General features: G+C 47.7%; 3 protein-coding genes across 7 annotated transcripts; 2 read left to right on the top strand and 1 right to left on the bottom strand.

Moving 5' to 3' along the window:
- Positions 1 to 64,085: 64,085 nt before the first annotated feature.
- CCNG1 (cyclin G1) lies at positions 64,086 to 77,308 on the top strand. Its single transcript, XM_063928750.1, has 7 exons — positions 64,086 to 64,283; positions 66,341 to 66,604; positions 67,665 to 67,918; positions 69,711 to 69,789; positions 69,952 to 70,050; positions 70,810 to 71,013; positions 74,921 to 77,308. Exons 2-6 carry the CDS (start codon positions 66,341 to 66,343, stop codon positions 70,999 to 71,001), a joined length of 888 nt encoding a protein of 295 aa, XP_063784820.1. The 5' UTR covers positions 64,086 to 64,283; the 3' UTR covers positions 71,002 to 71,013; positions 74,921 to 77,308.
- Positions 77,309 to 127,068: 49,760 nt separating this feature from the next.
- NUDCD2 (NudC domain containing 2) lies at positions 127,069 to 164,205 on the bottom strand. 4 transcript variants are annotated; one of them, XM_063928746.1, is made up of 5 exons: positions 164,048 to 164,205; positions 150,986 to 151,242; positions 142,100 to 142,148; positions 128,268 to 128,419; positions 127,069 to 127,227 (listed from the first exon to the last, which is right to left on the bottom strand). In XM_063928746.1, the coding sequence occupies exons 2-5, from the start codon at positions 151,166 to 151,168 to the stop codon at positions 127,144 to 127,146; spliced, it is 468 nt and encodes a 155-aa protein (XP_063784816.1). In that variant the 5' UTR covers positions 151,169 to 151,242; positions 164,048 to 164,205; the 3' UTR covers positions 127,069 to 127,143. The 4 variants fall into 4 exon arrangements, with proteins under 4 accessions (XP_063784816.1, XP_063784817.1, XP_063784818.1 ...); XM_063928747.1 differs by lacking the exon at positions 164,048 to 164,205 and adding an exon at positions 163,898 to 164,004; XM_063928748.1 differs by lacking the exons at positions 142,100 to 142,148; positions 150,986 to 151,242; positions 164,048 to 164,205 and adding an exon at positions 130,199 to 130,391.
- Positions 164,206 to 164,427: 222 nt separating this feature from the next.
- On the top strand, positions 164,428 to 270,429 carry HMMR (hyaluronan mediated motility receptor). Of its 2 annotated transcripts, none has more exons than XM_063928745.1 (21): positions 164,428 to 164,654; positions 172,077 to 172,175; positions 174,739 to 174,818; positions 198,630 to 198,707; positions 222,259 to 222,447; positions 223,782 to 223,868; positions 224,966 to 225,077; positions 232,314 to 232,379; positions 232,469 to 232,542; positions 234,365 to 234,451; positions 235,021 to 235,109; positions 235,895 to 235,981; positions 242,399 to 242,577; positions 242,666 to 242,736; positions 249,095 to 249,384; positions 256,624 to 256,728; positions 264,321 to 265,208; positions 266,898 to 266,991; positions 267,748 to 267,924; positions 269,011 to 269,173; positions 270,212 to 270,429. In XM_063928745.1, the coding sequence occupies exons 1-21, from the start codon at positions 164,609 to 164,611 to the stop codon at positions 270,229 to 270,231; spliced, it is 3,081 nt and encodes a 1,026-aa protein (XP_063784815.1). In that variant the 5' UTR covers positions 164,428 to 164,608; the 3' UTR covers positions 270,232 to 270,429. The 2 variants fall into 2 exon arrangements, with proteins under 2 accessions (XP_063784815.1, XP_063784814.1); XM_063928744.1 differs by having other exon boundaries at positions 164,429 to 164,654; positions 242,666 to 242,814.
- The last annotated feature ends 17,929 nt before the right edge of the window (positions 270,430 to 288,358 follow it).

Below are 288,358 nucleotides of genomic sequence, written 5' to 3'. Positions count from 1 at the left end.
AAATTCTTCAGTGTCTTTCACCATCGCTCACAAGTTCTCCATTCATCAGTGTCTTTAAACATCGCTCACAAATTCTTCAGTGTCTTTCATCATCGCTCACAAGTTCTTCATTCATCTCTACGGCAAGATCTCCAAATGTACCTTTGAGGTTCCTTCAATTCCATTTCTTGGTTACGTCATCTCAGGTACGGAGCTTCGCATGGATCCGGAAAAACTTACTGCTATTCGGGACTGGACTCAGCCTCTTTCCTTGAAAGTGGTGCAAAGATTTCTGGGTTTTGCGAATTACTACTGGAAATTCATAAAGGGATTCTCTTCCATTGTGGCACCTATTACTGCCCTAACCAAAAAGGGGTCTGACCCAAGTCACTGCTCTTCTGAAGCTGTAGCAGCGTTCGCCCGGTTGAAAGCAGCCTTTATGTCCGCTTCGGTACTCCAGCAACAGAATTTTTCAAAACCATTCTTCTTGGAGGTCAATGCTTCCTCAGTAGGCATCGGTGCCATGCTTTCACAGTACTCCTCTGACGGGAAGTTACATCCATGGGGTTTCCATTCTCGCAAGTTCTCTCCTGCTGAACGAAACTACACTATCGGAGACCAGGAACTCTTGGCAATAAAATCTGCCCTGGAAGAATGGAGATATCTATTGGAAGGTGCTAAACACCTAATTACGATTTACACCGATCACAAGAACTTGCTGTATCTCAAGACAACCCAGTGCTTGAATCCCCGTCAAGCTAGATGGGCGCTCTTCTTCACTCGATTCTCGTTCGTCATTAAGTACCGGGCCGGGACTTTTAACACTAAGGCTGATGCTCTATCTCGTTCCTTAACGGCTGCGGATGAGGAGAATTCCGTTGAAAAGGCTTTGATTCTCAGTCCAGTTTCTATTTCGGCAGCTCCCACCGCTTTGGGTCCTCCTCCTGGGAGAATGTCTGTACCAGCTAAATTTCGACCAAAGTTGCTGCAGTGGGCTCATACCTCCAAGTTTTCCGGTCATCCTGAAGTTCAAAAAATGTGGGAGTTTCTACGAAGGTCATACTGGTGGGACACTATGAAGAAGGACATACAAGATTATGTCAACTCATGTCCTCAATGTGCTCAGCACAAAATTCTTCGTCTGCCTCCTGCGGGGTTGCTTCATCCACTGTCCATTCCTAAGAGGCCTTGGACCCATATTTCTATGGACTTTGTCACCGAATTGCCCCTCTCCAAGGGTCACAATACTGTCTGGGTGATTATTGACCGCTTTTCTAAGATGGCACATTTTGTTCCTTTGACCGGGTTACCGTCAGCTCCCAAATTGGCTTTATTATTTATAAGTGAACACTTCCGCCTGCATGGGTTACCTCAGGAAATAGTCTCTGATCGGGGGGTGCAGTTCACTGCAAGATTCTGGAGGGCCCTCTGTTCAGCCTTACAAATAAAACTTAAGTTTTCATCTGCCTACCATCCTCAGACCAATGGGCAAACTGAACACGTCAATCAAGATTTAGAGACTTTTTTCCGCGTTTATCTCTCTTCTTCGCAAGATAATTGGGTGGAATTGTTGCCCTGGGCCGAGTTTGCCCATAATCATTTGTACCACTCTTCCACTGGTGAGTCCCCATTCTTCATTAATTATGGATTCCATCCTCAAGTTCCAAAATTACCCGTCTGTCCTCCGGAAGATGTTCCTGCTGCAGCCTCTACTCTTCGGCACTTCAGTCAAATCTGGAGTAGGGTTCACGTTAACCTCAAGAAAATCTCCGGCCGCTACAAATTCTTTGCGGATAGGAAGCGACGGGCAGCTCCCCAATACAAAGTTGGTGATAGAGTATGGCTCTCTACCCGCAATCTCCATTTAAGAGTGCCCGCTATGAAGTTTGCCCCGAGGTTCATTGGTCCTTATGCCGTGTTGCAAGTTCTGAACCCGGTTGTCTGCAAATTGGGTTTGCCTTCCCACTTTCGGGTACCAAATTCCTTCCATGTTTCTCTCCTTCGTCCCCTTATTTTAAATTGGTTCCATTCAGAGTCCCCTAGGCCAACCTCTGTAGAGACTGAAGCCGGAAAGGAATTTGAAATCAAAGCTACTCTTGACTCCCGTTATCTTCACAAGAATCTGCAGTACTTGGTAGAATGGAAAGGTTATGGCCCTGAGGAGAGGAGCTGGGTCAAAGCTACTGAAGTTACGGCTCCCCGACTGGTACAGATCTTCCATTCCAGTGTCCAGGGGCCACTCCTGGAGAAGGGGGTACTGTCACATGCCAGGGGCAGCAGCCGCCGCGCTTACCCCTGCGTGGCTGCTGGTCCGTTTGGCGGTCCCCACCTCCGGCGGTCCTAGGGTCCCGGCGTCTAGCTGGCGCGGCTCCCGGCGGTTCCCTGGAGCGTGGGCGCCACCATGACAGCCAGCGTCACGTGGGCAGGGAGCAGGTGACGTCACTATCCCGCTTCACCAATCCAGTAGAGGCGGGAGATTCAAAACCAGACGCCGGCCAGAGCCTCGGCGCCTGAGTATCGTCTCTCTTCTGAAGTGGATTCCAGAGCTCCCGTACACAGTGTTTTCCCCAGCAGCTATACTCCAGTGCTTCTAGCATTCAGGGTGCCTTCCTGTAGCACAGTCTCCAGTGATCCGAGCAACTAGTGTGTTCCTCTGCAGTGCAGTTGCCAGCACTCCCTGGATTCAGCATGGCCTGCGGGCTGAACCAACTTTAGTGTTTCCAGCATTCAGTGTCTTTAAACATCGCACCCAAATTCTTCAGTGTCATTCACCATCGCTCACAAGTTCTTAATTCATCAGTGTCTTTAAACATCGTTCACAAGTTCTTCATTCATCAGTGTCTTTAAACAACGCAGCCAAATTCTTCAGTGTCATTCACCATCGCTCACAAGTTCTTCATTCATCAGTGTCTTTAAACATCGCTCACAAATTCTCCAGTGTCATTCACCATCGCTCACAAGTTCTTCATTCATCAGTGTCTTTAAACATCGCACACAAATTCTTCAGTGTCTTTCATCATCGCTCACAAGTTCTTTATTCATCAGTGCCTTTAAACATTGCTCACAAATTCTCCAGTAGCCTTTGACATTGCCCACAAGTTCTCTTTCTTTCATGTGTTGCTGTATTGCTCCCTTCCCATAATAAAGTTCCTCCGCATTTTTCACCAATCCTAACTATCAGAGTCTTGTATGAGGAAAACCTATATCCGACCATCTCTGCTTCGACCCAGCTGTGGTTCCTCTTCCCGACCACCGGAAGTACCCCGAGTTCACAACATCCCCAACCCAGGTCAGTGACAGTATAATGTTGCAACTGTTAAGGTGATAGAGATAGGGGAGGGTGAGAAGGACACAGGTATCTTTGTTAATTCTTGTGGAGTTAAACGGAAGCCCTAATTTAGTCGGGAACGGGTTACCATCACCTAATAGTGGTAGGTGTACAGCTGGTGATGTCATTCATGTTACTGTGCTAGATGTTAGCCCTGTTCTTCCATTGACGTCAGGTCGTGACATGGGGCCAGGGGACGCTGATGGCACAAATAGGACAGATCTGGGTGGGATGCGGACCGAGTATGGGACTGACAACAAGGAATGTTCTGTCGCTAGGATTCCTTCAAACCTCGCTTCCCCTCAGGTACCCCAAGATGACCGCCCAGAAATGTGAATGATGATAGTAATGTGCCTAATTTGATAAATGCTATGTTGTCAGCTTGCTCAGATAACCACATTCCTTCCCAGGAACCATGGAATCCAGATATTCAGCAGCTGCCTAATTGCAGGAAACCAGAAATGATCCCTTGTAGTGTTGAAGATGCTCAAGTTATTTTTCAGGTACCACGTGAAGATCCACCAGGTTGAGATAACCGTGTCGATATTGATAATGTATTGTCTTGTACCAATGTGGGAAGTGTTGTACCTTGCGTAAGGAGTGACCCAGTGGGCCCGGTATACATTGCTGATATGTCAGTTAGTGGTACTGCCAGGGGAGAATCAGAAGAAGGGTCTGTGTGGGCAGCTGCTGTCACTGCTCGCTCCCAGCACAGGGAGAAGTCCAAAACTACAGCTTCCCCCATAACCCCCCTCCCTTTAAGCAGACACACAAGCACAGACACCCAGCAGGGGTTCATTCCCCTCACTGAGAGCTCAACTGAGAGTGTGTCCTTCAAAGCTGAATTGATAATGGACACCTCTCCTGGGACTCTCAGTGCTACAATCACTGCGAGGAGAGCTCACAGACAGGATGTGAGTCTGGGAGGTAATGTCAGGCTGGGGAAGGTGTCCTGTGCTGCTGTGGAAAACTTGGCTTTCCAGGCAGTACTGAGAACTGAACCTGTACAGAGTGAGCTCACCTTTTTCCTAGTGAAGGGAGGGGTGGTCAGGCAGCTCAGGAAGGAGATCAAGACAAGGTGTTTTGGGAAGGTGACATAGCTGTATGTCCCACTGCAGTGGCGTAACTAGAAATTTTTCTCCCCCAAGCCAAAAAATTCTTCGGCGCCCCCCCCCCCCCCCATAATTGGCACTAGGAAAGGGATAAACATGTGCGCGCCGAAGGCGCGCGGCGCCAAAAAGGGGCGTGGTTTTGTTTAGATGGGCGCGGCTTCGCATAAAGAGGCGTGGCATTGCAGGAATAGACTACCTTATACCCCAGTTTTGCAACCTGCACGCCCAGACGTTAGCCACCACAGGAAAGAAAAATAATCCTGATTCATGCCCCTTCCATTATTTGTCATTTTTCCTCCTTATAGTAATGCCCAGTATACATTATGCCACATACTGCAAAGGCCCTCAGACATTATGCCACACACAATAATGCACATGACACAATATGCACACACCGTAATGCCCCCGACACATTATGCCACACACCGTAATGTCTGTGACACATTATGACAGGAATCGCAATGCCCGTTATACATTATGCTACACACTGCAATGCCCCTGATACATTATAGCACATACCACAATGCCCATGATATAGTATACCACACACCGCAATGTCCGTGATACATTATGACACACACCGCAATGTCCGTGATACATTATGACACACACTGCAATGAACCTGAGACATTATACCACATACCACAATGCCCATGATATAGTATACCACACACCGCAATGTCCGTGATACATTATGACACACACCGCAATGCCCGTTATACATTATGCCACACTGCAATGACCCTAAGACATTATACCACATACCACAATGCCCGTGATATAGTATACAGACACCGTAATGCCTGACACATTATGCCACACACCGCAATGCCCATTATACATTATGCCACACACTGCAATGACCCTGAGACATTATACCACATACCACAATGCCCGTGATCTAGTATACCATACACCGTAATGCCTGTGACACATACCGCAATGCCCGTTATACCCTATGCCACACTGCAATGCCCCTGAGACATTATACCACATACCACAATGCCCGTGATATAGTTTGCCACACACCGTAATGCCTGTGACACATTCTGACACACACCGCAATGTCCGTGATACATTATGCCACACACCGTAATGCCCATTACACATTAAGTCCTACATTAAGGCTTCTAATTACTTTTAAATTACCTGCTCGTTGCCAGGGGTTTCATGCTCTTGGTTCCATGCACGGTGCCTGGGGTTTTCATGCTCAGGGTGTCATGCTCGTTGCCAGGTGTTTCATGCACTCGGTGTCATGCTCGTTGCCAGGGGTTTCATGCACTGGGTGTCATGCTCATTGCTAGGGGGTAGTGCTTGTTGCTAGGGCTGTGCTTCCAGTGCCACATATGTCCTCAGTGCCAGATATTCCCCCACGGTGCCAGGTACTCACATGCCCCCAGTGCCAAATATAGCCTCTCCCCCCAGTGCCACATATGCCCCCAGTGCCAGATATTCCCCCACAATGCCAGGTGCTCACGTGCCCCCAGTGCCAAATATAGCCCCCCATGTGCCAGGTACACATACAGTGCCATATATGCCCCCTCAGTGCCCCCCCCAGTGCCATATATGCCCCCTCAGTGCCTCCCCAGTGCCATATATGCCCCCTCAGTGCCCCCCAGTGCCATATATGCCCCCTCAGTACCCCCCAGTGCCATATATGCCCCCTCAGTGCCCCCCCAGTGCCATATATGCCCCCTCAGTGCCCCACCAGTGCCATATATGCCCCCTCAGTGCCCCACCAGTGCCATATATGCCCCCTCAGTGCCTCCCCAGTGCCATATATGCCCCCTCAGTGCCCCCCAGTGCCATCTATGCCCCCTCAGTGCCCCCCAGTGCCATATATGCCCTCAGTGCCCCCCAGTGCCATATATGCCCCCTCAGTGCCATATATGCCCCCTCAGTGCCCCCCGCAGTGCCATATATGCCCCCTCAGTGCCATATATGACCCCTCTGTGCCCCCCAGTGCCATATATGCCCCCTCAGTACCCCCCAGTGCCATATATGCCCCCTCAGTACCCCCCAGTGCCATATATGCCCCCTCAGTGCCCCCCAGTGCCATATATGCCCCCTCAGTACCCCCCAGTGCCATATATGCCCCCTCAGTGCCCCCCCAGTGCCATATATGCCCCCTCAGTGCCCCACCAGTGCCATATATGCCCCCTCAGTGCCATATATGCCCCCTCAGTGTCTCCCCAGTGCCATATATGCCCCCTCAGTGCCCCCCAGTGCCATCTATGCCCCCTCAGTGCCCCCCAGTGCCATATATGCCCTCAGTGCCATATATGCCCCCTCAGTGCCCCCTGCAGTGCCATATATGCCCCCTCAGTGCCATATATGACCCCTCTGTGCCCCCCCAGTGCCATATATGCCCCCTCAGTGCCCCCCAGTGCCATATATGCCCCCTCAGTGCCCCCCAGTGCCATATATGCCCCCTCAGTACCCCCCAGTGCCATATATGCCCCATCAGTGCCCCCCAGTGCCATATATGCCCCCTCAGTGCCCCACCAGTGCCATATATGCCCCCTCAGTGCCATATATGCCCCCTCAGTGCCTCCCCAGTGCCATATATGCCCCCTCAGTGCCATCTATGCCCCCTCAGTGCCCCCCAGTGCCATATATGCCCTCAGTGCCCCCCAGTGCCATATATGCCCCCTCAGTGCCATATATGCCCCCTCAGTGCCCCCCGCAGTGCCATATATGACCCCTCTGTGCCCCCCCAGTGCCATATATGCCCCCAGTGCCATATATGCCCCCTCAGTGCCATATATGCCCCTCAGTGCCACCCCAGTGCCATATATGCCCCCTCAGGCCATATATGCCCCCTCAGTGCCCCCCCCCCTGTTCCATATATGCCCCCTCAGTGCCCCCCCAGTGCCATATATGCATACCTCCCGCAGTGTCCCGCGATGGGGGGGGCAGTTGGGAGGCTCCTACAGTCACTACTCTGCATAGCAGAGCAGTAGTGAATAGACGCTGTGCGCATGCGCACAGCGTCTATTCAGCGCAGACAGTGGGAGAGAGGGCATGCCAGCAGCTCACAGAGCGCTGGGCATGCCCCCTCAGTGACGAAACGGGGGCGTGGTGCCCTCCGTGTCCCTGCTTCACAGCGGGGGGCTAGTGACAACAGATTGACAAGCGGACGTTCGTCCGCATGTCAATCTGCTCTAAATCAGTGGTGGCGCCCCCGCAGCCCCTCGCCCCCAAGCCACCGCGAGGGCTGCGGGGGCAGTAGTTACGCCACTGTCCCACTGTATGTAGTGCTGAGGAAACTCCCCTCATCTGTGGTACAATTAGCCCTGCAGCATCACGAGTACCAGGGGGAGAGGGAAACAAAGTCTTTAGAACAATACTTGATATGCTTTCTATCATACTCGTTGAGGTCAGCCTTATGCTGTTTAAGGAAACTTTGCCACATCTGATAGGGATGGCCCAAAGCCATCTTAAAGCTGCCCAAACCAGGCAGAAATGCTGGTATGACCGGAACACCCGGGAGTGCAAATTTGAGGTGGGGCAGAAGGATCTAGTACTAATTCCAATGAGGCAGAACAAACTGCAAGCCACATGGGAAGGTCCGTACCCGGTACTCCAGTGCATACATGATGTGAACTATGTCCTTGCCGGAGACGAGGGCAGAAAGAGACATAGGGTACCTTACATCAATATGCTCAAGGCCTACTAAAGCAGGGACACCTGCATGCTGGCAGTTTGCAGCCTGCCAGAGGACCAGGAACCGGAACCACTGTTAGATCTGACAGCTGCGGCTGCGCAGGGGGTACCTTGACAGATGCCCAGTATGGAAAGGAACTGACAGAGGTGCAGCGGAGTCAGCTGTCTGATGCCTTGCACCCCTACCAGACCTGCTTCACAGGGAGGCTAGGAAAAACGTGCCTAGGCAACCACCAGGTAGACCCAGGTCCCTACACACCCCTGAGACAGTCCGAATACAGAAGCACATTGGGTGTTACATGCAATATGGCAGGAGGCGGATGAGATGCTAAGCCTGGAGTTCATGTGCTATGCCAGTAGTGCTGGACCCAACATGGGACTTGGACGATCCATCTCAACAGGGAGGCGACAGCAGCCCATCCAGGCAAGGTACTGACAATTGTCAGGGCACAGCATAGATACTGCGTCTTAGGTGCCAACTGCTCCATTGCTGATTTTAGAAAGGGGAGGTGTCATGATTGGACGCCATTCTGATGCCAGAATGTGCATTATCAAAGAAGCAGGTCAGCAGAAGAATCCTGGCTCTGTAATGTCCCGAATATATCTGAAGAGGCTTCACTTCATGCTATCGTTCCTCTCTGCATGTGCTAGGATCGGTGGGTTTTTATCTTCCTATTTTTACTTTTATTGAAATTGTTTCTGATGTGACTGACTTTTTATCATTATATTCTTGGAACTTTCTTTTTTCTGTAATATAAGCTTTGTAGTGTTTACATAAATAATCAATTTTAGCTCTGTTTTCTGTTATGTATCCAACCTACCCAACTCTCTGAAAGAGGTGTTACCAAAATATTAATATTTCTGGGTGCAGGCAAAAGCCATAAGTTTGCCTTGGGTCATACCCTAAACATTTGTACTTTGGCTGGTGGCAGTGACTGTGTTGAAATTAACGCACGTGCTCCGGTATCCAGTAACAATGTCACATGGCAGGGATTCACAGATTGGTGTATCGGGGGAATCGCCGTGCCAAGGATTGTGACATATCCTCCAGGCTAACCAAACCCTGCCCTTCTGCAATGTAATCTACCTTACCTTTAACCCACCTTCCCGTAGCCTAATCCTAACCTACCCTCCCGCAGCCTAACACGAACCTACCCTCTCTCAGCCTTACCATAACCTGCCCTTCCGCAGCATAACCCTAATCTACCCTCCCACAGCCTAACCCAAACCTACCCTTCAACAGCCTAACCCTAACCTGCCCTCCAGCAGCGTAACCTACCCTACCCTTAACCTACCCTCCTCCAGCCTAACCCTAACCTGCCCTCCTGCAGCCTAACCCTAACATACCCTCCCACAGCCTAACCCAAACCTACCCTCACACAGGCTAACCCAAACCTGCCCTGCTGCAGCATAACCTACCCTACCCTTAAGCTACCCTCCCGCAGCCTAACCCTAACCTACCTTCCCACAGCCTAACCCAAACCTACCCTCCTGCAGTGTAACCTACCCTACCCTTAACATACCCTCCCGCAGCCTAACCCTAACCTGCCCTCTCGCAGTGTAACCTACCCTACCTTTAACCTACCTCCAGCAGCATAACCCTAACCTGCCCTCCCACAGCATAACCTACCCAACCCTTAACCTACCATCTCACAGCCTAACACTAACCTACCCTCCCGCAGTCCAACCCTAACCTACCCTTCCACAGGCTAACCCAAACCTGCCCTCCCGCAGTGTAACCTACCCTCCTGCAGCCTAACCCTAACCTACCCTCCCACAGACTAACCCAAACCTACCCTCCCGCAGCCTAACCTTAACCTGCCCTCCCACAGCATAGCCTACCCCACTCTTAACCTATCCTCCCACAGCCTAACACTAACCTACACTCCCATAGCCTAACCCTAACCTACCCTCCCCAGCATAACCTTAACCTACCCTCCTGCAACCTAACCATAACCTACCCTCCTGTAGCCTAACCCTTAACTACACTCCGGTAGCCTAACCCTAACCTACCTTTCCATAGTCTAAACCTAATCACACACTGCCAGTCTGTGCAGAATGTCAACATTTTGACTACATCCTGATGGAAGAATTATCAGGGATAAATAAAGCAGCCATTGGTGACTGGTAATTTATTACAACTTCCTGTGGTGTGGTATGGTCAGAATCAGTAGAGACACACTGATGGAAACATAAATCAGAAAGATATTATGGCAGCTGCTGCCACCATATAGGCCAGCGGAGATCATCAAATTAATCTGCAAATATGAAATCACAACCCGTGATGTAAAAAACAGAAAGATCGGGGGGGAACGTGGCTCCATAATGTCTGATGACAAGCTCAGGTTACAAAACCTTTTTTAGTCTTTCATTTCAAATTATGTGTGAAACGGTCTATTTGCCTTGTATTCCCAACACCTGTAAGAATGAGAAACGCAAACAAAGCTGTTTATCATGCCCTGCCAAATAAAACACATGACAGTCTTGCACCAAGATCATTTATTCTAGAATTTTGAACCTCTCAGAATGGTCAGAGGGCCTAATTCAGGGATAGAGGTAACGTTGATGCTGAAAGTAATGGAGTGATTTTGTCACTGCACATTTGTCTAAGTTGTACTGTGCATGTACCATGGTGGTCCTAACAGGGGCATATTTACCCCGTGGCCAGGATGGCACTCATCAGGGGAGCCAGCTGTGATGTGGGTGCCACCCACTGCCAGGGAGTAGAATCACATTTCCCAGTGCCAGATCCTTACTTTGCCAAGGGCTGTTGGACCCCTAGATACCCCCCTGGTCCCATACATGCCTCTTAGAAGAGTGATGGACACTCCGCTTCTATTTGTCATTTCAAATATTGTGCTAAATAAATGACAGAACTTTGGGCAACTTCTCTGCTTTATCTCTATCTAAGGCTTGTAACATCTCTCCCAGGTGTATTTTTTTTAAATGTTATTTTATTTTATTATTATTATTTTTTTTTTTTTTGCAGGAGCGTTCTTTATGGGAAGGGTTACAAATTATAGAAATATATTAATAAAAATCCCTATGTACTCATACAGTGAGTTGTTAGGCCTTTTATAATTAAACAATAAATATTATTAAAATATACCAGTGTCAGAACTAGTGGCAGTACAACTGGTGCATTGTACCGGGGCCTGCTGTAGTGAAGGGGCCCACAGCCGCCAGCATTACACTGAGGAGAGGCGCCTTGGTTGCCCCAGATGATGCTACAGGTGGCCATGCCGGTCCAGGTCTCCATCATTCATGGGTCCTGGGCTTTGCAGCTGCTGTGTCGGCTTCTCTGTATGCACAAGGATTGTGGAGTGGGTGAAAGGTTAGTTCTTCACTCACAGCATACTCCCAAACTCTCTGTCTCTCCCCTCCCTTTCTCTCTCTCCCTCCCACTCCCTTTCTCTTGCTCTCCGTCCTCCTCTGTCTTCTTCCTCTCCCTCCCCTCCTCCCTTTCTCACCCTCTCCCTGTCACCCACTGCCTCTCATCCTCTCCCCGTCCTCCACTGTCTCTCTCCATCACCCACTGTCTCTCCCTTTTACCCACTCTTCGCTACCCTCTCCCTGTCACCCACTGCTTCTCCCTGTCATACTCTGCTTGTCAGCCTCTCCAGTCACCCTTGCCTTCTCCCTATCACCCTCTCCCCATCACCCTCTGCCACTTTCTCTCTGTCACCCTCTGCTTCTCCGTGTCATCCTCTGCTTGTCACCCTCTCTCCCTTACCCTTACCCTCTCCCCTCTCTTTCTCCCAGTCATCCCCTCTCCTTCACTTTCTGCCTCTCCCTGACACCCACTGCTTGTCACCCTCTCTTTCTTCCAATCACCCACTGCCATGCGGCATGATGTGAGGCGGAGGAGTGGGGCCCAAAGCGTATTTTTGCACATGAGACCACCTCCCATGAGCTCCACCGCTGAAATATACCATATATATATATATATATATATATGTGTGTGCTTATATGAAATCTGAAGTTATTTTTTGCTCTGTGTGCTCTGAATTTAATTACAGTCTTGTCAAAGGTATCCCTTAGTCCTCGCAGTCTTGCTCCTTAAACATTAAACTCAATTTTGCAGTATTTAAAAATACTATGGGGAAAATGTATCAAAGCTTGGAGACAGGGGTATATTTAGGAGTCAGAGCACCCAAGGCAAAGTAAGGGACTGCCCCCACCCGCAAAGCACACACTCCCCCCCCCCCCCACACACACACACACACACACACACACACACTCCCGCCCCTCGTATGCTCTCTTCCCTATGTTCTTTTATGCAGGGTGCTGACCACTGAGGAGTGCCCATTTTCATTTTCAATGGCAAATTTTGGATGCATCATTGGAGCTTATGTATACATAGTTATTATAACATTAATATGATTAATGTTACCTGAACTGACCTGACCTATCTGTCCACTGTGTCCATCCACTCCACTGCTGAGCTGGCCTATCTGTCCAGTCCAGTCCTCTTGGGCTCGTCAGTGTTGTTAATATTGGTTGAGCTAGATTACAGTACAGGCAGTTAGCAAGTCATTGTTTATTATGTTTTAAAGTGCAGGAACTTAGTTACAGCTCTTGTTTAATATCCCTTTTATACCGCCAGCATATAACATGGGTTATTGCACATGAACGCGCATAACCCATGTTGCTGGTTGGTGTAAAAGGGTCGAGTTGGAATAATCCAGGTCGAGTGACCCAGTATTCCAACTCGGGTAGTTTGCAGGGTTGAACACAGTTCAACCCGGCAAACTGCGCTGTGTAAACGGAAGCCGGGTCACATCGCATCATGTGATTTCCAACCGCTGCCCCCATCAGCGGCAACGTAATCAACCCAGCAATATGCCGGGTTGGTGACTGCTTTGGGAAAGGGGCCTGAAGCAGGTCACAGCTTAGTAGCACCCATGTCAGGCTCCCGGCTGCAACCCACACTATTTAGTGTAAAAGCGGTATAAGTGTGTCCCACTGGTGCTACACTGTGATTCCATACTCCAATGCATTCACATAAATAATATAAGCACTGTGACTCCGCAGTATAAATTGTCATTTGTAACTATTATTAAAATAAAGTTAAAAAAAGTTTAAAGAAATTGTTTTTCCTGTACAACTTGGGCGTACTGTACCCGACTGAGTTCACATAAATATAAGCGGTGTGACTTTCTGCAGTGTAAGTTGTAATTCACAAAAAAAGTTTTACAATTTGTTCTGTTTCTGTATAGCTTGTGTGCGCTGTACCTCACTGCGATTTTGTTCACATAAGTACTGTGACTCCACAGGCCGTGCCCCACTGTGTTCACATAATATAAGCGCTGTGACCCTGCAGGCCATAGCCCGTTGTGTCCACATAATATAAGCACTGTGACGCTGCAGGCCATAACCCACTGCATTCAGTCGATAGAAGAGTAGGAGCAGCAACCAAGTACTAGTGCCATGGCTGCTGCTAGTCATGATAGTATTATAACATCTAGAAAATTGTGGTCCAGGGGGACAGAAAGTTTAGGAAAGGGCACCTGAATTCAAAATCTTTCATACTGTTAAAAAAGGGAGTAGAGGTGTAACATTAACAACTGACAAATCTGTGCCCAAAAAAGAGAACACTTAGGCTGAAGAACAAACTCTGTTTCCAAAAATCCCTGAGGAGAGTCCACGTCTGCTATGTATGAGTCTGACATTTCTCAGAATGTACTCATAGAGAAGTGTCCTTCACCTCCTTTCACCATGTTAGCACCATCTGCACATGTGGGAAGCAGTACAAGTAAAGATGATGATTATGATGACATAATAGAAATTGAGGATGTTACTGTGGAAGTGTAACAGGAGGAGGGGGATATTTGTGTACTGGGGATGAAGTTATTTGTGTAGGTCAGCTACCAGGGGCAGCAGTTTTTGCCTGTGATAAAAAGAAAGCTACAGTATTGTGATGCCTAGGCAGAAGACCAAAAAAGCCACCTCTTGCATGTGGGCTAATTTTTACCTAAATCCTGATGTTTGTGAAGGCATCTGTTCCATTTGTGAGGCCAAAGTTAGTAGAGGTAGGGACGGTAAACATTTAGGCACCTCCTCCATGTTACATTATTTTGCGGCGAGTTCAAGAAATTAATTTTACAAAATTATGATAATTTGTTGTAATTAACACCATCATAATCAACCTCCTCATAAGTGATCAGAGGCAGTCCTTGTTGCTGAAATGCTTAGTTTGTTAAACTGTTTATGTCCTTCATAAAAGTGGGTGGGAGCACCACTTTTCTTTTCATACTGGGCTATATTTTGGGGGAGCATTGGGGACAGTATTTACTATACTAATTTGCAATACATTTTTAACAAGAAATGAAGTGGTGCCTCACACATGTTAATTTTAATGAATTAATAATTTAATTAATCAATAAATTGATCGATCATTTTTGGACTTTTCTCTCCTGACTTGCTGCAAAACAGAAAGTTGGCACAGTCCATGTCTCCTTTTTATTTCTATAATAATCAATAAAAAAATAATCCATAATTCTTTTACCTGCCTTCCACTATATACACCACCTCAATTTTCCTGTATTTCCCTCAGGTCTCTGATATAGTTCTTGATTAATGAAAATATTCTTTCGTAACTTTCTATGAGGTCATATAGTTTATTAAACTGCCATCTTGCCTGCCACTGCCGTGCCACTCTGCTTTCCAGATGTGCCATGTTTGAAGCTGAACTGCCATGTGTTTGTGCCACCCACTGCTGTCACTTAGCTTAGTCAACCAGCTAGCTTGGTGCAACCTTTTGGCCTAAACTGGACAAAAACAATATTGTGAGCTGTGAGGTGGTCAAAATTGAGAGGAAATTACTGTAATTCAGGTTAGTAATAGGGGTGGTCTTCAGTATGCCGACTGACGAGATCCCGGCGCACAGTATACCGGCGCCGGGATCCCGACAGCCGGCATACCGACACTTATTCTCCCTCGTGGGGGTCCACGACCCCCCTGGAGGGAGAATAAAATAGTGTGTCGCGCGTAGCGCGCCACCGTGCCCGTAGCGTGGCGAGCGCAGCGAGCCCGCAAGGGGCTCATTTGCGCTCGCCACACTGTCAGTAAGCCGGCGGTCGGGCTCCCGGCGCCGGTATGCTGGTCGCCGGGAGCCCGACCGCCGGCATATCGTAGTGAACCCTAGTAATAGTGTAGGAACAAAAATAAGTCCAAATTATGTGATTTTAATTGTTTCTATAAATAAAAGAAAAATACGGATCCAAAACCAAAACACACGAGGGCGGTTTTGGCATAACCAAAACCAAAACAAGAAGTTAATACAGATCAAAAACCAAAACACGGAGGTCGTGCACATCTCTAGACTATTGCAATGTGACATTGAAAATGTGGTCATAGAACTGAGGTGACTTGTGACATATCAGAATCAGCTTTATTGGCCAGGTATACTAGTGTATACTAGGAATTTGTCTTCGGTTTGCTATACAACAGCCAAGTAGGTAACAGATTAGCAGGTGGGGGGGTGGGGGGGAAGTGAAGTCATACAGATAGGTATACCGTAGGGACACATTCTGTTTGCCTTGTAAATTATACATCCAAAAAGCATCAGAGAAGAACGTACAGTATATCAAGTTGTTTTTATCTCCTGCCAAACAAAACACCTTTACAAATGGAGATTTGGAGCAAACATTATTTATTCTACAGCTTTCAGTTTATGAAAGCATTTCCAAGAAGTGTCCTGGTCGGTGGTGGCTTAGAATGCAAATGTCACTTATGTTTGCGGAAAAAAAACCAATATAATAATTTCTTATTAAGTTAACAGTTTAACAACTTGAAAAATCCAGGGGCGCCAAACTTGGCCCTCTATACAAATTTAGAGGTCTATTTACTAAGCCTTGGATGGCGATAAAGACACTGGTGATAAAGTACCAGCCAATCGGCTCCTGTCATTTTTCAAACACAGCCTGTGGCATAGCAGTTAGGAGCCGATTGGCTGGCACTTTATCTCCAGCGACTTTATCTCCATCCAAGGCTTAGTAAATAGACCCTTAAGTTTTATGAGACTTTTTTTATTATTATTATTATTATTATTATTATTATTATTATTATATTTATTATTATTATTATTATGAGACTTTATTTATTAGACTCTAGTTGTATGAGGGTGCAGTATTCGGCCCTCTATATGTATTCAGATTTATGAGAGGCCGGATTTGGCCTTTTGTGGGAATCCAGTTATATGGTGGCTGGACTCACCATTCTATATTAATTCAGTTCTATGCTGGGCTGATCTCTCTGAGAATCCAGTTATATAAGGCAATAGAGTCGACCCTCTATAGAAATACAGTTATATGAGGGGCCAGATTTGACCCTTTATCCTAATCCAGTTCTATGAGGGGCCAGAATCGACCCTCTATGATAATCCAGTTCATTGAGGAGCTGGATCTAGCCCTCTATATGTATTAAGTTTTATATGGGGCCAGATACAGCCCTCTATGAGAATACAGTTCTATGGGGGGACGGATTTATACCTCTATATGATTTCAGTAGTATGGGGGCAAGATTTGTCCCTCCTTACGTATTGAGTTCTATGAGGGGCCAGATTAGGCCCTTTATATGATTCCAGTTATAAGAGGGGCCGGATTCAGCCCTCTATGAAAATCTATCTCTGTGATTGTCCAGATTCAACCCTCTATGAATATCCAATTCTATGGGGGGGCTGGATTGGGCCCTCTATAGAAACCAGTTCTTTGAGGTGATGGATTGATCCCTGTATAAGAATGAAGTTCTATGGGGGCCGGATTCGGCCCTCTGTTTCAGTTGTATGGGGGCAAGGTTTGGCCCTCTATATGGTTTCAGTTCTATTAGGGGTCAGATTCGGCACTCTATGAGAATACAGTTCAATAGGGGGGGGGGGTTAGCTCCCTATATGAATTTAGTTCAACGAGGAGATGGATTTGGCCCTCAATGAAAATCCAGTTCTATGAGGAAATAGATTCGGATTCTATAAAAAATAAAGTTTTATGAGGGACTGGATTCGTCCCTTTATAAAAAATCCAGTTCTATGAGGGCCTGGATTCAGACCTCTATAGGATTTCTGTTCTATGAGGGGCAGTATTTGTTGTTCTACGAAAATAAAATTCTATGGGTGACTGGATTTCAGCCCTCTATATGAATCCAATTATATGAGGGGCCGAACTCGGCCCTCTATGAGAAACCAGTTCTATGGGGGCCAGATTCATTCCTCTATGAGAATGAAGTTCTATAGGTTGGCAGATTTGTCCCTCTATATGAATTCAGTTCTATGAGGGGCTAGGGTCGATCCTCTATAAAAATAAAGCCCTCTATACGAATCTAGTTATATGAGGGTACGGAATCAGCCTATTATATGAATTGAGTACTATGAGGGGCCAGATTCGTCCCTCTATAGAAAATCTAGTTCAGCCAGTTTTCGACTTTTAGGTGCTTCTGTCCATACACATATATATATATATATATATATATATATATATATATATATCACATGCACAGTAGCTGGCACTCGCTGAATCCATATAACTATAGCGTATCCAGGTGCCCTCACATGCTGGTATCTCCAGCAAAATGTACACAGCAAGCAGGTGCGGCACTCAGGAAAAATGACAAGCTCAACAAAGTTGTATATCAACGTTTCGGTGTATTACCGTCTTCAGGATATAAAGTACAAACAAACAAAGTCTTACCTTAAATTGCTACCTCACCCAGTGAACAGCAGGCAGTGTCTGACGCGTTTCCACGGCCGCCGCCGGACCGGAAGCGGGGCGCAGCTCACGTCAGAATCACCCACAACAGCATGTCCGCACTTCGGCTGTGCGGCGCATGCTCGTGACATCACCATCACCATAACAACCATAATGTACACAACAACATCACTGGAAGAAAGAATGACATAGCGTGTGATATAATCATATATGCAAAATGTATCCTTGCTTAAATTAGGTGCATCGAGCAATGATTATTCAATGATGTTCCACATATTATACCAAAGCAAGCATATTCTTGAGATTTTAGAGATTTTATATGAACATGGACCATGTGATTGTTTCATTAAGTCCACGGGGACTGACTGTCTCCAACTTATGTATCCATTCTGTTTCACGTTTAAGTAGAAGTCGATTGCGATCACCACCTCTACGTAAGGGGGGGATGTGATCGATCATTCTATACTTTAAACTTGCTATGCTGTGTTTATTGGTTAGGAAGTGTCGGGCAACAGGTTGTTCGCTCTTACCACTATTAATGGCAGCTCTAATTGCCGACCTATGTGCCGACATTCTCTCTTTAAATTTGCATTGGGTCTTCCCGATGTAAGAGAGTCCGCAAGGACAAATGATCTGATAGACCACATATGTGCTATTACAGGTGAGATGGTGTCTGATTTGATATATCCTACCTGAATGTGGATGTGGGAATTTATCACCCGGAATCATAAAGCTACATGTAGCACATGTACATCTGAAACAACCCCATTTTTTATTAGCTAAAAAGTGAGTGGCTTTATTGGGATCACTGATATCAGTACGAACAAGTAGGTCCCTGAGATTTTTTTCACGGGTATAACATGGCATTATCGACTGTTGTCCCAAGTGGAGGGACTTATCTGTTTGTATGATTGGCCATCTGTTCTTAGTGATTTTTTTGATATCAGTGGATAAATCATTATATCTGCTAACAAACGGGAATCTGTCAGATGATATCCTCTTAGCCTTTTTCTGTAATAGAGTGGACCTGTCAAGTTTAAGAACCTTGTCTTTAATGTTACATAAACTCCTAAAATCATAACCGCGTTCCACAAATTTCTGTACCACTTCATCAAGTTGCCTACATGCCTCATCTGGATCAGAATTTATTCTGCGTGTCCTTATCATCTGGGAATAAGGTAAACCTAATTTAAGTTCACGAGGGTGGTTACTGTTAATGTGTAAAATAGTGTTGCGGTCTGTAGGTTTGTTAAATACAGATGTGTTCAATCCTTCTGGAGTTACTGTAATCTGAACATCCAGAAAGTGGATCTGTGATTGACTCATCTCCACTGTAAGTTTGACTGGGCAGTCAGAATCATTGTGCAGGTTAATAAATGATCTGAACATATCTTCAGTGCCCTGCCAAATTAAAAACAGGTCATCTATATACCTCATATAACAGATAACATTAGAGCAAATTTCTTGATTAGAGAAAAACAAATCCTGTTCAATATCAAACATGTAGCAATTTGAGTATGCTGGGGCTACTGAAGACCCCATAGCACACCCAAGTCTCTGTATGTAATAGTCCCCATCAAATAAAAAATAATTTCTGGTCAAAATAAACTCTAACAGCTGTAACAAAAATTCAACAAAGGCAGGTGTTAATTGATCATTATTTGTCAGGATCTTTTTAACCGCAGAGATCCCAATATTATGGGGGATGATAGTATAGAGGCTAGTGACATCTGCCGTCACTAGCCAAACCCCACATGGTAGTGGGCCAACTGTGGATAATTTATTTAGAAAGCTGGTAGTATCAAGAAGAAAGAACTCATTGCTCTGAATGAGAGGTTGTAAAATAGCATCGAGTAAGGTAGCGGCTGGTTGAGACAGCGATCCCCTGGCAGAGATTATAGGTCTGCCTGGGGGAGGAGAGATGCCCTTGTGAATTTTGGGTAGACTATATAGTATGGGAGTAATAGGAAATTCCGGTATAAGTATAGTCCCCAGTTCGTCTGTTATGATGGCTGCTTGTTTCGCTCTACAGATGATGCTCTCCAGTTCCTTTTTAAAGATGGTACTAGGATCAGAGGCCAATTTTCCATAAGTGTCCTGATCACTAAGTTGTCTCAAGATTTCGGCTCGATAGTCAGTGAGATCTTGTAATACTATTGCCCCGCCTTTGTCAGCGGGGCGAATAATAAGTTCCTTGTTAGAGGACAATGATTTAATAGCATGACGTTCCAAAATAGTGAGATTAGGATGATGGTTTTTATTATTTACTTGTAGTTGATTGAATACGAGACGGAATTTCCAACGCAACCGCCGATACCCGAAATCCATGCATGACACGGCCTCCTCACAAGAGCTATCTAGTGATGCCAGTGATTCTGGTAAAAAATCTGCTGGGCGACGACAAAAGCATTTTATCCCTTTAGCGGTAACTACACGCAGGAAATATGCCACCCAGGTCGTAGACCAACCAGACGAGGAGGGCAATGCCGGCGACAAAGGACGTGGCAGAAAACCGCCAGTACAGCAAAGGAAGTAGTATGTAATCTCTCTTCATATGAACTGTCTCAATCAGAGTTCAGCCTTCTACAAAAAGGACTTTCATATATACCCACATGTCCCTTTAACACACAGCAGTGGCAAGTGGATAAGTACAAATTACAGAGGAAATTGAAGCTAAGAGAATTTTTCGGGAATAAAGAATATGTCCCCATTAATGACAAATGGGTTATTCCCACACAGATGAAACAATTTGCAACAAAATCAACCTTTGAACCAGTTTCTCTTAATGCCTCAATCAAAACGTTTATGAGATTATTGGAAGATGATGTCAATCAACTACAAGTAAATAATAAAAACCATCATCCTAATCTCACTATTTTGGAACGTCATGCTATTAAATCATTGTCCTCTAACAAGGAACTTATTAATCGCCCCGATGACAAAAGCGGGGCAATAGTATTACAAGATCTCACTGACTATCGAGCCGAAATCTTGATACAACTTAGTGATCAGGACACTTATGGAAAATTGGCCTCTGATCCTAGTACCATCTTTAAAAAGGAACTGGAGAGCATCATCTGTAGAGCGAAACAAGCAGCCATCATAACAGACGAACTGGGGACTATACTTACACCGGAATTTCCTATTACTCCCATACTATATAGTCTACCCAAAATTCACAAGGGCATCTCTCCTCCCCCAGGCAGACCTATAATCTCTGCCAGGGGATCGCTGTCTCAACCAGCCGCTACCTTACTCGATGCTATTTTACAACCTCTCATTCAGAGCAATGAGTTCTTTCTTCTTGATACTACCAGCTTTCTAAATAAATTATCCACAGTTGGCCCACTACCATGTGGGGTTTGGCTAGTGACGGCAGATGTCACTAGCCTCTATACTATCATCCCCCATAATATTGGGATCTCTGCGGTTAAAAAGATCCTGACAAATAATGATCAATTAACACCTGCCTTTGTTGAATTTTTGTTACAGCTGTTAGAGTTTATTTTGACCAGAAATTATTTTTTATTTGATGGGGACTATTACATACAGAGACTTGGGTGTGCTATGGGGTCTTCAGTAGCCCCAGCATACTCAAATTGCTACATGTTTGATATTGAACAGGATTTGTTTTTCTCTAATCAAGAAATTTGCTCTAATGTTATCTGTTATATGAGGTATATAGATGACCTGTTTTTAATTTGGCAGGGCACTGAAGATATGTTCAGATCATTTATTAACCTGCACAATGATTCTGACTGCCCAGTCAAACTTACAGTGGAGATGAGTCAATCACAGATCCACTTTCTGGATGTTCAGATTACAGTAACTCCAGAAGGATTGAACACATCTGTATTTAACAAACCTACAGACCGCAACACTATTTTACACATTAACAGTAACCACCCTCGTGAACTTAAATTAGGTTTACCTTATTCCCAGATGATAAGGACACGCAGAATAAATTCTGATCCAGATGAGGCATGTAGGCAACTTGATGAAGTGGTACAGAAATTTGTGGAACGCGGTTATGATTTTAGGAGTTTATGTAACATTAAAGACAAGGTTCTTAAACTTGACAGGTCCACTCTATTACAGAAAAAGGCTAAGAGGATATCATCTGACAGATTCCCGTTTGTTAGCAGATATAATGATTTATCCACTGATATCAAAAAAATCACTAAGAACAGATGGCCAATCATACAAACAGATAAGTCCCTCCACTTGGGACAACAGTCGATAATGCCATGTTATACCCGTGAAAAAAATCTCAGGGACCTACTTGTTCGTACTGATATCAGTGATCCCAATAAAGCCACTCACTTTTTAGCTAATAAAAAATGGGGTTGTTTCAGATGTACATGTGCTACATGTAGCTTTATGATTCCGGGTGATAAATTCCCACATCCACATTCAGGTAGGATATATCAAATCAGACACCATCTCACCTGTAATAGCACATATGTGGTCTATCAGATCATTTGTCCTTGCGGACTCTCTTACATCGGGAAGACCCAATGCAAATTTAAAGAGAGAATGTCGGCACATAGGTCGGCAATTAGAGCTGCCATTAATAGTGGTAAGAGCGAACAACCTGTTGCCCGACACTTCCTAACCAATAAACACAGCATAGCAAGTTTAAAGTATAGAATGATCGATCACATCCCCCCCTTACGTAGAGGTGGTGATCGCAATCGACTTCTACTTAAACGTGAAACAGAATGGATACATAAGTTGGAGACAGTCAGTCCCCGTGGACTTAATGAAACAATCACATGGTCCATGTTCATATAAAATCTCTAAAATCTCAAGAATATGCTTGCTTTGGTATAATATGTGGAACATCATTGAATAATCATTGCTCGATGCACCTAATTTAAGCAAGGATACATTTTGCATATATGATTATATCACACGCTATGTCATTCTTTCTTCCAGTGATGTTGTTGTGTACATTATGGTTGTTATGGTGATGGTGATGTCACGAGCATGCGCCGCACAGCCGAAGTGCGGACATGCTGTTGTGGGTGATTCTGACGTGAGCTGCGCCCCGCTTCCGGTCCGGCGGCGGCCGTGGAAACGCGTCAGACACTGCCTGCTGTTCACTGGGTGAGGTAGCAATTTAAGGTAAGACTTTGTTTGTTTGTACTTTATATCCTGAAGACGGTAATACACCGAAACGTTGATATACAACTTTGTTGAGCTTGTCATTTTTCCTGAGTGCCGCACCTGCTTGCTGTGTATATATATATATATATATATATATAATAAAATTATCTACAGGGGCGCCTACTTTGAATACAATACTTGTTGATAACCAATTTATCTTATATGTAAACAAAACCGTTTCTTGTTGTAGCCAGAATAACCATTCATAAAATTTGTATAGAACATAGGTCTTAAAAGCATTAAAACTTTAAAATTGAATTTTTTCAATCCATACAATATCTTAACAGAATGCCTTCTTTAGTTGACAGTATGCCTTTTTTTCAATACAATTGCTATTGAAACACATAAAATTCCATAAAGTATACAGTTTCCTTAATAACAATAAGGTTTATGACAGAGAATTTTCGTGTAAAGCGTCTTACATAGCATTCTTTATGCAATTATCCAAACAGAGAATGTAAATATGCTGAATCAGTACAATGTTCAAATAAGAGAGAAATACATCAATTATACAAAAATAAAGTTCAGTGTCCTTTCCCATAAGACTATGTATTTAGGAAATATTTCCTTTCGACCCTCCTTATCCCAATCCGCCCTTTCGTCCCAATGATGTAATAGACTTAGTATGGTAATCAGGGTAATATATTTACCGGTGGATCCCCGGATAGTTCCCGAATAGCGTACCACTGCATGAGTTTCAGGGAATCATGTATTCTGGAACGCATGTCAATCGGCAAAGTATCGATATAGCTTTCCCAGGTTCCAAAGAACCCAGCCGAACGCTTTTCTTTTTCCAACATGGCGTCAATCCACTCCATGTTGAATACATGGTGCAGTTTATCTTTTAACAGTTTTAGGGTGGGGGAAGTTGCCTCAATCCATGTCTGTAAGATAGCTTTGCGGGCTGTTGCACTCATAATTAGTAACAAGCGTTAGCATCCCCTCTCTATTCGTTGCTCTTTCGGTAACATACCAAATATTGCCCATTTATCCGTAAAAGGAATATAGTTTACCAAGTTATCAAGAGCAAATCGTCTTATTTTGAGCCAGAATATTCTCAGCAAGGGGCACTTCCAAAAGTAATGGTACATATCTGCTATATCAGTATGACATCTAGGACAAGAGACGGATGGTATCAACCCTGCTAAATGCTGCCTATGGGGTGAAAAGTAAGTCTTATGGTAGATGTTCAAAAACATTTCCTGATATTGAATCGCCGGAATTATTTTTCTCGACCAGCACAGCGCCCTCAACTATTCATCACATGTCAAGGAGGGAATGATGCGTACCCAAGAATTCATGCCCGACTGAATACGAGTATGATTGATATTCTGTCTCAAAAAATTATAGTGGTATGAGATCGCTCCCTTCACAGTCAAGTCAGATTTTAGCAGCACATCTAAAGAATTATTTCAGTCATCATCGAATAATTTGCCTATCACCGATATAGCATAGTGCTTAGCCTGCATGTAGGCGAAAGGGTATCTTTGGAAGCTCTGGAACCTCTCCGAAGCTTGCGGATACGAAAGAGGTGCTTTAGTATCTTTATTTACAAGTGTCCCCACGTTTAGTAGCCCTTCTGATTTTAGTCTAACATAGGGTGAGGCTGCCAACCTACCTTGAAAATCAGGATTGTGTAGGTATTGTGAGAAAAGGGTGTTATAGGAATTTAAATTATGTCTATGTCGGAGTATATGCCAAATACGTTTTGTAGTCCATAATAAGGGGTTATTACGTATACTGTCTTCTACTTCGCTATCATGTAAATGTAACAGACCCGTCAGATTGCAGTTAGTTAAAAACGGTTCTTCCAGAGAAATGTTAGCGTAAAGGTCAGTTTTAGACAACCAATCCCGCAAATAACGCAATATCGCTGCTTGATTATAGTAAGTTATTAGGAAAATTAATTCCCCCGTTGGTAACCGTTTGTTGTTGCAGTTTTATCAGCCCTATTCGCGGTCTTTTAGCTCCCCAGATAAATTTTCTAGCAGATCGCTCACTTCACCTGCTGGGTGAAATGAGCAGACCTCCCGTCTCCCCCTGCACGCTCAGCACAGATCACGCTGTGCTGAGCGGCGGGAGAGATGTGTGCTGAGCGGATCGCTCAGCACACATCTCTCCTGCATTGGCCCGTCTATATGGGCCTTTAGCGTCTGTAAAAGAAGGAAAAGTAGGTTTATCCCGCAATACTGTGTTAAATAGAGTCAATAATGCAGACAAAATTTCAGTCTCCAGTAACTTGTAATACATACCAGAAAATCCATCTGGGCCAGGAGATTTGTGGGGCACTAGTCCCTTTATAACAACTCTCAACTCCTCCTCCGTTATATCCCCGGCCAAATAATCTCTCTGTTCCTGAGACAATTTGGGTAGCCTAGCTAAGGATAATAGATGATCTTGTCGATCTTTCGATATGGGTATATCCTGGTATAAGGTCATATAGTAACTGTGGAACTGGTCAAGTATATCCCGAGTGTTAACACAAGTTGTGTTAGTAGCATGGGCTCTAATGGCTGTAATGAAGGATCATTTTTTATAAGGTTTGGACATAAGGGCCAGCAATTTGCCAGACTTGTTTCCCAATTTAAAGTACATCTGCTTGGAGTAGTCCAAGCTGGACCTAGCCTGTGCCACCAAAAAGGCTTCAAGAGCCTTTCTGGATTGTAAATAAGTATCCAAAGTGGAATCTGAATGATTTGATTGGTATAGTCTAAAGGTCTGCGTCACTGATTTCTGTAAGTTATTATACAGTTTAGCAGAGTCTCTTTTACGTCTGGCAACGTATTGTATAATGTGGCTTCGCATGACCTTCTTTGACGCCTCCCAGAACAAGACAATGTCATCCCAGCTTTCAATATTGTCATCTTCGTAAGTCGTCCAAGATGTCGTAAGGAAGTTCTTGAACTCTTCAGATTTGGACAAGTAGTCCGGGAAGCGCCAAAGGCGTGTCGTCTCCACCACCGCATGATGCCACAGATCCAAAGATATCGGAGCATGATCGGAAATCAAGATATCATGGATCTCAGCCCGTTTCACCTGTACCATTAAAGAATTCACCAGTAAAAAGAAGTCTATTCTGGACAGTGACAGGTGCGCCCTAGAGAGGTGAGTATAAGTGTGTTCACCATCATGTAAGAGTCTCCATGGATCGTTAACTTGAAGAGTCGTTTTGAGAGCTTGTACATGATACTCAGAGTGAGGAAGGGCTCGATTTATTGGTGGAGACTTATCAATCATGGGGTTATCCACGGAGTTAAAATCACCCGCTATAACTAATTTGTAAATGTGGTGTCTTGCTGGGATCTCATGGGATCGGACGTACACTGTAAACATCTGTATATAGACATAACAGAACAAGATGCACATATACACAGGTGTGAAGAAATATGAGATGTATAGTAACTGTCAGCATAAGCAAAGGAGCATAAAAAAACATAGTAAAAGTATAAGGAAAATTGCCATAAGTATGTGTTTCTCTATTTTTTCATTAGAAGCAAGTGATGGGCTGAACCCATCTATCTGTCTTGGGGACCCCAACAATATCATTTGGGGGGCTCCGTTTACCAATTAGAGAGTTATTATTCTTCTATCTACTCGCAACAAAAACTAAAATCTAAATAGCCACTTCTACAGTGAGCATAGCTAAGTGCATGACATGTTCACAGCCTATCGCTCCACTACAAAGCGGTTGCAGAATGATCTAGGGATCTATGAACAACCACCACCTCACACAGTTAAAAGATAATCAAGTGTATGATATATGTAGCGGTCATCATCCAGCGTCCCCGAGACCCTCATATCGTAAAATCACTCATCAAATCACTCTGGGGAGTGGGCTTGTTCCCTATTTTGGTGATCTTTGGCCTGTTTCGGATCAGTAAAATATACCGGACGACCGTTTTCCATTATCCGCAGTTTTGCCGGGTACATCAACGCGAAGCATTCATTTCGCTCCACTAGCATCCTGCAAACCTCGGAAAATTCCATACTCTTTTGTGACACTAAAACAGAAAACTCTCTTTTGTCTGTCCACAACAAGAGATTGGGCAGTGCGATAGGCTGTCAACAGTTTTTCCTTGGCCCTAAAATCCAGGAATTTGGCTATGGCAGGCCTAGGCCTAGCCATCCTTTCCTGTCTTTTGGGCCCAAGTCTATGTGCCCTTTCAATTTGGGGAATAGCATCCGCAGTATGAATCCCGAGCACCTGTGGAATACGGACACTAAAATAGTCAATCAGTTGAGGACCCCGTATGGACTCCGGGATGCCTATGAACCGGAGGTTACGCTGTCTGTCCCTTTTTTCCAATTCGTCTAGCGTAGCCACCAATGTCTCTATAGTGTGGTCTCTTTGGCAGGGGCGTATCTACCTATTGGCCAGGATGGCACTCGCCAGGGGCGCCAGCTGTGGAGGGGCGTCGCCCGGCGGTGCCACCCACGGCCAGGGGGTAGATTCACTGTGTCCCCCACCCACAGGGATGCTCGGTAACGACCACAGCTCACAGCAGCAATGGCTGCTGGGAGCTGTAGTTCTGCAGAGTTACTTGATTGTAGTGCGGACTGCGGAGCGGTGCCGGACCCCAGAGACAAGAACAGTGGTTGCCGCTGCTGCCTCCTGTGATTGTTGCTGGGCATCCACGCTGGGATGTTGGGGTGGTCCCTGCTTAGCCGGCTCCGAGGCCCCAGTGGCTACCCATCATTCCATTGCCAGGCCGGCAGCCGCCATCGGAGATGCACAGTGACGCGGCCGCCTGCTGTCCCGCGAGGCTCCAGGACTCGGAATCTTGCGCAATACGGAGGACTAAAGAACCGTGCCGGTATACTGTTAAGCATGCCGCCCTGAATGAAGAACCAAGCCACCAGGAGCAGGTTACCCGAGGGTAGAGCTCGGACTGTGCATGTTTGTGTGGGGAGAACCTGGTGGCGGGTGGGAGTCTGGGTCACTATTATACCCTGACCTGGATACAGAAAGGATGCACTGAGGAGAGGGCCACTAGAGAGTTAACAAGGGACTAGTGGCACTACATAAGCATGTCCTCTACGTGACAGACATCTGGGTACACTATAAAATAGGGTTAGTTTCCTGCTTTGTCTGCTAGTGTGTTATTACATACCTGTAGGGGATAAGTACGAGATCCCGGCAGTCAGGAGACCGACGCTGGGAGCCCGACAGCTGGGATTCCGGCGGCGAGTGCAGCGCGTCCCCTCGCGGGCTTGCTGCGCTTGCCACGCTTTTGGCCCGATGGCACCCAGATGATAATAATTATTGTAATGTTATAGTTTGCTAGTATCATTGGGCTGTCCCGGATTTCCGGGGTGTGTTCACTTGCTGAAACTACTTAAGTTTGCACATGTTGATATATTTGTATCCTGACGAAACAACTGAAGTAAACGGGTTCTGAAACGTTGAAAAAAAACAACGCTGACTTATTGTCTTTCTTAAAAGCTGTTTGGAGTGCCGCCTATACGAACATCTATATCAACCAGTCTCCGGCAGGAGCAAGGTTTAAGGCAAGGATGTCACCAGCGCCGGCTATCTGCATTTTATATACTGTGGTGTATTGTGAGTAAGGGACACCACTGTGTGATGTAATGTGAATTGGGGTTACTATTGTGTGGCCATGACCCTTTTTTGGTACATGTGACTTACATATTTTAAATATGGGGGGGCGCCAGTCCCTTACTTTGCCAGGGGTGCTCGGATCCCTAGATACACCCCTGCTCTTTGGTCACCAGAAGCCTGTAAAGCATGGACCGAGTCCTCATTATCACTAAGACGCTGTTCTAGCGAGACTATCCTGGACGTATTTGAGTCAATTTTTGCTAGTGATGTCTCTAATCTAGTGTGGAGGTCCTCAAACTTTTTGTCCAATAAGGGCATTAGTAGTTGAATCGTCACTTTTGCATTATCCTCAGAGGTAGGTATTATCGGTATCTGAGAATGTGCAGCCCTGTGTTCCCCTGTCGTGTTCCCCAGTGACTGCCTTGCAGGGGAAGACGGAGTGGCCGGAGCCGCTGATTTATTTTTGTTTCTAACCATATTGGAATCAGCAGAGCCGGCCTTAGGCATAGGCAAACTAGGCAAATGCCTAGGGCATTTGGTATGCTTAGGGGCACCAGCAGCTTCTGCTGATTAAAATGATATGCGGCATGCCTATATTCTGTGTGTGACTGCGGCTGTATCTGCATACGAAATGCTATGTTGCAGTGTAGTCCTGGAAATCACTGTAATGTAGCAATTCATATGCAGATATAGCCGCAGTCGCACACAGAATATAGGCATGCTGCATATCATTTTAATCAGCAGAAGTTGCTTGTGCATCCTAGCCACATAGTAATGCAAATAAGATGCATTTTCATAAACAAAAGGCGCCCGATGTTAGCAGAGCTGCCAGCTGACTCATGCCAGGCATCTCCTGCAGAACTAGCGGCGTTGCTAGGGGGCACCAGCCAAAATCTTGCCTAGGGCATCATATTGGTTAGGGCCGGCTCTGGGAATCAGAGTGGGTGCGGGGGTTGTCAGGTAAAGTGTGTTTCTCTAAGTATTTGTCCATACCCCAGTACAAATCACGTGAGTAAAACAACGGTCGCACCCCGTATCCTAATGCTGACAGAAATGAACCAAACCTATTTTGAACGTCGCCAGTTAGGTGAAAAGTAGAGATGTGCACTTGAAATTTTTCGGGTTTTGTGTTTTGGTTTTGGGTTCGGTTCCGCGGCCGTGTTTTGGGTTCGACCGCGTTTTGGCAAAACCTCACCAAATTTTTTTTGTCGGATTCGGGTGTGTTTTGGATTCGGGTGTTTTTTTCAAAAAACACTAAAAAACAGCTTAAATCATAGAATTTGGGGGTCATTTTGATCCCAAAGTATTATTAACCTCAAAAACCATAATTTCCACTCATTTTCAGTCTATTCTGAATACCTCACACCTCACAATATTATTTTTAGTCCTAAAATTTGCACCGAGGTCGCTGGATGACTAAGCTAAGCGACCCTAGTGGCCGACACAAACACCGGGCCCATCTAGGAGTGGCACTGCAGTGTCACGCAGGATGGCCTTCCAAAAAACACTCCCCAAACAGCACATGACGCAAAGAAAAAAAGAGGCGCAATGAGGTAGCTGTGTGAGTAAGATAAGTGACCCTAGTGGCCGACACAAACACCGGGCCCATCTAGGAGTGGCACTGCAGTGTCACGTAGGATGGCCCTTCCAAAAAACACTCCCCAAACAGCACATGACGCAAAGAAAAAAAGAGGCGCAATGAGGTAGCTGTGTGAGTAAGATAAGCGACCCTAGTGGCCGACACAAACACCTGGCCCATCTAGGAGTGGCACTGCAGTGTCACGCAGGATGGCCCTTCCAAAAAACACTCCCCAAACAGCACATGACGCAAAGAAAAAAAGAGGCGCAATGAGGTAGCTGTGTGAGTAAGATAAGCGACCCTAGTGGCCGACACAAACACCGGGCCCATCTAGGAGTGGCACTGCAGTGTCACGCAGGATGGCCCTTCCAAAAAACACTCCCCAAACAGCACATGACGCAAAGAAAAAAAGAGGCGCAATGAGGTAGCTGTGTGAGTAAGATAAGCGACCCTAGTGGCCGACACAAACACCAGGCCCATCTAGGAGTGGCACTGCAGTGTCACGCAGGATGGCCCTTCCAAAAAACACTCCCCAAACAGCACATGATGCAAAGAAAAAAAGAGGCGCAATGAGGTAGCTGTGTGAGTAAGATAAGCGACCCTAGTGGCCGACACAAACACCGGGCCCATCTAGGAGTGGCACTGCAGTGTCACGCAGGATGGCCCTTCCAAAAAACACTCCCCAAACAGCACATGACGCAAAGAAAAAAAGAGGCGCAACGAGGTAGCTGTGTGAGTAAGATAAGCGACCCTAGTGGCCGACACAAACACCGGGCCCATCTAGGAGTGGCACTGCAGTGTCACGCAGGATGGCCCTTCCAAAAAACACTCCCCAAACAGCACATGACGCAAAGAAAAAAAGAGGCGCAATGAGGTAGCTGTGTGAGTAAGATAAGCGACCCTAGTGGCCGACACAAACACCTGGCCCATCTAGGAGTGGCACTGCAGTGTCACGCAGGATGGCCCTTCCAAAAAACACTCCCCAAACAGCACATGACGCAAAGAAAAATTAAAGAAAAAAGAGGTGCAAGATGGAATTGTCCTTGGGCCCTCCCACCCACCCTTATGTTGTATAAACAGGACATGCACACTTTAACCAACCCATCATTTCAGTGACAGGGTCTGCCACACGACTGTGACTGAAATGACGGGTTGGTTTGGACCCCCACCAAAAAAGAAGCAATTAATCTCTCCTTGCACAAACTGGCTCTACAGAGGCAAGATGTCCACCTCATCATCATCCTCCGATATATCACCGTGTACATCCCCCTCCTCACAGATTATCAATTCGTCCCCACTGGAATCCACCATCTCAGCTCCCTGTGTACTTTGTGGAGGCAATTGCTGCTGGTCAATGTCTCCACGGAGGAATTGATTATAATTCATTTTAATGAACATCATCTTCTCCACATTTTCTGGAAGTAACCTCGTACGCCGATTGCTGACAAGGTGAGTGGCGGCACTAAACACTCTTTCGGAGTACACACTTGTGGGAGGGCAACTTAGGTAGAATAAAGCCAGTTTGTGCAAGGGCCTCCAAATTGCCTCTTTTTCCTGCCAGTATAAGTACGGACTGTGTGACGTGCCTACTTGGATGCGGTCACTCATATAATCCTCCACCATTCTTTCAATGGGGAGAGAATCATATGCAGTGACAGTAGACGACATGTCCGTAATCGATGACAGGTCCTTCAGTCCGGACCAGATGTCAGCATCAGCAATCGCTCCAGACTGCCCTGCATCACCGCCAGCGGGTGGGCTCGGAATTCTGAGCCTTTTCCTCGCACCCCCAGTTGCGGGAGAATGTGAAGGAGGAGATGTTGACAGGTCGCGTTCCGCTTGACTTGACAATTTTCTCACCAGTAGGTCTTTGAACCCCAGCAGACTTGTGTCTGCCGGAAAGAGAGATCCAAGGTAGGTTTTAAATCTAGGATCGAGCACGGTGGCCAAAATGTAGTGCTCTGATTTCAACAGATTGACCACCCGTGAATCCTTGTTAAGCGAATTAAGGGCTCCATCCACAAGTCCCACATGCCTAGCGGAATCGCTCCGTGTTAGCTCCTCCTTCAATGTCTCCAGCTTCTTCTGCAAAAGCCTGATGAGGGGAATGACCTGACTCAGGCTGGCAGTGTCTGAACTGACTTCACGTGTGGCAAGTTCAAAGGGCAGCAGAACCTTGCACAACGTTGAAATCATTCTCCACTGCGCTTGAGACAGGTGCATTCCACCTCCTATATCGTGCTCAATTGTATAGGCTTGAATGACCTTTTGCTGCTCCTCCAACCTCTGAAGCATATATAGGGTTGAATTCCACCTCGTTACCACTTCTTGCTTCAGATGATGGCAGGGCAGGTTCAGGCGTTTTTGGTGTTGCTCCAGTCTTCTGTACGTGGTGCCTGTACGCCGAAAGTGTCCCGCAATTCTTCTGGCCACCGACAGCATCTCTTGCACGCCCCTGTCATTTTTTTAAAAATTCTGCACCACCAAATTCAAGGTATGTGCAAAACATGGGACGTGCTGGAATTTGCCCAGATTTAATGCACACACAATATTGCTGGCGTTGTCCGATGCCACAAATCCACAGGAGAGTCCAATTGGGGTAAGCCATTCCGCGATGATCTTCCTCAGTTGCCGTAAGAGGTTTTCAGCTGTGTGCGTATTCTGGAAACCGGTGATACAAAGCGTAGCCTGCCTAGGAAAGAGTTGGCGTTTGCGAGATGCTGCTACTGGTGCCGCCGCTGCTGTTCTTGCGGCGGGAGTCCATACATCTACCCAGTGGGCTGTCACAGTCATATAGTCCTGACCCTGCCCTGCTCCACTTGACCACATGTCCGTGGTTAAGTGGACATTGGGTACAGCTGCATTTTTTAGGACACTGGTGACTCTTTTTCTGAGGTCTGTGTACATTTTCGGTATCGCCTGCCTAGAGAAATGGAACCTAGATGGTATTTGGTACCGGGGACACAGTACCTCCAACAAGTCTCTAGTTGGCTCTGCAGTAATGATGGATACCGGAACCACGTTTCTCACCACCCAGGATGCCAAGGCCTCAGTTATCCGCTTTGCAGCAGGATGACTGCTGTGATATTTCATCTACCTCGCAAAGGACTGTTGGACAGTCAATTGCTTGGTGGAAGTAGTAAAAGTGGTCTTACGATTTCCCCTCTGGGATGACCATCGACTCCCAGCAGCAACAACAGCAGCGCCAGCAGCAGTAGGCGTTACACGCAAGGATGCATCGGAGGAATCCCAGGCAGGAGAGGAATCGTCAGAAATGCCAGTGACATGGCCTGCAGGACTATTGGCATTCCTGGGGAAGGAGGAAATTGACACTGAGGGAGTTGGTGGGGTGGTTTGCGTGAGCTTGGTTACAAGAGGAAGGGATTTACTGGTCAGTGGACTGCTTCCGCTGTCGCCCAAAGTTTTTGAACTTGTCACTGACTTATTATGAATGCGCTGCAGGTGACGTATAAGGGAGGATGTTCCGAGGTGGTTAACGTCCTTACCCCTACTTATTACAGCTTGACAAAGGCAACACACGGCTTGACAAATGTTGTCCGCATTTCTGTTGAAATACTTCCACACCGAAGAGCTGATTTTTTTGGTATTTTCACCAGGCATGTCAACGGCCATATTCCTCCCACGGACAACAGGTGTCTCCTCGGGTGCCTGACTTAAACAAACCACCTCACCATCAGAATCCTCCTTGTCAATTTCCTCCCCAGCGCCAGCAACACCCATATCCTCCTCATCCTGGTGTACTTCAACACTGACATCTTCAATCTGACTATCAGGAACTGGACTGCGGGTGCTCCTTCCAGCACTTGCAGGGGGCGTGCAAATGGTGGAAGGCGCATGCTCTTCACGTCCAGTGTTGGGAAGGTCAGGCATCGCAACCGACACAATTGGACTCTCCTTGTGGATTTGGGATTTCGAAGAACGCACAGTTCTTTGCGGTGCTTTTGCCAGCTTGAGTCTTTTCATTTTTCTAGCGAGAGGCTGAGTGCTTCCATCCTCATGTGAAGCTGAACCACTAACCATGAACATAGGCCAGGGCCTCAGCCGTTCCTTGCCACTCCGTGTGGTAAATGGCATATTGGCAAGTTTACGCTTCTCCTCCGACAATTTTATTTTAGATTTTGGAGTCCTTTTTTTACTGATATTTGGTGTTTTGGATTTTACATGCTCTGTACTATGACATTGGGCATCGGCCTTGGCAGACGACGTTGCTGGCATTTCATCGTCTCGGCCATGACTAGTGGCAGCAGCTTCAGCACGAGGTGGAAGTGGATCTTGATCTTTCCCTAATTTTGGAACCTCAACATTTTTGTTCTCCATATTTTAATAGGCACAACTAAAAGGCACCTCAGGTAAACAATGGAGATGGATGGATACTAGTATACTTATGGATGGACGAGCGACTGCCGACACAGAGGTAGCTACAGTCGTGGACTACCGTACTGTGTCTGCTGCTAATATAGACTGGATGATAATGAGATGAAATCAATATATATATATATAATATCACTAGTACTGCAGCCGGACAGGTATATATATTTATTATGTAATGACTGATGATGGACCTGCTGGACACTGTCAGCTCAGCAGCACCGCAGGCTGCTACAGTAAGCTACTATAGTAGTATGTATAAAGAAGAAAGAAAAAAAAAACCACGGGTAGGTGGTATACAATTATGGATGGACGAGCGACTGCCGACACAGAGGTAGCTACAGCCGTGGACTACCGTACTGTGTCTGCTGCTAATATAGACTGGATGATAATGAGATGAAATCAATATATATATATATATATAATATCACACTAGTACTGCAGCCGGACAGGTAGATATATTTATTATGTAATGACTGATGACGGACCTGCTGGACACTGTCAGCTCAGCAGCACCGCAGACTGCTACAGTAAGCTACTATAGTAGTATGTATAAAGAAGAAAGAAAAAAAAAAACCACGGGTAGGTGGTATACAATTATGGATGGACGAGCGACTGCCGACACAGAGGTAGCTACAGCCGTGGACTACCGTACTGTGTCTGCTGCTAATATAGACTGGATGATAATGAGATGAAATCAATATATATATATATATAATATCACACTAGTACTGCAGCCGGACAGGTATATATATTTATTATGTAATGACTGATGACGGACCTGCTGGACACTGTCAGCTCAGCAGCACCGCAGACTGCTACAGTAAGCTACTATAGTAGTATGTATAAAGAAGAAAGAAAAAAAAAACCACGGGTAGGTGGTATACAATTATGGATGGACGAGCGACTGCCGACACAGAGGTAGCTACAGCCGTGGACTACCGTACTGTGTCTGCTGCTAATATAGACTGGATGATAATGAGATGAAATCAATATATATATATATATATATAATATCACACTAGTACTGCAGCCGGACAGGTAGATATATTTATTATGTAATGACTGATGACGGACCTGCTGGACACTGTCAGCTCAGCAGCACCGCAGACTGCTACAGTAAGCTACTATAGTAGTATGTATAAAGAAGAAAGAAAAGAAAAAAAACACGGGTAGGTGGTATACAATTATGGATGGACGAGCGACTGCCGACACAGAGGTAGCTACAGCCGTGGACTACCGTACTGTGTCTGCTGCTAATATAGACTGGATGATAATGAGATGAAATCAATATATATATATATATATAATATCACTAGTACTGCAGCCGGACAGGTATATATATTTATTATGTAATGACTGATGACGGACCTGCTGGACACTGTTAGCTCAGCAGCACCGCAGACTGCTACAGTAAGCTACTATAGAAGTATGTATAAAGAAGAAGAAAGAAAGAAAAAAACGGGTAGGTGGTATACAATATTATATATATATTATATACAATTATATATGTATATATATATATATTAAACTGGTGGTGATTATTAAACTGGTGGTCAGGTCACTGGTCACACTATCAGCAACTTGCAAGTAGTACTCCTAAGCAGACAATCACAATATATATTATACTGGTGGTCAGTGTGGTCACAATGGCAGTGTGGCACTCTGGCAGCAAAAGTGTGCACTGTACGTTATATGTACTCCTGAGTCCTGCTCTCAGACTCTAACTGCTCCCCACTGTCAGTGTCTCCCCCACAAGTCAGATATACATTATACAGTCACACTATCTATCTATCACTTCAGCAAGTAGTAGTACTCCTCCTAATGCTCCCCAAAATTACTACTGTGTCTCTCTCTACTCTAGTCTCACTCTCTTCTCTATAAACGGAGAGGACGCCAGCCACGTCCTCTCCCTATGAATCTCAATGCTCGTGTGAAAATGGCGGCGACGCGCGGCTCCTTATATAGAATCCAAGTCTCGCGATAGAATCCGAGCCTCGCGAGAATCCGACAGCGGGATGATGACGTTCGGGCGCGCTCGGGTTAACCGAGCAAGGCGGGAAGATCCGAGTCGCTCGGCCCCCGTGTAAAAAAAAATGAAGTTCGGGTGGGTTCGGATTCCGAGGAACCGAACCCGCTCATCTCTAGTGAAAAGTGGCCTATTAGGCTCTTATAACCCTAAAGTCCAGCCTCTACATATTTAGATTGTCCCCTCCTATCATATGAGACTCTATCTCCTAATAATAAGGGTGTTTGTACTGAAATCAAGGTTGGCGAGGATAGTCACCATAAACTGGACTAGGCAGTACTGTTACGATGGAGAGGTTTTCCCTGACAGAAAACAGTACAGAAGAGCAATTAGCCCAATGTTACAGCCAATACAAAACAATGCTAAATCAGTGGACACTAAACTAAACCTAAGAGTGTTCGACCACTTTCAACGATAGTAAAAGAGAGCTGTCAGTTAAGTAATACTGGAGAAGGTAACAATATATATAACAACATGATCACCATCGATGTACCGCTCTAACAGCGGCCGAGCTAGTAGTGCTAATAAATTCCTTCTGATTAATACAAAACTAACAGCTAAATAAATCAGAGAGAGCTGGTAAGCAATCGCTATAGTGTCTACTATTAGGAAAACTGATGCAATAATGTAGTCCACCACAAGATGGCTACAGAGAGCTACTATATGCTGTAACTCGTAACAGTATTATATTCTCAAGAGTGTAAGCTGATGTGGTAGGATTTAGTTAGACTGGCACATAGTATAGACGTTGTAGTCACGTCCATTTAACACAAATTTAATAAACATGGGAGGTCATTCCGAGTCGTTCGCTCGGAAAATTTCTTCGCATCGCAGCATTTTTCCGCTTAGTGCGCATGCGCAATGTCCGCACTGCGACTGCGCCAAGTAAATTTGCTATGAAGTTTGGATTTTTACTCACGGCTTTTTCTTCGCTCATGCGATCGTAGTGTGATTGACAGGAAATGGGTGTTACTGGGCGGAAACAGGCCGTTTTATGGGCGTGTGGGAAAAAACGCTACCGTTTCCGGAAAAATCGCGGGAGTGGCTGGAGAAACGGAGGAGTGTCTGGGCGAACGCTGGGTGTGTTTGTGACGTCAAACCAGGAACGACAAGCACTGAACTGATCGCAGATGCCGAGTAAGTCTGAAGCTACTCAGAAACTGCTACGAGGTGTGTAATCGCAATATTGCGAATACATCGTTCGCAATTTTAAGAAGCTAAGATTCACTCCCAGTAGGCGGCGGCTTAGCGTGTGCAATACTGCTAAAATCGCCTTGCGAGCGAACAACTCGGAATGAGGGCCATTGGTAATGAAAGTATCATAGCAAAGTAAGTGTCTAAGATCACATAAACAATAACGTCTCACCACGTGAAGAACAGGAGGATAGGGTATACATATCGGGATCCGGTCTGAAGATCGACAGTGTATAGGTCGACAATGTTTAGGTCGACCACTATAGGTCGACAGTCACTAGGTCGACATGGATGGAAGGTCGACAGGGTTTCTAGGTCGACATGTGCTAGGTCGACAGGTCTAAAGGTCGACATGAGTTTTTCAAAAAAAAATTATTTTTTTGAATTTTTTCATACTTAACGATCCACGTGGACTACGATTGGAACGGTAAAGTGTGCCGAGCGAAGCGGTAGCGGAGCGAAGGCACCATGCCCAAAGCATGGCGAGCGAAGCGAGCCATGCGAGGGGACGCGGTGCACTAATTTGGGATCCCGGTCACTCTACGAAGAAAATGACACAAAAAAAAAAATCCTCATGTCGACCTTTAGACCTGTCGACCTAGCACATGTCGACCTAGAAACCCTGTCGACCTTCCATCCATGTCGACCTAGTGACTGTCGACCTATAGTGGTCGACCTAAACATTGTCGACCTAGACACTGTCGATTTGATGAACCACACCCATACATATCACACCCCGAGCAGCCAGATACACTGTTGTCCAGCAGGTGATACTGGAAACTCTGACAGAGGTAGAGTTAGACCTTAGGACCTCTAACAGTGTCCCCAATAGTACCCCTCAGTCCCTCCACATGCCACCCACCACCCACCTGAAAGAATGTAGGCTCGCAATGTCACAGAGTCCAGGAGAATGTCCTGTAAGTGTAGACAAACAGGGAGATAAGCCCAGCAGAGTCACCACTCCGTGTCCCCCAATTCCTCTCACCGTATAACCACTGACTAGCTGCAGGGTGTGCTAGCCGAGGCGCCAGCATCCCGACCGTCCTCACAAGCCGAGCATCAGCAGTTGAGTAGCAGTGGAGCCGCAGAGTCTGGCTACAGCGACGCGAAAAGGGAGCCTGGTGACCTCCGGCAGCAGCAATCCCCGGGAATCCCCAGCTGCCAGACGGGTCCGCAGCAGCCGCCAGGCACCAGCAGTTTCCCCGCTCCTCCAGCGTCCGGAATCAACCCGCAGCACCTGGCACAGGTAAGGCACCGGACAGATTGCAGCGAGAATGTGTCCTCTGGCGAACAGCCATCAGCGGGGTTTTGTCAAGAGGTCCAGCGGTTCATGAGTCGTGCTGCGGGGGTGTCCACACGCCTACTCAGGCAGCTGGAACAGCGGAGCACGTCCGTGGTAAGCCACCAAGGCACAGCAGTATGAAGGAGCCAGTGGCGGAACTAGCGAGCAGTGGGCCCATGTGCGACAAAATGGCTTGGGCCCCCCTCCCCCCCATCCCATCCAAGTCCACCCCCTCACCCCAGGAGAGGATCTGGTCAGGGGGGACCTGCTCAGGGAAATGGATACCTAGCAACAGTGCCGTAACTAGACATTTTAGCACTGTGTGCAAGAAACGGCATTGGAGCCCCACCCCTGCATGCAAAACAGGGGCAGTGTGCGCCGTAGGCGCGCGCAAAAATACATAGTGGCGTGGCTTCGTGGGGAAGGGGTGTGGCCACAAAATAATACCAATTCATAAAACGGTGCACAGTAGTCTCCATTATTCAAATTACGCCGCACAGTAGCACCACTACACCAGGTAGAGACCCTTTTACACCTTACGGCGGACAGATTCCTCTTTTTACACATTACAGCAGACAGCGTCCCCCTTTTTTTACACATAACGGCAGACAGCGTGCCCTTGTTACACATAGCGGCAGACAGCGTACACTTTTTTCACATAACGGCAGACAGCGTGCCCTTGTTAAACATAGCGGCAGACAGCGTACACTTTTTACACATAACGGCAGACAGCGTGCCCTTTTTACACATAATGGCAGACAGCGTCCCCTTTTTACACATTACGGCAGACAGCGTGCCCTTGTTACACATTACGGCAGACAGCGTGCCCTTGTTACACATTACGGCAGACAGCGTGCCCTTGTTACACATTACGGCAGACAGCGTGCCCTTGTTATACATTACGGCAGGCAGATTCCCCCTTTTTACACATTGCGGCAGACAGCATCCCCCTTTTTACACATTGCGGCAGGCAGATTCCCCATTTTTACACATTACGGCAGACAGATTCCCCCTTTTTACACATTGCGGCAGGCAGATTCCCCCTTTTTACACATTGCGGCAGGCAGATTCCGCATTTTTACACATAGCGGCAGGCAGATTCCCCGTTTTTACACATTACGGCAGGCAGATTCCCCCTTTTTACACATTACGGCAGGCAGATTTCCCATTTTTACACATTGCGGCAAGCAGATTCCCCCTTTTTACACATTGCGGCAGGCAGATTCCCCGTTTTTACACATTACGGCAGGCAGATTCCCCCTTTTTACACATTGCGGCAGGCAGATTCCCCATTTTTACACATTGCGGCAAGCAGATTCCCCATTTTTACACATTACGGCAGGCAGATTCCCCATTTTTACACATTGCGGCAAGCAGATTCCCCATTTTTACACATTACGGCAGGCAGATTTCCCATTTTTACACAGGCAGGCAGATTCCCCATTTTTACACATTGCGGCAGGCAGATTCCCCGTTTTTACACATTGCGGCAGGCAGATTCCCCGTTTTTACACATTGCGGCAGGCAGATTCCCCGTTTTTACAAATTGCGGCAGGCAGATTCCCCGTTTTTACACATAGCGGCAGGCAGATTCCCCATTTTTACACATTGCGGCAGGCAGATTCCCCGTTTTTACACATTGCGGCAGGCAGATTCCCCATTTTTACACATTGCGGCAGGCAGATTCCCCGTTTTTACACATTGCGGCACACAGTCCCCCTTTTTTGTAGGAAAGAAAGAAAGAAAGAAAGAAAGAAAGAAAGAAAGAAAGAAAGAAAGAAAGAAAGAAAGAAAGAAAGAAAGAAAGAAAGAAAGAAAGAAAGAAAGAAAGAAAGAATTATACTTACCCTCTCCGCTGGCTCCGGCTCCTCGGTGCAGCGTCAGACGATTCCCGGGCAGTAGAGGAGGGAGGTGGAGGAGGGAGCCGCAGCAGCGCTGTGTTATTGGTGGAGGCACTGCTGCTGCTGCCCCTCTGCTTCACTATAGGCTGTTCTCTGAAGAGGTGCCGCTGCTCCTCTCCTGTGGGCGGCTGTGCGCTGCGGGCAGCGGTTGCCCGCAGCACACAGCGGCATGTAATGAGTCAATTTGACTCATTACATGCTTGGGCCCCTGGACAGAGGCGGGCCCCAGTGCAACGCACTGCTTGCACTGGCGGTAGTTCCGCCTCTGGAAGGAGCCACAGCAGGTAGTCTTTCGACGAGTCTCCCGACCAGCCACAAACCTCCCGGGTCACCTATATCACCTTGAGGTGCAGCGGCTGCACCCAGTGCTCATAGCCTCAGGGGGCTAGGGTCCAGTACAGACAGACCGGCGTGTCGGGCAGAGTAAGGCCATCCCCACAGTGCCGTGCAGCAGGTAGACTAGATGTGGCAGCAGGTATGATGGCCAATATTGTGACAAAAAGAACATGCAGCGCTATATAAAGATATATGCAGACAGGTGTCAATAAAAAAATTAATAAAATTTATTTTAACATTTAACACTTAAATGGAATATGCTAAAAATGTGTATTTGCAACATTAAAATAGGAGCACATATATATGATTCAACAACCAGTCTCTGGTAAATAGGACTTATGGGGCTCTGATAATAATGTCCAGTGGTTAGTGGACCTGCAAGATGTTTAGCCTTTTAAAGGGATTGAGAAGTTCCACAGTAAGTTACCAATCTTAGAGATGGATGATTCCCTTAGCGGAGGTTCAGATAGCACCGATTCCAACGCAGAGATGTGGGAATAAGATGTGGATTCACAACAGGTTGGCACACCATAAGAAAAGTCCCAGGCTCAGGAGGTCCACTGTCCGATTGTCTGGATGTCCCCAGGGTCCTTTTTGTAATCCAAAGTCACAGTTCTGACGCGTTTCGCTGTCACAAGGGACAGCTTTGTCAAAGGTACCAGAAAACGGTGGCTTATGCAGATACAGCCCAGTGTAAAGTTGCTGAGACTCACCCCTGAGGATTTGATATATGTCCTGGGTGAAAGCAGCTACAAAGCCACCTAAAAAATCTGTCGACATGGAGGAACTGCTTTAAGCCTTGCTGCAAGCTACAGTGACTCAGCAGGAGGCTAACAGACAGCAGCAGGTGGCAATGGAGGGAAATTGGAGACTACAGCAGGAGGCCAACAGACAGCAACAGGTGGCAATGGAGGAAAATAGGAGACAGCAGCAGATGGCTATTGACGAACTTTACAGGCAACAGCGTCAAGATAGAGAGGCCTTAACAGAAGAGGTGCAGAGCCTTGCAGCCCGGATTGGAGATGTGGCCGTCAGTGCACTGACCAGCTCTAGTTCTATACGGGCCAGTCATTTCCTGCATAAAATGACAGAGGCTGATGATGTGGAGGCCTACCTGACCACGTTTGAAAGGACTGCCGAGCGTGAGAACTGGCCAAAAGAACAGTGGGCCAGTCTGCTGGCACCTTTTCTGTCAGGTGAGCCCCAAAAAGCGTACTTTGATTTAAGTCCTGCTCAGGCTCGGGACTATGATAAACTAAAGACTGAGATCCTGACCCGCCTGGGAGTCACGCTGTCAGTACGAGCACAACGGGTGCACCATTGGGTGTACGCCATGGAGAAGCCTCCTCGCTCCCAGATGCACGACCTTATTCAGCTAACAAAAAAATGGTTACAGCCAGTGACATTAACTGGTCCCCAGATGGTTGAAAGAGTCGTCATGGACCGCTATTTGAGATCTTTGCCCATGGTCCTGCGCAAGTGGGTGAGCCATGGAAACCCGGGTACTGCTGACCAATTAGTGGACATGGTAGAGAGGTATTTGGCAGCAGAGGAATTACTGATGACCACCCAGCAACCCATAGATCCTCGACAGCGCCCTTCAGTAAAGACTGGTAAGACTGTTCCGTGGGAAAACGTTGCTGGGCGGTTAAGAGAACGCAAGGCTGGAGAGACTGTAATAAAACATTACATTGTCACAGAACCAGGGGTCAGGGTTCATTTTAAGCCATATAGGATTCCTGAAGCTCAGCGAGAAGCTGTTTCTAAAGAAGTTAAAACCATGTTAGAACTTGAAGTCATAGAGGAATCTAACAGTGAGTGGTCCAGTCCCATGGTTCTCATCCCGAAGCCAGATGGTAGCATACGCTTCTGTAATGACTTTCGTAAGTTAAATGAGGTGTCCAAATTTGACGCATACCCCATGCCCCATGTGGATGAGCTTATAGAAAGGCTGGGAACAGCTGGGAACAGCCAGGTTTCTCACCACGTTGGACCTGACCAAAGGGTACTGGCAAATACCTTTAACTGATAGCGCAAAAGAAAAAACAGCCTTTTCGGTTCCGGAGGGGCTATACCAGTATAAGATGTTACCCTTTGGGCTGCATGGGGCTCCAGCAACCTTTCAACGGGCGATGGATAAAATTTTGAGGCCCCATAGAAAATATGCAGCTGCCTATTTGGATGATGTGGTAATTCACAGTAAAGACTGGGGGTCCCATTTGGTTAAAGTGCAAGCAGTACTGGACTCAATCAGTGAGGCAGGGTTAACTGCTAACCCCAAGAAGTGCTGCCTCGCAGTGGAGGAGGTCAAATACTTGGGCTTCACCATAGGCAGAGGTCTGATTAGGCCCCAATTTAATAAAATTGATGCTATTCAAATCTGTCCTCGTCCAGTGAATAAAATACAGGTAAGGGCTTTTTTGGGAATAACTGAGTACTATAGACGGTTTATTCCCAATTTTGCGACCACAGCAGTGCCGTTCTCAGACCTTACCAAAGGGAAGCAGTCAAATATGGTGAAATGGAACCTTGATGCAGAAAAAAGCGTTCCAAACATTAAAAGTGGCTTTGTGTTCACAACCGGCATTGATAACACCAGATTTTTCGAAAGAATTTGTTGTACAGACAGATGCCTCAGAGGTAGGGATAGGGGCTGTGTTGTCCCAAACCAGAGATGGGGACGAACATCCTATCATTTATTTGAGTAGGAAACTCAATGAGCATGAAAAAAGGTATGCCATTGTGGAAAAGGAGGCTTTGGCCATTAAGTGGACACTAGATACCTTGAGATATTACCTCCTGGGTAGACAATTCAGACTAGTGACAGATCACGCCCCTTTAAAATGGATGCATGTAAATAGAGGTCAGAATGCTCGGGTAACTAGATGGTTTCTAGCATTGCAGGATTTTAAGTTTACTGTTGAACATAGACCGGGTACACAATTGGCCAACGCAGATGCATTGTCCCGCATCTTCTGTTTGGGGGCTACAAGTGTTCCGGCCCCTAGGTCGAAACAGGGGAGGGGGATATGTGACAAGAACACTGGAATAGTGTTTGAGGGCAGGTATGTTTGTCCCAGGTTCTTGTCTTACCTGTATTAGGAAAATGTTTTGTTTTGTCAGAACCTTTTCAGTTTATGGGAAAAGCTGGATAAGGGCCCTGACAGAAAGATAGGGCAAGTTCCAGACGTTGGGCCCAGTTCAGGTCTTTGGCCTCACAGAAGGCTAATCAGGGTTTCAGCTGTGTAAGTGGGTTATAGGGCTGCTAGCCTGATTAGTGTGGGCAGACTGCCTGGGAAGACTGCAGGATCTCTGTGAGAGAAATACGCTTCCTTATACAAGTGAGCCATACAGTGTTGACTGGAAAACTCTGTGTTTTTTTTGTTTGGAGACAGCTAGGAACGTCTTGTGTTTAGTTAGTGCCGGACAGGCAAGGTATTTTCTTTTGATGTTTGTTTTGTTTTCTGCTTAATAAAACTGGTCGTGGACAGTTGCACCACACACTGGACTTGTGTGATTCCTCAGCTGCTGCTTGCTGCAATTTACCCCATGAAACGGCACCTTGTTCCCTTACAGTGTTACAATATATATATATATATATATATTAATATATATATTCCCTGTGCTTGCATGGTTTTTATTGGGGTTCCAGGACTAAGCCACAAATACCGATGTTGTCAGAGTCTACCTTTCCTTCAACTATGACAGTGTAATGGGTTTGGTACTCTGTTTACTACTTAGTCACTAGTCTTGGTTAAAAATGTTAATGATATGTAACATAATATGTGGAACTATGTCACACAAGACAGACTAGTTTTATTTCTTGTGCTCTAGGTACTTATGATTTGCCAAACGGCTGGACACAGTTCACCGCGCCTTAATCAGCTCATACTGTGCAGTGAGCCTGGTGCCTGACAGACAATATAGCTCAGTTACTTCAGAGGCCAATCCTTATGTCTAAGTGGTTATAAGCTCAATAGTTAGGGTCGCTTCTGAGGAAGGTATAGTTTTACACTGCCTGGTGTCTGTCTAACATGACTTTCTTTGGTAGGATCATTGCGTCCTCAGGCTATACCGCCAACTGGTGGAGTCCTGCGCATCCCTATCTTTCGTTCCTGATTCTGCCCACATTTTGAGGCTTCATCTAAAGAAAATGGTGAGATAAATCCTGTCAGGGAGGATCCTTCAGGATAGGAATTATGAAATAATCTACTGAATTTCTTGGTTTCCACCTCTTCCTTCACGAGAATGTTGATGGAAGTCTGACTCCACACCTGATACAAAGGTTTATATTTCCAGGGAAATGTGTCTGTCTCCAGTACATACTATTGTTGGTTCGGTTTTGGTGTCTCATTATTAGAGACAGGGGTGGTCATTCCGAGTTGTTCGCTCGTTATTTTTTTTTCGCAACGGAGCGATTAGTCGCTAATGCGCATGCGCAATGTCCACAGTGCGACTGCGCCAAGTAAATTTGCTATGCAGTTAGGTTTTTTACTCACGGCATTACGAGGTTTTTTCTTCGTTCTGGTGTTCGTAATGTGATTAACAGGAAGTGGGTGTTTCTGGGTGGAAACTGGCCGTTTTATGGGATGTGTGAAAAAACGCTACAGTTTCTGGGAAAAACACGGGAGTGGCCGGAGAAACGGAGGAGTGTCTGGGCGAACGCTGGGTGTGTTTGTGACATCAAACCAGGAACGAAACTGACTGAACTGATCGCAGTTGCAGAGTAAGTGTGAAGCTACTCAGAAACTGCTAAGAAGTGTCTATTCGCAATTCTGCTAATCTTTCGTTCGCAATTTTGATAAGCTAAGATTCACTCCCAGTAGGCGGCGGCTTAGCGTGTGCAAAGCTGCTAAAAGCAGCTTGCGAGCGAACAACTCAGAATGAGGGCCAGTATTTCTTTCTCCTTTCGTTGATGAAAACACTGATCTGATGAAGGTTCCACTAATAATTAGTGTACGCATCCATCGGGGGAGAGCCTAGGACGACTGTCTTTACTAACGTACTGTATGTGACCTTAACAGTCACAGTAGATTGACAACGGTGAGGCGGTTATTATATTGGTATTCATTCTGACAGGAATATTCCTACGCCCTCTCCTGGCTAATGCATGAATCTTTAAACCGGTGGCAGATTGCATAATGCTAGTTATCCATTCTTGTGTCAGCTGATCCTTTTCAAATTATCCATTGACATATTTGGTCTCTGAAGCTCTATTCCCTGTCTACTCTATGTTGCATCTTTTCCCTGGCTATGACACCCTTATATTCTTTTTGGTTGCGAATCGTGAAATGTGTGTTTTCACATATATGTCAGGGGAATATGTATTCTTTTGGGAGGCATTTGTCTGCCTAGAACACGGACTTCCGATGTGTCCTCTGCAGGGATCACGGAGTCGGGCAGTCTGGTTCCCAGTGTGGGGGGGACCAACTTTTTCAGAGTCCACTGGTACGTTGGATGTACTGAATTTGTATCACGGACATATATTCTGAATCTTGGGGAACACGTACCAAGCAGGATTCTTTAGTGCCCCTCTTGGTTATGTTTCATGCAAGAGACAGGCTCTAATCATTGCAGTGTGTTCACTATCCACCACAGGAGTATTCAGTCCAATCCTTTTCCCATCATCAGGGTCTTGGGGGTTTTTTGTGTTTTTTTTTATGCTATTTTCCCATCGCTGCCTTCTTGGGTCAGTTGTTGCAAAAAGAGCACTGTCTCATGCACCCTTAGTCATACACATCTACAACAGACATTGGTTCTGGATTTCTTCCTTCGCAGAGGATGGTATTCAGGGGTCTTCTTTTCGATCCCAGGTATCTCAAACTTTGGCGGAGTGCAGGATTTACTGACCAGAATAGACTCTTCTGCAGTTTCCACAGGGGTCAGTACTCCACGGCATACAATTCCTCTGCAGGACAGTGGTGATTTTACTGGTGGCTCCATTATCCCGGTCTCCTGCCTGGTTTCTTCAATCTCAGATTCAATGTTATTAATCCCAGGATTGAGTTTACATAAACCACAGTTCAGTCTCTCAATTCAAATAAAAAAATATTTTCATTGGTCTATGTTTTCGTTGGACTACACGATCAAAATCTGACCCATAGGACTTCATTCTGTATCAACATGGAGGGTCATAACCACAGTCAAAAGTCTCAGACGTCACGGTTTTTGGTTTCAACTCTAAGGTTTTCAATGACACTGAAGTCCAAGGTAGTGATGTCACTTCCGGTCTACGGGTGATCCACAACGCCTTGACTCCAGCTCAATGTAATCTACGAGGTTTTTTCCACTGTAGACTATATCAACTTGTGCTGTGGCATGCGTAGCTGGAGAGCCATCGGAACTGTATCTAACATATGCAGAGGGCGGAAATTTGGGTTCCGGCAATATCGGTCATCTCCAGTTCCAGAATGGGCAACTGGGAAGTGGACTTCCTGGGTCGTCAGGCTGTTCTTACCTTGAAGTGTGTAAGATCAACGAGTATTTCTGGATTTGGTGTAACTCTGTGACTAGCCTTCATAGACCTCAGGGCTTCCTTGGTACTGTGATCACTCTGGGGATCTGCTTGTGGCAATCGTGGAAGTCGCGTCAGCTCCTTATTTTCTTCTGGCATATTTATTCTGCCTCTGGCAAAATCTAGTGAGTACTTCACCACATTTGACCAGTGGCTCTTTCGGTCTTCCTAATCCGCTCTAGATTTGACTGTTGACTCTACTCTGCAATGCTTCAGGCCAGGGCTCCTTACAGGGTACCTTTTCGGCCGGCTCTCCATTTTCAACCTTTGCACCATCACTGAGATTTTGATTCGTTTGACTGTGATGGCGTGATTGTGGAGAACAGTGTCATCAAGCCCTACTACGTTTCCGGCTCACTAACCAATCACAGTGTCCAGAACACTTGTCGTTTTATGCATATGTAACGGTCACTCAGCTGGAGTCCTTAGTCTATTCCGCCTCTTGTCTTTTTCTATAACATAGTTGCAGAACTACTTTGTCTTCTTATCTAAAGAGACTGGGTTCTGCTCAAGAATTTATTTTCCAGAATGGGTCCTGTTTTGCCTTTCCGACCTTTGGACTCTTGAGTTGCGGTTTCTTTTCTTTTACAGTGTTTTTGTTTATGCAGTTATGGTGGTTTTACCTACAGACCACAAGTTATATTTGCTTTTCCTCTTCAGCCCTTTGTGCTTCCTGTGTCGTCCCGGTCTCGTCCAGGGTGGATCGGCACTTGGCCTTAATGGTTGTCATTTGTGCCTTTTCACATTACCTTGTTGGTTTTGTTTGCTTTACCCAAGAGTGGCTGGCCAGCCTCTAAGAACGCGGTGGCGCGCGGGGTTACTTCTGCTATTCGGCAGGCTTATGTTTCTTAGGCTTTGCCTCTTCCTGATTTCTTAAAGGCTCATTCGACTAGAGCTATTGGAGCCTCTTGGGCTGTTCGCGGTGGTGTATCTCTCGAACAGCTGTGTAGAGCGGCGACCTAGTCGTCCGTGCATACCTTCACAAAGTTCTACCGTTCACCTTTGGTTTGGAGACTGCCTCTGTTGGGCGTCAGACTTTGCAAACTGCTATGCCGTCTGTGTCTCCCTCCTCTAATTAGCTTGCTTGGGGAAATCCCATCAGTAAGTGCGCAGCGTCCCCCAGATGGATGAAAGAGAAAAAGGGATTTTTGTTTACTTACCGTAAAATCTCTTTCTCTGATTCCATCTGGGGGACGCTGCGATCCCTCCCGTATTTTATTTGTCTGGTTTATTGGATACATTCTGTTCTATCTCCTCCGGCTTTGCTAAACGTTAACTGAGGTAATCTGCTGGTAGGCTGGAGATGGGAGGGGTTAGAGGGGGGAGGAGTTAGTTTCTATAGGTTCTGTGCCTAAACTCCCATCCCACACACTCTAACCCATCAGTAAGTGCGCAGCGTCCCCCAGATGGAATCAGAGAAAGAGATTTTACGGTAAGTAAACAAAAATCCCTTTATTTGTCAGTTTACTGCAAAAAGGTTTCCTTCATCTCTACACAGATGTACTGGGATGGACTAGTCTATTTTAGTGTGTAGTGACAGCTGTCCCCCGGGGTTTATTGGGTTTTATTTCAAGTACGTGTGCAATTGTCCTAATAAATTCATGTTTATTTAAATTATGGGAGCGTCCCATATCCCCTTATTCTTTTTAGAAGACTTAAGCTGGGCACGCACAGGCAGATAAATCGCTTGGCAGACCGACAGGCATTTTATCTGACCCTGCATATATCTCAAGCATGCACCGTGAGATCTCTCCCAGTGTATGTCACATGATATCAGCGCTCCTCAAATCATATGAAGCCCTCCCAAGGAGCTTCAAAGGAAATCGGGTCCCTGCGTATGGGGGCCTTTAGTCTGGCACAATTCGCACTCCTTTCACACATAAGTACTTTATACCCTATAGGGTAGCAAACACTTTTGAGTGAGATTCCGCCGCCGTAAAGTGCAGTGAGTGTCGTGCTAATTCAACCGTTCACCCACAATTGAATTCCCTCGTAAGTGCCTTAATGTAGCCAAGAAATGGTTTCAGTTCTTACGTTCCTTTTGGTCAGAGCCGTAACTAGCTCTGACCAAAGGATGAGCTGGGGCGCAACCTGCAGACATCTATACTAGATAGCGCCCGCCGATGCCTGAGTGTCAGCTCCGCCTCCCACCAGTGACCGCGTTCCTCCTCACTTTCCCCATCCCTCCCGTCCCGATGACCAACCTCAAACCCTTACAAGGAGGCCACGGAGCTGCTGGAGCAAGTGGAAGAGGCCGAGGGCGGGACCTTCACCTGGGGCGGAGATATTTCACCAATCATTGGTGACCGCGGTAATGCTTGAGCTGCTTCCCGCAACCCGTTCCATGCATGTCCCCGCCTCGGATCTCAGCGCGGCAGAGAGCAGAGGTGAGTAGGTGCGCAGGGACCGGCAGGCGGTGGGTATACAAGATGATAGCACCGCAGCAATCGCTCCTTGGCAGAGTCCGGAGTCTGCTTTCCCTGCCCCTGTGCAGCCAGGAGACAGTTAGCGTATTGACACACGGCTGCTGGGGAGGGGTGGGGGTGATTGCAGTGGTAGTGACACATGGCTGGTGGGGGTGACTAGTTGTATTAGGGACTGGGTGGTGGTAGTTGTAGGGACATATGGCAGCTGGGGTGGGGTTGATACCATTATTAGTAGTGGCTGGGTGGGGTAGTTATAGGGACACATGGCAGGGGGGGAGGGGTAGTAGTAGGGAATTGATCTAGATTTAACACTGGCTGAAGGGATACACACACATAAGATGATAAGTGCACCCCCTAAATCCAACTGCCCATTACAAATTACAATACACCCAATTTTTACTGTGCTGGCTGCTGGGCAGCTTCTCTGCATTCTGCCTGTCTGCAAGATCTCACTCATGCTGTGAGCAAGGGACAGTATGCAAAATAATTCAAGTGTATTCAACAGTGTTTGAATACACTTGAAAAGTGGCAAGTACTTTGCATACTGTCCCTTGATACCAAAGTGAGATCTAGCAGACTGAATAACCTGCCATCCTGACTCACTGCAGTGCAGAGAGGAGCCAAGCCTATCATACACCACCCCTGCAGCAGGTCCTTAAGTAGTGCTTATCCCTTTTTATATCTGACTATTTTGGGGGGAGAGGTTAGGCTGGGGTGGGGGGGGTGGGAAGGTTAGGAGTAGGCTGCGGGGGAGGAAGGGTTGGGCTGCGGGAACGGGGGGTTAGGGTTAGGCACCACTGGGGAGGGTTCGGATTATGGGGGGGGGGGGGGGGGAGGTTAGGGATCAGGGTTATTTTACATAACTAGCAAGTGTTGGGATTTTAATCTCCAGGATGCCGCTGTCAGTATTTTGAAAATCTTGTGGCAGCACTCCCAATATAAACAGGTGGTATTCATGTGACCGGCGGTCTGCTGACCGACAGTCACATGACCTTCTCCACCGTCCCGAAGGGTCACTATCCCGATGGTCGGCATGCCGACCAACAGGGACTATTTCCACTCGTGGGTGTCCACGACACCCATAGAGTGGGAATAGAACCCGTGGTGACCGCAGGTCGCCACCGAGCCCGCAAGGGGCTTGCTGCACTCACCCTTCCCCACCAGGATCCCGGCGTCGGTAAGCTGACTGGCGGTCAGGAGGCCGCCAGTCAGCCATACTACACCCATATAAACAATAACTGTCCACACTGCCATCCTAGGTACCTCTTACAGAAGGTCCAACATAGCATCCATGGAGCCGTAATGTGTAAAAAGGGGACACTGCCGTGATGTGTAAAAAGGGGGATGCTGTCTGCCGTAATGTGTAAAACGGGGACGCTGTCTGCCGTAATGTGTAAAAAGGGGACGCTGTCTGCCGTGATGTGTAAAAAGGGTGACGCTGTCTGTCACAATGTGTAAAAAGGGAGACACTGTCTGCCATAATGTGTAAAAAGGGGGACTCTGCCGTAATGTGTAAAAAGGGGACGCTGTCTGCCGTGATGTGTAAAAAGGGGGCGCTGTCTGTCACAATGTGTAAAAAGGGAGACACTGTCTGCCATAATGTGTAAAAAGGGTGACGCTGTCTGCCGCAATGTGTAAAAAGGGGGACTCTGCCGTAATGTGTAAAAAGGGGACGCTGTCTGCCGTGATGTGTAAAAAGGGGGCGCTGTCTGTCACAATGTGTAAAAAGGGAGACACTGTCTGCCATAATGTGTAAAAAGGGTGACGCTGTCTGCCGCAATGTGTAAAAAGGGGGACTCTGCCGTAATGTGTAAAAAGGGGACGCTGTCTGCCGTAATGTGTAAAAAGGGGGACGCTGTTTGCCGTAATGTGTAAAAAGGGGGCTCTGTCTGCCGTAATGTGTAAAACGGGGACGCTGTCTGCCGTAATGTGTAAAAAGGGGGACTCTGCCGTAATGTGTAAAAAGGGGACGCTGTCTGCCGTGATGTGTAAAAAGGGGGACTCTGCCGTAATGTGTAAAAAGGGGACGCTGTCTGCCGTGATGTGTAAAAAGGGGGCGCTGTCTGTCACAATGTGTAAAAAGGGAGACACTGTCTGCCATAATGTGTAAAAAGGGTGACGCTGTCTGCCGCAATGTGTAAAAAGGGGGACTCTGCCGTAATGTGTAAAAAGGGGACGCTGTCTGCCGTGATGTGTAAAAAGGGGGCGCTGTCTGTCACAATGTGTAAAAAGGGAGACACTGTCTGCCATAATGTGTAAAAAGGGTGACGCTGTCTGCCGCAATGTGTAAAAAGGGGGACTCTGCCGTAATGTGTAAAAAGGGGACGCTGTCTGCCGTAATGTGTAAAAAGGGGGACGCTGTTTGCCGTAATGTGTAAAAAGGGGGCTCTGTCTGCCGTAATGTGTAAAACGGGGACGCTGTCTGCCGTAATGTGTAAAAAGAGGACGCTGTCTGCCGTGATGTGTAAAAAGGGTGACGCTGTCTGCCGCAATGTGTAAAAAGGGGGACTCTGCCGTAATGTGTAAAAAGGGGACGCTGTCTGCCGTAATGTGTAAAAAGGGGGACGCTGTTTGCCGTAATGTGTAAAAAGGGGGACGCTGTCTGCCGTAATGTGTAAAAAGGGGGACGCTGTCTGCCGTAATGTGTAAAAAGGAGGCTCTGTCTGCCGTAATATGTAAAAAGGGGACGCTGTCTGCCGTGATGAGTAAAAAGGGGACGCTGTCTGCCGTGATGTGTAAAAAGGTGCTCTACCTGGTGTAGTGGCGCTACTGTGCGGCGTCATTTGAATAGAGACTACTGTGCACCATAATATGAACTGGTATTATTTTGTGGCCACACCCCTTCCCCATGAAGCCACGCCCCTATAAAAAAGTTGCGCGCCTACGGCACGCACTGCCCAATTCAAATAGGGGTGGGGGGCGCCGATGCCGTTTCTTGCACACAGCGCTAAAATGTCTAGTTACGGCACTGCTTTCGGTCTCAGAAATGAAATAGGCTTCCTCCAAGAGATTCGCCTTAAACAGGGAACTGTCCCAAATAGTTTGGTAACTAGCCAGTGGGATACTATAATTTTTTTATCAGCAGACAATTTTATCTTATATATCACTAGCAGTATATGCATAATGTTAATTTAGTTCAGGTATTTTAGAAGAGGTATATGGAGGACAGCAGAGAGATTCTGTGCACACATTCAGTTGTTTCAGAGGCAATAAGAAATAGCTGTAATGAGGTATGAGGTAAATAGAGGGGGGAGAAGAAGTGAGTATTTCACACTTATCTTTCTTTAATTTTGTTTCAATAGACCTGTACATGTTAATTGGGGTTGAAAAAAAAGGGCCTGTCTTGGTAAAACTGGGGCTTATAGGAACCCTAGTTTAAATAAAGCTGCAATGGGACCTGGGTTATGTCTTGGCATATTCTGCACATTTCATTTCTATATGTATATATCATATTGGGGGGTCATTCTGAGTTAATCACTCGCTAGCAACTTTTTGCAGCGCTGCGATCAGATAGTCGCCGCCTATGGGGGAGTGTATTTTAGCTTTGCAAGTGTGTGACTGCTTTTGCAGCCGACGGCACGAAAAAGTTTTTTGCAGTTTCTAAGTAGCTCTGGACTTACTCAGCCGCTGCGATCACTTCAGTCTTTTTGGTCCCGGAATTGTCGTCAGACACCCTCCCTGCAAACACTTGGGCACGCCTGCGTTTTTCCAAACACTCCCAAAAAACGGTCAGTTGACACCCATAAACACCCTCTTTCTGTCAATCACCTTGCGATCAGCTGTGCGAATGGATTCTTCGTTAAATCTATCGGCCAGCACAGATCCTCTTTGTACCCGTACGACGTGCCTGCGCATTACGGTGCATATGCACGCGCAGTTTTGCCGAGATTTAATCTGATCGCAGTGCTGCAAAAAGTTGCTATTGAGCGATCAACTCGGAATGACCCCCATAGAAGACATGTCAGGACAAGTACATCAGAGTCGCTACTAATACAGATAGACTGAGTCAGAGGTGAAAGGAACCGTCTGCCGGAGAGAGAGAAAAAAGTACAGATGAAAGAAAGCCTTCAAAAGACTGCTGAGTCTTTGTTATGTAATGACAGCTATTCCAGACATTTCTCCAACTAATAGGAGCTGTGTATGTGGGTGAGCGTACAAGCTGAAATCTCAGTCTGCAGCTCAATCACATCTGGTTATCAATTCAACTCACATTCAAATAGGCTGGCTCGTATAGGGTTTGTAGAATATTAATGAAATAGGTTGCAGCATCGGATCACTGAGACACCACCGGGCAGCTTGCAGCACCCATGGGCAGTGCTGCAAGTATGGCGGTACAGGGCGGTACGGCGTACTGGTAATAAATTCCCAGCCGGTACGCCGTACCACCGGGCTGCCACCTTGCAGACTCCGTGGAGAGAGGAGAGCGCAGCATGCATCTCTCCTCTCCTGTCCCCTTCAGTCCGTTTCATCCATGTGAGTGGCTGCGGCAGCAGCGGCGGCGTGTACTCAAACGCCGGTTCCTGAGCCAATCAGGGTCCGCTGCTGCCGGACCGCGAGCTCTGAGTGGCTCGCGGACCAGCGCCAGAATCTGATCTACAGGACGCCGCTGCTGCCGCAGGAGGAGACCGGACTGAGGGCAGGGGAGGCGCGTGCTGCGCTCGCCTCTCCCTTCCCCGACAACAGCAGCAGACATGGCCGGCCCCAAGCAGCAGCAGCAATGTTGAGTTGCGCTGCTGGGGGCACATCTGGCACTATGAGGGCATAGCTGGCACCGTGTGGGCATGTGTATCTGGCAATGTGGGGGCATATCTGGCAACGTGGGGGCATATCTGGCAACGTGGGAGAATATGTGTATCTGGCACTGTGGGGGCATATCTGGCACTGTGTGGGCATGTGTATCTGGCAATGTGGGGGCATATCTGGCACTGTGGGGGCATATCTGGCAACGTGGGGGAATATGTGTATCTAGAACTGTGGAGGCATAACTGGCACCGTAACGGCATGTGTATCTGTCAGTGTGGGGGCATATCTGGCAACGTGGGGGCATATCTGGCAACGTGGGGGCATATCTGGCAACGTGGGGGAATATGTGTATCTAGCACTGTGGGGGCATGTGTATCTGGCAATGTGGGGGCATATCTGGCACTGTGGGGGCGTATCTGGCAACGTGGGGGAATATGTGTATCTAGAACTGTGGAGGCATAACTGGCACCGTGACGGCATGTGTATCTGTCAGTGTGGGGGCATATCTGGCAACGTGGGGGCATATCTGGCAACGTGGGGTAATATGTTTATCTGGCACTGTGGGAGCATATCTGGCAGTATAAGGGCATATCTGGCACCGTGGGGGGCATGTGTATCTGACAACATGGGGGCATATCTGGCAACATGGGGGAATATGTGTATCTGGCACTGTGGGGGCATATCTAGCACAGTGGGGGCATGTGTATCTGTCAAAGTGGGGGCATATCTGGCAACATGGGGTAATATGTGTATCTAGCACTGTGGGGTTATATCTGCCAGTATGAGGGCATATCTGGCACTGTGGGGGCATGTGTATCTGGCAACGTGTGGGCATATCTGGCAACATGGGGGAATATGTGTATCTGGCACTGTGGGGCATATCTAGCACTGTGGGGCATGTGTATCTGGCAATGTGGGGTCATATCTAGCACTGTGGTGGCACATCTGGCATTGTGGGGGCATATCTGGCACTATAGGGGCATGTGTATCTGGCAATGTGGGGGCATATCTAGCAACCTGGGGGCATATCTGCCAACATGGGGGAATATGTGTATCTGGCACTGTGGTGGGCATGTGTATCTGGCACTGTGGGGGCATATCTGGCACCGTGGGAGCATATCTGTCACTGAGGGGGCATATGTGTATCTGGCACTATGGGGGTATGTGTGTATCTGGCACTGTGCGGACATATCTGGCACTGTGGGGGCATATGTGTATCTGGCACTGCACTATTGGGGTCATGTGTATCTCGCCCCATTTGCATTGACCACGCCCCCTGTGGCCACATCTATTTTTTGCCGTGCGTGCACGCACACAGTACCCATGAGAATTTTTTTCTACTTTCACTACTGGGGGTCACACAAGGTTTTCATCACAGAACCTTGCAACAAGCTAGGCAATATCCATTCAATGATGGAGATCCCTCGCATTTTCCCTCCCCTAAATGGCGGTAACACACCTCCATTTTCAAAAACAGAAGCAGTCGCTGCCTCCTCCCCGACATCACTATATCCATGTCGCAGGACCCATTCGCGCACACACAGCCCGGGTCCCCCATGTGCACAAAGTACAGACTATCAGTACTTTGCGCATCAGGACACAGCTCCGACCACATCTGAATTAGTCCCAGTGTGCACATGAGTTGCAAGTAGTTGTGAAATAGGCGTCTCTGAGCGGCAAGTATCAAACACACAGTGTAACAGATCCTGATGGGAGTGTCATGGGCGTACATCTAAATCTCCATGTGATTCCAAGTGGTGAGTTCAGGGAAGGGCAGATCTCTGGCTCTTAACATGGAGCTGGAGCAAGTTCCAATACTAATGAAGACAGACACTAGAACAGTGGGTGGGTTAGGCTTGTACCTTTAGCTGCACAGATTGCCGACTAAGGGGGACTAGTACTAAGCAGTGATAAAAGTGGAGAAGTGAGATAGTGGAGAAGTTGCCAATGACAACCAATCAGCATTGACGTAACATTTATAATTTGCGTACTATAAACCTATGCAGAGCAGCTGATTGGTTGCCTTGGGCTGCTTCTCAACCGGCTCACGTCTCCACTTTTATCACTGCTGTAAATGCTGGTTTTCTTACAGGACTAAAGCAACACTTTACAAAGACATTTCATACACTTTAAATGAAGCTGCTGCGGCCGCTATACTTAATCCTCAACCTACGTACTTATTACACCATTAGCGTACAGAGCCCCATACCGTGTACGTACTTTGCGTACAAACGCCGCGCTGGCTGTATAAAGTACACTCAGTGCGTACACACCCAAAGTTACTCCGTGAGCCCTTAACAGCTATACATGTGATAGTAATACACTTATAACCTTAGCAGGGAAAGGAAAACACGACACCAGTTTGTATTTAAAATGCCGGGTTCCGACACCACAACATATTATTACTGAAAGGGGGTTTACAATAACAAATCAATACAATACAATAGAATAATGGCTACAGTCAATGGTACATACGTGTTTGGTTTTCGCCTGCGCTTCCCAGTCTGGTCATTTACAGTACAGGAGAGGTCATAGGTTGGTTTGAATAGGTGGGCGATGTCTGTTCCAGATGCACTTGTGGGTGGTCTCCTCTGGGTTCCCGCCGCATACTAAATGTACAGTAAATACAATTTATATTTATATTCTGCTCCTGTGCATAACTATTTGCAGGAACGTGCGATCTTCTGCAAACCAACACCGGAATATTGCCCTTAAAATACCCTACAGCTGGATACCAAACACCACCTTATAACCTTGTTCTGTCCCCTCCTATCCTGTAAAGGTGAATCCCTTTGTTCTGATACCATTTAAACTGTTGTAACTTGCTGGTGTGGTGCAGGGAGACTATGTGTACATTGTGCACTATTTGGATAAAATATGTAATGTGTTTTGATGGCTTTTCCATGCGTTCACAAACTCTACCGTAAATACTCATACCACGCGCTAATGCGCAGGACCGCGGGAGTGACCATACGCAAATTGCGAATATGCGCACGCAAGGCAGAACAAGTACACGCACGGAGGCCATCTGTGTGTAGTTTGTACGTGATGTGTGTACTGCAATATTTTCCGACTTCGACACTGCTTAAATTGCAGTGTAAGAATAAAGCAGCCAGTATTTACCCTGCACAGAAACAAAATAACCCACCCAAATCTAACTCTCTCTGCACATGTTATATCTGCCCCCCCCTGCAGTGCACATGGTTTTGCCCAATTGCTAACAAACTTGCTGCTGCGATCAACTCAGAATTACCCCCTATATGTAATGCCCATAGTGGTAGTGACGCTTATATGTAATGCCCATAGTAGTAGTGACGCTTATATGTAATGCCCATAGTGGTAGTGATGCTTATACGTAATGCCCATAGTAGTAGTGACGCTTATATGTAATGCCCATAGTGGTAGTGACGCTTATATGTAATGCCCATAGTAGTAGTGACGCTTATATGTAATGTCCATAGTAGTAGTGACGCTTATATGTAATGCCCATAGTGGTAGTGACGCTTATATATAATGCCCATAGTGGTAGTGACGCTTATATGTAATGCCCATAGTAGTAGTGACGCTTATATGTAATACCCATAGTAGTAGTGATGCTTATATGTAATGCCCATAGTGGTAGTGACGCTTATATGTAATGCCCATAGTAGTAGTGACGCTTATATGTAATGCCCATAGTGGTAGTGACGCTTATATGTAATGCCCATAGTGGTAGTGACGCTTATATGTAATACCCATAGTGGTAGTGACGCTTATATGTAATGCCCATAGTGGTAGTGACGCTTATATGTAATGCCCATAGTGGTAGTGACGCTTATATGTAATGCCCATAGTGGTAGTGACGCTTATATGTAATGCCCATAGTGGTAGTGACGCTTATATGTAATGCCCATAGTGGTAGTGACGCTTATATGTAATGCACATAGTGGTAGTGACGCTTATATGTAATGCCCATAGTGGTAGTGACGCTTATATGTAATGCACATAGTGGTAGTGACGCTTATATGTAATGCACATAGTGGTAGTGATGCTTATATGTAATGCCCATAGAAATGGCACTTATACAAACAACCCCAACAACCCCCCCCACACACACACACATCCATATACACACACACACACCCATATACACACACACACACACACACACACACACACACACACACACCCATATATACACACACACTCTCTCTCTCCCTTCACTTACCTAACAGTCTGGCTGGCCATAGCAGCAGCAGCAGCCTGGTCCCATTTAGTTCCGCCCCCCATTCCTGTGTAGCCACGCCCCCTTTCAGCCCGGACCAACCCGACTAACCCCGCTATCACAGGTGAGGGGGAGAGGAGGCTCCAAGCTGCCGGCTGGGGGGGACAGGCCGGCGCAGCAGCGGGGATGCAGACCAGAGACAGCGCCTCTTAGGGGTCTATGTACTAAACCTTGGAGAAAGATAAAGTGGAAGGAGGTAAAGTATCAACCAACCAGCTCCTAACTGCCATGTTACAGACTGTGGGGTCTACTGTATGTACTAAGCCTTGGAGAGCAATAAAGTGGACGGAGATAAAGTTCCAGCCAATCAGCTCCTGTCTGCCATGGTAGGAGCAGATTGGCTGGACCTTTATCTCCGTTTGAAAAATGACAGCAACAGATTGTTTGGAACTTTATCGCTCTCCACTTTATTTCTCTTCCATGCTTAGTAAACAGACCACAGTGTTTATCTCTCTCCAAGGCTTAGTACATAGACCCCTATCTTTGGCAGATTGTTGAATTAGAATATGAAAGTAAGTACAATACCACAGCCGGGGTACCCGCAGGAAACCCATACAAGGAAGGATATACAAACTCCACACATTTAGGGCCACGGTAGGAATCAAACCCAAGATCTCAGTGCTGTCAGGCAGCAATGCTAACCATACCTCCAACTGTGTTGCCCATATTTACCACTATTGTGACTTTTGCTCCTTTAAATTTTAATTTTGTTTTACATAGAGGGGGGGATCCGATGCCGTTTCTTGCACACAGCGCTAAAATGTCTAGTTACGGCACTAGGTATCCATTTCCCTGGCCCTGAGCAGATACCCCTCACTAGATCCTCTCCAGGGGTGAGGGGGTGGACTTGGACGGGATAAGGGGGAGGGAGGGCAAAGCATTTTGTCGCACCTGGGCCCACCGCTCGCTAGTTCCGCCACCGGGGGCACTAATGGTGAATGGGACCCTTACATAAAATTAGAGATGAGCGGGTTCGGTTTCTTTGAATCCGAACCCGCACGAACTTCACTTTTTTTTTCACGGGTCCGAGCGACTCGGATCTTCCCGCCTTGCTCGGTTAACCCGAGCGCGCCCGAACGTCATCATGACGCTGTCGGATTCTCGCGAGACTCGGATTCTATATAAGGAGCCGCGCGTCGCCGCCATTTTCACACGTGCATTGAGATTGATAGGGAGAGGACGTGGCTGGCGTCCTCTCCATTTAGATTAGATTTAGAAGAGAGAGAGAGAGATTGCTGTGATACTGTAGATTAGAAGAGAGTGCAGAGTGCAGACAGAGTTTAGTGACTGACGACCACAGTGACCAGTGACCACCAGAGACAGTGCAGTTGTTTGTTTTATTTAATATATCCGTTCTCTGCCTGAAAAAAACGATACACAGTCACACAGTGACTCAGTCTGTGTGCACTGCTCAGCCCAGTGTGCTGCACATCAATGTATTGTGTATATAAAGCTTATAATTGTGGGGGAGACTGGGGAGCACTGCAGGTTGTTATAGCAGGAGCCAGGAGTACATGATAAATAATATTATATTAAAATTAAACAGTGCACACTTTTGCTGCAGGAGTGCCACTGCCAGTGTGACTAGTGGTGACCAGTGCCTGACCACCAGTATATTAGTAGTATTGTATACTATCTCTTTATCAACCAGTCTATATTAGCAGCAGACACAGTACAGTGCGGTAGTTCACGGCTGTGGCTACCTCTGTGTCGGCACTCGGCAGGCAGTCCGTCCATCCATAATTGTATTATATACCACCTAACCGTGGTTTTTTTTTTCTTTCTTTATACCGTCGTCATAGTCATACTAGTTGTTACGAGTATACTACTATCTCTTTATCAACCAGTGTACAGTGCGGTAGTTCACGGCTGTGGCTACCTCTGTGTCGGAACTCGGCAGGCAGTCCGTCCATCCATAATTGTATTATAATATATACCACCTAACCGTGGGTTTTTTTTCGTTCTTTATACCGTCGTCATACTAGTTGTTACGAGTATACTACTATCTCTTTATCAACCAGTGTACAGTGCGGTAGTTCACGGCTGTGGCTACCTCTGTGTCGGAACTCGGCAGGCAGTCCGTCCATCCATAATTGTATTATAATATATACCACCTAACCGTGGTTTTTTTTTCGTTCTTTATACCGTCGTCATACTAGTTGTTACGAGTATACTACTATCTCTTTATCAACCAGTGTACAGTGCGGTAGTTCACGGCTGTGGCTACCTCTGTGTCGGCACTCGGCAGGCAGTCCGTCCAACCATAATTGTATTATATACCACCTAACCGTGGTTTTTTTTTCATTCTTTATACCGTCGTCATACTAGTTGTTACGAGTATACTACTATCTCTTTATCAACCAGTGTACAGTGCGGTAGTTCACGGCTGTGGCTACCTCTGTGTCGGCACTCGGCAGGCAGTCCGTCCAACCATAATTGTATTATATACCACCTAACCGTGGTTTTTTTTTCATTCTTTATACCGTCGTCATACTAGTTGTTACGAGTATACTACTATCTCTTTATCAACCAGTGTACAGTGCGGTAGTTCACGGCTGTGGCTACCTCTGTGTCGGCACTCGGCAGCCCGTCCATAATTGTATATACCAGTGACCTAACCGTGGTTTTTTTTTCTTTCTTTATACATACATACTAGTTACGAGTATACTATCTCTTTATCAACCAGTCTATATATTAGCAGCAGACACAGTACAGTGCGGTAGTTCACGGCTGTGGCTACCTCTGTGTCGGCACTCGGCAGCCCGTCCATAATTGTATATACCACCTAACCGTGGTTTTTTTTTCTTTCTTTATACATACATACTAGTTACGAGTATACTATCTCTTTATCAACCAGTCTATATATTAGCAGCAGACACAGTACAGTGCGGTAGTTCACGGCTGTGGCTACCTCTGTGTCGGCACTCGGCAGCCCGTCCATAATTGTATATACCACCTAACCGTGGTTTTTTTTTCTTTCTTTATACATACATACTAGTTACGAGTATACTATCTCTTTATCAACCAGTCTATATATTAGCAGCAGACACAGTACAGTGCGGTAGTTCACGGCTGTGGCTACCTCTGTGTCGGCACTCGGCAGCCCGTCCATAATTGTATATACCAGTGACCTAACCGTGGTTTTTTTTTCTTTCTTTATACATACATACTAGTTACGAGTATACTATCTCTTTATCAACCAGTCTATATATTAGCAGCAGACACAGTACAGTGCGGTAGTTCACGGCTGTGGCTACCTCTGTGTCGGCACTCGGCAGCCCGTCCATAATTGTATATACCAGTGACCTAACCGTGGTTTTTTTTTCTTTCTTTATACATACATACTAGTTACGAGTATACTATCTCTTTATCAACCAGTCTATATATTAGCAGCAGACACAGTACAGTGCGGTAGTTCACGGCTGTGGCTACCTCTGTGTCGGCACTCGGCAGCCCGTCCATAATTGTATACTAGTATCCAATCCATCCATCTGCATTGTTTACCTGAGGTGCCTTTTAGTTGTGCCTATTAAAATATGGAGAACAAAAATGTTGAGGTTCCAAAATTAGGGAAAGATCAAGATCCACTTCCACCTCGTGCTGAAGCTGCTGCCACTAGTCATGGCCGAGACGATGAAATGCCAGCAACGTCGTCTGCCAAGGCCGATGCCCAATGGCATAGTACAGAGCATGTCAAATCCAAAACACCAAATATCAGTAAAAAGCCTCTTTTTTTCTTTGCGTCATGTGCTGTTTGGGGAGGGTTTTTTGGAAGGGACATCCTGCGTGACACTGCAGTGCCACTCCTAGATGGGCCCGGTGTTTGTGTCGGCCACTAGGGTCGCTAATCTTACTCACACAGTCAGCTACCTCATTGCGCCTCTTTTTTTCTTTGCGTCATGTGCTGTTTGGGGAGGGTTTTTTGGAAGGGCCATCCTGCGTGACACTGCAGTGCCACTCCTAGATGGGCCCGGTGTTTGTGTCGGCCACTAGGGTCGCTAATCTTACTCACACAGTCAGCTACCTCATTGCGCCTCTTTTTTTCTTTGCGTCATGTGCTGTTTGGGGAGGGTTTTTTGGAAGGGCCATCCTGCGTGACACTGCAGTGCCACTCCTAGATGGGCCCGGTGTTTGTGTCGGCCACTAGGGTCGCTAATCTTACTCACACAGCTACCTCATTGCGCCTCTTTTTTTCTTTGCGTCATGTGCTGTTTGGGGAGGGTTTTTTGGAAGGGACATCCTGCGTGACACTGCAGTGCCACTCCTAGATGGGCCCGGTGTTTGTGTCGGCCACTAGGGTCGCTTATCTTACTCACACAGCGACCTCGGTGCAAATTTTAGGACTAAAAATAATATTGTGAGGTGTGAGGTATTCAGAATAGACTGAAAATGAGTGTAAATTATGGTTTTTGAGGTTAATAATACTTTGGGATCAAAATGACCCCCAAATTCTATGATTTAAGCTGTTTTGTAGTGTTTTTGGAAAAAAACACCCGAATCCAAAACACACCCGAATCCGACAAAAATAATTTGGTGAGGTTTTGCCAAAACGCGTTCGAACCCAAAACACGGCCGCGGAACCGAACCCAAAACCAAAACACAAAACCCGAAAAATTTCAGGCGCTCATCTCTACATAAAATATGCGGAAACTACTATTTCCATATGTATTATGGATCCAATCACCTTGATGAATAGGCCCCTAATCTGCCCAGAGAACACACCAGAACATTCTCTGTGTGTGCTACATGCAGTGCACATACTGTAACTACAAAGTGGAGCACAGGTAGTTATACAACAGGACCAGCAGGTGGCAGACAGTGACCATTAATGTCCATGAAAGGGGAGAATGACTGAGCTGTGTTACTGGGAGGCCCTGGCTGTGGGACTGGCTATATAAGCTGCTCTCCTGGGATCACTGCCCTTCAGTCGGTTGAGTACTAGAGGGGAATCTCTTCTTTGGGGTGGGGGAAGCTTCATTCACCGTTCAGCAGTTCTGTTCTTATGGAGGAAGTGTCCTTATAGGATACATTCAGCGATCAGAAGAGAACAAGTAACACAAAGTAACGTTCTGTAACTTCCTAAGAGACCGACCTCCCGCACCCTATAGAAGGTAAGTCCCAGGGGCAGCTTCTAGGGGGTCACTGGCAGATCTGATTATGTATTTGGTCTTTTATTACTGCTATTTGTGTCCAGCTCTAAACTTTTATTATTGTCTATTGATATTTATTATTGATTGTGTTTATTGATATAAATTATTTGTCATTCTTTGATCACATAATGTATTCTATTGCCATTCTCCAACTACGCATGCCATTGCTATTACGACTTTAGATTGTAAGCTCTTGGGGCTAGATATCAACCCGATCATACAAGTTGTTATGTATAGTTACTATTTGTTTATGTATTGTTAGCTGTTTACAGTAGATAACCTTTTATATACTTTATCATGAAACCGGCGTTCACGAATGCTTACAGGGGTATCGCTCACCTAGTGTTTTTGCGCCATATGGCGCAGGAGGCTTGGCGCAACTCAGATGCTCCGCCATGGGTAGCGATTCCTACTTTTTCCTAAATTTTATTCCCTGGTTCTGGTGGGTGCACCTATAGTTACAGCACAAATACAGTGGTGTCTGCCTGATGTGGGTCAGTGCAGGAGTCAAAAGTGTAGGGACTGCAGCAAATACAATGCAGCTTTATTCCAGTTTATTGGTGTGTTCTGCATACAGTAATAAGTGGCTTCATGTTCTGCATACAGTCAGGCCTCTCAGTGCATAGAGCATTTGCTATGTGGTGGGGACATGTCTTGGCTTGTCCTCTGGAGAATGGGCGTGTGATAGCCACACCCACCAACCCCTCCTCCTAATGACCCTATGTGGTGGCTGCTGCACAGTCTGCACCAGGCAGGGTGACACATGAACCAGGATCTTCCCTCTGATGAGGGCTGGGTCACTGTCAGTGTCTGGGGTGGAGGAGGGGGGTCAGTAAGTAAGCCAGCCCAGGGGTGTATGTGTCAGCAGCTGCCATCTGTTCACGGTTTGGTGCATTTGAATAGGCCCAGCTATGACGCTTTTTGGATTTCAAGCCTATTGAGCCAGTTTGTACAGCGAGCTCAGTGTCTGACACCAGTATGGGAAGCTCTGACTTCTGTGCTGTTATGGGAGATGCCTGTTTCCTTGGGAGACGGCAGTTATGGCTGATTAATATAGTCCACAGGTTCTCAAACTCGGTCCTCAGGACCCACACGGTTCATGTTTTGCAGGTCACCTGTACATTTTTTAAATGTGACAGTTGGTGATACACAGTGCAGCTGCTGGGAGACATGGAAAACGTGAACCGTGTGGGGTCCTGAGGACAGCGTTTGAGAACCACTGATATAGTCCTGTGAAGTGCTGTGTATGGGGGCATTATATGAATGCTGATAATAGTGTCATTTATAAAAATGTAGAATACATTATTTAAGAACAGTAATTTATGGAGCGCACGCACTTCCGCAGCGCTGGACAATGGGCGTGTTTCACAGTTGTATGTTTTGCAGTAGCAGCTGCAATGGTTGTTAAGGTCGCTTCTGCGAATGTACGTAGGAAGCGTCCTGTGCAAATATAGACTCCGCTTGGCAGATTTTGTGGTCCAATGCTGCATCAGCAGACTCAGCATCTGCGAAAATATTGCTCATCTTAGTAATCCTCGGGCTGGGCAGGATGGGCAGTGTTTTCACGCTGCTGGGGCCTGGAACTCTGCGTCAGAAGATGCAGAAGCTTCCTCAGCACGCCTACAAAATGGGGGCGACACGCCGCTGTTTTGTAAAACGGTTTGCGTTGCACCCGCTATCCCTCCCCCAAACGGCTGCAGCATAGTAGACAGAGGCTTGGGGGCACCGCTGAGCGACATTGCAGAAGGAGAATTGCATATGTGCAGATATCTCATCATTGATGTTCTGTGACGTGTTCTCAACATATTCTGGGGTCATTGTACTAAGCCTTGACGGGAGATAAAGTATCCAGCCAATCAGCTCCTAACTGTCATGTTACAGGCAGTGTTTGAAAAATGACAGTTAGGATCCAGTTGGCTGGTACTTTATCTCCCTCCAAACCTTAGTACATAGACCCCTTCATGCTCTAGATGGGTACAGAACGTCGCTGAGTCTAATTTGAACTCTTGCTTTTTTAGATGATTGACACGCTTGTAACATCAGAAGCTCAGGATCTCCTGTACCAGCTGAACTCACTCTTGGAGCAGGAACTCAAATGCCAGCCAAAAGCTTGTGGTTTGCGGCTGATTGAAACTGCTCACGACAATGGCCTCCGGATGACCGCCAGACTGCGTGACTTTGAAGTGAAAGACTTGCTTAGCTTAACCCAGTTCTTTGGTTTCAGTACAGAAACATTCTCCTTAGCGGTGAACATACTGGACCGCTTCCTGGGCAAAATGAAAGTAAGTAGTCTGAGGTGTTGAAAGAACATTGGGGGGTCATTCCGAGTTGATCGCTAGCTAAAAATGTTCGCTGCACTGCGATTAAGGGAAAAAACGGCAATTATGCGGCGCAGTGCGCACGCGCGACGTACTTTCACAACGGCCGATATATTTTTACACAAGGTCTAGTGAAGCTTTTCAGTCGCACTGCTGACCGCAGAGTGATTGACATGAAGAGGGCGTTTCTGGGTGTCAACTGATCGTTTTCAGTGAGTGTTCGGAAAAACGCAGGCGTGGCTGGCCGAACGCAGGGCGTGTTTGTGACGTTAGTCTGAAGTGATCACAAGCGCTGAGTAGGTCTGGAGCTACTCAGAAACTGCACAATATTTTTTTTATTTGCCGCTCTGCGATCCTTTCGTTCATACTTCTGCTAAGATAGACTCCCAGAGGAAGGCGGGTTAGCGTTTGCACGGCTGCTAAAAACTGCTAGTGAGCGATCAACTCGGAATGACCCCCATTATGCATAATTGTCTAAATTGGGCCTGGGCAACCTGTGGCTCTCCAGCACTGTGAAACTACAAGTCACAGCGAGCCCTGCCACAGTTTTGTTATTGGGAAATGCTAAAACTGTGGCGGGGCATGCTGGGATTTGTAGTTTCACAACAGCTGGAGAGCCACAGATTGCCCAGGTCTGGTCGAAATAGTGAGCATACACCCTGGTTGAGTAGGGATGGCCATCAATATGGTTGCCATTAATGGTTACCATCGATGGCAATATGATACGTAAGATGGTCATCCCTGTTCTTTCACTGACTGGCCTATGGGCCAATCAGGACATGGGGCATGGCTTCATGGGTGTCAGGGGGGCAGAGATATGCTCCATGTGCCACACGACACCTTGTTTAAAAAAAAAAAAATATTGGTTATACCTTGTCATCAATGGAGGGAATCCATTTAGGTTTCCCCCATCGTTGGCATAAGTATTCTACATAAACCATCGTCGATGGCCATCCCTATTGCTGAGACATACTGTTGTGCTTGTTGCATATCCTGATGTTTTTCTCTATCCCCTCGCCATCAGGTACAACCGAAGCACTTGGGCTGCGTAGGTCTGACCTGTTTCTATTTAGCTGTAAAGGCCACAGAGGATGAAAGAAACGTCCCCTTGGCGACGGATGTAATCCGGATAAGTCAGTACAAATTCACCGTGTTTGACATGATGCGGATGGAGAAGATTGTGTTGGAGAAGTTGGGCTGGAAAGTCAAAGCTACAACGGCGATACACCTCTTGCACCTTTACCATGCCCTGGTGTATGAGAACTTAACCAGTGAAAGGTATCTTATGTTCTTTTGCAGTTTTGATATTTTCCTGCATATAAATATATAGAATATTTTAGCAAGGGGCAGTGCACAATTAACCTCTGTATTCATATATGCTTGAGTTGCAAACAGGAATCCTAATTCTAAAACGGTGCAACAAATTACTTACACTCCTTTCGGATCGAAAAGGACCCCAGAGAATGTGTCGGGGCAAACCAGGTCACCCCGGGTCCTTTCTTGAAATTGCGAGGCTTCGACCACTACCAGGGTTATTCCCAGGTCTGGCCCGGGTCAGGGACGGATCTAGACTTTTCTTTTAGGGGGGGCGGTTTACTGTTTAATCTTGACTCCTCCCCTCTGTAGTCCCAACCCCTCCCATCTGCAATCCTAACTCCTCCTCTCTCAATTCCTGAAAAACTGAACTTTTTGAGTGAGACTGAGATAGTGCTTTGTGATTGTTCTATGTACATGTTACTGTGCTGTGGGGTAATGGTATTTATTAGCCCTAGTACCCACACACCTGCAAGTGAGGGGCATATGCTTTATAACCCTTGCTCTCCTGGCTCCTCTGTGCTGCTGTGGTATAAGCTGCAGGACAGCGATCTGCCTCAGGCTCTCCCTGGAGAGCTCTCTTCAGCTCAAAAGTGGGTGTGGCTATGACTGTGTTAGGGGGGGCGGTCGCCCCCTTCGCCCCCCCCCCCCCCCCCCCCCCCCTAAATCCGGCCCGGGTTGCCTGTAGTCTGAAAGGGAGTGTGCTCCAGGGGTTTCCGAACCTCGTCATGCTTAAATGGAGCCAATAGGTGGATCAGAAGCGCTGGTCCATGACACGTCAGTCTGAAACGTCCACTTTTGATGACCACAATGTTGTGCAGGGTGGTCACTGATTCAGTGTGAAAGGGTTGGACCCGGGTCCAAGCAGCAGTGTGCTTTTGCTAGTGTTCCTCTGGCTGGGGGAGGGGGTTGGTCATTATGCAGCTGCACTGCTTCTGATAGAGACGGGCTGCTGCTGCTGGACACGGTTCTGCTATCTGATACGCTGCCAGAATACGAGAGCTGGGCTCTGGATGGAGGAGCGCTTCATGTTTCTGGAGACAGCTGTGACTCCTAGGTGTCAGTACAGACATGGCTCTCCGGCAGCTGCTCCACTCTCCAGGCTGCAGGGTTTACAGACGGGACTCCCACTGAAGCTCTAATGTGGGGAAAATATATAATATAGGGCCTGCTTCTGAGTCGGTCAGATCTTGCGGATACCTGCTAACCGCTCATGCTCCATAGATTGCCCACTGCGCATGTGCCGCACCTTGTGCTGATGGCAAGCATCCGTGGATAGATCTGTCCATTAACAGACCACTCTTTCTGTGAAATGGGGGGTATCTGGGGGGTACTGAGGGGCATAAGCCCCAGTATTAATGATGATGGCTACAGACAAAGAAACTGCATGAGAGAAATGTTCTCCGCGTACACTGGCGGATTCTCGCATTAGTATAAGATGGGAAGCAGGGTGCTGCCGACATATAGGAAAACATTTCCTGTAGTGCTATGTAACTTTTACATGGAGAGCTCAATAGCAGCAGCCTGTTGTGTGCAGCTTGTGATTGGTCTTATGGCTCACGCAACTGGGGCCACTATAGAGAAGGCTCCAGCAGGGCTGCTAAAGGTAGAGTGCCTCTTAGGGTGGGTAAAAAAAGCTACATGGTAGTGTAGCTTTAAAATGTAATAAAGGCCTTACAGGGTTAATGTGAACGCTGACAGTAGGTTTCCTTTTAAAAAGTGCATTTTGTAATCTTTGTTTACTTGTATCTCGCAGGCAAAGGCTGTTTACTGTGGAGAGGCTGGAAACGCACCTTAAAGCCTGTCACTGCAAGCTGGGGTTTTCTAAAGCCAAGGTAAGTCTGGCAAGGGAAGTCAATGGATTAGTTTTGGTTTCAGGAAAATGCATCTATAGTAATCGCGTAATAGTAAATTCTATTTATGGAACATCTGTTAACAAAGGCACGTGCACTTTTATAGAAAGTCCCCTACAGAAACGTTCTCTTCTTCCTCCATAGCCTTCCGTGCTGGCACTGTCTATCCTGGTTGCAGAGATACAGGAACACAAGCTGTTTGAGCTGACGGAGACAATAGAATCTCTACAGAAACATTCCAAGGTAAGACTATGGGGGTCATTCTGACCCGTTCGCTCACTGTTTTTTGTCGCAGCCGAGCGAGCGGGTCCCTACTGCGCATAGCTGGGATGCGATTGCCTCTGCCTGATTGACAGGCAGAGGCAATCGCTGGGCGGGAGGGGGTGGAACGGCGGCGTTTGGCCGCCGTTTCGTGGGAGCAGTCCGGCCAACGCAGGCATGGCCGGACCGAATGGGGGGGCCGCAGCGGCAGCGTGACGTCACACGCAGCCGCTGCGGGCCGGGGAGCGATGAGTAGCTCCCGGCCAGCACGCTAAAGCTGCGCTGGCCAGGAGTTACTCTTGAAGTGCAAAGGCATGTTGACCTTGTTTGTGTCGACCTAGTTACTGTCGACCAATAGTGGTCGAGCTAGACACTGTCGACCCTATGATCCACAGCCCTAGCCACAGATAGTACGTTTTAGATTCCGGGAAATGAGTTACTACATTTACATTGTTGAGTTTTGGTTTTATTATTGCCTTTGCTTTAATACGTTATAAACTTAATCAGTATCTGTAAAATATCTTATTAGCTCATTTGCTGTAGTACCTCTATGGATAGGCTCTGCATTTGTAGGCTACATGCAAAAGCAGCCAGTATTTACCGTGCATGCAAATACATGCAATAAACAAACATGGTTTGTCCCGATCCACAGTTACTTGTGCTTTTTTGCTTTGCCTGGTGCTACTTGTATCTTTTCATGAATTAGTAGTAACTTTTTACCTGGCTTTTGTGTGTTCACAGATCAGCGCCAGGGATCTGCTGTGTTGGAGAGAGCTGGTATCAAAGTGCCTTGCAGAATATGCTTCAAGCAAATGTTCAAAACCGAATGTTCAAAAGCTGAAATGGATTGTATCCGGTCGCACGGCCAGACAGCTGAAGCACAGTTACTACAGGATAGCACATCTTCCCACAATCCCAGAAACCGTCTCCTAACGGCTACTGAAGGTCAGACTGCCGCTCAGCTGTGTTACTATAGTAATATATTGCTGTTTATTGGAATTATTTATTATACAACTGTATTCTAAAGGACTAGTCTTATAATTGGGCACTCCTGTCTACAGACCAGGTGTATTCAGCGTGCAGTCCTCCAGCTGCTGTGGAACTACACATCCCAGCGTGCCTTGCCACAGTTTTAGCATGCCTTAATAGCAAAACTGTGGCAGGACATGCTGGGGTGTGTAGTTCCACAGCATATGGAGGACTGCATATTGAATACCCCTGCTGTAGACTCTCCCGAGTAGTCTTTCCGTATGTACTAAAATCAGAACACACTCCTGCAGGGCCATTAAGAGCTCCGATAGGCCCAGGTATTGGGGGCGTGACGTCCCCTCCACAAAAAATGTTACGCGCTGCACCACAATCTTGGTACAGGGAAGGCTCTAGGGAGAGAGTGGACGCAGGGGCCCACCTGTTACACTTCTCTTTGCTCGTGAACACTGCTATGTATCTACAGTATATAGCAGCACAGCCGCAGTGGAACACCAGGCTTCTGCAGCAGCCTCCTCTCTCACCGCCCAATGTGCTGTTGCCGCCGTGCCGCTATACAGAAGCTGGCACAGCAGTAGTGTTACAGGAGGGGGTGATTGCTGACCCAAACCCCTTCAATAGACCCGGGCAAGTAGTACCCACCTCCACCCCCCTCCACATCTCAGCACTCCTGGCCAGAATGATATTATGCTATGAAAGCTTTTCTCATTGTAATGTACCAGAAAGCTAAGGCAGAAGGTACCGATAATGAAATGACAAATAATGGAAACTACTTGTCACTGGCTCACCTGCTATTTCTGAGCATGGCTAATGGGCTAGGAACGACGCTCTGGACTGTAGTTACCGGTTTTGTCCTGGTTATGTACCCTCTCCAGGACCTCTTTCTTTTTTCGTGACTTGGGGGGAGATGTAGCAAGCCTTCTAAAGTGGACCAGTGGAGGTGATGGTCTTAGCAACCAGATTCTAGCTGTCATTTATCTACTACACCTAAATGTACTAAGCAGTGATAAAAGTGGAGAAGTTGCCCACGACAACCAATCAGGCAGCGATGTAACATGTATCATTTGCATACTATAAAAATATACAGAGCAGCTGATTGGTTGCCATAGGCAACTTCTGCACTTTTCACTGCTTAGTACATGTCCCCCACAACAGTCTATAAAATGATAGCTAGAAGCTGATTGGTTTGTTATGGGCAACACCTTCACTTCTCTTTAGAGAGAATTAGAAGCATAGGCTACTTGGAGAGATGAACTTAAGCAGGAGTCATGAGGATTCACTCATGACTGGTGCGTTGTACCTGGCCACTGCACCCAGCAGGCTAGGCAAATATTTGAGAATTGTTATTACAGTACAACGTATAAAGTCACAAGGAATCAGTGACACACCGCAATGATTTCTACTCTTATGACTGTCGTTACTAAACATTGTAGTCTTCACTGGCTCTAACCCACATTACTCACAGTGCTAGTGATGTGAGAAGAGTAGATGAGTTGCCCATAGCCAGGGCCACCATCAGAAATTCTGGGGCCCGGGACTCACAAAATAGGCAGGCCCCACTCAAAAATAAATAAAAATAAACACTAGAGAGAGAGAGATCTGGCCCTGTCACAGGAGAGGGGAGAGTACACTGCAAGCTTCTATTGAAAAGTCTCTGCCAAAATGGCCGCCTCAGAGGAGACAGTTATTAAAGATACTAGAGGAGCCTCCTGTAGTATCTTTATTAACTGTCTCCTCTGAGGCGGCGGCCATTTTTGGAGGCACATTTACAATAGAAGCTTGCAGCGTCCTCTCCTTTGACAGTGCCAGAACTCGGTAATGAAAAGTGGGCGGAGCATCGCGAAGGCGGCATGAGCGGCCCGGGCCCTCTCCTCTCTGTCAGAGGCTGGGCCCAGGACATCTGTGCCCGCAGCACCCCCCCTGATGGCGGCACTGCCCATAGCAACCACTCTCATTTTATAGAATGTACTTGATAAATGCTAGCTAGAAGCTGGTTGCTATGGCAACCTCTCCACTCTTTAGGTTTGATATATTTCCACCAGTGAGCTCACATGTATCCATAGGAAATGTTTGGGTTTTTTTAATGAATATTGCTGGTACAAATTTATAGAAGTAGATTATTATTTGCCACCAATGTGAAAGAAGCGGTTTATATTCAGGGGCGTTTCAGCCACTAATGCCATCTAAGGAGCTTCGGGTCACTGTCCAAGGTGACGGCTCAGACACCGCTCTCTCATTCCATCCTCTCCAATGAATGAAAGCACCTCCTATACACACTGCCCTCTAAGTCATTTTATGGTTTTGGAGAAAATCCACTCCTGAAGATTCATGTATACCCCTCCCTGCCAATTTATATGCACTTGAATGTCTGTATTCTGGAGATGTGTTTTCACTAACTTTATCTCTCACCAAGGCTTAGTACATAGACCCCCCCATGGCACTTGGGGGTCTACGTACTAAGCCTTGGCGAGAGAAAGTGTATGGAGATAAACTAGCAACCAACCAGCTCCTGTCATTTTTCGAACACAGCCTGTATCATGGCAGTTAGGAGCTGATTGGCTGGTACTTTATCATTCTCCAAGGCATAGTACAGAGACCCCTTGCTATCTTAAAACATATGCGCTGACTTGGACTCAGTCGTGGATGTCTTGTGTTTTTTGCCACAGTAGCATCGCTGACTATGGGGGAGATGTACTAAGCCGGGGAGAGAGATAAAGTAACAGCCAGTCAGCTCCTAACTGCCATGTTACAGTTAGGAGCTGGTTGGTTGGCACTTTATCTCTCTCCAGTACTTAGTGCATCTGCCCCTTTATGCTAATGTTGCTGCTGAGCCCTTCCCTGGCGTACATCCATGTGTCCAAATGTGCAAGAATGGAGACTCCCCCTCAGTGTCTATAGACGTTGCATTACGGCCTAGTTCGTTTTTAGATCCGCCTCGATACCCCATGGGTAGTGAGCTGAAATGATAGCAGGCCGGGTGTGGAAGGGGGTGAAAAGAATTGAATACCGCCCACTGTGTCCTGAAACGGACCTTACATTTTTGCTACCGTGTGTTCCAATCTGTACTATGACGCTGTACGTACAAAATCGAGCCGCATTCGCGATGCACAGTCAAACATTGCTCCACTACGTTCGACATCGCCGCTACGGACAAAACAGGCCTCTAATCTATATTTCCGTATCTCGTATGTGAACAAAAGAGAGAAAATGCCGGTGCAGACTCTAAAAACTGACGCCCAGAACAATTATAATAAACTCTGCAATTTAACATGGAGTAAAATTAAGGTTCTTAGCAGAGTTTTTGCCCCAAAAATATGGGCCAATCTACCATGGCCAAGTGACCTCATCAGGAGGGTCTCTAACGTTCCTAAGGTTCAGGTTGAGAACGCGGGATGCCCAGCCCAACCACCCCAAGGCATCACACAAGTGAGAAGTAGCAGTGTAAATGTTAATAAGTGTTGCATTATTAAGAGGCATACGTGCCAAAAGTGTTACATACTGTATGTGAGAGGTATCGATTAAAGTGTTAAAAAGTGTAACATTAATAAAAAGGCAGTATGAGGGAAACATGTACTAAGCAGTGATAAAAGTGGACAAGTTGCCCATGGCAACCAATCAGCTGCTCTGTATACTTTGATAGTATGCAAATTACAAATGTTATGTCAATGCTGATTGGTTGCCATGGGCAACTTCTCCACTGGCTCACTTTTATCACTGCTTAGTACATCTTCCCCCTAAGTACTGAAAAGTGCTACACTAATGATGCCCCGAAACCATTCCTAATACCATCATATACATGTTTTGCATGCGTTTCGTATAAACTAATGCTGTTTTTGACAATATGTGATATTCTGTTTCCTCACAGGTTATAAGAGGACATAAGAACTGTGACTATTTATATGGACAATGGCGCATCTGTTTGGAATGCAAAACTCAACTGTGAACATGGCAGCTAGCTTTGAAGTTCTTTGACGTTTAAAAAAAAAAAAAACATTCAAAACAAAAAGAGTTTTAAGTACTAAGAGAAATATGCACAGGAAACCTTATTTTAACTTTTTTTTTTTCACTGGAAACACTTTGCAGTGTGCATGGAAAACAAATGTGAAATGCAATGCTGACTGAGATTACGTAGCCTAACCAACCAAACCCTGACTACTTCACGTTCACTCAAAGCCAAGAGGCCAATTCTGCAGAAGAAGCAATTTATGCAAAAGGCTGACGAAAGATTAAGGATAAAGTGAGGCCATCACTTATAGATTCTTTATAGTGTTATGACCATTGTCCCGGGGTACCTAAGCTTTCACTGTGGTCTTACATACAACACAACAAATGTCTTTTTGTTACAATTACATAAACCCAGCTGCAGTACTGGCTATGCAACTGTGTTGTAAGTCAGGACCGCAAATTGTTTTGTGCTTTTGAAACCCGTAAGCCTGAGTAATGCATTTATCTTGTAGTAGTGCAGTCACTGCTTGCTGTATGCTATAATCTTTACGTTTATGGGGGAAATGTATCAAATTAAAGAGGAGGGTTGCCCATAGCAACTCTTCTTCTAGTTATAATTTTTAAAGTACATTCTATAAGAGATAGGTAGAAGCTATGGATAATTTCTTCTTCAGAGTCCATGGTCTCCACAGAGTTAACCTTGGGTATGCTTGGTGGAGACCAGGATTCCACCTGCCCTCTTTAGATGGTTTGATACACATCCCCCTTAATTATGGAGAGGACTGATGCATGAAACTAGTGTTAAGTGTAATCTGTTTAGGGTTGGCTAAGGAATAAATGCAATTTCAGTTAAATACACTAAAATCTATTTAAATCTAGAATGTGCAACAGCCAGCACTTCAGCTGTTCCTAAACTATATATCCCAAGCTTCTTGGCAAATCATCAAGATTTATAGTTCAGCAGCTGAAGAACAATGTGTTGACTCTTTCTGACAGAGGGAAAAAAAAAAAGAAAAAAAAGCACTTTACTTGTTGAAAATGTTAAGATTAAGTTGCGTTGCCATAAGCTATGTTTATTTGTGTCTGTATACTTGTTTAGAGTTGAGAAACTCTCCCCCCCCAAAAAAAAAAAATAATAGAAGTTGCGTGTTTCGCTTATTTGAGTTTCAACCTAGTATTATACACATGTATTGTTGTAATAGTGAAAAACTCCCCCCCAAAAAATAGAAGTTTCGCAAAGTTGTGTTTCAGCCTAGGATTATACGTATATGTATACTTGTTTTAGTAGTGAGAAACTCCCCTGACAAATAGAAGTTGCGCGTTTTGCAAGGTTGAGTTTCAGCCTAGCATTATACACATGTTGGTGTAGCGTGCCTATAAGCTCATAAAACAAATGTGCCTTAAACATTGCAGTTGTCTACGCCTAACAAAGGGTTTTTTCTTTTAATTCTGCATTGTGCAAGGCAACTGTAGACTTAACATTTATTTTAAGTAAAATCTCCATCCCATATTCTCATGCCCACCGCATACTTGAAAACACAAGCCTAATGAACAATGCTTAATGATTCTGTATTTTGTAGCCTTCCTTCATATGCTGTAAACTGAAATGCGGGGAAGGTTTCTCACTAGAAGAGTTTCCACCCACTTAATGCCAAGAAGGCAATAAAATCCTCAGCCGACTTGTATGTCATTCGGCTATACCATCATTCAAGGAGACGGCCATTCTCCTGCCACATCTGCAACGGTCAGGTCAATTTCACTAGGGAATAGATGAAACTGAGATGAGATAAGGTAAGTAAGTGTGCAGGGGTCACCTATAGTAACACGAGTAACTGTTTCAAGGCACACAGACACACAGGTACAGTCTTTTCATAAATTAGGTCTTTTTTCATTTTCTATACACACGTATATACATGCCTTTCTATATTGTAGACACAATGGGTTCTATACCAGAGGTTCATGTCCAAGGTCCCAAAAGTGAAGCTAATTAACATTTAAATAGCACATTTTAGAGACTTTACAGGACGGCATGTGTGTTAATGAGGAGATACTGTATACAGTACAGCTTCCATAGAAGCTTATTAAACCTTATGGGAAATTGCTAAGTTTTTAGCTCTAGGACAGACTTATGGAATGGTCCCTGCTGCCCCCCGTAGTGAGCCGCAGATGCCCGTGCCTGGTTTAGCTGCTTCTGGATAGGCCTGTGTGTGCTGGAGAGCTACAAAACATGCCCGTGTTAAGAGGACAGCCTCTGTACAATGGAGTATAAGCAATGTACCTTTCAATAAACCTATTGAAAAGAAACAAATTTGTTTTTTGCTGTTTTTATTCGTTTAATAAATTCTGGCCATCCCGCTGCTATAAGTCCGTCATGGAAGCTATGCCGATAAGCCCCACTCTCTGCTGCAGTCACACTTGCCAACTCTCCAAGATTGTCAGGGAGACTCCCTGAATTAGTAGCAATCTCCCTGAATCTCCCCAATTACACCTTACCCACATTATGTAGCTGTTTGAAAGGGGGGATCAAAGATACTGTAAATACAGTACATTCAAACGGGGACCATCACTGCCATTTCCCTGCATTGGTTATAAGGCACATTGGGGCAGATGTATTAAGCCTGGAGACTGCATGCAGTGATAAATGCACCAGCCAATCGGCTCCTAACTGTTAATTTACATATTGGAGCTGATTGGCTAGTGTGTTTATCACCTTGCACTTATCACTGGTTTATCCAGGTTAATACATCTGCCCCAATGATCCCTATGGCCACATGCATTTTTGAATAAGGTTCCTTGGGGTCACATATACGGAAAGGATGTGATATGATATGCAGGCGGTTGGAATGCCAATGGTCAGAAGACTTAGCGCGGCATCCTGATGAAGAAAACCCTCCCCACAGCCTAACCCTAACTTCCCCACAACCTAACCCTCCCATCCGCTGCTCAACCTAACACACACACACACCCCCTGCAGGCTTGCTCTGACTGTCCTAACATGCTTATGATCGGGATTCTGACGTCGGCATTTCGTCTGGTGTCTCAGTTCCGTCGTCTACATTATGGGCGCATCCTATATGGAACCACTTGTAAAACACAATACACGAGCAAGCCCTAAGAGCGTTTTTTCAACAGCGAGTACTGTAGCTATAACTGCTTTGGGGCTCATTTACATTTGGATGCAAGTCATGTTTATGACGCATCTCTCGGATGTAGCAGTACACGTCCGCACTTACAGGTGTTACTGTCATACTCTCCCTGACATGCTCTTTCAAAAGAAGGCAAGTATGCCTCCAGTCAGTTTAAATATATATATATTTCTCTGACGTCCTAGTGGATGCTGGGACTTCCGTAAGGACCATGGGGAATAGCGGCTCCGCAGGAGACTGGGAACAAAAGTAAAAGCTTTAGACTAGCTGGTGTGCACTGGCTCCTCCCCCTATGACCCTCCTCCAAGCCTCAGTTAGATTTTTGTGCCCGGCCGAGAAGGGTGCATGCTAGGTAGCTCTCCTGAGCTGCTTAGAGTAAAAGTTTAAATAGGTTTTTTATTTTCAGTGAGACCTGCTGGCAACAGGCTCACTGCATCGTGGGACTAAGGGGAGAAGAAGCGAACTCACCTGCATGCAGAGTGGATTGGGCTTCTTGGCTACTGGACATTAGCTCCAGAGGGACGATCACAGGTTCAGCCGGGATGGGTCCCGGAGCCGCGCCGCCGGCCCCCTTACAGAGCCAGAAGAGCGAAGAGGTCCGGAGAAATCGGCGGCAGAAGACGTTCCTGTCTTCAGATAAGGTAGCGCACAGCACTGCAGCTGTGCGCCATTGCTCTCCGCACACTTCACACTCCGGTCACTGAGGGTGCAGGGCGCTGGGGGGGAGCGCCCTGAGACGCAATAAAACACTATAAAAACCTTATATGGCTAAAGAAATGCATCACATATAGCTCCTGGGCTATATGGATGCATTTAACCCCTGCCAGTTTTCCTGAAAAAAGCGGGAGAAAAGGCCGCCGTGAAGGGGGCGGAGCCTTTCTCCTCAGCACACAAGCGCCATTTTCTTTCACAGCTCCGCTGGAAGGACGGCTCCCTGACTCTCCCCTGCAGTCCTGCTACAAGAATCAGGGTAAAACAAGAGAGGGGGGGCACTATTGGCAGCTAATATAAAACAGCAGCTATAAAGGGAGAAACACTTACATAAGGTTATCCCTGTATGTATATATATATATATATATATATATGTGTATATATATATATATATATATATATATATATATATATATATATATATATATATATAGCGCTCTGGTGTGTGCTGGCAAACTCTCCCTCTGTCTCCCCAAAGGGCTCGTGGGGTCCTGTCCTCTTTCAGAGCATTCCCTGTGTGTGTGCTGGGTGTCGGTACGATTGTGTCGACATGTATGAGGAGGAAAATGATGTGGAAGCAGAGCAATTGCCTGTGTTAGTGATGTCACCCCCTAGGGAGTCGACACCTGACTGGATGGTCGTATTTAAAGAATTACGTGACAATGTCAGCACTTTGCAAAAAACTGTTGACGACATGAGACAGCCGGCAAATCAATTAGTGCCTGTTCAGGCGTCTCAGACACCGTCAGGGGCGCTAAAACGCCCGTTACCTCAGATGGTCGACACAGACCCAGACACGGATACTGAATCCAGTGTCGACGGTGAGGAGACAAACGTAATGTCCAGTAGGGCCACACGTTACATGATCACGGCAATGAAGGAGGCATTGAATATTTCTGACACTACAAGTACCACAAAAAAGGGTATTATGTGGGGTGTGAAAAAACTACCAGTAGTTTTTCCTGAATCATATGAATTAAATGAGGTGTGTGACTATACCCTTTCCCGCCAGAGGTTAGGGCACGTTGGGAAACACCTCCTAGGGTAGATAAGGCGCTCACACGCTTATCAAAACAAGTGGCGTTACCGTCTCCCGATACGGCCGCCCTCAAGGAACCAGCTGATAGAAGGCTGGAAAATATCCTAAAAGGTATATACACACATACTGGTGTTATACTGCGACCAGCAATCGCCTCAGCCTGGATGTGCAGCGCTGGAGTGGCTTGGTCGGATTCCCTGACTGAAAATATTGATACCCTGGATAGGGACAGTATATTATTAACTATAGAGCATTTAAAGGATGCATTACTATATATGCGAGATGCACAGAGGGATATTTGCACCCTGGCATCTAGAGTGAGTGCGATGTCCATTTCTGCCAGAAGAGTGTTATGGACGCGACAGTGGTCAGGTGATGCGGATTCCAAACGACATATGGAAGTATTGCCGTATAAAGGGGAGGAGTTATTTGGGGTCGGTCTATCGGACCTGGTGGCCACGGCAACGGCTGGAAAATCCACCTTTTTACCCCAGGTCACCTCTCGGCAGAAAAAGACACCGTCTTTTCAAACTCAGTCCTTTCGTCCCCATAAGGGCAAGCGGGCAAAAGGCCACTCATTTCTGCCCCGGGGCAGAGGAAGGGGAAAAAGACTGCACCAGGCAGCCTCTTCCCAGGAGCAGAAGCCCTCCCCCGCTTCTGCCAAGTCTTCAGCATGACGCTGGGGCTCTACAAGCGGACTCAGGCACGGTGGGGGGCCGTCTCAAGAATTTCAGCGCTATGAATGCCATTTTTAGATTTCTCACAAATATTTAAGATGCCCGCTCTAATATATATATATATTGTAAATCCCTGCACATCTTATTACCAAAATCCCATAAATGTGCACTTGCATCGCACAACACCTCATAAGCATACCACAGCATCCCATAAGAGAAAACGATACACCCACACATTATCTGAGTTCCAAAGCTCAGTGAAGTATATATTTCTTGTTAAAAGGATATGGATACAATATATATTACAAAGTACAGTATATCTATAATTACATGGTTACACACACACACACACACACACACACACACACACACAGAAAACAGTTAGAACATAGTTAAAACACAGTTACATATAGTTATAGTTAAATGCCTGCGATACATTTACCAGATCCTTCTCATTATTAGTTTATCTCTCCATATGACTCTGTCTTTCTCTCTTTCCTCTTTAAAATCATGCAAAACCTCCATCTTCCTCTGAGTCCACCAGCAACTGCCCTCCTCTCTCCCTAGCCAGCAACAACTTTCCTGTTTTTCCTAGTTCCTGGGGGAGGGGTCTCTACTACACAATTCTCTTATGTATATGCTGATCAGGTTCAGCCCTGAAACTGCCAAAAGGGTTGGCTTGAGTTCCCTGTTCACTGTATCATTTATTGTTCTAACAAAGTGATTTTAGCTTTTATACATTCAATCATAACTATCCGCTGCAATGTCCTACAACTTAATAACAAGTATCACATTAATCTACGCATTGAGCTGGTTGTTTTAATAGTAAATATGACCGGTGTATCTGGTTCCGTTCCAATAATACACATTCATGACATTAATTCATTAGCTAATTTTAAATCTCCATGATGTCTGGTGCTTGATATTATTATAAATATGTACTGTATGAAATAAGTGTCGAATCCATCTCTGTGCCATGTCCGAGTAAATGCGTGTGTTACCATATATTGCTGTGCTCGCTGCGCATATTTGCAAGTATAGCGACTTAAATGTGTGCAGTTTGTATGTTCTCTCTATGTAATATTTTTGACTTTGACAGTCCACCCTTTGGCAGTCACCAATAACTGACACTTCCTAAAACATTTCAAAAAGAGAAAAATATATGTCATATGTAAATACATTTCTATGATTGGGTAAGGGAGGAGAGAAGAAGGTGGGAAAAGGGTATGACCTAGTGAGATAGCGGAAGCATGTGTGTATGAATCCATGTTTGGGGGGGTCGTGTATCATCGTGCCGTACGTGTTGTACATCAAGCTTCGAGGTATTGCGAAGTATACATTTGAATTCCTTCTTATCCCGTGGTACGGGTCTGTGGATGGGCTGTCAAACTTTACCGAGCTCTTTTCGGCTGTGGTTGTAACAAAATGGGGAGCACATTTTAGTTGATGATACATGAATGGGGGAATATGTGATTGCTGATATCTGTGCCTGTATTCCCTATCGACTATGTGTGTAATTACCTGAAGGTTGTAGAGATGAAGAAAAGACATAATTACGGTAAATGCAGTGGTATTCTATGTCAGGTTAATGTACATTTGTCGGTTGAGGTCTTGTTCGGTGTCTGTTGATTGCAGTCTTCTTTGTGCTTTTGCCCATAAGGTGCGAGCAAAAACTTTGTCAATGTCCATAGATTTACAAAAGTGTTGGGCTAGCGTAATTTTTAAATTTCTAGGGAAACTGGGGATCTATGGCATAGTTCATCAAAAATCTGTGTATAAGGTTGTCAAAACTTCTTCTTTAATCCATCTGTTGTCTGTATATCGGCTCATCAAATTCCTCGTCCAAGTGGGTCTTTTTACCTTGGAGGAAAACGGAAAAACAGGTGAAAGAAACGGACCGTAGAAATCGCATTTTCATCACATCATTGTTTCTACATTTGGGTCATAAATCAAATCCATTGGAATTACAATTTCCTCACTCCTTAAACTCATCACCCTAGTACCTCGTTTGCACTTCATTAAAGCCTGACCGCATCTAAATATCAAGCCAATCGTTATGATAACACCTAAGATACATAGGAGAAACTTCCCTACATCCATTATGACTCCGTGAGCCCATTCTCCTAAACCAGAGAACCAATTTCGCGGGTTCAACCATGACACCCAACCAGTCAGCTCATTACCTACAGCAGCAAGAGTGAGATTGTGTCTCCTGCGAAATTCCCACTTCAGTTGGAGAATATCGTCCATCTTTTGGTCTATGACCTCGACCGGGTCCTCGGTACTATTTGTAATATATGTGCAACATTTCACGCCGTACTGCGTTGCCAGTGTGACACAATATCCACCTGTTACTGCCGTGAGATAATTGAGAATCATTCTATGCTGAACCAGTTCTGTTTTATAAGCTTGAAGTTCTCTTCCAGTATACCTAAATGTGTCATCATGCATTTCTGTGATATTATCTAACAAATTTGCGAGCGCAGATATGTATTTATAATTCAACACTCCTCTAGCGGTGCGAGTGATATCTAACGCGATTAGAAACTGAATCCCGGTGGATTCATGGATCATGTCAGAGGCCGGATGTTCTGTTCTTTCTATCAGGTGCCGTTTAACTACGTGCTCGTAATTGGTGTGAGTATAGGGAGCTTGGGCAACACAGTGTATATCTTTCATTTTGGCATGTGATACAGTCATTACTTCTGGCAGTACTTTTCCAATATAACACAATCCTTCAGAGTTTGGGGCAAGCCACTTATACGCCTTCCTCCCGCATATGAAATATGCATCATCGGGGAGAACATATGGGACGGAGTAAGACATAACCATATTACACATCCTCCATGTGAAATCTCCTACCCCTAATTCTCCCATTTGTTTAGTACACGTATCAGTTTGTACGATATGTGCGCAGTATCCTGGTGATACCTCTCCAACTCTCGTAATCCTACCTCCTAGGGTATACCTATATCGGAAAGATTTTTTCTCTACTGGCTATGTGGCGTATAAGCTCTGTATCTGTAGGCATTCTATCTGCTCTATATGAAAAGGTCATGGTTTGGTTGCTCCATGACACTTCCCAACTTCCCGGCTTTCGGGGATTGGTAATGTTAAAACATATTAGGGATCTATCCACATGATATTGGTGGAGCTTCAAACTAGGAGGACTGGAGATATTAAACCTCCTGTCCACAGGTCTCCCACCCTTTAGCTCAAGTACCTCCCCTACCGTTAAAGGAAATGGTACTAGTCCTGATTTGCTATGACCTTGAGGTACTTGAGAGCATACCCAACAATCTGTTTGATTTAACACTCACTACCCACTAAGGAGTGATAGTCACTCAATGGATGCCGGTCCATGTGGATATTAAAACTGGATTGGCATTTCTTAATGCACCCATCCTCAACTACGCTGTCACAGAGCCTACAGATACAGTTTTCTTCAGCTAACAATCCAAAAAAAAATGTTTACAAATAACATGGCTGTTAGATTGTTTCCGGTACTCGCCTTTGTTCGGTGCTTGTGTTGCTATTGGAAATTTACACCTCCGTCTTAGTCATTGGAACCTTTCTGGTGTCAAAACTTCTTTCTCGACCTCACTGGTACTCTCACCGAAACAGACTGCTCTGGTCAACATCAGGGTCAACAGGAAAATCCATATCACAGTCTCTTGTGGCAAGTCCATCTTACAGGAGGAGAAAAGAAGAAATTCGTAATGGGGTACAGAAAAACAGTTTGAGGGGGAGAGAAACTTGTTACGATAATTAAGTTCTCTAGTCTTGTTGTTCTTCTTTTTCTGCTGTCATCTCAAAGGTGCTGTCTCTCAGTCTTCCAAACGAACATTCCGGTGATGCAATATTTCTTCCAAACCAGCGACCTTTCTGTAAGGAGCAAAAATCTTGCATTACCATTTGTCTAGCTGATGTATGACATACCATCTTTAAATCATGAAAACATGAGCGAGAAGAGAGGAAAATAAAAAAAAACAAAAGAGAGAGAACAATTCATATGCATATATATATTACATAAATCAACAATAACCAGCAATAGGAAAAGAGAAAAAAACATTTTTCGAACATTTTTTTTTTAAACATTGTCAGATCATCAGGCTGTCATATCTACATGTCCAATGGTTTCCTTGCGCAGTCCCTCCCCACCAGCACCTGCATTACTCCACTGTCTGTATCTGGCCAGGATACATTGATGCGGATAGGTCATGCTGGGGTTTGGTAGACTTCTGCAAAGACCAAGCGGATATGCAATGTTTGAGTCCTTACTAATAATCGTCAGAGATGGGGAGAGAGAGAGAAAAAAAACATTTTTCACAAATACATTTACAACGTTTCACCTTGTCATTCCTGTGTCTTCAGTGAATGACCTCCCAATTTATTAACCGTTACCTCAGGCTTACCATCAGTCCTAATGATCACCTTTCCTGACTACATATCATGGGTGTGGCCCAAAATTCTTCCTAAAAGATCCCTGATTATAATTGTGTGTGTTATAATTTTGCTCATTTCTTGGTCTAGGGGGTCTGACTTTATGTGGGTTATTACAGTTGCTGGCATAATGCCCTTCTCTTCTACAATGATAACAAATCCTTGGCTTTCTCCATGTGCTAGGGGCCTGGGGTTCCGGTCGACTTGATGCCTCCTCTAGTGCTTGGATGCTCAGTACCATCAACCGCTCTCCCTGTGCTTCCCTGGTTCTTTGGATATTTTGGTCATGCTCGATAGCGCACTCTCTTAATGCAGCCACCGAGATACCTCTCCAATGAGGTATAGAGGTTTGTACCCTAATTTTTAGTGTGTCTTTTAAGCTGTCCATTAATACAGACACAACTACCTCTCTGTGGTGTACGTTAGTTTCAATGTCATCTATACCAGTGTACCTAGCCATATCCTGCAGAGCCCGGTGAAAATACTCTGATGCGGATTCACCTTCTTTTTGTTTTATTGTAAAGATTTTATTCCACTTTACTACTGCAGGAAAATATTCTTTCAACTGTAGATTGATTCTTTTTACATTATCTTGGTTATACTTGTCTGTTAGTGGTACTTCCTCATCTAGCTTACAATCAGCGATAAATTTCAATGAATCAACATCGGGGGGTAAACATGCCCTCAAAACTGTCCTCCAATCTTTGTTATTTGGCTCTGCAGTGTTTCCTAGCACTCTAATGTATTTTTGACAAGCAACTAAGTCTTTCCTGGGATCAGGAAATTCAGACAGAATTGTTCTTAATTCTGTTCGGGAAAAGGGGCAGTACATGGCGATGTTCCTGACAGGAGTGACTCCTGAAGAGTCAGTTTTCCCATTTGGTACTGCAATTACCTTGACAGGATTAAGTCCAGTAACGTCATTCTGAATTGATTCCACGATATGAGGTACATTTGTTTGTGCGTGATGTATAATACCATACGTACCTGTGGACACGACCTCACCTGACCCTCCGTTAGGGGGTTTGATTACAGTCTTTACCGATTTGGTCGCGTCCACCTGGATGTCTTGTGTGATGGCTGCTGGAAAAGGCTCCGACATTGTGCTGGGCTCACTTTCTTGTTGGTGTTCCTGAGGAAAGTTTAACAAGGGGTGCGACTTGCATGGGTTAATAGTTGTACATTTAACACTTTCATTTTTATAAACCTTATTACGTTTGTTACATTCATTCTTAATATAGTTACTAAGTGCACTTTTATCGCACCCCATCGTGCCTTTCTCCGCAACCATAATCCTCTCCATTGCCATGTCTCTCCTCTCAGGATGAAAGTTAGGTATGTAAGTTACATTTCTTTGCATGTCACTTTCCTGTAGCCATATCTGTAAACAATCATTATGTTTAACTCGTTGTTTCCAGGATTTTATGAGACAGATCCTTCGCCTTAAATTATGCAATACCTCTAAGTCAAAACTACCTATCCCGGGAAATGGTGCCTTATCCCCCGCAGTCATTCGTGTCCATTCATCACAAAAGGTCTCAGTGTGGGGACCATACCTCCTCCACATTACTAACCGAGCAGACCCTCGGGGTCTGCAAGCCTCTGCAGTCTGAACCCTGACTGCTGAACGTCCCTGTGTTGTGCACTTGGCTTCCATTGTGGACCTTTTTAACACAGAAAAACTTCCTAAAATGCACCAAACACAGAAGTCTACGGTGGAAATCCTTAAAGCTCTTCCACTGAACTCCTTCTGCTCCGAGTACAACGAATCCGCCCCTTTTAGCAGACACGTGTAACCGTTACAGGCCCTATCTCTAGAGATTTTCCTGAGAGACCAGTGAAAATTCCCTTCTTTACACAAATCACGCTTGCATGTGCTCCCTACAACACGTATGAGGGCAAGATTTACGCATGGATATACTACCTCATATCACGTTGCGTTATTGGTCACACATACAACCGTGCGGTCCAATCGTACCACTTATAGACACTTGTTGCCCATAAATGGTAGGATCATTGGAGTCTCCCTACTGTGCTCCAAAACAGCCAGAGCGTAATACAACGAAAACTTTATCACACTCTGTTGCACGTTTTCACTCAGACCGTGCTCATCACGTTCCACCAAAGATCACCAAGATCACTCAGTTCACAAAGCGGGATTCAATACACTCATACCGTTTTCAACCCACTATCATTCTTATAGTTTTCTGATCAGAAAAATCATTTCCCGTAGTCTGATAGCTGTCCCCAGAGGCATTACAGTAAAGTAAGGTATTTAAACTAAGTTTTGGAAAAACTGAAATCAATTTGTGCTATTATCACGTGGCTATGCTATACCGCCCCCACTAAAACAATGCTATTGTGCGATTTGAGTTTCGGTGGGCGTACCCAGACGCTCCGTTGCGTAATATACGCTGCGTGCGTCGGCCTTTGTGTTGCATTCGCGAGTCTCAGCCTTTTGTTAGAGACACGTGTACGCTGGCCATACAAAAATACAATTAGCACGTTTATCAATGTAGATGATCTTTAACTGTAATCATCTACCAAGCACCACACAGGTCTTTCCTTGTATCTCAGGCGAAGCTGTGCGTGTGTTTTACAAATTACCCCTTAATGTATCGTTTTTACTCTTTAACTACCAATAGCAACAAATCTTTCTCAGCACGTTTATCAATTATACAATGGCAAACAGGAAGGTGAGATATGTGAAAGTACACAGATGAAAATGCAATTCTAAATTAATCTAATAACATACATTGATGTAAGCACAGACATATAGACATTACATATATGTACTAATCACTTATTACATATATGAGACCTTATTCAGTGCTTCCAATTCGCATACGAATGTGCTTTCAAACTATCTGTGAAGGCAATCTCCTTCACTGCTGGGAGAGAAAAAAAAAACAACAAACCAGTCACACAGGTTCATTTGCATTTCAATGGCCCATCTCACAACTAGCAGAGAATCCTAGAATCTTGGAGGTGAGAGGGGAAAAAGAAAAAAAACAACAAAAAACAAAACAACAACTTTCATTAAGCCCTATCTGAACTATTTATAATTGACTATGACACTGGTTAAATAAATGCATTGGTAACTCATAAATGGTGATTTTTTTTTTATTTTTTTTTTTATTTTTTTGACAATGGATGGCTGATTATTTCCTGAAAATCAGCCATTTTAGGGAAAAAATTGACCTTCCCAAAATGGCCGCTGCTCCTCCCCCTTCCACCTCCATGAGGGTTACACAAAATGGTGGACAGACCATGCGGCTTTTGTCATAAAGAAAATCACCATGCAAGCTTCTAAAGTAATTTAGGCCTGAGTTAAAAAAAACTATATCAAGGCTATGCAGCAACTTTTAAATGTACTTTTAAACCTACTTAAACAGATAAACAATCTAATCTTAATCAAACACGATATGATCCATTTGAACCTTGTTTTGCAACTATAAAAATACATTTTAGCATCTTAAATATTAAGAGAAACGCCTTGTCCCTTAAAATTTCCTATCAGCGTCTTACTGATACCACAATACATTAACGTGGATGTTTTCTTTTTTTTTTCTTTCTTCAGCATTTCGCTAGATGTCCGTCATTAGCCGGTCAATTACAGCCGCGTTTGTAATGTACAGTGCATCATTAAGAACGTGATATCGCAGACCAGAGCCCCCATCTATGAATGCCATTTTTAGATTTCTCACAAATATTTAAGATGCCCGCTCTAATATATATATATATTGTAAATCCCTGCACATCTTATTACCAAAATCCCATAAATGTGCACTTGCATCGCACAACACCTCATAAGCATACCACAGCATCCCATAAGAGAAAACGATACACCCACACATTATCTGAGTTCCAAAGCTCAGTGAAGTATATATTTCTTGTTAAAAGGATATGGATACAATATATATTACAAAGTACAGTATATCTATAATTACATGGTTACACACACACACACACACACACACACACACACACACACACACACACACACACAGAAAACAGTTAGAACATAGTTAAAACACAGTTACATATAGTTATAGTTAAATGCCTGCGATACATTTACCAGATCCTTCTCATTATTAGTTTATCTCTCCATATGACTCTGTCTTTCTCTCTTTCCTCTTTAAAATCATGCAAAACCTCCATCTTCCTCTGAGTCCACCAGCAACTGCCCTCCTCTCTCCCTAGCCAGCAACAACTTTCCTGTTTTTCCTAGTTCCTGGGGGAGGGGTCTCTACTACACAATTCTCTTATGTATATGCTGATCAGGTTCAGCCCTGAAACTGCCAAAAGGGTTGGCTTGAGTTCCCTGTTCACTGTATCATTTATTGTTCTAACAAAGTGATTTTAGCTTTTATACATTCAATCATAACTATCCGCTGCAATGTCCTACAACTTAATAACAAGTATCAAATTAATCTACGCATTGAGCTGGTTGTTTTAATAGTAAATATGACCGGTGTATCTGGTTCCGTTCCAATAATACACATTCATGACATTAATTCATTAGCTAATTTTAAATCTCCATGATGTCTGGTGCTTGATATTATTATAAATATGTACTGTATGAAATAAGTGTCGAATCCATCTCTGTGCCATGTCCGAGTAAATGCGTGTGTTACCATATATTGCTGTGCTCGCTGCGCATATTTGCAAGTATAGCGACTTAAATGTGTGCAGTTTGTATGTTCTCTCTATGTAATATTTTTGACTTTGACAGCGCGCAGTGGGCTCACTCGCAAGTGGACCCCTGGATCCTGCAGGTAGTATCACAGGGGTACAAATTGGAATTCGAGACGTCTCCCCCTCGCCGGTTCCTGAAGTCTGCTCTACCAACGTCTCCCTCCGACAGGGAGGCGGTAGTGGAAGCTATTCACAAGCTGTATTCCCAGCAGGTGATAATCAAGGTACCCCTCCTACAACAGGGAAAGGGGTATTATTCCACGCTGTTTGTGGTACCGAAGCCGGACGGCTCGGTGAGACCAATTTTAAATCTAAAATCCTTGAACACTTACATAAAAAGGTTCAAATTCAAGATGGAGTCACTCAGAGCAGTGATAGCGAACCTGGAAGAAGGGGACTATATGGTATCTCTAGACATCAAAGATGCTTATCTCCATGTCCCAATCTACCCTTCTCACCAAGGGTACCTCAGGTTTGTGGTACAAAACTGTCATTATCAGTTTCAGACGCTGCCGTTTGGATTGTCCACGGCACCACGGGTCTTTACCAAGGTAATGGCCGAAATGATGATTCTTCTTCGAAGAAAAGGCGTCTTAATTATCCCTTACTTGGACGATCTCCTGATAAGGGCAAGGTCCAGGGAACAGTTAGAGGTCGGAGTAGCACTATCTCAGGTAGTGCTACGTCAGCACGGGTGGATCCTAAATATCCCAAAATCACAGCTGATTCCAACAACACGTCTACTGTTCCTGGTGATGATTCGGGACACAGTCCAGAAAAAGGTGTTTCTCCCGGAGGAGAAGGCCAGGGAGTTATCCGAGCTAGTCAGGAAACTCCTAAAACCAGGCCAAGTGTCAGTGCATCAATGCACGAGAGTTCTGGGAAAAATGGTGGCTTATTACGAAGCGATTCCATTCGGAAGATTCCATGCAAGAACTTTTCAGTGGGATCTGCTGGACAAATGGTCCGGATCGCATCTTCAGATGCATCAGCGGATAACCCTATCTCCAAGGACAAGGGTGTCTCTCCTGTGGCTAGAGGGCCGCAGATTCGGCATTCAGGATTGGATGCTGGTGACCACCGATGCCAGCCTGAGAGGCTGGGGAGCAGTCACACAGGGAAGAAATTTCCAGGGCTTGTGGTCAAGCATGGAAACGTCTCTTCACATAAATATCCTGGAACTAAGGGCCATTTACAATGCCCTAAGTCAAGCAAGGCCTCTGCTTCAGGGTCAGTCGGTATTGATCCAATCGGACAACATCACGGCAGTCGCCCACGTCAACAGACAGGGCGGCACAAGAAGCAGGAGGGCAATGGCAGAAGCTGCAAGGATTCTTCGCTGGGCGGAAAATCATGTGGTGGCACTGTCAGCAGTGTTCATTCCGGGAGTGGACAACTGGGAAGCAGACTTCCTCAGCAGACACGACCTCCACCCGGGGGAGTGGGGACTTCACCCAGAAGTCTTTCAAGTGATTGTAAACCGTTGGGAAAAACCAAAGGTGGACATGATGGCGTCCCGTCTCAACAAAAAACTGGACAGATATTGCGCCAGGTCAAGGGACCCTCAGGCAATAGCGGTGGACGCTCTGGTAACACCGTGGGTGTACCAGTCGGTGTATGTGTTCCCTCCTCTGCCTCTCATACCCAAAGTACTGAGAATCATAAGAAGGAGAGGAGTAAAAACTATACTCGTGGCTCCGGATTGGCCAAGAAGAACTTGGTACCCGGAACTGCAAGAGATGCTCACGGAGGACCTGTGGCCTCTACCTTTAAGAAAGGACCTGCTCCAGCAGGGACCTTGTCTGTTCCAAGACTTACCGCGGCTGCGTTTGACGGCATGGCGGTGGAACGCCGGATCCTGATGGAAAAAGGCATTCCAGATGAAGTCATCCCTACCCTGATCAAAGCCAGGAAGGATGTAACCGCGAAACATTATCACCGCATTTGGCGAAAATATGTTGCGTGGTGTGAGGCCAAGAAGGCCCCCACAGAGGAATTTCAACTGGGTCGTTTCCTGCATTTCCTGCAAGCAGGACTGTCTATGGGCCTAAAATTAGGATCCATTAAGGTTCAAATTTCGGCCCTGTCGATCTTCTTCCAGAAAGAACTGGCTTCAGTGCCTGAAGTTCAGACGTTTGTCAAGGGGGTACTGCATATACAGCCTCCTTTTGTGCCACCAGTGGCACCTTGGGATCCCAATGTAGTTTTAGGGTTTCTAAAATCACATTGGTTTGAACCACTCACCACTGTGGAATTAAAATATCTCACATGGAAGGTGGTCATGCTGTTAGCTCTGGCGTCAGCCAGGCGTGTCTCAGAATTGGCGGCTTTGTCATATAAAAGCCCTTACCTAATTTTTCATTCAGACAGGGCAGAATTGAGGACTCGTCCTCAATTTCTCCCTAAGGGGGTTTCAGCGTTTCACATGAACCAACCTATTGTGGTGCCTGCGGCTACTAGGGACTTGGAGGACTCCAAGTTGTTGGACGTAGTCAGGGCCCTGAAAATATATGTTTCCAGGACGGCTGGAGTCAGAAAATCTGACTCGCTGTTTATCCTGTATGCACCCAACAAGCTGGGTGCTCCTGCTTCTAAGCAGACGATTGCTCGTTGGATTTGTAGTACAATTCAGCTTGCACATTCTGTGGCAGGACTGCCACAGCCAAAATCTGTTAAAGCCCATTCCACAAGGAAAGTGGGCTCATCTTGGGCGGCTGCCCGAGGGGTCTCGGCTTTACAACTTTGCCGAGCAGCTACTTGGTCAGGGGCAAACACGTTTGCAAAATTTTACAAATTCGATACCCTGGCTGAGGAGGACCTGGAGTTCTCTCATTCGGTGCTGCAGAGTCATCCGCACTCTCCCGCCCGTTTGGGAGCTTTGGTATAATCCCCATGGTCCTTACGGAAGTCCCAGCATCCACTAGGACGTCAGAGAAAATAAGAATTTACTTACCGATAATTCTATTTCTCATAGTCCGTAGTGGATGCTGGGCGCCCATCCCAAGTGCGGATTGTCTGCAATACTTGTATATAGTTATTGTTACAAAAAAATCGGGTTGTTTATTGTTGGGAGCCATCTTTTCAGAGGCTCCTACGTTTATCATACTGTTAACTGGGTTCAGATCACAGGTTGTACAGTGTGATTGGTGTGGCTGGTATGAGTCTTACCCGGGATTCAAAATCCTTCCTTATTATGTACGCTCGTCCGGGCACAGTATCCTAACTGAGGCTTGGAGGAGGGTCATAGGGGGAGGAGCCAGTGCACACCAGCTAGTCTAAAGCTTTTACTTTTGTGCCCAGTCTCCTGCGGAGCCGCTATTCCCCATGGTCCTTACGGAAGTCCCAGCATCCACTACGGACTATGAGAAATAGAATTATCGGTAAGTAAATTCTTATTATATATATATATACATACACACACACACACACACACACACACACACACTGCTCAAAAAAATAAAGGGAACACTAAAATAACACATCCTTGATCTGAATGAATGAAATATTCTTATTAAATACTTTGTTCTTTACATAGTTGAATGTGCTGACAACAAAATCAGACAAAAATTATCAATGGAAATCAAATTTATTAATCCATGGAGGTCTGGATTTGGAGTCACACTCAAAATTAAAGTGGAAAAACACACTACAGGCTGATCCAACTTTGATGTTATGTCCTTAAAACAAGTCAAAATGAGGCTCAGTAGTGTGTGTGGCCTCCATGTGCCTGTATGACCTCCCTACAACGCCTGGGCATGCTCCTGATGAGGTGGCGGATGGTCTCCTGAGGGATCTCCTCCCAGACCTGGACTAAAGCATCCGCCAACTCCTGGACAGTCTGTGCTGCAACGTGGCGTTGGTGGATGGAGCGAGACATGATGTCCCAGATGTGCTCAATTGGATTCAGATCTGGGGAACGGGCGGGCCAGTCCATTGCATCAATGCCTTCGTCTTGCAGGAACTGCTGACACACTCCAGCCACATGTGGTCTAGCATTCTCTTGCATTAGGAGGAACCCAGGGCCAACCGCACCAGCATTTGATCTCACAAGGGGTCTGAGGATCTCAGCTCGGTACCTTATGACAGTCAGGCTACCTCTGGCGAGCACATGGAGGGCTGTGCGGCCCCCCAAAGAAATGCCACCCCACACCATTACTGACCAAACCGGTCATGCTGGAGGATGTTGCAGGCAGCAGCACGTTCTCCTTGGCGTCTCCATACTCTGTCACGTCTGTAACATGTGCTCAGTGAGAACCTGCTTTCATCTGTGAAGAGCACAGGGCACCAGTGTCGAATTTGCCAATCTTGGTGTTCTCTGGCAAATGCCAAACGTCCTGCACGGTGTTGGGCTGTAAGCACAAACCCCACCTGTGGATGTCGGGCCCTCATACCACCCTCATGGAGTCTGTTTCTGATCGTTTGAGTAGACACATGCACATTTGTGGCTTGCTGGAGGTCATTTTGCAGGGCTCTGGCAGTGCTCCTCCTGTTCCTCCTTGCACAAAGGTGGAGGTAGCGGTCCTGCTGCTGGGTTGTTGCCCTCCTACAGCCTCCTCCACGTCTCCTGATGTACTGGCCTGTCCCCTGGTAGCGCCTCCATGTTCTGGACACTACACTGACAGATGCAGCAAACCTTCTTGCCACAGCTCGCATTGATGTGCCATCCTGGATGAGCTGCACTACCTGAGCCACTTGTGTGGGTTGTAGACTCCGTCTCATGCTACCACTAGAGTGAAAGCACCGCCAGCTTTCAAAAGGGACCAAAACATCAGCCAGAAAGCATAGGAGCTGAGAAGTGGTCTGTAGTCACCACCTGCAGAACAACTCCTTTATTGGGGGTGTCTTGCTAATTGCCTATAATTTCCACCTGTTGTCTATTCCATTTGCACAACAGCATGTGAAATTGATTGTCAACCAGTGTTGCTTCCTAAGTGGACAGTTTGATCTCACAGAAGTGTGATTGACTTGGAGTTACATTGTGTTGTTTCAGTGTTCCCTTTATTCTTTTGAGCTATATATATATATATATATATATATATATATATATATATATATATACACATATACACACACACACACACACATACACTGTGGATCTCACAATGGACATGACAAAACGCCCCGGATTCCCGGATTACCCAGTGCACTCAGAGGGTCACATCTACTCTTTGCTCCTGGGATGTCTTCATAAATTAGAAGTGCAGAGAGATGATCTGTGAATAAATACATAGCATTAATGGCTAAACTGATTTAGAACCACCCGATTCCTCAAACTTCTATATTTCCCCTCCAGTCAATGAATCCCTCTACAGCATTAAAGACCCGCAAAGGCTGCACATGCATGGCGACGGAAGCACAAAAAAAAAGGGGGTTACACCTGCTGACCTATATTGCTGTATATACTTTCCTGTAGTCCGGATGCATTGGCATCAGGGATTATTCTTCACTCCACTTAAGCGCACCCATTACGTTTCTTGATATAAGCTTCTGAGGGCTCAGTCGAGATGATCTCTGCATTGGGTTGAATTGGCTACAGAATGTCAGTGACTTGCAGTATGGGAAATGATCCTTGTTTTTAGGTGAAGTGTTATTATTACGGTTCACGGAGTGCGCAGGATGGAGATGCGCAATGGGTCCCATTAAAAGTATAGGACAAGACATTACCCATGGCAGCTTAGAGATGGGGCACAGTTCAAGTCTTTGCAGAATGGCCTCTAAACTGTGACCTCCACTGTTATATCTAATCTCAGTAATACCTTGGTGGGAGATGACTGTTACCTTTTTTTGGGTAAACGTGTAAACGGGGGTACTCACTGAGTGATTGCTGCTTCAAATCTAAGCAATCTGACTAGATTGCTTAGATTTTAAGCAGTGATCACTCCGTGTGTACCCCCCACAGCGATAGCGATGTGCAGCCCTGTGCATCGCTATCACGGGTGCTAGATTGGATGCAGGCTCAATCTAGCAGGTCGCTCACTTCACCCGCTGGGTGAAATGAGCGCTCCCCCCGTCTCCCTCCGCATGCTCAGCATACATCTCTCCCTAGATCTGCCCGTGAATATGGCCCTTAACATTGTGGGGAAGATTCAATTAGCCATAGAAGCTGCAAGCAGAAGATTCTGCTCACAACCTACGGAGGTGCAACCAGAATCCACCTACCATAATAGGCAGATAAATGTGAACACACTCCTATGGGCAGAGTTGGTGTAATGGTTAGCAGTACGACCTCACAGCATTGAGGTGTTGGGTTCAATCCCCACAACAGCTCCTGACCGTAATTAACTTTAGTGTATGTGGGCAGGATGTGATGGAGTCTGAGACCGCAGGAGGTGCGAGAAACCAACCGATCTGATTTTCTTTTTCTTTTTTAGAGAAGCAATAATTTACAAGCACTGTGATTGCCCCTTTACAAAAACCTCCAAGATAGCCCGGCATCCTGCATCTCCGGCGATCTCAGACTCCGTTACATCCCGCCGTATGTGTTTACATGTGGTAGGGAATTTAGATTGCAAGGGGTAAATTTACCAAGAATCGGGATTGCCCGAGATTGTACTCTCAGGCATATTAGGCCTTTTGTGCAAACTCTGATATTTACGAAAGGCAAATATGGGAGTAAAATCAGGATCTGAACTGCAAAACACAGACTAATCTGCACATAGAAGCCAATACAGCACTGAACCATGTACTTTCAATTACAAAAGAATACAACACAGAAACTTACAAAGAATCGTTTAAACACAGAGCAAACTCGGGACAAAATGTATTTTTCCAATAGACATCCCCCTGTGCAGCGTGTTTTGAGAAGCCTGCACAGATATGTGTGATCTGCGTACTGCTTGTGTGTAATAGTAAAGAAATAGTTACAAATCAGGGTGGCCCTGGCATGGGCTGAAGCCTGGGGTTATTCCCTGCAACCCTGGGCTGTGGTTGGGGCTGAAGCCTGGGGTTATTCCCTGCACCCCTGGGCTGTGGGTGGGGCTGAAGCCTGGGGTTATTCCCTGCACCCCTGGGCTGTGGGTGGGGCTGAAGCCTGGGGTTATTCCTTGCACCCCTGGGCTGTGGGTGGGGCTGAAGCCTGAGGCTATTCCCCACACCCCTGGGCTGTGGGTGGAGCTGAAGCCTGGGGTTATTCCCTGCAACACTGGGCTGTGGGTGGAGCTGAAGCCTGGGGTTATTCCCTGCAACACTGGGCTGTGGTTGGGGCTGAAGCCTGGGGTTATTCCCTGCACCCCTGGGCTGTGGGTGGGGCTGAAGCCTGGGGCTATTCCCCACACCCCTGGGCTGTGGATGGAGCTGAAGCCTGGGGCTATCCCCCGCACCCCTGAGCTGTGGGTGGGGCTATCCCTGCACCCCTGGGCTGTGGATGGGGCTGAAGCCTGAGGCTATTCCCCACACCACTGGGCTGTGGGTGGAGCTGAAGCGTGGGGTTATTCCCTGCCACACTGGGCTGTGGGTGGAGCTGAAGCCTGGGGTTATTCCCTGCAATACTGGGCTGTGGTTGGGGCTGAAGCCTGGGGTTATTCCCTGCACCCCTGGGCTGTGGGTGGGGCTGAAGCCTGGGGCTATTCCCCACACCCCTGGGCTGTGGGTGGAGCTGAAGCCTGGGGCTATCCCCCGCACCCCTGAGCTGTGGGTGGGGCTATCCCTGCACCCCTGGGCTGTGGATGGGGCTGAAGCCTGGGGCTATCCCCCACAGCCCTGGGCTGTGGGTGGGGCTGAAGCCTGGGGTTATTCCCTGCCCCCTGGGCTGTGGGTGGGGCTGAAGCCTGGGGCAATTCCCCACACCCCTGGGCTGTGGGTGGGGCTGAAGCCTGGGGCTATCCCCCACACACTTCTGGCCTGTGGGTAAGGCTGAAGCTTGGGGCTATCCCCCGCACCCCTGGGCTGACACCTGGGGCTATCCCCTGCACCCCTGTGCTGTGGGTGCAGACTTGATAGCATTTCAGTAAAAGATAGGACTACGGGGGGGGGGGGGACTACATGTTTGAGCAAGCCTCCCTTGTCAGTACTTGGAGAACCACAAGTACCAGCATGTGGGGCATTAAGGGCCACTGGTACCTATAGTCCACCCCATCGTACTAGTTTCCCCCCATATCCCTTATGGATGCTAGAGAAATATTAAAATAAAGACAGTGCAGAAAGTCAAAGTTTAATACATATACTCACACTATACTCACCTTGCTCCTGTTGCTGATTGGTGTCACGAGCTGCCGCTGCAGCCTGTGACTCTGGCGCTGCTATGGCCGGGATGTCACTTCTGGGCCGCCGCGTCCATAGCAACCAGCGGACACTTCCGCACGGCATGCTCGGCGATTGCTGAGCAACGGGACGCTGGGCGGTCCCACAGATTCTAGGCTGCTGCTGACTGTGCGGCCCAGTGCAGGGTCGTGCACAGCAGCAGCTGTTGTTCGTTTAATTAATAGGGGGACTTGGCCGCACTCTCTGCCCCCATTGGCTCCCAACAGCCTTATTAATCCCTCAAGCCCTATCAGCCCTGTCAGTTATAGCTGCTCCTTGTGGTATACTCTCTGGTTCCTCTCTGGTCTCAGTTCATCTGTCCAGTGGGTTTTGCCTTGCTCCTGCATTGAATTCCAGCTTCACCATCTTGCTGACGAACATAGTCTACCGACTACTGTTACCCTATCTTCAAGTGTCTGCACCCCAGTCCATCCGTGTACCGATACCTCCTGTGTCTCTCCTAGTGTCTGCAGTTGGTCCATCTCTACAGCTCAGTCTACCATCTGGCCGTGAGTTCCTCTGCCACCTACTCCAGTTCCCGTTTGTTCCTGCGTACCCGTGCGGTTTGCCATACATATATACCTGGACTAGCATACATCATCTCTACCAAACTCTAATCCAGTTCAGGTGTCAAGTGACCCAGACAGAGGGCCGCGACCTGCATGTCAGGAGCCGCAAAGCTCATATCCCCTTGCGGGCTTCCTGGTGAAAACCTCACAACTCCGCACCTATTCTTCTGAGTTACGTCAACCACTTTGGTACCTGATCCCAAGTTGCAGATACTGCATCAGTTCCTGACATTTGGTCCTCTTGCCCAGTAGAACCCTGCTGTATGGATAAAAAATATACAGTCACCTAACCCTTAATGCAGGTTGGTCCTTTTCTCCATGTAGACATCGCTGGGGTGTAAGAAACAAACCGCACATCTCATCCATGCTGGACAATGAAGCAATGTATATACGCACTGTACATATATTGTGTGCTCCCAGGAAACCTCAGCCTGGGCTCACTATTTGGGAGGGGGGGGGGGTAATGCTTTGGACGGGGGACCCTGGCTGTGGCATTACCCCCCTTCACTGATCTCTGCAGCCTTCTGCTAACACTCTGCTCACAGGCCTCACACTATTACACACAATCGTGTTTAAACTCTGAGCAAACACAACTCTTAGGAAATTTCCCCCTAAGCTCCAATGAGGCAGGGACGGCTGTGAATACCCAAAACTTACAAAGCTCTGCAGAATATGTTTGCTATATAAACGACTAGTAACAAATAATAAATAAATGTGTTAAACATTGAATGCATGCATATAATATTCACACACCAATCTACCAAGGTGATCCTGCGTTACCCTCACACATTGGTGTGTGCCCATTGGGGGTCATTCCGACCTGATCGCATGCTAGGATTTCTCACTGCACTGCGATCAGGTCAGAACTGCGCATGCGTATGCACCGCAATGCGCAGGCGCGTCATACAGATACAAAGCGGATCATTGCTAAGCGATGGATTTTATGAAGAATTCATCCGCACAGCCAATCACAAGGAGATTGACAGGAAGAAGTTGTTTGTGGGTGTCAACTGACCATTTCCTGGGAGTGTTTGGAAAAACGCAGGCGTGTCCAAGCGTTTGCAGGGCGGGTGTCTGACGTCAATTCTGGCCAAGAACAGGCTGAAGTGATCACAGCGGCTGAGTAAGTCCAGAGCTACTCAGAAACTGCACAAAATGTTTTTGCAGAGCTCGGCTGCACATGCGATTGCACACTTGCAAAGCGAAAATACACTCCCCCATGGGCGGTGACTATCTGTTTGCAGCGCTGCAAAAAATAGCTAGCGAGCGATCAACTTGGAATGACCCCCATTGCCTTTACACCATCTGTAATTCAAAAGCAGGGAGGCAATAACACAAAATAAAATCATACAAAACATACCCAGTTTTATCGCACAGAAGCACACAACAGAGAGTTAAATCCATTATATGCCATTCTATTTATAGCTCTACCCTTAGGTTCTAAGCTAGCAGTATAAAGACTGAGAACTGAGGGGTCTATTTATGAAGCAGTGAAAAGTGTAGAGTAGTGAGTCAGTGGAGAACTTGCCCATGGCAACCAATCAGTGTTGAAGTAACATTTATAATTTGCATACTACACAATTGTACGGAGCAGCTGATTGGTTGCCATGGGCAACTTCTCCACAGGCTCTCTTCTCCACTCTTATCACTACTTCATGAATAGACCCCTGAGAACAATGGTGCCTTCTCATGCTGCAGTCCGGCAGCCCCATCAGAAGCACAGTCAGCCTGCCTACTTCAGGGAACAGCTGTCCAGCCAAATGTGTGATTCAGAAGTAACACAGACAATAATGCCCCTTTCACAAATAAGACCTGAGAGTTTCCCGGCTCCGAACCGGGCCTATCAGACCAGCTTCAACCCTAGTATCAGTAACAAACCCCCTTTTACACAGGTCATTGCTGTTCACACCAGACCCGGGTCATCCGTCAGGCAGTGGACGCTTGGGAGATTATGTAATCTGCAAGCACCACTGTGCCTTCCAGTCCGCACCCTTCAGGCATCATGACCTGGGTTTTGCAGTTCACACTACAGGCGACCCAGGTCGGACCCAGGAATAACCCTGGTACGGAGCAGGGTCTAGGACCTAGGACTCGGACCCAGGTTGTTTCTGTTCACACATAGGCTAAATACACCCACCCCTGGAATGTAGCTATGTGTAAAAGGATTCCCCTAATGTACCCTTCCTTCTCTTACTTATACCCTTTCATACTGCCAGTGCCGAATCCCACCTGGGAATTGGAAATGGATCCTTCCCAGGTGGGATCCGGCATTGGCCGCTGTTGCTGGCTTCCCCGACCCGGCAATATGCCGAATGGGTTGCTGTAGCAGCAGGGGGCGGAGCCCGCAGCAGCGGTGGAGGCAGCGCTGGGAGATGAGATCATCTCCGCGCCACCTCTCCCTGCTGTAGTAAACGGGTCCCGGGACGCATTGATCCGGGAGCCCGTTTACACAGCCACTGACCCGGGCATTCAATCCGGGTATAACACTGCTTTATTCCCGGGTTGAATTGCCGGGTCAGGCGACCCGGGATTTCGCCTATGCCCCTTTCACACCTCACGCTGACCCGTGTCGACTCGGCAATATGGCGGGTCGATACCGGGTTATTTGTGCGGTGTGAAAGGGGTGTAACACTATCTTATACTCCATACGCCCTTTGATGGCACCTAACCCCTGGTTTTCTATATATACATTGTACCTGTCCTATATTGTCTCAAACTGTTTTCTTCTTGGTTTGCATATTTGTTTATGTACTCTGTAATAGGCGCTGCGGCGCCATATAAATAAAAAAATAAGATTTTATACCTACCGGTAAATCTTTTTCTCCTAGTCCGTAGAGGATGCTGGGACAATACAAGGAAAGGATTTTGTTAATCTAAGGGCAAGATTCATACCAGCCCACACCATCCACACCGTATAACATGGAATATACCAACCTGTTAACAGTATGAAACAAAACAGCATCAGCCCGAGACTGATCAAAACTGTAACATAACCCTTACGTAAGCAAAAACTATATACAAGTCTTGCAGAATTTAGTCCGCACTGGGACGGGCGCCCAGCATCCTCTACGGACTAGGAGAAAAAGATTTACCGGTAGGTATAAAATCTTATTTTCTCTAACGTCCTCGTGGATGCTGGGAACTCCGAAAGGACCAAGGGGAATAGCGGCTCCGCAGGAGACTGGGCACAACTAAAGGAAGCTTTAGGTCACCTGGTGTGCACTGGCTCCTCCCACCATGACCCTCCTCCAAGCCTCAGTTAGATCTTTGTGCCCGGCCGAGCTGGATGCACACTAGGGGCTCTCCTGAGCTTCTAGAAAGAAAGTATAGGTTAGGTTTTTTATTTTACAGTGAGACCTGCTGGCAACAGGCTCACTGCACCGAGGGACTAAGGGGAGAAGAAGCGAACCTACCTGCTTGCAGCTAGCTTGGGCTTCTTAGGCTACTGGACACCATTAGCTCCAGAGGGATCGACCGCATGGAACTGGCCTTGGTGTTCGTTCCCGGAGCCGCGCCGACGTCCCCCTTACAGAGCCAGAAGCAAGAAGAGGTCCGGAAAATCGGCGGCAGAAGACTTCTGTCTTCACCAAGGTAGCGCACAGCACTGCAGCTGTGCGCCATTGCTCCTCATCTACACTTCACACTCCGGTCACTGAGGGTGCAGGGCGCTGGGGGGGGGGCACCCTGAGAAGCAATAAAAACACCTTGGCTGGCAAAACAATCGCAATATATAGCCCCAGAGGCTATATATGTGATAAATACCCCTGCCAGAATCCATAAAAAAGCGGGAGAAAAGTCCGCGAAAAAGGGGCGGAGCTATCTCCCTCAGCACACTGGCGCCATTTTCTCTTCACAGTGCAGCTGGAAGACAGCTCCCCAGGCTCTCCCCATATAGTTTTCAGGCTCAAAGGGTTAAAAAGAGAGGGGGGGCACTAAATTTAGGCGCAATATTGTATATACAAGCAGCTATTGGGGAAAATTCACTCAGTTATAGTGTTAATCCCCACATTATATAGCGCTCTGGTGTGTGCTGGCATACTCTCTCTCTGTCTCCCCAAAGGGCTTTGTTGGGTCCTGTCCTCAGTCAGAGCATTCCCTGTGTGTGTGCGGTGTGTCGGTACGGCTGTGTCGACATGTTTGATGAGGAGGCTTATGTGGTGACGGAGCAGATGCCGATAAATGTGATGTCGCCCCCTGTGGGGCCGACACCAGAGTGGATGGATAGGTGGAAGGTATTAACCGACAGTGTCAACTCCTTACATAAAAGGCTGGATGACGTAACAGCTGTGGGACAGAGGGCTTCTCAGCCCGCACCTGCTCAGGCATCTCAAAGGCCATCAGGGGCTCAAAAACGCCCGCTCCCTCAGATGGTAGACACAGATGTCGACACGGAGTCTGACTCCAGTGTCGACAAGGTTGAGACATATACACAATCCACTAGGAACATCCGTGACTTGATCCCGGCAATAAAAAATGTGTTACACATTTCTGACATTAACCCAAGTACCTCTAAAAATGGGTTTTATGTTTGGGGAGAAAAAAAAGCGTGGGTTCCCCCGATAAGAAACTGGTAATTTCTAAAAAAGTTACTGATGGCGTACCCTTTCCCGCCAGAGGATAAGTTACGCTGGGAGATATCCCCTAGGGTGGATAAGGCGCTCACACGGTTGTCAAAAAAGGTGGCACTGCCGTCTTAGGATACGGCCACTTTGAAGGTACCTGTTGATAAAAAGCAGGAGGCTATCCTGAAGTCTGTATTTACACACTCGGGTACTAGACTGAGACCTGCAGATCGTGCTGCTGCAGCGTGGTCGGTGACCCTGTCAAACATACTAGTTTGCTAACATAAGAACATATTAAAGACGTCGTCTTATATATGAGGGATGCACAGAGGGATATTTTGCCGGCTGGCATCCAAAATTAATGTAATGTCCATTCTGTCAGGAGGGTATTAGAGACCTGTCACTGGACAGGTGATGCTGACTTTTCAAAAGGCGCATAGAGATTCTGCCTTATAAGGGTGAGGAATTATTTGGGGATGGTCTCTGGGACCTCGTATCCACAGCAACAGCTGGGAAGAAATTTTTTTTACCTCAGGTTTCCTCACAGACTAAGAAAGCACTGTATTATCAGGTACAGTCCTTTCGGCTTCAGAAAAGCAAGCGGGTCAAAGGCGCTTCCTTTCTGCACAGAGACAAGGGAAGAGGGAAAAAGCTGCACCAGTCAGCCAGTTCCCAGAATCAAAATTCTTCTCCCGCTTCCTCTGAGTCCACCGCATGACGCGGGGGCTCCACAGGCGTAGCCAGGTACGGTGGGGGGCCGCCTGAAAAATTTCAGCGATCAGTGGGCTCGCTCACAGGTGGATCCCTGTTTCATTCAAGTAGTATTTCAGGGGTACAAGCTGGAATTCGAGATGTCTCCCCCTCCGCCTTTTCCTCAAATCTGCCTTGCTGACAACTCCCTCAGGCAGGGAGGCTGTGCTAGAGGCAATTCGCAAGCTGTATTCCCAGCAGGTGATAGTCAAGGTGCCCCTACTTCAACAAGGACGGGGTTACTATTCCACACTGTTTGGGGTACCGAAACCGCACGGTTCGGTGTGACCCATTTTATATTTAAAATCCTTGAACACAATCATAAAAAAATTAAAGTTCAAGATGGAATCGCTCAGGGTGGTTATTGCAAGCCTGGACGAGGGGGATTACATGGTATCCCTGGACATCAAGGATGCTTACCTGCATGTCCCCATTTACCATCCTCACCAGGAGTACCTCAGATTGGTGGTACAGGATTGCCATTACCAAGTCCAGACACTGCCGTTTGGACTGTACATGGCACCGAGGGTGTTTACCAAGGTAATGGCCGAAATTATGATACTCCTTCGAAAAAAGGGAGTTTTAATTATCCCGTACTTGGACAATCTCCTTATAAAGGCGAGGTCCAAGGAGCAGTTGTTAGTCGGGGAAGCACTATCTCGGAAAGTGCTACAACAGCACGGTTGGATTCTAAACAGTCCAAAGTCACAGCTGGTTCCTACGACACGTCTACTGTTCCTGGGTATGGTTCTGGACACAGACCAGAAAAAAGTGTTTCTCCCGGAGGAGAAAGTCAAGGAGCTGTCATCTCTCTAGTCAGAGACCTCCTGAAGCCGAAACAGGTATCGGTGCATCATTGCACGCGAGTCCTGGGAAAAATGGTAGCTTCCTACGAAGCAATCCCATTCGGCAGGTTCCATGCAAGAACTTTTCAGTGGGACCTGTTGGACAAGTGGTCCGGATCGCATCTTCAGATGCATCGGCTGATAACCCTGTCTCCAAGGACCAGGGTATCTCTACTGTGGTGGCTGCAGAGTGCCCATCTTCAAGAGGGCCGCAGGTTCGGCATACAGGACTGGGTCCTGGTGACCATGGATGCCAGCCTTTGAGGCTGGGGGGCAGTCACACAGGGAAGAAACTTCCAGGGACTTTGGTCAAGTCAGGAGACTTCCCTACACATAAATACTCTGGAACTGAGGGCCATTTACAATGCCCTGAGTCAGGCAAGGCCTCTGCTTCAAAACCAGCCGGTACTGATCCAATCAGACAACATCACGGCAGTCGCCCATGTAAACCGACAGGGCGGCACAAGAAGCAGGATGGCGATGGCAGAAGCCACAAGGATTCTCCGATGGGCGGAAAATCACATACTAGCACTGTCAGCAGTGTTCATTCCGGGAGTGGACAACTGGGAAGCAGACTTTCTCAGCAGGCACGACCTCCACCCGGGAGAGTGGGGACTTCATCCAGAAGTCTTCACACTGATTGTAAATCGTTGGGAACGGCCACAGGTGGACATGATGGCGTCCCGCCTAAACAAAAAACTAGAGAGATATTGCGCCAGGTCAAGGGACCCTCAGGCGATATCGGTGGACGCTCTAGTGACACCGTGGGTGTACCAGTCAGTTTATGTGTTCCCAACTCTGCCTCTCATACCAAAGGTACTGAGAATAATAAGAAAACGAGGAGTAAGAACAATACTCGTGGTTCCGGATTGGCCAAGGCGAGCGTGGTACCCGGAACCTCAAGAGATGATCTCAGAGGACCCATGGCCTCTGCCGCTCAGACAGGACCTGCTGCAGCAGGGGCCCTGTCTGTTCCAAGACTTACCGCGGCTGCGTTTGACGGCATGGCGGTTGAACGCCGGATCCTAAAGGAAAAGGGCATTCCGGAGGAAGTCATTCCTACGCTGATTAAAGCCAGGAAAGATGTAACTGCAAAACATTATCACCGCATATGGCGGAAATATGTTGCTTGGTGTGAGGCCAGAAAGGCCTCAACAGAGGAATTTCAACTGGGTCGATTTCTGCACTTCCTACAGGCAGGAGTGACTATGGGCCTGAAATTAGGCTCCATTAAGGTACAGATCTCGGCTCTGTCGATTATCTTCCAGAAAGAACTAGCTTCACTACCTGAAGTTCAGACATTTGTAAAAGGAGTGCTGCATATTCAGCCCCCTTTTGTGCCCCCAGTGGCACCTTGGGATCTCAACGTGGTTTTGAGTTTCCTAAAATCACATTGGTTTGAGCCACTAAAAACCGTGGATCTAAAATATCTCACGTGGAAAGTGGTCATGTTATTGGCCATGGCTTCGGCCAGGCGTGTATCAGAATTGGCGGCTTTGTCATGTAAAAGCCCTTATCTGATTTTCCATATGGATAGGGCAGAAGTGAGGACTCGTCCTCAGTTTCTCCCTAAGGTGGTATCAGCTTTTCACTTGAACCAACCTATTGTAGTGCCTGCGGCTACTAGCGACTTGGAGGATTCCAAGTTACTGGACGTAGTCAGGGCCTTGAAAATTTATGTTTCCAGGACGGCTGGAGTCAGGAAAACTGACTCGCTATTTATCCTGTATGCACCCAACAAGATGGGTGCTCCTGCTTCTAAGCAGACTATTGCTCGCTGGATTTGTAGCACAATTCAGCTGGCGCATTCTGCGGCTGGACTGCCGCATCCTAAATCAGTAAAAGCCCATTCCACAAGGAAGGTGGGCTCATCTTGGGCGGCTGCCCGAGGGGTCTCGGCTTTACAACTTTGCCGAGCTGCTACTTGGTCAGGGGCAAACACGTTTGCAAAATTACTACAAATTTTATACCCTGGCTGAGGAGGACCTTGAGTTCTCTCATTCGGTGCTGCAGAGTCATCCGCACTCTCCCGCCCGTTTGGGAGCTTTGGTATAATCCCCATGGTCCTTTCGGAGTTCCCAGCATCCACTAGGACGTTAGAGAAAATAAGATTTTACTCACCGGTAAATCTATTTCTCGTAGTCCGTAGTGGATGCTGGGCGCCCATCCCAAGTGCGGATTGTCTGCAATACTTGTACATAGTTATTGTTAACAAAAGGGTTATTGTTGAGCCATCTGTTGAGAGGCTCAGTGTTTTGATACTGTTAACTGGGTATAGTATCACGAGTTATACGGTGTGATTGGTGTGGCTGGTATGAGTCTTACCTGGGATTCAAAATCCTTCCTTATTGTGTCAGCTCTTCCGGGCACAGTATCCTAACTGAGGCTTGGAGGAGGGTCATGGTGGGAGGAGCCAGTGCACACCAGGTGACCTAAAGCTTTCTTTAGTTGTGCCCAGTCTCCTGCGGAGCCGCTATTCCCCATGGTCCTTTCGGAGTTCCCAGCATCCACTACGGACTACGAGAAATAGATTTACCGGTGAGTAAAATCTTATTTTCTCTAACGTCCTAGAGGATGCTGGGGACTCCGTAAGGACCATGGGGATTATACCAAAGCTCCAGACCGGGCGGGAGAGTGCGGATGACTCTGCAGCACCAATTGAGCAAACATGAGGTCCTCATTAGCCAGGGTATCAAACTTGTAGAATTTTGCAAAAGTGTTTGAACCCAACCAAGTCGCCGCTCAGCAAAGCTGTAATGCCGAGACGCCTCGGGCAGCCGCCCAAGAAGAGCCCACCTTCCTAGTGGATTGGGCCTTTACCGAATTTGTTAACGGCAATCCAGCCGTAGAATGAGCCTGCTGAATCGTGTTACAGATCCAGCGACCAATTGTCTGCTTAGAATCAGGAGCGCCAATCCTGTTGGCTGCATACAGGACAAACAAAGCCTCTGTTTTCCTAACCCGAGCTGTCCTGGCTACATACATTTTTAAGGCCCTGACTACATCAAGGGACGTGGAATCCTCCAAGTCCCCCCGTAGCCACAGGCACCACAATAGGCTGGTTCATATGAAAAGATGAAGCCACCTTTGGCAAAAATTTAGGACGAGTCCTCAATTCTGCTCTATCCAGATGGAAAATCAGATTTGGGCTTTTGTGAGACAAAGCCGCCAATTCGGATACCCTCCTTGCAGACGCCAAGGCCAACAACATGACCACCTTCCAATGAGAAATTGTAATTCCACTGTTTGAAGAGGTTCAAACCAGTGAGACTTTAGGAACTGTAATACAACGTTAAGGTCCCATGGCGCCACTGGAGGCACAAAAGGAGGCTGTATGTGCAGCACTCCCTTTACGAAAGTCTGGACTTCTGGGAGAGAAGCCAATTCCTTCTGAAAGAAAATTGATAGGGCCGAAACCTGTACCTTAATGGAGCCTAATTTCAGGCCCATATCCACTCCTGTCTGCAGAAAGTGGAGAAGATGGCCCAGATGGAAATCTTCCGTAGGAGCATTCTTGGCCTCACACCAAGATACATACTTTTCTCTGACGTCCTAGTGGATGCTGGGAACTCCGTAAGGGCCATGGGGAATAGCGGCTCCGCAGGAGACTGGGCACAAAAGAAAAGCTTTAGGACTACCTGGTGTGCACTGGCTCCTCCCCCTATGACCCTCCTCCAAGCCTCAGTTAGATTTTTGTGCCCGACCGAGCAGGGTGCAATCTAGGGGGCTCTCCTGAGCTCTTTAGAAAAAAAGATAGTTTTAGGTTTTTTATTTCCAGTGAGACCTGCTGGCAACAGGCTCACTGCATCGAGGGACTAAGGGGAGAAGAAGCGAACCTGCCTGCTTGCAGCCAGCTTGGGCTTCTTAGGCTACTGGACACCATTAGCTCCAGAGGGACCGAACACAGGCCCATCCTCGGAGTCCGGTCCCAGAGCCGCGCCGCCGGCCCCCTTACAGAGCCAGAAGCAAGAAGCGGTCCGGAAAATCGGCGGCAGAAGACATCAGTCTTCAACAAGGTAGCGCACAGCACTGCAGCTGTGCGCCATTGCTCCTCATGCACACCTCACACTGCGGTCACTGATGGGTGCAGGGCGCTGGGGGGGGGGGGGCGCCCTGAGCAGCAATAAAAAACCTTGGCTGGCAAAAATACATCACATATAACCCCCAGGGCTATATGGATGTATATTAACCCCTGCCAGATTCCAGAAAAAAGCGGGAGAAAAGTCCGCCGAGAAGGGGGCGGAGCCTATCTCCTCAGCACACTGGCGCCATTTTCCCTCACAGCTCCGCTGGAAGGACGTCTCCCTGACTCTCCCCTGCAGTCCTGCACTACAGAAAAGGGTAAAACAAGAGGGGGGGGGGGCACTAATTAGGCGCAGTAATAATATAAACAGCAGCTATAAGGGGAAAAACACTCTGTATAGTTTATCCCAGTATATATATATAGCGCTCTGGTGTGTGCTGGCATACTCTCCCTCTGTCTCCCCAAAGGGCTAGTGGGGTCCTGTCCTCTATCAGAGCATTCCCTGTGTGTGTGCTGTGTGTCGGTACGATTGTGTCGACATGTATGAGGAGGAAGATGATGTGGAGGCGGAGCAATTGCCTGTAATGGAGATGTCACCCCCTAGGGAGTCGACACCTGAGTGGATGGGCTTATGGAAGGAATTACGTGACAGTGTCAGCTCTTTACAAAAGACGGTTGATGACATGAGACAGCCGGCTACTCAGCTTGTGCCTGTCCAGGCGTCTCAAAGACCATCAGGGGCTCTAAAACGCCCGTTACCTCAGATGGCAGATACAGACGCCGACACGGATACTGACTCCAGTGTCGACGATGAAGAGACGAATGTGACTTCCAGTAGGGCCACACGTTACATGATTGAGGCAATGAAAAATGTTTTACACATTTCTGATAGTACAAGTACCACTAAAAAGGGTATTATGGCCCTCATTCCGAGTCGTTCGCTCGGTATTTTTCATCGCATCGCAGTGAAATTCCGCTTAGTACGCATGCGCAATATTCGCACTGCGACTGCACCAAGTAATTTTACAATGGAGATAGTATTTTTACTCACGGCTTTTTCATCGCTCCGGCGATCGTAATGTGATTGACAGGAAATGGGTGTTACTGGGCGGAAACAGGCCGTTTTATGGGCGTGCGGGAAAAAACGCTACCGTTTCCGGAAAAAACGCAGGAGTGGCCGGGGAAACGGGGGAGTGTCTGGGCGAACGCTGGGTGTGTTTGTGACGTCAAACCAGGAACGACAAGCACTGAACTGATCGCAGATGCCGAGTAAGTCTGAAGCTACTCTGAAACTGCTAAGTAGTTTGTAATCGCAATATTGCGAATACATCGGTCGCAATTTTAAGAAGCTAAGATACACTCCCAGTAGGCGTAGGCTTAGCGTGAGCAACTCTGCTAAATTCGCCTTGCGAGCGATCAACTCGGAATGAGGGCCTATGTTTGGTGAGAAAAAACTACCTGTAGTTTTTCCTGCATCTGAAGAATTAAATGAAGTGTGTGATGAAGCGTGGGTTTCCCCCGATAAAAAACTGATAATTCCTAAAAGGTTATTGGCATCATACCCCTTCCCACCAGAGGATAGGGCACGTTGGGAAACACCCCCTAGGGTGGATAAAGCGCTCACACGCTAAACAGGTGGCACTACCGTCTCCTGATACGGCCGCCCTAAAGGAACCTGCTGACAGAAAGCAGGAGAATATCCTAAAATGTATATACACTCACACGGGTGTTATACTGCGACCAGCAATCGCCTCAGCCTGGATGTGCAGTGCTGGGGTGGCTTGGTCGGATTCCCTGACTGAAAATATTGATACCCTAGATAGGGATAGTATATTACTGACTATAGAGCATTTAAAAGATGCATTTTTATATATGCGTGATGCACAGAGGGATGTTTGCCGACTGGCATCAAGAGTGAGTCCATTTCTGCCAGAAGAGGGTTATGGACGCGGCAGTGGTCAGGTGATGCGGATTCCAAAAGGCATATGGAAGTATTGCCTTATAAAGGGGAGGAGTTATTTGGGGTAGGTCTATCAGACCTCGTGGCCACGGCAACTGCTGGGAAATCCACATTTTTACCCCAGGTAGCCTCTCAACATAAGAAGACGCCGTATTATCAGGCGCAGTCCTTTCGGCCCCATAAGGGCAAGCGGGCAAAAGGCTCCTCATTTCTGCCCCGTGGCAGAGGGAGAGGAAAAAGGCTGCAGCAAACAGTCAGTTCCCAGGAACAGAAGCCCTCTCCCGCTTCTGCCAAGTCCTCAGCATGACGCTGGGGCTTTACAAGCGGACTCAGGCACGGTGGGGGCCCGTCTCAAGAATTTCAGCGCGCAGTGGGCTCACTCACAAGTGGACCCCTGGATCCTTCAGGTGGTATCTCAGGGGTACAAATTGGAATTCGAGACGTCTCCCCCTCGCCGTTTCCTAAAGTCTGCTTTACCGACGTCTCCCTCCGACAGGGAGGCGGTATTGGAAGCCATTCACAAGCTGTATTCTCAGCAGGTGATAATCAAGGTACCCCTCCTGCAACAGGGAAAGGGGTATTATTCCACGCTGTTTGTGGTACCGAAGCCGGACGGCTCGGTGAGACCTATTTTAAATCTGAAATCCTTGAACACTTACATACAGAGGTTCAAATTCAAGATGGAGTCACTCAGAGCGGTGATTGCGAACCTGGAAGAAGGGGATTATATGGTGTCTCTGGACATCAAGGATGCTTACCTCCATATCCCAATTTACCCTTCTCACCAAGGGTACCTCAGGTTTGTGGTACAGAACTGCCACTATCAGTTTCAGACACTGCCGTTTGGATTGTCCACGGCACCCCGGGTCTTTACCAAAGTAATGGCCGAAATGATGATACTCCTCCGAAGGAAAGGAGTTTTAATTATCCCTTACTTGGACGATCTCCTGATAAGGGCATGATCCAGGGAACAGTTGGTAGTCGGGGTAGCACTATCTCAAGTAGTGTTGCGGCAGCACGGTTGGATTCTCAATATCCCAAAATCGCAGCTGATCCCGACGACACGTCTTCTATTCCTAGGGATGATCCTGGACACAGTCCAGAAAAAGGTGTTTCTCCCGGAGGAGAAAGCCAGGGAGTTATCCGAGCTAGTCAGAAACCTCCTAAAACCAGGCCAAGTCTCAGTGCATCAATGCACAAGGGTCCTGGGAAAAATGGTGGCTTCTTACGAAGCAATCCCATTCGGCAGATTCCACGCAAGAACATTCCAGTGGGACCTGCTGGACAAATGGTCCGGATCGCATCTTCAGATGCATCGGCAGATAACCCTGTCACCAAGGACAAGGGTGTCTCTCCTGTGGTGGTTGCAGAGTGCTCATCTTCTAGAGGGCCGCAGATTCGGCATTCAGGACTGGGTCCTGGTGACCACAGATGCCAGCCTGCGAGGCTGGGGAGCAGTCACACAGGGAAGAAATTTCCAGGGCTTGTGGTCAAGCCTGGAGACATCACTTCACATAAATATCCTGGAGTTAAGGGCCATTTACAATGCTCTAAGCCAAGCAAGACCTCTGCTTCAGGGTCAGCCGGTGCTGATCCAGTCGGACAACATCACGGCAGTCGCCCACGTAAACAGACAGGGCGGCACAAGAAGCAGGAGGGCAATGGCAGAAGCTGCAAGGATTCTTCGCTGGGCGGAAAATCATGTGATAGCACTGTCAGCAGTGTTCATTCCGGGAGTGGACAACTGGGAAGCAGACTTCCTCAGCAGGCACGACCTCCACCCGGGAGAGTGGGGACTTCACCCAGAAGTCTTCCACATGATTGTAAACCGTTGGGAAAAACCAAAGGTGGACATGATGGCGTCCCGCCTCAACAAAAAACTGGACAGGTATTGCGCCAGGTCAAGGGACCCTCAGGCAATAGCTGTGGACGCTCTGGTAACACCATGGGTGTACCAGTCAGTGTATGTGTTCCCTCCTCTGCCTCTCATACCCAAGGTACTGAGAATTATAAGACGGAGAGGAGTAAGAACTATACTCGTGGCTCCGGATTGGCCAAGAAGGACTTGGTACCCGGAACTTCAAGAGATGCTCACAGAGGACCCGTGGCCTCTACCTCTAAGAAGGGACCTGCTCCAGCAAGGACCCTGTCTGTTCCAAGACTTACCGCGGCTGCGTTTGACGGCATGGCGGTTGAACGCCGGATCCTGAAGGAAAAAGGCATTCCGGAGGAAGTCATCCCTACCCTGATCAAAGCCAGGAAGGATGTAACCGCAAAGCATTATCACCGCATTTGGCGAAAATATGTTGCGTGGTGCGAGGCCAGAAAGGCCCCAACGGAGGAATTTCAACTGGGTCGATTCCTGCATTTCCTGCAAACAGGAGTGTCTATGGGCCTCAAATTGGGATCCATTAAGGTTCAGATTTCGGCCCTGTCGATTTTCTTCCAGAAAGAACTGGCTTCAGTTCCTGAAGTTCAGACGTTTGTCAAGGGGGTGCTGCATATACAGCCTCCTTTTGTGCCTCCAGTGGCACCTTGGGATCTCAATGTAGTTTTGGGGTTCCTCAAATCACATTGGTTTGAACCGCTTAAATCTGTGGATTTAAAATATCTCACATGGAAAGTGGTCATGCTGTTGGCCCTAGCTTCGGCCAGGCGCGTGTCAGAATTGGCGGCTTTATCCTGTTAAAGCCCTTATCTGATTTTCCATTCGGACAGGGCGGAATTGAGGACTCGTCCTCAGTTTCTCCCTAAGGTGGTGTCAGCGTTTCACCTGAAACAGCCTATTGTGGTGCCTGCGGCTACTAGGGACTTGGAGGACTCCAAGTTGCTAGACGTTGTCAGGGCCCTGAAAATATATGTTTCCAGAACGGCTGGAGTCAGAAAATCTGACTCGCTGTTTATCCTGTACGCACCCAACAAGCTGGGTGCTCCTGCTTCTAAGCAGACCATTGCTCGCTGGATCTGTAATACAATTCAGCTTGCGCATTCTGTGGCAGGCCTGCCACAGCCAAAATCTGTAAATGCCCACTCCACACGGAAGGTGGGCTCATCCTGGGCGGCTGCCCGAGGGGTCTCGGCGTTACAACTTTGCCGAGCTGCTACTTGGTCAGGGTCAAACACCTTTGTAAAATTTTACAAATTTGACACTCTGGCTGAGGAGGACCTTGAGTTCTCTCATTCGGTGCTGCAGAGTCATCCGCACTCTCCCGCCCGTTTGGGAGCTTTGGTATAATCCCCATGGTCCTTACGGAGTTCCCAGCATCCACTAGGACGTCAGAGAAAATAAGAATTTACTTACCGATAATTCTATTTCTCGTAGTCCGTAGTGGATGCTGGGCGCCCATCCCAAGTGCGGATTATCTGCAATACTTGTACATAGTTATTGTTAACAATTCGGGTTATTGTTGTTGTGGGCCATCTATCCAGAGGCTCCTCTGTTATCATGCTGTTAACTGGGTTCATATCACAAGTTGTACGGTGTGATTGGTGTGGCTAGTATGAGTCTTACCCGGGATTCAAAATCCTTCCTTATTGTGTACGCTCGTCCGGGCACAGTATCCTAACTGAGGCTTGGAGGAGGGTCATAGGGGGAGGAGCCAGTGCACACCAGGTAGTCCTAAAGCTTTTCTTTTGTGCCCAGTCTCCTGCGGAGCCGCTATTCCCCATGGTCCTTACGGAGTTCCCAGCATCTACTACGGACTACAAGAAATAGAATTATCGGTAAGTAAATTCTTATTTTTCCAGATACGGTGATAATGCTTCGCCGTCAACTCCTTCCTAGCCCTCATCAGAGTAGGAATGACTTCTTCCGGAATGCCTTTTCCAGCTAGGATTCGGCGTTCAACCGCCATGCCGTCAAACGTCTTGGAACACGCAGGGCCCCTGTTGCAACAGGTCCTCTCTGAGAGAAAGAGGCCACGAATCTCCTGTGAGCATTTCCTGAAGATCTGAATACCAGGCTCTTCGAGGCCAATCCGGAACAATGAGTATTGTCCGCACTCTTTTTCGTCTTATGATTCTCAATATCTTTGAGATGAGTTGAAGAGGAGGAAACACATAGACCGACCAAAACGTCACCAGGGCATCTACCGCTACTGTCTGAGGGTCCCTTGACCTGGCACAATACCTCCGAAGCTTCTTGTTGAGGAGTGACGCCATCATGTCTATTTGAGGAATTCCCCAATGACTTGTTATCTCTGCAAAAACTTCTTGATGAAGTCCCCACTCTCCTGGATGGAGATCGTGTCTGCTGAGGAAGTCTGCTTCGCAGTTGTCCACTCCCGGAATGAAGACTGCAGTCAAAGCGCTTACATGATATTCCGCCCAGCGAAGAATCCTGGCGGCTTCCGCCATTGCCACTCTGCTCCTTGTTCCGCCCTGTCGGTTTACATGAGCCACGGCTGTGACGTTGTCTGACTGAATCAGAACCGGTAGGTCGTGAAGACGATTCTCCGCTTGACGAAGGCCGTTGTATATGGCCCTCAATTCCAGTTCGTTGATGTGAAGACAAGCCTCCTGGCTTGACCATAGTCCTTGAAAGTTTCTTCCTTGTGTGACTGCTCCCCATCCTCGGAGGATCGCGTCCGTGGTCACCAGAACCCAGTCCTGAATGCCGAACCTGCGACCCTCTAGAAGGTGAGCACTCTGCAGCCACCACAGGAGAGACACCCTGGCCCTGGGGGACAGGCTGAATTTCTGATGAATATGAAGATGGGACCCGGACCACTTGTACAGAAGATCCCACTGAAAAGTCCTTTCATGAAACTTGCCGAAGGGGATGGCCTCGTAGGACGCCACCATTTTCCCCAGCACTCGAGTGCATTGATGGACTGACACCCTTTTCGGTTTCAACAGGTCTCTGACCAAGTTCTGGAGGTCCTGGGGTTTTTCCATTGGGAGAAAAACCCTCTTTTGTTCCGTGTCCAGAATCATGCCTAAGAACGATAGCCGAGTTGTTGGCACCAACTGTGACTTTGGTAGATTCAGAATCCAGCCGTGTTGCTGCAGCACTCTCAGGGAGAGCGCCACGCTTTTCAACAACTGACCTCTTGATCTCGCCTTTATCAGGAGATCGTCCAAGTACGGGATAATTGCGACTCCCTGCCTGCGCAGGAGTACCATCATTTCCGCCATTACCTTGTTGAAAATCCTCGGGGCCATGGAAAGCCCAAACGGCAACGTCTGAAACTGGTAATGGCAGTCCTGTACAGCGAATCTCAAGTACGCCTGATGAGGGCGATATATGGGGACATGAAGGTACGTGTCCTTTATGTCCAGTGACACCATAAAATCCCCCCCCCCCCCCCCCCCCCTCCAGGCTGGAATTAACTGACCGGAGTGATTCCATCTTGAATGTGAACTTTTTCAAGTACAGGTTTAGGGATTTCAAATTTAGAATGGGTCTGACCGAGCCATCCGGTTTCGGGACCACAAATAGGGTTGAATAGTACCCCTTCCCCTGTTGACCTAGGGGAACTTCGACCACCACTTGTTGTTGACATAGTTTTTGAATCGCAGCTAAAACTATCTACCTCTCTGGGGGAGAAGCCGGTAGAGCCGATTTGAAAAACCGGCGAGGAGGCATGTCTTCAAATTCTAGCTTGTAGCCTTGGGATACAATTTCCATTGCCCAAGGATCCACATCCGACTGAACCCAGACCTGGCTGAAGAGTCGAAGACGTGCCTCCACCGGCGCAGACTCCCTCAGTGGAGCCCCAGCGTCATTCAGTGGATTTGGCAGAAGCTGGGGAGGACTTCTGCTCCTGGGAACTAGCCGTAGCAGGCTGCTTTTTCCCCTCTTCCCTTACCTCTGGCGAGGAAGGAAGAGCCCTGACCTCTTCTGGACTTATGCGACTGAAAGGACTGCATCTGATATTGCGGTGTTTTCTTTTGCTGTGGGGAAACATAAGGTAAAAAGGTAGATTTGCCCACGGTAGCTGTGGAAACCAGGTCCACGAGACCTTCCCCAAATAAATCCTCACCTTTGTAAGGCAAAACTTCCATATGCTTCTTTGAGTCGGCATCACCCGACCATTGACGGGTCCACAGGGCTCGCCTAGCAGAAATCGCCATGGCGTTGGCTCTTGAACCTAGCAGACCAACGTCTCTCTTAGCATCTCTCATATATAAGACTGCGTCTTTAATGTGACCTAAGGTCAATAAAATGGTATCCCTATCCAGGGTATCAATGTCAGCTGACAAGGTATCCGTCCAAGCCGCAACAGCACTACAAACCCAAGCCGACGCTATTGCCGGTCTGAGCAAGGTCCCCGTATGTGTATAAATAGATTTTAAGGTAGTTTCCTGTCTGCAATCAGCAGGATCCTTAAGGGCGGTCATGTCTGGAGATGGCAGCACCACCTTTTTGGACAAGCGCGTTAACGCCTTGTCCACCCTGGGTGAGGATTCCCACCGTACCCTGTCCTGTGCCGGGAAAGGATACGCCATAAGAATTCTCTTGGGAATCTGCAGTTTCTTGTCTGGAGTTTCCCAAGCCTTTTCAAATAACGCGTTCAGCTCATGAGATGGGGGTAAGGTTACCTCAGGTTTCTTTTCCTTAAACATGTGTACCATCTTGTCAGGGACAGAGGGGTCATCTGTGATATGTAAAACATCCTTTATTGCAATAATCATATAATGAATACTTTTGGCCACCCTTGGGTATAACCTTGCATCATCGTAGTCGACACTGGAATCAGAATCCGTGTCGGTATCAGTGTCTGCTACTTGGGACAGGGGACGTTTCTGAGACCCTGAAGGGCCCTGTGACACAGCCAAAGCCATGGTTTGACTCCCTGTTCTATCCCTGGACTCAGCTTTGTCCAACCTCTGATGTAATAAAGACACATTTGCATTTAAAACATTCAGCATATCCATCCAATCATGTGTCGGCGTCGCCGACGGAGACACCACAATCATCTGCTCCACCTCCTCCAAAGAAGAGCCTTCCGCTTCAGACATGTCGACACACGTGTACCGACACCCACACACACTCAGGGATATATCTATATGGAGACAATTCCCCAATAAGGCCCTTTGGAGAGACAGAGAGAGTATGCCAGCACACACCCAGCGCCAACTGACACTGGAAACCAATTCCCAGACAAAACAGTGCTTTTATATAAATATACACTCACTGTGCCAATAAAAAGTGCCCCCCCCCCCCCTCTTTTTTGCCCTGTCACCGTGTTCAGCAGGGCAGAGTCCGGGAAGCCAGCTTCTCTGCAGTGTGCTGTGGAGAAAATGGCGCTGGTTAGTGCTGGAGGACCAAGCTCCGCCCCCTCAGCGGCAGGCTTCGGTCCCGCTCAATTTTTCTATACTGGCGGGGGATTCTACAATATAGTGCCTCTGCAGCCTCTATATTATTATTAGCCAGTCCCAAGAGGTTTATAATTGCTGCCCAGGGCACCCCCCCTGCGCCCTGCACCCTTCAGTGCCCGCTGTGTGTGTTGTGTGTGGGAGCAATGGCTGCGCGTTACCTCAGAGAAGATCTGAAGTCTTCAGCCGCCTTTGAAGTCTTCTTTCTTCTTATACTCACCCGGATTCTACCTTCCGGCTCTGTGAGGACGGCGGCGCGGCTCCGGGACGAACGGCGAGGGTGAGACCTGCGTTCCGACCCTCTGGAGCTAATGGTGTCCAGTAGCCTAAGAAGCAGAGTCTATCATTTAAGTAGGTCTGCTTCTCTCCCCTCAGTCACACGATGCAGGGATCCTGTTGCCAGCAGTGCTCCCTGAAAATAAAAAACCTAACAAAAGTAATTTACAGAGAAACTCAGGAGAGCTCCCCTATAGTGCACCCAGTCTCCTCTGGGCACAGGATTCTAACTGAGGTCTGGAGGAGGGGCATAGAGGGAGGAGCCAGTGCACACCCATTCTAAAGTTCTTTATAGTGCCCATGTCTCCTGCGGAGCCCGTCTAAACCCCATGGTCCTTACGGAGTCCCCAGCATCCTCTAGGACATAAGAGAAATAATGATAATAAAAAAAATAAGATTTTACTTACCGATAAATCTATTTCTCATAGTCCGTAGTGGATGCTGGGGACTCCGTCAGGACCATGGGGAATAGCGGCTCCGCAGGAGACAGGGCACAAAAGCAAGCTTTTAGGATCACATGGTGTGTACTGGCTCCTCCCCCTATGACCCTCCTCCAAGCCTCAGTTAGGTACTGTGCCCGGACGAGCGTACACAATAAGGAAGGATCTTGAATCCCGGGTAAGACTCATACCAGCCACACCAATCACACCGTACAACTTGTGATTTGAACCCAGTTAACAGTATGATAACAATGAAGTAGCCTCTAAAAAAGATGGCTCACAACAATAATAACCCGATTTTTTTGTAACAATAACTATGTACAAGTAATGCAGACAATCCGCACTTGGGATGGGCGCCCAGCATCCACTACGGACTATGAGAAATAGATTTATCGGTAAGTAAAATCTTATTTTCTCTAACGTCCTAGTGGATGCTGGGGACTCCGTCAGGACCATGGGGATTATACCAAAGCTCCCAAACGGGCGGGAGAGTGCGGATGACTCTGCAGCACCGAAAGAGAGAACTCCAGGTCCTCCTCAGCCAGGGTATCAAATTTGTAGAATTTAGCAAACGTGTTTGCCCCTGACCAAGTAGCTGCTCGGCACAGTTGTAAAACCGAGACCCCTCGGGCAGCCGCCCAAGATGAGCCCACCTTCCTTGTGGAATGGGCATTTACAGATTTTGGCTGTGGCAGGCCTGCCACAGAATGTGCAAGCTGAATTGTACTACAAATCCAACGAGCAATAGTCTGCTTAGAAGCAGGAGCACCCAGCTTTTTGGGTGCCTACAATATAAACAGCAAGTCAGACTTTCTGACTCCAGCCGTCCTGGAATTATATATATATATATATATTTTCAGGGCCCTGACAACGTCTAGCAACTTGGAGTCCTCCAAGTCCTTAGTAGCCGCAGGCACCACAATAGGTTGTTTCAGGTGAAACGCTGACACCACCTTAGGAAGAAACTGGGGACGAGTCCGCAGTTCTGCCCTGTCCGAATGGAAAATCAAATATGGGCTTTTGTAAGACAAAGCCGCCAATTTTGACAATCGCCTGGCCGAGGCCAGGGCCAACAGCATGGTCACTGTCCATGTGAGATATTTCAAATCCACAGATTTGAGTGGTTCAAACCAATATGATTTGAGGAATCCCAACACTACGTTGAGATCCCACGGTGCCACTGGAGGCACACAAGGGCTGTATATGCAATACTCCCTTGACAAACGTCTGGACTTCAGGAACTGAAGCCAATTCTTTCTGGAAGAAAATCTATAGGGCCGAAACTTGAACCTTAATGGACCCCAATTTGAGGCTCATAGACACTCCTGTTTGCAGGAAGTGCAGAAATCGACCTAGTTGAAATTTTTTCGTGGGGCCTTCCTGGCTTCACCCACGCAACATATTTTTACCACATGTGGTGATAACGTTGTGCGGTCACCTCCTTCCTGGCTTTGACCAGGGTAGGTATGACCTCTTCCGGAATGCCTTTTCCCTTAGGATCCGGCGTTCAAACCGCCATGCCGTCAAACGCAGTCGCGGTAAGTCTTGGAACAGACAAGGTCCCTGCTGGAGCAGGTCCTTTCTTAAAGGCCGATGCCACGGTTCCTCTTGGAACAGACATGGTACTTGCTGAAAGCAAATCCCTTCTTAGCTCCCGAGGCCATTAGTCCTCTGTGAGCATCTCTTGAAGTTCCGGTTACCAAGTCCCTCTTGGCCAATCCGGAGCCACGAGTATAGTTCTTACTCCTCTATGTCTTATAATTTTCAATACCTTGGTTATGAGAAGCAGAGGAGGGAACACATACACCGACTGTTACACCCACGGTGTTACCAGGACGTCCACAGCTATCGCCTGAAGGTCTCGTGACCTGGCGCAATACCTGTCCCATTTTTTGTTCGGGCGGGACGCCATCATGTCCACCTTTGGTCTTTCCCAACGGTTCACAATCATGCGGAAAACTTCCCGATGAAGTTCCCACTCTCCCGGGTGGAGGTCGTGCCTGCTGAGGAAGTCTGCTTCCCAGTCGTCCACTCCCGGAATGAACACTGCTGACAGTGCTATCACATGATTTTCCGCCTAGCGAAAAATCCTTGCAGTTTTGCCACTGCCCTCCTGCTTCTTGTGCCGCCCTTTCTGTTTACGTGGGCGACTGCCGTGATGTTATCCCACTGGATCAATACCGGCTGACCTTGAAGCAGAGGTCTTGCTAAGCTTAGAGCATTATAAATTTGCTCTTAGCTCCAGTATATTTATGTGGAGAGAATTCTCCAGACTTGATCACACTCCTTGTGTGACTGCTCCCCAGCCTCTCAGGCTGGCCTCCGTGGTCACGAGCATCCAATCCTGAATGCCGAATCTGCGGCCCTCTAGAAGATGAGCACTCTGTAATCACCACAGGAGAGACACCCTTGTCCTTGGATATAGGGTTATCCGCTGATGCATCTGAAGATGCGATCCGGACCATTTGTCCAGCAGATCCCACTGAAGAGTTCTTGCGTGAAATCTGCCGAATGGAAGCGCTTCGTAATAAGCCACCATTTTTACCAGGACTCTTGTGCAATGATGCACTGACACTTTTCCTGGTTTTAGGAGGATCCCGATTAGCTCGGAAAACTCCCTGGCTTTCTCCTCTGGGAGAAACACCTTTTCCTGGACTGTGTCCAGAATCATCCCTAGGACCAGCAGACGTGTCGTCGGAACAACTGCGGTTTTGGAATATTTAGAATCCACCCGTGCTGTCGTAGAACTACTTGAGATAGTGCTACTCCGACCTCCAACTGTTCTCTGGACCTTGTTCTTATCAGGAGGTCGTCCATTTTCTTTGAAGACGAATCCTCCTTTCGGTCATTACCTTGGTAAGGACCCGGGGTGCCTTGGACAATCCAACGGCATCGTCTTGAAACTGATAGTGACAGTTCTGTACCACGAACCTGAGGTACCCTTGGTGAGAAAAGGCAAATTTTGGGACATGGAGGTAAGCATCCCTGATGTCCCGGGACACCATATAGTCCCCTTGTTCTTTGCTATCACTGCTCTGAGTGACTCCATCTGGATTTGAACCCTTGTAAGTGTTCAAATTTTTCAGATTTAGAATAGGTCTCACCTAGCCTTCAGTACCACCATATAGTGTGGAGTAATACCCCTTTCCTTGTTGTCGGAGGGCTAATTTTATTACCACCTGCTGGGAATACAGCTTGTGAATTGTTTTCAATACTGCCTCCCTGTCGGAGGGAGACATTGGTACAGCAGACTACAGGAACCTGCGAGGGGGGAAACCTCTCGACATTCCAATCTGTACCCCTTGGATACTACTTGTAGGATCCAGGGGTCCTGTACGGTCCCAGCGTCATGCTGAGAACTTGGTAGAAGCGGTGGAGGGCTTCTGTTCCTGGGAATGGGCTGCCTGCTGCAGTCTTCTTCCCTTTCCTCTATCCCTGGGCAGATATGACTCTTATAGGGACGAAAGGACTGAGGCTGAAAAGACGGTGTCTTTTTCTGCAGAGATGTGACTTAGGGTAAAAAACGGTGGATTTTCCAGCAGTTGCCCTGGCCACCAGGTCCCATGGACCGACCCCAAATAACTCCTCCCCTTTATACGGCAATACATCTTTGTGCCGTTTGGAATCTGCATCACCTGACCACTGTCGTGTCCATAAACATCTTCTTGCAGATATGGACATCGCATTTACTCTTGATGCCAGAGTGCAAATATCCCTCTGCGCATCTCGCATATATAGAAATGCATCCTTTAAATGCTCTATAGTCAATAAAATACTGTCCCTGTCAAAGGTATCAATATTTTTAGTCAGGGAATCCGACCAAGCCACCTCAGCTCTGCACATCCAGGCTGAGGCGATCGCTGGTCGCAGTATAACACCAGCATGTGTGTGTATACTTTTTAGGATATTTTTCAGCCTCCTATCAGCTGGCTCCTTAAGTACGGCCCTATCCGTAGATGGTACCGCCACTTGTTCTGATAAGCGTGTGAGCGCCTTATCCACCCTGAGGGGTGTTTCCCACCGCGCCTTAACTTCTGGCGGGAAAGGGTATACCGCCAATAATTTTCTATCGGGGGAAACCCACGCATCATCACACACTTCATTTAATTTATCTGATTCAGGAAAAACTACAGGTAGTTTTTTCACCTCACACATAATACCCTTTTTTGTGGTACTTGGAGTATCAGAAATATGTAACACCTCCTTCATTGCCCTTAACGTGTGGCCCTAAAAGAAAATACGTTTGTTTCTCCACCGTCGACACTGAAATCAGTGTCCGTGTCTGGGTCTGTGTCGACCGACTGAGGTAAATGGGCATTTTACAGCCCCTGACGGTGTTTGCGACGCCTGGACAGATACTAATTTGTTCGCCGGCCCTCTCATGTCGTCAACCGGCTTGCAGCGTGTTGACATTGTCACGTAATTTCCATAAATAAGCCATCCATTCCGGTGTCGACTCCCTAGAGAGTGACATCACCATTACAGGCAATTTGCTCCGCCTCCTCACCAATATTTTCCTCATACATGTCGACACACACGTACCGACATACAGCACACACATAGGGAATGCTCTGATAGAGGACAGGACCCACTAGCCCTTTGGGGAGACAGAGGGAGAGTTTGCCAGCACACACCAAAACGCTATAATTATCCAGGGACAACCTTTATATAAGTGTTCCTCCCTTATAGCATTTTAATATATATACATATCGCCAAATCAGTGCCCCCCCTCTCTGTTTTAACCCTGTTTCTGTAGTGCAGTGCAGGGGAGAGCATGGGAGCCTTCCCACCAGCCTTTCTGTGAGGGAAAATGGCGCTGTGTGCTGAGGAGAATAGGCCCCGCCCCCTTTTCGGCGGGCTTCTTCTCCGGAGTTTTAGATATCTGGCAGGGGTTAAATACATCCATATAGCCTCAAGGGCTATATGTGATGTATTTTTCGCCATACAGGTATTATACATTGCTGCCCAGGGCGCCCCCCTCCAGCGCCCTGCACCCTCCGTGACCGCTGTGTGAAGTGTGTGACAACAATGGCGCACAGCTGCAGTGCTGTGCGCTACCTGATGAAGACTGAGAGTCTTCTGCCGCCTGGTTCCGGACCTCTTCATCTTCAGCGTCTGCAAGGGGGGTCGGCGGCGCGGCTCCGGGACGAACCCCAGGGCGAGCCCTGTGTTCCGACTCCCTCTGGAGCTATGTCCAGTAGCCTAAGAATCCAATCCATCCTGCACGCAGGTGAGTTGAAAATCTCTCCCCTAAGTCCCTCGTTGCAGTGAGCCTGTTGCCAGCAGGACTCACTGAAAATAAAGAACCTAAAAACTTTTTCTAAGCAGCTCTTTAGGAGAGCCACCTAGATTGCACCCTTCTCGGCCGGGCACAAAAACCTAACTGAGGCTTGGAGGAGGGTCATAGGGGGAGGAGCCAGTACACACCATGTGATCCTAAAAGCTTGCTTTTGTGCCCTGTCTCCTGCGGAGCCGCTATTCCCCATGGTCCTGACGGAGTCCCCAGCATCCACTAGGACGTTAGAGAAAAGGGGTATTAGATTACATGCAGTGACCCTGGTACCTGAGGCTGGGAGTGGAGGTGCCAAGGAAAGCTGCATTAGAATACTTGCTTTTAATTTTATATTATATAAATACATTCCACTCCTGATAAATATCATGGAGATGTATCAAACAGTCTAAAGAGGACAGGTGGAGGTGTTACTCATAGCAACCAGCTTCTAAATATTTATTCTATAAAATTATATCCTGAACCGGATAGGTTGCTATGGCCAACACCTCCACTTGTTCTCTTTAGAAGGTTTGATAAACCTCCCCCATATATTACATGCATCAAGAATCTGTTATCCACTGGGCCTGATTCTGCATTGGGAGTATAGCAAGTACAGTAACTGTGCACCTGCTGCAGGGTAAGGGGTGCACAGATCTTTATGTTTTGCATGCACGCAGGGTAACTACTGGCTGTTTTTGTAGCCCACAAATGCTGGACACATCCCTCCCACATCTACATCCCTCTACACGTTATGTCTGCCCCCTCCCCTACCCACCTTGCCACCCTGCAGTGCAGAGTGGTTTTGCAAAGGTGCAAAGTTACCTTCTCGGTTTTGCTTTACTCCTGCATCAGAATCAGGTCCAATATGTCTAATGTAGGTGGATCACATTACCCTAAATTACTTTAAACACCATTCTGAATGGGGTGTGGTATATTTACATGCTCTGGGGGGAATGTAATGGTTTTTGCCTGCCTGTAAGTAATGGGTACCCGAAGGAGATATTCAATAGTTTAGCTGATGGGCGCTTTTTATTTATTGCACCCAAATGCAGCAGGTTTAGCCACGGAAAGAGGCTAAACTTATCTGAACTACTGGGTGCACTTTGGGCAAAGCATGACTTGTAGTACATTACAACTCGCTACCTCACTAGATATGACACCAGCTGCACTCCCGCCCAATCTACTAAACAATAGTTTCAACGCGTGCCCAAAATAAACCATCTCAGCCAGTGGAAATACAGACCATTGGTTTTATGCAGGTGAGAAGGAATGGGCATTGGGGGTCATTCCGAGTTGATCGTAGCTGTGCTAAATTTAGCACAGCTACGATCATGTTCCCAGACATGCGGGAGGACGGCCAGCACTGGGCTAGCCCGCCCCTCATGGCTGTCCGCCCCCCTCCCCCAAGTACAAAAGCATCGCACAGCGGCGATGCTTTTGTACTTGTTGAGTAACTCCCGAACAGCGCAGCTCCTGCGGCTGACCGGGAGTTGCTCGTCGCTGCCCCTGGTCGCACAGTCCGGCCACGCCTTCGTTGGCCGGACCGCGCCACCCAAAATGGCGGCCAATGCCACCGTGCCACCCCCTCCCGCCTTTCAATCAGGCAGAGGCAATCGCTAGGGAACGATGGCCTTCGGTCGGCCGTCATGCGCAGTTCTGACCCGATCGCTACGATAAACTGCAGCGAGCGATCGGAATGACCCCCATTCTCTCTCAGCACAGGGACTTCAGGAATTGTCTCAGCAGTCTCCAGTCTTATCTTGCACAGCTTTGGTTCCCCCTCATTTGCTCTCCTGTGTATATCAGTAAATGTGGAAACTGATAACAGCAATTGCTGGTAGATAATTGGGCTGTAAGAGTAAAACTCAGGCTCCCTCATTCTTAGTTCTTCAGTATTATTATTCATCGTCTCCACATAATTATGTGACTGCACACTATAATTAGGTATATATTGTGAATTCAGATGCTGTCTGTACTTCTGTGTCGTGTGGTCCAGTTTTACCTCTTGTACAGCGCTATGGAACCCTTGTGGTGCCTTCTAAATAAGCAATAATACGCATTTTCCATGTAAAATCAACCATTCAAATTGCACAGTGTTGTATAAGGCAATGCAATTTTATAGCACAGGTATGCAAAGGTTATTAGGTGTCAAATTACACAGAAAGTGCACCACCTGGTGGTGAAAAGCGGAACATCATCCACATGTCTACTATCAGGGATAGAGGAAAGTTGGCCAGTATATTTTTTGCACTTTTCACCATAATAAGCTAATTCATCTCTTTGTAGCGGTGCTCATGTACAACCTAAAGACATTATACTGAGAAATGTATCAGGCAACTTGGAAATAATACTATACAGCTTATCAAAGGGCAATGAGCCCGATTCAGGGATAGTTACAAACCCCATTTTCATTCAGTTCATCGATTATCGGCAGACTGCGCGTGCGCCTAAGGCACATTGCCCATGTGCCGCCACGGTCTTGCAGCAACGGTTGCAGAATATTTGCAAAGTGATTGACAGTCAGGAATCGTTTGGGGGTGCTTACAGGGGGTGGCGGCAAAAATGCAGGCGTGTCGTAACTGGTTTTAGGGCGTCTCAATCTGCGACTGTGATCCCATATAAAGTCCCCGCAGCTGCGTAGTCACGGCAGATGGGTACACATTCACAGCTGCAGAATTCGCATACATATCTGAAACAAGCACATTATCGGTGACATATTTGAAAAAAAAAAACAAAAAACTGGGACAAAGGAAAACAAAAACAACATTCCAGAGACGTAGGCTGTTAAATATTTGATTTGAAGATTTTTCCACGTATTATGATCTTTGTTTTTAAAAGTATCTTCATTAGAGTTTTTCAGTATGCACTGTTCATCATCAGTTCATATTCTGCGCCCAATCAAATTGTCCAGACAACAGCTTCTGCCAATCAAAACTGGAACAGGATCAACTGGCTTTTGATCAGTTTGGCTGGAAAACCTGTTAAACGGATCCCTGCCGTCGACACCAGTATGCTCCGATAGGATCTCATACGACGCTTTTGTAAACAGTACTGATTGGTTCATGTTTGTCAGGGTAATATCTTAGGTAAATAAGCAATAAAGTATAATCATTATTTTATTTATTTCTCGCAGTATTACAAATATAAATAGTCCTCTCCTCAATGCACCGGGATTACTTCTGCAGATTAGAGAAGTCAGGTCCGCCCTTGCTGTAGTTTCCTGATATATCTGCTCCACTGAAATCAAAGCCGGGGTTCTGCAATAGAACAAGGCAATCCATTAGCCATTCATTATATAGAAGTTACCTTTATTTGTTCTATAAGTACCTTTCCAAACAAAGGGGCAGATGTATTAACCAGGAGAAGGCATAAGGAAGTGATAAACCAGTGATATGTGCAAGGTGATAAAGGCACCAGCTAATCAGCTCCAATATGTAAATTAACAATTAGGATCTGATTGGCTGGTGCCTTTATCACCTTGCATATATTACTGGTTTATAACTTCCTTATGCCTTCTCCAGGTTCATACATCTGCCCCATAAAAACATACTGTTGTACATTATGTAAGTGACCCATCATCCTTACATGCAGTTAACTACAAGGATCTAGGTCAGCAACTTTATATAAAGATACATAAAAGAGTCCTTTACCACCACCTACACCCGACTGTCTCCCTGTGGAGCCCTATGGAACCCAAGGAAGCAAAATAAATAAATAAAAAAAATAAACACTTGGCATCCCTACAATGGGCGTCTCTTCTTAAATGATATCTGTATCAGGGTTTCTCCCGCATAAGATATCAGCATCAGTGCCGCCATAAGATAAGCAGCGTACCCACATGAAAGAGGAACACTACAAATCAATTTTGCTACAGTCTGGATGCAGACTCATTCCAGACAAAACCCCTGATTAGCCCACTAGTCAGCTGAGGTTTGTAGGTCACATCTTCAAGAGGAGAGAGGCTGCGAATGTTACAATGCAATGCCGTGCCGTTACGTTTCTTGGTTTATGTATTCGGGGCATAGGAGCATCTACACTTATCCTGTGCAAGACAAACTGGTGTGATGCCATCCTGCTCTATCACTGGCATATTGGCTAACTACTTTGTAATGTAGAGATGTGAAATCGAAGAGAGAAAGACAGTAATAGAGGGTGATAGAGACAGATGGATAGAAAAGGGCGATGCATAAAAAAAAAAGCCAGACGCAACAGCTACAGGATGCCATGTATAATACATGTTTTTTTCTAGGCATTTTATACATATCTATACCCATTTCTGAAAAGGAGAATGTAGTACCTCTCTCTGAAATCTCTCCAGGGTGAGCTTTTTTTGCATCTCATCTTGAATCCATGGGTCGGCGGAGTACTCATCTTCCAGTAACGACGGCCAGCAATTACCTGCATCCCGGTTGCACTTGGTTAAAACTATTCGTATAAGCTTTTTGTCCTCTTTATTAGAACAAAGAAACCATATGGAAGAAAAAAAAAAGGAAAAAAAAAAAACAGAAAACACATTAAGTGACAAAATTGTACAAAGTTGTGTCAGTGAGGCAAATTGTACAACCATTACTATAAGTTATAAAGTGCGTCAACGGGAAAAAAATTCTAGGAAACATTTTACATAAATTTGCACACAACAGTAGAAAATCAGCTAAAAAACAAAAAAAAACACCCCATAAATCTATAATTATTTCAGATACAAAAATTCTCCAGCTCCAGTACGGTTGGATGTGAAATACCGCATGACAGCACGCTCTTAGCGCGCAGGATAGATCTACTGTGGGCGCATACGACAGTTTTGCCCCTTATTCTTCGCTCTACGTAGGCAGAGATCAGCTAGATCTCCTGCACCAAGATGGGGCTGGTGCAATGTGATGAAGAGGAGGGCTGGGAAGAACGGCGGTCTTACAGATATTTGTCACATGTTTGTATTAGACTGCTGATCGTAGAAAATCAGCTGAAATTGTGACATTGTCACAATTGTAGATGGTTTTTGTACACTATGTGCCTGATTCATGTATGTAAGTAAAGCCAAAAAAAAAAAAAAAAAAAAAGCAGCTTTGTGTCTGGAACAAACCATGTTGTCATGTATGGGAAGTAAACGCAGTTATATTGTTTCTGTGCAGGATGAATACTGGCTGCTTTTGCATGTATCTCTCAGCAGTTAGACAGCTTTATTTTTACACTGCAATTTAGATTTCAATTTGAACACACCCCACCCAAATCTAACTCTCTCTGCACGTTACATCTGCCCTCACCTGCAGTGCAGCATGGTTTTGCCCAGGTGCGTGCTGTTTTGCTTACAAACATTAAACAGGCCCTATGTGATCAATCCAAGTTAGCATCATTAAGCTCTCATATATTGCATAAATGCGCTCACCTGAGAAATGTGCTAAGTTGTGTAGGGGCCTGCTGTCCGTCCTGCCCTCTGTTTTTCCCACTGCTGCGCGGGCACTTGTGAGGGACAGGCGCCATCTTGGAAATGGAGCGCTGTGTCCCGTCCTCCCCTGTTGTACTCCCGGGTGCCCGGCCGCTGCTGACCTCGGAGTCTCCATCTGGGGTCAACTCCTCATGACCCGCTAACTGACCTGCCTCTCCGCTCTGCCTGCTCCCCAGAACCTCGGTGGTTCCGCCCGCCGTCATCACCACGTGACTATGTGGCTGTGTGCCCCCCTGCTCTCCCGCCCCTTCAGTCATCCACTTCGCTGCTACGGCCGGCTCCATGAGAGATCCGGCTCCCCTCTCCTCCTGTTGATTGTCTGTGAGGCTGTTATCCGGCTCCCACTGAGGGCCCTGCTGACGCTGGAGGTGGGTGGCTGCCATTTTGAGAAGAGGAGCTCTCTGTGAAGGAGGCAGCTGCGGTGCTATCCTCTCCCTGCCTATGCCCTCACTGCCTGGCTCCCTCTAGCAATTATTTGGGGTACCTGCTGTGTATCTGTGTGCTGTGGGGGCTGTCGTCTGGAGGCTGGATTCCACCCCCCCCCACCTCTGCTTCATCCTCCTGCTGTGTTACTTTGTCTGTGCTGACGCTGCTCCTATATGGAACTGAGCCTTTTATTCACCTCTGCTATTGTTTCGTCTCCTGTAACCCCGGGGAATGTTGATATTCTATATGTGTCATCTGCACCCTTTCATGGCATGGTGAAACTACTGTACATGTTTCCTCAATTACACTTCCTGCACCCCTGTTAATCCTCTCCTGTGGTAATTTCTGATATAACGTTTTACCTGCGTTTCTCCTTTGTGTATGCCTCATGGTCCGTAGACGAGGCAATTCTGTCGCGGCACGTCTGGAGAAATTTGCCCGCAGGAACCCTGACTCGGCTTCTTCTGCATCTTCATCCCCCTCCCATATGGACTCTGCTCCGCCCTTCCCTACTATGGCCGGCTCTACTGAGGTCACCATGACGCAGCTCCTCCAACTGACTCGGAGAAATGGCTTACGGATAAAGTCGCTGCGGTGCACGTCAACATTTCTTTTATTCAACAGGATATGCAGAAACTCCGGGAAAGAGTTGGGGAAACGGAAAACCCCATCTCCACATTGGAGGACTCCTATAAACCAGTCCCTACCCGACTGTCTACCCTGGAAGCAAAAATGTCAGCATGTCAACTCAAACTGACCGATATGGAGGGGCGTCCAAGAAGAAACAACGTCCGCTTTGTAGGACTCCCTGAAGGCCGAAGGGGCGAACCCTGAGCTTTTCCTTGAAACTTGGCTCCTATCCGTCTTCGTTTATTGTTTTTTCTTACCTTAATTGTTTTGGGTGTTTTTGTTTGATTATGCATTTCTAATACACGTCTGTATATGCGTGTATAATTCCTGAGGATGGAGGGAGTCGGATGACCGGCTGAGGCACTGTAGGTTGGGTGTACCTATACTGTTACCACTTTGCTATGGTGAATGTTATTTCATGGAACGTACGGGGCCTCATTGATAGGGTCAAACGCTCCTTAGTGATGAAACAACTTAAGGCTCGCAACCCAGGTTTAGTCCGTCTCTTGGAGACTCATTTAACCGGTAGCCGTGCACTTTCCCTTAAAAAGCCCTTGGTGGGTTGGGCCTTTCACCCAAACTCTAGAGGCGTGTCTGTGCTCATAGATAAAAGGTTTCTGTGTCATAAGATTCAGATATATCTGTCAGGCTGTTATGTTTTTCTAGCGGGTTCCCTTCATAATGTTATATTTTTGTTACTGGCAATGTATATCCCCCCTCCCTATACTCCTGCTCTTCTTATTAAAGCTTGTGGAGTTTATTCAGGATTTTCCCTCTGTGACAATTATCGTATTGGTGATTTTAATGCAGTTATGAGTGAATCGTTGGAACGCTGGAGGCCAGGCCCACACCCTGTGTGGACTGGGGATACCGCTTTTGCACGTTTGACCTCTGAACTGGGCCTGATAGACGTTTGGCGCTTACGTTTTCCTACTGTGCGTACTTACTCCTGTTTCTCTAGCTCTTCTGGGGTTTTTTCCTAGGAAAGATCTGGCCCTTCTTTCTTGACAGCTGCTCCCCTCTGTGACGTCCATAGAATATTTGGCCAGAGGGATCTCCGATCATTCCCCAATTCTCTTGACTATTATCCTGGGCGGCCCTACGGGCACGTCTTTCTGGAGGTTTAACCCTTTTTGGTTGTCGCAGATGGGTGCAGCTTCTGACCTCCTGGTGCTATGGGAGGAAATTTTTGTCAATAATCCGATTGAGACTGGAGCTGTGCTGGTTTGGGATTCTTTTAAGGCCTTTTTGCGTGGGGGTCTCTGATTTCTAGGGTTGCCCAATTGAAGGTTTCTAGCAAGAAGTCTGATAGAGAGTTGGAGAGACGTAATGTGGAGCTTGAACAGCTGTATCTGCGGTCTGGTTTGCAGGTGGATAGGGTGGAGTGGCAGATTGTTCATAAACAGTGGACTGATTTGCTTATTGATAAAACCAATGACATTTGTTGTGTCGTGCTCGTGATTTTTATGTACAAGGGGACCGTTCTGGGAAATTTTTAGCATATATAGCGAGGGTAGGGGGGGGGGAAAGACACCACTCGTCCCTCATCCCTGTGCACAGTTTACATAAGGCTGACGGGTCAGTTTGTGTGGGTACTCCCCTTACAGGCTCTGGCTTCTATGATCATTTTGTGGAGGTATACAAATCTAGGGTGCAGTACTCTTGTTCCATGCTCTCAGCGTATTTAGATACTATTATTCTCCCGCTGTTATGTTCTGATTCTTTACAGGCTCTCGAGGACCCTTTTACGTTGGATGAGGTGGAAACTGCTATTCATTCCTTCCCTAATAATAAGGCCCCGGGTGTGGATGGTCTCCATATTGAACTGTATAAGACTCATAAATTTTTATGCCCCCAAACTTTTGTTGATTTTTAATTCCCTGCTGGAACTGGGGTCTCTTCCCCCTCCCCCCGTCTATGGCGGAAGCATTGGTGGTACTGATTCCGAAGTCGGGCAAAGATCCTCTTTCGTCGGACTCGTACTGTCCTATCTCCCTGCCGTCAACTGATATCAAAATACTGGCGCTCCGCCTCAATGATGTGGTGCTTGAGCTGGTACATGCGGATCAAACCGGCTTTATGTTGGGTAGGTGCACTGCTTTTAATTTACAATGTTTATTTACTTATTTACCGTTGGCTGGTGGGGGGGGATGGACGGTGTGATTATGGTGTCCCTGGATGCTGCACGTGCTTTCGATTCTGTAGAGTGGCTATACGTCTGGGAGGTTTTGACTCGGTTCGGGATTGGCCCCAAATTTCCTGCATGGGTTAAATTATTGTACTCCTGCCCTGCAGCTAGGATAAAGGTTAATGGGTTCACCACGGACTCCTTCTTGCTGGAGAGAGGAACCAGGCAGTGGTGCATGTTGTCCTCACTGCTATTTGCTCTTGCCATAGAGTCATTGGCACGTGCTGTTAGAGCATCCTCAGTTATAAAAGGATTTCAGTTTGCCGGGCAGGAAGAAAAAAATAAGAATTTACTTACCGATAATTCTATTTCTCGTAGTCCGTAGTGGATGCTGGGAACTCCGTAAGGACCATGGGGAATAGCGGCTCCGCAGGAGACTGGGCACAAAAGTAAAGCTTTAGGACTACCTGGTGTGCACTGGCTCCTCCCCCTATGACCCTCCTCCAAGCCTCAGTTAGGATACTGTGCCCGGACGAGCATACACAATAAGGAAGGATTTTTGAATCCCGGGTAAGACTCATACCAGCCACACCAATCACACCGTACAACCTGTGATCTGAACCCAGTTAACAGCATGATAACAGAGGAGCCTCTGGATAGATGGCTCACAACAACAATAACCCGATTTAGTTAACAATAACTATGTACAAGTATTGCAGACAATCCGCACTTGGGATGGGCGCCCAGCATCCACTACGGACTACGAGAAATAGAATTATCGGTAAGTAAATTCTTATTTTCTCTGACGTCCTAGTGGATGCTGGGAACTCCGTAAGGACCATGGGGATTATACCAAAGCTCCCAAACGGGCGGGAGAGTGCGGATGACTCTGCAGCACCGAATGAGAGAACTCCAGGTACTCCTCAGCCAGGGTATCAAATTTGTAGAATTTAGCAAACGTGTTTGCCCCTGACCAAATAGCTGCTCGGCAAAGTTGTAAAGCCGAGACCCCTCGGGCAGCCGCCCAAGATGAGCCCACCATCCTTGTGGAATGGGCTTTTACAGATTTTGGCTGTGGCAGGCCTGCCACAGAATGTGCAAGCTGAATTGTATTACAAATCCAACGAGCAATAGTCTGCTTAGAAGCAGGAGCACCCAGCTTGTTGGGTGCATACAGGATAAACAGCGAGTCAGATTTTCTGACTCCAGCCTTCCTGGAAACATATGTTTTCAGGGCCCTGACTATGTCCAACAACTTGGAGTCCTCCAAGTCACTAGTAGCCGCAGGTACCACAGTAGGTTGGTCCAGATGAAACGCTGAAACCACCTTAGGGAGAAAATGAGGACGAGTCCTCAATTCCGCCCTGTCTGAATGGAAGATCAGATAAGGGCTTTTACAGGATAAAGCCGCCAATTCTGACACGCGCCTGGCCTAGGCCAGGGCCAACAGCATGATCACTTTCCATGTGAGATATTTTAACTCCACAGATTCAAGTGGTTCAAACCATTGTGACTTTAGGAACCCCAAAACTACATTGAGATCCCAAGGTGCCACTGGAGGCACAAAAGGAGACTGTATATGCAGTACCCCTTTTACAAACGTCTGAACTTCAGGAACTGAAGCTAGTTCTTTCTGGAAGAAAATTGACAGGGCCGAAATTTGAACCTTAATGGACCCCAATTTTAGGCCCATAGACACTCCTGTTTGCAGGAAATGCAGGAATCGACCTAGTTGAAATTCCTCCATCGGGGCCTTACTGGCCTCGCACCACGCAACATATTTTCGCCTAATGCGGTGATAATGCTTTGCGGTTACATCCTTCCTGGCTTTGATCAGGGTAGGGATGACTTCATCCGGAATGCCTTTTTCCTTCAGGATCCGGCGTTCAACCGCCCTGCCGTCAAACGCAGCCGCGGTAAGTCTTGGAATAGATAGGGTCCTTGATGGAGTAGGTCCCTTCTTAGAGGTAGAGGCCACGGGTCCTCCGTGAGCATCTCTTGAAGTTCCGGGTACCAAGTCCTTCTTGGCCAATCCGGAGCCACGAGTATAGTTCTTACTCCCCTCCGTCTTATAATTCTCAATACTTTTGTTAAGAGAGGAAGAGGAGGGAACCCATACACTGACTGGTACACCCACGGTGTTACCAGAGCGTCCACAGCTATTGCCTGAGGGTCCCTTGACCTGGCGTAATACCTGTCCAATTTTTTGTTTAGGCGGGACGCCATCATGTCCACCTTTGGTTTTTCCCAACGGTTTACAATCATGTGGAAGACTTCTGCTGAGGAAGTCTGTTTCCCAGTTGTCCACTCCCGGAATGAACACTGCTGACAATGCTATCACATGATTTTCCGCCCAGCGAAAAATCCTTGCAGCTTCTCTACGTGGGCGACTGCCGTGATGTTGTCCGACTGGATCAGCACCGGCTGACCTTGAAGTAGAGGTCTTGCTTGGCTTAGGGCATTGTAAATGGCCCTTAGCTCCAAGATATTTATGTGAAGTGATGTCTCCAGGCTTGACCACAAGCCCTGGAAATTTCTTCCCTGTGTGACTGCTCCCCAGCCTCGCAGGCTGGCATCCGTGGTCACCAGGACCCAGTCCTGAATGCCGAATCTGCGCCCTCTAGAAGATGAGCACTCTGCAACCACCACAGGAGAGACACCCTTGTCTTTGGTGACAGGGTTATCCGCTGATGCATCTGAAGATGCGATCCGGACCACTTTTCCAGCAGGTCCCACTGGAAAGTTCTTGCGTGGAATCTGCCGAATGGAATTGCTTCGTAGGAAGCCACCATTTTTCCCAGGACCCTTGTGCACTGCTGCACTGACACTTGGCCTGGTTTTAGGAAGTTTCTGACTAGTTCGGATAACTCCCTGGCTTTCTCCTCCTGGAGAAACACCTTTTTCTGGACTGTGTCCAGGATCATCCTTAGGAATAGAAGACGTGTCGTCGGGATCAGCTGCGATTTTGGAATATTAAGAATCCAACCGTGCTGCCGCAACACTACTTGAGATAGTGCTACCCGACTACCAACCGTTCCCTGGATCTTGCCCTTATCCGGAGATCGTCCAAGTAAGGGATAATTAAAACTCCCTTCCTTCGAAGGAGTATCATCATTTCGGCCATTACTTTGGTAAAGACCCGGGGTGCCGTGGACAAACCAAACGGCAGCGTCTGAAACTGATAGTGACAGTTCTGTACCACAAACCTGAGGTACCCTTGGTGAGAAGGGTAAATTGGGACATGGAGATAAGCATCCTTGATGTCCAGAGACACCATATAATCCCCTTCTTCCAGGTTTGCCATCACCGCTCTGAGTGACTCCATCTTGAATTTGAACCTTTGTATGTAAGTGTTCAAGGATTTCAGATTTAAATTAGGTCTCACCGAGCCGTCCGGCTTCGGTACCACAAACAGCGTGGAATAATACCCCTTTCCCTGTTGTAGGAGGGGTACCTTGATTATCACCTGCTGGGAATACAGCTTGTGAATGGCTTCCCATACCGCCTCCCTGTCGGAGGGAGACGTCGGTAAAGCAGACTTTAGGAAAACGGCGAAGGGGAGACGTCTCGAATTCCAATTTGTACCCCTGAGATACCACCTGAAGGATCCAGGGGTCCCCTGTGAGTGAGCCCACTGCACGCTGAAATTTTTTAGATGGGCCCCCACCGTGCCTGAGTCCGCTTGTAAAGCCCCAGCGTCATGCTGAGGACTTGGCAGAAAACGGGAGAGGGCTTCTGTTCCTGGGAACTGGCTGTTTGCTGCAGCCTTTTTCCTCTCCCTCTGCCACGGGGCAGAAATGAGGAGCCTTTTGCCCGCTTGCCCTTATGGGGCCCAAAGGACTGCGCCTGATAATACAGCGTCTTCTTATGTTGAGAGGCTACCTGGGGTAAAAATGTGGATTTTCCAGCCGTTGCCGTGGCCACCAGGTCTGTTAGACCTACCCCAAATAACTCCTCCCTTTTATAAGGCGATACTTCCATATGCCTTTTGGAATCAGCATCACCTGACCACTGTGTTGTCCATAACCCTCTTCTGGCAGAAATGGACAGCGCACTTACTCTTGATGCCAGTCGGCAAATATCCCTCTGTGCATCACGCATATATAGAAATGCATCTTTTAAATGCTCTATAGTCAGTAATATACTGTCCCTATCTAGGGTATCAATATTGTCAGTCAGGGAATCCGACCAATCCACCCCAGCACTGCACATCCAGGCTGAGGCGATTGCTGGTCGCAGTATCACACCCGTGTAAGTGTATATACATTTTAGGATATTTTACTGCTTTCTGTCAGCAGGTTCCTTAAGGGCGGCCGTATCCGGGGACGGTAGTGCCACCTGTTTAGACAAGCGTGTGAGCGCTTTATTCACCCTAGGGGGTGTTTCCCAACGTGCCCTATCCTCTGGCGGGAAGGGGTATGATGCTAATAACTTTTTAGGAATTAACAGTTTTTATCGGGGGAAACCCACGCATCATCACACACTTCATTTAATTCCTCAGATGCAGGAAAAACTACAGGCAGTTTTTTCTCACCCAACATAATACCCTTTTTAGTGGTACTGGTATTATCAGAAATGTGTAAAAACATTTTCCATAGCCTCAATCATGTAACGTGTGGCCCTACTGGAAGTCACATTCGTCTCTTAATCGTCGACACTGGAGTCAGTATCCGTGTCGGCGTCTGTATCTGCCATCTGCGGTAACGGGCGTTTTAGAGCCCCTGATGGCTTTTGAGACACCTGGACAGGCACAGGCTGAGTCGCCGGCTGTCTCATGTCATCAATCTTTTGTAAAGAGCTGACTCACATAATTCCTTCCATAAGCTCATCCACTCAGATGTCGACTCCCTAGGGGGTGACATCTCTGTTACAGGCAAATGCTCCGCCTCCACCTCATTTTCCTCCTCATACATGTCGACACAACGTACCGACACACAGCACACACACAGGGAATGCTCTGATAGAGGACAGGACCCCACTAGCCCTTTGGGGAGACAGAGGGAGAGTATGCCAGCACACACCAGAGCGCTATATATATACACAGGGATAACCTTATATAAGTGTTTTTCCCCTTATAGTTGCTGTATTGTTATACTGCGCCTAATTAGTGCCCCCCTCTCTTTTTTAACCCCTTTCTGTAGTGTAGTAACTGCAGGGGAGAGCCAGGGAGCTTCCCTCCAACGGAGCTGTGAGAGAAAATGGCGCCAGTGTGCTGAGGAGATAGGCTCCGCCCCCTTCTCGGCGGCCTTTTCTCCCGTTTTTCTGTGGAATCTGGCAGGGGTTAAAATTCATCCATATAGCCCTGGGGGCTATATGTGATGTATTTTCGCCAGCCAAGGTGTTTTTATTGCTGCTCAGGGCGCCCCCCCCTAGCGCCCTGCACCCTCAGTGCCCGAAGTGTGAAGTGTGCTGAGGAGCAGTGGCGCACAGCTGCAGTGCTGTGCGCTACCTTGGTGAAGACAGGATGTCTTCTGCCGCCGATTTTCCGGACCTCTTCTTGCTTCTGGCTCTGTAAGGGGGCCGGCGGCGCGGCTCTGGGACCGAGCTCCGAGGCTGGGCCTGTGTTCGGTCCCTCTGGAGCTAATGGTGTCCAGTAGCCTAAGAAGCCCAATCCACTCTGCACGCAGGTGAGTTCGCTTCTTCTCCCCTTAGTCCCTCGATGCAGTGAGCCTGTTGCCAGCAGGTCTCACTGAAAATAAAAAACCTAAAACTAAACTTTCACTAAGAAGCGCAGGAGAGCCCCTAGTGTGCACCCTTCTCGTTCGGGCACAAAAATCTAACTGAGGCCTGGAGGAGGGTCATGGGGGGAGGAGCCAGTGCACACCAGGTAGTCCTAAAGCTTTACTTTTGTGCCCAGTCTCCTGCGGAGCCGCTATTCCCCATGGTCCTTACGGAGTTCCCAGCATCCACTAGGACGTCCGAGAAATAGGTCTGTATGCAGACGATAGGATTCTTTATTTGTTGGATATGTCGGGCTCCCTGCCTGCTCTTCTTATCCTGGTGGAAGACTTTGGCTTCTACTCTGGTGTGCACATTAACTGGGACAAGTCTGTGGTGTTCCCTTTGCTTTCCTCCACTGTGCGACCCCTGGACTATGATCTCCCTCTAAGATGGTGTACACAGTTTAAATATTTAGGCATCCAGGTGTCTGATTCCCCTGCTGACTTTGTAGACTTAAATTTGTCTCCCCTGATTCTTGGCCTGCGAGTTAAGACTTGTATCTGGCAGAAGCTCCCCTTATCGGTCACGGACCGTGTAAATCTCATCAAGATGATTGTCCAACCAAGATGATTATCCAAAGTTTATGTACATTCTTCAGAATGCCCCAGTTGCCGTCCCACTCTCCCAATTTAGAGTGATCTCTCTTTGCCTTACCTTCTTTGTGTGGGGCTCTAAGAGGGCACGTATAGCGGTTAAAACATTGGCCCTCATTCCGAGTTGTTCGCTCGCTACTAATTTTAGCAGAATTGCTAATAGGCTAAAATCCGGCAGTTCTGCGCATGCGTATGCATAGCAGGGCGCACGCGCTAAGCAAATTTACACAAAACTATGCTATTTTACTCACAGGCGAACTAAGCTTTTCAATCGCTCTGCTGATTGACAGGAAGTGGGTGTTTCTGGGCGGAAACTGGCCGTTTTCAGGGAGTGTGCTAAAAAACGCAGGCGTGCCAGATAGAAAACGCAGGAGTGGCTGGAGAAACGGAGGAGTGGCTGGTCGGACGCTGGGCGTGTTTGTGACATCAAGCCAGGAACTAAACGGACTGAGGTGATCGCAATCTAGGAGTAGGTCTGGAGCTACTCAGAAACTGCAAGGAAATTGCTTTCGTTAGCAATTCTGCTATGCTAAGATACACTCCCAGAGGGCGGCGGCTTTGTTTGCATTTCTGCTAAAAGTAGCTAGCGAGCGAACAACTCGGAATGAGGGCCATTATGTAGATCTCGGATTGATGGGACCTTGGCTTTGCCAGACATGTATCTGCATTATTTGGCCACACAGCTAGCTCAGTTGGGCGAGTGGGTTACACCAAGGGATTAGGAGAATTTGCCGGTGGCTCTCCTTGATAGGGCGGGTCTCCGGTATACCCCGTTACAACTTCTTCATGCACATGTTCCGACTGCCCATCTCTCCCATTTGCTACAGCAGGCTTCAAAAATGATGGTCTGCGATCGCAAAACTGATGCCAGTCCAACAGGTTGATCCATGCTCCCCTATATGGCATAGTATGCAGTTTCCTGAGATTCGTCTCCTGGAGGGTAGTACGGGCTGGGATTCATATGGGATCTCAGGGATGGCCCATCTCTACCAAGATGGTGTCCTCCACTCCTTTGAATATTTAGCCTCCACGTATGGTGTTCCCCTGCATTATTTTTTCAGTTTTCTTAAGCTCAGTCATGCCTTGAACGTACAGTGGGGGAGGAGGGGGTACGACTCTACTTACTGAAGCCCCGGTCCATATGTTGGTCCGGAACATGCCTGGTCGTAGGGCGGTTTCGGTGCTGTACTCCTTTCTTCTCTCTCTGGTTTGGATGTTTGTGTACATTACGTGCTAAGTGGGTGGTTGATTTGGATGCGTTGACAGAGGAGGATTGGGAGCATATTATAGGTTCCCCGAAATCCGCGACGGCCTATGCTAGATTTCAGCAGATACAATTGTATATTTTGCACAGGGTCTACTGGACCCCGCGGAGGTTCTTTAGAATTGGAGCATCAGCACCAGACGCCTGTCCTAAATGTTCCGTTTCTGCTGCGGATTTTTGCTCTCGGGTAGCTTCCTTCTGGATGGCAGTAGTGGCCTGTATTGGTAGTACTGGGATACAGATTCCTCTTCTGAACCCCCGTATCTGTGTTTTTGGTTTGGCTTTAGAGATTTCTTTGCTGGCTCATCTTAGGATATATGTTAACAATCGTCTCACTCTGGCCTGGGTATGTATAGCTCGTACTTGCATGGGTGGTGACCCACCCTCCTGAGCGGCTTGGGAGGCCCTGGCTAATGTCACTTTATCACATGAACGTTTTAGGTTTACTAAACGTAAATGTCCTGGAAAATATGGGAAGGTCTGGGGCTTCTGGCAGGCCTCCAGTTTTTCCCGAGATGCTGCACTTTGTTTCTTTGCCAGTTCTCTCTATGCCGTTTGCTGGTGCCGGATCTCTCCCCCTCCCCCCTCTGTATTGTATTTACTGTGCTGCTTGAAGCTGCTATGCCCTATAGTATTTATTGGAAATGCATATGATTTTTATTTTTTTTCTTGTTTTTGTGTATGTCAAAACTTGAAAACTCAATAAATACACTTGATTCAAAAAAGATTCAAATTGTAAAGCCCAACGGAATTTGCTGCGCTATATAAGAAACTGTTAATAAATAAAAAGAAATGGCAAATTCACGGTATCTGCGTCAAGGTTGCGCAACTTTCCTACAAAAACCTGAACTAGGAAAAGTGCATGAAAAGTGGGGAAACTACCCAGGACCCCAAAGACATGAGAAATGAGATAGCAGGACCATATAGAAGGCTTTTAGCGGCCATAAGGAAAGTACTGGAGGTTCCTAGGTGTCAGATGGCTGATCTTTGCATTTTTTTATTAATGGCCAGAAAGAAAGACAGTGAGCAAGAGTTGTTCATCACATGAAAGTCTTTCCAGCATGTGGGGCAAAGAAAATTGTCTGTATAGTAATTTTTCTGTGTTTTTATTACCAATTTATATAAAAAGTTGGAATAAACACTTTAGATCTTAATTTGCAAGTTGAAAAACCTCTCTCCACCCACGCACCTCCAGATACCTGTCCCAAATCATTTAACTCAGGCCTGGCCAACCTGTGGCTCTCCAGCTGTTGGGAAACCACAAGTTCCAGCATGCCTTGCCACAGTTTTCCTATGAGGGAATGCTAAAACTCTGGCAGGGCATGCTGGGATGTGTAGTTTCCCAACAGCTGGAGAGCCACAGGTTGACCAGGCCTGATTTAACCCATTACTCAGCTTTGTATAGAAATTTACCAGAAAACAGACATGTCTCTACTGGCCAAATTATATTTACACCCCTCCAAGTGCACGATTTTACATTGTAAGGGGGCACCAGAGGCTCTACGCGGTCTGACATTTTTACCTTAAAATTAAAAAAAATCCTACCTTTTCACCTGCTCAGGGGTGTGTGCACAAGAAAACAAAAACAAACCAAAAAATACATGACTTCTGGAAAAGCTAGGCGAGTTTGGAATTGGATTGCAAATTAAATTTTCAGTGTGCGTTCGCCATGAGAGCCGCAAGCAGAACCCAACTCGTATCTAATTAGATTGACATCTTCTATATACTGTTACATTTTACTTAAAGATTTGTAGTGCTTACAAGATAACCAAAGACATCTAGTAAGATATATGGGGGGGGGGGGGATTCAAACATTTGAAAAAAGTCGGTTGGGTGTCTGTTTTTTCCTAACATTTGAATTCTTCCCCCATGGAGTTCATATTCATTGTTAGTTAAGCAAAAAACAAACTGATATGAAAGTTCTCACCCAAGGTCCATGTGCTTTCATCACTTATTGTAGAATCAAACAGTCTTCCCTGGAAAACAGGAAATAATGAACTTGCTCTTTGCATCCTAAATTACATTTGCAAAACATTATATAGAGATTATTAGCCAGATGCATCATCGCTTGGTAAGTGATAAAATGGAGAGTGAAAAAGTACCAGCCAATCAGCTCCTAACTGCCATTTTTCAAACACAGCCTGTGACATGGCAGTTAGGAGCTGATTGGCTGGCGCTTTTTCACTCTCCATTTTATCACTTCCCAAGCGATGATGCATCTAGCCATATAATTCTACTGGATAAACCATAACAAACATCATTTTAACAAAACTCTTTTTTTTTTATTTTTTTTTTATTGGCTGCATTACAAAATCGGACACGAATGTGCAAATGAGCCCTTTATAAAATGTCCATAAACAGATGGGTCCACATTTATCTTGACCTTTAATAGGAATAACCGAGACTGGCCAGTCGGACTTAATCCCCTCCTTTAATGACTTAATCCCCTACTGTATTGTTCTCTCTGTATTGTATTGCAGCTGAGAACAATAGATGAATGGTTTATGCTAATAAATCATGTTGTGACTAGGCACAGAAAACTAGTCAAGATAACGTTGGACCCATCTGTATAATCCATTTAAAAATAAGAATTTACTCACCGGTAATTCTATTTCTCGTAGTCCGTAGTGGGTGCTGGGAACTCCGAAAGGACCATGGGGAATAGCGGGCTCCGAAGGAGGCTGGGCACTCTAGAAAGATTTATGACTACCTGGTGTGCACTGGCTCCTCCCACTATGACCCTCCTCCAAGCCTCAGTTAGGACACTGTGCCCGGACGAGCGTACACAATAAGGATGGATTTTGAATCCCGGGTAAGACTCATACCAGCCACACCAATCACACCGTATAACTCGTGATATTAAACCCAGTCAACAGTATGAAACAACTGAGCCTCTCAACAGATGGCTCAACAATAACCCGATTTAGTTAACAATAACTATGTACAAGTATTGCAGATAAACCGCACTTGGGATGGGCGCCCAGCATCCACTACGGACTACGAGAAATAGAATTACCGGTGAGTAAATTCTTATTTTCTCTGACGTCCTAGTGGATGCTGGGAACGCCGAAAGGACCATGGGGATTATACCAAAGCTCCCAAACGGGCGGGAGAGTGCGGATGACTCTGCAGCACCGAATGAGAGAACTCCAGGTCCTCCTCAGCCAGGGTATCAAATTTGTAGAATTTTGCAAACGTGTTTGCCCCTGACCAAGTAGCTGGTCGGCAAAGTTGTAAAGCCGAGACCCCTCGGGCAGCCGCCCAAGATGAGCCCACCTTCCTTGTGGAATGGGCATTGACAGATTTTGGCTGTGGCAGGCCTGCCACAGAATGTGCAAGCTGAATTGTATTACAAATCCAACGAGCAATAGTCTGCTTAGAAGCAGGAGCACCCAGCTTGTTGGGTGCATATAAGATAAACAGCGAGTCAGATTTTCTGACACTAGCCGTCCTGGAAACATATATTTTCAGGGCCCTGACAACGTCTAACAACTTGGAGTCCTCCAAGTCTCTAGTAGCCGCAGGCACCACAATAGGCTGGTTCAGGTGAAATGCTGACACCACCTTAGGGAGAAACTGGGGACGAGTCCTCAATTCTGCCCTATCCATATGGAAAATCAGATAAGGGCTTTTACAAGACAAAGCTGCCAATTCTGATACTCGCCTGGCCGAAGCCAAGGCCAACAGCATGACCACCTTCCACGTGAGATATTTCAGATCCACGGTTTTCAGTGGCTCAAACCAATGTGATTTTAAGAAACTCAACACCACGTTGAGATCCCAAGGTGCCACAGGGGGCACAAACGGGGGCTGAATATGCAGCACTCCTTTCACAAATGTCTGAACTTCAGGTACTGAAGCTAGTTGTTTTTGAAAGAAAATCGACAGAGCCGAGATCTGTACCTTAATGGAGCCCAGTTTTAGGCCCATATTCACTCCTGCTTGCAGGAAATGCAGAAAACGACCTAGTTGAAATTCTTCTGTTGGGGCCTTTTCGGCCTCACACCATGCAACATATTTCCGCCATATGCGGTGATAATGATTTGCTGTAACCTCTTTCCTGGCTTTAATAAGCGTAGGAATGACTTCCTCCGGAATGCCCTTTTCCTTCAGGATCCGGCGTTCAACCGCCATGCCGTCAAACGCAGCCGCGGTAAGTCTTGGAACAGACAGGGCCCCTGCTGTAGCAGGTCTTGTCTGAGCGGCAGAGGCCACGGGTCCTCTGAGATCATCTCTTGAAGTTCCGGGTACCACGCTCTTCTTGGCCAATCCGGAACCACGAGAATTGTGTTTACTCCTCGCTTTCTTATTATTCTCAATACCTTTGGTATGAGAGGTAGAGGAGGGAACACATAAACTGACTGGTACACCCACGGTGTCACTAGAGCGTCCACAGCTATCGCCTGAGGGTCTCTTGACCTGGCGCAATACCTCTCTAGTTTTTTGTTTAGGCGGGACGCCATCATGTCCACCTGTGGACGACCCCACTGATTTACAATCATTTGGAAGACTTCTGGATGAAGTCCCCACTCTCCCGGGTGGAGGTCGTGCCTGCTGAGAAAGTCTGCTTCCCAGTTGTCCACTCCCGGGATGAACACTGCTGACAGTGCTAGTACATGATTTTCCGCCCATCGGAGAATTCTTGTGGCTTCTGCCATTGCCATCCTGCTTCTTGTGCCGCCCTGTCGATTCACATTGCTGACTGCCGTGATGTTGTCTGACTGGATCAGCACCGGCTGGTGTAGGAGCAGGGATTTTGCTTGCCTTAGGGCATTGTAAATGGCCCTTAGTTCCAGAATATTTATGTGAAGGGAAGTCTCCTGACTTGACCATAGTCCTTGGAAGTTTCTTCCCTTTGTGACTGCCCCCCAGCCTCGTAGGCTGGCATCCGTGGTCACCAGGACCCAGTCCTGTATGCCGAATCTGCGGCCCTCCAGAAGATGAGCACTCTGCAGCCACCACAGAAGAGACACCCTGGTTCTTGGGGACAGGGTTATCAAGCGATGCATCTGAAGATGCGATCCGGACCACTTGTCCAACAGGTCCCACTGAAAAATTCTGGCATGGAACCTGCCGAATGGAATTGCTTCGTAAGAAGCTACCATCTTTCCCAGGACCCGCGTGCAGTGATGCACCGATACCTGTTTTGGTTTTAGGAGGTCTCTGACTAGAGAAGACAACTCCCTGGCTTTCTCCTCCGGGAGAAACACTTTTTTCTGGACTGTGTCCAGAATCATCCCCAGGAACATTAGACGTGTCGTCGGGACCAGCTGTGACTTTGGGATATTCAGAATCCAGCCGTGCTGGCGCAGCACTTCCTGAGATAGTGCTACTCCCACTAACAACTGTTCCTTGGATCGTGCCTTTATTAGGAGATCGTCCAAGTACGGGATAATTAAAACTCCCTTTTTTCGAAGGAGTATCATCATCTCCGCCATAACCTTGGTAAATACCCTCGGTGCCGTGGAGAGTCCAAACGGCAGCGTCTGGAATTGGTAATGGCAATCCTGTACCACAAATCTGAGGTACTCCTGGTGAGGATGGTAAATGGGGACATGCAGGTAAGCATCCTTGATGTCCAGGGATACCATGTAATCCCCCTCGTCCAGGCTTGCAATAACCGCCCTGAGCGATTCCATCTTGAACTTGAATCTTTTTATGTATGTGTTCAAGGATTTCAAATTTAAAATGGGTCTCACCGAACCGTCCGGTTTCGGCACCACAAATAGTGTGGAATAGTAACCCCGGCCTTGTTGAAGTAGGGGTACCTTGATCATCACCTGCTGGGAATACAGCTTGTGAATTGCTGCTAGCACCGCCCCCCTGTCTGAGGGAGCAATCGGCAAGGCAGATTTTAGGAACCGGTGGGGTGGAGCCGCCTCGAATTCCAGCTTGTATCCCTGAGATACTATTTGAAGGATCCAGGGAACCACCTGTGAGCAAGCCCACTGATCGCTGAAATTCATGAGGCGGGCCCCCACCGTACCTGGCTCCGCCTGTGGAGCCCCACCGTCATGCGGCGGACTTTGAAGAGGAAGCGGGGGAGGACTTTTGCTCCTGGGAACCTGCTGTTTGTTGCAGCCTTTTTCCCTTACCTCTGCCTCTAGACAGAAAAGACCCTCCTTTTCCACGCTTGTTTTTCTGGGTCCGAAAGGACTGAACCTGATAAAATGGCGCCTTCTTAGGGTGTGAGGGGACATGGGGTAAAAATGCTGACTTCCCAGACGTTGCTGTGGAAACTAGGTCGGAGAGACCATCCCCAAATAATTCCTCCCCCTTATAAGGCAAAACTTCCATGTGCCTTTTGGAATCTGCATCTCCTGTCCACTGGCGAGTCCATAAGCATCTCCTAGCAGAGATGGACAATGCACTTACTTTAGATGCCAGCCGGCAGATTTCCCTCTGTGCATCTCTCATATATAAGACTGAGTCTTTGATATGGTCAATTGTTAGCAGAATCGTGTCTCTGTCTAGTGTGTCAATATTTTCTGACAGCTTATCCGACCACGCAGCGGCAGCACTGCACATCCATGCTGACGCAATAGCAGGTCTAAGTATAATGCCTGAGTGTGTATATACAGACTTCAGGATCGCCTCCTGCTTTCTATCAGCAGGCTCCTTAAGGGCAGCCGTATCCTGAGACGGTAGTGCCACCTTTTTAGACAAACGTGTGAGCGCTTTATCCACCCTAGGAGGTGTCTCCCAACGTAACCTATCCTCTGGCGGGAAAGGGAACGCCATTAGTAACTTCTTAGGAATTACCAATTTTTTATCAGGGGAAGCCCACGCTTCTTCACACACTTCATTTAATTCATCTGACGGGGGAAAAACTACGGGTAGTTTTTTCTCCCCAAACATAATACCCTTTTTTGTGGTACCTGGATGTAAATCAGAAATATTTAACACCTCTTTCATTGCCTCAATCATGCAGTGAATGGCCTTAATGGGCATTAGATTTGACTCATCGTCGTCGACACTGGTGTCAGTATCAGTGTCGACATCTGCGTTTGCCATTTGAGATAGCGGGCGTTTTAGAGCCCCTGATGACCTTTGAGACACCTGGACAGGCACGAGCTGAGAACTCGGCTGTCCCACAGTTGGCATGTCGTCAAATTTCTTATGTAAGGAGTCTATACGTGCACTCATTTCTTTCCATAAGCTCATCCACTCAGGTGTCTGCCCCCCAGGGGGTGACATCCCTTCTAAAGGCATCTGCTCCGCCTCCACCTCATTATCCTCATCAAACATGTCGACACAGCGGTACCGACACACTCCACACACACAGGGAATGCTCTAACAGAGGACAGGACCCACAAAAGCCCTTTGGGGGGACAGAGTGAGAGTATGCCAGCACACACCAGAACGCTATATAAGGTAGGGACTAACTGAGTTATGTCCCTTATAGCTGCTTTTTTATATATTCTATATACTGCGCCTAAATTTAATGCCCTCCCTCTCTTTTTTTTACCCTTTTCTGTAGTGTAGTCTGCAGGGGAGAGCCAGGGAGCTTCCTTCCAGCGGAGCTGTGAGGGAAAAATGTCGCCAGTGTGCTGAAAGAGATAGCTCCGCCCCTTTTCCGCTGCCTATTCTCCCGCTTTTTTATGGAATCTGGCAGGGGTATTTACCTCATATATAGCCCCTGGGGCTATATATTGAGGTATTTTTGCCAGCCAAGGTGTTTTTATTGCTGCCTCAGGGCGCCCCCCCCCCAGTGCCCTGCACCCTCAGTGACCGGAGTGTGAAGTGTGAGAGGAGCAATGGCGCACAGCTGCAGTGCTGTGCGCTACCTTGGTGAAGACTGATGTCTTCATGCCGCCAATTTTCCGGACCATCTTCTTGCTTCTGGCTCTGTAAGGGGGACGGCGGCACGGCTCCGGGACCGAACATCAAGGCTGGGCCTGCGGTCGATCCCTCTGGAGCTAATGGTGTCCAGTAGCCTAAGAAGCCCAATCCGGCTGCAAGCAGGCGAGTTCGCTTCTTCTCCCCTTAGTCCCTCGCTGCAGTGAGCCTGTTGCCAGCAGGTCTCACTGAAAATAAAAAACCTAAGACTATCTTTCTTCTAAGAGCTCAGGAGAGCCCCTAGTGTGCATCCAACCTCGGCCGGGCACAAAATCTAACTGAGGCTTGGAGGAGGGTCATAGTGGGAGGAGCCAGTGCACATCAGGTAGTCATAAATCTTTCTAGAGTGCCCAGCCTCCTTCGGAGCCCGCTATTCCCCATGGTCCTTTCGGAGTTCCCAGCATCCACTAGGACGTCAGAGAAAGCAGGCCTGGCCAACCTGTGGCCATACTTGCCGACTTTATGGCTGCCCTCTCTCGGCTCAGCAGGGGGGCGGGCAGTGACGTCACATGCAGAGGGAGGAAGGGGGGGCAGAGGCGAAACGGGGCGTGGCTGATGGATGACGTCATGTAAGCCACGTCCCCCACTGTGTAATGCCGCTATTACCGGCATTATACAGCAGGGGGCGTGGCTATGATGACGCGATTCAACAAGAATCGCATCATCGCCTGCCCGGACCGCCTACTTTACTCGCTAAGTGGGCGGACGGGCAGGGGGGACCCCTGAAATCGGGAGAATTGCCTGCTCTTCCGGGGGGCCCACCCGATTTTCGGGAGCCTCCCGGCCATTCCGGGAGATTAGGTAAGTATGCCTGTGGCTCATACAGTGTTAACAGAAAAGACGGCAGCTGTTGAGAAAATACAATTCACAGCATGATCTGCTACAGTTTTGCAATAAGGGAATGCTAAAACTCGGCCAGAGCATGCTGGGTTGTGTAGTTTCACAGCTGCTGGAGAGCCACTGGTTGGACAGGCCTGAGTGACCTTTCAACCTGATGCCCAGATGTTTGTATCCTCTTCATGGCCAGGTCACATTTCACTTCTATCCAAACATCAATTATATTATTTTTTACCACTAGGGCGTATGTCTGGCAGCTAATTGGATTATATACCCTTTTATTTTATAAGCATTACTTACAGTAAAGCAGGCAAAAAAAGCAAACACTTTGTCTATTATTATTATTAGCGCAGGGACCTAATTGTAAATAGCGCGACCTCAGAAATTGACCCCGCAACTCAATCAACTATATGAAAGGGGTGTGCTTTGAAGGTAATATTCTGCATTTTTAAATTTTAAGAACTTCTCTCTCCTTCCTTCATGGTTTTAAGTCACACTTGCAAAACTTCTTAATAATAACTTTCAGGGCAAGATTCAAATGTTCCTCCCTCCCTCTCCCTATCACACCCGCTTACGGTATTCTAATGTTACTGCCGACGGGTGCGACAACTTCATTTCAGCTCGCTACCCCCGGAGGTAGCGATCTGAAATGCGTGTACAGAGATCTGTTTGGGCGCCCAAACGGGTCTCTTCACGATCGCGCCCATTGTTTTAGTCGGGTTAAGGCGCTTGACGCACCTAAACCAGACTGTAATGAGCGCGATACCGGGGTAGATTTGAATATCGTCCCTCTATCTCCCGTCACTTTAGAGGGGAGATAGCGAGTGCAATATGATTTCAATCCGGCCATTAGAGGGATGAATTCAATTATTTGTTGCAGACTGCTGGATAGCACCGCAATGCCTGGTGACCACGGTAGGAAATCTATTTTGCATGACATTTGTGCAGTATTGAAGACTATGGGGGTCATTCCGTGTTGATCACTAGCTGCTTTCGGTCGCTGCGCTGCGATCAGGCAAAAAAAACGGCACTTCTGCGCATGCGTGGCTGGCCGAACGCAGGGCGTGTTCGTGATATCATAACAGGAATTGAACTGTCTGAAGTGATTGCAAGCGCTGAGTAGGTCTGAAGCTACTCTGAAACTGCACAAAATTATTTTGTAGTCGCTCTGCGATCCTTTCGTTCGCACTTCTGCTAAGCTAAAATAAACTCCCAGTGGGAGGAGGCATAGCGAGCGATCAACTCGGAATAACCACCTATGTGTCATAAAACTTATACCACAGAAGCGTCCGAACCAGCTGGGGACCTTCATCAGGCTTGTGGACAGAAGAAGTCACTGGTTGGCATAAATATAATGATAAAGACCTGAGAGATACATACATAAAACAATACAATACACTGACCATCTATTTAAAGGGATATCTAGGACATCTGTAAACACAGCCCATCAATGGCCGACTCTACAGAGGATTGGTTCTCACTCTACAAATCATTGGTGCAAATATTTTTAGACCTAAACGGTAACATACACTACAAAGGATTTATAAGCAATCTGTTGGTGAAACTACATGTCCCAGCAAGAAAAGCATGCTTGGGCTTGTAGTTCTACAAGAGCTAGAGACCAAAAGTTGCCTACTTCTGCATATGTTTTTAAAGCAGCTTCTGCAACACAAAGGGGACATTTATTAAATCTTCTAAAGAGGATAAGTGTAGCTGTTGCCCATAGCAACTAATCAAGTTTTCAGATACCATTTTATGGAATGTACTAGACCACAGGTTCCCAAACTCGGTCCTCAGGACCCCACACGGTGCATGTTTTGCAGGTCTCCTCACAGAATCACAAGTGACATAATTAGCTCCACCTGTGGACCTTTTAAAATGCGTCAGTGAGTAATTAATACACCTGTGCACCTGCTGGGTTACCTGCAAAACATGCACCGTGTGGGGTCCTGAGGACCGAGTTTGAGAACCACTGTACTAGACAAATGATAGCTAGAATCTGATTGGTTGCTACAGCAACACCTCTTCTTGACCCTCTTTGGAAGATTTCATAAATCTGTCCAAGTCAAGCAGAGAGCCATATCTGTACATTAGGTAAACCCACTCCCATAATGACCCATCAAGACCCCAATGACACCTGTAAGATCTGGTTATCCCGCACGGACAGTGCTACGTCCCTGATGCCCAGTTTGCAGCGAACATCTCTGCTCTGTGTGCCCGGGGGCACCTGCACTTCCAAGAAGATCTCCTCCATTGTTTGGTACCAGCAGCCCCAGGGGGTCTTGCATGGCACAACGCCGCTTCTCTCATCAAAATTCATCTTTGTCCTGACACACAAAGTTTAGCTTCTGTTGCTGGAAACCAGTCAGTGGGGCAGTGGTGCCAACTCTGAAACTGAAAAACAATTAAATAAATTCAACCGTGAATTCCACAACAAGACCAACTTTTTCCCTGAATGCCCAAAAACATGCCCGACCTACTGTTGGACGGGGAAGATGGAATAGCATGGCATTTCACTTATAAAGAATCGATGTAACAAATTTATGGTTGGGAGATATGACAAATTGCTCACATTGAAGCATAGTTACTATATATGCCATTGTGTGTCTGGCTGACCCCATGGGGGTCCCTGTAATACAGTAACAGGAATTCTTGTTATGGTTTACATATGTTACTTATATCTGACCCCTCAAAAATATTGAATACATTTAACAGCTACTATCCGGCAAACTTCAATTTAACGAACCAAAAAAAAATAAAAAAAAAAAATAAGATTTTACTCACCGGTAAATCTATTTCTCGTAGTCCGTAGTGGATGCTGGGAACTCCGAAAGGACCATGGGGAATAGCGGCTCCGCAGGAGACTGGGCACAACTAAAGAAAGCTTTTAGGTCACCTGGTGTGCACTGGCTCCTCCCACTATGACCCTCCTCCAAGCCTCAGTTAGGACACTGTGCCCGGACGAGCTAACATAATAAGGAAGGATTTTGAATCCCGGGTAAGACTCATACCAGCCACACCAATCACACTGTATAACTCGTGATACTATACCCAGTTTAACAGTATGAAAAACAACTGAGCCTCTCAACAGATGGCTCAACAATAACCCTTTAGTTAACAATAACTATGTACAAGTATTGCAGACAATCCGCACTTGGGATGGGCGCCCAGCATCCACTACGGACTACGAGAAATAGATTTACCGGTGAGTAAAATCTTATATTCTCTGACGTCCTAGTGGATGCTGGGAACTCCGAAAGGACCATGGGGATTATACCAAAGCTCCCAAACGGGCGGGAGAGTGCGGATGACTCTGCAGCACCGAATGAGAGAGCTCAAGGTCCTCCTCAGCCAGGGTATCAAATTTGTAGAATTTTGCAAACGTGTTTGCCCCTGACCAAGTAGCTGCTCGGCAAAGTTGTAAAGCCGAGACCCCTCGGGCAGCCGCCCAAGATGAGCCCACCTTCCTTGTGGAATGGGCTTTTACTGATTTAGGATGCGGCAGTCCAGCCGCAGAATGCGCCAGCTGAATTGTGCTACAAATCCAGCGAGCAATAGTCTGCTTAGAAGCAGGAGCACCCAGTTTGTTGGGTGCATACAGGATAAATAGCGAGTCAGTTTTCCTGACTCTAGCCGTCCTGGAAACATAAATTTTCAAGGCCCTGACTACGTCCAGTAACTTGGAATCCTCCAAGTCCCTAGTAGCCGCAGGCATCACAATAGGTTGGTTCAAGTGAAAAGCTGATACCACCTTAGGGAGAAACTGGGGACGAGTCCTCAATTCCGCCCTATCCATATGGAAAATCAGATAAGGGCTTTTACATGACAAAGCTGCCAATTCTGACACACGCCTGGCTGAAGCCAACGCCAATAACATGACCACTTTCCACGTGAGATATTTTAGATCCACGGTTTTAAGCGGCTCAAACCAATGTGATTTTAAGAAACTCAACACCACGTTGAGATCCCAAGGTGCCACTGGAGGCACAAACGGGGGCTGAATATGCAGCACTCCTTTCACAAACGTCTGAACTTCAGGTAGTGAAGCTAGTTCTTTCTGGAAGAAAATCGACAGAGCCGAGATCTGTACCTTAATGGAGCCTAATTTCAGGCCCATAGTCACTCCTGCTTGTAGGAAGTGCAGAAATCGACCTAGTTGAAATTCCTCTGTTGGAGCCTTTTTGGCCTCACACCAAGCAACATATTTCTGCCATATGCGGTGATAATGCTTTGCAGTTACATCTTTCCTGGCTTTAATCAGCGTAGGAATGACTTCCTCCGGAATGCCCTTTTCCTTTAGGATCCGGCGTTCAACCGCCATGCCGTCAAACGCAGCCACGGTAAGTCTTGGAACAGACAGGGCCCCTGCTGTAGCAGGTCCTGTCTGAGCGGCAGAGGCCATGGGTCCTCTGAGATCATCTCTTGAAGTTCCGGGTACCACGCTCGTCTTGGCCAATCCGGAACCACGAGTATTGTTCTTACTCCTCGTTTTCTTATTATTCTCAGTACCCTTGGTATGAGAGGCAGAGGAGGGAACACATAAACTGACTGGTACACCCACGGTGTCACTAGAGCGTCCACAGCTATCGCCTGAGGGTCCCTTGACCTGGCGCAATATCTCTCTAGTTTTTTGTTTAGGCGGGACGCCATCATGTCCACCTGTGGCCGTTCCCATCGATCTACAATCAGTGTGAAGACTTCTGGATGAAGTCCCCACTCTCCCGGGTGGAGGTCGTGCCTGCTGAGAAAGTCTGCTTCCCAGTTGTCCACTCCCGGAATGAACACTGCTGACAGTGCTAGTAGGTGATTTTCCGCCCATCGGAGAATCCTTGTGGCTTCTGCCATTGCCATCCTGCTTCTTGTGCCGCCCTGTCGATTTACATGGGCGACTGCCGTGATGTTGTCTGACTGGATCAGTACCGGCTGGTGTAGAAGCAGGGATTTTGCCTGACTTAGGGCATTGTAAATGGCCCTTAGTTCCAGAATATTTATGTGTAGGGAAGTCTCCTGACTCGACCATAGTCCTTGGAAGTTTCTTCCCTGTGTGACTGCCCCCCAGCCTCGAAGGCTGGCATCCGTGGTCACCAGGACCCAGTCCTGTATGCCGAATCTGCGGCCCTCTAGAAGATGAGCACTCTGCAGCCACCACAGCAGAGACACCCTGGTTCTTGGAGACAGGGTTATTAGGCGATGCATCTGAAGATGCGATCCGGACCATTGGTCCAATAGGTCCCACTGAAAGATTCTGGCATGGAACCTGCCGAAGGGAATTGCTTCGTAAGAAGCCACCATCTTTCCCAGGACCCGCGTGCAGTGGTGCACCGATACCTGTTTTGGTTTCAGGAGGTCTCTGACTAGAGATGACAGCTCCTTGGCTTTCTCCTCCGGGAGAAACACTTTTTTCTGGACTGTATCCAGAATCATACCCAGGAACAGTAGACGTGTCGTCGGAACCAGCTGCGATTTTGGAATATCAGAATCCAACCGTGCTGGTGTAGCACCTCCTGAGATAGTGCTTCTCCCACCAACAACTGCTCCTTGGACCTCGCCTTTATCAGGAGATCGTCCAAGTACGGGATAATTAAAACTCCCTTTTTTCGAAGGAGTATCATCATTTCGGCCATTACCTTGGTAAACACCCTCGGTGCCGTGGACAGTCCAAACGGCAGCGTCTGGAATTGGTAATGGCAATCCTGTACCAGAAATCTGAGGTACTCCTGGTGAGGATAGTAAATGGGGACATGCAGGTAAGCATCCTTGATGTCCAGGGATACCATGTAATCCCCCTCGTCCAGGCTTGCAATAACCGCCCTGAGCGATTCCATCTTGAACTTGAATTTTTTTATGTATGTGTTCAAGGATTTCAAATTTAAAATGGGTCTCACCGAACCGTCCGGTTTCGGTACCACAAACAGTGTGGAATAGTAACCCCGTCCTTGTTGAAGTAGGGGCACCTTGATTATCACCTGCTGGGAATACAGCTTGTGAATTGCCGCTAGCACAGCCTCCCTGTCTGAAGGAGTAATCGGCAAGGCAGATTTTAGGAACCGGTGGGGTGGAGACGCCTCGAATTCCAGTTTGTACCCTTGAGATACTATTTGCAGGATCCAGGGATCCACCTGTGAGCGAGCCCACTGATCGCTGAAATTTTTGAGGCGGCCCCCCACCGTACCTGGCTCCGCCTGTGGAGACCCACCGTCATGCGGCGGACTTGGAAGAAGCGGGGGAGGACTTTTGCTCCTGGGAACCTGCTGTTTGTTGCAGCCTTTTTCCCCTACCTCTGCCTCTGGACAGAAAGGACCCGCCTTTTCCACGCCTGTTTTTCTGAGTCCGAAAGGACTGTACCTGATAAAACGGCGCCTTTTTAGGCTGTGAGGGAACATGGGGTAAAAATGCTGACTTTCCAGCAGTTGCTGTGGAAACTAGGTCCGAGAGACCATCCCCAAATAACTCCTCACCCTTATAAGGCAAAACTTCCATGTGCCTTTTTGAATCTGCATCCCCTGTCCACTGGCGAGTCCATAAGCCTCTCCTAGCAGAAATGGATAATGCACTTATTTTAGATGCCAGCCGGCAGATCTCCCTCTGTGCATCTCTCATGTATAAGACTGAGTCTTTTATATGCTCTATGGTTAGCAGAATAGTGTCCCTGTCTAGGGTGTCAATATTTTCTGACAGGGAATCTGACCACGCAGCGGCAGCACTGCACATCCATGCTGACGCAATAGCTGGTCTAAGTATAATGCCTGAGTGTGTATATACAGACTTCAGGATCGCCTTCTGCTTTCTATCAGCAGGTTCCTTGAGGGCGGCCGTATCCGGAGACGGTAGTGCCACCTTTTTAGACAAACGTGTGAGCGCTTTATCCACACTAGGGGGTGTCTCCCAACGTGACCTATCCTCTGGCGGGAAAGGGAACGCCATTAGTAACTTCTTAGAGATTACCAATCTTATCAGGGAAAGCCCACGCTTCTTCACACACTTCATTTAATTCTTCTGATGGGGGAAAAACCACGGGTAGTTTTTTCTCCCCAAACATAATACCCTTTTTTACCTGGGTTTATATCAGAAATTTGTAACACCTCTTTCATTGCTTCAATCATGCAACGAATGGCCTTAGTGGACATTAGACTAGACTCATCGTCATCGACACTGGTGTCAGTATCCGTGTCGACATCTGCATCTGCCATCTGAGGTAGCGGGCGTTTTAGAGCCCCCGATGGCCTTTGAGACGCCTGGACAGGCACGAGCTGAGAAGCCGGCTGTCCCGCATTTGGCATGTCGTCAAATTTTTTGTGTAAGGAGTCGACACGTGCACGCAATTCCTTCCATAAGTCCATCCACTCAGGTGTCTGCCCCGCAGGGGGTGACATCCCTTCTATAGGCATCTGCTCCGCCTCCACATCATTATCCTCATCAAACATGTCGACACAGCCGTACCGACACACCGCACACACACAGGGAATGCTCTAACAGAGGACAGGACCCACAAAAGCCCTTTGGGGAGACAGAGTGAGAGTATGCCAGCACACACCAGAGCGCTATATAATGCAGGGACTAACTGAATTATGTCCCCTATAGCTGCTGTTATATATACTGCGCCTAAATTTAGTGCCCCCCCTCTCTTTTTTACCCTTTTTCTGTAGTGTAGACTGCAGGGGAGAGCCAGGGAGCTTCCTTCCAGCGGAGCTGTGAGGGAGAAATGGCGCCAGTGTGCTGAGGGAGATAGCTCCGCCCCTTTTTCGCTGACTTTTCTCCCGCTATTTTATGGATTCTGGCAGGGGTAATTATCACATATATAGCCTCTGGGGCTATATATTGTGATATTTTTGCCAGCCAAGGTGTTTTTATTGCTGCTCAGGGCGCCCCCCCCTAGCGCCCTGCACCCTCAGTGACCTGAGTGTGAAGTGTGTATGAGGAGCAATGGCGCACAGCTGCAGTGCTGTGCGCTACCTTGGTGAAGACTGATGTCTTCTGCCGCCGATTTTCCGGACCTCTTCTTGCTTCTGGCTCTGTAAGGGGGACGGCGGCGCGGCTCCGGGACCGAACACCAAGGCCAGTTCCATGCGGTCGATCCCTCTGGAGCTAATGGTGTCCAGTAGCCTAAGAAGCCCAAGCTAGCTGCAAGCAGGTAGGTTCGCTTCTTCTCCCCTTAGTCCCTCGCTGCAGTGAGCCTGTTGCCAGCAGGTCTCACTGTAAAATAAAAAACCTAATTCTATACTTTCTTTTAGAAGCTCAGGAGAGCCCCTAGTGTGCATCCAACCTCGGCCGGGCACAAAATCTAACTGAGGCTTGGAGGAGGGTCATAGTGGGAGGAGCCAGTGCACACCAGGTGACCTAAAAGCTTTCTTTAGTTGTGCCCAGTCTCCTGCGGAGCCGCTATTCCCCATGGTCCTTTCGGAGTTCCCAGCATCCACTAGGACGTCAGAGAAATAAAAAAATAAGATTTTAAACCTACCGGTAAATCTTTTTCACGTAGTCCGTAGAGGATGCTGGGGACTCCGTAAGGACTATGGGGATAGATGGGCTCCGCAGGAGACATGGGCACTTTAAGAAAGACTTTGACTCTGGGTGTGCACTGGCTCCTCCCTCTATGCCCCTCCTCCAGACCTCAGTTAGAGAAACTGTGCCCAGAGGAGACAGACAGTACGAGGAAAGGATTTTTGTTAATCCAAGGGCAAGATTCATACCAGCCACACCAATCACACCGTATAACTTGTGATATACTAACCAGTTAACAGTATGAAACAACACAGCATCAGTCCGAGACCGATGAAATTATAACATAACCCTTTAGTAAGCAAAACTATATACAAGTCTTGCAGAAGTAGTCCGCACTTGGGACGGGCGCCCAGCATCCTCTACGGACTACGAGAAAAAGATTTACCGGTAGGTTTAAATTATTATTTTCTCTAACGTCCTAGAGGATGCTGGGGAATCCGTAAGGACCATGGGGATTATACCAAAGCTCCCAAACGGGCGGGAGAGTGCGGATGACTCTGCAGCACCGATTGAGCAAACAGGAGGTCCTCCTCAGCCAGGGTATCAAACTTATAGAACTTTGCAAAGGTGTTTGACCCCGACCAAGTAGCAGCTCGGCACAGCTGTAGTGCCGAGACCCCTCGGGCAGCCGCTCAAGACGAGCCCACCTTCCTAGTGGAATGGGCCTTAACCGATTTCGGTAACTGCAATCCTGCCGTAGAATGCGCCTGCTGAATCGTGTTACAGATCCAGCGAGCAATAGTCTGCTTTGAAGCAGGGCCGCCAACCTTGTTGGCTGCATACAGGACAAACAGTGCTTCTGTTTTTCTGATCCTAGCCGTTCTGGCCACGTAAATTTTCAAAGCCCTGACCACATCAAGGGACTCGGAATCCTCCAAGTCACGTGTAGCCACAGGCACGACAATAGGTTGGTTCATATGAAAGGATGAGACCACCTTAGGTAGGAATTGAGGACGGGTCCGCAATTCCGCTCTATCCATATGGAAAACCAGATAGGGGCTTTTATGTGATAAAGCCGCCAATTCCGAAACTCGCCTAGCCGAAGCCAAGGCTAACAACATGACCACCTTCCAAGTGAGATATTTCAACTCCACTGTTTTAAATGGTTCAAACCAACCACGTTAAGGTCCCAAGGCACCACCGGAGGTACAAAAGGAGGCTGAATATGCAGTACTCCCTTCACAAAAGTCTGTACTTCAGGTAAAGAGGCCAATTCCTTTTGAAAGAAAATGGATAAGGCCGAAATCTGAACTTCAATGGAGCCTAATTTTAGGCCCAAATTCACTCCAGTTTGTAGGAAGTGAAGAAAACAGCCTAGATGGAATTCTTCCGTAGGAGCATTCCTGGCCTCACACCAAGAAACATATTTTCGCCATATTCGGTGATAATGTTTAGATGTCACGTCCTTCCTAGCCTTTATTAGCGTAGGAATAACCTCATCCGGAATACCTTTTTCCGCTAGGATCCGGCGTTCAACCGCCATGCCGTCAAACGCAGCCGCGGTAAGTCTTGGAACAGACAGGGACCTTGTTGTAACAGGTCCTACCTTAGAGGAAGAGGCCACGGATCTTCTGTGAGCATTTCCTGCAGATCCGGATACCAGGTCCTTCGTGGCCAATCCGGAACAATGAGTATTGTTCTCACTCCTTTTTTTCTTGTTATCCTCAACACCTTGGGTATGAGAGGAAGAGGAGGAAACACATAGACCGAATGGAACACCCACGGTGTCACTAGGGCATCCACAGCTACCGCCTGAGGGTCTCTTGACCTGGCGCAATACCTTTGTAGCTTTTTGTTGAGACGGGACGCCATCATGTCTATTTGGGGCAGTCCCCACCGACTTGCAATCTGCGCGAAGACTTCCTGATGAAGTCCCCACTCTCCCGGATGCAGGTCGTGTCTGCAGAGGAAGTCTGCTTCCCAGTTGTCCACTCCCGGAATGAACACTGCTGACAGAGCGCTTACATGATTCTCCGCCCAGCGAAGAATTCTGGTGGCTTCCGCCATTGCCACTCTGCTCCTTGTGCCGCCTTGGCGGTTTACATGAGCTACTGCGGTGATGTTGTCTGACTGGATCAGAACTGGTCGATCGCGAAGTAAGATCTCCGCTTGACGTAGGGCATTGTATATGGCCCTTAGTTCCTGGATGTTGATGTGAAGACAAGTCTCTTGACTTGACCAAAGGCCTTGGAAATTTCTTCCCTGTGTGACTGCTCCCCAACCTCGGAGGCTCGCGTCCGTGGTCACCAGGATCCAGTCCTGAATGCCGAACCTGCGGCCCTCTAGAAGGTGAGCACTTTGCAGCCACCACAGGAGAGATACTCTGGCCCTGGGGGACAGGGTGATCCGCTGATGCATTTGCAGATGTGACCCGGTCCATTTGTCCAATAGGTCCCATTGAAAGGTCCTTGCATGGAATCTGCCGTAGGGAATGGCTTCGTATGTCGCCATTTTTTCCAGGACTTGAGTGCAATGACGTATTGACACTTGTTTTGGCTTCAATAGGTTCATGACTAGAGTCATGAGTTCCTGCGCTTTTTCTGTCGGAAGAAAAACCCTCTTCTGGTCTGTGTCCAGAATCATGCCCAAGAAGGGCAGAAGAGTTGTAGGATTCAGCTGCGACTTTGGAATATTGAGAACCCAGCCATGTCGCTGTAACACATTCAGTGAAAGTGATAAGCTGTTCAGCAACTTCTCCCGTGATCTCGCTTTTATGAGGAGATCGTTCAAGTACGGGATAATTGTGACACCCTGCTTGCGCAGGAGCACCATCATTTCCGCCATTACCTTGGTGAAAATTCTCGGGGCCGTGGAAAGCCCAAACGGCAACGTCTGAAATTGGTAATGGAAATCCTGTACCGCAAATCTCAGGTACGCCTGATGAGGAGGATATATGGGAACATGCAGGTATGCATCCTTTATGTCCAGAGATACCATAAAATCTCCCCCTTCCAGGCTGGCGATGAACGATCTGAGCGATTCCATCTTGAACTTGAACCGTTTTAAGTAAAGGTTCAGGGATTTTAAATTTAAAATGGGTCTGACCGAACCGTCCGGTTTCGGGACCACAAACAGAGTTGAGTAGTACCCCTTCCCTCTTTGAAGCAGGGGAACCTCTACCACCACTTGTTGAAGACAATTTGTGAATCGCATGTAACACAATCTCCCTTTCCAGGGGGGAAGTCGGTAGGGCCGATTTCAAAAACCGGCGAGGAGGCACCTCTTCGAATTCCAGCTTGTAACCCTGGGAAACAATTTCTATTGCCCAGGGATCCACCTGTGAGTGAACCCAGATGTGGCTGAACAGTCGAAGACGTGCCCCCACTGGAGCGGACTCCTGCAGGGGAGCCCCAGCGTCATGCGGTGGATTTTGCAGAGGCTGGGGAGGACTTCTGTTCCTGGGAACTAGCTGTGTTGTGCAGCTTTTTCCCTCTGCCCTTACCTCTGGCAAGAAAGGACGATCCACGTACTCTCTTGCTTTTATTGGAACAAAAGGACTGCATTTGATAATGAGGCGCTTTCTTAGATTGTGAGGGAATATATGGCAAAAAATTCGATTTACCTGCCGTAGCCGTGGAGACGAGGTCCGAGAGGCCCTCTCCTAACAATTCCTCACCCTTGTAAGGCAACAACTCCATATGCCTCTTGGAGTCGGCATCACCTGTCCACTGTCGGGTCCATAAGACACGCCTAGCAGAAATAGACATAGCGTTTATCCTGGAACCCAGTAAACTAATGTCTCTTTGAGCATCCCTCATATATAAGACAGCATCTTTTATATGCCCTAGGGTCATTAAAATGGTATCCTTATCAAGGGTCTCAATATCCGCTGATAATGAATCTGTCCATGCTGCTACAGCACTACAAACCCAGGCCGACGCAATAGCCGGTCTGAGTAACGTACCAGAATGTGTGTAAATAGACTTCAAGGTAACCTCCTGCTTGCGGTCAGCAGGATCCTTGATTTATCTACCCTAGGGGAGGATTCCCACCGTATTCTGTCCTGCGACGGGAAAGGATACGCTATTAGAATCCTTTTGGGAATCTGCAGATTTTTGTCTGGAGTTTCCCACGCTTTTTCGCATAATTCGTTCAGCTCATGTGAGGAGGGAAAGGTGACCTCAGGTTTCTTTCCCTTATACACATGTACCCTCGTGTCAGGGACAGGGGGTTCCTCAGTGATATGCAAAACATCTTTTATTGCGATAATCATATCGAATACATTTAGCCACCTTTGTCTGTAATTTTGCATCATCGTAGTCGACACTGGAGTCTGAATCCATGTCGATATCTGTGTCAACTATTTGGGATAGTGGGCGCTTCTGAGACCCCGAAGGTCCAGGCGACATTGGGACAGGCATGGGTTGACTCCCTGACTGTACCCCAGCTTCAGCTTTGTCTAATCTTTTGTGCAATAAATTAACATTAGCACTTAAAACATTCCACATATCCATCCAGTCAGGTGTCGGCACTGCCGACAGATACCTAACATTCATACACTCCCCCTCTTCCTTAAGTGAGCCTTCAATCTCAGACATGTCGACACACGCGTACCGACACACCACACACACACAGGGAAGCTCTTTTCTGAAGACAGGTTCCCCACCAGGCCCTTTGGAGAGACAGAGAAAGAGTATGCCAGCACACACCCCAGCGCTATATGACCCAGGAAAAAACACAGTATGTTTACCCAGTAGCGCTTTTGTTATGTATATGCGCCAATTATGTGCCCCCCCCTCTACTTTAAAACCCTTCTTTCACCGTGTGTTAAGCAGGGGAGAGTCCGGGGAGCTTCCTCTCAGCGATGCTGTGGAAAAAAATGGCGCTGGTGAGTGCTGAGGGAGAAGCCCCGCCCCCTCGGCGGCGGGCTTCTGTCCCGCTCAAAATTCTTAATAACATGGCGGGGGCTCTTTATATACATGTACAGTGCCCAGCTGTACATGTATATATGTGTATTTGCCATAGGAGAGGTTTATATTGCTGCCCAGGGCACCCCCCTCTGCGCCCTGCACCCTTACAGTGACCGAGGTGTGTGAGGTGAATGGGAGCAATGGCGCACAGCTGCAGTGCTGTGCGTTACCTCTATGAAGATCAAGGTGTCTTCTGCCGCCTCTGATGTCTTTTCCTCAATACTCACCCGGCTTCTATCTTCCGGCTCTGAGAGGAGGACGGCGGCGCGGCTCTGGGACGGACGGCTAGGGTGAGACCTGCGTACCGATCCCTCTGTAGCTAATGGTGTCCAGTAGCCTAAGAAATAGAGCCCTGAAACTCAGAGAAGTGGGTCTGTTTCTCTCTCCTCAGTCCCTCGATGCAGGGAGTCTGTTACCAGCAGGATCCCTGAACATAAAAAAAACTAACTAAAATGCTTTATTTACAGGAAACTCAGGAGAGCTCCTGAAATGCACCCAGTCTCCACTGGGCACAGTATCAAACTGAGGTCTGGAGGAGGGGCACAGAGGGAGGAGCCAGTGCACACCCAGAGTCAAAGTATTTCTTAAAGTGCCCATGTCTCCTGCGGAGCCCGTCTATCCCCATGGTCCTTACGGAGTCCCCAGGATCCTCTAGGACGTTAGAGAAAAGGAGGTTTTTGGGTTGACGTCTTTTCGATTGTAATTGTGGCAGGAGGTGTTCTTACTATGCATTTTTGTTCTGTATGTAACCCTGATTTCTGCATACTTGCCTGTATTTTTAAGAAATCTGATGAGGGACGTGGCATCACATTCTTGTCATTGTAGCCCCACCCAGCAGTGTTTAAAGCCACAGTTCACTGCATTTTATAGAGGGGCATGGCTAAATTGATGGGATTCATAGCAAATCTGGTTATTCTAGCGTGCAGTTTAGCACTGCATTCTAGCCATACTTGCCTCCCCTCACAGAATGGCCGAGAGGCTCCTGAAAACTGGGGGGCCCTCCCGGAAGAACAGGCAAATCTCCCGATTTCAAAAAGAAAGCCCTTGGTCGGCCACCCACTTAGGGAGTAAAGCGGGCTGTCCAGGCGCCAATGGCCTCACGCTAAGCCCAGAAGCCGTCAAATATAATTCTATCAGTGCTGTAAGCGCAACACACCTTGTGATGGCATATAATTTATCCCACCATCACGGGCAGAGCCAGCATCAGGGCGGGTGCGGCGCTGGGAGATTACATCATCTCTACGCCGCCTCTGCCTATACTGTGAACGGGTCCCAGGTCGCATCGACCTGGCAACCCGTTCACACTGTACCTGACCCGGTAATAATCCAGGGATAACTCTTCTTTATTTCCAGGTTGACATTTCGGGTCAGGCAACCTGGGAATTCAGGAGTGACCCGGAATAACGGATTATTTGTGTGGTGTGAAATGGGGTACAAGTGGTCTATGTACGAAGCCTTGGAGAGATGAAGTAGCAACCAATCAGCTCCTAACTGCTATGATACAGGCTGTGTTTGAAAAATGACAGTCGGGGCTGATTGGTTGGCACGTTCTCTCTCCAGGCTAAGATACATATGTCACGGAATTACACATCGGATGGGCACTGTGAATGACCGGGGGGGGGGGGAGGAGCACTCACCGCACAGCCTGCATCAGCTGACTATGTGTACCTTGTCAGAATTCACCAAAGCAGATCAAATAATCACTGGGAAAATGACGCCGGCGCCATGATCCCGGAGACCTGCGCATGCGTACTAAGGAAAATGGCCCCGGCGCACCAGGTAGTTACCTGGTGTTGGGGGAGTAAATCTCCAGACTGTGTCGGCTCAACGGCTTCTCTGGAAGTGTTATGTTAGAGTGCCCTACTTCCGCTTCTTCTGGCCGCTATGCCTGAGCGGCGGCCTCAGGGCTCACTGCGCATGTGTCACTTTAACCCGGTGGAGAATCACGTGATACAACATAGAAATGTAATTTGCGTTACTCATCCATGCCATCCCTACAAGCCCACCTCCCATTGGCCGAGACTCCTGTCCGTCATCCTGTATATGACCATCAGACGCCTCCATCGCTCTGAGACGCACGTAAGACACGCCCTCCCTGGACGCAGCATGGGGACGCGACGTATGGGCTGCAGCCATTGGTTGGTTAGAGAACTGCTCTGTCCGGCGATTGGCCAGTAGCTGGTAGACGGGGCTGGACGCCCGGTGCTGGTCGGGAGTTGCTCTGCTATTGGTGGAAAGGACTCTTCTGCGCAGTTTTTAAAGAAAACAGGTCCCAGGAGACGGGCAGTACTAGTCAGTGGCAGGTTGTATAGTGACCGGGATCCGGCAGCAGAAGCTCAGCCGCCGTCATGTCCTTTCCCAAAGCGCCTCTCCGGCGGTTCAACGAGCATGTGGGTAGGTATGTCCGCCCCGGGGCACCCGCTCTGGTGTTCCCTGCATCATATACATACGGGCAGTGAATGGCTCCTCATCATGGTGCCTCCTGACCATGGCAGTGCGGGTTATATGGGGGCATGTGCTGCTTTTCTATCTGCCCTGGGACTGTGCCATCAACAGCGAATATCAGTTGTTGCTTTCCATCACTAGCTCCTACTGCTGTGACAGACAGTATAACAAGATGTCCAATTTCCCCTCCTCCTCCTTGTGGCAGGTTGCCCCTTATGTCCGTACCCAACTCCTGCCTTATGTCTGATGAGCCCCCCTCCTCCTCCTCCCTGTGGTAGGTTGCCCCTTATGTCTGATGAGCCCCCCTCCTCCTCCCTGTGGCAGTTTGCCCCTTATGTCTGATGAGCCTCCTCCTCCCTGTGGAAGGTTGACCCATAGGTCTGATGAGTCCCCCTCCTCCCTGTGGCAGATTGCCCCTTATGTCCAAATCCTCTTCCCTGTGGCAGGTTGACCCCTGTGTCGGAACCCTCCTCTTCCCTGTGGCAGGTTGACCCTTATGTCCGAACTCTCCTCCTTCCGTGGCAGGTTGTCCGGCAGGTCTGATGAGCCCTCCTCCTTTCTGTGTCCGGTTGCCCCATAGGTCTGGTGAGCATTCCTCCACCTCCCTGTGGCAAGGTTGCCCCTTCTGTCCGAATCCCCCTCCTTCTCCTTCCTGTGGCAGGTTGCCCCTTAGGTAGATGCTAGAATCAAGTGGGCTAAGGGACCTTTTCCGTAAGGGGGAGGAGTTACGACGCAAGGGGCAGGAGCTAGACCAGCGGGATAGTTCCTCTACTATCCACGCCACCAACTATTACCTTTAGTAATTAGGTGGTGAGCGGAGCGGAGCGGAGCGAGCCACCGTGCCCGAAGCGCGGCGAGCCCGCGAGGGTACTATTCGGGTACCCTGTTCACCTGTAGCTCCTCCCCTAGAAACATCACAAGGTCCCTTCAGCCACTCCGATATAGAACCAACCTTGCCCCTTATGTCCGAACCCTCCTACTCATCCCTGTGGCAGGTTGCCCCGTAGGTCTGATGAGCCCCCCTCCTTATCCCTGTGGCAGGTCGCCCCTTATGTCCGAACTCTCCTACTCATCATCCCTGTGGCAGGTTGCCCAGTAGGTCTGATGAGCCTCCCTGTGGCAGGTTGCCCCTTATGTCCGAACCCCCCTCCTCCCTGTGGCAGGTTGCCCCTTATGTCTGATGAGCCCCCCCTCCCTGTGGCAAGTTGCCCCGTAGGTCTGATGAGCCCCCCTCCTCCTTGTGGTAGGTTGCCCCTTATGTTTGATGAGCCCTCCTCCTACTCCCTGTGGCAGGTTGGCCCGTATATCTGATGAGCCCCCCGCCTCCTCCATGTGGCCCCTTATGTCCGAGCCCTTTTCTTACAGAAAATGTTTTCCTTCATCACTGGAAACTGTTAATATAGTTGGAACCAGAGTAATATGACCAATAGTAATCTGATTTCTCTGACGTCCTAGTGGATGCTGGGGACTCCGTAAGGACCATGGGGAATAGCGGCTCCGCAGGAGACTGGGTACAAAAGTAAAGCTTTAGAACTACCTGGTGTGCACTGGCTCCTCCCCCTATGACCCTCCTCCAAGCCTCAGTTAGATTTTTGTGCCCGAACGAGAAGGGTGCACACTAGGTGGCTCTCCTGAGCTGCTTAGTGAAAAGTTTAGTTTTAGGTTTTTTATGTTCAGTGAGACCTGCTGGCAACAGGCTCACTGCATCGAGGGACTAAGGGGAGAAGAAGCGAACTCACCTGCGTGCAGAGTGGATTGGGCTTCTTAGGCTACTGGACATTAGCTCCAGAGGGACCGATCACAGGCCCAGCCATGGATAGGTCCCAGAGCCGCGCCGCTGGCCCCTTTACAGAGCCAGAAGACAGAAGAGGTCTGGAAAATCGGCGGCAGAAGACGTCCTGTCTTCAACAAGGTAGCGCACAGCACTGCAGCTGTGCGCCATTGCTCTCAGCACACTTCTCACTCCGGTCACTGAGGGTGCAGGGCGCTGGGGGGGGGGGGGGGGCGCGCCCTGAGACGCAATAAAAACACCTTGGCTGGCAAAAAAATGCATCACATATAGCTCCTGGGCTATATGGATGAATTTAACCCCTGCCAGAATACACAGAAAAACGGGAGATAAGGCCGCCGAGAAGGGGCGGAGCCTATCTCCTCCGCACACTGGCGCCATTTTCCCTCACAGCTCCGTTGGAGGGAAGCTCCCTGGCTCTCCCCTGCAGTCACTACACTACAGAAAGGGTTAAAAAAGAGAGGGGGGCACTAATTACGCGCAGTATTAAAAATACAGCAGCTATAAGGGGAAAAACACTTATATAAGGTTATCCCTGTATATATATATATATATATATATATAGCGCTCTGGTGTGTGCTGGCAAACTCTCCCTCTGTCTCCCCAAAGGGCTAGTGGGGTCCTGTCCTCTATCAGAGCATTCCCTGTGTGTGTGCTGTGTGTCGGTACGTTTGTGTCGACATGTATGAGGAGAAAAATGATGTGGAGACGGAGCAGATTGCCTGTAATAGTGATGTCACCCCCTAGGGGGTCGACACCTGAGTGGATGAACTGTTGGAAGGAATTACGTGACAGTGTCAGCTCTGTATAAAAGACAGTGGTTGACATGAGACAGCCGGCTACTCAGCTTGTGCCTGTCCAGACGTCTCATAGGCCGTCAGGGGCTCTAAAGCGCCCGTTACCTCAGATGGCAGATATAGACGCCGACACGGATACTGACTCCAGTGTCGACGGTGAAGAGACAAATGTGACTTCCAGTAGGGCCACACGTTACATGATTGAGGCAATGAAAAATGTTTTACACATTTCTGATAATACGAGTACCACCAAAAAGGGGTATTATGTTCGGTGAGGAAAAACTACCTGTAGTTTTCCTGAATCTAAGAAATTAAATAAGGTGTGTGATGATGCGTGGGTTTCCCCCGATAACAACTGATAATTTCTAAAATGTTATTGGCATTATATCCTTTCCCGCCAGAGGTTAGGGTGCGTTGGGAAACACCCCCTAGGGGTGGATAAAGCGCTCACACGCTTGTAAGAACAAGGGCTCTACCCTCTCCTGAGATGGCCGCCCTTAAGGATCCTGCTGATAGAAAGCAGGAGGGTATCCTAAAATGTAATTACACACATACTGGTGTTATACTGCGACCAGCAATCGCCTCAGCCTGGATGTGCAGTGCTGGGTTGGCGTGGTCGGATTCCCTGACTGAAAATATTGATACCCTAGATAGGGACAGTATATTATTGTCTATAGAGCATTTAAAAGATGCATTTCTAGATATGCGTGATGCACAGCGGAATATTTGCCGACTGGCATCAAGTCTAAGTGCGTTGTCCATTTCTGCCAGTAGAGGGTTATGGACACGACAGTGGTCAGGTGAGGCGGAGGTGGCCACGGCAACAGCTGGGAAATCCACGTTTGTACCCCAGGTCGCCTCTCAACATAAGAAGACGCCGTATTATCAGGCGCAGTCCTTTCGTGGGCAAGCGGGCAAAAGGTTCCTCATTTCTGCCCCGTGACAGAGGGAGAGGAAAAAGGCTGCAGAAATCAGCCAGTTCCCAGGAACAGAAGCCATCTCCCGCCTCTGCCAAGCCCTCAGTATGACGCTGGGGCTTTACAAGCAGAATCAGTCACGGTGGGGGCCCGTCTCAATGAATTTCAGCGCGCAGTGGGCTCACTCGCAATTAGACCCCTGGATCCTTCAGATGATATCTCAGGGGTACAAATTGGAATTCGAGACGTCTCCCCCTCGCCGTTTCCTAAAGTCGGCTTTACCGATGTCTCCCTCTGACAGGGAGGCAGTTTTGGAAGCCATTCACAAGCTGTATTCCTAGCAGGTGATAATCAAGGTACCCCTCCTGCAACAGGGAACGGGGTATTATTCCACACGGTTGTGGTACCGAAGCCGGACGGCTCGGTGAGACCGAGTCTAAATCTAAAATCTTGAACACTTACATACGGAGGTTCAAATTCAAGATTGAGTCACTCAGAGCAGTGATTGCGAACCTGGAAGAAGGGGACTACATGATGTCTCGGGACATCAAGGATGCTTACCTTCATGTCCCAATTTACCCTTCTCACCAAGGGTACCTCAGATTTGTGGTACAGAACTGTCACTATCATTTTCAGACGCTGCCGTATGGATGGTCCACGGCACCCCGGGTCTTTACCAAGGTAATGGCCGAAATGATGATACTCCTTCGAAGGAAGGGAATTTTAGTTATCCCTTACTTGGACGATTCCCTGATAAGGGTAAGATCCAGGGAACAGTTGGAGGTCGGTGTAGCACTATCTCAGGTAGTGTTGCGGCAGCACGATTGGATTCTCAATATTCCAAAATCGCAGCTGATTCCGACGACTCGTCTTCTGTTCCTAGTGATGATCCTGGACACAGTCCAGAAAAAGGTGTTTCTCCCGGAGGAGAAAGTCAGGGAGTTATCCGAGCTAATCGGGAACCTCCTATAACCGAGCCAAGTCTCTGTACATTAATGAAAGGGTTCTGGGAAAAATGGTGACTTCCTACGAAGCAATCCCATTCGGCAGATTCCACGCAAGAACTTTCCAGTGGGACCTGCTGGACAAATGGTTCGGGTCGCATCTTCAGATGCGTCAGCGAATAACCCTGTCACCAAGCACAAGGGTGTCTCTCCTGTGGTGGTTGCAGAGTGCTCATCTTCTAGAGGGCCGCAGATTCGACATTCAGGACTGGGTCCTGGTGACCACGGATGCCAGCCTGCGAGGCTGGGGAGCAGTCACACAGGGAAGGAATTTCCAGAGCTTATGGTCAAGCCTGGAGACATCACTTCACATAAATATCCTGAAGCTAAGGGCCATTTACAATGCTCTAAGCTCAGCAAGACTTCTGCTTCAAGGTCACCCGGAGTTGATCCATTCGGACAACATCACGGCAGTCACCCACGTAAACAGACAGGGTGACACAAGAAGCAGGAGGGCAAGGCAGAAGCTGCAAGGATTCTTCGCTGGGCGGAAAATCATGTGATAGCACTGTCAGCAGTATTCATTCCGGGAGTGGACAACTGGGAAGCAGACTTCCTCAGTAGACACGACCTCCACCCGGGAGAGTGGGGACTTCACCCAGAAGTCTTCCACATGTTTATAAAACTCGACAAGTATTGCGCCAGGTCAAGGGACCCTCAGGCAATAGCTGTAGACGCTCTGGTAACACAGTGGGTGTACCAGTCAGTGTATGTGTTCCCTCCTCTGCCTCTCATACCCAAGGTACTGAGAATTATAAGATGGAGAGGAGTAAGCACTATATTCGTGGCTCCGGATTGGCCAAGAGGGACTTGGTAACCGGAACTTCAAGAGATGCTCACGGAGGATCCATGGCCTCTACCTCTAAGAAGGGACCTGCTCCAGCAAGGACCCTGTCTGTTCCAAGACTTACCGCGGCTGCGTTTGACGGCATGGCGGTTGAACGCCGGATCCTGAAGGAGAAAGGCATTCCGGATGAAGTCATTCCTATCCTGATCAAAGCCAGGAAAGATATAACCGCAAAACATTATCACCGCATTTGGCGAAAATATGTTGCGTGGTGCGAGGCCAGTAAGGCCCCGACGGAGGAATTTTTCAACTAGGTCGATTCCTACATTTCCTGCAAACAGGAGTGTCTATGGGCCTGAAATGGGGGTCCGTTAAGGTTCAAATTTCGGCCCTGTCCATTTTCTTCCAAAAAGAACTAGCTTCAGTCCCTGAAGTTCAGACGTTTGTGAAAGGGGTACTATATATACAGCCTCCTTTTGTGCCTCCAGTGGCACCTTGGGATCTAAATGTAGTTTTTGGGTTCCAAAAGTCACATTTGTTTGAACCACTTAAATATGTGGAGTTAAAATATCTCACATGGAAAGTGGTCATGCTGTTGGCCCTGGCCTGGGCCAGGTGCGTGTCAGAATTGGCGGCTTTATCCTGTAAAAGCCCTCATCTGATTTTCCATTCGGACAGGGCGGAATTGAGGACTGGTCCTCAGTTTCTCCCTAAGGTGGTTTTCAGCGTTTCACCTGAATCAACCTATTGTGGTGCCTGCGGCTACTAGGGATTTGGAGGACTCCAAGTTGCTAGACGTTGTCAGGACCCTGGAAATATAGGTTTCCAGGACGGCTGGAGTCAGAAAATCTGACTCGTTGTTTATTCTGTATGCACCCAACAAGCTGGGTGCTCCTGCTTCTAAGCAGACTATTGCTCGTTGGATTTGTAGTACAATTCAGCTTGCACATTCTGTGGCAGGCCTGCCACAGCCAAAATCTGTAAAAGCCCATTCCACAAGGAAGGTGGGCTCATCTTGGGCGGCTGCCCGAGGGGTCTCTGCTTTACAACTTTGCCGAGCAGCTACTTGGTCAGGAGCAAATACGTTTGTAAAATTCTACAAATTTGATACCCTGGCTGAGGAGGACCTGGAGTTCTCTCATTTGGTGCTGCAGAGTCATCCGCACTCTCCCGCCCGTTTGGGAGCTTTGGTATAATCCCCATGGTCCTTACGGAGTCCCCAGCATCCACTAGGACGTCAGAGAAAATAAGAATTTACTTACCGATAATTCTATTTCTCATAGTCCGTAGTGGATGCTGGGCGCCCATCCCAAGTGCGGATTGTCTGCAATACTGGTACATAGTTATTGTTACCAAAAAAATCGTGTTATTTCTGTAGTGAGCCATCTTTTCTAGAGGCTCCTCTGTTATCATGCTGTTAACTGGGTTTAGATCACAAGTTATATGGTGTGGCTGGTATGAGTCTTACCCGGGATTCAAAATCCTTCCTTATTGTGTACGCTCGTCCGGGCACAGTATCCTAACTGAGGCTTGGAGGAGGGTCATAGGGGGAGGAGCCAGTGCACACCAGGTAGTTCTAAAGCTTTACTTTTGTGCCCAGTCTCCTGCGGAGCCGCTATTCCCCATGGTCCTTACGGAGTCCCCAGCATCCACTACGGACTACGAGAAATAGAATTATCGGTAAGTAAATTCTTATTTTCTTTTGTGTTGGAGGGTTCTGTAGGTCACACGCTCGGTTGGTCGCATGGCATGCTATGTTACAACATGCTGCCAACATTAAAAAGAAGGGACTATTTGTGAACACAAATCCATGCGAGATGCAGGCTGTTTGGGAATTCCTGCAAGTTTGCCTGTATTTTTAAAGCGGCACTCATTTACATGGCAAAACCATATTGTTTTTTCCTTGTAAATGAATGCCTGTTTTAAAATACAGGCAGTCTCGCAGAAATTCCTGTACGGCCTGAATCTCACAGGCTGTTACACATTGCCCCTCGTCTTCTCCAGTGTCCATCATCCTGATATACTGTACATGCTCTAACTGAAGTATTTATTTTTAAATGTATTATTATTATTATAGGCTGTGCTCCATGTCCAGGCTCCTATGATATAAAAACGTCAGATGGCCTTAAGGGACCTGTGTCGTTTGAGAAATCTCAGAGGTTTAAGGCACAGAAAGGTATGTATCCGTCACACTGCAGTGTTCTAAAGGTGCAACGTACTGTCACTGTTCTGGCTTGTGTGGTGGATGGAGGTGTCAGGACGTTGAAAGTAGGGCTGTATCCTGTGGGGGACACAAATGTATTTGCACTGTATTGAGTTAACCATGCATTTGTAGAAAATATCTCTATCTATCTATCTCTATATATCAGATTTCATCAATATTGAAAGGTAAAAGTCGTTTTAATTCTGCTCACATGATTGTCAGGGTCAACGTTTCGGTCCTCTCTGGAACCTTTGTCAAGACCAAAGATTTTAGGCTGCCATCTCCCCTGCACAGTCACCATCTGATGGCAGACTAAAATCTTTGGTCTTGACAAAGGTTCCAGAGAGGACCGAAACGTTGACCCTGAACCCTGTAAATCATGTGAGCAGAATTAAAAAGACTTTTACCTTTCAATATTGATGAAATCTGGTGAGTGCGTTCCTTGCTATTTTTTCCTATACTTGGGACAGTGTCTGGAATGGACAGATCTCTGGTTTATGCACCCCAGTGGTTGTGAAGCTTCAATATGCGAGTGCAACTTCTTGAGATAGAGAGATATTGTATGTATGTATGTATGTATGTATATGTAGAATTTAGATCCGTGCACACTGCGGTTAGTCCAGAGTTTGTTTGCTCATGTGGTGCCTGCTCATCCACTCCTGCCAGGAGTAAGGGATTTCTAAATAATATCAAAAATAAGGAGAGCGCACCGGTGAATAATAATAAAAGGTAACACTTTACTGTGTAAATATCCACATACATGAAAGTTAAAATTGATGCACTTAGCCAGTCCTCCGATAACTGCCGCCTCGGGCTGAACCTTCTGCTGGCGGAGTATTTTTCACGGAGAGATCGTCTGCTCTGTTCCAGACTGGAGACCGACTTCGTCTACAGATGCAAGCCACGCCCAACGCGTTTCGTCACTGTGGGACTTCGTCAGGAGCTGACGAATATATATATATATATATATATATATATATATATATATATATATATATATATATATATATATATATATATATATATATATTATATATTTTTTTTTTTTATATTACAGGTTGAGTATCCCTTATCCAAAATGCTTGGGACCAGAGGTATTTTGGATATGGGATTTTTCCGTATTTTGGAATAATTGCATACCATAATGAGATATCATGGTGATGGGACCTAAATCTAAGCACAGAATGCATTTATGTTACATATACACTTATACACACAGCCTGAAGGTCATTTTTGCCAATATTTTTTATAACTTTGTGCATTAAACAAAGTGTGTCTACAGTCACACAATTCATTTATGTTTCATATACACCTTATACACACAGCCTGAAGGTCATTTAATACAATATTTTTAATAACTTTGTGTATTAAACAAAGTTTGTGTACATTGAGCAATCAAAAAACAAAGGTTTCACTATCTCACTCAAAAAAGTCCGTATTTCGGAATATTTGGATATGGGATACTCAACCTGTATGTATGTATGTATATATATATATATATATATATATATATATATATATATATATATATATATATATATAATATACACTCATATACTATCTCTGAGCGCCGGAATGCGGGGTCACACGTGTGAGCTCGTGGCCGAAAAAGGGGGCACGGCCATGTAACGTCCGTAAAGTGGGCGTGTGGTCCACAGACGTTACTACAGGAGGCGCGGGCGGTGGTGTCACTGTTGGGGCATGCCCAGCACCTACGGAAGTGCTGGGCTTCCTCCAAGCTCTCGGCGGCAGAGGCAAGCCCAGCCCTCCTCATCTCACTAGGTCCCCAGCAACCTACAGCACTGCCGAGAGCTGTCGGCTCGACAAGCCTAAGGCAGCTGCGGGGAGGAGTGACAGCACGGCCCGGCAGTGAGTCCTTTGGTAATCTGCACAAATGGGCAGGGCTCATTCAGTCACTCAGAAAAAAGGCAAGGTGCAGCACCCTGCTAAAGAAGGCTAGTGTGAATGCTATACCCCTATATTATAAGAAGAATTATTTGGTGTAAGTTTATAGGGGGTGCTGCCTGCTACAGTAGGAAAACAATTGTAGAACAAGACAAGAAGTAAAGTATTGCATCCTGTGTGCACTAAAACGTAATATCCTCTTATCTATTTCTCGTGTTCTATTTCAGTTGGCTAGTATTGGGGGCACACCAGTTGAAAGCAGGGACTCTTCTCTTTTAAAGATTGTTTTCGGCATGTGTGTTTGAATGTGCACCCCTCGTGATCACACTGATCATCGTACAATAACGTTTGTGGGGGTGTTCCTGTGAGAATGCCCCACCTGTCTGTGTGCTAGGGTTTGAGAGGCAAAGAGGCTTAAAGTCCGTACCGCCGTTGAAAAGCATTTTTCTTTTATTCAGTTGCTAGTAACCTCCACAGCTGCCCTTGGCTCCTCTGTAGTTGTATATACTTTTTAATGTAGTCCGGTATATTATATGGACTGCTAACATGCACATCTCTTTACTGCCTTTCTTTTAGTCTACAACCATATTTTAATATTCCAATAAAATCCTGTTTTCTGATTTTTATTTAGCTTCTCGTAGTGACAGTCAGAGTACGGAGGATGAACCTGGGTCCCCTGTGCGCCTGCGCAAAAACTCTTCTGGCTCCACAGTAAGTGCTACGGAACATGCAATCTGTTATCCTGCCGGTCTTAATTAGGCAAAGAATGTGTTCTACTATGATCCTAATCCATTCTAAAATCTGAATGTTCTTTCAGTATCATGATATCTGGCAAATCATTGTGTTCACAAACAAGAAATAAATGTATTTTGATGAAAACGACCATCCGATGGTACTTCAGAGGCTTGGTTTATCGCCTGGCATTGGTTAATTCACTAATACCCAGGATAAGAATAGGTGAATGAAGTGGAGAGGAACAGATGAGATGAATGAAAGGGGTGAGATGAGCAGTTGGATAAAGGGAGAGGGTAAGCGGAGGGTGCATACTTCATCCCCAGTAGTGGAGAAAAGGACGAGTAGGCAGTTCTAGATGGGTAGGGGAGAGAGCCTGGCATTAAATTTGGATCTGAAATGGTTGGCAAAGTTGAGGGCAAAGCGGGTAAGGGAGGTGGTCAGAGGAGGGTCTTGAAGGTAGAAAACTTGTGGAGAGAGCGTGAAGCTGTAAGAAGAGGGGAAGTATCTGAGGTGGAGTAAGTCTGTGTGAGAGCAGTTTTGTATGCATTGGGCGAGTTCAGTGCTAAGGCTGGGGCACGGATTGGTTTAAGGCAAAGCGTAACTGCAGGGGCAGAACTTACTGGGACTGGTTGTATCACCAGTTAATATGGCAGCAGTCCTCTTACCATGATGCTACAGGGTATTTGGGCAAGAAACAATGAATTTGTTTGGATGCTTTTGAGTGATGCCCCCTACACACTCTGTGATCCGCCGCTGAGCTGTCCGACGGTTATGGCAGAAGGGCGACCCCCCCCCCCTACCCAACAACCAGCTCCATAGCAGTGCATGCTTGTATATAGGAGATTGTTCATATTGGCCTGCATGCACAAGCGGTCTGGCGCCAACGATGAACAAGCGCGGGGCAGCACATCGTAGGTGCCTACACGCTGAACGATATGAACAAGTCCTCATTCATTACTGAACGAGAACGTTCATATCGTTCAGTGTTATCTGCCAGTGTGTAGGGCCCATAACTGTCCCCGTGCTGGCCTTATACAGCAGATTACCTTAGAAGCATGTAAAGTGAGTGGTGTAGGCTTTTTAGTTCTGTTTTGTGTTTACTTCTGTTTTTCCTTCCCCATTTTTATTTAATAAACATTGTAACTTTGTAACATTTAGTATTTTTTTAGTAACATTCCTTCTTTGTGTTTTAAAGGGAAAAAAAAAAGTTGTTGGGCTCTATATAAGGTGACCTCTATTCAGGGAACTTTGTTTACAGCTGCTCTGGGTTGGGATCAGTCAGGAAGTAACTGAAGACTTCTCAATTGTCAGCTCTTGAGCTGAATTTTAGTTTTGTCGGCAGGGCTGTTTCTAGACAATTTGGCTTCCAGTGCGAACAGAATGCACGTGTGCCAAAAAGAGGTGTGGCCTCGCTGGAAAAAAACTACCTTACACCTGTTTTTTGCACCCTGCACTCCCAGACATTGGCAATCATAGGGGGGGGGAAATTGCTAATACATGCCCGTTACATTTATTATTTCTCTTGCGTCCTAGAGGATGCTGGGGTCCAATTTAGTACCATGGGTTATAGACGGGTCCACCCTCTATGCCCCTCCTATCAGACTCTGTTTAGAAAATGTTCCCGGAGGAGCCAGTCACAGCTAGGGGAGCTCCAAAGGAGTTTTTCTAGTTTTGTTGTTTTCTAGAGGTAGTTAGGTACAGGAAGGCTGCTGGCAACAGCTTTCCTGCTTCATGGGACTTAAGGAGGGGGGGGAGTAGGAACCAACTTCCTGAAGAGTTAATGGTTCTCTACTCCGCTGACAGGACACCGAGCTCCTGAGGGTGCTGATCGCAGGCCCACGAGGCGACCGCTCACACCCGCAGCACGGCCGCCACCCCCTAACAGAGCCAGAAGAAAGAAGAGTGGTGAGTACAGCGCCGGCGTCCTGGTTAGCGTGTCGCCGGTGGGTATGGCTGCACAAGTGTGGGAGCGCAGCTCTGACAGGCTGGGCTCCGGGAAGGCTCAGCAACATGCACATGCAGAGGTAACAAGCCGATGGGGCGTACCTCAAGTAGACATGATGGCCTCTCGCCTCAACAAGAAGCTTCGGAAGTACTGTTCCAGGTCACGAGGCCCACAAGCAGTGGCAGTGGATGCTCTAGTAACTGTTGGTGTTTCAGTCGGTGTATGTGTTCCCTCCACTTCCACTCATCCCAAGGATTCTCAAACTACTAAAAAGAACAAGTGTTCAGGTGATCCTCATTGCTCCGCACTGGCCAAGAAGGGCTTGGTACACTGATCTTCTGGCATTACTGCTGGAGGATCCGAGGCCTCTTCCTCTTCGCGAGGACCCTTTTACTACAGGGGCCTTTCGCCTATCAAGACTTACTGCGGCTACGTTTGACGGCATGGAGGTTGAACGCCAGATCTTCGCGAGGAAGGGCATTCTGAACAAGGTCATTCCTACTCTGATCCAAGCTAGGAAGGGGGTAACGTCTAAGCATTACCATCGGATTTGGAAAATGTGTGTGAATCCAGGAAGTTAACTACGGTGGAGTTTCAACTGGGACGTTTTCTCCTCTTTCTGCAAGCTGGTGTGGATGTGGTCCTACGCTTGGGCTCCATCAAGGTCCAGATTTTGGCCTTGTCCATTTTCTTCCAGAAACAATTGGCTGAGGTTCAGACATTCTTGAAAGGAGTTCTGCACATCCAACCACCTTTTGTGCCTTCTCACCACTATCTGTGTATTTCCTTCTCTCGAAGTATGTCCGTCTCCTCGGGCACATTTTCTAGACTGAGTCTGGTAGGAGGGGCATAGAGGGAGGAGCCAGCCCACACTGCTAAACTCTAAAAGTGCCAATGGCTCCCAAAGGACCCATCTATACCCATGGTACTAAATTGGACCCCAGCATCCTCTGCGGACTACAAGAAAAGGATTTACCAGTAGCTAATTAAAATCCTATTTTCTCTAACGTCCTAGTGGATGCTGGGGACTCCGTCAGGACCATGGGGAATAGCGGGCTCCGCAGGAGACAGGGCACATCTAAAAAAAACTTTTAGGTCACATGGTGCGTACTGGCTCCTCCCCCTATGACCCTCCTCCAAGCCTCAGTTAGGTTTTTGTGCCCGTCCGAGAGGGTGCAATCTAGGTGGCTCTCTTAAAGAGCTAGTTAGAAAAGTTTTTTTTTTAGGTTTCTAATCAGTGTCTCCTGCTGGCGACAGGAGCACTGCAACGAGGGACTTAGGGGAGAGACTTGCAACTCACCTGCCTGCAGGAGGATTGAAGTCTTAGGCTACTGGACACTGAGCTCCAGAGGGAGTCGGAACACAGGTCAGCCTGGGGTTCGTCCCGGAGCCGCGCCGCCGATCCCCCTTACAGACGCTGAAGAACGGCAGAACGGAGGTCCGGAAACAGGCGGCAGAAGACTTCAGTCTTCATAGAGGTAGCGCACAGCACTGCAGCTGTGCGCCATTGTTGCTACACGGATCTCGGTCACGGAGGGTGCAGGGCGCTGCTGGGGGCGCCCTGGGCAGCAATATAGAGTACCTTAGAGGCAAATAAATACATCACATATAGCCATTAAGGCTATATGTATGTATTTAACCCAGGCCAGTTTATTAGAAAAACCGGGAGAAAAGCCCGCCGGAAAAGGGGCGGAGCTTATTCTCCTCAGCACTCGGCGCCATTTTCCTGCACGGCTCCGCTGGTGAGGAAGGCTCCCACGACTCTCCCCTGCACTGCACTACAGAAACAGGGTAACAAAGAGAGGGGGGGCATAAATTGGCGATATAAATATATATTGAGAGCGCATATATATAAAAACAACACCACCTAGGGTTGTTATATACTGTATAGCGCTTTTGGTGTGTGCTGGCAAACTCTCCCTCTGTCTCCCCAATGGGCTAGGAGGGTCCTGTCTTCAATAGAGCATTCACTGTGTGGCTGCTGTGTGTCGGTACGTGTGTGTCGACATGTATGAGGACGAAGTTGGTGTGGAGGCAGAGCAATTGCCGATGATGGTAATGTCACCCCCTAGGGAGTCGACACCGGAATGGATGGCTTTGGTTATGGAATTACGTGATAATGTCAGCACATTACAAAAGTCAGTTGACGAAATGAGACACCCGGCAAACCAGTTAGTACCGGTTCAGGCATCTCAGACACCGTCAGGGGCTGTAAAACGTCCCTTACCTCAGTCAGTCGACACGGGTACCGACACAGATGAATCTAGTGTCGACGGTGAGGAAGTAAACGTATTTTCCAATAGGGCCACACGTTATATGATCACGGCAATGAAGGAGGCTTTGCAGCTCTCTGATACTACTGGTACCTCAAAAAGGGGTATTATGTGGGGGGTGAAAAAACTACCTGTATTTTTCCCAGAATCAGAGGAATTGAATGATGTGTGTGATGAAGCGTGGGTTACCCCCGATAGAAAAATGCTAATTTCAAAGAAGTTGTTGGCATTATACCCTTTCCCACCAGAGGTTAGGGCGCGCTGGGAATCACCCCCTAAGGTGGATAAGGCGCTCACACGTTTTATCAAAGCAAGTGGCGTTGCCGTCTCCTGATACGGCCGCCCTCAAGGATCCAGCAGATAGGAGGCTGGAAACTACACTGAAGAGTATATACACACATACGGGTGTTATATTGCGACCGGCAATAGCCTCAGCCTGGATGTGCAGTGCTGGGGTAGTGTGGTTGGATTCTCTGACTGAAAATATTGAGACCCTGGATAGGGACAGTATTTTATTGACTCTAGAGCAATTAAAGGATGCTTTTCTTTATATGCGAGATGCTCAGAGGGATGTTTGTACTCTAGCATCAAGAGTAAGCGCGATGTCCATATCTGCTAGAAGAAGTTTATGGACGCGACAGTGGTCAGGTGATGCGGATTCCAAGAGGCATATGGAAGTATTGCCATATAAAGGAGAGGAATTGTTTGGGGTCGGTCTTTCGGACCTGGTGACCACGGCAACTGCCGGCAAATCCACCTTTTTACCTCAGACCCCTTCACAACAGAAAAAGACACCGTCTTTTCAGCCGCAGTCCTTTCGCTCCTATAAAAAGCGACCAAAAGGACAGTCTTATCTGCCGAGAGGCAGAGGAAAGGGTAAGAAAGGGCAGCACGCAGCCCCTGCCCAGGAACAGAAGCCCGCCCCGGCTTCTACAAAGCCATCAGCATGACGCTGGGGCTTTACAAGCGGACCCAGGAACGGTGGGGGGTCGACTCAAGATTTTCAGCAATCAATGGGCTCACTCACAAGTGGACCCGTGGGTCCTGCAGATAATATCTCAGGGTTACATGCTGGAGTTCGAAAGGTTTCCCCCTCGCCGGTTCCTAAAGTCTGCTTTACCAACGTCTCCCTCAGAAAGGACGTCGGTTTTGGAAGCCATTCACAAGCTGTATTCTCAGCAGGTGATAGTCAAGGTACCCCTCCTACAACAGGGAAAGGGGTATTATTCCACACTATTTGTGGTACCGAAGCCGGACGGTTCGGTAAGACCTATTCTAAATCTGAAATCCTTGAACCTGTACATACAGAAATTCAAGTTCAAAATGGAGTCACTCAGAGCAGTGATAGCGAATCTGGAAGACGGGGACTTCATGGTGTCCCTGGACATAAAGGATGCTTATCTGCATGTCCCAATTTACCCCTCACACCAAGGGTATCTCAGGTTCGTGATACAAGACTGTCATTATCAGTTTCAAACGATGCCGTTTGGTTTGTCTACGGCCCCTCGGGTCTTTACCAAGGTAATGACCGAAATGATGGTTCTTCTACGAAGAAAAGGCGTATTAATTATCCCTTACTTGGACGATCTCCTGATAAGGGCAAAGTCCAGAGAACAGCTGGAAGTCGGTGTAGCACTAACCCAGGTAGTGCTCCAGCAACACGGGTGGATTCTGAATCTTCCAAAATCTCAATTGACCCCGACAACTCGTCTGCTGTTCTTGGGAATGATTCTGGACACGGTTCAGAAAAAGGTGTTTTTCCCGGAGGAAAAAGCAAGGGAGTTATCCGAACTTGTCAGGAACCTCCTAAAACCAGGAACGGTGTCAGTACATCAATGCACAAGAGTCCTGGGAAAGATGGTGGCTTCGTACGAAGCGATTCCATTCGGCAGATTCCATGCACGGACATTTCAGTGGGATCTGCTGGACAAATGGTCCGGATCGCATCTGCACATGCATCAGCGGATAGCACTGTCACCAAGAACAAGGTTGTCTCTCCTGTGGTGGCTGCAGACTGCCCATCTGTTAGTGGGCCGCAGATTCGGCATACAGGACTGGGTCCTGGTGACTACGGATGCCAGCCTACGAGGTTGGGGAGCAGTCACAAAGGGAAGAAATTTCCAGGGCGTGTGGTCAAGCCTGGAGACGTCTCTTCACATAAATATACTGGAGCTAAGAGCGATCTACAATGCTCTAAGTCTGGCAAAACCGCTGCTTCAGGGTCAGCCGGTGTTGATCCAGTCCGACAACATCACGGCAGTCGCCCACGTAAACCGACAAGGCGGCACGAGAAGCAGGAGTGCAATGGCAGAAGCGGCAAGGATTCTGCGCTGGGCGGAGAATCATGTCATAGCACTGTCAGCAGTGTTCATCCCGGGAGTGGACAACTGGGAAGCAGATTTCCTCAGCAGACACGACCTTCACCCGGGAGAGTGGGGACTTCATCCAGAAGTTTTCCACATGATTGTGAACCGTTGGGAAAAACCAAAGGTAGACATGATGGCGTCTCGCCTCAACAAAAAATTGGACAGGTATTGCGCCAGGTCAAGAGACCCTCAGGCAATAGCTGTGGACGCTCTGGTAACACCGTGGGTGTACCAATCAGTGTATGTGTTCCCTCCTCTGCCTCTCATACCAAAGGTGCTGAGAATTATACGGAAAAGAGGAGTAAGAACGATACTGGTGGCTCCGGACTGGCCAAGGAGAACTTGGTATCCGGAACTTCAAGAGATGCTCACGGAGGATCCGTGGCCTCTACCTCTGAGAAGGGATCTGCTTCAGCAGGGACCTTGTATGTTCCAAGACTTACCGCGTCTGCGTTTGACGGCATGGCGGTTGAACGCCGGATTCTAAAAGAAAAGGGCATTCCAGAGGAAGTTATTCCTACCTTGATTAAGGCTAGGAAGGAAGTGACTGTACAACATTATCACCGCATTTGGCGAAAATATGTTGCGTGGTGTGAGGCCAAGAAGGCTCCAACGGAAGAATTTCAATTGGGTCGATTCTTACATTTCCTGCAAGCAGGATTGTCTATGGGCCTAAAATTGGGGTCTATTAAAGTTCAAATTTCGGCCTTATCAATTTTCTTCCAGAAGGAATTGGCGTCAGTGCCTGAAGTACAAACTTTTGTCAAAGGTGTACTACATATACAACCCCCAATAGTGCCTCCAGTGGCACCGTGGGATTTGAACGTGGTTCTAAATTTTCTCAAATCTCATTGGTTTGAGCCGTTAAAATCGGTAGAATTAAAATACCTTACATGGAAGGTAACCATGCTGTTGGCCCTGGCTTCTGCCAGGAGAGTTTCAGAGTTGGCAGCTTTGTCATACAAGAGCCCATATCTGATATTCCATTCGGACAGGGCAGAATTGAGGACGCGTCCTCAATTTCTCCCTAAGGTGGTTTCGGCATTTCACTTAAACCAGCCTATTGTGGTGCCTGCGGCTACTAGCGACTTGGAGGACTCCAAGTTACTGGACGTTGTCAGAGCATTAAAAATATATATTTCAAGGACAGCTGGAGTCAGAAAAACTGACTCGTTGATTACATTGTATGCACCCAACAAGATGGGTGCTCCTGCGTCTAAACAGACGATTGCACGTTGGATCTGTAGCACAATCCAACTTGCACATTCTGTGGCAGGCGTGCCACAGCCTAAATCTGTAAAGGCCCACTCCACAAGGAAGGTGGGCTCATCTTGGGCGGCTGCCCGAGGAGTCTCGGCATTACAACTTTGCCGAGCAGCTACGTGGTCAGGGGAGAACACGTTTGTAAAATTTTACAAATTTGATACTCTGGCTACAGAGGACCTGGAGTTTTCTCATTCGGTGCTGCAGAGTCATCCGCACTCTCCCGCCCGTTTGGGAGCTTTGGTATAATCCCCATGGTCCTGACGGAGTCCCTAGCATCCACTAGGACGTTAGAGAAAATAAGAATTTACTTACCGATAATTCTATTTCTCATAGTCCGTAGTGGATGCTGGGCGCCCATCCCAAGTGCGGATTGTCTGCAATACTTGTACATAGTTATTGTTACAAAAATCGGGTTATTATTGTTGTGAGCCATCTTTTTAGAGGCTACTTCGTTTTGTTATCATACTGTTAACTGGGTTCAGATCACAAGTTGTATGGTGTGATTGGTGTGGCTGGTATGAGTCTTACCCGGGATTCAAGATCCTTCCTTATTGTGTACGCTCGTCCGGGCACAGTACCTAACTGAGGCTTGGAGGAGGGTCATAGGGGGAGGAGCCAGTACGCACCATGTGACCTAAAAGTTTTTTTTAGATGTGCCCTGTCTCCTGCGGAGCCCGCTATTCCCCATGGTCCTGACGGAGTCCCCAGCATCCACTACGGACTATGAGAAATAGAATTATCGGTAAGTAAATTCTTATTTTTTACTCCTTACAGTAATGCCCATTGCAACATATTATGCTCAACACAGTAATGCCCCTTGCACCATATAATGACTCTTGCACCAAATTATGCCCCACACGGTAATGCCCCTTGCACCAAGTTATGCCCCAGTCTGTGAGTAGACTAGATGCTGGGTGACTCACTGTGCAGCAGCGGCCACCTGCCTCCTACTTCTTTCCTAGGGGTCGTCTCTGCCTCACTCTCCAAGTATCTCCTGTGCGGTGTCCTCCAATGCTGGGTCTAAATTGGCGTCCGTCCCTCCACGACGTCCCCCTTTTTTAACACTGCGTCATTTTAGCAAAACACCTAGTGGTTGCCTGCAATTTTAGTGTGAGATTTTAGTTCTTTTTAGACTGACTAGTTGGTTTTGTTTTAGTTCTCCCTTTCACACCATGTCATGAGTGTCCAGGATCGTCTCGTTGTGCCACTGATTTTATCAAGTAATGCTTTATCTGTGATAATATACAAACTGGTATCTTTTCCACACTTTAGCAGAATGTTAGGATGTTTGTTTTTAGGATTTATTAATCTTTGAATTGAATCTATGTAAAAGCTCTGAAAACCACACCACCTAGTGGTCAGTGTAGTGTAAGATTTATTTCTCAGGAATGCACATTGCATACCATGGGGTATATGCAATTGTGGTCGAATTGCCGCAAATGTCGAAAAATGGGGCATTTTCGACACAAAAAAATTATTCGACAATGCAATACAGTACTTTTCGACAAAAAACCGGCAGTTTCAAATTCGACTTTTTGCAATTCGACAGTTGTCGAATTCGACATGTCTGCAATGGTAAAAATGCGGCTTTTCGACAAAAGTATATTCAATTAAAGAATGTCGATTCGACAACAGTGCTTTTCGACAGTTATTTCGTCAATTTCATTCCGCCTCACTTTGCTGGCGGAATCTAATAAAAAAAATTAAAAACATGTTTTGTTTTTTTGTGGTTTTATTTTTTTATTGCTAATAGCATATCTATTTATATTAGAAGGGATTATGTACTTGGTTTGTCTATTAGGAGACACAAGTATTATTTATATATATTTTTTTAAAAGAGTAATTTTTTTTTTTTTTTTAACTGACTAAAATAATATGGAGAGATCAGAGCATGTTTTTCAGTGGGAAGGGATGGGAATGGGTTAAAATCAAGAAAAAAAAATGCGTAAACATAACCAGCCTTGGGCTCTTTGAGCCGGTCCTGGTTGTAAAAATACGGTGAAAAAATGACTGGATCCCCCGTATATCCACAACCAGCACCGGGCTCCACTAGTCAGAGAGAGAATGCCACAGCCGGGGGACACTTCTATATCGGTCCTTGCGGCCCTGGCATTAAATCACTAACTAGTCACCCCTGGCCGGGGTACCCTGGAGAAGTGGGGACCCCTCAAATCAAGGGGTCCCCCCCAGCCACCCAAGGGCCAGGGGTGAAGCCCGAGCCTGTCTCCCCCCCCCCCCCCCCCCCATCCAAGGGCTGCGGATGGGGGGCTGATAGCCTTGTGTCAAATAAAAGAATATTGTTTTTTGCAGCAGAACTACAAGTCCCAGCAAGCCTCCCCGCAGGCTGGTACTTGGAGAACCACAAGTACCAGCATGCGGGGGGGAAACGGGCCCGCTGGTACCTGTAGTTCTACTGCAAAAAAAAAATACCCAAATAAAAACAGTACACGCACACAGTGAAAGTAAAACTTTATTACATACATGCATGCCGACACATACTTACATATGTTTACACGCCGACTCTGTCCACTTCTCCAAGTAGAATCCACGGTGTACCTGAAATTAAAATTATACTCGCCAAAATCCAGTGTAGCATCTGTACTCTTTTTCTTCTTCTTTTTTTTTTTTTTTGTAATCCACGTACTTGGCAAAAAAAGAAAACGCATTTACCCGTAGTGTTCACTCTAGGATTTTTTTTTAAGGGCAGGGTGCTGATCATTGCGGAGGGCACATTTTTATTTTGAAGGGCACATTTTTGATGTGACTCTTTGCGCACAAAGCATAGTGCATATGTTTATAGTTTTTGTACATACATTTTCCCCATAGTATATCATATACCCCAATATACATATAGGACACCCATGTAACACCCAACATCTGTACTGAGAAACGTACTGTTTCTTGAAAGTGTTCTTGAAAGATTGGCTTTACCATATACATAAGTAGATAATTATAAATGTGTCCTCCAGTGCTGAAGTGGTTATAATCCGTATGTGTTATAAAACAGAAAAGTTAAGCAGAGGGTTAAAATATATAGGTAAAAAAAAAAAATCTGTTCTACTAGGGAAATACTGTAGGCAGTACATGCTCACTGCTTACCCTGTTCTTTCCCTCTTTATCAGAGTGCTGTGTTATGCAGGCAGCCACAGCAGTGATGCCCTTTACAGTCCCTCCTCTGACATCCAGTTCGCTAAGGATAGAAATTGTGTTCCAATCTCAGAGGTGGGCAGGGAGCAGACCATAACACTGGAACATGCACTCTGACTGTTGCATTCTGTATACAAGGGGATGATTTATGGTCCGGCAGGGTGCACTGAAAAAGGGCAGGGTGCTTTATCACATTTCAAAAATGGGCAGGGTGCAGCACCCTGCTGAAACAGCCTAGAAGGAACACTATACCCGGACCACGCACTGAAAGGGGTCCCATGTTTACACATGGGACCCCTTTCCCCAAATGCCGGGACCCCACGTGACTCCTGTCGCAGAGGGTCCCTTCAGCCAATCGGGGAGCGCCACGTCGTGGCACACTCCTGATTGGCTGTGCGCGTCTGAGCTGTCAGACGCGCATAGCACATAGCCGCTCCATTATCTTCAATGGTGGGAACTTTGCGGTCAGCGGTGAGGTTACTCGCGGTCAGGGGGACCCCTTTCAGTGCGTGGTCCGGGTAAATGCGTTTTCTTTTTTTGACAAGTATGTGGATTACAAAAAAGAAGAGGACAGATGCTACACTGGATTTTGGTGAGTATAATTTTATTTTCAGGTACACCGTGGATTCTACTTGGAGAAGTGGACAGAGTCGGCGTGTGAACATGGGTAAGTATGTGTGTCGGCATGTATGTAATAAAGTTTTACTTTCACTGTGTGCGTGTACTGTTTTTATTTGGGTATTTTTTTTTTTTGCAGTAGAACTACAGGTACCAGCGCGCCCCCCCCCCCCCCCCCTGCATGCTGGTACTTGTGGTTCTCCAAGTACCAGCTTGCGGGGGAGGCTTGCTGGGACTAGTAGTTCTGCTACAAAAAACAATACTCTTTATTTTGTCACTTGGCTATCAGCCCCCCATCTGCAGCCCTTGGATGGGGGGGGGGGCAGCCTCGGGCTTCACCCCTGGCCCTTGGGTGGCTGGAGGTGGGGGGGACCCCTTGATTTAAGGGGTCCCCACTTCTCCAGGGTACCCTGGGCAGGGGTGACTAGTTGGGGATTTAATGCCACGGCCGCAGGGACCGGTATAAAAGTGTCCCCCGGCTGTGGCATTATCTCTCCAGCTAGTGGAGCCCCGTGCTGGTGGTTGAAAATACGGGGGACCCCTATGTGTTTTGTCCCCCGTATTTTTTGTACCAGGACCGGACGCAGAGCTCGGTGCTGGTTGTAAAAATACGGGGGATCCCCTGTCAATTTTTTCCCCGTATTTTTACAACCAGGACCGGCTCAAAGAGCCCGAGGCTGGTTATGCTTTGGAGGGGGGGGACCCCACGCAATTTTTTTTTTTTCTGGGGTTTTTATACACTTTTGGGGTCCACATTAGTACCATGGGGTATAGACTGGTCCACCAGGAGCCATTGGCACTTTAAGAGTTTGAGAGTGTGGGCTGGCTCCTCCCTCTATGACCCTCCTACCAGTTTAGAAATTGTGCACGAGGAGCCGGTCACAGCTAGGGGAGCTCTCCAGAGTTTCTCTAGTAGCTTTATTTTAGAGTTTATTATTTTACAGGGAGGCAGCTGGCAACAGCCTCCCTGCAGCGAGGGACTAAGGGGGGGGGGGGGGGGGGGGCTGACTGGTCACTGAGCACCAGAGGGGTCGGATCACCCCCCGCCACAGGAGTTCACTCGCCCCAGCAGCATGCCGCCAACCCCTTACAGAGCTGAAGAAGTGGCGAGTGAGACAGACACCCCCCCCCAGCAAGCGGGGGGCTGGTGTGAAGATGGCGACGGTGGGGAGGGAGCACCGTATTAACTGCGCTCCCGGGAAGGCTCAGCGGTACATGGTTTGGCACTGTGAGGTGCGCCCTGGGCCAGCGCTTACCCCCTACACTGGTCCAGAAGCCTGTCGGGGTCCTCTGATCTCAGCCAACACTAATTCCTCAGGCCAGTATAATCCATGAAGAGCGGGAAGACTGCGCCATTAAGGGGGCGGAGCTTCTCAGAGGACCCAGCAGCATTTCAGCTCCATTTTCCTGCCTGCACAGCGCTGAGAAGGAGAATCTGGTCTCTCCACAGCAACTCCAGCGATCTGTAAATGGTACCAGGGGGTTGTGGAAGGGGGGGAGACTGTAATACGACTGTGTGTCCTATTAAGGTGCACAGTCAGCTCTGCTAAGGGGTCTCCCTTTAGTAAAAGCGCTGTGTGTGGGTTGGCTCCAATCTGTGTCTCTTGCCATTCTTGGGGGGGGGGGGGGGGGACGGTCTGCCCTCACCTGTGTGTGGATGGATAGATATAGTGTGTTTCCTCAAGTAAGGTAGCCAACCACTTTACTACAGCCTTTGCAATCCATGCACTAGCAATAGTGGGACGTAATATGGCCCCTGAAGCAGTGTACATTGATTTCAGTGTGTTATAAATTTTCCAATCAGCTGGCTCCTTTAAGGCAGTAGATCCTGAAACGGGTAAAACCACGTTCTTTGAGAGCCTGGACACCGATGCGTCAACAATCGGCGTGTTTTCCCCATTTTTTCCTATCCTCCTCAGGGAAAGGAAACGCCACCTGTACCCGTTTAGGGATTAGGAATTTCTCTGGGTTTTCCCATGCTCTCTCAAATATAGCATTCAATTCCTTTGACGCAGGGAAGGTTAGCGAGGCTTTTTTATTTCCAGTGAAAAAAGCCTCCTCAACCTTGTCAGGTGTGGTATTATTAATATTCAACACATCCCTGATAGCCTCCATCAATTGCACCCCTTTTGCAAGGGATGCGGAGCCCCGCGACACATCCCCATCACAGTCTGTGGTGTCCGTATCGGTATCCGTGTCGTCTTGTGTGACATGCACAAGCGCTCGTTTTTGGGGGTATATAGCGGAGCGTCCTGAGGTACCAGAAACCAGCCACACTGCCATAGAGTTCTGTAATACCTGGGTTGCAGATTCATTACTTGTAACCCTGTCAGAAATCTGAGAAATCCACGATTTGATAGAGGAAAACCACTCAGGCTCCCTTGCTGGTATCTCTGCTAAACCAGTGCTATCCTGAATCCAGGTCAGGCTCTCTTTGGGGAAGCTCTAGACGCGTGTATATCCACGGCTACAGCGGGTAAGTCTGTTTCTTCCCTCAACAGCACCTGCTCTGAAGAAATCCTTCTCTTCATCTACAACACAGTCCATTCGGCCTAACAAGCCTAGAAAGGCCAGACTGTCCAATACCTTCTTTAGGGGTGGTCGAGTTGAGTCCAAGAAACCTGCCGCTGCAGGTTCCCAGAAACAAAAGCCTGCTTCAGGTACACCAAAGTCCTCTGCATGACTGTGGACCGCACGGCCTGGAGGTGGGGCCAGTGGGAGCGAGACTCAAACAATTCAGTCACGTCTGGGTATTGTCCGGCCTGGATCCCTGGGTGATAGATATTATATCCCAGGGATACAGGCTGGAATTTCAAAGTCTCCCTCCTCATCGTTTTTCAAATCAGGCTTGCCAGCTCCAACAGCACTGTATTACAAGAGGCTGTCCAAATGCTGGTGGAGGCACAGATCATTGTGCCAGTTCCTCCTCCTGCGCAGGCCACAGGTAACTATTCAAACCTTTTTCGTGGTACTGAAACCGGATAGTTCGGTCAGGCCCATTCTGAACCTAAAATCATTGAACCCCTTTCTAAAGGAGTTCAAGATGGAGTCTCTCAGGGCGGTGATATCAGGTCTGGAAGAAGGGGAATTCCTGGTATCCCTGGATATCAAGGATGCGTACCTCCACATTCCGATATGGATGCCAGATCAGGCTGATCTCCGTTTAGCTTTGCTGGACTGTCATTTCCAGTTCCATGCCCTGCCATTCGGCCTCGCCACAGCACCGAGGGTGTTTTACCAAGGTGATGGCAGAGATGATGGTTCTCCTCTGCAAACAAGGGGTGAACATCATTCCATATCTGGACGATCTGCTGATAAAGGCATCGTCCAAGGAGAATCTGCTGCATTCCATTGTTCTCACAACACGCCTCCTCAAGAGTCATGGTTGGATTCTGAATCTTCCAAAGTCACATTTGGAACCAACCCAGAGGTTGTCCCTTCTGGGAATGATCCTAGACACAGAAGTGCAGAAGGTGTTTCTTCCGCAGGAAAAGGCGTTGGTAATACAGACTATGGTCCGGGATGTCCTGGGTGTCTTTTAATCAATGCATTCGCCTGTTGGGAAAGATGTTGGCCTCTTACGAGGCTCTCCAATACGGGAGGTTCCACACTCGAACCTTCCAACTGGATCTTCTGGACAAGTGGTCGGGATCTCATCTCCACATGCACCAGAGAATTCGTCTGTCGCCGAAGGCCAGGATTTTGCTCCTCTGGTGGTTACAATTACCTCACTTTCTGGAGGGCTGCAGATTCAGGATTGGGTCCTTCTAACCACGGATGCGAGCCTTCGGGGCTGGGGAGCAGTCACTCAAGGTGTAACTTTCCAAGGACGGTAGTCAAGCCTGGAAGCCGGCCTGCCCATCAACATCCTGGAACGAAGAGCCGTCTAAAACTGTGTTCTTCAGGCGGCCCCTCTTCTAAGAAACGGGCCATTCAAGTGCAGTCGGACAATGTAACAGTGGCTTACATAAACCGACAGGGCGGAACGAAGAGCAGAGCGGCAATGTCAGAGTTGACAAGAATACTCCTCTGGACAGAAAAACACGCGTTGGCGCGGTCAGCCATCTTCATTCCAGGAGTAGACAAATGGGAAGCAGACTTCCTCAGCAGACACGATCTCCATCCCAGGAGAGTGGGGTCTCCATCCGGAAGTATTCAAGAAAATAACAGACCTTTGGGGATTACCCCAAATAGACATGATAGCCTCACGTCTCAACAAGAAGCTTCAGCGTTATTGTTCCAGGTCGAGGGACCCACAAGCAGTGGCAGTGGACGCCCTGGTGTCTCCCTGGGTGTTCCAGTCAGTGTACTTGTTTCCACCACTCCCACTCATCCCAAGAATCCTAAAGGCCATAAGGAGAACAAGTGTTCGAGCGATCCTCATTGCTCCAGACTGGCCAAGAAGGGCTTGGTACGCGGACCTTCTGAAACTACTGCAAGAAGAACTGAGGCCTCTTCCTCTTCGGGAGGATCTGCTGCAGCAGGGGCCATTTGCCTATCAAGACTTACCACGGCTACGTTTGACGGCATGGAAGTTGAGTGCCTGAATCTTGCTCGGAAGGGCATTCTGAAGAAGGTCATTCCTACCGTGATACAGGCTAGGAAAGGGGTAACGTCTAAATGTTACCATCGTATTTGGAAGAAATATGTCTCTTGGTGTGAATCCCAAGAAGTTTCCTACGGTGGAGTTTCAACTCGGATGTTTTCTCCTCTTCCTGCAGGCAGGTGTGGATATGGGCTTGAGGTTGGGATCTGTGAAGGTCCAGATTTCTTCCCCCTCCATCTTCTTCCAGAAGCAATTGGCTGACCTCCCCGATGTTCAGACTTTTTTGAAGGGAGTTCTGCACATCCAACCTCCCTTTGTACCGCCTACGGCACCTTGGGTGCTGCAGTTCCTCCAGTCGGATTGGTTTGAGCCTCTACAGGAGGTTGAGGTCAAATTTCTTACATGGAAGGCGGTCACGTTGTTGGCCTTAGCTTCTGCTAGACGCGTGTCCGAATTGGAGGCTTTATCCTGTAAAAGCCCTTACTAGATCTTCCACGAAGATGGAGCTGAGCTCCGGATACGTAAGCAGTTTCTTCCGATGGTTGTGTTGGCATTTCATATCAACCTATTGTGGTGCCAGTGGTTACCGACTCCTCAATGACATCAAAGTCCTTGGTTGTTGTAAGGGCTCTGAAGATATGTGAAGAGAACTTTTCGTCACAAAGTCGGACTCTCTGTTTGTCCTATATGATCCCAAGAAAATTGTGTGTCCTGCTTCTAAGCAGACAATTTCTCGCTAGATTCGGTTCACTATCCAACATGCTTATTCTACGGCAGGACTGCCGTGTCCAAGATCTGTTAACGCCCACTCTACTCGTAAGGTGGGGTCTTCCTGGGTGGCTGCCCGGGGTGTCTCGGCAGTGCAACTTTGCAGAGATGCAACTTGGTCTGGGTCGAACACGTTTGCAAATTTTTACAAGTTCGATACTTTGACTGAATTTCAGATCATCAGAGGCCAATCAGTTCTCCAGGAGCCTCCGTGCTCTCCCTCCCATTCTGGGAGCTTTGGTACATCCCCATGGTACTAATGTGGACCCCAGCATCCTCTAGGACGTAAGAGAAAATAGGATTACCGGTAAATCCTTTTCGCGTAGTCCGTAGAGGATGCTGGGCGCCCGCCCAGCACTTCGTTTTCCTGCAACCGTTATCTGGTTCAGTACATCTTTGTTTAGTTATGTACTGCATTGTTACTTGGTAAGTAATGTTTCAGCAGTTGCTGAGTTTCAAGCTGGTTAGCTTGATGTGCCTTGTATGTGTGAGCTGGTATGAATCTCGCCACTATCTGTGTTAAATCCTATTTTCTTGCTGGGGGTGTGTCTCTACTTTGATGCTTCTAGCACACTCTGGTCTCTATCTCATCACTGAGGTACAGTCCTGGAAGCACCACAGCAGAGAGCGACATCTAGGCAGGAAAGAACTGCATTGGTTTTGAAAGGTGCAGGGACCTAGAATGAACACTGTGTGATAGTGGCCCAGTGTACACTCCCTATTTAATATAATTTTTATTTTTTTTATGTTTTTGTAATGCATTTTAGCATAGCACATATAGCTTGGATGTATAGTGACTGACTACCTTTTTGTTTTTATTAGTCCTTGTTTAATTTTATCCCACTAAAAAAAATATATATATATTTATTTTTCTCTATCGTCCTAGTGGATGCTGGGGTTCCTGAAAGGACCATGGGGAATAGCGGCTCCGCAGGAGACAGGGCACAAAAAGTAAAGCTTTTCCAGATCAGGTGGTGTGCACTGGCTCCTCCCCCTATGACCCTCCTCCAGACTCCAGTTAGATTTTTGTGCCCGGCCGAGAAGGGTGCAATCTAGGTAGCTCTCCTAAAGAGCTGCTTAGAAAAAGTTTAGCTAGGTTTTTTATTTTACAGTGATTCCTGCTGGCAACAGGATCACTGCAGCGAGGGACTGAGGGGAGAAGGAGTCAACTCACCTGCGTGCAGGATGGATTGGCTTCTTGGCTACTGGACATCAAGCTCCAGAGGGACGATCACAGGTACAGCCTGGATGGTCACCGGAGCCGCGCCGCCGGCCCCCTTGCAGATGCTGAAGTCAGAAGAGGTCCAGAATCGGCGGCTGAAGACTCCTGCAGTCTTCTAAAGGTAGCGCACAGCACTGCAGCTGTGCGCCATTTTCCTCTCAGCACACTTCACACGCAGTCACTGAGGGTGCAGGGCGCTGGGAGGGGGGCGCCCTGGGAGGCAAATGTAACCTATAAAAAGGCTAAAAATACCTCACATATAGCCCCTAGAGGCTATATGGAGATATTTAACCCCTGCCTGATTTCTCTAAATAGCGGGAGACGAGCCCGCCAGAAAAGGGGCGGGGCCTATCTCCTCAGCACACGGCGCCATTTCCTCTCACAGCTCCGCTGGTCAGGACGGCTCCCAGGTCTCTCCCCTGCACTGCACTACAGAAACAGGGTAAAACAGAGAGGGGGGGGGGGGCAAATTTATGGCGATATTTTGATATAACAAAGCAGCTATAAGGGAGCACTTATTATAAGGCTATCCCTGATATATATATATATATAGCGCTTTTGGTGTGTGCTGGCAAACTCTCCCTCTGTCTCCCCAAAGGGCTAGTGGGTCCTGTCTTCGTTAGGAGCATTCCCTGTGTGTCTGCTGTGTGTCGGTACGTGTGTGTCGACATGTATGAGGACGATATTGGTGTGGAGGCGGAGCAATTGCCAAATATGAGGATGTCACCCCCTAGGGAGTCGACACCAGAATGGATGCCTTTATTTATGGAACTACGGGATAGTGTCAACACGCTAAAGCAGTCGTTTGACGACATGAAGCGGCCGGACAATCAATTAGTGCCTGTCCAGGCGACTCAAACACCGTCAGGGGCTGTGAAACGCCCTTTGCCTCAGTCGGTCGACACAGACCCAGACGCAGGCACTGACTCCAGTGATGACGGTGACGAATCAACCGTATTTTCCAGTAGGGCCACACGTTATATGATTTTGGCAATGAAGGAGGCGTTACATTTAGCTGATACTACAGGTACCACTAAACAGGGTATTATGTGGGGTGTGAAAAAACTACCTATAGTTTTTCCTGAATCAGAAGAATTAAATGACGTGTGTAATGAAGCGTGGGTTGCCCCTGATAAAAAGCTGATAATTTCAAAGAAATTATTGGCTTTATACCCTTTCCCGCCAGAGGTTAGGGAGCGCTGGGAAACACCTCCTAGGGTGGACAAGGCGCTAACACGCTTATCTAAACAAGTGGCGTTACCCTCTCCTGAGACGGCCGCACTTAAAGATCCATCAGATAGGAGGATGGAAAATATCCAAAAAAGTATATACACACATGCAGGTGTTATACTACGACCAGCTGTAGCGACTGCCTGGATGGGCAGTGCTGGGGTAGTTTGGTCAGAGTCCCTGATTGAAAATATTGATACCCTGGACAGGGACAATATTTTACTGTCGTTAGAACAAATAAAGGATGCATTTCTTTATATGCGTGATGCACAGAGGGATATCTGCACACTGGCATCACGGGTAAGTGCTATGTCCATTTCGGCCAGAAGAGCTTTATGGACGCGACAGTGGACAGGCGATGCGGATTCAAAACGGCATATGGAAGTTTTGCCGTATAAAGGGGAGGAGTTATTTGGAGTCGGTCTATCAGATTTGGTGGCCACGGCTACAGCCGGGAAATCCACCTTTCTACCTCAAGTCACTCCCCAACAGAAAAAGGCACCGACCTTTCAACCGCAGCCCTTTCGTTCCTTTAAAAATAAGAGAGCAAAGGGCTATTCATATCTGCCACGAGGCAGAGGTCGAGGGAAGAGACAGCAACACGCAGCTCCTTCCCAGGAACAGAAGCCCTCCCCGGCTTCTACAAAAGCCTCAGCATGACGCTGGGGCTTCTCAAGCGGACTCGGGGACGGTGGGCGGTCGTCTCAAAAATTACAGCGCGCAGTGGGCTCACTCGCAGGTAGATCCCTGGATCCTGCAGATAATATCTCAAGGGTACAGGTTGGAATTAGAGACCGATCCACCTCGCCGTTTCCTGAAGTCTGCTTTACCAACGTCCCCCTCCGAAAGGGAGACGGTTTTGGAAGCCATTCACAAGCTGTACTCTCAGCAGGTGATAGTCAAGGTACCTCTTCTACAACAAGGGAAGGGGTATTATTCCACTCTTTTTGTGGTACCGTAGCCGGATGGCTCGGTAAGGCCTATTCTAAATCTGAAGTCCTTGAACCTGTACATAAAGAAGTTCAAGTTCAAGATGGAGTCACTCAGAGCAGTGATAGCGGACCTGGAAGAGGGGGACTTTATGGTATCCTTGGACATCAAGGATGCGTATCTCCACGTTCCAATTTACCCCTCACACCAGGGGTACCTCAGGTTCGTTGTACAAAACTGTCACTATCAGTTTCAGACGCTGCCGTTCGGATTGTCCACGGCACCTCGGATCTTTACAAAGGTAATGGCCGAGATGATGATTCTTCTTCGAAGAAAAGGCATATTAATTATCCCATACTTGGACGATCTCCTAATAAGGGCAAGGTCCAGAGAACAGCTAGAGATGGGATTAGCACTGTCTCAAGAAGTGCTAAAACAGCACGGGTGGATTCTGAATATTCCAAAATCCCAGTTAATGCCGACAACTCGTCTGCTGTTCCTAGGGATGATTCTGGACACGGTTCAGAAAAAGGTTTTTCTCCCGGAGGAAAAAGCCAAGGAGTTATCCGAGCTTGTCAGGAACCTCCTAAAACCAGGAAAGGTGTCTGTACATCAATGCACAAGAGTCCTGGGAAAAATGGTGGCTTCTTACGAAGCAATTCCATTCGGCAGATTCCACGCAAGAATTTTCCAAAGGGATCTGTTGGACAAATGGTCAGGGTCGCATCTTCAGATGCACCTACGGATAACCCTGTCTCCAAGGACAAGGGTGTCTCTTCTGTGGTGGTTGCAGAGTCCTCATCTATTGGAGGGCCGCAGATTCGGCATACAGGATTGGATCCTGGTGACCACGGACGCCAGCCTGAGAGGCTGGGGAGCAGTCACACAAGGAAGAAACTTCCAGGGAGTATGGACGAGTCTGGAAACGTCTCTTCACATAAACATTCTGGAACTAAGAGCAATATACAATGCTCTAAGCCAGGCAGAACCTCTGCTTCAGGGAAAACCGGTGTTGATCCAGTCGGACAACATCACGGCAGTCGCCCATGTGAACAGACAGGGCGGCACAAGAAGCAGGAGTGCAATGGCAGAAGCTGCAAGGATTCTTCGCTGGGCAGAGAATCATGTGATAGCACTGTCAGCAGTGTTCATCCCGGGAGTGGACAACTGGGAAGCAGACTTCCTCAGCAGACACGATCTTCACCCGGGAGAGTGGGGACTTCATCCAGAAGTCTTCCACATGCTGGTAACCCGTTGGGAAAGACCAATGGTGGACATGATGGCGTCTCGCCTCAACAAAAAACTGGACAGGTATTGCGCCAGGTCAAGAGATCCGCAGGCAATAGCTGTGGACGCGCTGGTAACGCCTTGGGTGTACCAGTCGGTGTATGTGTTTCCTCCTCTGCCTCTCATACCAAAAGTATTGAGAATTATACGGCAAAGAGGCGTAAGAACGATACTAGTGGTTCCGGATTGGCCAAGAAGGACTTGGTACCCGGAACTTCAAGAGATGATCACGGACGATCCGTGGCCTCTACCTCTAAGGAGGGACTTGCTTCAGCAGGGTCCCTGTCTGTTTCAAGACTTACCGCGGCTGCGTTTGACGGCATGGCGGTTGAACGCCGGATCCTAAAGGAAAAAGGCATGCCGGAAGAAGTCATTCCTACTTTGATTAAAGCAAGGAAGGAAGTAACCGTGCAACATTATCACCGAATTTGGCGAAAATATGTTGCGTGGTGCGAAGATCGGAGTGCTCCGACGGAGGAATTTCAACTGGGTCGATTCCTACATTTCCTGCAATCAGGATTGTCTATGGGTCTCAAATTGGGATCTATTAAGGTTCAAATTTCGGCCCTGTCGATTTTCTTTCAAAAAGAATTGGCTTCAGTCCCTGAAGTCCAGACCTTTGTTAAGGGAGTGCTGCATATACAGCCTCCTGTGGTGCCTCCAGTGGCACCGTGGGATCTCAATGTGGTTTTGGACTTTCTAAAATCTCATTGGTTTGAACCACTAAATAAGGTGGATTTGAAATATCTCACTTGGAAAGTGACCATGCTTCTAGCCCTGGCTTCTGCCAGGAGAGTATCAGAATTGGCAGCTTTATCTTACAAAAGCCCATATCTGATTTTCCATTCGGACAGGGCAGAACTGCGGACTCGTCCGCATTTTCTCCCTAAGGTGGTGTCAGCATTTCATCTGAACCAGCCTATTGTAGTGCCTGCGGCTACAAGTGACTTGGAGGACTCCAAGTTACTGGACGTTGTCAGAGCATTAAAAATATATATTGCAAGGACAGCTGGAGTCAGAAAATCTGACTCGTTGTTTATATTGTATGCACCCAACAAGATGGGTGCTCCTGCGTCTAAGCAGACGATTGCTCGTTGGATCTGTAGCACAATCCATCTTGCACATTCTGTGGCAGGCCTGCCACAGCCTAAATCTGTAAAGGCCCACTCCACAAGGAAGGTGGGCTCATCTTGGGCGGCTGCCCGAGGGGTCTCGGCGTTACAACTTTGCCGAGCAGCTACGTGGTCAGGGGAGAACACGTTTGTAAAATTTTACAAATTTGATACTCTGGCTAAGGAGGACCTGGAGTTCTCTCATTCGGTGCTGCAGAGTCATCCGCACTCTCCCGCCCGTTTGGGAGCTTTGGTATAATCCCCATGGTCCTTTCAGGAACCTCAGCATCCACTAGGACGATAGAGAAAATAAGATTTTACTTACCGATAAATCTATTTCTCGGAGTCCGTAGTGGATGCTGGGCGCCCATCCCAAGTGCGGATTATCTGCATAAATTGTACATAGTTATTGTTAACTAATTCGGGTTATTGTTGAAGGAAGCCATCTTTCAGAGGCTCCGCTGTTATCATACTGTTAACTGGGTTTAGATCACAGGTTGTACGGTGTGATTGGTGTGGCTGGTATGAGTCTTACCCGGGATTCAAAATCCTCCTTTATTGTGTACGCTCGTCCGGGCACAGTACCTAACTGGAGTCTGGAGGAGGGTCATAGGGGGAGGAGCCAGTGCACACCACCTGATCTGGAAAAGCTTTACTTTTTGTGCCCTGTCTCCTGCGGAGCCGCTATTCCCCATGGTCCTTTCAGGAACCCCAGCATCCACTACGGACTCCGAGAAATAGATTTATCGGTAAGTAAAATCTTATTTTTATAAGTTAACATAAATGTGCCCTGTGTGTGTTTGGGGGGTCGTTGGGTATAATTTTGTTTATGTGCCTCTTGTGAGGATGCAGCTTCTTGTTCAGGGAGCACACAGAGTTGAGACTTTGGTCTGTGGACTATGCTGATCGTGAGTGGTGCATTAATATCTGATGGGGAGGGCCTTGGGAATTGATGAGTTCCTAGGTGGGCGCAGTTGTGTACTACATATTGCGTCCAATGCAAGTTATAACTTTTATAAAGCAAGAACGTATTGTGCAGTGCTGCACAATAACTCATCCAGTGCTTGTGTATTACAGCCAAACCTGAGGCAGAAGGCGGAGAAAGATGTGGAATTCATCAGAGAACTGAAGAAACAGAAAGCTTTGGAGAATGAGGTGAGTGACTGTTTTATGTCTATCCTCTTCTGCTTTTAGGCTCCATACAAACAGCCTCCAATTTCAAAGTTTGGATGACCATAAGTTGACCATGGTTTCTCCTTCTTTCTTCCCTGATATTAAAGTCTAACATTTCTCTGACGTCCGTAGTGGATGCTGGGACTCCGTCAGGACCATGGGGATTAGCGGCTCCGCAGGAGACAGGGCACAAAAATAAAAGCTTTAGGACTAGGTGGTGTGCACTGGCTCCTCCCCCTATGACCCTCCTCCAAGCCTCAGTTAGGTTTTTGTGCCCGTCCGAGCAGGGTGCAATCTAGGTGGCTCTCCTAAAGAGCTGCTTAGAAAAAGTTATTAGGTTTTTTATTTTCAGTGAGTCCTGCTGGCAACAGGCTCACTGCAACGAGGAACTTAGGGGAGAAGAAGTGAACTCACCTGCGTGCAGGATGGATTGGCTTCTTAGGCTACTGGACACCATTAGCTCCAGAGGGATCGAACACAGGCCCAGCCATGGAGTCCGGTCCCGGAGCCGCGCCGCCGACCCCCTTGCAGATGCCGAAAAGTGAAGAGGTCCAGAAACCGGCGGCAGAAGACTTTTCAGTCTTCATGAGGTAGCGCACAGCACTGCAGCTGTGCGCCATTGTTGTCAGCACTCTTCACACCAGCGGTCACTGAGGGTGCAGGGCGCTGGGGGGGGGCGCCCTGGGCAGCAATGATAATACCTTGTTCTGGCTAAAAATACATCACATATAGCCCCTGGGGCTATATGGATGTATTTAACCCCTGCCAGGTCTCACAAACACCGGGAGAAGAGCCCGCCGAAATAGGGGGCGGGGCCTATCTCCTCAGCACACCGCCATTTTCCTGCACAGCTCCGCTGCGAGGAAGGCTCCCAGGACTCTCCCCTGCACTGCACTACAGAAACAGGGTAAAAAAACAGAGAGGGGGGGCACTTTTTTGGCGATATTGATATATTAAGCTGCTATAAAGGAAACAACACTTCTGTAGGGTTGTTCCTATATATTGATAGCGCTTGGGTGTGTGCTGGCAAACTCTCCCTCTGTCTCCCCAAAGGGCTAGTGGGGTCCTGTCTTCGATAAGAGCATTCCCTGTGTGTCTGCTGTGTGTCGGTACGTGTGTGTCAACATGTATGAGGACGATGTTGGTGTGGAGGCGGAGCAATTGCCGGTAATGGTGATGTCACCCCCTAGGGAGTCGACACCGGAATGGATGGCTTTGTTTATGGAATTACGTGATAATGTCAGCACGTTACAAAAATCAGTTGACGACATGAGACGGCCGGCAAACCAGTTAGTACCTGTCCAGGCGTCTCAGACACCGTCAGGGGCTGTAAAACGCCCTTTACCTCAGTCGGTCGACACAGACCCAGACACGGACACCGAATCTAGTGTCGACGGTGAAGAAACAAACGTATTTTCCAGTAGGGCCACACGTTATATGATCACGGCAATGAAGGAGGCTTTGCATATCTCTGATACTGCAAGTACCACAAAAAGGGGTATTATGTGGGGTCTGAAAAAACTACCTGTAGTTTTTCCTGAATCAGAGGAATTGAATGAAGTGTGTGATGAAGCGTGGGTTAACCCCGATAGAAAACTGCTAATTTCAAAGAAGTTATTGGCATTATATCCTTTCCCGCCAGAGGTTAGGGCGCGCTGGGAAACACCCCCTAGGGTGGATAAGGCACTCACACGCTTATCAAAACAAGTGGCGTTACCGTCTCCTGAAACGGCCGCCCTCAAGGATCCAGCTGATAGGCTGGAAACTACCCTGAAAAGTATATACACTCATACTGGTGTTATACTGCGACCAGCCATCGCCTCAGCATGGATGTGCAGTGCTGGGGTGGTTTGGTCGGATTCCCTGACTGAAAATATTGATACCCTGGATAGGGACAGTATTTTATTGACTATAGAGCAATTAAAGGATGCTTTTCTTTATATGCGAGATGCTCAGAGGGATATTTGCACTCTGGCATCGAGAGTAAGTGCGATGTCCATATCTGCCAGAAGAAGTTTATGGACGCGACAGTGGTCAGGTGATGCGGATTCCAAACGGCATATGGAAGTATTGCCGTATAAAGGGGAGGAATTATTTGGGGTCGGTCTATCGGATTTGGTGGCCACGGCAACAGCCGGGAAATCCACCTTTTTACCTCAGGTCCCCTCGCAACAGAAAAAGACACCGTCTTTTCAGCCGCAGTCCTTTCGTTCCTATAAGAACAAGCGGGCAAAAGGACAGTCATATCTGCCCCGAGGCAAAGGAAAGGGTAAGAGTGCACCAAGCAGCTCCCTCCCAGGAGCAGAAGCCCTCCCCGGCTTCTGCAAAGCCCTCAGCATGACGTTGGGGCTTTACAAGCGGACTCAGGGGCGGTGGGGGGTCGACTCAAGAATTTCAGCGCACAGTGGGCTCACTCACAGGTGGACCCCTGGATCCTGCAGGTAGTATCTCAGGGTTACAGGTTGGAATTCGAGAAGTCTCCCCCTCGCCGGTTCCTAAAGTCTGCTCTGCCAACGTCTCCCTCAGACAGGGCGACGGTATTGGAAGCCATTCACAAGCTGTATTCTCAGCAGGTGATAGTCAAGGTACCCCTCCTACAACAGGGAAAGGGGTATTATTCCACACTATTTGTGGTACCGAAGCCGGACGGCTCGGTAAGACCTATTCTAAATCTGAAATCTTTGAACCTGTACATACAAAAATTCAAGTTCAAGATGGAGTCACTCAGAGCAGTGATAGCGAATCTGGAAGAAGGGGACTTTATGGTGTCCCTGGACATCAAGGATGCTTACCTGCATGTCCCAATTTGCCCTTCACATCAAGGGTACCTCAGGTTCGTGGTGCAAAACTGTCATTATCAGTTTCAGACGCTGCCGTTTGGATTGTCCACGGCACCTCGGGTCTTTACCAAGGTAATGGCCGAAATGATGTTTCTTCTGCGAAGAAAAGGCGTATTAATTATCCCTTACTTGGACGATCTCCTGATAAGGGCAAGGTCCAGAGAACAGCTGGAGGACGTAGTAGCACTAACCCAAGTAGTGCTGCAACAGCACGGGTGGATTCTGAATTTTCCAAAATCTCAATTGACCCTGACGACACGTCTGCTGTTCCTGGGAATGATTCTGGACACTGTTCAGAAAAAGGTGTTTCTTCCGGAGGAGAAAGCCAGGGAGTTATCCGAACTTGTCAGGAACCTCCTAAAACCAGGAAAAGTATCTGTGCATCAATGCACAAGAGTCCTGGGAAAAATGGTAGCTTCTTACGAAGCGATTCCATTCGGCAGATTCCACGCACGAACTTTTCAGTGGGATCTGCTGGACAAATGGTCCGGATCGCATCTGCAGATGCATCAGCGGATAACTTTGTCTCCACGGACAAGGGTGTCTCTTCTGTGGTGGTTGCAGAGTGCTCATCTGTTAGAGGGCCGCAGATTCGGCATACAGGACTGGGTCCTGGTGACCACGGATGCCAGTCTGAGAGGCTGGGGAGCGGTCACACAGGGAAGAAACTTCCAGGGAGTGTGGTCAAGCCTGGAGATGTCTCTTCACATAAATATACTGGAGCTAAGAGCGATTTACAATGCTCTAAGCCTGGCAAAACCCCTGCTTCAGGGTCAGCCGGTGTTGATCCAGTCGGACAACATCACGGCAGTCGCCCACGTAAACAGACAGGGCGGCACAAGAAGCAGGAGGGCAATGGCAGAAGCTGCAAGGATTCTTCGCTTGGCGGAAGATCATGTGATAGCACTGTCAGCAGTGTTCATTCCGGGAGTGGACAACTGGGAAGCGGACTTCCTCAGCAGACACGATCTACACCCGGGAGAGTGGGGACTTCATCCAGAAGTCTTCCACATGATTGTGAACCGTTGGGAAAAACCAAAGGTGGATATGATGGCGTCCCGCCTCAACAAAAAACTGGACAGGTATTGCGCCAGGTCAAGAGACCCTCAGGCAATAGCTGTGGACGCTCTGGTAACACCGTGGGTGTTCCAGTCAGTGTATGTGTTTCCTCCTCTGCCTCTCATACCAAAAGTACTGAGAATTATACGGCAAAGGGGAGTAAGAACGATACTCGTGGCTCCGGATTGGCCAAGAAGAACTTGGTACCCGGAACTTCAGGAGATGCTCACGGAAGATCCGTGGCCTCTACCTCTAAGACGGGACCTGCTTCAGCAGGGACCGTGTCTATTCCAAGACTTACCGCGGCTGCGTTTGACGGCATGGCGGTTGAACGCCGAATTCTAAGGGAAAAAGGCATTCCGGAAGAGGTCATCCCTACCCTGGTAAAAGCCAGGAAGGAGGTGACTGCACAACATTATCACCGCATTTGGAGAAAATATGTTGCGTGGTGTGAGGCCAGGAAGGCCCCGACGGAGGAATTTCAACTGGGTCGATTCCTACATTTCCTGCAAACAGGAGTGTCTATGGGCCTGAAATTAGGGTCCATTAAGGTTCAAATTTCGGCCCTGTCGATTTTCTTCCAGAAAGAATTGGCTTCAGTTCCTGAAGTCCAGACTTTTGTAAAAGGAGTACTACATATACAGCCCCCGGTTGTGGCTCCGTGGGATCTTAATGTAGTTTTGGATTTTCTCAAATCCCATTGGTTTGAGCCACTCAAATCGGTGGATTTGAAATATCTTACATGGAAAGTAACCATGCTACTGGCCCTGGCTTCAGCCAGGAGAGTGTCAGAATTGGCGGCTTTATCGTATAAAAGCCCATATCTGATTTTCCATTCGGAAAGGGCAGAACTGCGGACGCGTCCTCAGTTTCTGCCTAAGGTGGTTTCAGCGTTTCACCTGAACCAGCCTATTGTGGTGCCTGCGGCTACTAGCGATTTGGAGGATTCCAAGTTGCTGGACGTTGTCAGGGCATTGAAAATATATATTTCAAGGATGGCTGGAGTCAGAAAATCTGACTCGCTGTTTATACTGTATGCACCCAACAAGCTGGGTGCTCCTGCTTCTAAGCAGACGATTGCTCGTTGGATTTGTAGCACAATTCAACTTGCACATTCTGTGGCAGGCCTGCCACAGCCTAAATCTATCAAGGCCCATTCCACAAGGAAGGTGGGCTCATCTTGGGCGGCTGCCCGAGGGGTCTCGGCATTACAACTCTGCCGAGCAGCTACGTGGTCGGGGGAGAACACGTTTGTAAAATTCTACAAATTTGATACCCTGGCTAAAGAGGACCTGGAGTTCTCTCATTCGGTGCTGCAGAGTCATCCGCACTCTCCCGCCCGTTTGGGAGCTTTGGTATAATCCCCATGGTCCTGACTGAGTCCCAGCATCCACTAGGACGTCAGAGAAAATAAGATTTTACTTACCGATAAATCTATTTCTCGTAGTCCGTAGTGGATGCTGGGCGCCCATCCCAAGTGCGGATTGTCTGCAATACTTGTACATAGTTATTGTTACAAAAAAATCTGGTTGTTATTGTTGTGAGCCGTCTGTTCAGAGGCTCCTACGTTTGTCATACTGTTAACTGGGTTCAGATCACAGGTTGTACGGTGTGATTGGTGTGGCTGGTATGAGTCTTACCCGGGATTCAAAATCCTTCCTTATTGTGTACGCTCGTCCGGGCACAGTATCCTAACTGAGGCTTGGAGGAGGGTCATAGGGGGAGGAGCCAGTGCACACCACCTAGTCCTAAAGCTTTTATTTTTGTGCCCTGTCTCCTGCGGAGCCGCTAATCCCCATGGTCCTGACGGAGTCCCAGCATCCACTACGGACTACGAGAAATAGATTTATCGGTAAGTAAAATCTTATTTTTCTTAACGTTGAGCTTGCAGTGCTTCAGGGTAAAAAATTTTTTTGTCATTTCTCCAGGTCAATGGTTTTTGTCCAAATTTCACGCTTTTTTTTTTTTTCTCTAACGTCCTAGTGGATGCTGGGGACTCCGTAAGGACCGTGGGGAATAGACGGGCTCCGCAGGAGACTGGGTACTCTAAGAGATTTAGTACTACTGGTGTGCACTGGCTCCTCCCTCTATGCCCCTCCTCCAGACCTCAGTTAGAATCTGTGCCCGGAAGGAGCTGGGTGCATTTTAGTGAGCTCTCCTGAGCTTGCTAATAAGAAAGTATTTTAGTTAGGTTTTTTATTTTCAGAGGGCTTCTGCTGGCAACAGACTCTCTGCTACGTGGGACTGAGGGTAGAGAAGCAAACCTACTAACTGCGGCTAGGTTGCGCTTCTTGGGCTACTGGACACCATTAGCTCCAGAGGGATCAAACACAGGAACTTAACCTTGGTCGTCCGTTCCCGGAGCCGCGCCGCCTTCCCCCTCGCAGAGCCAGAAGACAGAAGCCGGCGGGTTGAAGCAAGAAGACGTCAAAATCGGCGGCAGAAGTATCCGGTCTTCATATGAGGTAGCGCACAGCACTGCAGCTGTGCGCCATTGCTCCCACACTAACCCACACACTCCGGTCACTGTAGGGTGCAGGGCGCAGGGGGGGGCGCCCTGGGCAGCAATTGAGTACCTCCTGGCAAAAAAGCAGCATATATACAGCTGGGCACTGTAATATGCATGAACCCCCGCCATTATTTTTACACAAAATCGCGGGACAGAAGCCTGAGGGGGCGGGGCCTTCTTCCTCAGCACTCACCAGCGCCATTTTCTCTCCACAGCTCCGCTGAGAGGAAGCTCCCCAGGCTCTCCCCTGCAGACTCACGGTAGAAAGAGGGTAAAAAGAGAGGGGGGGCACATAAATTTAGCGCATTAATCATATATACAGCAGCTACTGGGTAAACACAAAGTTACTGTGTAATTCCTGGGTCATATAGCGCTGGGGTGTGTGCTGGCATACTCTGTCTCTCCAAAAGGCCTTGTGGGGGTCCTGTCCTCATATAGAGCATCCCCTGTGTGTGTGGTGTGTCGGTACGCTTGTGTCGACATGTTTGATGAGGAGGGCTATGTAGAGGCAGAGCAGGTGCAGATGAATGACGTGTCTCCGCCGACGGCGCCGACACCTGATTGGATGGATATGTGGAAGGTGTTAAATGATAATGTAAACTCCTTGCATAAAAGGTTGGATAAAGCTGAAACCTTGGGACAGTCCGGGGTCTCAGCCCATGCCTGATCCTACAGCACAGAGGCCGTCAGGGTCTCAGAAGCGCCCACTATCCCAAATTGTTGACACAGATATCGACACGGATTCTGACTCCAGTGTCGATGACGACGATGCAAAATTGCAGCCTAAAATGGCTAAAGCCATCCGCTACATGATTACAGCAATGAAGGATGTATTGCACATATCAGAGGTAAATACTGTCCCTGACAAGAGGGTTTATATGTATGGGGAGAAAAAGCAAGAGGTGACTTTTCCCCCTTCACATGAGTTAAATGAGTTATGTGAAAAAGCTTGGGATTCCCCCGATAGGAAAGTGCTGATTTCCAAAAGGTTACTTATGGCGTACCCTTTCCCGCCAACGGACAGGATGCGCTGGGAATCCTCCCCTAGGGTAGACAAAGCTCTGAAACGCTTATCTAAGAAGGTGGCCCTGCCGTCACAGGATACGGCCTCCCTAAAGGATCCTGCGGATAGGAAGCAGGAAAGTATCCTGAAGTCTGTTTATACTCATTCAGGTACTCTACTGAGGCCGGCAATTGCGTCGGCCTGGATGTGTAGTGCTGTAGCAGCATGGACAAATAGTCTGTCTGAGCAACTGGATACCTTAGACAAGGATACTATTTTACTGACCCTGGGGCATATAAAAGACGCTGTCCTATATATGAGGGATGCCCAGAGGGACATTTGCCTACTGGGCTCTAGAATAAATGCAATGTCAATTTCTGCCAGAAGGGTCCTGTGGACTCGGCAATGGACAGGTGATGCCGACTCCAAAAAGCACATGGAGGTCTTACCTTACAAGGGTGAGGAATTGTTTGGGGACGGTCTCTCGGACCTAGTTTCCACAGCTACGGCTGGGAAGTCAAATTTTTTTGCCATATATTCCCTCACAGCCTAAGAAAGCACCGTATTACCAAATGCAGTCCTTTCGATCACAAAGAAGCAAGAAAGTCAGAGGTGCATCCTTGCCAGAGGCAGGGGTAGAGGAAAGAAGCTGCACCATACAGCTAGTTCCCAGGAACAGAAATCCTCCCCGGCTTCCACTAAATCCACCGCATGACGCTGGGGCTCCACAGGTGGAACCAGGAGCGGTGGGGGCGCGTCTCCGAAATTTCAGCCACCAGTGGGTTTGCTCACAGGTGGATCCCTGGGCTATACAGATTGTGTCTCAGGGATACAAGCTGGAATTCGAAGTGATGTCCCCTCACCGTTACCTCAAATCGGCCCTGCCAGCTTCCCCCATGGAAAGGGAGGTAGCAGGTGGTGGTAAAGGTTCCTCTCCTTCAACAGGGAAGGGGATACTATTCCACAATGTTTGTGGTACCGAAACCGGACGGTTCGGTCAGACCCATATTGAATTTTTAAAGTCCCTGAACATTTATCTGAAAAGATTCAAGTTCAAAATGGAATCTCTCAGAGCGGTCATTGCAAGCCTGGAGGAGGGGGATTTTATGGCGTCTTTGGACATCAAGGATGCTTACTTGCATGTCCCCATTTATCCACCTCATCAGGAGTACCTCAGATTTGTGGTACAGGACTGTCATTACCAATTCCAGACGTTGCCGTTTGGGCTCTCCACGGCACCGAGAATATTTACCAAGATAATGGCGGAAATGATGGTGCTCCTGAGAAAGCAAGGAGTCACAATTATCCCATACTTGGACGATCTCATAAAGGCGAGGTCCAGAGAGCAGTTGCTGATCAGCGTAGCACACTCTCAGGAAGTGTTGCAACAGCACGGCTGGATTCTGAATATCCCAAAGTCTCAGCTGATTCCTACGACGCGTCTGCCCTTTCTGGGCATGATTCTGGACACAGACCAAAAGAAGGTGTTTCTCCCGGCGGAGAAGGCTCAGGAGCTCGTGACTCTAGTCGGAGACCTCTTTAAACCGAAACAGGTGTCTGTGCATCACTGCACATGAGTCCTGGGAAAGATGGTGGCATCATACGAAGCCATTCCCTTCGGCAGGTTCTATGCAAGGATCTTTCAGTGGGATCTGTTGGACAAGTGGTCCGGATCGCATCTTCAGATGCACCGGCTGATCACCCTGTCCCCCAGGGCCAGGGTGTCTCTTCTGTGGTGGCTGCAGAGTGCTCACCTTCTCGAGGGCCGCAGGTTCGGCATACAGAACTGGGTCCTGGTGACCACGGATGCGAGCCTCCGAGGATGGGGGGCAGTCACTCAGGGAAGAAACTTCCAAGGGTTGTGGTCAAGTCAGGAGGCTTGTCTGCACATAAATATCCTGGAATTAAGGGCCATATACAACGCCCTGAGTCAAGCGGAGCTGATTCAGTCAGACAACATCACCGCAGTGGCTCATGTAAACCGCCAGGGCGGCACAAGAAGCAGAGTGGCGATGGCGGAAGCCACCAGGATTCTTCGTTGGGCGGAGAATCACGTGCAAGCACTGTCAGCAGTGTTCATTCCGGGAGTGGACAACTGGGAAGCAGACTTCCTCAGCAGGCACGACCTCCACCCGGGAGAGTGGGGACTACATCAAGAAGTCTTCACGCAGATTACAAATCGTAGGGAATTGCCACAGGTGGACATGATGGCATCCCGCCTCAACAAAAAGCTAAAAAGGTATTGCGCCAGGTCAAGGGACCCTCAGGCGATAGCTGTGGACGCACTAGGGACACCGTGGGTGTTCCAGTCGGTCTATGTATTTCCTCCTCTTCCTCTCATACCCAAGGTGCTGAGAATCGTAAGAAAAAGAGGAGTGAGAACAATACTCATTGTTCCGGATTGGCCAAGAAGGACTTGGTACACGGAACTGCAAGAAATGCTCACAGAGGACCCATGGCCTCTGCCTCTCAGACAGGATCTGTTGCAACAGGGGCCCTGTCTGTTCCAAGACTTACCGTGGCTGCGTTTGACGGCATGGCGGTTGAACGCCGGATCCTAGCAGAAAAAGGTATTCTGGATGAAGTTATTCCTACGCTAATAAAGGCTAGGAAGGACGTGACCGCAAAACACTATCACCGTATATGGCGAAAATATGTTGCCTGGTTTGAGGCAAGGAAGGCCCCTACAGAGGAATTCCAGCTGGGCCGGTTCCTGCACTTCCTACAGTCTGGAGTGACTATGGGCTTGAAGTTGGGATCCATAAAGGTCCAGATTTCGGCCCTATCCATTTTCTTTCAAAAAGAACTGGCTTCTCTTCCTGAGGTTCAGACGTTTGTTAAGGGAGTGCTGCATATTCAGCCCCCTTTTGTGCCACCAGTGGCACCTTGGGATCTCAACGTGGTGTTGGGTTTCCTGAAATCCCACTGGTTTGAGCCACTTAAGACCGTGGAGCTAAAGTATCTCACGTGGAAGGTGGTCATGCTATTGGCCTTAGCTTCGGCTAGGCGTGTGTCAGAATTGGCGGCTTTGTCATGTAAAAGCCCCTATCTGGTTTTCCATGTGGACAGGGCAGAATTGCGGACTTGTCCACAATTTCTGCCGAAGGTGGTTTTATTTTTTCATTTGAACCAACCTATTGTGGTGCCTACGGCTACTCGTGACTTGGAGGATTCCAAGTTGCTTGATGTCGTCAGGGCTTTGAAGATTTATGTGGCCAGAACGGCTGGAGTCAGGAAAACTGACTCGCTGTTTATCCTGTATGCATCCAACAAGCTGGGTGCTCCTGCTTCAAAGCAAACTATTGCTCGCTGGATCTGTAACACGATTCAGCAGGCTCATTCTGCGGCTGGATTGCCGCATCCAAAATCGATAAAAGCCCATTCCACAAGGAAGGTGGGCTCTTCTTGGGCGGCTGCCCGAGGGGTCTCTGCATTACAGCTTTGCCGAGCAGCTACTTGGTCGGGTTCAAACACTTTTGCAAAATTCTACAAGTTTGATACCCTGGCTGAGGAGGACCTTGTGATTGCCCATTCGGTGCTGCAGAGTCATCCGCACTTTCCCGCCCGTTTGGGAGCTTTGGTATAATCCCCATGGTCCTTACGGAGTCCCCAGCATCCACTAGGACATTAGAGAAAATAACATTTTACTCACCGGTAAATCTATTTCTCGTAGTCCGTAGTGGATGCTGGGCGCCCGTCCCAAGTGCGGACTTTCTGCAATACGTGTATGTAGTTTTCTCTAACGTCCTAAGTGGATGCTGGGGACTCCGTAAGGACCATGGGGAATAGCGGCTCCGCAGGAGACTGGGCACATCTAAAGAAAGCTTTAGGACTATATGGTGTGCACTGGCTCCTCCCCCTATGACCCTCCTCCAAGCCTCAGTTAGATCTCTGTGCCCGAACGAGAAGGGTGCACACTAGGGGCTCTCCTGAGCTTCTTAGTGAAAGTTTTAGATTAGGTTTTTTATTTTCAGTGAGACCTGCTGGCAACAGGCTCACTGCATCGAGGGACTAAGGGGAGAAGAAGCGAACTCACCTGCGTGCAGAGTGGATTGGGCTTCTTAGGCTACTGGACATTAGCTCCAGAGGGACGATCACAGGCCCAGCTTGGATGGGTCCCAGAGCCGCGCCGCCGGCCCCCTTACAGAGCCAGAAGGCAGAAGAGGTCCGGAAAATCGGCGGCAGAAGACGTCCTGTCTTCAACAAGGTAGCGCACAGCACTGCAGCTGTGCGCCATTGCTCTCAGCACACTTCGGTCACTGAGGGTGCAGGGCGCTGGGGGGGGCGCCCTGAGACGCAATAAAAACACCTTGGATGGCAAAAAAAATGCATCACATATAGCTCCTGGGCTATATGGATGCATTTAACCCCTGCCAGAATCCATAAAAAAGCAGGAGAAAAGTCCGTGAAAAAGGGGCGGAGCCTATCTCCTCAGCACACTGGCGCCATTTTCCCTCACAGCTCCGTTGGAGGGAAGCTCCCTGTCTCTCCCCTGCAGTCACTACACTACAGAAAGGGTTAAAAAAAAAGAGAGGGGGGCACTAATTAGGCGCAGTATTAACTATACAGCAGCTATAAGGGGAAAAACACTTATATAAGGTTATCCCTGTATATGTATATATATATATATATGTGTATATATATATATATATATATATATATATATATATATATATATATATATATATATATATATATATATATATATATATATATATATATATAAAATATATATATATATATATAGCGCTCTGGTGTGTGCTGGCAAACTCTCCCTCTGTCTCCCCAAAGGGCTAGTGGGGTCCTGTCCTCTATCAGAGCATTCCCTGTGTGTGTGCTGTATGTCGGTACTTTTGTGTCGACATGTATGAGGAGAAAAATGATGTGGAGACGGAGCAGATTGCCTGTAATAGTGATGTCACCCCCTAGGGGGTCGACACCTGAGTGGATGAACTGTTGGAAGGAATTACGTGACAGTGTCAGCTCTGTATAAAAGACAGTGGTTGACATGAGACAGCCGGCTACTCAGCTTGTGCCTGTCCAGACGTCTCATAGGCCGTCAGGGGCTCTAAAGCACCCGTTACCTCAGATGGCAGATATAGACGCCGACACGGATACTGACTCCAGTGTCGACGGTGAAGAGACGAATGTGACTTCCAGTAGGGCCACACGTTACATGATTGAGGCAATGAAAAATGTTTTACACTTCTGATAATACGAGTACCACCAAAAAAGGGGTATTATGTTCGGTGAGGAAAAACTACCTGTAGTTTTCCTGAATCTGAGAAATTAAATGAGGTGTGTGATGATGCGTGGGTTTCCCCCCGATAACAACGGATAATTTCTAAAATGTTATTGGCATTATATCCTTTCCCGCCAGAGGTTAGGGTGCGTTGGGAAACACCCCATAGGGGGGATAAAGCGCTCACACGCTTGTAAGGGCTCTACCTTCGCCTGAGATGGCCGCCCTTAAGGATCCTGCTGATAGAAAGCAGGAGGGTATCCTAAAAGGTATTTACACACATACTGGTGTTATACTGCGACCAGCAATCGCCTCAGCCTGGATGTGCAGTGCTGGGTTGGCGTGGTCGGATTCCCTGACTGAAAATATTGATACCCTAGATAGGGACAGTATATTTTTGCCTATAGAGCATTTAAAAGATGCATTTTTATATATGCGTGATGCACAGCGGAATATTTGCCGACTGGCATCAAGTCTAAGCGCGTTGTCCATTTCTACCAGTAGAGGGTTATGGACACGTCAGTGGTCAGGTGATGCGTATTCCAAACGGCGTTTGGAAGTATTGCTTTATTAAGGGAGGAGTTATTTGGGGTCGGTCTTTCAGACCTGGTGGCCACGGCAACAGCTGTGAATTCCACGTTTGTACCCCAGGTCGCCTCTCAACATGAGAAGACGCCGTATTATCAGGCGCAGTCTTTTCGTGGACAAGCGGGCAAAAGGTTCCTCATTTCTGCCCCGTGACAGAGGGAGAGGAAAAAGGCTGCAGAAATCAGCCAGTTCCCAGGAACAGAAACCCTCTCCCGCCTCTGCCAAGCCCTCAGTATACGCTGGGGCTTTACAAGCAGAATCAGGCACGGTGGGGGGCCCGTCTCAATGAATTTCAGCGCGCAGTGGGCTCACTCGCAAGTAGACCCCTGGATCCTTCAGGTGATATCTCAGGGGTACAAATTAGAATTTGAGACGTCTCCCCCTCGCCGTTTCCTAAAGTCGGCTTTACCGATGTCTCCTTCTGACAGGGAGACAGTTTTGGAAGCCATTCACAAGCTGTATTCCCAGCAGGTGATAATCAAGATACCCCTCCTGCAACAGGGAACGGGGAATTATTCCACACTGTTGTGGTACCGAAGCCGGACGGCTCGGTGAGACGGATTCTAAATCTAAAATCTTTGAACACTTACGTACAGAGGTTCAAATTCGAGATTGAGTCACTCAGAGCAGTGATTGCGAACCTGGAAGAAGGGGACTACATGATGTCTCGGGACATCAAGGATGCTTACCTTCATGTCAAAATTTACCCTTCTCACCAAGGGTACCTCAGGTTTATGGTACAGAACTGTCACTATCGGTTCAGACGCTGCCGTATGGATGGTACACGGCACCCCGGGTCTTTACCAAGGTAATGGCCGAAATGATGATATTCCTTCGAAGGAAGTGAATTTTAGTTATCCCTTCCTTGGACAATTCCCTGATAAGGGTAAGATCCAGGGAACAGTTGGAGGTCGGTGTAGCACTATCTCAGGTAGTGTTGCGGCAGCACGATTGGATTCTCAATATTCCAAAATCGCACCTGGTTCCGACGACGTGTCTTCTGTTCCTAGGGATGATCCTGGACACAGTCCAGAAAAAGGTGTTTCTCCCGGAGGAGAAAGCCAGGGAGTTATCCGAGCTAGTCAGGAACCTCCTAAAACCGAGCCAAGTCTCAGTGCATCAATGCACAAGGGTTCTGGGTAAAAAGGTGGCTTCCTACGAAGCAATCCCATTCGGCAGATTCCACGCAAGAACTTTCCAGTGGGACCTGCTGAACAAATGGTCCGGATCGCATCTTCAGATGCATCAGCGGATAACCCTGTCACCAAGGACAAGGGTGTCCCTCCTGTGGTGGTTGCAGAGTGCTCATCTTCTAGAGGGCCGCAGATTAGGCATTCAGGACTGGGTCCTGGTGACCACGGATGCCAGCCTGCGAGGCTGGGGAGCAGTCCCACAGGGAAGGAATATCCAGGGCTTATGGTCAAGCCTGGAGACATCACTTCACATAAATATCCTGAAGCTAAGGGACATTTACAATGCTCTAAGCTTAGCAAGACCTCTGCTTCAAGGTCAGCCGGTGTTGATCCAGTCGGACAACATCACGGCAGTCACCCACGTAAACAGACAGGGTGGCACAAGAAGCAGGAGGGCAATGGCAGAAGCTGCAAGGATTCTTCGCTGGGCGGAAAATCATGTGATAGCACTGTCAGCAGTATTCATTCCGGGAGTGGACAACTGGGAAGCAGACTTCCTCAGCACGACCTCCACCCGGGAGAGTGTGGACTTCACCCAGAAGTCTTCCACATGATTAAAAACTCGACAGGTATTGCGCCAGGTCCAGGGACCCTCAGGCAACAAGCTGTAGACGCTCTGGTAACACCGTGGGTGTACCAGTCAGGGTATGTGTTCCCTCCTCTGCCTCTCATACCCAAGGTACTGAGATTGATAAGATGGAGAGGAGTAAGCACTATATTCGTGGTTCCGGATTGGCCAAGAAGGACTTGGTAACCGGAACTTCAAGAGATGCTCACGGAGGATCCGTGGCCTCTACCTCAAAGAAGGGACCTGCTCCAGCAAGGACCCTGTCTGTTCCAAGACTTACCGCGGCTGCGTTTGACGGCATGGCGGTTGAACGCCGGATCCTGAAGGAAAAAAGGCATTCCGGATGAAGTCATCCCTATCCTGATCAAAGCCAGGAAGGATGTGACCGCAAAAACATTATCACCGCAATTGGCGTAAATATGTTGCGTGGTGCGAGGCCAGTAAGGCCCGACGGAGGAAATTCAACTGGGTCGATTCCTACATTTCCTGCAAACAGGAGTGTCTATGGGCCTGAAATTGGGGTCCATTAAGGTTCAAATTTCGGCCCTGTCAATTTTCTTCCAAAAAGAACTAGCTTCAGTCCCTGAAGTTCAGACGTTGTAAAAGGGGTACTGCATATACAGCCTCCTTTTGTGCCTCCAGTGGCACTTTGGGATCTCAATGTAGTTTTGGGTTCCAAAAGTCACATTGGTTTGAACCACTTAAATCTGTGGAGTTAAAATATCTCACATGGAAAGTGGTCATGCTGTTGGCCCTGGCCTGGGCCAGGCGCGTGTCAGAATTGGCGGCTTTATCCTGAAAAAGCCCTTTTCTGATTTTCCATTCGGACAGGGCGGAATTGAGGACTCGTCCTCAGTTTCTCCCTAAGGTGGTTTCAGCGTCTCACCTGAACCAACCTATTGGTGGTGCCTGCGGCTACTAGGGACTTGGAGGCCTCCAAGTTGCTAGACGTTGTCCGTGCCCTGAAAATATGTTTCCGGGACGGCTGGAGTCAGGAAATCTGACTCGCTGTTTATCCTGTGTGCACCCAACAAGCTGGGTGCTCCTGCTTCTAAGCAGACGATTGCTCGTTGGATTTGTAGTACAATTCAGCTTGCACATTCTGTGGCAGGCCTGCCACAGCCAAAAATCTGTAAATGCCCACTCCACAAGGAAGGTGGGCTCATCTTGGGCGGCTGCCCGAGGGGTCTCGGCTTTACAACTTTGCCGAGCAGCTACTTGGTCAGGAGCAAATACGTTTGTAAAATTCTACAAAATTGATATCCTGGCTGAGGAGGACCTGGAGTTCTCTCATTTGGTGCTGCAGAGTCATCCGCACTCTCCCGCCCGTTTGGGAGCTTTGGTATAATCCCCATGGTCCTTACGGAGTCCTCAGCATCCACTTAGGACGTTAGAGAAAATAAGAATTGACTTACCGATAATTCTATTTCTCTAACGTCCTAGTGGATGCTGGGGACTCCGAAAGGACCATGGGGAATAGCGGCTCCGCAGGAGACTGGGCGCAAAGTAAAAGCTTTAGGACTAGCTGGTGTGCACTGGCTCCTCCCCCTATGACCCTCCTCCAAGCCTCAGTTAGGATACTGTGCCCGGACGAGCGTACACAATAAGGAAGGATTTTGAATCCCGGGTAAGACTCATACCAGCCACACCAATCACACCGTATAACCTGTGATCTGAACCCAGTTAACAGCATGATAACAGAAGGAGCCTCTGAAAAGATGGCTCACAACAACAATAACCCGATTTTTGTAACAATAACTATGTACAAGTAATGCAGACAATCCGCACTTGGGATGGGCGCCCAGCATCCACTACGGACTATGAGAAATAGAATTATCGGTAAGTAAATTCTTATTTTCTCTAACGTCCTAGTGGATGCTGGGCGCCCATCCCAAGTGCGGATTGTCTGCAATACTTGTACATAGTTATTGTTACAAAAATCGGGTTTTTATTGTTGTGAGCCATCTTTCAGAGGCTCCTCTGTTATCATGCTGTTAACTGGGTTCAGATCACAGGTTATACGGTGTGATTGGTGTGGCTGGTATGAGTCTTACCCGGGATTCAAAATCCTTCCTTATTGTGTACGCTCGTCCGGGCACAGTATCCTAACTGAGGCTTGGAGGAGGGTCATAGGGGGAGGAGCCAGTGCACACCAGATAGTCCTAAAGCTTTCTTTAGATGTGCCCAGTCTCCAGCGGAGCCGCTATTCCCCATGGTCCTTACGGAGTCCCCAGCATCCACTACGGACTATGAGAAATAGAATTATCGGTAAGTAAATTCTTATTATTTCTTAATAAAGGGTTATGTTATGTTGGCATCCGTGGTTGATGCTTTGTTGTTCATACTGTTAACTGGGTATGTTATCACAAGTTATACGGTGTGGCTGGTATGAGTCTTACCCTGGATTCCAAAATCCTTTCCTTGTAATTTCAGCTCTTCCGGGCACAGTTTCCTTAACTGAGGTCTGGAGGAGGGGCATAGAGGGAGGAGCCAGTGCACACCAGTAGTACTAAATCTTTCTTAGAGTGCCCAGTCTCCTGCGGAGCCCGTCTATTCCCCATGGTCCTTGCGGAGTCCCCAGCATCCACTACGGACTACGAGAAATAGATTTACCGTTGAGTAAAATCTTATTTTATTTTCTCTATCGTCCTAGTGGATGCTGGGGTTCCTGAAAGGACCATGGGGAATAGCGGCTCCGCAGGAGACAGGGCACAAAAGTAAAGCTTTCCGATCAGGTGGTGTGCACTGGCTCCTCCCCCTATGACCCTCCTCCAAGCCAGTTAGATTTTTGTGCCCGGCCGAGAAGGGTGCAATTCTAGGTGGCTCTCCTAAAGAGCTGCTTAGAGAAAGTTTAGCTTAGGTTTTTTACTTTACAGTGAGTCCTGCTGGCAACAGGATCACTGCAACGAGGGACAGAGGGGAGAAGAAGTGAACTCACCTGCGTGCAGGATGGATTGGCTTCTTGGCTACTGGACATCAGCTCCAGAGGGACGATCACAGGTACAGCCTGGATGGTCACCGGAGCCTTGCCGCCGGCCCCCTTGCAGATGCTGAAGTAAGAAGAGGTCCAGAATCGGCGGCAGAAGACTCCTCAGTCTTCTAAAGGTAGCGCACAGCACTGCAGCTGTGCGCCATTTTCCTCTCAGCACACTTCACACGGCAGTCACTGAGGGTGCAGGGCGCTGGGAGGGGGGCGCCCTGGGAGGCAAATGAATACCTATTTTGGCTAAAAATACCTCACATATAGCCTCCGGAGGCTATATGGAGATATTTAACCCCTGCCAGAATCCGTTAAGAGCGGGAGACGAGGCCGCCGAAAAAGGGGCGGGGCCTATCTCCTCAGCACACAGCGCCATTTTCCCTCACAGAAAGGCTGGAGGGAAGGCTCCCAGGCTCTCCCCTGCACTGCACTACAGAAACAGGGTTAAAACAGAGGGGGGGCACTAATTTGGCGATATGCTTATATATTAAGATGCTATAAGGGAAAACACTTATATAAGGTTGTCCCTATATAATTATAGCGTTTTTGGTGTGTGCTGGCAAACTCTCCCTCTGTCTCTCCAAAGGGCTAGTGGGTCCTGTCCTCTATCAGAGCATTCCCTGTGTGTGTGCTGTGTGTCGGTACGTGTGTGTCGACATGTAGGAGGACGATGTTGGTGAGGAGGCGGAGCAATTGCCTGTAATGGTGATGTCACTCTCTAGGGAGTCGACACCGGAATGGATGGCTTATTTAGGAAATTACGTGATAATGTCAACACGCTGCAAGGTCGGTTGACGACATGAGACGGCCGACAAACAATTAGTACCGGTCCAGACGTCTCAAAAACACCGTCAGGGGTTTTAAAACGCCCGTTTACTTTAGTCGGTCGACACAGACACAGACAGGGACACTGAATCCAGTGTCGACGGTGAATAAACAAACGTATTCCTTATTAGGGCCACACGTTAAAGGCAATGAAGGAGGTGTTACATATTTCTGATACTACAAGTACCACAAAAGAGGGTATTATGTGGGATGTGAAAAAACTACCATAGTTTTTCCTGAATCAGATAAATTAAATAAAGTGTGTGATGATGCGTGGGTTCCCCCCGATAGAAAATTATGGGCGGTATACCCTTTCCCGCCAGAAGTTAGGGCGCGTTGGGAAACACCCCTTAAGGTGGATAAGGCGCTCACACGCTTATCAAAACAAGTGGCGGTACCGTCTATAGATAGGGCCGTCCTCAAGGACCAGCTGACAGGAGGCTGGAAAAATATCATAAAAAGTATATACACACATACTGGTGTTATACTGCGACCAGCGATCGCCTCAGCCTGGATGTGCAGAGCTGGGGTGGCTTGGTCGGATTCCCTGACTAAAAATATTGATACCCTTGACAGGGACAGTATTTTATTGACTATAGAGCATTTAAAGGATGCATTTCTATATATGCGAGATGCACAGAGGGATATTTGCACTCTGGCATCATGAGTAAATGCGATGTCCATAACTGCCAAAAGATGTTATGGACACGACAGTGGTCAGGTGATGCAGATTCCAAACGGCACAAAGGTGTATTGCCGTATAAAGGAAGAGGAGTTATTTGGGGTCGGTCCATCGGACCTGGTGGCCACGGCAACTGCTGGAAAATCCACCGTTTTTTACCCTAAGTCACATCTCTGCAGAAAAAGACACCGTCTTTTCAGCCTCAGTCCTCTCGTCCCTATAAGATCATATCTGCCCAGGGATAGAGGAAAGGGAAGAAGACTGCAGCAGGCAGCCCATTCCCAGGAACAGAAGCGTTCCACCGCTTCTGACAAGTTCTCAGCATGGCGCTGAGACCGTACAGGACCCCTGGATCCTACAAGTAGTATCCCAGGGGTACAGATTGGAAGGTCGAGACATTTCCCCTTCGCAGGCTCCTGAAGTCTGCTTTACCAAGGTCTCCCTCCGACAAGGAGGCAGTATGGAAAAAAATTCACAAGCTGTATTCCCAGCAGGTGATAACTAAATTACCCCTCCTACTACAAGAAAAGGGGCATTATTCCACACTATATTGTGGTACTGAAGCCAGAAGGCTAGGTGAGACTTATTCTAAAAAATTTTTTGAACACTTACAAAGGTTCAAATCAAGATGGAGTCACTCAGAGCAGTGATAACGAACCAGGAAGAAGAGGACTATATAGTGTCCCGGGACATCAGGGATGCTTACCTCTATGTCCCAAATTTGCCCTTCTCACTAAGGGTACCTCAGGTTCGTGGTGCAGAACTGTCACTATCAGTTTCAGACGCTGCCGTTTGGATTGTCCACGGCACCCCGGGTCTTTACCAAGGTAATGGCCGAAATGATGATTCTTCTTCGAAGAAAAGGCGTCTTAAGTATCCCTTACTTGGACGATTTCCTGATAAGGGCATAGTCCAGGGAACAGTTGGAGGTCGGAGTAGCACTATCTCGGATACTGCTACAACAGCACGGGTGGATTCTAAATATTCCAAAATCGCAGCTGATCCGACGACACGTCTGCTGTGCCTAGGGATGATTCTGGACACAGTCCAGAAAAAGGTGTTTCTCCCGGAAGAGAAAGCCAGGGAGTTATCCGAGTTAGTCAGGAACCTCCTAAAAACAGTGCATCATTGCACAAGGGTCCTGGTAAAAATGGTGGCTTCCTACGAAGCAATTCCATTCGGCAGATTTCACGCAAGAACTTTTCAGTGGGATCTGCTGGACAAATGGCCCGGATCGCATCTTCAGATGCATCAGCGGATAACCCTATATCCAAGGACAAGGGTGTCTCTCCTGTGGTTATAGAGTGCTCATCTTCTAGAGGGCCGCAGATTCGGCATTCAGGATTGGATGCTGGTGACCACGGAGCCCAGCCTGAGAGGCTGGGGAGCAGTCACACAGGGAAAAAATTTCCAGGGAGTGTGATCAAGTCTGGAGACTTTTCTCCACATAAATATACTGGAGCTAAGGGTAAATTTATAATGCTCTAAGCTTAGCAAGACCTCTGCTTCAGGGTCAGCCGGTATTTATCCAGTGGGAAAAACATCACGGCTGTCGCCCACGTAAACAGACAGGGCGTCACAAGAAGCAGGAGGGCAATGGCAAAAACTGCAAGGACTTTTCGCTGGGCGGAAAATCATGTGATAGCACTGTCAGCAGTGTTTCATCCCGGGAATGGAAACTGGGAAGCAGACTTCCTCAGCAGGCACGACCTCCACCCGGGAGAGTGGAAACTTCATCGGGAAGTTTTTTCCACATGATTGTAAACCGTTGGGAAATACCAAAGGTGGACATGATGGCGTCCCGTCTGAACAAAAAACGGGACAGGTATTGCGCCAGGTCAAGAGACCCTCAGGCAATAGCTGTGGACGTTCTGGTAACACCGTGGGTGTACCAGTCGGTGTATGTGTTCCCTCCTCTGCTTCTCATACCTAAGGTGCTGAAATTTATAAGACGTAGAGGAGTAAGAACTATACTCATGGCTCCGGATTGGCCAAGAAGGACTTGGTACCCGGAACTTCAAGAGATGCTTACAGAGGTCTTATGGCCTCTGCCGCTAAGAAGGGACTTGCTTCAGCAAGTACCATGTCTGTTCCAAGACTTACCGCAGCTGCGTTTGTCGGCATGGCGGTGGAAAGCCGGATCCTAAGGGAAAAAGGCATTCCGGAAGAGGTCATTCCTACCCTGGTCAAAGCCAGAAAGGAGGTGACCGCACAACATTATCACCACATGTGGCGAAAATATGTTGCGTGGTGTGAGGCCAGGAAGGCCTCACAAAGAAATTTCAACTCGGTCGTTTCCTGCATTTCCTGCAAACAGGAGTGTCTAGGGGCCTCAAATTGGGGTCCATTAAGGTTCAAATTTCGGCCCTGTCGATTTTCTTCCAGAAAGAATTGGCTTCAGTTCCTGAAGTCCAGAAGTTGTCAAGGGAGTATTGCATATACAACCCCCTTTTGTGCCTCCAGTGGCACTGTGGGATCTCAACGTAGTTCTGGGATTCCTCAAATCACATTGGTTTAAAACCAGTCAAATCTGTGGATTTGAAGCATCTCACAGGAAAAGTGACCATGCTCTTGGCCCTGGCCTGGACCAGGCGAGTGTCAAATTGGTGGTTTTTTCTCAAAAAAGCCCATATCTGTTTGTCCATTCGGACAGGGCAGAGCTGCGGACTCGTCCCCAGTTCTCTCCCTAAGGTGGTGTCAGTGTTTTACCTGAACCAGCTTATTGTGGTGCCTTGCACCTACTAGGGACTTGGAGGACTCCAAGTTGCTAGATGTTGTCAGGGCCCTGAAAATATGTTCCAGGACGGCTGGAGTCAGGAAAACTGACTTGCTGTTATCCTGTATGCACCCAACAAACTGGGTGCTCTTGCTTCTAAGCAGACTATTGCTAGTTGGATGTGTAATACAATTCAGCTTGCACATTCTGTGGCAGGCCTGCCACAGCCAAAATATGTAAATGCCCATTCCACAAGGAAGGTGGGCTCATCTTGGGCGGCTGCCTGAGGGGTCTCGGCTTTACAACTTTGCCGAGCAGCTACTTGGTCAGGGGCAAACACGTTTGCTAAATTCTACAAATTTGATACCCTGGCTAAGGAGGACCTGGAGTTCTCTCATTCGGTGCTGCAGAGTCATCCGCACTCTCCCGCCCGTTTGGGAGCTTTGGTATAATCCCCATGGTCCTTTCAGGAACCCCAGCATCCACTAGGACGATAGAGAAAATAAGAATTTACTTACCGATAATTCTATTTCTCGGAGTCCGTAGTGGATGCTGGGCGCCCATCCCAAGTGCGGATTATCTGCAATACTTGTATGTAGTTACAAAAATCGGGTTATTATTGTTGTGAGCCATCTTTTCAGAGGCTCCGCTGTTATCATACTGTTAACTGGGTTTAGATCACAAGTTGTACGGTGTGATTGGTGTGGCTGGTATGAGTCTTACCCGGGATTCAAAATTCCTCCCTTATTGTGTACGCTCGTCCGGGCACAGTACCTAACTTGCTTGGAGGAGGGTCATAGGGGGAGGAGCCAGTGCACACCACCTGATCGGAAAGCTTTACTTTTGTGCCCTGTCTCCTGCGGAGCCGCTATTCCCCATGGTCCTTTCAGGAACCCCAGCATCCACTACGGACTCCGAGAAATAGAATTATCGGTAAGTAAATTCTTATTTTTTTTACAACTGGTTTACTTGACAGTTTTTTTTAAATCTTTCCCAAATATCCCTTTTTTCCTTTACTACCGCTTGGTTAAAACTCCATCCATCAAACGGTAGAGTAACTCGGGTGGTTGCTATAGACCGTGGCTCAATAACCAGCAATGTTGTCATGTGCTGTCGCATTGACATGAAAGGCGCTCTAAACGGCACAACATAGCTTGTTTTCCCTACCCCTCTCGCCATAAGGCTGCACCGTAAAATGAATGATGTTGGTCTCCTGCTATATATCATGCGGTAAAGATCGCCTTTCCTTCATCCCTGTGCGCTATAAGGGAATGATTTGTTGGCTATACCTGAGTCTCTGTGCTTATGTAAATCTTGATTTGTGTTAGATCCGTGCACTCTTAAAGGAACGTACTAATCAGGACAAGAAACTGCAGTCTTTGGAGGAAGAATTCATGAAGACGGAGGCGAAGCTAGTGACTGCTGTGCGAGAAAAGACTTCCCTTACTTCCAGTATTGCGTCCTTGGATAGACAAATCGCCGACCTCAATAAAGCAAATGATCTCTTGAAAACAAAGGTAAAGTTTCAAAGACAAGTTTGCAAGCTCAGATTGCCGATCACCTGCTTCCTGATCATTTGTGGGATGCGTGGTGGGCAGCAATATAGGCCACATACGATGGTCTGCACGCGCCTGGTATTAAGGTAGAAACCTCAATATGTCCATGATTGTTAGGGCTGAAACGTTGGAAGATGGACAACTTTTTTTCTTTTTCTATTTGGAGAGATCCTGACCTACAGTATATTTGGAGTATGTAAAGGATGTGTGTGTTTATGTATATACTATAGAAAATGAATAGGCACATGCTAGATAAACCCTCTAATATACATGGTAGCAGCTGCAATATCCCATCTTAAATAGAACTCGCATCTTAGTAAATTTTACCCCATACAGGGAGAATATAACCTGTGGCAAGCCTCCGTCCCTGCATACTACTGAATGAGATGCTGGTATACTATCGGCCGCATCCCGGTCAGGGGTAATTCATACTGAACCCCTATAAAATCTACAATAATTATTGTATTGTGTTTCTCATGCTTACAGCAGCCAAGTTGTGGCACTGCCTGTTGCATAATAACCTTCACACTAGGTGTGTCACTATTAAGCCCCATACGCACTAGCTAGATATTGGCGACGGCGGGGCATCAGCAAGTGCATACACACTTGTCGATGCCGAAGGGGAATGACAGCCATGCTGCATCTTCAGCATAGCTGACGTTAACGAGGATCTCCCTCGTTTGTACAGGTTCAGACAAGGGAGGGGGTCGTTAACGGCGTGCATCGGTAACTGTGAATGTACACACTAGGTGATATTGTGAACAATATCTCTCAGCCCTTTCTGAGCGGCATAGTTCACAATATCACCTAGTACAGTGATGGCTAACCTTGACACGTAAGCTGTTGTTGAATTACACATCCCAGCATGCCCTGCTACAGTTTTACTATTTGGCCTTGCTAAAACTGATGCAGGGCATGCTGGGATGTGTAGTTCAACAACAGCTGGAGCTGGAGTGTCAAGGTTAGCCATCACTGGCCTAGTATGTATGTATGGGGCTTTAGTTATTAATTCAGGGGGGGGGGGGGGGGTTGTTTGTTTGTTTTTTCTTTTCTTTACATCCTGCAAACATTGGTTCATATTGCAAAACGGCAGACTCTACATTGTGTGGGTGTTGGTAGACTTTACCAGATGGCAGCTGGTTCCTGCCACTATATTCTCCATAGGAACCTGTGGCCCATGCTTGCACTCTTTTCCATATTCCTCACATGATGTCTCTATAATAGGAAGTTGTGACCCGTGTCAGCATCTTACACAAAGTATTTACATATTCATTAACTTTTCTTTTTGATCCTAGTTTTCCGATGACGTCTCAAAGAGGAAAATAGACAATCTCTGTGTAGAACTTATGGAAACCAAAAATAAAGTGGATGCTAAAGATAAGGTTTGTTATACACTTCTGGTTGCACTTGTTATAAAATTGTGACATTTTGAGGAACGTCTAAGGTTTCTAGTCTGTATTCCCTGAATCCTAACTCCTCCTCTTCCCTCTGTTCGGACTGCTTAGAACATTTTGGACAAGTTAGTGGCGCACCCTTTTTCAAGTGAGGGATGCACAACTAGACACGAGGATGAGGTCTGGTGTTCAGAAGCCCCTCTAGAATCCAGTGTTTGGAGGCAGCGGTCTCTGACACTGTTGTCCAGATTGGTATTCTGCTATTAACATTCAGGGCTTAGTGACCTTTTTCTAGGAATAATCCTCTCATCCATAGTCTCCCTCTTTCCCAACCAGCTTTTCCATGACTTTGTTTGGAACGAGCAGAACCAGTCTAAGGCTTTCATGCCTTATGGCATTTTATAGCTCGATCTCTACCCTCTTCCTCTACTTGGGTAAGGGCTGCTCAGTGTATTTTCCACTTATGGCTTAGGAATTAGGCTGCTGTGGAAGTACACATCCCAGCATGCTGTTTGGCTAAAACTGTGGCAGGGCATGCTGGGAAGTATAGTGCTGCACAATGCCTATGCATCTACTTGGGTGGCTAAAATCTTCTTTATACGAGCAACTTGAGGAGAGGCCGCAAAGCAGCACTCCCAGGGCACAGCCACAGCACTCCCAGGGCACAGCCAATGTGACCCTGGCAGCATCTTCTGCTTTATGGGTGCTGTATGTATTCTAATAGACCAGGCCTGACCAACCTGTGGTTCTCCGGCACTTGTGAATCCACAAGTCCCAGCAATGCCCTCCCTCCTATCAGTTGGTAAAGCATGCTGTGACTTGTAGTTTCACAACAGCTGGAGAGCCACAGGATAGCGAGGCCTGTAATGTATTAATGTGCACTTGTACGTCATTTTTGTGTTTATGGGGCCCTGGGGAAAGGCCTGATTTGGCCCTGCTTCCTAATTGTGTGTTTAATCCCCACCTTTTTGTATTTCTGAAGCCTATACAATTGTTTGCCTTCCTGGACCAATAGGCACCTGCTATTTACTGCTCTCCTTATCCAGGTTAGATATTGACCTTTGCTTATATTAATGTGATTTTAGGAAATCATTTGTCTTCAAGCAAACTTTGAAGAACAAATTAAGACCCTGCAGACCAGCCTGGCCACTTCCAAAGCCGCCTTAGAGTCTCTTACTGAAAGGAATAAACTTCTAGGTATGTGGTAGTTAAGTTCTTTTGCAGAAACCTGTAAGATTTGGGTACGTGAAACAACTAATGGGGGTAAATCCAAGTTGATCGCAGTTGGGCAAAACCATGTACACTGCAGGGGAGGTAGATGTAACATTTGCAGAGAGAGTTAGATTTGGGTGGGTTATTTTGTTTCTGTGCAGGGTAAATACTGGCTGCTTTATTTTTACACTGCAATTTAGATTGCAGATTGAACTCACCACACCCAAATCTCTCTCTCTGCACATGTTATATCTGCCTCCCCTGCAGTGCACATGGTTTTGCCCAATTGCTAACAAAATTTCTGCTGCGATCAACTCAGAATTACCCCCAATTTCTCTAACGTCCTAGTGGATGCTGGGGACTCCGTCAGGACCATGGGGAATAGCGGGCTCCGCAGGAGACAGGGCACATCTAAAAAAGCTTTTAGGTCACATGGTGCGTACTGGCTCCTCCCCCTATGACCCTCCTCCAAGCCTCAGTTAGGTTTTTGTGCCCGTCCGAGAGGGTGCAATCTAGGTGGCTCTCTTAAAGAGCTGTTTAGAAAAGTTTTTTTTTTTAGGTTTCAATCTCAGTGATTCCTGCTGGCAACAGGATCACTGCATCGAGGGACTTAGGGGAGAGATTTCCAACTCACCTGCGTGCAGGATGGATTGGAGTCTTAGGCTACTGGACACTTAGCTCCAGAGGGAGTCGGAACACAGGTCAGCCTGGGGTTCGTCCCGGAGCCGCGCCGCCGATCCCCCTTACAGACGCTGAAGAGACGGCAGAACGGAGGTCCGGAAAACAGGCGGCAGAAGACTCCACAGTCTTCATGAAGGTAGCGCACAGCACTGCAGCTGTGCGCCATTGTTGTCACACGGCTCACTGACTCAGTCACGGAGGGTGCAGGGCGCTGCTGGGGGCGCCCTGGGCAGCAATATAATTACCTTTAGTGGCAAAAGAAATACATCACATATACCCATTAAGGCTATATGTATGTATTTTGACCCAGGCCAGTTTCTTAAAAACCGGGAGAAAAATCCAGCCGAAAAAGGGGCGGAGCTTATTCTCCTCAGCACTCAGCGCCATTTTCCTGCTCAGCTCCGCTGGTGAGGAAGGCTCCCAGGACTCTCCCCTGCACTGCACTACAGAAACAGGGTAACAAAGAGAAGGGGGGCATAAATTGGCGATATTTATATATTAAGAGCGCATATATAGTAAACAACACCTTCTAGGGTTGTTTTTATACATTTATAGCGCTTTTGGTGTGTGCTGGCAAACTCTCCCTCTGTCTCCCCAAAGGGCTAAGGGGTCCTGTCTTCGATTAGAGCATTCCCTGTGTGGCTGCTGTGTGTCGGTACGTGTGTGTCGACATGTATGAGGACGATGTTGGTGTGGAGGCAGAGCAATTGCCGATGATGGTAATGTCACCCCCTAGGGAGTCGACACCGGAATGGATGGCTTTAGTTATGGAATTACGTGATAATGTCAGCACACTGCAAAAGTCAGTTGACGAAATAAGACGCCCGGCAAACCAGTTAGTACCGGTTCAGGCGTCTCAGACACCGTCAGGGGCTGTAAAACGTCCTTTACCTCAGTCAGTCGACACGGGTACCGACACAGATGAATCTAGTGTCGACGGTGAAGAAACAAACGTATTTTCCAATAGGGCCACACGTTATATGATCACGGCAATGAAGGAGGCGTTACAGATCTCTGATACTGCTGGTACCTCAAAAAGGGGTATTATGTGGGGGGTGAAAAAACTACCTGTATTTTTCCCAGAATCAGAGGAATTGAATGATGTGTGTGATGAAGCGTGGGTTACCCCCGATAGAAAAATGCTAATTTCAAAGAAGTTGTTGGCATTATACCCTTTCCCACCAGAGGTTAGGGCGCGCTGGGAATCACCCCCTAAGGTGGATAAGGCGCTCACACGTTTATCAAAGCAAGTGGCGTTGCCGTCTCCTGATACGGCCGCCCTCAAGGATCCAGCAGATAGGAGGCTGGAAACTACACTGAAGAGTATATACACACATACGGGTGTTATACTGCGACCGGCAATAGCCTCAGCCTGGATGTGCAGTGCTGGGGTAGTGTGGTTGGATTCTCTGACTGAAAATATTGAGACCCTGGATAGGGACAGTATTTTATTGACTCTAGAGCAATTAAAGGATGCTTTTCTTTATATGCGAGATGCTCAGAGGGATGTTTGTACTCTAGCATCAAGAGTAAGCGCGATGTCCATATCTGCTAGAAGAAGTTTATGGACGCGACAGTGGTCAGGTGATGCGGATTCCAAGAGGCATATGGAAGTATTGCCATATAAAGGAGAGGAATTGTTTGGGGTCGGTCTTTCGGACCTGGTGACCACGGCAACTGCCGGCAAATCCACCTTTTTACCTCAGACCCCTTCACAACAGAAAAAGACACCGTCTTTTCAGCCGCAGTCCTTTCGCTCCTATAAAAAGCGACCAAAAGGACAGTCTTATCTGCCGAGAGGCAGAGGAAAGGGTAAGAAAGGGCAGCACGCAGCCCCTGCCCAGGAACAGAAGCCCGCCCCGGCTTCTACAAAGCCATCAGCATGACGCTGGGGCTTTACAAGCGGACCCAGGAACGGTGGGGGGTCGACTCAAGATTTTCAGCAATCAATGGGCTCACTCACAAGTGGACCCGTGGGTCCTGCAGATAATATCTCAGGGTTACATGCTGGAGTTCGAAAGGTTTCCCCCTCGCCGGTTCCTAAAGTCTGCTTTACCAACGTCTCCCTCAGAAAGGACGTCGGTTTTGGAAGCCATTCACAAGCTGTATTCTCAGCAGGTGATAGTCAAGGTACCCCTCCTACAACAGGGAAAGGGGTATTATTCCACACTATTTGTGGTACCGAAGCCGGACGGTTCGGTAAGACCTATTCTAAATCTGAAATCCTTGAACCTGTACATACAGAAATTCAAGTTCAAGATGGAGTCACTCAGAGCAGTGATAGCGAATCTGGAAGAAGGGGACTTCATGGTGTCCCTGGACATAAAGGATGCTTATCTGCATGTCCCAATTTACCCCTCACACACCAAGGGTATCTCAGGTTCGTGATACAAGACTGTCATTATCAGTTTCAAACGATGCCGTTTGGTTTGTCTACGGCCCCTCGGGTCTTTACCAAGGTAATGACCGAAATGATGGTTCTTCTACGAAGAAAAGGCGTATTAATTATCCCTTACTTGGACGATCTCCTGATAAGGGCAAAGTCCAGAGAACAGCTGGAAGTCGGTGTAGCACTAACCCAGGTAGTGCTCCAGCAACACGGGTGGATTCTGAATCTTCCAAAATCTCAATTGACCCCGACAACTCGTCTGCTGTTCCTGGGAATGATTCTGGACACGGTTCAGAAAAAGGTGTTTCTCCCGGAGGAGAAAGCAAGGGAGTTATCCGAACTTGTCAGGAACCTCCTAAAACCAGGAACGGTGTCAGTACATCAATGCACAAGAGTCCTGGGAAAGATGGTGGCTTCGTACGAAGCGATTCCATTCGGCAGATTCCATGCACGGACATTTCAGTGGGATCTGCTGGACAAATGGTCCGGATCGCATCTGCACATGCATCAGCGGATAGCACTGTCACCAAGAACAAGGTTGTCTCTCCTGTGGTGGCTGCAGACTGCCCATCTGTTAGTGGGCCGCAGATTCGGCATACAGGACTGGGTCCTGGTGACTACGGATGCCAGCCTACGAGGTTGGGGAGCAGTCACAAAGGGAAGAAACTTCCAGGGCGTGTGGTCAAACCTGGAGACGTCTCTTCACATAAATATACTGGAGCTAAGAGCGATCTACAATGCTCTAAGTCTGGCAAAACCGCTGCTTCAGGGTCAGCCGGTGTTGATCCAGTCCGACAACATCACGGCAGTCGCCCACGTAAACCGACAAGGCGGCACGAGAAGCAGGAGTGCAATGGCAGAAGCGGCAAGGATTCTGCGCTGGGCGGAGAATCATGTCATAGCACTGTCAGCAGTGTTCATCCCGGGAGTGGACAACTGGGAAGCAGATTTCCTCAGCAGACACGACCTTCACCCGGGAGAGTGGGGACTTCATCCAGAAGTTTTCCACATGATTGTGAACCGTTGGGAAAAACCAAAGGTAGACATGATGGCGTCTCGCCTCAACAAAAAATTGGACAGGTATTGCGCCAGGTCAAGAGACCCTCAGGCAATAGCTGTGGACGCTCTGGTAACACCGTGGGTGTACCAATCAGTGTATGTGTTCCCTCCTCTGCCTCTCATACCAAAGGTGCTGAGAATTATACGGAAAAGAGGAGTAAGAACGATACTGGTGGCTCCGGACTGGCCAAGGAGAACTTGGTATCCGGAACTTCAAGAGATGCTCACGGAGGATCCGTGGCCTCTACCTCTGAGAAGGGATCTGCTTCAGCAGGGACCTTGTATGTTCCAAGACTTACCGCGTCTGCGTTTGACGGCATGGCGGTTGAACGCCGGATTCTAAAAGAAAAGGGCATTCCAGAGGAAGTTATTCCTACCTTGATTAAGGCTAGGAAGGAAGTGACTGTACAACATTATCACCGCATTTGGCGAAAATATGTTGCGTGGTGTGAGGCCAAGAAGGCTCCAACGGAAGAATTTCAATTGGGTCGATTCTTACATTTCCTGCAAGCAGGATTGTCTATGGGCCTAAAATTGGGGTCTATTAAAGTTCAAATTTCGGCCTTATCAATTTTCTTCCAGAAGGAATTGGCGTCAGTGCCTGAAGTACAAACTTTTGTCAAAGGTGTACTACATATACAACCCCCAATAGTGCCTCCAGTGGCACCGTGGGATTTGAACGTGGTTCTAAATTTTCTCAAATCTCATTGGTTTGAGCCGTTAAAATCGGTAGAATTAAAATACCTTACATGGAAGGTAACCATGCTGTTGGCCCTGGCTTCTGCCAGGAGAGTTTCAGAGTTGGCAGCTTTGTCATACAAGAGCCCATATCTGATATTCCATTCGGACAGGGCAGAATTGAGGACGCGTCCTCAATTTCTCCCTAAGGTGGTTTCGGCATTTCACTTAAACCAGCCTATTGTGGTGCCTGCGGCTACTAGCGACTTGGAGGACTCCAAGTTACTGGACGTTGTCAGAGCATTAAAAATATATATTTCAAGGACAGCTGGAGTCAGAAAAACTGACTCGTTGTTTACATTGTATGCACCCAACAAGATGGGTGCTCCTGCGTCTAAACAGACGATTGCACGTTGGATCTGTAGCACAATCCAACTTGCACATTCTGTGGCAGGCGTGCCACAGCCTAAATCTGTAAAGGCCCACTCCACAAGGAAGGTGGGCTCATCTTGGGCGGCTGCCCGAGGAGTCTCGGCATTACAACTTTGCCGAGCAGCTACGTGGTCAGGGGAGAACACGTTTGTAAAATTTTACAAATTTGATACTCTGGCTACAGAGGACCTGGAGTTTTCTCATTCGGTGCTGCAGAGTCATCCGCACTCTCCCGCCCGTTTGGGAGCTTTGGTATAATCCCCATGGTCCTGACGGAGTCCCCAGCATCCACTAGGACGTTAGAGAAAATAAGAATTTACTTACCGATAATTCTATTTCTCATAGTCCGTAGTGGATGCTGGGCGCCCATCCCAAGTGCGGATTGTCTGCAATGCTTGTACATAGTTATTGTTACAAAATCGGGTTATTACTGTTGTTGTGAGCCATCTTTTCAGAGGCTACTTCGTTTTGTTATCATACTGTTAACTGGGTTCAGATCACAAGTTGTACGGTGTGATTGGTGTGGCTGGTATGAGTCTTACCCGGGATTCAAGATCCTTCCTTATTGTGTACGCTCGTCCGGGCACAGTACCTAACTGAGGCTTGGAGGAGGGTCATAGGGGGAGGAGCCAGTACGCACCATGTGACCTAAAAGCTTTTTTAGATGTGCCCTGTCTCCTGCGGAGCCCGCTATTCCCCATGGTCCTGACGGAGTCCCCAGCATCCACTACGGACTATGAGAAATAGAATTATCGGTAAGTAAATTCTTATTATCTGTTATATTGCTGAATAGTATACAAGAAATAACTAGTTCTTCCATGTCTGACCTAACATTGGTCTGCTGCAGAGAAGTCTTTCTTACAGAGTTTGATAGCTTTGTAGACTTTGCTACACATGCAGTAGGGGTACCTCTATCGTTGATGACTAACTTTGTCACCCATAGTGCTACACCGCATCTGCATTTCTAATGGCCCCTCCTTAGTCATCTGGTCGCTACAAACAATGACTCCACCAAGTGGGGACATCACTTGAAAATAGTTTTTATGTAGAATGATTGTATCGGTTAGTGTTTTTGTGTTAATAACTATTTAGTGCACATTTTAAAATGTTCTTAATTGATTTTAACGGAAAAGAAAAATGTGTATTTACTGCACGGTCTATTTAATGAGTATTTGGGTATTCTCTTAAATAAAAAAATAAAAAAACATTTGATAACCATCATAAGCCGTTTATTCAAGTAGAAAACTATGATTTGGGCTTATAGTTCTATTAGACCTATTTAGATTGAGACTTCTATAGTGCCAGAAATGCAGGTGCACACTTGAAACATGAAGAATACCAATAATTATAATATACTCTCAATTTAACATGGAGTAATGCAGGGGTGGTTTTGTTTTGTTTTTTGTTTTTTTTTTCATTTTGTTTTTTTTTTCCAGTCTTGCAGTTTTTATAGGAAGGTTTGACTAACAATCATACACTCCTCATGTTTATTAAAAATAACATGAAATTCACATAACCATGCAGTATCGCACTTCCTTCAAACTGTGCTCTAGATCGTGCAAAATCATCGCAATGCAATGATCAATAGACAAAAGGGCAACAAGCAGCCACAGGTGCTTGTCAGTCCTGGACTATTCCCTGCAGTGTAATGATCTCTATTTTGACAGCACTTTAAGCCGCTGAAAGCAAAGCCCCACTTAAATTTATCATGGTCACATAGCATCTGTATATATACTATAAATCTACCCTTACTGCTGTGATTACTGTATGGAGCATTACTAATATTTACCTCCAGAGGTCGCTGTTGAGATTGATCACTATCATTGCTGTGATTTTGGCTTATGTGTGTTGTATTTACATTGCTGGTGCATGTTTAGTGTATTCGCCTCTTATGTCGGAGGTTCTGAGTGGGACTAGAACTCTAGAAACTGGGAAAAGCTGGTAAGGGTATGTTTGGTAATGTCTGCTTCTCTGTACTCTAGAGGAGAGTCGGCAAGAAGCGGCCAATCACAGCGATGTTTTGGAGAAGGAACTCGACCGTGCAAATGGTAACACTGGGGTTTGGCTTTTTTTAAAGAAAGATAAAGATGATTGTGTGTAAGATTCATGTAATGTTTTTTATTTATATTGTTTTAAGCTTTAATTGAGGAATTAAGAGGAGAAAATAAAAACCTTGACCAGTATCTATCCAAAGCTCAGGAACAGTTGCAGGTATTTCCTTTTTTTTTATTCTTGGTGGGGTTTTTTTTGTTTTTTTTTAAGCTTTCATTATGTATTTTGTGGACACATGGTGTGCTGATCCTCTTTGTATTCTAAAATCTATTGGTAGGCAAGTGCAACCTATAGTAGATGGAAGAAAATCTGTCCCTTGATAAACCTCCGGGTGTTGGATGGTGCGTTTGTCCTGGGAGCCATGATTGCTAGTGGGGGGAATTGGAGGCCGCGTTACACTACAGCGCAGGGAGCTCAGTTGGTGGCATGCTCAGAATAGAGGCCTCTATAGACTCGGAAGCAGTTGTAATGAAATGAGTGTGGGCCTTCTGACCAGTGTTGTCCCAGCTTCTGGATTTCCTCCTCTCAGGAGCCCTATTGCCTGCAGCTCAGTGGTCTCTCCTTCCCTGGAGACCTATCTGCAGTGACTTTACCCAGAGCCTGGTTCCTTCTCTCTAGTATCCAGCAGTACATTAGGGGGGTATTCCTTGTCTGCTCCTTGGTAGCTATTGGGTTTTAGTCTGAGGGTAATTGGACCCCTACCATTAACCCGTGCATGGAGACCATCACCCCATTGTACTGCTGAACTCTCATGGACATTGATTTCCAGAAGGCCACGTTTAAGGTGAAGGGAGCAAACCCACGCCACCAGTGCAACGTGAAACTGCCGACTTTGTTTCTGCCAGAAATGCACCTCTGGAGGTAGCGGAACATGAGTGACATGTCTAGGGTGGTAAGGATTATGCCGGCCTCTCTGCTTTGTGTAAGGGCCCGCTTACTCCTACATTAGAGTTTTGGAGAGTGTTCTATTACAGATTAAAGAAGATAATCTAGTGCTAGTGCAGGCCAAAGATCATTCACATGCTTGGGAGATGGGAGAGTCCTCTTTATTCAAGTCTCATTCCCTCTCTAAGACACAACTGCTCCTTGGTTACCCTTTAGTTATGATGCAGTGTAGCACAATGGAGAAGATTTTGGGTCTGATTCACAGGCAGACCCTATAGCACAGCTGCTGCGTCTTTATATGTCGCGACTGTGTGATATTATACAAAAGATGCAGGAGGCGTGTAGTGTTAAGACGGCCACTTGCCGGCATCTGTGATCCACGGATGCAGCATTTGATCCTCTGCATGACTGTCAGAGTAATAATCCGGTAACTCATAATGGCTGCCAGTCATGCTGCCTGGGCCAGTGAAGTTGCGTTCAAGGCCTCAGCCTCTGGCTTCAGCACACATCTGTTCTCTGGAACATGCCCAATATTGCCCCTGCATGCCTGCAGCATGTTATTCATGTCGTAGCTTTTAAGGCGCTGCGAGTGACTTCAGAGACCCAGACCTGCGCAGTGCGGCTTCTGCGCCTGTGCATATCTTAAAACATCGGAGAGGTGCGTAAACATTGGAATAGTAAACATCTCTGAATCTGGTTCTATATGTTCCAAAGATGGATTTGTTGAATTCAAGTAATGGCTGGAAAGTGCCTGACCAAATGGATGGGCAGAGGTCCTCTGCTGCCAGTAACTTGGCTCACTTCTCGCACAATCAAGGTGCGCAGGAAAATCTGATGTGGGATTACCATATTCCACTGTGGCGTTTTGCAGCAGAATATCGTGTTGACACATCACGTGCATTGGCTCACACTGAAGTGTGCTTAATTGTATTCACATATATGAGCGCTTTAGTTAACTTGGAGGAAGCAGGGAAGATTAAGCAGTTAAAGTTGCAATCTGGTGTATGCGAACGGTAGCTCAGATGTTGCCGTAATGTGGACAAACAATAACAAAGTAAGATGTTTATGTTCCAGTAATCTGCAACTTTCTCTCCAGGATCTCCAGTTGGAAATGCATGCCAAAGCACAAGAGTATGGGAATAGATTACGAACCATGACCTCTCAAATATCTGAGCAGAACTTGGTAAGCGCAGACAGCACGACTGGGTTAAACATTCGTTTGTTTGAGAAATAATCCATTCTTGATCAAATTTGATTTTTCCTTCTGAAAAAATAAAAATGTATGTATGTGTTTTTATTTAAAAAAAAAAAAAAATTAGATTGCTACTTCAGTAATTGATATGTCTGGAGGGAATGAGTACGGGATCCCGGCATGCATAATATAGACGCCGGGATCCCGAAGAATGAAATCCCGACAGGGGTGGGTATTTCCCCTTCTCCTCTACCCCCTAACCCTCTGGTACCACAGCCTAAACCTATCCTCCCCACTTAGTGCCTGACCCTAGCCACCCCCCAGAGGTGCCTAAACCTAACCCTTCCTCCCCCACAGTCTGACCCTAATCTCCCCCAGAAGCGCCTAACCCCCAGGGTGGCGACTAAACCTACCCCGTCGGCTGTTCTTATGTTCGCGATGCCGGCTGTCAGTCTCCTTCAAACCTGTCGACCTGTAGTGGTCGACCTAGTCACTGTCGATTTGTTGATCCACAAACACTTCTATATTGATTGATTAAATGTGGTTAAACTGGTTTTCAGGCTCTTGAAGACATGGAGAGCAGGCTCCTGCAGACACAGAGCAAGTTGGAAGAAGCGCTGCAAAAAATCACCCAGCTGGAAGAACAGCTGTAAGTCGGCAGTTTTTGTTTGCTTGGTTTTCGTAGCTTTAGAAGAATGTCATGACTTCCAGAGTAATCCCACCCAAACGTTAAAGTTTAGACATGCCAGAAGCTAGCTTACTTAGGGTCCAACGTCCACTTGGTTCAGCAGCTGGCCCAATGTCCTGTGTCTTGTTACGGCTTCTCCTGGCTTGTGTATAATCTCACTAGCACCATGTTGTCCCTTCACAACACTCTGCCTTCCTGTGTGAAGTGATAAAGTTACACTAGGTTGGTTGGAGTGAGTAGAGGGCCATGTGCAGGACATCAGGGTACCTCATAAATACACAGGCCCCAGACATTTGGTGTGACTGATACTGCACCCAAACTGAACGGTCATGTAAAAAAAAAAAAAAATAAATAAATATGTAGAAAAACTGAAGGGATACAAAAAAAGGTCAATGGGGAAAAGGAAAACAGAGAGGGAATACAGGACATCCACAAACATACGGAGACCTAAGGGCCTGCATTTGTCCCACATTGTGAAGTGACAGACACCTGTTATCTAAGCAGGCAGAGGTAATGTCTAGGACCACATTACCTAGGTACAGTGGAAGCTGCCATTTTGTTTAAGGAAGCCGTACTCTCGATAATAGGGCCTATTGCTGTTATGAATGCTTGTTCCTAGTGAACTGCAATCCCACGAACCAGCTGTCTTTGACTAATCAGTTACATTTCCAGAACAAATGGCACGTACAGACATTTAGAGTGCAATGTGTAATTAAACACTTGGCTGCTTGTAATCTTCTCCCCAGCTCTGCAGCAAATGAGGAAAGGAGCAAGGTGGCCGTGGAAAAGGCAGAAACAGAGAAGAAGCTTGGTGCAGCTCTGGAGCAAATGAGGTAAAACATTCTCATTTTGTTTAAGGCCCTTACAGAGAGGATTCACCAAGAGCGCCAGTGTATTGGATTGCCCATTATGACCTGGCTTTTGTGTGTGGTTTGCTAATATGGAGGGTGGACATTTACCACTTCATTACTAAGGATAAGTGTGACTCGTCCTTAGCATGTATTTCTCTGACGTCCTAGTGGATGCTGGGAACTCCGAAAGGACCATGGAGAATAGCGGCTCCGCAGGAGACTGGGCACAACTAAAGAAAGCTTTTAGGTCACCTGGTGTGCACTGGCTCCTCCCACTATGACTTTCCTCCAAGCCCCAGTTAGATTTTGTGCCCGGCCGAGGTTGGATGCACACTAGGGGCTCTCCTGAGCTTCTATAAAGAAAGTATATAATTAGGTTTTTTATTTTACAGTGAGACCTGCTGGCAACAGGCTCACTGCAGCGAGGGACTAAGGGGAGAAGAAGCGAACCTACCTGCTTGCAGCTAGCTTGGGCTTCTTAGGCTACTGGACACCATTAGCTCCAGAGTGATCGACCGCATGGAACTGGCCTTGGTGTTCGGTCCCGGAGCCGCGCCGCCGTCCCCCTTACAGAGCCAGAAGCAAGAAGAGGTCCGGAAAATCGGCGGCAGAAGACATCAGTCTTCACCAAGGTAGCGCACTGCAGCTGTGCGCCATTGCTCCTCATGCACACTTCACACTCCGGTCACTGAGGGTGCAGGGCGCTGGGGGGGGGCGCCCTGAGCAGCAATAAAAACACCTTGGCTGGCATATATATCACAATATATAGCCCCAGTGGCTATATATGTGATAAATACCCCTGCCAGAATCCATAAAAAAGCGGGAGAAAAGTCAGCGAAAAAGGGGCGGAGCTATCAGCACACTGGCGCCATTTTCTCTTCACAGTGCAACTGGTAGACAGCTCCCCAGGCTCTCCCCTGTAGTTTTCAGGCTCAAAGGGTTAAAAAGAGAGGGGGGGCACAAAATTTAGGCGCAATATTGTATATACAAGCAGCTATTGGGAAAAATTCACTCAATATAGTGTTAATCCCTAAATTATATAGCGCTCTGGTGTGTGCTGGCATACTCTCTCTCTCTCTCTCTTTCTCTCTCTGTCTCCCCAAAGGGCTGTGTGGGGTCCTGTCCTCAGTCAGAGCATTCCCTGTGTGTGTGCGGTGTGTCGGTACGGCTGTGTCGACACGTTTGATGAGGAGGCTTATGTGATGGCAGAGCAGATGCCGATAAATGTGATGTCGCCCCCTGTGGGGCCGACACCAGAGTGGATGGATAGGTGGAAGGTATAAACCGACAGTGTCAACTCCTTACATAAAAGGCTGGATGACGTAACAGCTATGGGACAGCCGACTTCTCAGCCCGCGCCTGCCCAGGTGTCTCAAAGGCCATCAGGGGCTCAAACGCCCGCTCCCTCAGATGGCAGACACAGATGTCGACACGGAGTCTGACTCCAGTGTCGACGAGGTTGAGACATATACACAATCCACTAGGAACATCCGTTACATGATCCCGGCAATAAAAAATGTGTTACACATTTCTGACATTAACCCAAGTACCACTAAAAAAGGGTTTTATGTTTGGGGAGAAAAAGCAGGCAGTGTTTTGTTCCCCCATCAAATGAGTGAATGCAGTGTGAAAAAGCGTGGGTTCCCCCGAAAAGAAACTGGTAATTTCTAAAAAGTTACTGATGGCGTACCCTTTCCCGCCAGAGGATAAGTTACGCTGGGAGATATCCCCTAGGGTGGATAAGGCGCTCACACGTTTGTCAAAAAAGGTGGCACTGCCGTCTTAGGATACGGCCACTTTGAAGGTACCTGCTGATAAAAAGCAGGAGGCTATCCTGAAGTCTGTATTTACACACTCAGGTACTAGACTGAGACCTGCAGATAGTGCTGCTGCAGCGTGGTCTGTAACCCTGTCAAACAGGGATACTATTTTGCGAACATAAGACGTCTTGTATATGAGGGATGCACAGAGGGATATTTTGCCGGCTGGCATCCAGAATTAATGCAATGTCCATTCGGTCAGGAGGTTATTAGAGACCCGACACTGGACAGGTGATGCTGACTTTAAAAGGCACATAGAGCCTTATAAGGGTGAGGAATTGTTTGGGGATGGTCTCTGGGACCTCGTATCCACAGCAACAGCTGGGAAGAAAAATTTTTTACCTCCGGTTTCCTCACAGCCTCAGAAAGCACTGTATTATCAGGTACAGTCCTTTCGGCTTCAGAAATGCAAGCGTGTAAAACGAGGGAAGAGGGAAAAAGCTGCACCAGTCAGCCAGTTCCCAGAATCAAAATTCTTCCCCCGCTTCCTCTGAGTCCACCGCATGACGGGGGGGCATCACAGGCGTAGCCAGGTACGGTGGGGGGCCGCCTCAAAAATTTCAGCGATCAGTGGGCTCGCTCACAGGTGGATCCCTAGATCCTTCAAGTAGTATCTCAGGGGTACAAGCTGGAATTCGAGGCGTCTCCCCCCCGCCGTTTCCTCAAATCTGCCTTGCCGACAACTCCCTCAGGCAGAGAGACTGTGCTAGAGGCAATTCACAAGCTGTATTCCCAGCAGGTGATAGTCAAGGTGCCCCTACTTCAGGCCTGGCCAACCTGTGGCTCTCCAGCTGTTGTAAAACTACAAGTCCCATCATGCTTTGCCACAGTTTTGCTATTAGGGAAAGCTAAAACTGTGGCAGGGCATGCTGGGATGTGTAGTTTCACAACATCTGGAGAGCCACAGGTTGGCCAGGCCTGCCCTACTTCAACAAGGACAGGGTTACTATTCCACACTGTTTGTGGTACCGAAACCGGACGGTTCGGTGAGACCCATTTTATATTTGAAATCCTTGAACACGTACATAAAAAAATTCAAGTTCAAGATGGAATCGCTCAGGGCGATTATTGCAAGCCTGTAGGAGGGGGATTACATGGTATCCCTGGACATCAAGGAGGCTTACCTACATGTCCCCATTTACCATCCTCACCAGGAGTACCTCAGATTTGTGGTACAGGATTGCCATTACCAATTCCAAACACTGCCGTTTGGACTGTCCACGGCACCGAGGGTCTTTACCAAGGTAATGGCAGAAATGATTATACTCCTTCGAGAAAGGAAGTTTTAATTATCCAGTACTTGGACGATCTTCTTTATAAAGGCGAGGTCCAAGGAGCAGTTGTTGGTCGGAGTAGCACTATCTCGGGAAGTGCTACAACAGCACGGATGGATTCTATACATTCCAAAGTCACAGCTGGTTCCTACCACACGCCTACTGTTCCTGGGGATGGTTCTGGACACAGAACAGAAAAAAGTGTTTCTCCCGCAGGAGAAAGCCAAGGAGCTGTCATCTCTAGTCAGAGACCTCCTGAAACCAAAACGGGTATCGGTGCATCACTGCACACGAGTCCTGGGAAAAATGGTAGCTTCTTACGAAGCAAAATTCCATTCGGCAGGTTCCATGCAAGAACTTTTCAGTGGGACCTCTTGGACAAGTGGTCGGAATCGCATCTTCAGGTGCATTGGCTGATAACCCTGTCTCCAAGGACCAGGGTATCTCTACTGTGGTGGCTGCAGAGTGCTCATCTTCAAGAGGGCCGCAGATTCGGCATACAGGACCTGGTAACCACGGATGCCAGCCTTCGAGGCTGGTGGGGCAGTCACACAGGGAAGAAATTTCCAAGGAATTTGGTCAAGTCAGGAGTCGTCCCTACACATAAATTTTCTGGAACTGAGGGCCATTTACAATGCCCTAAGTCTGGCAAGGCCTCTGCTTCAAAACCAGCCGGTACTGATCCAATCAGACAACATCACGGCAGTCGCCCATGTAAACCGACAGGGCGGCACAAGCAGCAGGATGGCGATGGCAGAAGCCACAAGGATTCTCCGATGGGCGGAAAATCACGTCTTAGCACTGTCAGCAGTGTTCATTCCGGGAGTGGACAACTGGGAAGCAGACTTCCTCAGCGGACACGACCTACACCCGGGAGAGTGGGGACTTCATCCAGAAGTCTTCCAACTGTTGGTAAACCGTTGGGAAAGGCCACAGGTGGACATGATGGCGTCCCGCCTAAACAAAAAACTAGAGAGATATTGCGCCAGGTCAAGGGACCCTCAGGCGATAGCTGTGGACGCTCTAGTGACACCGTGGGTGTACCAGTCAGTTTGTGTTCCCTCCTCTGCCTCTCATACCAAGGGTACTGAGAATAATAAGAAAACGAGGAGTAAGAACAATACTCGTGGTTCCGGATTGGCCAAGACGAGCGTGGTACCCGGAACTTCAAGAGATGATCTCAGAGGACCCATGGCCTCTGCCGCTCAGACAGGACCTGCTGCAGCAGGGGCCCTGTCTGTTCCAAGGCTTACCGCGGCTGCGTTTGACGGCATGGCGGTTGAACGCCGGATCCTGAAGGAAAAGGGCATTCCGGAGGAAGTCATTCCTACGCTGATTAAAGCCAGGAAAGATGTAACTGCAAAGCATTATCACCGCATATGGCGGATGTATGTTGCTTGGTGTGAGGCCAAAAAGGCCCCAACAGAGGAATTTCAACTGGGTCGATTTCTGCATTTCCTACAAGCGGGAGTGACTATGGGCCTGAAATTAGGCTCCATTAAGGTACAGATCTCGGCTCTGTCGATTTTCTTCCAGAAAGAACTAGCTTCACTACCTGAAGTTCAGATGTTTGTTAAGGGAGTGCTGCATATTCAGCCCCCTTTTGTGCCTCCAGTGGCACCTTAGGATCTCAACGTGGTGTTGAGTTTCTTGAAATCACATTGGTTTGAGCCACTTAAAACCGTGGATCTAAAATATCGCACGTGGAAAGTGGTCATGTTATTGGCCTTGGCTTCAGCCAGGCGTGTGTCAGAATTGGCGGCTTTGTCATGTAAAAGCCCTTATCTGATTTTCCATATGGATAGGGCAGAATTGAGGACTCATCCCCAGTTTCTCCCTAAGGTGGTATCAGCTTTTCACTTGAACCAACCTATTGTGGTGCCTGCGGCTACTAGGGACTTGGAGGATTCCAAGTTGCTGGACGTAGTCAGGGCCTTGAAAATTTATGTTTCCAGGACGGCTAGAGTCAGGAAACCTGACTCGCTATTTATCCTGTATGCACCCAACAAGCTGGGTGCTCCTGCTTCTAAGCAGACTATTGCTCGCTGGATTTGTAGCACAATTCAGCTGGCGCTTTCTGCGGCTGGACTGCCGCATCCTAAATCAGTAAAAGCCCATTCCACAAGGAAGGGGGCTCATCTTGGGCGGCTGCCCGAGGGGTCTCGGCTTTACAACTTTGCCGAGCTGCTACTTGGTCAGAGGCAGACACGTTTGCAAAATTCTACAAATTTGATACCCTGGCTGAGGAGGACCTGGAGTTCTCTCATTCGGTGCTGCAGAGTCATCCGCACTCTCCCGCCCGTTTGGGAGCTTTGGTATAATCCCCATGGTCCTTTCGGAGTTCCCAGCATCCACTAGGACGTCAGAGAAAATAAGATTTTACTCACCGGTAAATCTATTTCTCGTAGTCCGTAGTGGATGCTGGGCGCCCGTCCCAAGTGCGGATTGTCTGCAATACTTGTACATGGTTATTGTTAACTAAATGGTTATTGTTGAGCCATCTGTTGAGAGGCTCAGTTGTTTTCATACTGTTAAACTGGGTATGGTATCACGAGTTATACGGTGTGATTGGTGTGGCTGGTAAGAGTCTTACCCGGGATTCAAAATCCTTCCTTATGTCAGCTCGTCCGGGCACAGTGTCCTAACTGAGGCTTGGAGGAGGGTCATAGTGGGAGGAGCCAGTGCACACCAGGTGACCTAAAAGCTTTCTTTAGTTGTGCCCAGTCTCCTGCGGAGCCGCTATTCCCCATGGTCCTTTCGGAGTTCCCAGCATCCACTACGGACTACGAGAAATAGATTTACCGGTGAGTAAAATCTTATTTTCCGTACATTGTAAGTTTTTTCTTTCAAGGCAATAAAAAAGCATTCTACTTTTGTGGCGCGAAAAAAGCAATAAAAAGTGCATTCTGCTTTTGTAGCATCGGAGCACTCCCAAAACGGACAACGTGCTTCTGAGTTCTCCTGCAGTCTGTAAATCTACCTCAGTCGACAACTGTTTCGGTGCGTTACTAGCACCGAAACAGCTGTCGAGGTAGGCTGGTTTATATTCTCGTGGACACTCTCACAAAGGGGAAATTGCCTACCTCGCTGATATTCCGATGGCGGTATGGTACCCCTGTCGGAATCCCGACCCCGGTATTGAGACAGCCGGGAGCCTGACAGGCGCCATTTTAACCGCTTACCGCACTGTCAACATTGTCATAATAATGTGACTCGAAGCTACGGAAATGAATTTGGTCAAGCAGGATAGTGATGTCGTACTTTACTTACACAGACTAAAGCTTAGAAGAATAACTTCTTTCTAGGGATGCTATCGCACAAGCTGAAATGTACAGACAGCATCTAGACCATGCTGAAGAGATCCTGAAGCAAAAAGATCTGGAGCAAGTAATACAAAGAGACACCTTTGTCCAAAAAGAGGAAGAGCTGTTGGCCAAAACGAGGGAGCTAGAGGAGATGTATGTCGCTCAACTACAAGAGAAAGGTAAGCCACCTGTCTGCCATTGGTATCTGAGAGCTACATGTTAGGTCATAGTGTTACAGTACTGATCATGTCTCTTGTGTTATCCCAGAGAAACTGGTCACTGAGTGTCAAGCAAGAGAAAAACGCCTGAATGAAGATCTTGAGACCTTAAAGCAGCAGGTGAGCCAGGAAGCTGGAGACCTCCAGTCATCGCAGCAGAGAGAGGAAGAGTTGCGACTGTTGATGGAGAAAGAGAAGGCAAGTGTGAATATTTACCGTAATAAGGTCCCAATTCGGAGCCGCACACAGGACAGTTTGTGGCCACATCTAGTGATCGTTTGCAAACTGCGTACGTGCCTTAGGATCACCCATAGATACAGTGAGGAGTATGTTCAGTGGGGAAATTCAGTTGTTCGGTGGGTGCTCGCTAGCAATGGGTGTATGCATGGGGCAATTAAGTTGTTGCTTGGTTCGGACGTATATCCTACTGGAGGACTCCTTTCTGCTCAGTCTACTAGGCATGTGCACACAGAAGAGAGCAGTTTCATGGGAATGCAGCAATGGGGTAGGTGTACGAGCTGATTCTAGTTTGTTAAAGCTGCGCTAGCTGACCGATAATAGTGGGACACTGTGTCCTTATTAAGACTTACAATAACTGCATTAGTATTGTGTTGGCAATACATCTGCTTTTAGGTCTGTGCTCAGCGCTGTTCCTGATTTGAAACTATACAATATGCTTTTGTAAACAATTACCATATGGCTTGTACGGTACAATAAAAAGATCAATAAATCTGGGTTTCTGAAAACGCATAGTCCGTAATGTTCCGTTGAGTGCAGCTAAAGTAACTAATTGGCACAGTAATACTATATCCAAGCCATATGTCTGTGACAAAGACATGGGTTCAGAACATTTTGACTTAAAAAGTGTGTGTATGTATGTGTGTGTATGTATGTATGTATGTATATATGTATGATTATTTATTTATTTTTATTTTCTCTGACGTCCTAGTGGATGCTGGGAACTCCGTAAGGACCATGGGGAATAGCGGCTCCGCAGGAGACGGGGCACATCTAAAGAAAGCTTTAGGATCACCTGGTGTGCACTGGCTCCTCCCCCTATGACCCTCCTCCAAGCCTCAGTTAGATTTTCTGTGCCCGACGAGAAGGGTGCACACTAGGGGCTCTCCTGAGCTCTTTGTGAAAGTTTTAGTTTAGGTTTATTATTTTCAGTGAGACCTGCTGGCAACAGGCTCACTGCATCGAGGGACTAAGGGGAGAAGAAGCGAACTCGCCTGCGTGCAGAGTGGATTGGGCTTCTTAGGCTACTGGACATTAGCTCCAGAGGGACGATCACAGGTTCAGCCTGGATGGGTCACCGGAGCCGCGCCTCCGGCCCCCTTACAGAGCCAGAAGAGCGAAGAGGTCCAGAAAAATCGGCGGCAGAAGACTTTCCTGTCTTCAGATAAAGGTAGGCGCACAGCACCGCAGCTGTGCGCCATTGCTCTCAGCACACTTCACACTCCGGTCACTGAGGGTGCAGGGCGCTGGGGGGGCAGCGCCCTGAGACGCAATAAATCGATAGAAAACCTTTTATGGCTAAAATAAATGCATCACATATAACTCCTGGACTATATGGATGCATTTAACCCCTGCCAAAACATACAAGAAAACGGATGATAGGCTCCGCCCCTTTCTCGGCGTCCTTATCTCCTCAGCACACTGGCGCCATTTTCCCTCACAGCTCAGTTGGAGGGAAGCTCCCTGGCTCTCCCCTGCAGTCACTACACTACAGAAAGGGGTTAAAGAGAGGGGGGCACAAATTAGGCGCAGTATAAACAATACAGCAGCTATAAAGGGAAAAACACTTATATAAGGTTATCCCTGTATATATATAGCGCTCTGGTGTGTGCTGGCAAACTCTCCCTCTGTCTCCCCAAAGGGCTAGTGGGGTCCTGTCCTCTATCAGAGCATTCCCTGTGTGTGTGCTGTGTGTCGGTACGTTTGTGTCGACATGTATGAGGAGAAAAATGATGAGGAGACGGAGTAGAGTGTCTGTAATAGTGTTGTCACCCCCTGGGGGGTCGACACCTGAGTGGATGTACTGTTGAAATTGCGTGACAGTGTCAGCTTTGTATAAAAGACAGTGGTTGACATGAGACAGCCGGCTACTCAGCTTGTGCATGTCCAGACGTCTCATACAGGGGCTCTAAAGCGCCCGTTACCTCAGATACAGACGCCGACACGGATACTGACTCCTGTGTCGACGGTGAAGAGACAACCGTGATTTCCAATAGGGCCACACATTGCATGATTGAGGCAATGGAAAAAGTTTACACTCTTCTGATAATATAAATACCACCAAAAAAAAGGGGTATTATGTTTGGTGAGGAAAAACTTCCTGTAGTTTTCCTGAATCTGAGAAATAAAATGAGGTGTGTGATGATGCGTGGGTTTCCCCCCGATAACAATTGATAAATTCTAAAAAGTTATTGGCAGTATACCTTTTCCCGCCAGAGGTTAGGGTGCGTTGGGAAACACCCCCTAAGGGGGATAAGGCGCTCACACGCTTGTAAGAACAAGGGCTCTACCCTCTCTGGAGATGGCCGCCCTTAGGGATCCTGCTGATAGAAAGCAGGAGGGTATCCTAAAATGTATTTACACACATACTGGTGTTATACTGCTACCAGCAATCGCCTCAGCCTGGATGTGCAGTGCTGGGTTGGCGTGGTCGGATTCCCTGACTGGAAATTTGATATCCTAGATAAGGACAGTATATTATTGCCTATAGAGCAATTAAAAGATGCATTTCTATATATGCATGATGCACAGCGGAATATTTGCCGACTGGCATCAAGTATAAGTGCGTTGTCCAATTATACCAGTAAAGTGGTCAGGTGATGCGGATTCCAAACGGCATTTGGAAGTATTGCCTTAAAAAAGGTAGCCTCTCAAAATAAGACGCCGTATTATCAGGCGCAGTCCTGGTTGGCAAGCGGACAAAAGGGTTCCTCTTTTCTGCTCGTGACAGAGGGAGAGGAAAATGGCTGCAGAGATCAGCCAGTTCCCAGGAACAGAAACCCTTTTCCGCCTCTGCCAAGCTCTCAGTATGACGCTAGGGCTTTACAAGTTCAGGCACGGTGGGGGCCCGTTCTCAATGAATTTCAGTGCGCAGTGGGCTCACTCGCAAGTAGACCCCTGGATCCTTCAGGTAATATTTCAGGGGTACAAATTGGAATTCGAGACGTATTCCCCTCGCCGTTTCCAAAAGTCTGTTTTACCGACGTCTCCCGCTGACAGGGAGGCAGTTTTGGAAGCCATTCACAAGCTGTATTCCCAGCAGGTGATAATTAAGGTACCCCTCCTGCAACAGGGAACGGGGTATTATTCCACACTATTGTGGTACCGAAGCCAGACGGCTCGGTGAGACCGATTTTAAAATCTAAAATCTAAAATCTTGAACACTTACATACAGAGGTTCAAATTCAAAATTGAGTCACTCAGAGCAGTGATTGCAAACCTGGAAGAAGGGGACTACATGATGTCTCGGGACATCAAGGATGCTTACCTTCATGTCAAAATTTACCCTTCTCACCAAGGGTATCTCAGGTTATGGTACAGAACTGTCACTATCAGTTCAGACGCTGCCGTAGGGATGGTCCACGGCACCCCGGGTCTTTACTGAAGTAATGACCGTAATGATGATATTCCTTCGAAGGAAGGGAATTTTAGTTATCCTTTACTTGGACGATTCCCTGATAAGGGTGAGATCCAGGGAACAGTTGGAGATCGGTGTAGCACTACCTCAGGTAGTGTTGCGGCAGCACGATTGGATTCTCAATATTCCAAAATCGCAGCTGGTTCCGACGACTTGTCTTCTGTTCCTAGGGATGATCCTGGACACAGTCCAGAAAGAAGGTATTTCTCCCGGAGGAGAAAGCCAGGGAGTTATCCGAGCTAGTCAGGAACCTCCTAAAACCGAACCAAGTCTCAGTGCATCAATGCACAAGGGTTCTGGGTAAAAATGGTGGCTTCCTACGAAGCAATCCCATTCGGCAGATTCCACGCAAGACTTTCCAGTGGAACCTACTGGACAAATGGTCCGGGTCGCATCTTCAGATGCTTCAGCGGATAACCCTGTCACCAGGGACAAGGGTATCCCTCCTGTGGTGGTTGCAGAGTGCTCATCTTCTAGAGGGCCGCAGATTCGGCATGCGGGACTGGGTCCTGGTGGCCACGGATACCAGCCTGCGAGGCTGGGGAGCAGTCACACAGGGAAGGAATATCCAGGGCTTATGGTCAAGCCTGGAGACATCACTTCACATAAATGTCCTGAAGCTAAGGGCCATTTACAATGCTCTAAGCTTAGCAAGACCTCTGCTTCAAGGTCAGCCGGTGTTGATCCAGTCGGACAACATTACGGCAGTCACCCACGTAAACAGACAGGGTGCCACAAGAAGCAGGAGGGCAATGGCAGAAGCTGCAAGGATTCTTCGCGGGGCGAAAAACCATGTGATAGCACTGTCAGCAGTTTTCATTCCGGGAGTGGACAACTGGGAAGCAGTTTTCCTCAGCACGACCTCCACCCGGGAGAGTAAGGACTTCACCCAGAAGTCTTCCACATGATTATAAACCGTTGGGAAAAACTCGACAGGTATTGCGCCACGTCAAGGGACCCTCAGGCAATAGCTGTAGATGCTCTGGTAACACCGTGGGTGTACCAATCAGTGTATGGGTTCCCTCCTCTGCCTCTCATACCCAAGGTACTGAGATTGATAAGATGGAGAGGAGTAAGCACTATATTAGTGGCTCCGGATTGGCCAAGAAGGAATTGGTAACCGGAACTTCAAGAGATGCTCACGGAGGATCCGTAGCCTCTACCTCTAAGAAGGGACCTGCTCCAGCAAGGACCTTGTCTGTTCCAAGACTTACCGCGGCTGCGTTGACGGCATGGCGGTTGAACGCCGGATCCTGAAGGAAAAAGGCATTCCGGATGAAGTCATCCCTATCCTGATCAAAGCCAGGAAGGATGTAACCGCAAAACATTATCACCGCATTTGGCGAAAATATGTTGCGTGGTGCGAGGCCAGTAAGGCTCGACGGAGGAAATTCAACTGGGTCGATTCCTACCTTTCCTGCAAACAGGAGTATCTATGGGCCTGAAATTGGGGTCCATTAAGGTTCAAATTTCGGCTGTCAATTTTCTTCCAAAAAAAAAAAAAAAAAAGAACTAGCTTCAGTCCCTGAAGTTCAGACATTTTGTTAAAGGGGTACTGCATATACAGCCTCCTTTTGTGCCTTTAGTGGCACTTTTGGGATCTCCAGGTGGTTTTTGGGTTCCAAAAGTCACATTGGTTTGACACACTTAAATCTGTGGAGTTAAAATATCTCACAGAAAAAGTGGTCATGCTGTTGGCTCTGGCCTGGGCCAGGCGCGTGTCAGAATTGATGGCTTTATCCTGTAAAAGCCCTTATCTGATTTTCCATTCGGACAGGGCGGAATTGAGGACTCGTCCTCAGTTTCTCCCTGAGGTGGTTTCAGCGTCTCACCTGAACCAAACCTATTGTGGTGCCTGCGGCTACTAGGGACTTGGAGGACTCCAAGTTGCTAGACGTTGTCAGGACCCGGAAAATATATGTTTCCAGGACGGCTGGAGTCAGGAAATCTGACTCGCTGTTTATCCTCTATGCACCCAACTAGCTGGGTGCTCCTGCTTCTAAGCAGACTATTGCTCGTTGGATTTGTAGTACAATTCAGCTTGCACATTCTGTGGCAGGCCTGCCACAGCCAAAAATCTGTAAATGCCCACTCCACAAGGAAGGTGGGCTCATCTTGGGCAGCTGCCCGAGGGGTCTCGGCTTTACAACTTTGCCGAGCAGTTACTTGGTCAGGAGCAAATACGTTTGTAAAATTCTACAAATTTGATACCCTGGCTGAGGAGGACCGGGATTTCTCTCATTGGGGGCTGCAGAGTCATCCGCACTCTCCCGCCCGTTTGGGAGCTTTGGTATAATCCCCATGGTCCTTACGGAGTTCCCAGCATCCACTAGGACGTCAGAGAAAATAAGAATTTACTTACCGATAATTCTATTTCTCGTAGTCCGTAGTGGATGCTGGGCGCCCATCCCAAGTGCGGATTGTCTGCAATACTGGTACATAACTATTGTTACCAAAAAATTCGGGTTATTGTTGTAGTGAGCCATCTTTTCGAGAGGCTTCTCTATTATCATGCTGTTAACTGGGTTCAGATCACAAGTTGTACAGTGTGATTGGTGTGGCTGGTATGAGTCTTACCCGGGATTCAAAATCCTTCCTTATTGTGTACGCTCGTCCGGGCACAGTATCCTAACTGAGGCTTGGAGGAGGGTCATAGGGGGAGGAGCCAGTGCACACCAGGTGATCCTAAAGCTTTCTTTAGATGTGCCCTGTCTCCTGCGGAGCCGCTATTCCCCATGGTCCTTACGGAGTTCCCAGCATCCACTACGGACTACGAGAAATAGAATTATCGGTAAGTAAATTCTTATTTTTTTCTACCTATAGGAGGTTTCAAATCTTTTACGTCTAGAGCTGCAGACTGTACAGGAGGAAATGAAGAAAGAGCGGCGTCTCTTGGGAGAGGAGCTGGAGGGGGCACTAGATGAGCTGCAGACTGTACAGGAGGAAATGAAGAAAGAGCAGCATCTCTTGGAAGAGGAGCTAGAGGGGGCGCTAGATGAGCTCGATAGACTGCAACAAGCGGAGGAAGGGGCTGACAAAATAATTTCTCACCTGGAAGAAGAAAATAAAAGGAGGGCAGAAGAGCTGGCTTGTCTAGAGGAAACTCTAAAAGGGTATGCTAATCTGTTTTACTCAAACCACTTGGCATGCCACTGCCTTAACAGATGCATTGGCCCAAAGTTCATCATTCCACTCATTTCCCTTCTTGAAGTTCCATTGGACTGAAATGATAAACGTTTATGCAAAGTATAGTAATACCGTAATCTGTGGAGTCAAAATAGCTGAAACTTGGAGGCACTATTTTGCATTTCTTAACTTTAAATTTCCTCCTTGATTTGCTGGGCGTGGTGAAAATGTTAAAGGCTGATCAATATAGCCAACTCAGGGGAACATCTACTAAACAGTGATAAGAGCGGAGAAGTGAGCCAGTGGAGGAGTTGCCCCATCAACCAATCGGCAGCTTTGTATCATTTTATAGATGTTACTTCAGTACTGATTGGTTGATGGAGACCACTGGCTCACTTCTCCGCACTTATCACTGCTTAGTAAATGTTCCCCTCAGTCACTTATTGCTCATGAGGTTTTCTGTGCAACCACACCTACAATACTAGCGGGTACGGTTCATTAGATCTATAGTCAAAAGGTCAACCCCAAATTGATGACCTGGAAAATATGGACAGTAGAAAAAGGTTGACCGGTACAAAAGGTCGACATAGAAATAGTCAACACAAAAAAAGGTTGACACAGGGTTTTTGTTGCATATTTTTTAATGTCCTGTCGTATGTTGAACCACATATGACTCCCAACATAGTACAACGTGCCCGCTCTTTGCTCGCCAAGCTTAGGACGAGGTGATTCGATCCACTACCACTGGACTCTGCACAGGTTACTATTCCCAGTTGTAGTCTAAGTGGACAGTAAAGTATGAAAATAGAAAACAAGTGAGGGGGAAATTTTTTTTTTTTCTTTTTAAAATAGTCGTCCTTTTGTACTGTCTACCTAATGTGTGTTGACCATATAGGGTCGCCTTATTGACTGTCTACCTTTACTATTGCTGACATATCCAGATGCCGTGCTAGCAGTCTATCTGCGTTCTTAACAGTTTACAGATCATAATATTAAAATACTGTATATATAATTTTTTTTTCCCTCTTTTACAGTATATAAAAATTGTTTTTATGGTATTGTTGTTTTCTCTTATGTCCTAGAGGATGCTGGGGACTCCGTAAGGACCATGGGGTATAGACAGGCTCCGCAGGAGACATGGGCAATATAAAGAACTTTAGAATGGGTGTGCACTGGCTCCTCCCTCTATGCCCCTCCTCCAGACCTCGGTTAGATCCTGTGCCCAGAGGAGACTGGGTGCACTACAGGGGAGCTCTCCTGAGTTTCTCTGAAAAAAGACTTTTTTGTTAGGTTTTTTATTTTCAGGGAGCACTGCTGGCAACAGGCCCCCTGCATCGTGGGACTGAGGAGAGAGAAGCAGACCTACTTAAATGATAGGCTCTGCTTCTTAGGCTACTGGACACCATTAGCTCCATAGGGTCGGAACGCAGGTCTCACCCTAGCCGTTCGTCCCGGAGCCGCGCCGCCGTCCTCCTCACCGAGCCGGAAGATAGAAGCCGGGTGAGTATAAGAAGAAAGAAGACTTCAAAGGTGGCTGAAGACTTCAGATCTTCTCTGAGGTAACGCTGCACGTCATTGCTCCCACACACAGCGGACACTGAAGGGGGGTGGGGGGGGGGCCCTGGGCAGCAATTATAAACCTCTTAGGACTGGCTAATAATAATATAGCGGCTGCTCAGGCACTATATTAGTAGAATCCCCCGCCAGTATAGGAAAATTGAGCGGGACCGAAGCCTGCCGCTGAGGGGGCGGAACTTGGTCCTCCAGCACTAACCAGTGCCATTTTCTCCACAGCACACTGCAGAGAAGCTGACTCCCCAGACTCTCCCCTGCTGAACACTGTGACAGAGGGCAAAAAAGAGGAGGGGGCACTTTTTAGTGGCGCAGTGAGTGTATATTTATATAAAAGCGCTGTTTTGTCTGGGAATTGGTTTCCAGTGTCAGTTGACGCTGGGTGTGTGCTGGCATACTCTCTCTCTCTGTCTCCAAAGGGCCTTATTGGGGAATTGTCTCCATATAGATATATCCCTGAGTGTGTAGGGGTGTCGGTACGTGTGTCGGCATGTCTGAAGCGGAAGGCCCTTCTAAGGAGGAGGTGGAGCAGATGATTGTGGTGTCTGTCGGCGACGCCGACATGATTGGATGGATATGCTGAATGTTTTAAATGCAAATGTGTCTTTATTACATCAGAGGTTGGACAAAGCAGAGTCCAGGGATAGAACAGGGACTCAATCCATGGCTTTGGCTGTGTCACAGGGCCCTTCAGGGTCTCAAACGTCCCCTGTCCCAAGTAGCAGACACTGATACCGACACGGATTCTGATTCCAGTGTCGACTACGATGATGCGAGGTTACACCCAAGGGTGGCCAAAAGTATTCATTATATGATTATTGCAATAAAGGATGTTTTACATATCACTGATGACCCCTCTGTCCCTGACAAGAGGGTACACATGTTTAAGGAAAAGAAACCTGAGGTAACCTTTCCCCCATCTCATGAGCTGAACGCGTTATTTGAAAAGGCTTGGGAAACTCCAGACAAGAAACTGCAGATTCCCAAGAGAATTCTTATCGCGTATCCTTTCCCGACACAGGACAGGGTTTCGGTGGGAATCCTCACCCAGGGTGGACAAGGAGTTAACGCGCTTGTCCAAAAAGGTGGTGCTGCCATCTCCAGACACGGCCGCCCTCAAGGATCCTGCTGATCGCAGACAGGAAACTACCTTAAAATCTATTTATACACAAACTGGGACCTTGCTCAGACCGACAATAGCGTCGGCTTGGGTTTGTAGCGCTGTTGTGGCTTGGACGGATACCTTGTCAGCTGACATTGATTCTCTGGATAGGGATACCATTTTATTGACCTTAGGTCACATTAAAGACGCAGTCTTATATATGAGAGACGCTCAGAGAGACGTTGGTCTCCTAGGTTCGAGAGCCATCGCCATGGCGATTTCTGCTAGGCGGGCCCTGTGGACCCGTCAATGGTCGGGTGATGCCGACTCAAAGAAGCATATGGAAGTTTTGCCTTACAAAGGTGAGGATTTATTTGGGGAAGGTCTCGCGGACCTGGTTTCCACAGCTACCGCGGGCAAATCTACCTTTTTACCTTATGTTTCCCCACAGCGAAAGAAAACACCGCAATATCAGATGCAGTCCTTTCGGTCGCATAAGTCTAGAAGAGGTCAGGGCTCTTCCTTCCTCGCCAGAGGTAAGGGAAGAGGGAAAAAGCAGCCTGCTACGGCTAGTTCCCAGGAGCAGAAGTCCTCTCCGGCTTCTGCCAAATCCACCGCATGACGCTGGGGCTCCACTGAGGGAGTCTGCGCTGGTGGGGGCACGTCTTCGACTCTTCAGCCAGGTCTGGGTTCAGTCGGACGTGGATCCTTGGGCAATGGAAATTGTATCCCAAGGATACAAGCTAGATTTCGAAGACATGCCTCCTCGCCGGTTTTTCAAATCGGCTCTACCGGCTTCTCCCCCAGAGAGGGAGATAGTTTTAGCTGCAATTCAAAAATGTCAACAAGTGGTGGTCGAGGTTCCCCTAGGTCAACAGGGGGTACTATTCAACCCTATTTGTGGTCCCGAAACCGGATAGCTCGGTCAGACCCATTCTAAATTTAAAATCCCTAAACCTGTACTTGAAAAAGTTCACATTCAAGATGGAATCGCTGCGGGCAGTTATTTCCAGCCTAGAAGGGGGGGGGGGGGGATTTTATGGTGTCACTGGACATAAAGGACGCGTATCTTCGTGTCCCCATATATCCCCCTCATCAGGCGTACTTGAGATTCGCTGTACAGGACTGCCATTACCAGTTTCAGACATTGCCGTTTGGGCTTTCCACGGCCCCGAGGATTTTCACCAAGGTAATGGCGGAAATGATGGTACACCTGCGCAGGCAGGGAGTCACAATTATCCCATACTTGGACGATCTCCTGTTAAAGGCGAGATCAAGAGGTCAGTTGTTGAAAAGCGTGGCACTCTCCCTGAGAGTGCTGCAGCAACACAGCTGGATTCTGAATCTACCAAAGTCACAGTTTGTGCCAACAACTCTGCTATCGTTCTTGGGCATGATTCTGGACACTGAACAAAAGAGGGTTTTTCTCCCAATGGAAAATGACGAAGTTCTGGAGTTCCTGGGCTGAGACCTGTTGAAACCGAAAAGGGTGTCAGTCCATCAATGCACTCGAGTGCTGGGGAAAATGGTGGCGTCCTACAAGGCCATCCCCTTCGGCAGGTTTCATGCAAGGACTTTTCAGTGGGATCTTCTGGACAAGTGGTCCGGGTCCCATCTTCATATTCATCAGAAAATCAGCCTGTCCCCCAGGGCCAGGGTGTCTCTCTCCTGTGGTGGCTGCAGAGTGCTCACCTTCTAGAGGGTCGTAGGTTCGGCATTCAGGACTGGGTTCTGGTGACCACGGACGCGAGCCTCCGAGGATGGGGAGCAGTCACACAAGGAAGAAACTTTCAAGGACTATGGTCAAGCCAGGAGGCTTGTCTTCACATCAACGTACTGAAATTGAGGGCCATATACAACGGCCTGCATCAAGCGAAGAATCTTCACGACCTACCGGTTCTGATTCAGCCTGACAACGTCACAGCCGTGGCTCATGTAAACCGACAGGGCGGAACAAGGAGCAGAGTGGCAATGGCGGAAGCCGCCAGGATTCTTCGCTGGGCGGAAAATCATGTAAGCGCTTTGACTGCAGTCTTCATTCCGGGAGTGGACAACTGGGAAGCAGACTTCCTCAGCAGACACGATCTCCATCCAGGAGAGTGGGGACTTCATCAAGAACTTTTTGCAGAGATAACAAGTCATTGGGGACTTACTCAAATAGACATGATGGCGTCACGCCTCAACAAGAAGCTTCTGAGGTATTGTGCCAGGTCAAGGGACCCTCAGGCAGTAGCGGTAGACGCCCTGGTGACACGTGGGTGTTTCGGTCGGTCTATGTGTCTCGTCCTCTTCCACTCATCTCAAAGATATTGAGGATCATAAGATGAAAAAAGAGTGCGGCAATACTCATTGTTCCGGATTGGCCCCAAAGGGCCTGGTATTCAGATCTTCAGGAAATGCTCACAGGAGATCCGTGGCCTCTTCCCCTCAGAGAGGATCTGTTGCAACTGGGGCCCTGCGTGTTCTAAGACTTACCGCAGTTATGTTTGACGGCATGGCGGTTGAACGCCGAATCCTAGCTGGAAAAGGCATTCCGGAAGAAGTCATCCCTACTCTGATGAGGGCTAGGAAGGAGGTGACGGCGAAGCATTGTCCGTATCTGGAGAAAGTATGTATCTTGGTGTGAGGCCAAGAATGCTCCTACGGAAGGTTTCTATCTGGGCCGTCTTCTACACTTTCTGCAGACAGGAGTGGATATGGGCCTGAAATTAGGCTCCATTAAGGTACAGATTTCGGCCCTATCAATTTTCTTTCAGAAGGAATTGGCTTCTCTCCCAGAAGTCCAGACTTTCGTAAAGGGAGTGCTGCACATACAGCCTCCTTTTGTGCCTCCAGTGGCACCATGGGACCTTAACGTGGTGTTACAGTTCCTAAAGTCTCACTGGTTTGAACCTCTTCAAACAGTGGAATTAAAATTTCTCACTTGGAAGGTGGTCATGTTGTTGGCCTTGGCGTCTGCAAGGAGGGTATCCGAATTGGCGGCTTTGTCTCACAAAAGCCCCTATCTGATTTTCCAGGTGGATAGAGCAGAATTGACGACTCATCCTCAATTTTTGCCAAAGGTGGTTTCATCTTTTCATATGAACCAGCCTATTGTGGTTCCTGTAGCTACGGGGGACTTGGAGGATTCCACGTCCCTTGATGTAGTCGGGGCCTTAAAAATTTATATAGCCAGGACAGCTCGGGTTAGGAAAACGGAGGCACTGTTTGTCCTGTATGCAGCCAACAAGATTGCCGCTCCTGCTTCTAAGCAGACTATTGCTCGCTGGATCTGTAACACGATTCAGCAGGCTCATTCTATGGCTGGATTGCAGTTACCAAATTTGGTTAAGGCCCATTCCACTAGGAAGGTGGGCTCTTCTTGGGCGGCTGCCCGAGGCGTCTCAGCTTTGCCGAGCGGCGACTTGGTCGGGTTCAAACACTTTTTTGCAAAATTCTACAAGTTTGATACCCTGGCTAATGAGGACCTCATGTTTGCTGAATCAGTGCTGCAGAGTCATCCGCACTCTCCCGCCCGGTCTGGAGCTTTGGTATAATCCCCATGGTCCTTACGGAGTCCCCAGCATCCTCTAGGACGTAAGAGAAAATAAGATTTTATACCTACCGGTAAATCTTTTTCTCCTAGTCCGTAGAGGATGCTGGGCGCCCGTCCCAGTGCGGACTAAATTCTGCAAGACTTGTATATAGTTTTTGCTTGCGTAAGGGTTATGTTACAGTTTTGATCAGTCTCGGGCTGATACTGTTTTGTTTCATACTGTTAACAGGTTAGTATATTCCATGTTATATGGTGTGGGCTGGTATGAATCTTGCCCTTAGATTAACAAAATCCTTTCCTCGTACTGTCCGTCTCCTCTGGGCACAGTTTCTCTAACTGAGGTCTGGAGGAGGGGCATAGAGGGAGGAGCCAGTGCACACCCATACTAAAGTTCTTTATAGTGCCCATGTCTCCTGCGGAGCCTGTCTATACCCCATGGTCCATACGGAGTCCCCAGCATCCTCTATGGACTAGGAGAAAAAGATTTACCGGTAGGTATAAAATCTTACTTTTGAATGTTGCTATGAAGTGCACTTGCAGCGTACCCTCTACTAGACCTTGGACTTCTTTCCACTGATCTGTTTGTTCTCTGTGAACTTGCACCTCAGTGTTATTGGAGTGTGAGGATGATCTCCCCTCAATACAGTTGCACCTACACAAGTTTCAAAAAGAAGTCTGGAACCAAAATGTTATCTGTCGCTGTGATAATGACCAACGTTGCAGATAAGAGGGCCAAAGGTATACATTTTAGGGGTAAATGGTGGGTGGAAAGTCATAAGAGATACTGCGTCTCTCTCCTTCCCGTCTTCTCTCAGATACTTGTTCTTATTTCAGTGAACCTTTCTTGTGTTCATCAAGGACTGCACAGCTCTTATCTGACGTGCCATGAGTGCAGGGAAAGCATCTGTGTACAAGCTCTTACACATTGTGTAGATCAAGTAGACCTTTTGGTCTTCTGCCCATCATTGTATTTCAGTAAAATGCTTACTTTTGCTAATTGCTGCGGTTCACTTTCAGGAAAAATGCTGCCCTGGAAAGAGCAAAAGCGAAACACAGAGAAACCATGTTACAGCTAAAGGAGGAGCAGAGTAACACATTGCTTAGACTGGCAGACTATGAAAGGTATTTATGCTTAGTGTGCAAGTCACACCTGTAATTGGATTAGCCCGGGCTATAATATTCTGTGCTCAGACCTTGTGCTCAGTGTCAAAGACTAGGAAACAACAATTAGCAATTTAACTATCCATGTATCATTTAAGTAGTCTTCTACCCCTTTTCCACCAAAATACCTGGTCCAGCCCCGTTTATACCCCTTTTACATCACACAAATAACCTGGTATTGACACGGCATATTGCTGGGTTGATGCGGGTCAGTGTGCGGTGTGAAAGCACCATGTCTGGATTCCCAAGGTCCCCTGACCCGATAATTCAGCCAGCACATAGGTGGTTATTCCGAGTTAATCGCTAGCTGCATTTGTGCGCAGCAATCGGGCTAAAAAACAGCTGTTCTGCGCATGCGTGAAATACGGGCACAACGAACGATGCAAATTTGCGCAGGGTCTAGCGATGCATTTCAGTCGCACTGGTTGCCGCAGAGTGATTGACAGGAAGTGGGCGTTTCTGGGTGGCAAATTACTGTTTTCAGGGAGTGTTCAGAAAAATGCAGGCGTGCCAGGGAAAACGCAGGCGTGACTGGGCGGGTGTGTGACGTCAAATCCGGAACTGAATAGTCTGAAGTGATTGCAAGCGCTGAGTAGGTGTGTGTCCCCCCCCCTAGTCTCTAATAGCGGATCCCACCCAGGAAGGACCAGTTTCTAATTCCCGGGTGGGATCCGGCATTGGAGATGTGAAAGGGGTATTACATTGCACCTTGGACCTAGGTTATTCCTGGGTCTACCCTGCATGTCACTCAGACTACCTTGAGGCGGTCAGAATAACCCGGTTTACACTGGACCATTATCCGGGTTCGACCCTGGTAGCTACCAGGGTTGGATTCCTGGGTGACTCGACTTGGGTTATTTCTTAAAGACCCTTTTCTACCAAACTGTGACCAGGGTAGAACCGTCAACCTAGGTTGTTGTTTTGTTTTGCAGTGGAAAAGGCGTATTGCAGTCTGTGATCCTCTTTTTTTAATGCCAGAATTGATAATATGGACATTAATATATGCTTATTTTTGTAAGGAAAAGGCAGTAGGATGTTAGGTTTTAAACCTTTTTACTTGTGAGCGTGAGACTTCAATGGCATCAGCAAGTGAAGGTGACTGTAGTGGGCTTGGTCTTCCATGACTGTGTATAACAATAATATTCGCAATGATACACCAAAAGCAGCTGGCTGTTCACTTTCACTCCACAAGTCCTAGATTGTAAGTTTCTCTGACGTCCTAGTGGATGCTGGGAACTCCGTAAGGACCATGGGGAATAGCGGGCTCCGAAGGAGGCTGGGCACTCTAGAAAGATTTATGACTACCTGGTGTGCACTGGCTCCTCCCACCATGACCCTCCTCCAAGCGTCCGTTAGATTTTGTGCCCGGCCGAGGTTGGATGCACACTAGGGGCTCTCCTGAGCCTTTAGAGAGAGAGTATAGAAATTAGGTTTTTTATTTTCAGTGAGACCTGCTGGCAACAGGCTCACTGCAGCGAGGGACTAAGGGGAGAAGAAGCGAACCTGCCTGCTTGCAGCCAGCTTGGGCTTCTTAGGCTACTGGACACCATTAGCTCCAGAGGGATCGACCGCAGGCCCAGTCCTTGGTGTTCGGTCCCAGAGCCGCGCCGCCGTCCCCCTTACAGAGCCAGAAGCAAGAAGAGGTCCGGAAAATCGGCGGCAGAAGACATCAGTCTTCACCAAGGTAGCGCACAGCACTGCAGCTGTGCGCCATTGCTCCATTGCTCCTCACACACACTTCACACTCCGGTCACTGAGGGTGCAGGGCGCTGGGGGGGGGCGCCCTGAGAAGCAATAAATACACCTTGGCTGGCAAAAATACCACAATATAAAGCCCCAGAGGCTATATATGTGGAAAATACCCCTGCCAGAATATAGAAAAAAGCGGGAGAATAGTCCGCGGAAAAGGGGCGGAGCTATCTCCCTCAGCACACTGGCGCCATTTCTCCCTCACAGCTCCGCTGGAAGGAAGCTCCCTGGCTCTCCCCTGCAGTCTACACTACAGAAAAGGGTAAAAAAGAGGGGGGGCACTAAATTTAGGCGCAGTATACAGTTATATAGAAAAAGCAGCTATAGGGGACATAACTCGGTTAGTCCCTGCATTATATAGCGCTCTGGTGTGTACTGGCATACTCTCACTCTGTCCCTCCAAAGGGCTTTTGTGGGTCCTGTCCTCTGTTAGAGCATTCCCTGTGTGTGTGCGGTGTGTCGGTACGGCTGTGTCGACATGTTTGATGAGGATAATGAGGTGGAGACGGAGCAGATGCCTTTAGGAGGGATGTCACCCCCTGCGGGGCAGACACCTGAGTGGATGTGCTTATGGAAAGAAATGAGTGCACGTATAGACTCTTTACATAAGAAATTTGACGACATGCCAAATGTGGGACAGCCAACTTCTCAGCTCGTGCCTGTCCAGGCGTCTCAAAGGTCATCAGGGGCTCTGAAACGCCCGCTACATCAGACCGCAGACGCAGATGTCGACACTGATACTGACACCAGTGTCGATGACGATGAGTCTAACCTGATGCCCACTAAGGCCATTCACTGCATGATTGAGGCAATGAAAGAGGTGTTACACATTTCTGATATAAATACAGGTAACACTAAAAAGGGTATTATGTTTGGGGAGAAAAAACTACCCGTAGTTTTTCCCCCATCAGATGAATTAAATGAAGTGTGTGAAGAAGCGTGGGCTTTCCCTGATAAAAAATTGGTAATGCCTAAGAAGGTACTAATGGCGTTCCCTTTCCCGCCAGAGGATAGGTCATGTTGGGAAACACCCCCTAGGGTGGATAAAGCGCTCACACGTTTGTCTAAAAAGGTGGCACTACCGTCTCCGGATACGGCCGCCCTCAAGGAACCTGCTGATAGAAAGCTGGAGGCGATCCTGAAGTCTGTATACACACACTCAGGCATTATACTTAGGCCAGCTATTGCGTCAGCATGGATGTGCAGTGCTGCCGCTGCGTGGTCAGATAAACTGTCAGAGAATATTGACACACTAGACAGAGACACGATCCTGTTAACCATAGACCATATCAAAGACTCAGTCTTATATATGAGAGATGCACAGAGGGAAATCTGCCGGCTGGCATCAAAAGTAAGTGCATTGTCCATTTCTGCTAGGAGAGGCTTATGGACTCGCCAGTGGACAGGAGATGCAGATTCTAAAAGGCACATGGAAGTTTTGCCTTATAAGGGTGAGGAATTATTTGGGGATGGTCTCTCGGACCTAGTTTCCACAGCAACGTCTGGGAAGTCAGCATTTTTACCCCATGTCCCCTCACAGCCTAAGAAGGCGCCGTTTTATCAGGTTCAGTCCTTTCGGACCCAAAAAAACAAGCGTGGAAAAGGCGGGTCTTTTCTGTCCAGAGGCAGAGGTAGGGGAAAAAGGCTGCAACAAACATCAGGTTCCCAGGAGCAAAAGTCCTCCCCCGCTTCTTCTTCCAAGTCCGCCGCATGACGGTGGGGCTCCACAGGCGGAGCCAGGTACGGTGGGGGGCCGCCTCAAGAATTTCAGCGATCAGTGGGCTCGCTCACAGGTGGATCCCTGGATCCTTCAAATAGTATCTCAGGGGTACAAACTGGAATTCGAGGCGTCTCCACCCCACCGGTTCCTAAAATCTGCCTTGCCGATTGCTCCCTCGGACAGGGAGGCGGTGCTAGCGGCAATTCACAAGCTGTATTCCCAGCAGGTGATAATCAAGGTACCCCTACTTCAACAAGGCCGGGGTTACTATTCCACACTATTTGTGGTACCGAAACCGGACGGTTCGGTGAGACCCATTCTAAATTTGAAATCCTTGAACACATACATAAAAAAATTCAAGTTCAAGATGGAATCGCTCAGGGCGATTATTGCAAGCCTGGAGGAGGGGGATTACATGGTATCCCTGGACATCAAGGATGCTTACTTGCATGTCCCCATTTACCATCCTCACCAGGAGTACCTCAGATTTGTGGTACAGGATTGCCATTACCAATTCCAGACGCTGCCGTTTGGACTGTCCACGGCACCGAGGGTATTTACCAAGGTTATGGCGGAAATGATGATACTCCTTCGAAAAAAGGGAGTTTTAATTATCCCGTACTTGGACGATCTCCTAATAAAGGCGAGGTCCAAGGAACAGTTGTTGGTGGGAGTAGCACTATCTCAGGAAGTGCTGCACCAGCACGGCTGGATTCTGAATATCCCAAAGTCACAGCTGGTTCCGACGACACGTCTACTGTTCCTGGGTATGATTCTGGATACAGTCCAGAAAAAAGTGTTTCTCCCGGAGGAGAAAGCCACGGAGTTGTCATCTCTAGTCAGAGACCTCCTGAAACCAAAACAGGTATCGGTGCATCACTGCACGCGGGTTCTGGGAAAGATGGTAGCTTCTTACGAAGCAATTCCCTTCGGCAGGTTCCATGCCAGAATCTTTCAGTGGGACCTGTTGGACAAATGGTCCGGATCGCATCTTCAGATGCATCGCTTAATAACCCTGTCTCCAAGAACCAGGGTGTCTCTACTGTGGTGGCTGCAGAGTGCCCATCTTCTAGAGGGCCGCAGGTTCGGCATACAGGACTGGGTCCTGGTGACCACGGATGCCAGCCTTCGAGGCTGGGGGGCAGTCACACGGGGAAGAAACTTCCAAGGACTATGGTCGAGTCAGGAGACTTCCCTTCACATAAATATTCTGGAACTAAGGGCCATTTACAATGCCCTAAGTCAAGCAAAATCCCTGCTCCTACACCAGCCGGTGCTGATCCAGTCAGACAACATCACGGCAGTCGCCCATGTAAATCGACAGGGCGGCACAAGAAGCAGGATGGCAATGGCAGAAGCCACAAAAATTCTCCGATGGGCGGAGAATCATGTACTAGCACTGTCAGCAGTGTTCATTCCGGGAGTGGACAACTGGGAAGCAGACTTCCTCAGTAGACACGACCTCCACCCGGGAGAGTGGGGACTTCATCCAGAAGTCTTCCAGATGCTGGTAAACCGTTGGGAAAAACCACAGGTGGACATGATGGCGTCCCGCCTCAACAAAAAGTTAAAAAGATATTGCGCCAGGTCAAGGGACCCTCAGGCGATAGCTGTGGACGCTCTAGTGACACCGTGGGTGTACCAGTCGGTTTATGTGTTCCCTCCTCTGCCTCTCATACCGAAGGTATTGAGAATAATAAGAAAGCGAGGAGTAAACACAATTCTCGTGGTTCCGGATTGGCCAAGACGAGCGTGGTACCCGGAACTTCAAGAGATGATCTCAGAGGACCCGTGGCCTCTGCCGCTCAGACAAGACCTGCTACAGCAGGGGCCCTGTCTGTTCCAAGACTTACCGCGGCTGCGTTTGACGGCATGGCGGTTGAACGCCGGATCCTGAAGGAAAAAGGTATTCCGGAAGAAGTCATTCCTACGCTTATTAAAGCCAGGAAAGATGTTACGGCAAATCATCACCGCATATGGCGGAAATATGTTGCATGGTGCGAGGCCGAAAAGGCCCTAACAGAGGAATTTCAACTAGGTCGATTTCTGCATTTCCTGCAAGCAGGAGTGAATATGGGCCTAAAACTAGGCTCCATTAAAGTACAGATCTCGGCTCTGTCGATTTTTCTTTCAAAAAGAACTAGCTTCAGTACCTGAAGTTCAGACGTTTGTGAAAGGAGTGCTGCATATTCAGCCCCCGTTTGTGCCTCCTGTGGCACCTTGGGATCTCAACGTGGTGTTGAGTTTCTTAAAATCACATTGGTTTGAGCCACTAAAAACCGTGGATCTGAAATATCTCACGTGGAAAGTGGTCATGTTATTGGCCTTGGCTTCAGCCAGGCAAGTGTCAGAATTGGCGGCTTTATCATGTAAAAGCCCTTATCTGATTTTCCATATGGATAGGGCAGAATTGAGGACTCGTCCCCAGTTTCTCCCTAAGGTGGTGTCAGCGTTTCACCTGAACCAGCCTATTGTGGTGCCTGCGGCTACTAGGGATTTGGAGGACTCCAAGTTGCTAGACGTTGTCAGGGCCCTGAAAATATGTTTCCAGGACAGCTGGAGTCAGAAAATCTGACTCGCTGTTTATCCTGTATGCACCCAACAAGCTGGGTGCTCCTGCGTCTAAGCAGACTATTGCTCGCTGGATTTGTAGTACAATTCAGCTTGCACATTCTGTGGCAGGCCTGCCACAGCCAAAATCTGTAAATGCCCATTCCACAAGGAAGGTGGGCTCATCTTGGGCGGCTGCCCGAGGGGTCTCAGCTTTACAACTTTGCCGAGCAGCTACTTGGTCAGGGGCAAACACGTTGGCAAAATTCTACAAATTTGATACCCTGGCTGAGGAGGACCTGGAGTTCTCTCATTCGGTGCTGCAGAGTCATCCGCACTCTCCCGCCCGTTTGGGAACTTTGGTATAATCCCCATGGTCCTTACGGAGTTCCCAGCATCCACTAGGACGTCAGAGAAAATAAGAATTTACTCACCAGTAATTCTATTTCTCGTAGTCCGTAGTGGATGCTGGGCGCCCATCCCAAGTGCGGATTGTCTGCAATACTTGTAAATAGTTATTGCTAACTAAAGGGTTATTGTTGAGCCATCTGTTGAGAGGCTCAGTTGTTTTCATACTGTCAAACTGGATATAGTATCACGAGTTGTACGGTGATTGGTGTGGCTGGTATGAGTCTTACCCAGGATTCAAAATCCTTCCTTATTATGTCAGCTCGTCCGGGCACAGTGTCCTAACTGAGGCTTGGAGGAGGGTCATGGTGGGAGGAGCCAGTGCACACCAGGTAGTCATAAATCTTTCTAGAGTGCCCAGCCTCCTTCGGAGCCCGCTATTCCCCATGGTCCTTACGGAGTTCCCAGCATCCACTACGGACTACGAGAAATAGAATTACCGGTGAGTAAATTATTTTTTTCCTTCTCCATAGGGGACACAGGCTTCAGATCATGGGGTATAGGGTGGGGAGATGAGCCGGTTTGTTTTGAGTATTTGGGTGCAATTTCCTATATGTGAGAGTCTAATCTAAAGAAATCCAAACTGGTCATTAATGCCGATTTTTCTATGTGGTGCGTTTTATCTCTGGACCATGCATTCCATAAATTATGTAATCACCAAGAATGCTGGCTCAATTATCCGAAAAGATTGTTCTATGTCATTTAAGGTTATAATGCCCGCACAGTTAAGCTACATTAAACATGATGGGATAAAAGTAGCCATTTAGACCTGATGTATGCCAAGTGCCCCCCGCCACCCTTTCCCACTCTTCAAATGTTTTGACACGGTCTTCTCTCTGCATCCCCTCTTGGTTGTATCCCGGCGGCGCCCTGTGTTGGGCATATGAGCCCCCTGACCCGGATCATATTGCCCCATGCCTGTGTCAGCGGTGGGAATTTTGGCCAAGGTGACGGCTCTCGGACTCCCACTTCACATGACAGATGTGACAGACCATCCTGAATTGAACAGCTGCATGTGCCTGAGAAATTAACTGCTTATGGTGTTGGTTTAGGCTGGGCCTTCCTTGTTTAGTTTTATATATAAATATATTTTTATAAAAAATCTTATGTTTTATTTTATTTTTAGCTTCAAGTTATCCACAACAACTGAAATTGAATGCCTGCAATGTACAAACCAGAGCCTGCTTGATAAAGTTGCTGAAGCAGAGAGGGCTACAGCTGCGATACAGCAACAGCTTGATGGCGAAACTAAAGCTTTGGAACAGCACGTTTGTGAGCTGAAAGAGTCCCTCGCTGCTAAGGAAGGACTGGAGCACCAACTGCTGGAGCTGCAGGAGACTTCAGCCAGGACCAAGGAAGGATTGGAGCTACAACTAGCTGAGCTCCAGGAGACCTCAAACAAAATGAAGGAACGTTTGGAACAGCAGCTCTGTGAACTAGAGGAGAGCTCTGCTAAAACAAATGAAGGATTGAAACGGCAGCTTAATGACCTCCAGGAACACTTGACCAAAAACAAGAACCTGTTGGATCAGCACCTTGAGCTTCTGGGTTCTGCAGAAAAGGAGAAAGAAGTATTGAAGCAGCAGCTTTCTGAGCTTATGGAAACCTCAGGGAGAATCAGAGAGGGATTAGAGAGACGACTGCTTAAGCTACAAGAGTCCTCAAATAAAACCGTATTTGAGCTAGAACTGCAGGTGCTTGAGCTACAGACTGAATCTGCCAAAGCCAAGAGCATGATGGAGCAGCAACTCCAGGAACTGCGGTCTACAAATAAGGACATGATGGAAAAAGAGATTCATGAGCGCACCATGGCTTCTACTAAAGTAAGGGAAAAGTTGGAGCAGCAACTTCACGAGCTGCAGCAGTCCTCTGCAGAAACCAAGGAGCGGCTGGAAACGCAACTTCAGGAACTTGGCGAGAGTGCTACCAGAGCGGAAGCGGAATTACGGCAGCGACTTCGCCAGCTTGAAAACATGACTGCGCAGCTCTCTAAGCTGCAAGAAGAGCGTATGAGGTACAGTCCTATATTTATAGGATGGATAGAAAAGTCACATTTGCAGGTTTGTCTGTTAAGAAAAGAGGATTTTGGTACTTACCGATAAATCCATTTCTCTGAATCCTCTAGGGGACACTGGAGCGTTCCTTAGACATAAGGGAACTCCTGCTCCATGCAGATTTATTTTTTATTTATTTATTATAAATAAATAAAAAATAAATCTGCATGGAGCAGGAGCTCCCTTATGTCTTAAGTTGGGTACACACTAACAGATATATCTGCAGATCAATTGATCTGCAGATATATCTATGTACGGATCGGGCAGTGTGCTGTGCATACACACGGCCTGATCCGTGGGGGGACTGACGTCATGAACTGGGCGGGCGCCCGCCCAGTTCAGCTGTCAATCACCGCCGGCCGCCGCAGCATGTGTACGGGCGGTCGGACGACCGTCCCGTACACACACAGCGACGCGCCAATATATCGTTAGATATATTGGCTGTCGGCTGTGCTGCGCGGCCGACGCGATACGTCTGAACGACTGAGTTCACAGACGTATCGGCCGTACACACTGGACGACGGTCCCGCGATATATCGGCCGTTCAAGAGAACGGCCGATATATCGACCAGTATGTACGGGCCTTAAGGAACGCTCCAGTGTCCCCTAGTGGATGAAAGAAATATAGAATGTACTTATGGTCATTGATTTTTAGTTTCGAAGTGTTTAGTAATATGAACACAACAATTGCCTTGCAGAAATACCAGTCTTAAATTAATAAAATGTGTGCTGCAATTACAAGGAGGTCCTGGGATTTGGGTGGCATTAGAACCCCAGCAGCAGCAGCATTGTCGCATGTGCATAATACATTTTGGCGCTTTAAAAAATACAGGCAGACTCGCGTGTCCCACACCTCCGCAGCTCGCAAGCTGTTACATGTAGCTGTTACATGCTGCACATATGATCAGCCGATCCCGGCCCCCGGAAATTGTGGAGGTACGATAGATTGTACTGTGCAAAAGCACCATACAATCTATCGCATGCCCGGTGGCTGGCGGGAGGGGAGGAGGGGGGGGGATATCACTGCGAGTCGTACTAATGTACGGCCAGCATAAGATTCAAATAGAGGAGCCTCACCAACTGCCAGTGATTCCCGGCTGGCGATCTTCGGCAGTGTTTGTGCTAGCAGTTGGTTTGTTGAGTTTTGGACTGTGCTGCAGCCCCACCTCTTGAGCCGTTACTAGCATATGCAGTGTCATTAGGTTGGTCAGCAGATCCTTTCTCACTTATAATAAGTTAGTTTATTTTCTAATGACCTCACCAGTGCGCCTTTCTCCCAGCCAATTGGTGTCGCTGGGTGGTAGTACCAGATGTGTAACCTATGTCCCATTGCTTGTGTATGAAGTACAGTGCAGGGCAGCCTTCTGTAGACCAAGGGGTGGTGGTTTGTATTTGGCCTGTCATTGGAAGGGTGACCAGGTGGTGTTCCATGTTTTCCTGCATGGTTAATGCAAAATGAAGCAAACTCTATACCTCTACCTCTTCCTTGTTCATTGTGGGGGATTTTTTTAATTAATTCAATTCCCTGTAGCATGGCTAGAAAGCAGTGCTTATGCTGTGCAGTGTGTGTGATAGGCTTTAATACATACCCCTGTGCAACGTGCTCATCACAGTTGGTAACAGACCTATAACCTGCTTCTTAAATACAGAAAGGAACGTGAAAAGGATGAGGCGGAGAAGATGGAAGCACAGAAGTGGCGCGGCATGTTCGAGGAGCTACAGAATAAAGTCCGACCGTTTCAGGTGGTGATATGTTACAGTGTGGCTATTTTTAGAGTGTCCTCAATCCTTTTATGTTAATTGATATGCTCTCCTTCTAAGGGATAGATTTATTAAAGCTTCTAAAAATGAAGAGTAGAGGTGTTGCCCTTGGCTACCAATAAGGGTTCAATCTCTGTATTGCATTGAGAAAATGATAGACAAATCTGATTGGCTGCCTCGGCCAACATTTCCACTTTTAAAAGCTTTTAGTAATCAGTAAAGCAATTTAAACTTGCATGGGATAGACAATACATATCTAGATACAGACAAGGATCTCCTTACAAAGACATAAGGTTTGAGGTAAGGTTATGGTAAAGGAGCAGATTAGATGGGCCAAGTGGTTCTTATTTGCCGTCACATTCTATGTTTCTACACTAAAGCCGGGTATACCCTGGACGATGTATTGTCTGAATGGAACGATATCTTGTACATCTTCTAGTGTGTGGCCATGATATGCGTGCTCTCGCGGGTCGTTGATGGAACACTGCATGTCCCGCATCTCCCCCTGTCAGATTAGACCCTGTTTATCCTTCTAAAAACATTTCTGTGGTTACAGCTTTAGCCCTTCACTACCTCTAGCCTATTCATAGCTTTATCCCTTCTTTGGGGACCATGTGGTAATCCTAATGGGTAAACTGTCTTTTATAAAAGGTTCTAGAAATATAAAAATAATCCATCGGTGTGTTATGTTACATCTGGACTGTCTAATTTCCTGCATTTTCCTCCGATCTAACACAGCAACAATTGGATGCATTTGAAGCGGAGAAGAACGCCCTGCTTAACGAGAACGGAGCAGCGCAGGACGAACTGAACAAGCTGAGTGAGGCCTACGCCAAGCTGCTGGGGCATCAGAACCAGAAACAGAAGATCAAACATGTTATGAAGCTGAAAAATGAGAACACGCAGCTGAAACAGGTAATAGGGGTGAATTTCGTGCCACTGATCCTGTTCAATTGCAGGTTCTGCTAAAAAGCACATTTTGCAACTGCTACTATAGCCAGACTGTCTAGATGCTGAACGCATCCCATGCAGTCCAATCTCCCTCCCCCCAATCATCCCCCTTTCTGGCTCTGTTCTTCTCAGCAACACATGGACACATACAAGCCTCTAATTTTAAACCTAGAACAATGGAAACCTTTTGTTTTTAAAGCAGACGCTGGTCAAATGCTTTATGACAACGCATTGTACAAATGGCGGGTGTACACTGAACGATAATCGTTCAGATCAGCTGATGAAACCACATTTTAGCTTAATGTATGGATATGAGCGGTAATCGCTTGCAGTGTCTGAATTGTTTAACCTGTCCAATCATTGCAACCGCCATTCATGCGCTTCCTTGCTGAGAAGTGCAGAGAAGACTGCATACCGCTGTGTCCTCATACATCTTGCCTCAAGACGCCAGGCAGTGGGAGATACCTGGCGTGAGTGAGCTGACAGGTCCCGTGCAACTTTGCAACCATTTTTGTTTCTTTGTGCTGAAAATGCGCCTTATTAGCATTGCTATGTGAGGAATACGTATATGCCACCTCTGCTGATTAAAATGATGCGTCATGGCTATTTTTTGTGTGCGCCCGTGGCTGTATCTGCATACTATATGCTATATTACAGTGTCTCCTAGGAAAACACTTTAGTGTAGCGCTTCGTTTGAAGATCACCTTGTGCGTCCTATTCGCATCATTTTGTGAATAAGACGTATTTTAATGGAAAAAGTCACACTAGAAGACGTTCGGCGCTACAAAGTCACGGCATGGCGTGACTAGAAGGGGCGTTTAACATTCAGGGATAGAGGCTAGATGTATGTGGACACATCTGCACATGTTGCAGTGTATGGAGGTACGACCGCTCTTGTTCCGTTGCTCTGCAATGCAAGTCTATGGGCCAATTTATAGCTTGATTACTGAGTAAATTGTATGGTTTGCTCTATATGTACTATGCAATACTAATACGTCACTATTAAGCATTAGTATGCTGTATGTAAAGTATGTTTTATTTCCTCTGTAGGAGATCACAAAATTGAGAGCTCAGCTGGCAAAGGAAAAGCACAGCGACAAACCGCTGCAGTCCCGTGTCAGTGATGCACATGGCATGAAGCGCTTTGATCCCTCCAAAGCATTCCAGCACGATGTCAAAGAGAACATATGTCCTAAAGTTCCACTAAGAGACGGTAAGTCCACATTATGTGAAGGCATGTATGGCACTGTCCAATATACAAATGTGTCTATGCGCCGTATGGCGCGTTTGAGCTGCTGCGTCGTCGTCCTTAGAATTTAGCGTGTTATTGCAGTAAAATGCATCTGATTTGCATTTTACTGCACAGGAATTAGTTTTAAGCACATACAAAGTCCCAGATGCAGCACAGCTGGGCCAGGCATGAAATAACGCTACGACTGCTGCATTGGAGCAATTATTTTATTCCCAGTTATTTATATAGCGCACACACTCCGCAGGAGAATATTTGGCCATTCACATCAGTCCCTGCCCCAGTGGAGCTAACAGTCTGTGGCCCAGATTTATCAAGCCTTGGAGAGAGAAAGTGATAAAGTGCCAACCAACTAGCTCCTAACTGCTATGTTACAGGCTGTTTGAATAATGACAGAAGCTGATTGGCTGGTGCTTTATCACTCTGCAATTTATCACGAGAAAGATGCTTAGCCAAGCCGCCTGGGACCTGGCACGCAGAGAGTGCTATGTTTGGTGTGACTGAAGCCACAGTCTGAGGAAACACCTGTATGGTATGTGCTAACAGTCTTATACTTTCAGAAACGCCCTTTCTTGCTTCCATAACACTTTACTATGAATTTCCTCAGCACTAGTTAAAGATCACTGTATATGAGCAAATAATTTTTTATTTGTTACAGGGATGCCATCTATATTTTGACTGCACAGATATCCTTGTAATGGAACTTTGTCTTGTTTTTGGTTCTGGCAATAGTTATGCACCTTGCAGAGCTCACCGTTATGTAGAGTTGCCGTTGTTTGTCTTCCATTCCCTGATCGGAGCTCTCCTGTCAGTTGTGATGAACCTCACATAATACAGTCACGTTGGTTCCTGTGCTTACGTCCCCTCTATGCTTGGAACACTTAAGTACATAAAATGTTTGAGGCTACAGCCGTTGTGAAAGTGCGCTCACACAATTCTTCCAGGTGCGTTATTGTGCATTTCATGCCTTTTTTTCTAACTTTTTGTTTGTTTATTCTACAGGAAACAGAAACCCGTGCTGAGGAATTATTTATTCTTCTACTTGTATCAAAATTCGATACCAAAGTAGTTTTAATGTGTTTTTAAACATAGTATATATTTGATTTTAAACCGGTGCTGCTTTATTATGTCTATAAAATCATGTAAAGTAAATTTTATGTTTATGATGGACAGTGGTAAGAAACCATTGGTGCCTTTTATTAATAAAGGTCTATATCTTTGTTCTGTTTGTTTTCTGCTGTAACCAGTGTGCATTGGAATAGATATGGTGCAGGCAGGAGTAGAGGATTGAGATGGATGCTAGCGTTCATCTACTGCGTCTGTGTGATAATGTTAATGAGGCATCTTGTGTAACTAGGCGGCTCCTCTGATCTGCTCCTGCGTCTGCTCACAACGTCCCAGGCTGTCGCTTTCAGCGCAATTATACACAAGCTGGTACTATCACAAGTACACAATGCTGCGGAGGTCTGTGGGACATGTGACCTCATGGCTGGAGGTGCAGGAAGATGGAACAAGGGGGGGGGGGGAGGGAGAAGAGGTGGAGGCTGAGCATACGGATAGTGTAATGGTTAGCATTACTGCCTCACAGCACTGAGGTCATGGGTTCGATTCCCACCATGGCTCTACCTGTGTGGAGTTTGTATATTCTCCCCGTACTTGTGTGGGTTTCCTCCCACACTCCAAAAATATACTGGTAGGTCAATTGGATCCCAACAAAAATGAATCCTAGTGTGAATGTGTGAGTATGTACATGTGGTAGGGAATATAGATTGTAAGCTCCACTGGAGCAGGGACTGATGTGAATGGCCAAATATTCTCTGTAAAGCGCTGCGGAATATGTGTGCGCTATATAAATAACTGGTAGTAAATAAATAAATAATAAATATACTATGGAATCACCGGGGCATGGAGATGGGAAATAAAAATGCTGTCCCTTCAGCTTTCACCCTCATTACGGCCCTGTGTCTGCCCCCTGATAATTCGAGATCCGGTCTGAAGATAGACCATGTTTAGGTCGACAGTCACTAAGTTGACAGGGTTTCTAGGTCAACATGTGCTAGGTAGACAGGTCAAAAGGTCGACATGAGTTTTTTTTTTTCACTTAACGATCCACGTGGTCTACAATTGCCCGCGCGAGCCATGCAAGGGGACACGGTGCACTAATTGGGGTTCCCGGTCACTTTACGAAGAAAATGACACCATAGGGAAAAAAAATCATGTCTACCTATAGTGGTTTACCTAAACATTGTCGACCTAGACACTGTCGATCTAATGATCCACACCCGTTAATTCCCCCACCGGACTCTGTTTCTACACATTCTTCAAAGGGATTATCTAGACCAGCGTTTCGCATACTTGATCCTCATGGAACAATGTGTATTTTCAAGGTATCCTCAGGAATTTTTAATGCCACCTGTGGATCTGTTGCGTTAGTCAATCTGGAAAACATGCACTGTTTGTGTTTGACAAACACTGATCTAGACCTAAACATCAACAGGGATGCCTGCTTGCAAGCTGTTGATGTTTGTAGCCATTTCTCTGACGTCCTAAGTGGATGCTGGGACTCCGTAAGGACCATGGGGAATAGCGGCTCCGCAGGAGACTGGGCACAACTATAAAGAAAGCTTTAGGTCTAACTGGTGTGCAATGGCTCCTCCCACTATGACCCTCCTCCAGACTTCAGTTAGAATCTTGTGCCTGGCTGAGCTGGATACACACTAGGGGCTCTCCTGAGCTCCTAGAAAGAAAGTATATTTAGGTTTTTTATTTTACAGTGAGATCTGCTGGCAACAGACTCACTGCAGCGAGAGACTAAGGGGAGAAGAAGCGAACCTACCTGACTGGTGGTAGCTTGGGCTTCTTAGGCTACTGGACACCATTAGCTCCAGAGGGATCGACCGCAGGACCCGACCTTGGTGTTCGTTCCCGGAGCCGCGTCGCCGTCCCCCTTACAGAGCCAGAAGCATGAAGAGGTCCGGAAAATCGGCGGCAGAAGACTTCGGTCTTCACCAAGGTAGCGCACAGCACTGCAGCTGTGCGCCATAGCTCCTCATGTACACCTCACACTCCGGTCACTGATGGGGGGGGGCGCGCCCTGAGGGCAATATGACACCTTGGCTGGCAAATCTACATCATATATAGTCCTAGAGGCTATATAGATGTAAAAATACCCCTGCCAGTATTCCAGAAAAAGCGGGAGAAGTCTGCATATATAGTCCTAGAGGCTATATAGATGTAAAAATACCCCTGCCAGTATTCCAGAAAAAGCGGGAGAAGTCCGCCGGAAAAGGGGCGGGGCCATCTCCCTCAGCACACTGGCGCCATTTTTCCCTCACAGCTCCGCTGGAAGGAAGCTCCCTGGCTCTCCCCTGCAGTCTGAACACTACAGAAGGGTAAAAAAGAGGGGGGGGGCACTAACTTTAGGCGCAGGATATGTATGTGTGTGTATGTATGTATGTATATATATATATATATATATATATATATATATATATATATATATATAAAGCAGCTATAAGGGAAAACACTCATTTATAGTGGGATCCCTGTGTTATATAGCGCTCTGGTGTGTGCTGGCATACTCTGTCTCCCCAAAGGGCTTTGTGGGGTCCTGTCCTCTGTCAGAGCATTCCCTGTGTGTTTGCGGTGTGTCGGTACGGCTGTGTCGACATGTTTGATCAGGAGGCTTATGTGGAGGCGGAGCAGATGCCTGTAAATGTGATGTCACCCCCTGCGGGGTCGACACCTGAGTGGATGGTGCTGTGGAAGGAATTACGCGACAGTGTCGACTCCTTGCATAAAAGGTTTGACATACCTAATGTGGGACAGCTGGCTTCTCAGCCTGTGCCGGCCCAGGCGTCTCAAAAGCCATCAGGGGCTCTAAAACGCCCGCTACCTCAGATGGCAGACACAGATGTCGACACGGATACTGACTCCAGTGTCGACGATGAGACTAATGTAACTTCCAGTAGGGCCACACGTTACATGATTGAGGCAATGAAAAATGTGTTGCCCATTTCTGATGTTACCCCCGGTACCACAAAAAAGGGTATTATGTTTGGAGAGAAAAAACTACCAGTAGGTTTTCCTCCATCTGAGGAGTTAAATGAAGTGTGTGAAGAAGCGTGGGCTTCCCCTGATAAGAAGCTGGTAATTTCTAAGAGGTTACTAATGGCGTACCCTTTCCCGCCAGAGGATAGGTCACGTTGGGAAACATCCCCTAGAGTGGATAAAGCGCTCACACGCTTGTCAAAGAAGGTGGCGCTACCGTCTCCGGATACGGACGCCCTGAAGGAATCTGCTGATAGAAAGCAGGAGGCTATCCTGAAATCTATATATACACACAGGTGTTATACTGAGACCAGCTATTGCTTCAGCATGGATGTGCAGTGTTGCAGCTGCATGGTCAGATTCCCTGTCAGAAAATATAGATACCCTAGACAGGGACACTATATTGCTAACCGTAGAGCATATAAAAGACGCACTTTTATACATGAGGGATGCACAGAGGGATATTTGCCGGCTGGCATCCAAAATTAGTGCAATGTCCATTTCTGCCAGGAGAGGGTTATGGACTCGGCAGTGGACAGGAGATGCAGATTCCAAAAGACACATGGAAGTTCTGCCTTATAAGGGTGAGGAGTTGTTCGGGGATGGTCTCTCGGACCTCGTTTCCACAGCAACAGCTGGGAAGTCTACATTTTTACCCCATGTTCCCTCACAGCCAAAGAAAGCACCGTATTATCAGGTACAGTCCTTTCGGCCCAATAGGGGCAAGCGGGTTAAAGGCGCGTCCTTTCTGCCCAGAGGCAGAGGTAGGGGAAAAAAGCTGCAGCATACAGTCAGTTCCCAGGAGCAAAAGTCCTCCCCCGCTTCCTCTAAGTCCACAGCATGACGCTGGGGCTCCACAGGTGGAGCCAGGTACGGTGGGGGCCCGTCTCTCTCAAATATTTCAGCAATCAGTGGGCTCGCTCACGGGTGGATCCCTGGATTTTTCAGATAGTATGTCAGGGGTACAAGCTGGAATTCGAGACGTCCCCCCCCCCCCGCCGTTTCCTCAAATCTGCCTTGCCAACCACTCCCTCAGGCAGGGAGGCAGTGTTACAGGCAATTCACAAGCTGTATTCACAACAGGTGATAGTAAAGGTACCCCTACTTCAACAAGGACGGGGTTACTATTCCACAATGTTTGTGGTACCGAAACCAGACGGTTCGGTGAGACCCATTTTAAATTTGAAATCCTTGAACACATATATAAAAAAATTCAAGTTCAAGATGGAATCGCTCAGGGCGGTTATTGCAAGCCTGGACGAGGGGGATTACATGGTATCACTGGACATCAAGGATGCTTACCTGCATGTCCCCGTTTACCATCCTCACCAGTAGTACCTCAGATTTGTGGTACAGGATTGTCATTACCAATTCCAGACGTTGCCGTTCGGTTTATCCACGGCTCCAAGGGTCTTTACCAAGGTAATGGCCGAAATGATGATACTCCTTCGAAAGAAGGGAGTTTTAATTATCCCGTACTTAGACGATCTCCTGATAAAGGCGAGGTCCAGAGAGCAGTTGTTGGTCGGGGTAGCACTATCTCGGGAGGTGCTACAACAGCACGGCTGGATTCTAAACATTCCAAAGTCGCAGCTGGTCCCTACGACACGTCTACTGTTCCTGGGGATGGTTCTGGACACAGAACAGAAAAAGGTGTTTCTCCCGAAGGAGAAGGCCAAGGAGCTGTCATCTCTAGTCAGAGGCCTCCTAAAACCAAAACAGGTGTCGGTGCATCACTGCACGCGGATCCTGGGAAAGATGGTAGCTTCCTACGAAGCGATTCCATTCGGCAGGTTTCATGCAAGAACCTTTCAGTGGGACCTGTTGGACAAGTGGTCCGGATCGCATCTTTAGATGCATCGGCTGATAACCCTGTCTCCAAGGACAAGGGTGTCTCTGCTGTGGTGGCTGCAGAGTGCTCATCTTCAAGAAGGCCGCAGATTCGGCATACAGGACTGGGTCCTGGTGACCACGGATGCCAGCCTTCGAGGCTGGGGGGCAGTCACACAGGGAAAAGTTACAAAGATATTGCGCCAGGTCAAGGACCCTCAGGCGATAGCTGTGGACGCTCTGGTAACACCGTGGGTGTACCAGTCGGTGTATGTGTTCCCTTCTCTGCCTCTCTTACCCAGGGTAATGAGAATAATAAGAAGGAGAGGAGTAAGAACTATACTCATTGTTCCGGGTTGGCCAAGAAGACCTTGGTAACCAGAACTCCAAGAAATGATCTCAGAGGACCTATGGCCTCTGCCGCTCAGACAGGACCTGCTGCAGCAGGGGGCCTGTCTGTTCCAAGACGTACCGCGGCTGCGTTGACGGCATGGCGGTTGAACGCCGGATCCTGAAGGAAAAGGGAATTCCGGAGGAAGTTATCCCTACGCTATTTAAAGCTAGGAAAGAAGTGAACGCTAACCATTATCACCGCATATGGCGGAAATATGTTGCGTACTGTGAGGCCAGGAAGGCCCCAAAGGAGAAATTTCAGCTAGGTCGATTTCTGCACTTCCTACAGTCAGAGGTGACTATGGGCCTACAATTGGGTTCCATTAAGGTCCAGATTTCGGCTCTATCGATTTTCTTCCAAAATGGAACTGGCTTCACTGCCTGAAGTTCAGACATTTGTCAAGGGAGTGCTGCATATTCAGCCTCCTTTTGTGCCTCCAGTGGCACCGTGGGACCTCAACGTGGTGTTGGGTTTCCTAAAGTCACATTGGTTTGAGCCACTCAAAACCGTGGATTTAAAATATCTCACGTGAAAAGTGGTCATGCTTTTGGCCTTGGCTTCGGCAAGGCGGGTGGCAGAATTGGCGGCTTTGTCATGCAAAAGCCCCTATTTGATTTTCCATATGGATGGGGCAGAATTGAGGACTAGTCCCCAGTTTCTTCCTAAGGTGGTATCAGCTTTTCACTTGAACCAACTTATCGTGGTGCCTGCGGCTACTAGGGACTTGGAGGACTCCAAGTTACTGGACATAGTCAGGGCCTTGAAAATTTGTTTCCAGGACGGCGGAGTCAGGAAGACTGACTCGCTATTTATCCTGTATGCACCAAACAAGATGGGTGCTCCTGCTTCAAAGCAGACTATTGCTCGCTGGATTTGTAGCACAATTCAGCTTGCGCATTCTGTGGCTGGCCTGCCGCAGCCTAAATCTGTAAAAGCCCATTCCACGAGGAAAGTGGGCTCTTCTTGGGCGGCTGCCCGAGGGGTCTCGGCTTTACAACTTTGCCGAGCTGCTACTTGGTCAGGGGCAAACACGTTTGCAAAATTCTACAAATTTGATACCCTGGCTGAGGAGGACCTGGAGTTCTCTCATTCGGTGCTGCAGAGTCATCCGCACTCTCCCGCCCGTTTGGGAGCTTTGGTATAATCCCCATGGTCCTTACGGAGTCCCCAGCATCCACTAGGACGTTAGAGAAAATAAGATTTTACTCACCGGTAAATCTATTTCTCGTAGTCCGTAGTGGATGCTGGGCGCCCGTCCCAAGTGCGGACTGTCTGCAATACTTGTATATAGTTATTGTTAACTAAAAGGGTTATGGTTGAGCCATCTGTTGAGAGGCTCTGTTATGTTCATACTGTTAACTGGGTATAGTATCACGAGTTATACGGTGTGATTGGTGTGGCTGGTATGAGTCTTACCCGGGATTCAAAATCCTTTCCTTATTGTGTCAGCTCTTCCGGGCACAGTATCCTTACTGAAGTCTGGAGGAGGGTCATAGTGGGAGGAGCCAGTGCACACCAGGTAGTCCTAATTCTTTCTTAGCTGTGCCCAGTCTCCTGCGGAGCCGCTATTCCCCATGGTCCTTACGGAGTCCCCAGCATCCACTACGGACTACGAGAAATAGATTTACCGGTGAGTAAAATCTTATTTTTTGTGATAAGCACACAGAACAGTCAATGCGAAAACACTGACTTTATAGTAAATGTTTCTGCTACAGTATTACCAATGCACTACATTGTACCAGCGCTAATGCAGTTAAGCAATGTGTTGTAGATCTGTCTTCTACTTAGTGTTATGGACCAATCAAGTAGCTACTGTGCCTGGTTATCTTTCTTGCTTGTTTTTTGTTTTTTTCTCTAAGTCCTAGTGAATACTGGGGAATAGTAGATTACCATGGGGTATAGATCGGGTCCACTGGAGCCTGGCACTTTAAGAAATTAAAAGTGTCTGCTGGCTCCTCCCCCTCTATGCCCCTCCTAGCAGACTCGGTATAGAAAATGTGCACAAGGAGCCGGGTGTATTCTGCTTGCTCTCCAGAGAGTTTTCTTCAGAAATGTATTTTAGTTAATTATTTTCAGGCAGCTCTGGTTGGCAACCAGTCTGCCTCAGTCATGGGACTTAAACCCCCTTCCACCCCCCCCCCCCCCTCCCATATCTTGACCGGGGGGGACCAAACCAACTTCCTAAGAGTTAATGGTTAACATCCCAGCTGACATGACACTGAGCTCCTGAGGCGCTGTTTCTCACATCCCCAGGTTATGAGCCCACGCCGGCAGCATGCTGCCGTCCCTTAACAGATGCCTAAGCAGACGCGGTGAGTACAAACACCGGGGTCTCGGTTAGTGGGTCACCGGTGATAATGGTGGCTTGAAGGAGCAACGGTCACACGGCTACAGGCTGCGGTGCTCGCTGCGTACCCCACACTGGCAACATATGAAAAAAAAGGTTATACACCCTTTTTATTTTTTTCACTATTTGGCGTTAAGGCCAGTATAAAAAAAAAAATAAAAAAAAAATGAGGGACTGTGTTCCATTGAGGGGGTGGGGCTTCCCGGAGAGCGGGACCAGAAGCTAAAAGGTGCAGTTTCCTACAGGCTGTATGCAGGCTCCTCCACAGACCCACTGAATCTATCCTGCAGATTTTAGTGAAGGGGGGAACATATAGACAGCGGTTATGCTGCTGTGAGGTAGATGCGGGTGTGTGAGTATATATCCAGCGGTGCGCTTCTCCGTTCTGAGGTATTGTGTGCTGGTCCCAGTCCTCTCTGTTACTCCATTCAGGGTTGTCTGGGATAGGTGTGCTGTCTCACTAACACTGCACTGTGTTTTCTCATTAACTCTGTGGTTTCTGCTAATGCATGTCTGAAAATAAGTCCGTATACTCGGGTAAGGCTAGGTTACACTTTCCTCTCAAGGGTATTTATTGTGTACCCAATACTCTACAGCAGTGGTTCTCAAACTCTGTCCTCTGGAGCCCACACAGTGCATGTTTTGCAGGTAACCCAGCAGGTGCACAGGTGTATTAATTACTCACTGACACATTTTAAAAGGTCCACAGGTGGAGCTAATTATTTCACTTGCGATTCTGTGAGGAGACCTGCAAAACATGCACTGTGTGGGCCCCCGAGGACCGAGTTTGAGAACCTCTGCTCTACAGGCTAGTAAATTGCGGAAACCCGTGTGGTTGAATCCATTTAAATAAATTATTGTCTCTCTCATAATATATAGCAGTAATCTATAGACACTTTCATGACTACTGCTGTGGTTGACTGGCTCCTCAGCCCCCTCTGGTGGTCTCTCATAAACACACTATACCACAGAGTTTCCAGTCTTACTCTGCTACTGAATTATCAGAGTTAGACGAGGGGGAATTATAGGTGGATGAGGATAATTCCCTATCCCTGGGAGTTGTGGCCCTGATTTATGCTATTAAAGAGGTCCTCAACATCCCTGATAAGGAAACGGAACCAACAGAGGAATTGGTTTTAATACGAAACCAAGGTCCTCTGCAACCTTCCGTTTCAATGGATTTGAATTCCCTTTCTAAATACACAGGGATAAATCCTAACATAAAATGTATTACTCTTAAATGGGTACAAAATTCTTTTGCCTTACCTAATGTGGATAGGAAAGTTTGGGTAAACCCACCAACAGTGGCTACGTCTGTGTCCAGGCTGTCACGTAAATTGTACTGACACTACCTGGGGCTATCTCTTTCTAAGACCCAGCTGATTGTAAATTGAGACCATAATCAAGACCATTTTATTTTGCAGTGGGCATAGCCCAACACCCTACCATGGTTTGCGGCTGGATTTCTAGAGCCATGGTAAAATGGTCTGATAATATTATAAAAGAGTTGTATACACTACCTCAGGTTGAGCTAGTCACATTACTGCAACATATCCAAGATGCTGCAAGCTTCATGAATGAGGCTGTTAAGGACCTAAGTATCATTAACAGCCGTACCACTGCTGTGGTAATATTGGCTCGTAGAGCCCTGTGTCTGCAACAATGGTCAGCAGTTGCTGATTCCCAAAAAAAAGTTAAGAACCTTCCTTTAACAGGTGATGCCTTGTTTTGGGAAGAACCGAACAAGTGGATATCTCAGGAGACTGCAGGTAAATCTACATATCTGCAGTCTGCTATGCCATGCCAGACATCCCTATCCTGGGCTCTCTCTGCAGTCCTTTCAGGTGGCCAGATTCAGAGGCAAAGACAGAGGTGCCTCCAATGCTGCTAGAGGAACTCGTGGTAGGTCCCATAAACCAGCTGCTGCTGGAACTTCTGACCAGGCCTCAGGATCCAGGCGATTTTCAGGTAGGTGCTCGCCTTCAACACTTCGCCCACATATGGGCAGAGTCCTGCCGGGATCCTTGGGTGAGGGACCTCATATCCCCAGGATACTGGTTGGAATTCCAGAAACTCCCTCCTCTCAGATTCTTCAGCTCAGGCTTACCAGCTTCACCTGTAGCATGGGTTTCCTTGCAGGAGCTAGTGCAAACACTGCTTTCTACATGAGTTACTGTTCCAGTACCTCCTTCACTGCACACAAAGGGGTTTTACTCAAGTCTCTCTGTAGTCCCGAAGCCGGACGGTTCTTTACAGCCGATCTTGAACCTGAAATCCCTGAATCCTTATCTTCAAGTGTTCAAATTCAAGATGGAATCACTAAGAGTAGTGATAGCAAGTCTGGAGGAGGGGGGATTTCTAGTGTCACTGGATATTCAGGATGCATACTGTACCTACATATCCCAATATGGCCCCTTCACCAAGCGTTCCTCTGGTTTGCTGTACTGGACCAACATTTCCAGTTTCAGACCTTACCCTTTGGTCTCCCCACAGCACCAAGGGTATTCATGAAGTCATGGCAGAGCTGATGCTACAATTGCGCATGATGGGTGTCAACATAATCCCGTACCTGGATGATCTCCTGATAAAGGCGGTGTCCTGAGAACAGCTGCTGCACAGCATCAACTTGACTACTTCTCTGCTTAAGGACCACGGATGGATCCTCAATTTCCAGATATCGTTCCTGGAACCATCTCTGAGAATTCAGTTCCTCGGAATGATCCTGGATACAGTGTCTCGGAAGGTTTTACCTTCCAATGGACAAATCTTTGACTATTCAGTGAATGGTACTGAAACCACGCGGGATCTCAATTCATCTTTGCATTCGCTTGCTGGGCAAGATGGTGGCCTCCTACGAGGCAATACAGTTCAGCAGGTTCCATACACGTCCATTTCAACTGTATCTGTTGGACAAATGGTCGGGATCTCACCTGCACATGCATCAGCATATAACCCTGTCGCAGAAAGCAAGGATATCCTTACTATGGTGGCTACAAGGATCCCATCTTGTGGAAGGTCGGAGTTTCAATACCCAGTCGTGGACTCTGTTAACAACAGATGCCAGCCTCCGGGGTTCGGGGGGATGTGACCCAAGGGGCGCAATTCCAGGGGACATGGTTGTTTCAGGAATCTGCTCTTCCAATCAACATCTAGGAACTCAGAGCAATTTACAATGCTCTGCTAAAGGCCTCATGTCGGAATCAGGCATCCAGGTGCAGTCGAACAGCGCCACAGCAGTAGTGTACATCAACCGACGGAGGAACAAGAAGCAGGGCCGCAATGCAAGAGGTGTCAAGAATACTCCTCTGGTTGGAAGCCATCTCGAGGGCCAACTCAGCCATTTACGTTCCAGGAGTGGACAACTGGGAAGCGGACTTCCTAAGCAGGCACGACCTCCATCCAGGGGAATGGGGCCTTCACCCTCAGGTGTTTCAACAACTTATTAACCGGTGGGGTTCTCAGCTCATCAACTAGAAGCTCCATTGTTACTGTTCCAGAACAAGGGTGCCGGTGTTAGCGGTAGACGCTCTGACGACGCAGTGGACTTACCAGTTTGTTTACCTGTTTCTTCCAATTCCTCTCATTTCAAGAGTTCTAAAAAGACTCAAACAGGAAAGAATTCAGGCAATTCTCATTGCCCCCGATTGGCCTCGACGGGCTTGGTGTGTGGACCTCCTGACCTTGTATCTGGAGGAACCCTGGCCTCTGCTGCTTCTCAAGGACCGTTTGTCTATCCAGACTTACTGAGGCTACGTTTGATGGCTTGGAAGTTGAGAGGGAGATTTTAGCCAGAAAGCGTCTTCCATCCATGGTTGTTTCAACTATGATCCAGGCCCGTAAGGTGGTTTCTTCCATACATTACCACTGTATTTGGAAGATATATGTTTCTTGGTGCGAGGGTAGAAAATATTCCCCTGTGGAATTTTGTCTGGGCCATTTCTACTGTTCCTGCAAGCAGGCGTGGACAAGGACCTACAATTATGCTCTATCGAAGTTCCGCTCTCTCTATCTTCTTCAAGAAAACAACTGGCGGTACTTCCTGAAGTACGGACTTTTCTAAAGGGGGTTATGCACATTCAACCTCCCTTTGTCCCTCCCACGGCTCCGTGGGATCTCACTGTGGTCTTGACTTTTGTCCAGTCGGCCTCGTTTGAACACTTTCATAGGGTAGACGTGAAATATCTAACGAGGAAGACAGTCGTATTGCTGGCCTTAGCCTCTGCAAGACGTGTGTAGGATTGGGGGGGCCTTATCGTATATTCATGAGGATAGGGCGGAGCTCAGAACTTGCCCACAGTTTTGCTAACGGTAGTGTCGGCCTTTCATGTATATCAACCAATTGTGGTTCCAATGTTATCTGACACTTTCGTTAATCCAAAGTCCCTGAATCTGGTGAGGGTTTTGAGGTTTTACATCTGAAGGACTGCTCATTACAGGAAATCTGACTCGCTGTTTGTCCTTTATGATGCTACTAAAATTGGTCGCACTGCCTCCAAGTAATCCATTGCTCGTTGGCTCAAATTGACGGTTCAACAGCCTATACTTTGGCAGCTTGGCTGCTGCCAAGTTCTGTTCAGGCCCACTCCACGAGGTCGGTGGGTTCTTCCTGCGCGGCTGCCTGGGGTGTCTCGGCCTTACAGTTGGGCCGGGAAGCTACTCGGTCGGATTCGAACATGTTTATCAAGTTTATGGGTTCAACACCTTGGCCAAGGATGACCTTCAGTTTGGTCAGGCGGTTTTGCAGGGGTCTCGGCACTCTCCCACCCGTTCTGGGAGCTTTGGGACGTCCCCATGGTAATCTATTCCCCAGTATCCACTAGGACGTTAGAGAAAATAGGAATTTAATACCTACCGGTAATTCCTTTTCTCGTAGACCGTAGTGGATACTGGGCGCCCACCTCAGTGCTTCGTTTCCTGCTTACCTGGTGGTTAGTGTTCTTTGGTTAGGTTTGCTGTTACATTCCCTGTTCCATGTTTGGTTAGCGTTGCTATCATTCTATAGTTAGCGTTGCTTTCCTCTATTATGGTTAGCTTTGTATGTCCGTCTCAGGCACAGTTTCCTAGACTAAATCTGCTAGGAGGGGCATAGAGGGGAAGAGCCAGCACACACGTTTAACTTCTTAAAGTCCTCCTCTTTCAACTGTTTTTGTCTCCCTCGCACCTCTGTTCCAGTCCTCCCCTTGGGTGCTGACAGAAGAGAATGGTCCTGTGCATCTCCTTAGTGCTGGGGGCTGTCACGCACCTCGGGCAGCGGCGGCCGCGCTTGTCCCTGCGTGTGTCCTGGTCTGCCCGGCGCCTCTCTTCTCCTGGCGGTCTCCGGCTTCGGCGGCGGGTCGGCGCGTCCCTCCGGCGGCTTCCCGGAAGCAAGGACGCCGCCATCATAAGCGAGGGCAAGGAGGCGGAGCAGGACTGACGTCACCTGCCTGCTCCGCCAATCAGGCTAGGGCGGGGGATTTAAAACCAGACACCAGGCAGAGATCCGGTGCCTGAGTATCTTCGTTTCTCCTGAGGAAGCTGTGATTCCAGAGCTCCTTCGTCCCTGTGATCTCCTGTGCCTCCAAGCATCCTGTGCCTCCAAGCATCCTGTGCCTCCAAGCACCCCGTGCCTCCAAGTACCTCCGTGCCTCCAAGTACCTCCGTGCCTCCAAGTACCTCCGTGCCTCCAAGCACCTCGTGCCTCCAAACACCTTGGTGTCTCCAAATAACTCCGTGCCTCCAAGCACCCCGTGCCTCCGAACACCTCTGTGCCTCCGAACACCTCTGTGCCTCCGAACACCTCTGTGCCTCCAAGCACCTCTGTGCCTCCAATTACCTCTGTGCCTCCAATTACCTCTGTGCCTCCAATTACCTCGTGCCTCCAAGCACTTCGTGCCTTCAAGCACCTCGTGCCTCCAAGCACCTCCGTGCCTCCAAGCACCTCCGTGCCTCCAAGCACCTCGTGCCTCCAAGCACCTCCGTGCCTCCAAGCACCTCGTGCCTCCAAGCACCTCTGTGCCTCCAAGCACCCTCGTGCCTCCCAGCACTCCCTGTACTCCCAGCACCTCAGTGCCTCCAACACCACAGTGCCTCCAACACCACAGTGTCTCCAACACCACAGTGTCTTCAATATCTCAGTACCTCAGCCTTCAGTATTTCTACAAGTCTTGTCTTGCAGGAGACCTTCAAGAATTCCTCTGTGCTTCCTGCTTGCCGCCTTAATCCTGCATGAGGAAAACCTACATCCGGCCATCTCTACTGCGACCCAGTAGCGGTTCCTCTTCCCGGTCATCGGAAGAAGCCCCGAGTCCACAACACTCCCAAACCAGGTCAGTGATAGTATACTCAGGCCCCATGGACCCGGGGAATCGGAACACGGACTCAAGTGCCATCCAGAACCTGGCTTCTCGAGTACAAAGTCAGGAAGCGGCACAAGGCCAGGTGATGCAGTACCTCCAGCAGCTGTCCAGGCGTCTGGATCAGATTCAGGCGTCTCTGGCCTCAGTAATTCCGGCACCTGTTCCAGTAGTCGCACCAGTTGCCGTTGCCAGCAATGTTCAACCATCGGCCGGTATCACTCCACGCCTTCAGCTGCCTACTCCGTCCCGCTATAATGGGAATCCTAAAAATTGTCGTGGTTTCTTGAACCAATGCGAGGTACATTTTGAGCTACTTGCACACAACTTTCCTACAGACCGGTCCAAGGTAGCATATATTATTTCTCTGTTGGAAGGTTCTGCTTTGGATTGGGTGTCTCCATTATGGGAACGATCTGATCCCATGGTTTCCAACTATACCAACTTCATCTCGTCCTTTCGAAGGATTTTCGACGAACCCGGCAGAATGACCACTGCTTCTTCCGACTTGCTCCGTGTTCGACAGGGCGCCCGTTCCGTGGGGCAGTACGTGGTTCATTTCCAGACCATTGCTTCCGAACTACGCTGGAATAATGACGCCCTGAGAGCTGCCTTCTGGAACGGTCTTTCCGACCGGCTGAAAGATGAGCTGGTTACCAGAGATCTGCCAGATCCATTAGAAGATCTGATTTCTCTTTGCGTCAAGGTGGATCTTCGGATGCAGGAGCGTGGAAGAGAACGTAGCCGTCCGGATCGTTCCAGGTTCCGGAATCCTACTCCTAGACCGGTGGCCTCACCTAGCTCAGATGAGCCCATGCAAATTAACCGATCCCGACTGTCTCCGGAAGAACGACAGCGTTGTCGTGAGGGTAAACTCTGCCTTTACTGTGGAGCCGCGGATCATTTTCTTAAGTCTTGTAAATCTCGTCCGGGAAACGGGCAGGCCTAGCTTGTTCCGGAGGAGTCAAGCTGGGGGTTACGACAAAAGCTTCTCCAACTTCGGACTGTTTGCTTCCAGTAACTCTAGTCTCCGATTCAGTCTCCAAGTCTTGTGAAGCCCTATTGGATTCCGGAGCTGCAGGGAACTTCATTTCTTCCTTCTGTGCCCAAAGCCTGGGTTTAAAGTTACGGCCTATCGAGCGGCCAATTTCACTGACGGCTATCAACGGGACTAGAATTTCCAAAGGTCTTATAATGTGGCGCACAGGGCCAGTTAAGCTGCAGGTCGGGGCTCTACATCAGGAAGATTTGGAACTCTTGGTGATCCCAGAAATGCCCCATGATCTGGTTCTTGGAATGCCTTGGCTAAAAAGTCATAATCCCCACATCGACTGGAAGTCGTCACAAATTCTGTCCTGGAGTTCCTTTTGTCACACTAATTGTCTTACTCCTGTCTGTCCGCTCCGTGTCACCTCCAAAACGGATAAAGAGCACATTCCGGAGGCATATCAAGGATACAAGGACGTATTTTCGGAACAAGCTGCTGACCTGTTACCACCTCACAGGCCTTGGGACTGCCCTATTGACCTTGTCCCAGGGAAGACGCCACCCCGTGGTCGCACATATCCTCTGTCTCTTCCCGAGACTCAAGCCATGTCGGAGTATATTAAGTCCAATATGCTCAAGGGATTTATTCGCCCCTCTTCCTCCCCTGCTGGTGCAGGCTTCTTTTTCGTGAAGAAAAAGGACGGGGGGTTGAGACCATGCATCGACTACCGCGGTTTAAACGACATTACTATTAAGAATAAATACCCCTTGCCACTAATCACAGAATTATTTGATAGGGTTCGTGGTGCCCGCATTTTTTCCAAACTCGACTTGAGGGGAGCTTATAATCTTATACGCATCCGAGAGGGGGATGAATGGAAGACTGCCTTTAATACCCGAGATGGGCATTACGAATACTTGGTGATGCCGTTTGGTCTTAGTAATGCTCCCGCGGTTTTCCAGGGATTCGTCAATGAAATCTTTCGTGACATGCTGTATCAGAGTGTTGTGGTATATTTGGACGACATACTGATCTTTTCCAAGAATCTTGTCGAACACAGGACTCAAGTCAAAGAGGTGCTCCACCGTTAACGAGAGAATCATCTTTATGCTAAGCTTTCCAAATGTACCTTCGAAGTAACATCTATTCCGTTCCTCGGTTATATCATCTCGGGGACGGAGCTTCGCATGGATCCGGAAAAGCTGTCTGCCATTCGTGACTGGACTCAGCCTCTTTCTTTGAAAGCAATACAAAGGTTCCTGGGCTTTGCGAATTACTACAGGAAATTCATTAAGGGTTTCTCCACCATTGTTGCGCCCCTTACCGCCCTGACGAGGAAGGGTTCTAATCCAAGTTTGTGGCCTCCGGAAGCCATTGTAGCTTTTTCTCACTTAAAGTTAGCTTTCATGACGGCTCCAGTTCTCCAACAACCAAATTTCGATGAACCCTTCTTCTTAGAAGTTGATGCATCTTCAGTCGGGGTTGGGGCTGTTCTCTCCCAGTACTCCTCTGATAAGAAATTACATCCGTGTGGCTTCCATTCTCGTAAATTCTCTCCGGCCGAACGAAATTACACTATTGGAGACCAGGAACTCTTGGCTATCAAATCTGCCTTGGAAGAGTGGAGATATCTTCTGGAAGGGGCTAAACATGTGTTTACCATCTACACGGATCACAAGAATTTGCTGTACATCAAATCCGCACAATGCTTGAATCCTCGCCAGGCGAGATGGGCACTTTTCTTTTCCCGATTCTCGTTCATTATCAAGTACCGGGCCGGGACTCTCAATATTAAAGCAGATGCGCTTTCCCGTTCGCAAGTTTCCACAGACGAGGATGAACCTCCTGAGCGGGGTTTAATTCTGAATCCAGTTTCTGTCTCTGCTGCTTTAACTACTCCAGCTCCTCCTCCTGGAAGAATGTCCGTACCAGCTAGATTCCGGCCAGGAATACTACTGTGGGTCCATAACTCCAAGTTTTCCGGTCATCCCGGTGCCCAGAAGATGTACAAGTTTCTGCAAAGGTCTTACTGGTGGAACACCATGAGAAAGGATGTACAAGATTGCGTTAATTCTTGTCCCCAATGTACACAACATAAATCTCCTCGTCTGCCTCCTGCAGGGTTACTTCGTCCTCTGCCTATTCCTGTGAGACCCTGGACTCACATTTCCATGGACTTCATCACTGACTTGCCCTGTTCCAAGGGTTGCAACACCGTTTGGGTTATCGTTGACCGTTTTTCGAAGATGGCACACTTTGTGCCTTTGACTGGTCTCCCGACAGCACCGAAACTGGCTCTACTGTTTATCCGAGAACATTTTCGTTTGCATGGATTGCCACAAGAGATTGTTTCTGACCGTGGAGTACAGTTCACCGCCAGGTTTTGGAAAGCCCTCTGTTCAACCCTACAAATTAAACTTAAGTTTTCGTCCGCTTATCATCCCCAAACAAATGGTCAAACGGAACGAGTCAATCAAGATCTAGAGACTTTTCTTCGTCTGTATCTCTCTCCTTCACAGGACAACTGGGTGGAGTTGTTGCCTTGGGCGGAGTTTGCCCATAACCATTTGTTTCATTCTTCCACTGGGGAATCACCATTCTTCATCAACTACGGGTTCCATCCCCGTGTTCCAGAATTTCCAAGCCTTCCGATAGTAGAGGTTCCTGCTGTAGCGTCCACTCTACAACACTTTGGACAAATTTGGAGAAAGGTTCTTGCTAATCTTAAGAAGGTTTCTGTCCGGTACAAGTTCTTCGCAGATAAGAAACGGCGAGCCGCACCTCAATATAAGGTTGGGGACAGGGTATGGCTGTCCACACGTAATCTCCGGTTGAAGGTGCCCACCATGAAATTCGCTCCAAGATTCATCGGTCCTTACCCGGTGCTACAAGTCTTAAATCCTGTGGTCTGTAAACTGGGTTTGCCTGCCCATCTTCGAATACCTAACGCCTTTCATGTTTCTCTACTCCGTCCCCTCATTCTGAATCGGTTCCACTCAGCATTCCCTAGGCCAACGTCTGTAGTGGCAGAAGCTGGAGCGGAGTTTGAAATCAAAGCTATTCTTGACTCTCGTTATCTTCATAAAAAATTACAGTACTTGGTGGACTGGAAGGGTTATGGTCCTGAGGAGAGAAGTTGGATTGAGGCTACTGAAGTAACGGCTCCTCGTCTGGTTCGGATCTTCCACTCCAGACATCCGACTAAGCC

This window comes from Pseudophryne corroboree, chromosome 6, assembly GCF_028390025.1.
Source record: "Pseudophryne corroboree isolate aPseCor3 chromosome 6, aPseCor3.hap2, whole genome shotgun sequence".
Classification (NCBI taxonomy): domain Eukaryota; kingdom Metazoa; phylum Chordata; class Amphibia; order Anura; family Myobatrachidae; genus Pseudophryne; species Pseudophryne corroboree.
This window is presented reverse-complemented; position numbering and strand designations above follow the sequence as displayed.

Bases quoted from the DNA above. Each gene is read 5' to 3' on its own strand.
- CCNG1 (XM_063928750.1), top strand. From the start codon at position 66,341: ATGATTGACACGCTTGTAACATCAGAAGCTCAGGATCTCCTGTACCAG. The intron at 66,605-67,664 runs GTAAGTAGTCTG...CCTCGCCATCAG, and splicing joins GCTTCCTGGGCAAAATGAAA to GTACAACCGAAGCACTTGGG. The intron at 70,051-70,809 runs GTAAGACTATGG...GTGTGTTCACAG, and splicing joins CTCTACAGAAACATTCCAAG to ATCAGCGCCAGGGATCTGCT.
- NUDCD2 (XM_063928746.1), bottom strand. From the start codon at position 151,168: ATGAATTTTGATGAGAGAAGCGGCGTTGTGCCATGCAAGACCCCCTGG. The intron at 128,420-142,099 runs GTGAGAACTTTC...GTTCTAATAAAG, and splicing joins TGAAAGCACATGGACCTTGG to AGGACAAAAAGCTTATACGA. The intron at 127,228-128,267 runs GTACTACATTCT...GTTCTATTGCAG, and splicing joins TGGAGAGATTTCAGAGAGAG to AACCCCGGCTTTGATTTCAG.
- HMMR (XM_063928744.1), top strand. From the start codon at position 164,609: ATGTCCTTTCCCAAAGCGCCTCTCCGGCGGTTCAACGAGCATGTGG. The intron at 235,982-242,398 runs GTAAAACATTCT...ACTTCTTTCTAG, and splicing joins GCAGCTCTGGAGCAAATGAG to GGATGCTATCGCACAAGCTG. The intron at 267,925-269,010 runs GTAATAGGGGTG...TTTCCTCTGTAG, and splicing joins AGAACACGCAGCTGAAACAG to GAGATCACAAAATTGAGAGC.